The sequence below is a fragment of the Notamacropus eugenii genome, chromosome 3, assembly GCF_028372415.1.
Source record: "Notamacropus eugenii isolate mMacEug1 chromosome 3, mMacEug1.pri_v2, whole genome shotgun sequence".
Taxonomy (NCBI): domain Eukaryota; kingdom Metazoa; phylum Chordata; class Mammalia; order Diprotodontia; family Macropodidae; genus Notamacropus; species Notamacropus eugenii.
This window is the reverse complement of record NC_092874.1, coordinates 208588752-208821280: the sequence shown is the minus strand read 5'-3', so window position 1 is coordinate 208821280 and position 232529 is coordinate 208588752. Positions and strand designations below refer to the sequence as shown.

Here is a 232529-nt window from a genome sequence, read left to right as displayed (position 1 = left end):
TCTTACATTAAGCTGGCAAAACCTTCAAGGACCTAGAATCACTCCTACATCACAATGAAGCATCAGAGTAGGAATTTTGTTAAGATTATTTGTTTAATAAATTTTTGTTTAGTGGTTACTGGATTTAACTGACAAGGTAGAACAGAGTAAGGAAAGCAGACTGGTGGGGAGATTCAAAATCATAATAATTGACAATTTGATAGGCTGAAGGACATTAATGGAGAACTCAATTGATATCATTCAGGAGTGGGAAACTTGGGGCCTCAAGGCCACATATGGCCCTCTTGATCCTTAAGGAAAGCCCTTTGACTGAATCTAAACTTCACAGAACAAATTCCCTCAATAAAAGAGCTGTACTTGAGGACCTAGAGGGCCTCATGTGGCCCCAAGGCCCAAAATTCCCCACCCCTATATATAGCCTATTAAGAGACCTAAGAGAACATATGATCAAATATGGTGGTCAAAATGCCCCTGACAAAAGGTCATTTCCCAAAGTAATAGCACCAAGACGTGGGGTAGCAGCAGAGAAAGTAATTACTGGGTTTGGTTTGCATCACTGCTTAGAAAACAACCATAACTCATGGCCATTTGAGAAGTGTACAGGCAGTGTGCAGTGGAGAGATTTAATGAGGGAGAAGAGAGCACACTCTATTTATATTATTATCAGTAATTACTAGATCTGGCCACTACCAAGAAGATTTTTGATTACTTGAAAAAGTAAATGATTTGGATCCCAGTAAATGTCTGTGAAGTAGAAAGCATATGGTTGCATTATTTGGATTCCCTGACATGGACTGTCTTGTGCAGTAGGCAGACATAGGGACCATGGGTTGTGTCTGCTTTGGTTTTCTCCCTAGGTAAGTGTGGTGCTGTGGTTATTTTTAGTACCTTGCTAATATCTGTGTGTTCAGCATTCAAGGACTAATAAGAATTCACATTAGACTCCAGTTTCTGATAGCAGCTATCTGAGATTCAGCTCCAATAACCTCAGGATATGTTTCAAAGATATGATATCACAAAACAAACAAAGCAAGGAAAGTAAATAAGTCAGAGACATTGACTAGCACCAATAGCTATTCCCAAGAGTGATGTACTTCTGCTGCCTATTATTGGTTTCTAACCATATAAACTCTAAGAAGAATCTAAGCTTTAGACAGGCTTTTGATAAGAATGAGTATCTTATAGGATGGAAATTTTAAAATATTAGAGATGGAAGAGATTTTGAGATCATCTAGTTTAAAACTCACCCTTCCTCACATGAGGAAACAGAGACATAGAGAGATTAAAAGATTTATATGAGGACACACAGCTAATTGGTGACTAAACTGGAAATAAACTGCAGGTATTCCCACTCAATTTCTTTCAATTCAACAAAGATATGTTTAGTACATACTATGTGTGAGACAGCATTCAAGGTGCTAGGAATATAAAGACAAAAGAAATGCCATGGAATCAAAGAGCTCATCTTTTATAAGGGAATTCAAACAAATAAGGAAACAGAAGGTGATTTAAGAAGGAGAACACTAACAAAAGACAAGACTCCACTGCCTCTAAAAGATACGCCCAGGTTTCAAACCCAAGTACCACCCATCTGTACGCTTAGAGTTAGAAAGGGACTAAGTCTGAATGATAAATTTAGTTACCATACTGTACCTTAAAACACATAGGCCAATGAATAAGGTAAAGGTCCAAGTAGCCCGACTGTAGATCCTTCAAACTATTTGGGCAAGCACATTTCACAAGGTTCTACTCATGGAAGGTATTTCAGAGCTATAGAGAGGAAGAATGAAAGTATTTCCATTGCACAAACATGCTAAGAGTTATCAGAATATGGGCTCTGTTGATCAAAGGTGAGGTTCATAATCTAAAGAGATTAAAGCAAATTAATAACCAAACAGGGGAGAAAGACAAAACTTATACTCACAATCCAATATAATGATGTCAAGATCAAGGGGATGACAAAGCTGATTCACTGAGGATCCCTTCTCTATTCCAGTCAGGATCAATCAATTTGATAAAATTCCAGAGATGTAGTTTTGTATATTTGGCTCCAGATCAGTGAGCTGAAAATTGTAAATTCAGGGGGGCGGAGCCAAGATGGCAGAGTAGAAAGACACATATACACATAGCTCCGAACCCACAACCCATAGAACATCGGTAAAAAGGAACTCACAGCGAATTCTGGAGTAGTAGAGGCCACAGCACAGTGGAGCAAAGGAGATTTCTGTTTCAGAGGGACCTGCAAACCTCTCGCAAAAGGTCCGTTGCGCTGCGGACGCGGAGCCCAGCCCAGCCCTGCCGCGGCTGCGGCATGGAGAGGAGCAGATCTGAGTGGGCTTCGAGGACGGGATCTCCAGTGGCTTTGCAGGTCCCTCCACCCACAGGTGATGGGGGTCTGTTAGAGGGTCTTCTTGGTGGGTCGAGAGGGGAGTGGGGTGCCCCCATGACTTGGGCCCCCTCGGGAGGCAGTAGTTGATGCAGCAGCAGACCAGGGCTCCCCAAGTGGGCAGGAGCCCGGATCCATTGTTGAAGGTCTCTGCATAAACCCTCTGAGGGAACTGAGCCATGTGTGGCAGCCCTGCCCCCACCTGAGAACCTGAACTTAATCTCACACTGAATAGCAGCCCCGCCCCTGTGGAAGCCCTGAGGCTGGAAGCGGCATTTGAATCTCAGACCCCAAGCCCTGGCTGGGAGGATCAGGAGGCAAGGTGGGTGTGAGGAGAATATTCAGAGGTCAAGTCACTGGCTGGGAAAATGTCCAGAAAAGGGAAAAGAAATAAGACTATAGAAGGTTACTTTCTTGGTGAACAGGCATCTCCTCCCTTCCCTTCTGATGAGGAAGAACAATGCTTACCATAAGGCAAAGACATAGAAGTCAAGGCCTCTGTATCCCAAACATCCAGACTAAATATTCTGTGGGCTCAGGCCATGGAAGAGCTCAAAAAGGATTTTGAAAATCAACTTAGAGAGGTGGAGGAAAAGCTGGGAAAAGAAACGAGAGACATGCAGTCAAAGCATGAACAGCAGGTCAGCACCCTGCTAAAGTAGACCCAAAAAAATGCTGAAGAAAATAACACCTTGAAAAATAGGCTAACTCAATTGGCGAAAGAGGTTCAAAAAGCCAATGAGGAGAAGAATGCTTTCAAAAGCAGAATTAGCCAAATGGAAAAGGAGATTAAAAAGCTCACTGAAGAAAATAGTTCTTTCAAAATTAGAATGGAACAGATGGAGGCTAATAACTTTATGAGAAACCAAGAAATCACAAAACAAAACCAAAAGAATGAAAAAATGGAAGATAATGTGAAATATCTCATTGGAAAAACAACTGACCTGGAAAATAGATCCAGGAGAGACAATTTAAAAGTTATGGAACTAGCTGAAAGCCATGATCAAAAAAAGACCCTAGACATCATCTTTCGTGAAATTATCAAGGAAAACTGCCCTGAGATTCTAGAACCAGAAGGCAAAATAAGTATTCGAGGAATCCACAAAACACCGCCTGAAAGAGATCCAAAAAGAGAAACTCCTAGGAACATTGTGGCCAAATTCCAGAGTTCCCAGGTCAAGGAGAAAATATTGCAAGTAGCTAGAAAGAAACAATTCAAATATTATGGAAATACAATCAGGATAACGCAAGATCTAGCAGCTTCTACATTAAGGGATCGAAGGGCATGGAATAGGATATTCTAGAAGTCAAAGGAACTAAGACTAAAACCAAGAATCACCTACCCAGCAAAACTGAGTATAATACTTCAGGGGAAATAATGGTCTTTCAATGAAATTGAAGACTTTCAAGCATTCTTGATGAAAAGACCAGAGCTGAAAAGAAAATTTGACTTTCAAACACAAGAATGAAGAGAAGCATGAAAAGGTGAACAGCAAAGAGAAGTCATAAAGGACTTACTAAAGTTGAACTATTTACATTTCTACATGGAAAGACAATATTTGTAACTCTTGAAACTTTTCAGTATCTGGGTACTGGGTTGGATTACACATGCACACATGCACATACACACACACACATAGAGACAGAGTGCACAGAGTGAATTGAAGAGGATGGGATCATATTTTAAAAAAATGAAATCAAACAGTGAGAGAGAAATATATTGGGAGGAGAAAGGGAGAAATGGAATGGGGCAAATTATCTCTCACAAAAGAAGCAAGCAAAAGACTTATTAGTGGAGGGATAAAAAGGGGAGGTGAGAGGAAAACATGAAGTTTACTTTCATCACATCCCACTAAAGGAAGGAATAAAATGCACACTCATTTTGGTATGAAAACCTATCTTACAATACAGGAAAGTGGGGGTAAGGGGATAAGCAGGGTGGAGGGGATGATGGAAAGGAGGGCATGGTGAGGAGGGAGCAATTTGAGGTGGACACTCACGGGGAGGGACAGGATCAAAAGAGAATAGAAGTAATGGGGGACAGGATAGGATGGAGGGAAATATAGTCAGTCTTATACAACACAACTATTATGGAAGTCATTTGCAAAACTACACAGATTTGGCCTATATTGAATTGCTTGCCTTCCAAAAGGAAGGGGTGGGGAGAGAGGGAGGTAAAGAAGTTGGAACTCAAAGTGTTAGGAACAACTGTCGAGTAATGTTCTTGCCACTAGGAAATAAGAAATACAGGTAAAGGAGTATAGAAAGTTATCTGGCCCTACAGGACAAAAGAGAAGATGGAGATAAGGGCAGAGAGGGATGATAGAAGAGAGAGCAGATTGGTGATAGGGGCAAGTAGAATGCTCGGTGTTTGGGGGGGGGGAGGGGACAAAAGGGGAGAAAATTTGTAACCTAAAATTTTGTTAAAATGAATGTCAAATAAATAAATTTAAAAAAAAAAGAAAATTGTAAATTCACTGGCTTAATCATAGGAAGTTAAGTAGAGGTACTCCATCCTTGTATTTCCTTGTCATGGTGACCAAGCTCAGTGTGTCACAGGTGACCTAAGTATATGGAAATTTCCCTAAGTTATTTTTGTGCCTCCAGACCATTCTGTCTTGTCCAACATGAGCAGGTGATCATGTTATGATCATCTTGTGACTGCTTAGTCAGTGGATATGCCCCACACTTCACCCAACCTGTGAACCCCCTGCTAATATGTCATTTTTGGACCATATTATGGTGACCTAGTCAGTTCAGATATTCTTTGCTTTGCCCAACTTGTGACCCTTCTGATTTATTGTTGCCCATGGATCATAAACCAACCAATGGAATTTGCTATAGTTTTTGAAATTCTAGATATCTAACCCTATAAAAATAAGGCCCTGACTGGAGGGGCTATTGTGAGGAATGTCTGAGATCCACTTCATTAGAGGAAACCATGGATCCTTTCATAAAGTGCCATATGCTCATAGCTCTGCCTCAGTCTGTCTTTGGTTGGACAGTGTTGATACCCAAAGTGACAAAAGAGGTATATGTGACCTAAAATCGTACAAAAGAGTTTTAAAAAATGGAAATATAAAGCAAGTTTGATTTTACAAAGGGATATATCTCCAATTTAACTTGTTCAATATAGTGATTCAGTCAATCAAAAAAAAAAACAATTATTGAATGTCTACTGTGTACCACCTACTATTTGGGTCTAGATTCAAAGGAAAAAATGAAATAGTTCATACCCACAAGAAACTTAGATTTTATTGGAGGAAGTCAATATGAATATATAAATATGTGAATATATGTGCAGAAACATTTATGTATGTACACGCATCTATGTATAGATGCATGCATATGTATGTTTATATATAAAGAGTAGATACAAATATGTGTATGTATATATGAGATTTTATAATGTGTGTGTGGATGTGTATGAGATAGTAGTTGCTTTGGGGAGGAGGTGCTAGCAGTTAAGGGAATCAGGAAAGACTTTACATAGAAAATGCCTCTTGAGTTGATTTTTTAAAAATATATTAACTTATTTTTCAGTTTTCAACATTCACTTCCACAAGCATTTCAATTCAAAATTTTCTCCTCATCTCTCCCTACTCCCCACCTAAGGACAGCATGCACCCCATTCACCCCTTCCTCCAGTATGTCCTCCCTTCTGTTACTGCCTCCCCTTCTTCCATCACCCTCCCTTCTATTTTCCTGTAGGGCAAAAGAAATTTTGATATCCCATTGCCTGTATATCTTATTTCCCAGTTGCAAGCAAAAATAATTTTTAACATTCATTATTACAGCTTTGAGCTCCATATTCTCTCCCTTCCTCCCTCTCCACCCACCCACCCAGAGTGAGAAACCAAGCAATTCGATATAGGTCATACATTTGTAGCCATGCTAAACATTTCCATAATAGTGATGTTGCAAAAAACTAACCACATTTCCCTCTGTCCTATCTTGCCTTTCATTTATTGCATTCTCTCCCTTGACCTGTCCTCCCAAAATAGAGTTTGCTTCTCATTATCCTATTCCACAATTTTCTGTCCCTTCTCTTGTTTTCTGTCTCTTATCCCCTTCCTCTCTGCAGGATAAAGTAGATTTGAGTGTGTGTTATTCCCTCCTTAAACCAAATCCCATGAGAGTAAGGCTCACATGCTCCCTTTCACCTCGCCGCACTTCTCCTCCATTGTAAAAGCTCTTTCTTGCCTCTTTTATGTGAGATTTGCTACATTCAACTGTTCCCTTTCTCTTACTCCTAGGACATTCCGTTCAACAGTAAATTTGATTTTCTAGACATTCTCTTTTTATATTCAGCTCACCCTGTATCCTCTGCCTATGTATATATTAGTATGTATGTATATATGTGTATGTATGTGTGTGTGTGTGTATATATATATTCCCTCTAACTGCCCTAATACTGAAAGAGGTATCATGAGTTACAAATATAATCTTTCCATGTAGGAATGTAAACAATTCAACTTTAATAAGTTCCTTATGGCTTCTCTTTCCTGTTTACCTTTTCGTGTTTCTTTTCATTCTTGTATTTGAAAGTCAAATATTCTATTCATCTCTGGTCTTTTCAACAAGAATGTTTGGAAGTCCTCTATTTCACTGAAATTTCATTTTTTTCCCTGAAGGATTATATTCAGTTTTCCTGGGTGGGTGATTTTTGGTTTCAATCCTTCCTGTTAGCCTTCCAGGCTAGCTTGGCCTGGAAATCTATTTTGCTCTGTCCTTTTGTGGCTTCTACTTCTCTAGAATTTGTTTAGAGTGAATTTTTTACAGGTATTTTAAGGGCTTTGGGGGGAGACCTCAAGCAGGTAAGTGATTCTACTTGGTCATATTGGCTCCACCTCCTGTTGAGCTAAGTCTTAAAGGAAACTAGGGTTTCCAAGAGTGTAAGATGAGGAAAGAGTGCATTCCAGGCATAGGTGACAGCAAATACAAAAGCAAGAAGATAAAAAAAGGAGTGGCATGAATGAGGGACAGTGTTGTTGTTGTTGCATCATTTTCAACCTTTTCTAACCCAATTGGGGGTTTTCTTGACAAAGGAACCACTGGAGTGGTTTGCCATTTCATTCTCCAGCTCATTTTTCAGATGAGGAAACTGAGGCAAACAGAGTTAAGTGACTTGCCCAGTGTCACATAGCTACTAAGTGACTGAGGTTTGATTTGAACTGAGGGACAGTAAGAACATCAATTTGGATAATCACAGAGTGCATAAAGAGGAGTAATGTGCAAAAGATTGGAAGGTGCTTTGAGAACATGTTCTAAAGAGCCTTCAATACCAAACAGAAGAAAGTCACATCTTCTGCAAGAATCCTTTCCCAGTCCTCCTTCATTTTAGGGCTCTGAAGGGAAGTATGATTTTCATATTATTCAATCTGATATGTGTAATGAATATGTCAATAATTTTGATTTCTCAGAATTGTCTCTTCCGGTTTGTGAGTCAAAAGCTTATAATGGAGCTTGAAAAGATCACTCGATACCTTGACAATGCTCTCACAATCACTGCATTCTTGTGCCTATTTACCTTCAGTGAAGCAAATCAAAGACTGTAGAATCTGTTCCTATGATAAAACTCTGGTTCCATGACTCACTAAGTAGCGACCTGAAACAATATTGTTCCCAAAAGACAACAGAACACCTGTGGGGTGGACTCTTGTGCTTGTCCTGGGAAACCCCTCAGTCCCTGGAAATAATTGTTTGTGATGCACCTTTCCCTCTCCCCTCCCACTTGTAATTTATGTACATGATTTCTCCCTTCACTAGAGCAAGGTGAAATTCTGATCAAGAGAGATTCTGATTTGAATATTTGCTCCTCATAATGGAAGGACTTAATTAAATGACTACTTGATTACTGGCACTTTGTCTCAGATTTGCTCTGTGTCTTCAGCAATTTTTAAGGGGTGTATTTAGGGTGAAGCCTTGTGCTCTCCAGTATTGGGGAGAAGGGACTAGGTGCCAGTAGACCACTTTACAGATTCTCAACTCACCTTGTCTGGCAGGTTATTGCCACAACTCTTGCTCCATTATGGACCTCACCTTTCATTGTGAGGAATGTTCCTGGGCTCCTAAAGGCAGTTTTTGGTTTGTTTGTTTTTTTTTTGTTGTTGTTGTTGTTTTGCTTTGTTTCTAGCACATGAATTGGCATTTGTGCATGTCTTTTCTCTTATAAGTGCATGTTCAGCATGGACTGTGTTTTTTTTTTCTCTTTTCTATTACAAATGCATGTCTGGGTACAGACTACAGTATTTATTTGTACACGTTAAATTTTATTTGCATAAGAAATGCTTATACAGTTGGTTTTGGGTGAGGTTTGGAATTGGTTGAAATTAACATTTTAATTACACATTTGGTTAGAGCTGTGGATGACCACATATTTTGCTGGCCTCATTGGGGCAGTTTTGATAAGATCATATTGGAGTATTTATGGCAGAAACAGATGAATAAGGACACAACCTTTTGAGTAGGACAGCTATAATAAGTGGGAATCAGAGGTATGGAAAAGAGAGCACAAGTCTAAATTAGGATCAGTGAAAGAAAGTGGAAGAGACAGGAAAGAGTTAAGTTTTCACAGAGTTGCTATGTTGAAGAAGTCACTGAAAAAAACAAATTACATAGAGGGGGCTAGCAGACTGCAGTGGGGCTTATCCAATCAGAGGACAGTCTGAGGGCTGGAGAAAACAACAGAATCAACATAGGGGGTGATCTAGCCTGAACTTCTCTGGGAATATGACCAGGTACAACCAAGAGAAATCTTTTCTTCTTTGCACTTGTTTAATAAACTCCTTGCGTATTAACTTCTCTCCCTGGGGGAAGAAATGGAGCAAAATTAATCATAATTTATATATTAAAGAAAGAGGGGAAACATATTAAGGAGGTATGTAATGAGCACATAAAGAAAGTTGTGTGCTTGTCCTTTGTTGCTGAAGAAGACCATGCCATCAGAGAAATGATGACATGACTTGCACTTGACTTTGTTTTGAGTGAGGGAGGACTGTGAAAGTCACCAGCCTCATTTCTCCTCCAAAGCCATCTAAATTCAGTGACCAGATATTCATCAAGATGACTAGAGATGACCCAGCATGAGACAATTGGGGTTAAGTGACTTGCCCAAGGTCACACAGCTAGAGAGTGTCAAGTGTCTGAGGTGAGATTTGAACTCAGGTCCTCCTGACTCCTGTACTGGTACTGTATCCACTGCACCACCTAGAAAGTTGTAATCTAAAGGTGAACAGACCAACCTCTCCTCTGATGAGAAGATTTGTTCTGAATTAACAGTATAAAACCAAAGTTGCCTCTGTATTAGACACTCCCTCTTTCTGAGAAGAGGGTTGGAGTCTATTTTGGCCAAAGGTGTTCTTCAATTCCTCTGAACTCTGACGTATGAAATTTTCTTTGATACCTTTGATCAAGCATGTTTCTAGCAAAAGGATTAAGTCATTTGAAAACCTCTTTAACAACTCCCACACTACCTAACTACCTAAAATATACCCACTTTTACCAAAAGACTCCACCAGTTCCCCAACTTCTACGTTCCCTTTCAAAGTGCAAACCAAAGTTCTCCTGGGAAAAACCCTGAGGTTAGTGGCTTGATCAAGACCTATAATTTCAAGCCCTAGAAGCATGGAGAATTCTAGGCTAATGCCAAGGAGCATCCTAGGCCTAGGGACCATCCCATAGGCTTTGCTGAGCAATTCCAACAGACTGTGTTCACACAGAACCGGGTATCTGGATTTGTATCAACTCATGGTTGTCTCAGTCAGGAAAGGGAAGCATAGGAGTTGATGCCAGAAAGCACCCCAGGAAGCACTGAGGGCCTCTCCCTGTAATCCTGATCACTCAGCATGACTAGGCTCCAAGGAGGGTTGGTAGGAAGAGTGGCAAAAGGAGAGGACAGGTCATGCCCATTATCCCTATGACTCCTGTTGGAAATGTCTCCTTGCTCATATTGGGACAAGAGATATTTGCTCTAGTTGACACCAGTGCCACACTCTCAGTTTTAAACTCCTCTGCCTTCCCCACTCCCCTCTCCTAGAGTAAAGAGTTGATCTTAGTTGTGGAGATTTCTAATAAGATCATTATAGCCCATATCTTAGAATCACTCTCTCTTTTCATTGGAAGGATCAGAACTTTTCATCCCTTTGTTCTGGTCCCTGAGTCCCCTAGCCATTTATTTGGACTGACCACAATCTAATTTGATCCAGGAGGGACCACTTTCTTGTCTTTTATCCCTGACATCCTCTTAACCCCTTCCAACCATCTGGCTCTTAAGCAAACTCCCTCCAGCTTAAAGGCTTCAGAGTTTCCTGATACTGGGTCAGTTGTCAGTACCCCACTTATTGATGTGCAGTTAGCTCTCTCACTTGATTTATTTACCTCTGAGAAAGAAGGGAATGGAGCTGGTATAAGCCATTTGTCTACCTAAAATAGAAAGTGAGGATGAGACTTTATGTTGTGTCTATGCAATTTATATGAATGTCTTGCTTTCCCCCAGGAAGACTTGTAGGGAACTCCTTTAGAAGGAGGAGACTTTGGCATTCTGACTCAGAAATGAGAAAAGAGACTTGGTTGCTTTTTGTGGCATCACTACCAACATAGATCTGAGGGCCCCTCCCTGCAATCCTGATCATTCAACATGACTAGGCTCCAAGGAGGGCTGGCTAGAGGAGAGTCAAAAGGAGAGAAGTGGTTGAAGTTTCATCACTACTATGAATTCTGTTTAAGCTCCTCATTATCAAAGAAGGACCAAAACCTGGACTAGCCAATTGAAGACAACAATCAGGACTGACATACCAGTAGTGTTTTGCATGTTCTCTGAGTGAAGATGGAAATCATCCTACCACGTCAGCAACAAGAAGACCAGAGGAAACTTGCACAGACATCCTTCTTTGCTTTTTGGGAACTGTAATCTTGGCTGACAGTAGCCCAGACTTCCTGAGTCAAGGGCTCTTCCTTGCTTCATGGCCTTACGATCTGTGAAGTTGTAATACCAATGAGCACAGCACACCGGAGGGTTGCTGCTGTGTATCTATCTATCTGTCTGTCTGTCTGTCTATCTGTCTGTGTATCTGTCTCTCTCTCTATTTATCTTTTCATCATTTATAGATATACAGATGTAGATATATATTTAGGATTGAATTGCACAGTATAAGCCTTCTATTCACTCACAGTTAAACCTTATTCATGAAACTAAAGCATTCATAATATAACAACAGAATCCATAACAAAACAATTTATTACCAGGGTGGCCATATGGCTTCAAATAGACATAAAAGTATATAGTATAGTATACCCCCTTCCTTATACTTGTTTATATAATCAAGGGGTCCCAGGCCAGGGTTTTCCCTAGCAACCCCAGGAGTAGCAGAAAACACAACACTCTGCTCTAGGTCACAGTATATTATAATCCCCTCAATCCAATAGTTTGTCCAGGTAAAGTCCTTTTGGGGGTGTGCTCTTCTTCCCATGCTACTGTTGCAGGCTCCCATTTGGCACTCTCAGGTGTATATACGCTCTAATGAACCAAAGGGTCCAAGTCTTCAACACTGCTCTAGCCCCAACTTCCAAGTACCAAGAAATGGATGGGTGAGAAAGCCAACAGGGTGGGTCCCTGGGAGTTAAGGCATTTTCCCCTCCCACCCTAGACAACTTCAGGCCTAAGTTCCAACCTATCTCAGGGAAAGGCAGCAAGAAAGAATGCTCGCTGCTCCTGCCCTGCTCCATGGCCTAAATCTGAACTTGGATTGAGTGTAAGGATATCCTTTGTAATTTTGTCATGGATCACTCAGAATCTTAAATTAGGGCAAACCATTCTGATGACCACAAACACTGCAAGCACTGGAGTCATAGGTGAGGTAATTAAAGACAGCTCTGAATTATGTTGGCCTCACTGAGGCTCTTTGAGCAATCTAAACTGATTTATCTTAAAAACAAACTAAGCCTAAAAGAACAAAAATATGTCCAAATCAGTGCTTCTTAAACTTTGGGACCTACAACTTAAGAAGCATTGAAGTAATGAGGCTCTGTGTGCCCACATCTGGCCCCCCTCTTGCCAGCCATCGGTCATCTCTCCATCTCTGTGCTTGCTATGGCACTGCTGCAATTCTTCCATCTGGTTTCTGGAGCCACCAACTTTTACCAAGGCCGCTGCTGCCAGAGTCATCTCTCAGTGGACCCACATAGAGAGGGGCCCCTGAACCTATCTTGGGTGTTACAGAAGCATTTAAGAGGAACACGAACAGCAAGAAGATGAATCTGGGATTTGGGGGCCTACCAAGATAACAATGGGAAGCCATGCCTTCTTCCGAATATCAGTAAGACAGAGAGTCATATTGCAGGTAAGAGAATGGAAAAAGAGTCTGCCCATCACAAAACTGACTGAATTTTGCAAGATATCAGCACAGTTGACCCTGGGTAAAAATAATGAAGTTCTGAAAAGTAAATGACTTGTCACCATAGAGGCCATTTCTGGAACTGGAACATTGAGAGTGGGAGCCAGTTTTCTGCATGCTTCTTCAAATCCATCAGGGATGTCTATCCTCCAAAACCATCCTGGGAAAATCACACCCCAATCTTCAAGGATACTTGCATGTAGCTGAATGGCTATCACTACTGAAACCCCAAGAATTTTGGCTTTGACATCACTGGAGCCTTGGAAGACATTTCAAAAATCCCAGAGCAGAGTGTTATCCTTCTGCATGCCTGTGCTCACATAGGAGCAGATTCTCATCCTGAGCAGTGGAAGAAAACAGCATCTTTGGGGACCTCTTTGTCATTTTTGACATGGCATACCAGGGCTTTACCAGTGGGGATGGTAACAATGATGCCTGGGCTGTTCACTACTTCATTGATCAGGGCATTAATATCTCTCTCTGTCAATCATACACCAAGAATGTGGGCTTGTATGGTGAATGTGTGGAAGCCTTTAACATGGTTTGTAAAGATACTGATGAATCCAAAAGGGTAGAATCCCAGTTGAAAATCCTGATTCATCCCATGTATTCCAATCTCATTCTCAATGGGGCCCAAAATTTTTGCCATGATCCTGAATAGTCCTGATCTGAGGAGTCAGTGGTTGCAAAAGGTTAAAGACATGGCAGATCACATCATTAGAAAGTAGATCCAGTTGGTTTCCTCCCAGAAGGAAAGAGGGCTTCTCCCACAATTGGCAGCACATCACTGATCAGGTCTGAAACCTGAGAAGGTAGAATAACTGACCAAAGAGTTCTCCATCTGTATGATGAAAGATGGTCGAGTTTTCATAGCAGGGGCCACATCAAGAAATGTAAGATACCTTGCCTGTGCCATTCACCAAGTAACCAACGAACCCTCTGTGGTGAGATGGAGCAGAGATGATCTTCTACCTTCAAACTCTGCTGTTTGAGATTCAGAGAGATTATTGAACTGGCAAAGATAGGAGTAGTGTGAGAATTACTTTCAACCACAGTGCTAAATGCTCAGCCATTAAAAGTTTCTGAGAACAAGATCTATGAGTAGGCAAAAGGCATCTGAAACTAGTTTTTGAACTTTGGGTCTAACCCAAATTCCTGAACCCATACTCCAAAAGTTTTCCAAAACATTTTATGTTTACAGTAACTCTACCAAAAATCCTGCCCTGAAATCAGAATTCTTCTCCCTCTCCTCTTCCCCCACTCTCAGATCTACTGGCATTACAATGTTGTTCAAGAGCCTTAGTCTAGTTAATAAATGTCACTTAGCCCATGTGATGCTAAAAGCTTCAAGAAGGCTTGCCCAGTTCTGACTCCCACCTCTTACTGGCCTCCCATGACTAAAGGAAGCACCTTGAATCAAAGATGCCCTTGAAGCATCTTGGCTTCAAGAAATGACAGGAAAGGGAGGTGCCCTTATATTCAGAAGAGATTTGTCCAATGTAGCATGATCTCTGCCCCCCAGAGTCAACTTAGAGAGAAATGTGGACTACAATGAATAGGTAGAGTCTGAAAATAGGGGTATGAACTCAACCCCCTTCCCACAGGGCTGATACTTCGGAAGAATAAGTCCGGTGACTCCAAGTCATGGTGTTTTGAGTGGTGGGCAGAAAGATTCCATCTCTAGTCTTTCATTCTTTATGAATCTCAGAACCAAAATGAGTTTGATCTAAGAAAGACAAACAGTAGTAAGTCCCCTATGATTTTTCTTTCCTGTTTCCCTGACTACCTGGAAAACAATAGGTGAGTAATAAATGCTTGTTGATTGACTGCTCTTCCTTGTTGTTAGTGATGAGTTTTTTTTTTCACAATTGCATCCAATTATTCACAGCAGTATCCACACAGTGGATCATTCATGTCATTTTTACTGGTCCTAGACCACATTATATAATTTAGGGAGGCAAGATTTGGGAATTTTTCTTCCTAAGTTTGTTCTTCTGATATTTATATTAGTTTGTATTTCTTCTGTATACACTGATTGATGGAAGAGAGCACAGTTCTGAAGAGAAACACAGGTTTATTGGTGGAAATTAATCCAGGATTAAATATTTTCATAATCTACAAAATATAACATCTACCTACAGATATATAAGAATTGACCATATGTATTTTCATATTTAATTCAATAATTTGAGTCTTTAATTTTGTATGAAATACTTATAAATTAAATAGCACACAAAATCTAATCCAGGTTATTACCCTCAGGATATTAGAAAAACAATGTGTTTGATACCCATCATTGGAAAGTCATATTTCCAATTTTCTTGAAAATTTCTAGACAACTTTTCTCAATTTAATTAGTCTTGCCCTAATGTCTTTTAGTACTTAAGTCTTTGGTCGTATTACTTTGCATAGTGCTGGGCCAGTGGAAAACATCATAGAAAAGAAGCCTTTGATCAACAAACACAATCAGTCAGTCCATATATCCTTCTGGATTCTGAAAGAATCCTGCTGCCAATTATACCAGCTTTGCATATAATGAGTTCAGGGGTTCTTTTCCCAGCAGAGAAGACACACCGTAGAAATGATGAAAAGATTCTCCCATTTCACAAGATCTTCCTTTATCTTTTTCTGGATACCATCTCCAACCTCTTTTTCATTGTGATACAAAAAGGTACAGTCAAAGTGGTGGTAACCCAGTTCTATGGCAGCTGTTATTGCTTTAGTCAATTGATTTGGGGAAGACTGAAACATGAGAAAAACAGAAATAATTTCTCTGTATTCATAGATTTCCCACTCTAGTTATGCCCTAGACATCAGTGAACAGGTGAGCAATGAAATCGTAGGTACATCAATAGGTCTTATTTAAGGAAAAGACAAAGAAGTAAAATCAACAAAATGTTTATTAAATGTGCCATGTACTGTGATAGGCACTGTGGATCCAAGTATAAAGTGTAAGAAACAACTGTCTTAAGGAAGGGCAGATTGGGGGAGGGGAGGGTGAGAAACAAGCCCTTTTGAGAAGGGACAGGGTCAAAGGAGAAAATAGAATAATTGGGGGGGTGGGATAGGATGGAGGGAAATATAGTTAGTCTTTCACAACATAACTATTATGAAAGTGATTTGCATAACTACACATATATAACCTATATTGAATTGCTTCCTTTCTCAATGAGGGTAGGTGGTGAGGGAAGAAAAGAAAGTATTTGGAACTCAAAGTTTTAAAAACAAATGCTAAAAAATTGTTTTTACATGCTACTGGGAAATAAGATATATAGGCAATGGGGTACAGAAATCAATCTTACCCTCCCAGAAAGAAAAGGGGAAGGGGACAAGAGGGGGTGATGATAAAAGGGAGGGCAGACTTGGTGAAGGCTTAATCAGAATGCTTGCCATGTTGGGGGTCGGGGGAGAGATGGGGAGAAAATTTGGAAATAAAAATTTTTTGGAAATAAGTGTTGGAAACTAAAAATAAAGAAATAAACTTAAAAAACAACAACAACAAGTTTCTTATGTGGCCTATAGTGAATCAGGAAAGGCCTTTATGTGACATTCTTGCAGGAATGGGAGACCCACAAGTAGGCACACCCATTTAAGACAAATACGCAGCTTTTCATTCCCTGTTCCCAATTTGAATATCCCTTGCTTGTTCTCCATTGGTTGAGTATTGCAGGGTTTACAGCCTATCTGGAGCCCCTAAATCCCCCAGGTGAATCTCTGCCCCTGTTTACATCTCCCATTCCCCACATTTCAGCACCCCCTTCCCATTATTAGGTAAAAGAATGACAAGCCTTACATACTTTTTAAAACTATTCCAACTCAGGATTTCTGGTTACTCAGATTTATGATCTCCATATGTGTTGAACCATAGCAGGAGAAAGAAATATTCTTAATGGAATAGGTATTTATTAAGATAAGCAAGTTGGCAAAGTGTTCATTGAAAATACAACCAGGATATCCGTGTTTCCTTTACCCTTAACATAGCCTAACATAGAAAAGTCCCATTATTCAAGATAGTGTCAGGTGAAGACAACTCATAGTCATGGACTGTTCTTACCTTCATCTGTCCTCCCAATTGTTAACATAGGAAGAGGCATTCTCTGAGTTGACTCAGAGAACAAAGAAGGTTATGTCTGCTCTTAAGTGATTATCATTCTTAAATATGCAAAGTAGGTGTTCCCATCCTAATAAGTGACGTGCAGAAGCAATGTTCACAACTACATTTTCTACAGAAGTACAAAACCTTCCTTTCTCTCAAGGGGTTTACATCAAGTATATTTGCAGCACAAATACAAAATAATACACACGCACACACACAGAAAAAACAAGGTAGTTTGAGAGGAAAGACTGTGTCAGTTGAAAACAATCAGGAAAGGCTTCATGCAGAAAATGGTACTTGAACTGCATCTTCAAGGAAGAGAGAGACTCTCTGAGACAGAGATAAGAGAAAACCTCCCATACCTCAAGGAGTTTACAATCTGTTTGCAATCTAGTTGCAATCTAGTGAAACAACAAAACCATAATCATAAACCATAAAAAGTAGTGCAGATTGCTGAAGTGAATCACACAGAATCTGATGCACTCCTTCACAAGAGAGGAGCAGGAAGGTGGTGCAGTGACTGGAGGGCCAGACCTGGAGTCAGGAATACTCATTCTCCTACCACTGTCTCTGGAAAACATATGGTTTATTCATACCTGTACTCCTTTGCTTACAGTTTCCCCACTGTCTAGAGTATCCTCTGTCTCTTTTCTGCCTTTCTGAGTTCTGTCCTTCTTTCCATTCCCCCTGTATGGCCCTCCTCTTCCTCAAAGCTTTCCTTCATCAGTGAGCTCTCTCTGTCTTCTGAAATGTGTTTGTTGTTCTTGAGTTGTTTCAATCGTATCCAATTCTTCATAACCCCATTTGTGGTTATCTTGGCAAAGATACCCGAGTGGTTTGCCATTTCCTTCTCCAGTTCATTTTGGAGATGAGGAAACTGAGGCAAAAATGGTTTAGTGATGTACCATAGGTCATACAGCTGGTAAGTAACTGAGGTTGGATTTGAAGTCAGGTCTTTCTGACTCCAGGCCCAGTGCTCTATGCACTTCACCACCTAGTTCTACCTCCTGCTTAGTAATATCAATTAATGTGTAAAATGCAAGTTTAGCAGTAAGGTTCAATCCTGACATGTAGGGACATGGAGGATGACCAACAAAGTCTGACTCAATGAGAAATTCTCTATAAATGACAAAGTCTCCACATTTGTGGGTGATATGCAGATTGCATCAAGTCCCAGAAATTAGTCATGAAATGAAATCCAAAATCACTTTACTTAAAGAACTCTATCTAGCCACTCGAAAAACCAAGTCAATAAAGAATACCTATTGTTCAGACCATGACATTCATACAGTCACCCCACAGATTTTGCTAGGCCAATTAGTACACATATTTAGGACAGTTCTTGAGTATGGATAATAAACTAGACTCAGTATTGAAGAGGAAGGGGAAAAGGAGACTAGATTTCACTTGAGAAATTGTACATAACTATTAATGATTATGACAATATAATATAAATATAATTATTTATATTTTAATTAATTAACATTATTTTGATGTATAATATGAATATATTTTTATTTATAAATATAATTTTGATGAATATATTTTTACATTAAATTGAATTTCATATGAAATTAAATGCTCTTTAAAATAAATATAATTTTAAATATATATATTATATATATATAATATATATATTATATATATTATATGTACATTATATATATTATATATATAATATATATTATATATTATAATTAGTATAATATAAATATAAAAATATCATATAAAAGTGATTAAAATTAAAAAACCTCAAACTTCTCTTTGAGAGCTTATCATTTAAACACCAATATTCTTTCAATATCCAAAGAACTAAAGTAATTGGTCACCCATAAGGTAATGAAGAGATATATATTGCCAGTATTAGTATATTGCTACTTAATTACTATCTTCACACCAGAAGTGACATAAAAGATACCATGAAAGAAGTTCATGCTTGCAAAAGAAGGTGGACCAGTTATACAGCAAAAGTAAGAAGGGAGGGACAATACAGGTGCTCCACTAGCATCCATAGAATATCAATATATCTATGAAAAGGACTTCAGCAATTTGGGAGGAGGAGAGGGAAGGAGGGAGAAGAAAAATTGGAACTCAAAACCTTAGAGAAGTGAATGTTGAAAACCATATTTACATGTAAATGGAAAAAATCAAAAGCTGTTAAGTGGGAAAAAGAAAAAGGGAAAGTAAGGGAAATTGTCTCACATACAACAGATGAGAAAAAAATTTTGCAGTGGAGTGGAAGATGGCAGAGTGGAGAGCAGACAACAAGAACTTTACTCTTACCAGAATTGACTCAAAGAGGGAATAACATACATACTCAGCTGAGTACACAATCCATATTAGCCTACAAAGAAGTCAGAAGGGAAAGAGATGAGAGAAGAGGCATGAGGTGGCTGGTAGGAAGGAGGTTAGAATGGAAGTGAAGGTCAGAAGCAAAACCCTTCTGAGGAGGAACAGGGTGAAAGGAGAGAGAAAAGTATAAAGAGGAGAAATATAGGTTGCAGGGAAATACACATTTATCATAGCTGTGAAAATATTTTGAACAAGTTGCTATGATAAAGGCATCATTTCTCCAATATATAAAGAACAGAGTCAAATTTATAATATGTCATTCCTCAACTGATAAATGGTCAAAGTACATGAATAGGAAATTTTCGGATAAAAAATCAAAGCTATCTATAGTCTTGAAAAAAATGCTCTAAATCACTATGGATTAGAGAAATGCAAATTAAAATAATTGTGAGGTAACATCTCATACCTATAAGAAATGGATAATGCTACACAGAATGTGAAAAAAATGAAGCACTGATACATTGTAGATGGAATTGTGAAGTGATTCAACAATTCTGAAGAGCAAGTTGGAGTTACACTCAAATGGCTATAAAATGCTGCATACTCTTTGACCCAGCAACACTACTGCTGGATTTCTGTCCCAGAAAAGAAATAAAATGGAAAGGATAGACATATATGAAAAGATTTATGGCAGCTCTTTTTGTAGTGGCAAAAAATTAGAAATTGAGGGGATGCCCGTTAATTTGGGAATGTTGAAGAGTATTGTGCAATAAGAGATGATGAACAATGGTTACAGTAAGATCTGTAAATACTTACATAAACTAATGAAAATAGAAGTAAATAGAAACAGGAGAATATTATATATAGTAATAGCAATGTGATCAGTTCTGAACAACTTAACTATTCTTAGAAGTACAGTGACATAAGACAATTCCAAAGGACTAATGCTGGAAAATATTACCATCCTTGCGGAGAAGGAACTGATGGAATCTGAATGCAGATCAGAAGCATAGTTTTTAAACTTTTTTTTTTTAATCTTTGGGAGAAGGGAAGTTTGTGCTTGCTTTTACAACATTACTAAAATCAAAATATATTTTGCATGAATTACTTGCCTTCTCAATAAAGAGGGAGGGACAGAGGGAGAGAATTTGGAACTCAAAATTCTTGAAAATTGTTGTTAAATATTCCTTATATATGCAATTTGAAAAAAAATTAAATGTTAATTTAAAAAAATGAAATCCAGAAAGAAAAAGTGAGGGACATTCCTAGTATATCAGTTAGATTTCCATATTGAATTTATCGGAAGCCTTCAGCAAGCATTATACAGGTTGGGCAAACCTGAACTATGATTTGCATAGATGACAGGAATACTACAACAATGAAATTTCAGATAGATTAAAATATTTGAGTGCTTCACAATAGCTACAACAATGTAAATGAAAAGAACAATTGCAAAAAAGATCAAATTCGAGTCTTTCAAAATTATACTGATGAAACTTTGCCCCAAAGAAACATGAGAAGGCACTTTTCCCTGCTTCTTTTTAGAGGTGGCAGACCTGAGGTGAGAAATGCTACATATAATGTCAATTTTTTATGTTGGTTAGGTTTTTAACAAATAAATTTGCGTTAATACATTTTGTTTTTCTATCACCTAAATTTCTCCTATGCCCTTCCTGCTCTATCTTGTGAGTGAGCCATTCATAGCAAAGCTTTCATTCTTTTTAAAAGAAGAGAAAAGAAAAGAAAAAAAAGAATCAAATTTTTTCCATTTTTTATTAAGTATGCAATGTTTGGGGTGCAGAGCCAAGATGGTGCAGTAGAAAGACAGACCTACTCTAGTTCTCCCCCCATGGTCCTTAAAATATCTGTAAAAATGACTCTAAGCAATTTCTAGAGCAGCAGAAGCCACAAAACGCCAGATTGAAAGAGATTTCCAGCTCAAGACAGCCTGCTCTGAAATCATGGGTAGCAGCTATGGTTCTCAGATTTCTCAACTCACAAATGCCAAAGGCAACTTCAAAGGTCAGTAAGAAAACTCATTCATTTGGATAAGAGGGGAGTGCCCTCTATCTCTGGCCCCAAGGTGGCAGTAGCATCTGCTTTTGGAGCCTTTGGCTTAAAGACCCTGGGGGAATTGAGAGGTAGATCTGGGTCTCAGTAATGAGTGACTGTCCTGGGGGTGAGAAGGAGCATGGGCATGGTGGAACTGGTGGTGACTATGGAAAGGGAATCCAACTCATAGATCAAAGGTAGGAAAGAATGCTTGTGGTTGCTCACAGATTAGAGTGCAGACCAGGAGAGGAGTAAACTCCTCTCCTTCGATTGTTCCATCTTGAAGGAGCATAGAACCTACAGGTCCCTAGAGTATACCCTCCACTTGACAAAGGATTCAAAAGTCAAAAAACTGGCTGGGAAAATACTCAAAAAAGAGAAAAAAATAAGCCTATAAAAGGTTACTTTCTTGGTGAACAGGTATTTTCTTCCATCCTTTCAGGTGAGGAAGAACAAAGCATACCATCAGAGGAAGATATAAAAGTCAAGACTTCTACATCCAAAACCTCCAAAACAAATGCAATGCTCTCAGGCCATGGAAGAGCTCAAAAATGATTTTAAAAATCAAGTTGGAAAGGTGGGACAAAAATTGGGAAGAGAAATGAGGGTGATGCAAGAAAATCATGAAAAGCAAGTCAACAGCTTGCTAAAGGAGACCCAAAGAAATACTGAAGAAAATAACCCTTTTCAAAATGGTAAATGAGGTCTATAAAGCCAATGAGGAAATAATTCTGTAGAAAGCAAAATTGGTCAAAAGGAAAAGAAGGTTCAAAAGCTCACTGAAGGAAATAGTCCTTTAAAAATTAGAATAGCACAGATAGAAGCTAATGACTATGAGAAACCAAGAAAACACAAAACAAAACCAAAAGAATGAAAAAATAGAAGACTGTGAAATATCTCCCTGGAAAAACCACTGACCTGGGAAATAGATCCAGGAGAGATAATTTTAAAGTTATTGGTCTACCTGAAAACCATGATAAAAAAAAGTCTTGACATGCTCTTCCAAGAAATTATCAAGGAAAACTCTCCTGATATTCAGGAGTCAGAGGGTAAAATAGACATGGAAAGAATTTGATGATCTCCTCCTAAAACAGATCCCAAAAGGAAAACTCTTAGGAATGTTGTAGCCAAATTCCAGAGTACCCTGGTCCAGGAAAAATATTACAAACAGTCAGAGAGGAACAATTCAAGTATTGTGAAAACACAATAAGGATAACACATGATTTAGCAGCTTTTACACTACAGGATCAAAAGGGCTTGGAATATGATATTCCAGAGGTCAAAGGCGCTAGAATTACAACCAAGAATCACTTACCTAGCAAAACTGAGTATAATCACTCTGGGGAAAAAATGGAATTTTAATGAAATAGAGGATTTCCAAGCATTCTTGTTGAGAAGACCAGAGCTGAATAGATAATTGGACTTTCAAATACAAGAATAAAGAGAAACATGAAAAGGTAAACAAGAGAGAGAAGCCTTAAGGAACTCATTAAAGTTGAACTGCTTACATTCCTACATGGAAAGATGTTATTTGTAACTCATAAGACTTTTTTCAGTATTAGGGTGATTAGAGGGAATATGTATGCGTACATACACACACACACACACACACACACACACACACACACATATATATACATATATATGTATATATATATATATAGAGAGAGAGACAGAGACAGAGAGACAGAGAGAGAGAGAGAGAGAGAGAGAGAGAGAGAAAGAGTGAGAGAGAGACAGAGAGAGAGACAGAGACAGAGACAGAGGCAGAGATAGAGACAGAGACAGAGAGAAGACAGAGACAGAGAGACAGAGGGCACAGGGTGAGCTGAATATGGAGGGAGAATACCTAAAAAATCAAATTTACTGTTGAATGGAATGTACTAGGAATAAGAGAAAGGGAGAGGTCTAATGTAGCAAATTATCTCACACGCAAGTCAAGAAAGAGCTTTTACAATGGAGAGGAAGGGGAGGAGATGAAAAGAAATAATTGAACCTTCCTCTCATGGGATGCGGCTTAAGGAGGGAATAACACACACTCAATTGGATATGGAAATCTATTTTACCCTTCAGGAAGGTAAGAGGGAAGGGAATAGGAGAGGGAAGATAACAGAAGGGACAGTAAATTGGGGAAAGGGATAATCAGAAGCAAACACTATTGTGAGAGGACAGCTCAAGGGAGAGAATGGAATAAAGGAAGGGCAGGATAGGCCAGAGGGAAATGTGGTTAGTCATTTACATTATAACTATTATGGACATGTTTGCATTGTTACACATGTATGACCTATATTAAATTGCTTGTTTTCGCAATGAGGGTGGTTGAAGAGGGAGGGAGAAAATATGGAACTCAAAGATTTAGGAATGAAAGTTAAAAACTGTTTTAGCATGCAACTGGAAATTAAACTATACAAACAATGGAGTATAGAAAACTATTTTGCCTGACAGGAAAATAGAGGGGAAGGGAAATGGAAGAAGGGTGAGTAATAGAAGGGAGGACATACTGGAGGAAGAGGTGAATGGGTTGCATGCTGTCTTGGATTAGGGGGTGGGGAAAGATGAGGAGAAAATTTTGAATTCAAATTCTTGTGGAAGTGAATCTTAAGAACTGAAAAATAAATAAACTATATATTTAAAAAAGTATGCAATGTTCCACATCCATCCCCCCTCCCATTCCCCATTTGTGCGAAGGAGTGGAAGGTGGTATCCTTTCTTATCTCTTCCATTCCACCAATTGCTTTTTGTAATTTTCACATCATTTTCTATTGTCCTGTTATTGTTTTTTCCATTAATTTTGTTGTTTACACTGTGTCTGTTATTTTCTTGACTCTGCTCACTTTGTCTGCTCATCTATGTCTTTCCATGCTTCCTGGTATTTATTATATTTGTTGTTACTTAAATCATGGTAACACTTCATTACATTCATGTACCAAAATTTGTCCAGTGATTCCCTAGTCAACGGGTATCTACCTTGATTCCAATTTCTGCCACAAAAGATTTTAGTGTGTCAGGATCCCCAAGCCAAGACCACTCCTCTCTTTTTACTGTTGGGACACACCCTGTTTTCCAGAGCTAAGGCCCAGCAAGCAAGCTGTGCCTTGAGCTTGGTACAATAACAATCCTTTGTGCTCACCCTCTCAATAAACTCAGCCACAGCAAAATCCCAGAGTTGTATCACACCAACAACACATAGTCATTGAACTGAGCTAAGCACCTGCAGTACCTTGCTATGGATCGAACTTATCCTGTTTTTGCTGTTACCCCTCACTGTCAGGGCTCCAGCTCACTGCATAGCTACAAGTATATGTACTGATATTTGCCCACACTAAAGCAGGTGTCCTGGTAGAGAAAGGAGAGAAGGTCCTGGTACTTTTGTCTAGTTTCCCTCCTCCAAAGGAATAAAGAAAGCTTTGCGCTTATGACCACTATCGTCTCTTGGGTTTTATTTTGTTTTTCAGAGTTCACTGTGGTTGTGATAACCTGTGTGACCTCTTTATTTTCAGAGTTAACAGCGGTTGCATAACCTCTGTGACTCTTTGGTTATTTCCTTTTTGAGATGACAAGTGTATTTGGAGAATTTTATCTTACCCGTTGCAATTTGGGAATATATGAAAATCCTTGAGCCAAAAGGTATGGACATTTTAACTACTTTCCAAGATTGGTCTAGTAATTCAGAACTCCACCAGCAATTCTTGATATTATTTTTCCAAAAACCTTTCAACATTAACTGTTAGTTTTTGTCATGTTTTCCCATTTTCTGGATGTGAGGTGAAAATTCAGGGTTTTTTGATTTGTATTTCTTTTCATATTAGACCACGAATTTATATGGTTATTAATTGTTCATAATTCTTCTTATGAGAACTATTTGTTCATATTTTCTCACCATATCACTATTCATGGCCATGGGTCATCTTGGATACCAAAGTCTTAACTGAGAAATTTTATATAATGTTCTTGTTTTTTTCTCATTTGACTGCTTTTCTATTTGTCTTACATGGATTAATTTTGGTTGTGCAGAAGTTTTTCAATTTCACATAATCAAAACTATTTTATATATTGTAATTATCTCTATTCTTTGCTTGACTAAGAATAAATCCCACAGTCATGGTCACTGGTTAATTTAAATAAACTTTTTACTGTTCCTCTTTTTTGTTCTTTGTTAATAGGAAATGATTCTCTGAAAGTTGGAAGGGGATAGATCGTGCTACTGTAAGCAATGGAAAAACCAAAAACCATCAATAAATATTAATTTTTAAAAATGTTTGAGTGAGGGTTTTTTCTATGATCCAAAACTTTCACTGCTAAAGTATTCCCCTAATTATCTATTTGTAACTGAGGCAAAGGAGGAGTCCCCCAGGAAGTCTTGGGAGTACTTTCCATGAAGCTGAGCCTGCACCTTGGCCTCTTTCAGTTGTCTCTATGCTCAAGCTCCTTCCTAAAGGATATTTGACTAGAGGCTACTGGTTGGTTCCCATGGTCTCTGCCACTGGGAACTATATCAAAGATGATTGACATCTGTGCAGGAAGAGCTGTTCAGTTGAACATGGAGTTTTATATTCCAAAATTTTATATTTCAAAAGCTCTCCATTGGACTTCTGACAGGGAATGAGGAATTACCCTCCTACAAGGAGATCTTGCTCTGTACTTCTATGGACCAGGTTCTATCTTGGGTGATCCTGAGCCCCAAGGGGAGGGGTTCAGCTTTTTTTTTTTTTTTTGCGTTCTATGCCTCTTTGTATGCCCATCCTAGAGTTCCAGGGAAAACTTCATGAAGCTTGGGTTTAGTTGTTAACAGGAACCTTCTAAAAAAAATTATTCAATGCACAAATTAGCAATTGTCAGTCATAGGAAGCTATTTATTTCTTCCACTACAAAACAAATGCTTACAACAAAAGACTGGTAAGCAACAACTGCTGAATTCTGAAAATATAAAGCAATAACCCTTCAATCATAATGTGCTATCTCAGGAGTAGGAAGACTCTCAGGATACTTGGAGTTTTGCTAAACAGATATTACTTTCATCTCAATCTGCACAATTTGAGCAGTAACTCTAAATCTAGGCTTTGTGGTTAACCAGAGCATGCTTCATTCCCCTGGCAATGATATCAACCCCTCCAAGATGGATATAGCTGTAGAGTGTACCTCCTGTTGCCATCCACCCAAGGATTTCTGACCCCTAGAACATGAGGTAGCTTCCAAGGCCAAAAACATTCATTCCTGTATTGCTTTTGATGACCCATGCTCAGGGCAGAAACCAAGTAGAAGAGGCAACTAAGGATTTTCTCAGGCTCATTGGAACAGATACATGAGTACAATACTTGTATTCAGTATCAGGGGGACACTGCTGTAACAGCTGCCACTGGGTGGGGGAAAGGGAAAGAAATCACCAGGGGGGTTGGGGTGGAAGAGGACAACAGACAGACAATCTCTAGTCTCAATTTTTAAACTGATGAAGTGGGAAGCCTCCTGGATCAGACGCCAATTCTCTTTGGCATAATACTCCCCCTACCCTGTGTCATGGGGACCAACAAGAATCCTGTATGTTCCGTAACAAGGAACATGCAATCCACGAAAAGGGGCCAGTGTATAGGTTCCCCATTGGCCAGTCAGGGTCTTCTTAGATCAGATCATATGTGAAGTGACAGGATCTGAATTCAAACATCTATATTTTAGGTTTAAATCCAGTCTAATTTCCAGCATTCCACTTAAACTAAAGTCATAAAAAAATCAAGAGATGCTAGCTTTACTTCCTCCAAATGAAACACTATAATTTTTAAAGAATACCTAACATGGTTAACGGATAAATATCTTTTCCTATTTTTAATCTCATACCTGCGCTCTAGGAAAGGCAGCAGGAGTAACAAACAGTGATGGAATTGGAGTCAAAAAGACTTGGGTTCTAATCTTATCTCTGACATTTAAGAGATATATGGTCCCCATATGCCTCAGGAAACCAGCATTCTGGAATTTATTCTTGAAATCACAAATGATTCCACCAGAATGTCCCATAAGAAAAATTATGAGCTTCTCACAGCATCAGTACACCTGAGCAAAAGGCAGTCTTAGGAGGAACGAAAGAGTAACTTTATTCCTTTGACACAAATGCTATGCATCCCCTTTTCTAACATAGAAAGGGTTACAGAAAAATTTTAAGAAGTTCTAATGATACAGCTCTGAACCTGAAGCTTTAATGCACAAGAGGTATATTTCCAGATCATCCTGTAAATGTATGGGTCTACACTGTGTAATGAAAAAGACACAGATAGGAAATCTGAAAAGCTGAACTCTAGTATTTGCTGTCTGTGAGACTGTGGAAAAGCAGTCACCTCTCTGAACCTCAGCTTCCTCATCTACAAAACGGGAATAACAATATTTGTACTTTCTACCTCATAGTGTTGTTGTGAGGAAAGTGCGTTGTAAACTTTCGAGCAGTACAGAAATGTAAACTATTTTCGTTATACCCTGTATCCTCTGCGCTGAGCTCCTCACATGGCAACCCTAAGGATGACAAAAGTGACTTTGGTCCTACTACTTTTGAAGATGTGGGTGAGCAATCAAAGGGGGCTACCTCAACCATCTGTTAGAAAAATTGGGCATGCTCAAAAGTCCAGCTTATACCAATTTCTAAAGAAAACAGAGGACTCAGAAAACATAAGTACCTTCATCATTACTGAATAGTGTTTGTCCATAGTTTATATTCATGGTGGCCATGTTCAATTAATTTTAGTATGCGTCATTCCCAAGGAAACAAAATCTTTTGCTTCTCTAGTGACTCTCATTGTTTCCTTGATCAGGTCACCTGGAAAGGAATCTTGCTAAACTCAGTCTGTTAAATCATCTACTTTGAAGGTTAATTTGAGTAGAAATGAATATGAAAAAATTCTATCATGTCCCAGTAGTAGAAACTCTAACTCAGAGCAGCTTTCTGGTTCCCTACTTTCACACCAAACTCTCTTTTCTGCTCCACAAATATGAAAGCATCTATTTTAATGGCAGTTCTTTCCTCAAAATGTTTTTCAAGGACTCTCATGGTTTGTTACGTCACGAATCAGTTACCCTACCTATCAACAGACCCTCAAGGGGTTGTGATAATGCCTTTTGATGCACTGGAAATTTCTTTCAGGGCTTTTTATTCCTTTTCAAATTGATTTTCTTTAAAATAAACTAAAAGCTTTAAACAGACCGGGGCATAACAGCTTTTTTACAAATGTGATTTGGGTATGTTGATCACCTACAGGTGATATAGGTGACTATAGGGGGATGTTTTGGCAAGGAGCAGAGAGCCAATATGTAATACCACCTTCTACTTAAATTTCAGAACCTGATAAGCAGGGATTTTAAACTACTCAACCACCTGGATCTGTGCCTTGCATGAGCTGCCACCTGGTGGCCACATTCAATATCACAATCCCTTGAATGAGTATATTCACAGTGCCATATTATTTTTCCTTAAATTTAAGAAAAGCAACCAATAAGTTGATCTAAACTGCTTGTCTTGCAGAGTCTATACACACTTTCCCAAGTGTCATACATAGTCCAAATAACTGTCACAGAGTCATCTGACTCTTCACTGTCTCTCACACCTCATATCCAAGAAGTTGCCAATCTTTTCAATTCCACTTCTACTCTGTCTCCACCATCTGTCTCCTTTTCTTCACTCGTAATTACCACTTTTCCTTGTGTCCTTAAGATCTCTTGCCTGGACTATTTCATTACTCTTCTAGTTGATTTCCTTATAACACATCTATTCTCTTTCCAATCTGTCTTCCACAGAGTAGTTGAATGAAAGCTTTCTATTGCCTCTAGGATAAAATACAAAGTGCTCAGTGGCATTTAAGGCTCTCCACAATCTGGTCCCAGCCCAATTTCATAGTCATTATATATTGCTCCCCTTTCTGGTATCTTCCTATTTACTGCTTTTCCTTGTAGATGATATTCTTTCTCCTATCTATATGATTTTTTATATGCACTATTGCCCATGCCTGGAATGATGAAATGAAATATTGGTGAGTACAGCTTAATTGTCATATATGAGGAAGTGGAGAGAAGACTGAAAATTTAATTGTCATTCTGTTAACCTTGACAGCTGGAGAGAGATTGAATGAAGTATAGAGACTGTGGACCAAGAGAATTGATTATGTTAAATGTTAATGAGACAAAAAATAGGAGTCAAATCCTTACAAAAAAAGAACTTAACTTTAATCTTTGAAAGAAACGTGAAGGGAATTCTTAAGAGTCTTTGATTGGCTTTCTAAGAGTTTAATGGTAGAATGGCATTTCCATTCCCATTGGTTAGAGGTGATTCTTTACTCATAACTGATTCATTTTAAAAGTTGTTTGTTTGTTACACTTTTGATATGCTGTAAATCCAGTAAGCTCTACATTTCCTTACACATAGGAGATTAAGTTTTGTGATATAAATGCAGAAATGAACAAAAGCTTATGTTGGAAAAGTTTTTCCAATTTATTTAATAAATGATATTTAATATTATTTATTAATTTATTTATCCTATTAGTATATATAGTGCATATATTATATATAATTATATATTGTATTACACCTAATATGATACATTAATAATATTAATATTATTTAATGATATTTAATATTTTCAGGCACAGATTGTTGATTAAATCATAAAAGAGACATTATATTGTAATTTTTGAGGAAATGTCAACATTTACCTCTTGAGTACCTTGAAACTTGGAATGAGTTAGAAAGGTAAAATGCAAGCCTTCTCCCACTTGGTGAGTTCTTCCCAAAACATCCAATTTGAAGAAAGACAAGATTTCATTCTCTAGACTTATCCACCTTGCCCACATGCAGGTACCTCTTTCCCTCCTCCCTTTTCCACTCCTCTTTCATCTTCCTCCATGAGAGTGTTAGCTCCTTGATGGAGGAACTTACACTCTTTATGCTCGTATTTGTATGCCTGGCACTGAGTACAACATCTGGCAAATTGTAAGCTTTCAATAAATGCTTATTGACTAACAGAAGAAAAAGAGACTTGGAGTGGTTGTTGGTCACCTCAGTGTAGCATGCTGCCTATCTGGTTCCCATGTAGATTGTACAAAGACTTTAAACCCTGTGATAAATGCAATTTCCTTAAGGAAAAAGAGGAAACTCTGGACTGTTCTGAATGGACCAGAGTAGCTGAAGTCATAGACAAATTTGAGATTACTGCATTGTGTTGTATAGCATCTTTATTGGACGGGGAGAGCCCATTTTTAGAGAACTACCAATATTCAGAAGTAGATTGCTGGGAGGTATTTGAATGTTGTCACAGGACATAAAATGCTTAGGTATGAGATCCCTGATGGAGACATATGCAATACATTTTAGCATGAAAAAAATCAGTCTTGGTACTTATTTTGAAAATGGGAGGGAATGAATGATGAACTCCCTGATAACTGACCACATAAGGCTTGCTGACCCAGATAAGCTGATGAACCTATTGCACACAATTTTCCAGTTGGAAATGCACAGCAACATCGAAGGAGAGATTGAGCACCTGATATAAGAAAGTGCTCTGTATGAGAGGAGAGAATTATGAGAGATGATCTCTGAGGATCTCTCAGGAGTGAAATCTCCTCAAGGGGTTAATTGTTTCTTGTCCTGTTGAAACATTTCCATCAGGTTGACCTTGTAGAAGAAATGTTTAACATATTCTGTACTTTCCCAGACTACTTCCTATACTTTCCCAGACTGCCCTCTCTACTTTCCCAACCTTCCCCTCCTTGTTTTTAGGCACCTAGCAAGGAGGAATAACATCTCCCCCACTTTGTTTTAGGGCTAATGTGTGAAACTGTTTTTGTTCTCTGTTGCTGGGGTAGATTGCCAAAAATAGATTGTACCCACAAGGCTTGCACCAATGAGCTCTGAGGAAGGGGGTTGGGGAGGGGGAATTGCAGTTAGAACTATATAATCTGCTGAGCTAAACACAGCTCTGCTCTCTTTGGTTGGCGTCAACTTTTGGGTACTCAGGGGAGTCCTTTCTCGAGAAAGTCAATAAATGAATTATTCTTTCTGCTAATATCTCTGAGTCTCTGATTCATTGGTAAAGGTGTCGGTACCTCACACAGAAGGGACAGGCAACAAATTTTGGAGCTTAACACAGGCACGTGTTCTAGTGCTGGCAGTACAAAGCAAGTCACAACCTTACTTATTGATTGAAACCTTACCAGTGGCACTGGACTACGTGGAAATGACACATGGTGAAAATAGCCACTATGAGGCCACAGCGAAGCGTATGATTATATGCTTGTCTTATTGTTATCTTTGTTTTATTATTCATCTTATTGTCATTTCTCCCCAGCCCCCTTCCCTTCCAGACTTTCCCATTACTTTCAAGGACACTATCATCCTCTCAGTCCCTCCAACTCTCACTTTCAATGTCATCCTTGATTCCACGTTCACTTGAATTGTCATTCTCTCCACATTTCCTATCTGTTGTCAGATCTTATTGTTTCTACCTTCACGTATCTCTTATACATGTATGTCCCCTATGGCAGCTAAGTGGCTCAGTGGATAAAGTAATGGGGTTAAAATCAGGAGGATTCATCCTCCTGAATTCAAATCCATCCTCAGACTGTAACTAGCTGTGTCACCCTGGGCAAGTCACTTAACTCTTTTTGCCTCAGTTTCTGATCTATAAAATGAACTGCAGAAAGAAATTCAAACCACTTTAGTATCTCTGCCAAAAAAACCTACTTTTCTCAAGCCCCCATTTTCCTCTCAATCTCTCAAAAGCCAGTGAGAATTTAATAGCATAAAAGAGTAAGATGAAAAAATATTTACTTAAGAATGATGAAAAAATACTTATACAACAAGGGGTTAAATCAAGCAAAAAGTATTCTGAGCAAGTATTTGCCTAACAAGTTTCTCCCTACCTACAGTTCTGTAGTGTACAAGTCTAAATTTCTCAGTTGCAGTGCTGATCTGTCAGTAGGATGAATGCTAAAGTTTTTTTTTGTTAAATTAATTTATATGTTTTCAGTTTTCTACAATCACTTCCATAAGTCTTTGATTTTCTCCCTCTCCCTTCTCCTTCTATTTACTCCTTCAGCTGATCACACTATTCCAAGATTTTTCCTATTTTTCCTGTGGAAATATTCTCTGAGTTTTTCAAAGTCAACAAGGTGAGGGAGAGAGCATTTACAGATCACTCAGCCACCTGGAAGTTCAAGTAGATGATTTACAGACATTTAATCTGCAGGCAGATAGTCTCAGAAGTGACTGCTGGTGTTACCTGGGGTTCTGCACTTGTCTCTCACTCAATTCCGCTGGACCCCCATCCTGTGCTAATACATCTGCGAATCCACACTGTTGCCTCTGCTTCAGACCATCCTGCAGTTCCTGTTTGACTTTGCTGTGGCAGGGTCCATGCTGATATAGCCTGTGCACTCTGAACTCCTCCAGTTCCATGCAACAGATCCTTCCACCAACCATCTAAGCTGTCCTGAGCTGGAAATCTGACACACTGTCTCCTAGGGGATTCTGCCACTCTGAAACTTGTTCAGATTCTCTTTTTAGAGGTGTCAGAAGGAGTTTGTCATACAGCTTAGGTCAGTACTTGCTTTGACTCCACCATCTTGGCTCTACCATACCAATGCTAAAGTCTTAATGCCTGAAAGATGACCTTGTTTCCCGAAATATTCTAGTGAAATCTTTGGGTCAGAGAAATGTTGCTTTTCTGGTACTAAAATGCTGAAGTTTTCATATTTTCAAAGTGCTTCGAGAGCAAAGTAGGGGATTTTCTTTTATTAATAGCAAAAATTAAGGGAATCTGAAAATCTGCTTGCATCATACTAGTTGTTCTCTCCTCTTCCCCCTCTTTTGTTTGTTCTTTGGCTCTCTCTTACCTCTCCCTTTGGAGTCCTCTAACATCTTTTTTTCCCCACGGGGATTAACGGCTGGTCTTTCACAAGATGTACTCTAAATGTACTGAAAATGTCCCCCTCCCAACCAGAGTTCACCCTCTGGCAGTGTCTTCCATCAGACTCTGTACCCTATACAAACTTTTCAGAGATAAAATTCCCAAACAGAACATGCTGTACTTACAAGATATTGAACTAGATGATGTCTAAGATTTTTTTGGTGAAAACTTATTTGATTAGCCTTCTTTCAACTTCCTAGTTCCTTAAGTCTGACAGGTTTTCCCTCTTTCCTCTGTCCCTTTACAATGTGGAATGTCTAGGTCAGCAAATGATTGTGCCTAGGGGTGGAGAGAGGGAATAAAGATAATAAAATTATCAGTGACACAAGAAGAAGAAAATGCCATGTTAAAAACTTCTGAAAAAGAGATTACATATTGAATGCAAACATGTAAATTGCATGCTTTTTCAAGCTTCAAGATGTGAGTTTGTTTCCCACATCTCCTCTCCCTCAACTACTTTGTACACACCTAGAAGTGACCTTTGAGAAATGCAAGTGGAAAGCACTTCATCAGATTAACCTTTGCTATGTTATAGTCATTAGAGGAGTGTACAACCTTGCTCATGGTTACTCAGCAATTTTTTCAGGGCACTTTTTTCTTGCTGTAATTGGGAAAAGCATAGTAGCTTAACTGCGGTAGCATGATGACAGCACTTATTGTCAAAAAGTCTACAATGGATATAAATCTCCTTCCCATTCCACAGCTGAGGGTGGACAGCATAGAAAGGCAAAGAATGTCCAGGCCTCAGAATTAAAGGCTCTTAAACTGACCCTATAGCTTTGTGTGTCAGAAGTAAGGAGAAAAAGACAGATGAGAGCTCTTCATGGTTTTTACATAGGCTGCTTGCCCCATATCTATGGTGGTATTCCTCTGAGAAATAAGAAAAGAAAAAAGAAACAAACAAATATACTAAAATTAAAAGAACACAAAATAATAAAAAAAGCATTGCCATGTTCACAAGTAGAATATAAGAGATGCTTCAAAATATATAGCAATAAATTTTCTTTTCAAGAAATCCTATATAATAAATACTACACATTACATTGAGAGGTGTCCATATTTTCATTTTCTTTGCTACCTTGTAAGTTTTCTTTTGTTCTCTGCTGTACAGTTTTCCTTTGTTCTTTTTCCCCTCTTCCTCCCCATCCCCCATATAGCTTCCATTAAGCAAGGATATATTTATATATAGATATATGCTTGCACATATATGCACAGACATAATGCACAAAGATACACATATATACTCACATAACTCTACATATATGAATATACTTATTTACACATGCATATACTTAGATATTGATACTTCTAGTCATATATAGATATATACATTCATAAACATCTATGTAAGACTCTATTTATGTATTCTCTGTCTCTCCAAGGGTGGATAACCTCTTCCTTCATAAGTCCAAGTCTTTCCATAGTTTGCCAATTCCACCAACTCATCATTTCCTACAGCACAGCTATATTCCCACTTTCTACTATCTAGCGGTTTTAAATAGTATGAAACAAAGCTGGCAAATATAGGTGACACAGAGTATGGTTTCCTTATTTTTCTCATTTGATTAAATCTATCTTAGTCTTTCGTCCAAAATAGTGATTACCACCCCTGCTCCTTTTTCCCTAACAATTTCTTCTCCTGATCTTTATTTTATGTTTCTGTGTATCTATTTCCTAACCCTACTGACTCCTCCACTTAACTTCTACCCCCTACCTTGCCCTCCTATTACTTACATTAACCTCTTCAAGGATCCCTCCCTTAATCCTCCCATTTCCATTACTCTAAACACCCTTTTATATCTCCCATTAATCTATTCCCTCAACCTACCTTCTAAGGATTCCTCCTTTTTCCTCTCCCTGATCACTATCCCCTTAGCGTTTTATTTCTTTCTGCATTTAGAAGACTTTTATACTGTTCTAGATATATATTGCTCCTCCTTGAACCCATTTGCAATGAAAGTAGGTTTCTAGAACTACAAGCTTTCCTCCACCATCTAACTCCTCTGTGTCAGTTCTTCCTCTCACACCTCACTTGTATAAGATAATTACTCTTTTTAGCTATTTCTAAATATTGTTACTTTAAAAAACTACATCATTCTCGGATTTATCCCAATCTTTCTTATGAATTACCCAATTACTTATAACAGTCCTAGACCTATGTTTTACATTTTAAATACATAAAAGGCCAACAGTCTGTCCTTACTGAGTTCCTTGTAATTAATCTTTTGTATCTACCTTAAATTTTCTTGGCTCTGGTATATCAAATATGGTATGCCAAATAGGGTTTTCTTTTCTTCTAGTTATTTTTTAATGAAATCCTGACCATCTGACAATTCATTGAATGACCTTTTTCCCCCTTTCAGGATTATGTTTAACTTTGCTAGCATGATATTTTCAGCCAGAATCCCAGTTCTTTTGCTCTTCAATATACAGTACTCCAAGACCTGTGGTCTTTTAGTGTCACCACTACTAGGTCTTGTGTGATACTAATTGTGGCACTGCCATATTTAAATTGATTTTTCTTGTTGTTCTTAATGTTTTATCCTTGAGCTTAGGGTTTCAGAATTTGACAGTGATTTTCTGTGGAATTTCCCTGTAGGATTTCTTTCAGGTGGTGATTGCTGGGTTTTTTTTATATTTCTCCTTTCCCTTCTTGTTCTAATGCTTCAGGATAATTTTCTTTAATTATTGCTCGTATTATTGTACCAAGATTCTTTTTCTTTTATCATGCTTTTCAGGTAGTTTGATTATTCTTGTTTTCTCTTCTTGATCTGTTTTCCAGATCAGTTGTTTTTCTTATGAGATGTTTTATATTCTCTTCTATTTTTGTATTCTTTATATTTTGTTTTATTATTTCTTGATTTATCATATTATATTATTTCTTGATCTCTTCTTCACAGGCTTCCCTTTGACTAATTCTCATTTTCAAGGAGTTGTTTTCTTGTTTAATATTCTGGATCACCTTTTCTAATTGTTTGAGTTTCCTTTCATAATCTTCTGGCTTTTCTTGGATGGTTTGTAATTTTTTAAAGTTTTTCCTCAGGGGTAATCAGAAGTACTCACTTATGAGGAGGGACAGGGTCAAAAGAGAGAATAGAATAAATGGAGGGGAGGGTAGGATGGAGGGAAATATAGTTAGTCTTTCATGACATGAGTGTTAGGGAAGTGTTTTGCATGAGTACACATGCATAACCAATATCGAGTTACTTGCCATCTCAGTGAGGGTTTGGGGGTGGGGGTGGGGTGGGAGGAAAGAAAAGAATTTGGAACTCAAAATTTTAAAAATGACAGTTAAACATTGTCTTTATGTGCAGCAGGGGAATAAGACATACTGGCAATGGGGTGCAGAAATCCATCCTGTCCTATGAGAAAATGTAGGGGAAAGAGATAAGAGAAGGTAGGTGTGATAGAAGGGAGAGAAGATTGGGGGATGGAGCAATCACTGTCTTGGAGTGAGGAGAAGGGAGAGATAGAGAGAAAATCTGGAACTCAAAATCTTGTGAAAGTCAATGTTGAAAACTAAAAATAATTAATTAAAGCATATTTTTAAAAAATTGGAGACTACATTTTGTAAAAGAACCCAGAAATGCAATTTTCTTTTTAAATAAACAATAAAAAAGCCCATTTCATAACCAATTAAAAATTCATAACCAATATAAAACCTATCTGTACACACACCCAAAAAAGAAAAAAACAATGCAATTTTCCTTAGTCTTTCTCATTTATTTTAAAAAATTCTTTAGAAAAGTTCTTCTATGAATTCTTTTTGGACAGGTAACTATTTGAAGCTACTCTTCGGAGTAGAAGAGGTTTACTTTGCCTCAGTATCCTCTTCTGAACATGAACCCTGTTCTTCTCTATTCCCAAAGTAACTCTCTATGGTTGGATTCTTTCTCATTTGCATTTTTTTTTTGTAGCAGCTTGGTTTTGTAATTACCTCTAATCCCAGGGTATGGAGGGTGATGCCCCTGGCCTCAGATTCTCCCTCAGTTCTTCCCTCTGGTTTAGAAGCAGAACCAAGATCTCCAGCCTCCTATGAGTGCCCATAGTCAGTGTTGTCCTTGCCCCACTGCTTCTGCATGCACCAGCCATGTGCTAGTTCCTTCTTGCCCTACCACATCTCCATAGCTCAGCTTATTCTGGCATTCCTTCTCAGTAGTGATTCCCTCAAATTTCCCCATCTAAGATGCCCAATTCCTCTCATTGTCCCAGGAATAAAAGTTACCTCCCAACCCAGCTAACACCAAGGCTTGCCTCTTGTTGTTTAAGCAGATCTAGATTCATATCTTCTCTGATTGTCACAGAAGGACCACTGTTCTTCCCCTACTCTTATTTATTTTGACTATTCTATGTGCTATTTGTGGGAAAATCTGGAGAGCTTGGAATTTTCTGCGGTACTCTGCCATTCTCCCCAAATCCTCTCTCATTAATACCCTTTTATAAAACCTATTTTGATTTGGCTGACTAATTAATATTAACCTATTTTCATGAAGGGAAACACACTGGTCAGGGTCAATGACCTATAGCACTAGAAATTCAGTACCCAATATGGCACAGAACAATGAAGTGGAGGAGATTTCTGTTAGAGAAAGACATGAAAAACTGGCCTGAAAGGTCCATTGTGTCCCGGACCTGGAGCTGAGCCCAACCCTGCCTTGGCCACGTGGCACCCCAAGAGGAGCCGATCCAAGCAGGCTTCAGGGACAGAATCTCCAGTGGCCACGCAGGTCCCTCCACCCACAGGCACCAAAGGTCAGTGAGAGAGTCTTTTTGGGGGGTCGAGAGGGGAGTAGGGTGTCCCCAGAACTCAGGCCCCCTCGGGAGGCAGCAGCAGAGGTGGCAGCATGGGTGGCAGCAGACCAGGGCTCCCAAACTAGGCAGGAGCCTGGATCTATTGTTGAGGGTCTCCACATAAACACCCTGAGGGAACTGAGCCATGTGTGGCAGCCCTGCCCCCACCTGAGAACCTGAACTTCATCTCACACTGAATAGCAGCCCCACCAACGCCCAAAGCCCTGAGGCTGGGAAGCAGCATTTGAATCACATAAACCAAGCACTGGCTGGGCGGATCTGGAGGCCAGGTGGGTGTGAAGAGGAAGCTCAGAAGTCAAGTCACTGTCTGGGAAAATGCCCAGAAAAGGGAAAAAAAATAAGACCATAGAAGGTTACTTTCTTGGTGAACAGATATCTCCTCCCATCCTCTCATATGAGGAAGAACAATGCTTACCATCTGGGAAAGACATAGAATTCAAGGTTTCTGTATGCCAAACAGACAAAATAAATATTCAGTGGGCTCAGGCCATGGAAGAGCTCAAAAAGGATTTTGAAAATCAAGTTAGAGAGGTGGAGGAAAAACTGGGAAGACAAATGAGAGACATGCAAGAAAAGCATGAAAACCAGGTCAACACCTTGCTAAAGGAGACCCAAAAAAATGCTGAGGAAAATAACACCTTGAAAAATAGACTAACTCAATTGGCAAAAGAGGTTCAAAAAGCCAATGAGGAGAAGAATGCTTTCAAAAGCAGAATTAACCAAATGGAAAAGGAGGTTCAAAAGCTCACTGAAGAAAATAGTTCTTTCAAAATTAGAATGGAACAGATGGAGGCCAATGACTTTATGAGAAACCAAGAAATCACAAAACAAAACCAAAAGAATGACAAAATGGAAGATAATGTGAAATATCTCATTGGAAAAACAACTGACCTAGAAAATAGATCCAGGAGAGACAATTTAAAAATTATGGGACTACCTGAAAGCCATGATCAAAAAAAGAGCCTAGACATCATCTTTCATGAAATTATCAAGGAAAACTGCCCTGAGATTCTAGAACCAGAGGGCAAAATCAATATTCAAGGAATCCACAGATCACCAACTGAAAGAGATCCAAAAAGAGAAACTCCTAGGAACACTGTGGCCAAATTCCAAAGTTCCCTGGTCAAGGAGAAAATACCGCAAGCAGCTAGAAAGAAACAATTCAAGTACTGTGGAAACACAATCAGAATAACACAAGATCTAGCAGTTTCTACGTTAAGGGATCGAAGGGCATGGAATATCATATTCCAGATGTCAAAGGAACTAGGACTAAAACCAAGAATCACCTATCCAGCAAAACTGAATATAATACTTCAGGGGAAAAAATGGTCTTTCAATGAAATAGAGGACTTTCAAGTATTCTTGATGAAAAGACCAGAGCTGAAAAGAAAATTTGACTTTCAAACACAAGAATAAAGAGAAGCATGAAAAGGTAAACAGCAAAGAGAGGTCATAAGGGACTTACTAAAGTTGAACTGTTTACATTGCTACATGGAAAGACAATACTTGTAACTCTTGAGACTTTTCAGTATCTGGGTAGTTGGTGGGATTACACACACACACACACACACACACACACACACAGCACAGAGTGAATTGAATAGGATGGGATCATATCTTAAAAAAATGAAATTAAGCAGTGAGAAAGAAATATATTGGGAGGAGAAAGGGAGAAATGGAATGAGGTAAATTATCTCTCATAAAAGAGGCAAGCATAAGACTTTTTAATGGAGGGAAAAAGAGGGGAGGTGAGAGAAAAACATGAAGTTTACTCTTTTCACATTCCACTACAGGAAGGAATAAAATGCACACTCATCTTGGTATGAAAACCTATCTTACAATACAGGAAAGTGGGGGAAAGGGGATAAGCAGGGTAGGAGGGATAATGGAAGGGAGAGCAATAGGAGGAGGGAAGAATTTGAAGTCAACACTCTTGGGGAGGGAAAGGATCAAAGGAGAGAATACAAGCAATGGGGGACAGGATAGGATGGGGGGAAATATAGTTAGTCTTACACAACATGACTATTATGGAAGTCATTTGCAAAACTACACAGATATGGCCTATATTGAGTAGCTTGCCTTCCAAAGGGAACGGGTGGGGAGGGAGGGATGAAGAGAAGTTGGAACTCAAAGTTTTGGGAACAACTATCGAGTTCTGTTCTTGCTACTAGGAAATAAGAAATACAGACAATGGGGTATAGAAAGTTATCTGGCCCTACAGGACAAAAGAGAAGATGGGAACAAGGGAAGGGAGGGATGATAGAAGAGAGGGCAGATTGGTGATAGGGGCAATTAGAATGCTAGGGGTTTTAGGGTGGGGGAAGGGGACAAAAGGGGAGAAAATTTGGAACCCAAAATTTTGTGAAAATGAATGTTAAAAGTTAAATAAATAAATTAATAAAAAAATTTGGGTGATGCACACATGATTGCCAAGCTGTGTCATTCTAGTGCTTATTCTATTTTAGAAAAAGAGTATACAAAACAACTAAATCACAAAATGAAAGCCTAAAACAAAAAGGCAAGTAGAGTCATGTCACTCAATTGACATGTACTTTCCAGAAATGTTGGTAATATTAATTTGATTACTATTGCCAGAGCAAGAGGCAGAAAGCTGGAGAAGACTCAGGCAGGGAAGGGGATATGTGCTTTGTAGCAGGGAAAGCTGTCTAGGGTAGATAGATAGTGTCCAATTGAAAGTTTGGTTAAAAAAGGCAAACAGGCTAACTGCATATTGTATATTCCCTTAAAGCTAGTGGTTACACGATCATGGAGCCAGAAAAGCTTCTGACTGAATAATACAAGAATGATCAGGCATAAATCTGTTTAGGACAATCCAAGGTTGTCTGTGTCCTTCAGATTTATGGTCTCTATGAGTGATTAACTGTAACACAAGAAAGGAATTTCTTAGTTGGATAAGTTGTAAATACCATAAAATAAGAGAGTTGAGAAGGTGTTCATTGAAATTACAACTCAGGTCATCTGCCTTTTCTTTATCACTAAAGTGACATAACATAGTATATGTCCACAAGATCAAAAAGAAGTCCCATTATTCAAGATAGTGTCTAGGGTTAAGGGTCTCATAAGGAACACTAATTCAGCCCCATCTGGCCTTGTTGACATAGGAGGAGGTATTCTCTGAGTTTACTTCAGAGAACAAAGAGGCTAGTTTGTGGCTCTATTTGTGAGTGATTAATTCAAGCTCTGGCTTGAATTATTAAAGTCCAAGAAATGATATTAAATATTATCAATAGAAAGCATGGTAAGTGTTCATAGTATGTAGTAGGGTATCTAGTAAATAGTATATAGTCAGTTAGGTGATTTTTACATTTCCTCACCAGTCAGGACAACTTAATCTCAGAGCAGAATTCCAAAATGGAGTGGATTAACTTCCCACTATATCCCTTCCCAGCAAAGCATGGATTTGAGAAGTCTGTTTTGGGGGAAGCTGAACTAGGTAGACAGAGTGGGACACAAGAAAGTTTATAAAGTCATGGATTTAGGTCTGGATAGGACCTTAGAGGTCATCTAATCAAGTCCCCATATTTTAAAGACCAAGAAAGTAAGTCTCAGAGAAGTAAAATGCTTTGGCCAAGCTAGGATTTGAATCCACGTTCTCTGATTCCAAAATCTTTTTGCTGTACTATACTGGCTCTGTAGTGTCCAGGGTGCATGGATAATTCTCATTTCAAATAATCAGGTTAGCTCTTTCATGAAGTCTGAATAAAGAAAGTTGAATGGCATAAGATGAAGAGGAGGAGGGAGAGTATCTAGGGTAAGTGAGTCATATTCCAACCCCTCCCAACAGCCACAATTCATCTCTCCAGCTTCAAATGATCTATATTAACTTATGTGTGTAGTGTTTATGTTTGTCTGCCCTAGAATTATACAGTAAAACAGTTCGTTGTTTAAGATCACTGTTCTATCAAATACAACACAGCATCTTCCAAATTCTCAGTGGAATATCTCTACTCTTGTAGGCTACAGACGCCGAATGGGGGAGTGGTGAAAGCTATCAGGGTCTCAAACTTCAACCACAGACAGTGAAAGACTTTGGAGAAAGCCTTATCTATGGATATAAAATGGTACATAATGAGATGAGTTTGTAAAACAGTTAAGAGAATTAGCTAGTGGATTAAAAATGTCTTTTTGGTCTTTAAACCTCTATCAGAATCAACCTTCCTTAACTGCCTAGAATAAATTATTAATCACCCCAACAGGTATACTGCATATTTCTAAGGTTAGTTTGACTGAAGTCCGTTGATTTTCTCTTGCTCTGAACATCTAGTGACACCAGTAGTCCCATGGCACAGAAGTGACCTGCTTCTTTAGATGTAAGCTCTAGTCTGCATTTCTCTGAGGGTTACCACATTTCATATCAATTAATCAATAAGGATTTATTAATCATCTACTGTGTTCCAAGAAATGTACTGAGGATAAGAAATGTAATGAATAAAAGAATGCCAGTTGGAAAGGGGCCATGAAAGAAGTAGAATCCCCAAACTTCCTACGCCAGTAAATGAGAGAAAGACAGTCAGACACAGACACAGACACAGAGGCAGAAAGACAAAGGCAAAGACACTTTTTTCTTTTTTTTTTTTTTTGACTTTCTAGTCCCTGTGCAAAATGAATGCTTAATACACGCTTCTTGGTTTGACTTGAAATATATATATTCTTTTCTCCTTTAAACTTCTTCTCACGGTATTAATGACCTCCAGGATACATTCCCTTCCCTGGGATTTTCTGACATTTTTCTTGTTTCTTTTACCCATCTGATGTCCTTCTTAGTCTCCTTTGCTGGATCTTCACCCATGTCACTCTCACTCACTCTGGTGACATCTCCTTGTTATTTCCAATTTACCCTGCATATAGCTTACCTTGCAGATATTTGCTTAAACAGTGTCTGTTTCATTAGATTGTAAATTCCTTGAGGGCAGGGACTGTCATTTGCCTCATTTTGTGTCCTCAGCACTTAGCACAATATTTGGTATATAGTGGGTACTTAATAAATTTTTATTTATTAGTTGATCATCCTTCATCTTGATGATCATTTGACCCCTCTGTAGTTACATTAAATGGACTTTCTCCTTCATTCTCTTCCTGCTGGACTTTTTTCTGAGAGGTATAGAAATTATTTATTTGTATAAGGATTATTTTATATTGCAACTTTTCCCAGGATATTGATTCAATTAATTTTTAGCAAACTGTCTAGTGTTCCCTAAGCAAACCAATATATCATTAGTAAAAAGTGATTATTTGTTTCTTTGTACTTATTCCCTCAATTTCTTTTTATGTTACTATTATAAATAGTATTTCTACCACTACACTGCATAGTACTGGACATACATATTTTACGTCCTTGCTTTTTTATGAACTTTCTTGGAAAAATCTCATTACAGATAGTGGTGACTCTTGGTTTTAGGTTGATATTACTTATTTTAAGAAAACATCCATTTTTTAGTCTGCTCTCTAGTGTTTTTTTTCTCTTCAACAGGAATGGACCCTGTAGCTTCTGAAAAGCTTTTCTTGCATCTACTGAAACAATCATATGGTCACTTATGCTTTTAGTTTGCCTAATAGAACTTGCATGAATCCCACCTGGTCATAGTGTACAATCTTTGAGATATGTTACTGTAATCTCCTTGCTAACATTTGTTTTATAATCTCCCCACTCCCTGTCATCTTATTTGACTGTCCTTTAGATATTAAGATCATATTTTACACAGAAGGAATTTGGTAGGACACCTAGTTTTCCTGTTTTTTCCCCACACAACTGAATATAATATTGGAATGAATTGATATAATTCACATAGAAATCCATTAAGTCATAAGGCATTTTAATTTTCTAGTTCATTGTTTCATTGTTCATTTTTTTGAATCCTGTATGTGTAACTAAAGAGATTTGGGGGAGCAGAACATCCTTTCTCACCTCTGCCCCTTGCCAGATGACTTAATAAACTTACAAATGTTTTTTATAGCTTTTGGTTTCTTTTTTTGCCAAAACGTTTTGACATCAGAAGTGGAATCTTTGACAGTCAGTTTGAGACACCCACAGGGCAAGACTGACTTAGATGAGATCAGTCTCTATGGTGAGATCCAGGTGAGCAAACTTAGTGATCCAGTGGAATGCAATGTTTGCTCCTTTATTTGAACTACACTAATCTAGGGGACTGTGTGACACTCTGACTCAGAATAGTCTCGGAGTAGGTTTACAACTAGTAGGTTTACAACTAGCTTAGTCACACTTATTAGGAAATGAGGAGTCATCTAAGATTCATTATGCAAGGACTCTGGGGGAAACACTACCATGAGTTAAATTTGGTCATCACCACTGTCTCAATCTTTGTCTCTCTCTCCTTTTCTCTTGCTGTCTTTACTTCAACGCTCCTATGGGCATTAGAAATAATCTGGATACCTGTGTCTGGTAGTAGCCACCCTGATATCCTGGTGAGTATGGTACTGTGGTCTAGGACTCAAAGGGAGAGGGCACTCAGTTGAACTACATGATGAATCTAGGGGCAATAATTTATCAGATATTTGTGGTGTGTCTTCTCATGTCCTAATTTTCCTTTAGTTAACTGAGTGACTGTGATGAACAGTTCACCTAATATCAGTCCTACAACTATTCACTAAGGATAAGCCCAGCTTAAAGAGGGATGCTGTAATGTATACAAGTCAAATAAACTGTGGGCCACAGTTGGGTGTTTATGGATGAAACATTTTTACTCCAGCAGGAGGAACCCACTTTTTCTTACCCTATGCAATCCTCAGGGAAATGTGTTGTGTCATGTCTGGTGTTATTTGTAGATACTACTACATGGAATATTTCTAAGGGGGAAATGCAGTGGAACAACAAAGACTAGTGGGGAAAAAATTCAGAAAGGGAGTTTAGAATGGTGGGTGAAGAAGTTTAATCAAGTTTCATATTTGAAAAAGTTTCTGATGATAAATTTTTCTTCTCAAAGGCCAGAGATTTATTCCCACTTCAGACTTTTAGCTCAAGATAAGATTTTAAGAATTTTTTTTGAAAAGGAAAAAGAAAAAAAACACTTCAAGATACTTTCTCTCTGTTATTTCAACCCTAGTCAGATTGGGGTTCAAGTTATCAAGTTAGACTAGCAATGAAAGGAAATCATTTTCCTGTTTTGAAGAAACATATGGCATTATGAACTAATTAAAGAGCAAATTTGTAACTGAAATATAACATCTTTACTGTAAATTTGCAAAAAATAGTCTAAATATTTTGGAAAAGGCTGAAATAGTTTGAGGACATGAGAAAGTGAAACAACCACTTTGGAAGTGAGCTAATTTAAAGCAGTGAGCTATATAAATTCTGATGCCAGCCGCTAATGGTCTTTGGAAAGCTAAGATTTTGAATGAAATTATTTGTGATTGTAAATCAAAAGAAAATTATATTATAACCCAATTAAAGTGAGATGATCACAATGCTTTACCCTCTGTAGTTTGATCATACCTTAAGAAAAAAAGTAAATTGGCATTTGGCACTTAGGTGATGTACTTACAAACAACATGACCAAAAACTAAGAGTGTGACTACTCTATACTGCTCTTTAGAATGGATTTTGTATGAAATACCAAATTGATAGATGATGAAATGATTTTTCATTGTAATATGATTCATAAATGCATTAGACCAAATGGATAAGTTAAAAAAAACATGATACTGATTATGTTTTTATTAGGTTTACAAGTTTATTTAACTAAGACTGGTTTTTATTTCCTTATTTTGATTTGATAGATTGTTATTTGATAGACTGCTTGGCCATTGATTATTAAGATCATGAAACACATCTGGAATAGTAAGTACTGAAGTTACATTTTCTTTATTACAGACAGATATCATATTTGAAGATTTTATTTTTGCCTTAGGGATTACCTCAGACATAGGTATTGTCAGTTGCAAGGCTTACAGTAGCTAGAGTTCTTCTGGGTTTTGAGTGATTATTTGTGTGTAGTCAAACAATGTGATTTTTTAAAAAAAAAATAATTTCTAATGATTGATGTCTCCACTAGGATGGATTTAAACTAAAAAATGATTGCATATGTGTGTATACATGTGTGGTGTGTGTGTGTGTGTTTGTCTTTGTTTTGTACTCTAGAGTAGTGGCAAAGTGCATTCCAGAAGAGTTACAGAAATTACTGCAATCATGGTGGATATGACAGCAACTGGGATGAAATTGCAAAGAACTGAAGGAGACTTCCATTACTAGGAGAGTTAATCAACACTACTATATAGATGGAGAAGTAAAGAATTTATCCATGAGAGTTGAGGAAGTTAAAGAATTGAGCAGTTAGAATGCTGGATTGGATATCAACATATATGATGAATGGTAAGATTTGAGGAAAGAGGAAGACTGTGAATCAGATACTAGTTGTAGTACAATTTCTCTGAGTAAAGATTACCTTCCTTCAGAAAAAGTGGATAATACTTGCACTACTGCAAGAAAAGTGCTTGATGAACTTTGAAATGCTACATAAATGTGTACCATTATGTCTATGTTACCGGCAGAGCTCATAATAGAATAACGATCTTTAACCTATGCCTTGGTGTAGGTTTACCCATGGTGCATGGCTAATCAAACTACTAAATTTAATTTCCATGAAAATTAACTGAGTGTAAACTATTCCTTTGAGAGAACAGCAGTGCCTCAGGGCCATAAATCTTCTGAATCAGAACTTCATTAATATTCATCATTGAAAGGATAGTTGGGATGTTCCTGAGACCTAAAAGGGAGAAACATACATGTATAAGTCATTTATGCATTAAAGAAATCTCTCCAACACACCAACTCCAACAACCTACCTCCCCCAAACCCATCCTCTTCAGACGTATCAGTTACCAGATTAAGAAATGGAAACTTTGTAGTGTTTTGTTTTCTTTGGCCCATGTATCAAAACACTGCATGAGGGCTCAGATATAGATCCCTCTTGCCTTGGGTTCCTACAGGATTTGTTAAATTTGCTTAAACAAGAAACATTTCTGAGATACAAGACTAATTAATGGGTGGTATAATGGACCTGGCAAAGGAAATGAAAAATCACTCCAGTATCTTTGCCGAGAAAACTTCAAACAGGATCGCAAAGTATCAGAAATGACTGAACAAACTGAACAATAAAACATAATGGACCCTGGCTGTGGAATCAAAAACGTTGCATCCAAGTTCTGGATCTCAGTTCTTGACTCAGAAGCTCAATTTCCTCTACTTTAAAATGGAGACTAATACATTTTAGAATACTTGTTTAACAGAATAATTGCAAGGCTTACTTGAGACTATGAGTACAAAGAACTTTGAAATCATAAAAGATTACAAAAATGTCAACAGTTATTATTGAGAAGGGCCATATAACAAGGGATATTTGGAAGGGATGGATTTAGGAACCTGAAGCCAAGAGAGGGGAAGTGACCTCCTCTGAGTCAAACTGGTGGGAAGCAGCAGGGAGAGGAATCAAGTTGAAATTCAGTGCCTTTCCCATGATATTTCTCTCACTGCCTCCATACACCATGGCTTACCTTTATCCACATCAATCAACAAAGCAGACTTTGTTCCCACAGCATGTAGGGAATTTAGAGCAGGAAAAGTATTCTTGTGGTCTTTGACCAGGCTCTAATACAAGCTCCATTAAATTGTGATTGTTGTTACGGAACCAGAAAGAGGAGATATTCCAAGGGCATTCAATAGCACAGTAAATATTCTACTATGCAGCAAGTCAGTCAATAAGCATTTTCTACACTTAGTATATGTAAGGCACTGTGCTAAGCAATGGGGATACAAAGAAATGCAAAGCACAGTCTCTGCCCTTGAAGAGCATAGAATCTAATGGGTGAGACTGCAAGGAAACAAATGTGTAAAACAAACTATACACATAAAATAATCCAAAGAGGGAAGGCGTTAGAATTCAGAGGGATTGGGAGAGGCTCCTTGGAGTAGGTAGAATTCTACTTGGCACTTGAAGAAAGCCGTGAAACTAGGGCACAGAGGTGAGAGGGAGGGTATTCCAAGAATGGAAGAGAGTCAAAGAAAACATCCAGAGTTGTAAGATGGCATGCCTTGTTCATAAAAAAGCAAGGAGACCAGTGTTACCAGACTGAAGAGTGCATGGCAAGGAGGAAAGTGTGAGAAGAGTGGCAAGGTGGGGGAAGGGAGGCTATGCAGGACTTTAAATGCCAAACAGAAAATTGTGTATTTCCCTCTGGAGATGATAGAAAGCCATGAGGGTTTGTTAGGTGACTTTTGTTAGGTGACTTAACAGAGAATGGATGAGAATGGGGAGACATTTAAGGCAGACTGACTCAACCAAAATCCTATTGATATGGTTCAGGTATGAGGTGAAGAGGGCCTGCACCACAGAGGTGGTAGTATGAGAGGAAAGAAGGCAGCATATGCAAAAGATGTTGCAAAGGTAAAATCAATAGGCCTTGACAAAAGATTGAATAGGAGAAGGAGTTGTGTGAGAGATCGTGAGGAATCAAGGATGACACCTAGGGTGTAAGACTTGGGGTAGGGAAGATAGTAATGTCCTTGAGGGTAATAGGAGAAGTTTGGGTGTGGGCAGTGTATGCAGGAAAGATAAAGAGTTCAATTTTAGACATGAAATATGAGGTTTCAAAGATAGAAGACAGAAAATCCTAAGATATATACCATACTTACTTTAATGACCATGTTTATATAAATTCCCCAAAACCCTAGGTTAACATGGGAAGTCACCCAATCAGAATATATGCAGTCATGGTAAGGGGTGTGAGGCTTCTCTGAACCTCACTTCCTGAGGAATGATAAAGGAGTACAAGAATTCTTATAGGAAATGGGTTTGGAGGAAGTCACACTCAGTTTTCTTCATCTATTCTTGAATGCCTGTAACTATACCCTTCCACAGTAACATTAAAGAGTGATGCTCTAGTGCTCATCTTCACAGAATCTAGGACCTAGGTGGGGCACCCCTCAGGCCTAATTTGGACTCCTTACAAATCATCAAATCCAAACCCTTTTCTTCTAGTTTTTCTAAGAAACTGAGATTCAGGAAGGATAAGAGACATGTTCATTGTCTTATAGCTAGTAGGCATCAGAGACATAATTAGAACCTACATTTCCACATAAAGTACTGCTCTGGTTGTATGGTAGAAGATTGGGTATTGAATGTAGAAGAAAATGACCTGTTGTGCATCAAAATGATAACAAAATCCATTATGAAAATATATTTTTTCTCTTATACTATAAAAACAGAGACAGGAGAACTACATAGAGAAGTGAACAGTCACAGATGAGGGTAGACAAATGACTGAAACTGCAAATGCCTTATTGCAATTTTACCCTTGAGTCTCAATTACTGAAAATGTTTTTGTTAGACTTGACCCAGAGTAAGGACATAGGAAAGGTCCAGAGTGATGCTTCAGATAAAAGGAAGAGTAGATTTGATGACTATTATAAAACATTATGCTTGGTAAATTTATAACTTCTCTGTGAAGGACTTGAAGACGAACTTCTTCCTCTAAAATGCTGCCCCATGTCCATACAGTCACAGACCTCCAAGATAGAAAATAAGATGCTAAGAATAAATACTTACCCCTCAAATTTCGAATAGCGAAAGTTTCTGTTAAGGCCATCGATGACTTTCATGTCTTCTGGAGTCAACTGAAAATCTAAGGCCTGCAGAGGAAGAGAGGTTATTATAGTAAGTAGGATGTGCTTATATCACCTTAGAATGGAATTGGCAAATTAAACTGAATCTGTCACACTCTCCACTAAGACTCTTGTTCTGGTATTGAAGGAGATTAGGTAACTAAAAACTAGTGAAACCCTCTTGACAATCCCAGTCTTCCTGTGGGTGAAATCACCCTTTCCTAACTCCTCCTCTTAGAGTTGTAGCCCTTCCAACTTAATCTAGAAGTTTCCATTCATGAACCCCTTGAGGATTCAGGATATTGGTTCAACAGGTTCATGTTAAAAAACCCTTTTAATTCTGCTTTTTGTAACCAAAAATTTCTTGAAAATATGGTTTCCCTTGTGACAATGTGAATGTTCAAAGTAATATAGGTTTGCTTCTGAAAAAATTCAATACCATCATGCACACAAAGATTTCTGTGTCTATGTGACTGTTACAGTAAACTGAACACTTCTGACTAAGTGAAGCATGTTTTTCAAGTTTCTCAACCTTCAAGTGTCTCATCAAATTGTTTCCAAATAGCTATGGCCACAGGAATGAAAAGTGTGAGTGCAAATAGATTCTGACCAGGTGGTCAGATCATGGGCATACTCTCATTTGCATTCTACACACATCAGAGAACTCCTTCATTGCCTTCTTTTATCACATAATTCTATCTCATCACAAATATAATCACATGATCAAGGTGCTATGAATATTTGCAAAACTAAATATTGCAGTGCAAATAAATGTCAAGCTGTTTGAAAAACATGATACCTTACAAACTGTCTTGAAACTGTCAAGGACTCTCATAAGTACTGCAGAAATAAACCTTATACTGCCTATCATTGCAGTATTAAGGATATTTTATGCCTTAAATATATCCCCCACTTGTGATATTATATTTCAAGTCAGTAGATTTGCAGATAAAATTGTTGTCAAAACTGGGCAGTGTTTCAGAAGAATTCCTTTGAGACTGTAGCCAGTTTGCCAGTGGTAGAAAAGAATGACGTTATATCTAAAGAGACCCTCTCCCAACAAAAGTTAATGTAAATGTAAACGTTGTTAAAATGATGCACAATACTGCTCTTTATGCACATGTATTTATCACTTAATATAGTGCTTGCTATTAGTCAGTAGAAAAGTTAGTCTTTTATATAATAGCTAGATATTTGATTTTGTCAATTAGTTGGTGGCTAAAAATTTTAAATAAACCAATCATTTTCAATTATTTCTTTCTTTATTTTAAGTTTTTAACAATCATTTCCATAAAATTTTGAGTTCCCCATCTCTCCCCTCCTCCCACCCCAAAACTGTGAGCATTCTGGTTACCCCTTCCTCCAATCTGCCCTCCTTTCTAACACCCCTTCCTTCCCTTATTCCTGTCTTCTCTTTTGTTCTGTAGGGCAAGATAAATTTCTATATCCCTTCACCTGTATTTCTTATTTACCAATTGTATACAAAAGCATTTCTCAACATTTGTTCCTAAAACTTTGAGTTCCAACTTCTCTTCCTTCCTCCCTCCCCACCCTTCCCCACTGAGAAGGCTTGCATTTCTGTACAGGTTATGTATGTGTAGTTTTGCAAATGACTTCCATAATAGTCATGTTGTGTAAGACTAACTAAATTTCCCTCCATCCTGTCCTACTTCCTATTTCTTCTATTCTCTTTTTTGACCTTATCTCTCCCCAAGGGTGTTTACTTCTAATTGCTCCCTATTCCCATTTACTTTCCCTTCCATCATCCCGCCACCCTACTTATCCCCTTCTCCACAACTTTCCTGTAGTATAAGATAGGTTTTCATATCAAATTGAGTGTGCATGTTATTCCTTCCTTCAGCCAAATGTGCTGAGAGTAAGCTTCACTTTTTCCCTCTTTCACCTCTCCTCTTTTCCTATCCATTGAAAAAGCTTTTTCTTGTCTCTTTTATGAGAGATTATTTGCCCCATTCCGTTTCTCCCTTTCTCCTCCCAATATATTCCTCTCTTTCACCCTTTAATCTTATTTCTTAGATATCATCCCTTCTTATTAAACTCATCCCGTGCTCTCTGCATATATATATGTATATGTGTATATGCATATATATATATATATGCATATATATATATATATATATATATATATATATATATATGCATGTATGTAAGGGGGGGGGACAAAGACAAAATGGTGGAGTAGAAAGATGCACATACTTTAGCTTTTCCCACACAGTCCATAAAGTACCTGTAAAGAATGACTCTTAACAAATTCTAGAGCAGCAGAAGCCACTGAACGACACAGTGAAGGAGATTTCCAGCCCAGGGTGACCTGGAAGGCTGAACAGAAAGGTCTGTCACACTGGACTCAGAGCAGAGTGCAGCCTAGCCTTGGCCATGCAGCACTTGGAAGAGCAGGACCAGAGTAGGCATTGGCGGCAGAATTCCCAGCAGCAGTGGACATTCCCAGATCCTTCCACACACACACATCAAAACAGCCTCAAAGGTCAGTGAGAAGGCTTTTTCAGCTGGATGAGAAGGGAGCAGGCTCCTCCCCTAACCCTGGCCCCAGGTAGTGGAGGAGGAGGTGGCATCAGCAGTGGCAGCAGCAGCGTCCATTTGTGAAGCCCTCAGCCTAAAGCCCCTGGGGCAATGCTGAATAAAATAACACTTTTAAAAATAGGCTAACTCAGTTGGCAAAAGACGTTCAAAAAACCAATGAGGAGAAGAATGCTTTAAAAAGCAGAATTAGTCAAATGGAAAAAGAATTTCAAATGCTCACTGAAGAAAATAGTTGTTTAAAAAAGAGAATGAACGCTAATGTCTTTATAAGAAAACAAGAAATTACAAAACAAAACCAAAAGAATGAAAAAATGGAAGATAATGGAAAATATCTCATTGGAGAAACAACTGATCTGGAAAGTAGATCCAGGAGAAACAATTTAAAAATTATGGGACTACCTGAATGCCATAAGAGCCTGGACATCATCTTTCATGATATTATCAAGGAAAACTTCTCTGATATTCTAGAACCAGAGGGCAAAATAAATATTGAAAGAATCTACCAATCACCTCCTGAAAGAGATCTTAAAAGAGAAATTCCTAGGAACATTGTAGACAAATTCCAGAGTTCCCAGGTCAAGGAGAAAATATTGCAAGCAACGAGAATGAACAATTTGAGTACTGTGGAAATACAGTCAAGATAACACAGGATCTCGCAGGTTCTACGTTAAGGGATCAAAGGGCTTGGAATATGATATTCCAGAAGTCAAAGGAACTAGGATTAAAACCAAGAAGCACCTACCCAGTTAAACTGAGTATAATATTTCAAGGGAAAATTAGTCATTCCAAGAAATGAGGACTTTCAAGCATTCTTGATGAAAAGACCAGAGTTGAAGAGAAAATATGACTTTAAAATACAAGAATCAAGAGATGCATGAAAAGGTGAACAGGAAAGAGAAATCCCAAGGGACTTACTAAAGTTACTACAGGAAAAGATAATATTTGTAACTCTTGAAATTTTTCTCAGTATCTGGGTAGTGGGTGGGATTATGCACACAGACACACACACGTATACACATACACACATAAAGATAGAGAAAGAGAAAGAGAGAGAGAGAGAAAGAGACAGAGAGAGAGAGAGAGAGAGGGAGAGAGAGGGAGAGAGAGAGAGTGTACAGGGTGAGTTGAATAGGAAGGGATCATTTCTATGCAAATGACCTTCAATCTTACAAGCAAGATATATTGTAAAATTCTTCTACCATTTTTTGCCACACCATTTATGGGAGGAAACATTTTCACTTTATTCTTATTCTAAGTTAAAATACAGAATAAAGTTGATGTGGAAACAGCTTTAAGATTGTGTTTATCCTTTTGTTGAGTCAAGTGTTATAAATCTCAGTTCAAATAAAATTAAGTTTACATATGATTATGTTAGTTCACACATATTCCAAGTTGTAACATATTTCATGTGCTATTCATACACAACAAATTTGGTAAAAGAAATTTAATAAGAGGTATTGTAGATAATTGCAGGATATGAGGTCTTACTGGAACAAATCTTAAAAAATCTTAGGTAATATCCCACACAGAATTCACAATTATACTTAGAGTTTATTTTGTATTTAGAATTTTCATCATTATGGGTAGAATAAAATTACATTTTATAATTACATAATGTAAATTCCCATTTGGAGGTTTTTGTGTAAAACTTATCACTGTTATTTTAAGCATTTAATAAATACATTTAAAACAATATTATAAACAGGATATTAAATTACCCTGATGGCTCACAACATATTGTAAGTTGTTGTTGGAAACAATTTGGGGAACAAAAAAGTTGGAACCCACTGCCTTGCTCAACGCTTACACAATGTGAGAAGTAAATGTTCCTGAAGCATCCTTGTACTTATTAATTCTCTTTTCCCTAATGTTATTGCTTTAACTCCTTTGTTCTGGTTTTAAAGGTGTTAGGAGTGTGAAACATGGTACCTTTATTCATGAGGGTTGTTACCCAAAATGAGAATTTATAGAATATTTTTAAAAAATCATCATGACGCCTCTCATACAGCTACCATGCCTCCTAAACTATGTCCCCTATTAAAATTCAAGCTAAAAGGTTCTATGCCCTCTACCCAGTTCTCCTTCTTCATCACATAACAACCTCAAAACCCTGGTCCTCATTGCACTCCCTAAAGACAAACAATTTAGCAAAGAATCAACAACATTTAGGATGAATCATTTTATCTCTTAACCTTACTACTAATTAAAACAGAAGATGGCAGGGTAAGGCAGGAACTCATTGAAACTCTCCCAAATTCACCTCTAAACAATAATAAAATAATACCCCAAATGAATTTTATAGCATCAGAACCAATTAAATGGTAAGGTGAAAAAAATCTCTCCAGGATAAAATAACTTAGAAAATCAGCAGGAAAGGTTTATTTCACAGGTAAAGGAGAAACAAAGGCCAGACAAGCCAGAAGTAAGACACAGAGCCCAGGCACAGGTCAGTGTGCAAGTGTCCAAGGCCAGGACAAACAGCCCCTGAGTAGCAGTTCAGAGACTTCACACCTCCAGTAAAACAGACCAGTGGTGAGGTCCCTCTCTCCTAGCACAAGAAGCTCCACCCTAGGAACAGAGTCCAACAATATAATCACAAAAAATCTCAGAAGAGTCACTAAATGTATTAGTAAATGAGCAAAAAAACAACAAAAAAAAATAACCTGACCACAGAAAGTTACTATGGTGACAGGGAAGATGAAAATACAAACTCAGAAAAAGACAATGATGTTAAAACACCTACACACAAAGACTCAAAGAAAAAATCTGAAATTGGTCTCAAGCCCAAAGAGAACTCCTACCATGTCCAAAAAGAACTCCTGGAAGAACTTTAAAAGGATTTTAAAAGCTAACTAAGAAAGGTAGAAGGAAAAACTGAAAAATAATAGAGAGTGATACAAAAGAATCATGCAAAACGTCAACTACTTGGTAGAGGAAGCACAGAAAAGAGAAAAAGTTGTACAAAAATTCACTGAGGAAAACAACTCCTCCAGAAGAAATGGTCAAAGGGAAAAAGAGGGACAAAAGCTAACTGAAGAGGATTATTGCTTAAAAATTAGAATTGGGCAAGTAGAAGCCAATGACTCCATGAAACATCAGGAGTCTATCAAACGAAAGAATGAAAAAATAGAAGAAAATATGAAATGTATCATTGGAAAAACACGTGACCTGGAAAATAGATCCAAGACAGAGAATTGAAAACAATTGAAACCACATTTTCAAAACAGAGTATGAACATTATATTTCAAGAAATTATTGAGTAAAACTGTCCTGATATCCTAGAACCAGAAGTTAAAAGAGAAATTGAAAGAATCTACCAGTCACCTCCTGAAAGAAATCCCCAAATGAAACTCCTAGAAATATTATAGCCACATTCCAGAATTCCCAGGTCAAGGAAATGATACTTCAACCAGCCAGAAAGAAAGAACCGAAATATTGTGGAGCCACAGTCAGAATTATACAGGATTTAGCAGCTTCTACATCAAAGGATTTGAGGACTTTAATCACCTATGTAGCAAAACTGAATATATAATCCTCAAAGGGGAAAATGGATATTTAATGGAATAGAGGGCTACCAAACATTCTTGATAAAAAGATGAGAGCTGAATGTTGGGACTGGAAGCTCAATTCCGTGTGGACAGTCTCGGGCAGGTAAAAGTGGGACTTCTAAATCTTAGAGTCTTACTAGGCCCTCCATGAACAGCGGGGGTTCGAGAAGGTCAGACCGAGCTAGCTCGGCTAGCTCGGGTATTTCCGCCTCTCCCCCGGAGATACCTGATGGGTGGAGTCTCCCTGCCCTCGAGGTCGTCCCGGATTGGAGCACACCTAGTTACCTAACAGCATGGTATTGAGATGCAAACTGTGTGGCTGAAGATTAAGTAGGATTGAGGAAGCCTAAAAGCTCTTAGCACGTGTGGAGCCAAAGAGAAAAGTAGGGCTCCGCTTCTTTGCTTTCCTCTCTCCCCTCCCCCTCTCTCCCCCGCTTGTACTTCTACTTCCATTCCCTTAAGCTTAGCCTTCTTAGGAAATCTCCCCCTCTTCGTCCTAAGAAAGAAGACCCCCTGCACTTGTAACCGAAACCCTGTAATAAAGCTCAACCCCTGTTTGACTCTGGAACGTCCTTTCTCTCATATGTGCATCCGGCGTGGCCAGCCGAAGACCTGGACAGGTAAGAAAGACTCGGGTAGCCCAATACAGGCCTCTAGGCTTGGCAGCTGAACAGAAAATGTGATTTTCAAATACAAAACTCAAGAGAAGCATAAAACGACAAGCAAGTAAGAGCAAAAAATGTAAGGGGTTCAGTAAGGTTAAACTGGTTTCATCCCTACATGGCAAGATGATATTTGCAATTCTTAAAAACTCTGCCACTATTAGTGCAATTAACAGGAGCACACAAAGAGGTTGTGGGCATAAGCTGATTTTGATAACATAAAACAAATGGAAAAGATGAAAAAGAGCCTTGTACTGGAAGAAGAGGCACGGATCTCACTGTGTCATTCTCTTATTAAATAAATCTTAATTGCCTTGAGGATAAAATATAAACTCCTCCACAATCTGGCCCCAGCTATCTTTCTCTTGATTCCTCACACACAACACTGCATCTCTTGTCTTCTTCCTTTTGTACTGGCCATTATCTATGCCTGAAATACACTCTCTCTTCACCTCTACCTCACAAAATCCCTTTCTTTCTTTGGTATAACTCAAGTCCCAGTTTCTATTTGAGTACTTCCTGATCCCCTTAACTGGTAATGTTCTGGCTCTGAAACTCTATGTATTTAACTACTTTGTATGTATTCTCTTTTATATTACATATGTGCAAGGTATAATGTGAATAAATGCAAAGTAGTTATTCCAAAGCGTGTGTTCCATAAATATCACACACATTGTCTTCTCAGAAAATTGAAGTGAACAAGTAGTTTCTTGGAGATCTTTTCAGAGTAGCAGAGAATGTGCTTGAAGTCACCCTTCCTCCACCAGATTGAAGCACTGAAGTCCTCCAGACTCTTCAGGAATCACCTCCCTAAAGTCAAGCTTTCAGACTTCTCCATTTTTCATAATTTTTTCCAATATTTCATTCACCAACACCAGTGTTGGTACAACTGCTTAAACCAACTCTGCCCATGCCTCTTTACCTGAAAGTTCTCTTTGAGTCGTTTTTCATTGAAGCTCTTTGCCAAGACGACTACCCCTCGTTGAATCTGGTATCGGAGAGCAACCTGGCCTGGGGTTCGATTGTGTTTCTTGGCAATGGCTCCCAGGACTGGGTCTTCTAGGAGAAAGGGAGACTTCTCATCTACCCTGCAAGGAAAAACAAACATTTTGAGATCTGTGGTCAGGGAAATGATCACTTACATAGTAACATAGTAAATATCCTTTACGTTGCTCTAGCATTTTACAATTTTCTTTCTTTCCTTGAAACTGACCTTCGTATTTTGTTTTGCTCACAATATTCCATCTCCCTATTCCACACCATTTTCTCCAAATTTTTTGATTTATTTGTTTTCAGTTTTCAACATTCACTTCCTTAAGTTTTAGATTTTCTCACTTTCCCTCTCTACTCCCTTCCCAGATGGCTGGCAATCTTAAAAGAACTCTAAATATACATTCTTATTAAACACAATTTCACCTCAGTCACATTTGCATATAAGAATTATAATGAATGGGAGAAACCATGAAAAAAATGAAATAACAGAATGACAAAAGAGAAAATATTCTCCTTCATTCTGGGTTCTGACTCCATAGTTGTTCCTGGCATTTTGCATCAGGAGTCCATTGGAAATATTTTAGGCATTGCTGAGAAGGTCTAAGTCTATCAAAATTAGTACTCATACACTGTCGCTATTACTGTGGTTAATGTTCTCCTGGTACTGCCCACTTCACTTAGCAACAATGCATATACATCTTTCAGGCTTTTTCTGAAGTCTGCCTGTTCATCATTTCTTACAGCACTATAGTATTCCATTGCATTCATACACCACAACTAGTTCAGTCATTCTCCAATTGATGGACATCCCCTTGAATTCCAGTTCTTGGTCACCAGAAAAAGAGTTGCTATAAATATTTTTGTACATGTGGGTCCTTTTTCCTTTTTTATAGTCACTTTGGAAGCAGTATTCCTGGACCAACAGACATGCATATTTATATATTTTGGCTTAGTTCTGAACTGCTCTCCAGAATGGTTAGATCAGCTCACAGCTCCATCAACAATGAATTAGTGTTCCAACTCTCCCACCTTTTCTCCAATACTTGTCATTTTCCTGTGTTGTCATGTTAACCAACCTGACAGGTGTGATATGGTACCTCAGAGTTGTTTTGATTTGCATATATCTCTAATCAGTAGTGATTTAGAGCATTTTTTCATACGACTATAGGCAGTTTTAATGTCATCCTATGAAAACTACCTGTTCATATCCTTTGACCATTTATCCAATGGGGAATGACATTAATTCTTACAAGTTTGACTCTTATTTCTATTAATTTTTAATATGAGGACTCTATCACAGATACTAATTGCAAAAATTCTTTCCCAGTTTTCTGCTTCCCTCTTTATCTTGGTTGCATTGGATTTGTTTGTGTAAATACTTTTTGAATTTACTGTAATTAAGCATTCATTTTGCACTTCCTAATGTTCTCTATCTCTTCTTTGGTCATAAATTCCTCCTTTCTCCATAAGTCTGACAGATATAATATTCCTTGCTCCATTAACTTGTTTATAATAAGAGTTTTTAATACCTAGATCATGGACCCATTTGGACTTTGTTCTGGTATACGCTGTGGGTGTTGGTCTATACACAGATTCTGCCACACTATTTTTCAGTTTTCCCCAGAGTTTTTTCAAAAAGTGACTTCTTATCCTAGAAGTTGCAGTCCTGTGTTTATCAAACAGTAGATTCATATAATCACAGACTACTGTATTTTATGTATCTAACCTACTCCACTGATCTACCCCTCTATTTCTTAGTACCAAATAGTATTGATGAGTGATGCTTTATAATACAATTTAAGATCTCCTGTGACTAGGCCATCTTCCCTAACATTTATTTTCGTTACTTCCCTTGATATTCTGGAGCTTTTGTTCTTCCAGATGAATTTTGATTTTATTTTTTCTAGCTTTATAAAATAATTTTTGGTACCCTTTTACATTTTTCAAAGTATTTCCATAAATGCCTCCTTTGAACCTCATAATAATAACATTAAGTGGGCAGAGAAAATGTTATTATCTTTCCTTTACATATGATGAAATGAGGTTAAATTAATTCTTCAATATCATTCAACTACTAAAATGCTAGATTTGGAAGTTAAATCCAGTTAATTATAACCCCACACTCAACGCTGCTTGACTACTCAATGTTGCATAATTTATGAGTACACAAAATTTGATAGTCAACTTTATTAGTGATTAAGGAATCCGTTCCAGACCATTTCTTACCATCTAGGCTCTCTTTGGGATCCTAAAGCACTGTATGCTACCAATATGATGTCCTTTGACTTGCAGAACTCCAACAATTTGCTCTGGTTCAGATAAGGATGGCATTCCACCTGCAGTACAATAAAAGCAAAGTTTTAGCTTATAAAAATAAGATGTATGATGACAGATAGGATAATAGCTGGCATTTTCATAATTAAAGGACTTGAGAATTATCTAGTTACACCAAAATCACAGAATGCTAGGAGAATATGTGTCTATTTCAGGTCCTATTCACATAGAGTCATTAGTGCTGAAAGGGACAGAAAAAGTATTTTTGAGTTAAGGGAAAGCTTGAAATCAATTAGTAAATAAGATTCAGATACTGCCATTGATTAAAACTTTGCTGCCTGAAAAAAAGTACTAAAAGTACTTTGATTTAAATAAAAATTGCTCCAATGTGTTTGAGGAAATATCACTTTCAGGGTTTAATTATTTGAGAAGTTTTGAAAAGAAAATTAACTGTGCAATAAAAATACACTCAGATAACCTTGTGGATTATATAGGATGAAGCACTGAACTTCTGTGAAAAGTTTTATAAAGAATCAAAGAAATAAATTTTATTCATTAAAAACTAGGAAAATGTGAGGAGGAGGTAATCATTTCAAGAAAAATAAATGAGATGTAGGACCATGATGAAGATAAGAATTGCAAGGAGCTATGATTTCTCCATTCATTTGTCAGGAAGAGGAAGGATAGGAAAGAAACTGCACTAGAAAATGAATTGTTTTACCTGGTTGCAGACAGGTTTATATTTAAGCCCAGCTTTGTTCAGGATCATCTCCAATTGCCTGCGGTTGAAGTTGGACACCCCAATGGACTTCACAAGGCCTGCATCCTTACATTTCTCCATGGCCTGAGCAGAGAGGGATTGTGAACCAGTATGGAACCTTGGAGTACATGTGGAATAGAAACCCCCATTCATCAGCTAGCCTTGGTGTTTTTACTTCTTTTCCTCTGATTTCAAAAAAAACCCAAGGAGAGGGAATGTCACAGAATTAAAACTGGGAAGGGGCTTCAGAAACAATTTAGTCAAACCTATTTATTTTTTCCTTTTTTGGTGAAGGAAATCAGCCTCTAGCGGAGTTCTTGCCAAATGCCAGGTAGTAAGCAACCAAAGCATGTTTTAAGTTCAGATCCTCTGACCATTTTAATTATTCTGGTTCAGAGGACACCTCTTCATCAGGTATATTACTAGTTTTAAAAAAAACATATTAACAGAATTAAATCTACATGACACTGACTCCCATATAACTTTTCAATCACAGCATGAAAAGTTAAGTGGAAGTTAAGGACTTATTTCAGGAAATGAAATTTAAAGTCATAGGAGCCAATGTCAAGATGCTTAGAAATATCAAATAGGGCTTTCATTCTCTGGAATGGGTGACAAAATCTACCGTGCCAAGAAACAGAAAAAGTAACAACCACCAGAAAAACAACCTCCTCCCCAGCTTCTAACACTTTTTTTTCTTATCTTTACATTTTATTATTTTCTAGCATGCCAATTAGTCTCTCTCAACTACCTGACGATCTTCCCCTCCAATCACAATCACTTTTAGGGAAGGCTAACTGTACCTCAGAGTCATAGCATGTTTTTTGTCCTCTGCTTCCACAAGTCACCTACCTCCCAAGTATCACGCAAATCTACAGAGTCGCAGCTAAATTTGTTATTTTCATCCATTGGCAAATTCTCTTTTCCAGGCTGCAATAACAGAAGGGAAACTGGTCTTTCTGAGACAGTCAAGCAAGTGAATGGTCATATTCAGTTCAACCTACTGTTTATGTTGCATAAGGCACTGTGCCAGATGCCACAGATAAAACGTGAAATGGCAATATATTTCTTTCTGCTAGTAGGAGTCAAGAATACAAACAATTGTAATAAAAGTCTACAGGACCAGATATGTAGACCTGGAAAAAATCTTACAAATCATCTAATCAAACACTCTCTATGTATTATATATTTAAAACTTTCTTGACAATATGTGACACAAAATGATTCCTTACAAATATTGAATTAAATCCCATATAGAATTATATTTGCTGAAACAATTAAGCAAAATCACCAAATTTAATTACATGGTTCTGATTGATAGAATGTACCACTTATACCTTGGTGGTATGCTGGTTTTTAGACAGAAAAGATGTGTCCTTTAACTTGAACAGTCTGGAATATTTTATACAATTGTAGTCATGTACATGCAATCAGTTGCTCACTCAAAAAACATTTATTTAGTACCTACAACATACTGGCCTAGGCTCGTAGTTTCCAAAAAGGAAACAATTCATTACTGGAGAGTTTTAGTAACTCTTGTTTTGTTACCCATGGCCTGGAATCAAACTGCTAAATCTTTGATTCATTTTGTTATTTATTTTCTGGTTAATCAATCTTTGGTAGTTGTAACTTGTTTTGCTTGAGTAAACTCTCCCCTCCCCTGACACATTCATTCCTCTTCCCTCTCTCATTCCCCTCTTGTCCCTTCTTAGTCCAATCAAATGCCTTGTCCATTTTATCTTTTTCTTATTCTTCCCTTTTCCAGTACTTATAATAGAATGGTCTATGTATCCTTTCATCCCACAACCCTCTCTTCTTATAGGATATTTCTCTTAAACAAGTATATTCAGTTTCTCTTTCCTTCTCACTGACCAATAGACAAAGGTGGGTTCCTATTTCTAGCATGTAAGAACTAGATCATCACGTAAATTCTTAAGTATACTTAAACTGGTTGACTTGTCTCAGATTTCTTTCATGCTTTGCATTTTTTTGAAGGCAAATGAAGTTAAATGGCTTATGGTCATACATCTAGTAAATATTTGAAACCAGATTTGAACTCATATCTTCCCTACTCCAGGACTGATGCTCTATCCATGGTGTTCCCTAGCTGCTCCAGTGCCTTGCCTTTGAAAGACTATTGAAGAACACAGTCTCCAGATGTCAAGGCAGGCAGCCCAGCTCCCACATACCTACTTAAGCAGAACTGAACTTCATGTCACATTGAATAATAACCAAGAAATTTATGAGAAATTATAGTAAGTGAAATCTTCTACTTCAGAACTGTACAAAAAGTCATCCAGCAACTCAGAGACAAGTAAAATACACCTTTTCCTTCCTTCCAAGCAAAGTTTCCCAGAGAGATCTGACAATTGTACTCTTCAATGAATGTTCTGTGTCTAGATTCTGCAAGAATGGAGGACTGACCTGAGAAAATCCTAGGGTGCAGATCTTGAAAACCTGGGAGGGACCAGTGGAGGAGCTACTGACATGCTACTGAGGTTCTGAGGTCAGAACAGCCAAGATCAAATCCAAGGGTATCTGGACACTCTGTTCTGAGATGCCAAATACGGTCCTGAAAATTCCACTCTGAACATCGAAGAATATTGGCAACCAAACTCTAGGAGATGGAGACCAGTGCAAGAATCCAAGGAACCCAGGCCAAGACTAAACACAGCACACCACTTCACCCAAAAGCTGAGCAAGTGCCCTTGGTTAGCACTGGAACAAAGCCCCATTCAGTAAAGTAAATCCAGAGATGAGTAAATCAAATACCCAAAATAAGAATTTTGAAAATTATTACAAATTGAATTAAAAAGTAGATTTAAGAGTGTAACAGATTAAAAGCACAACACACTAACGCAAATTTATTTAATACCCTACTATTCCACAAAAAGAAGACCCCAATTACTGGAAAAGGTACTCACTAATAAAAACTGGTGGAAGAATTGAATAGTTGTATGGATGAAATTAGATTTAGATCAACACCTCATAACTTATGGAAATGTAAGCTCCAAGTATGTATGTGACCTATATGTAAAACACTACATCACATCATAAATGAATTAGACATTCTTACTCTGTTTCTAATATCGATAGCTTTGCTTTTCCTTAAGCAACCTGGGAAACTCACCAGATCTGTGCTGACCTTGGCAGAAACAATGGATAGGCAGAAGCACTTCTATAGCTCAGAACTTTCTAACTTAGGTAATCCATCACCCTTAGCCTACCCAGAAGCAAGTGTGGAGAAAAAAAAAAACAGGCAACACAAATATTATGTGACATCTTGATGGACTAAAAAGTTAGAAATCCCAAACCTTCTGGTGGTCCAACATTAAAAAGTCCCTCACCCCCATGCAATGGGAGTAGGAGCTTGATAATGGACATAACCCACTGTTGTAGCTTCCTCTTGTCTTTGAATAAAAGATACTGAATTTTTTTCTAAAAGGATAGCTTTCACAATTATCAAAGAATTTTGCTCTCTTCCCTTTATCACCAGCTCTTGAGCATCTTTTTTTTATTCTGATGGTAAATCTTACCATTGGCATTCCAAATACTCCCTTTTTCTCCTTTTACCAATCCCCAACCTATCCTGTGAAATGCTCTTTTTTCTATCCTAGGTTGCTACACAATGTTGTTAATTAGCTTTGTACTCTAAGCAGCCTAAAGGTCATAAAACCAAATATATTCTAAATCAAAAAATATGAATTTGCTATCAGCAAGCGCAGATTCGTTAGCAGTCTAATAAATCTCTAAGGTTTTTCTCCTGTTTTTGACTCAAAGTCATTGGACCTTGATGACTACATGCCTCTCCTAAACATGCCCAGGCTCATCTCCTAAGGTTAAAACAGAATATCCTTGGAATATTAACTTGTAGGAATCTATTTTAAATATTAGGAGAATGACACCCAACCCTAAAAACGACACTTTTTTTCCCCATCAAAACATTAATCTGTCGTCCTCTAGATAAAGCAGAAATAAGAACAAAACATTCCTTCACTCCTTAGAGAAGGAAGGATGAAATCTGCTAAGACAGAAAAGGAAGAAATGTGGTCAGAATGTCTTTGTATCTAGACGATGTTCTAGTACTTACTTTAAAAGAGACAGGAAAATGTATAATATAAAGGTCAAGGTAATCAAGCTGGAGGTTCTTCAGGGTCTCTTCCAGGGCAGGCCTGACCAATTCTGGGCGGTGGCATGTGCTCCAAAGCTAAAGGGATTGAAGGAATATTCAAAGTAACGATGAGTATTCTTCATCAAAGCAGTTTAAAGAAGTGGGACAAATTGAAGCAATACCAGAACAGCAGACAAAGTTCCCAGAGTGGTCAATTTACAGGCTAAAAAATGTGAAAGGAGTTGAAGATCATCCTTGTCACTTAATCTCTCTTGTGCCTGTTTCTTTGTAAAATGAGGGATAATAAATAAAATTCATCTACCTCCAAAAGTTCTTCTTAAGTTTATAAGAGATGTCACATGTTTTGTTAACTGCAAAAGGGACCTCTTTGAGAATTAGAAAAATTTACCCACTAGAGTAAGGCTCCTGAACTTCCTGTTGAAGGAGGTTCTGAGTGGACAACCAGCATGGAGACCTCTCTGAATCAGGGGGTTTTAAAGGAAGTATTGAGAAGCCTGAAGCTAGAAAAGTTAGCAGTAGTATTCAGGGAGGGAGGTGCTTTCCCTGGGCCAAAGGTAGAGGACCCACAGAACAATGAGGTCTCTTCCCAACTCAAGTTAATGCCAGAATTTTGGATATTTTTGAAACTGTGTTTTGTAAACCTATTAAGATTTTCTTCCACCTATGGAAGGAAGCAGTAGCTACAAAATCAAATGTCAAAAGAGATAATAGGGAAGTAGACTTTTCAAGGCAATTCCTTGACTTTCATCTTCCCCTTATCTGTTGAGTAAGTGCCTATTTTTCCTATGTTGTTTCCTAAGATTGAACACAAAGATGACTTAGTAGCACACAATAGACAAGAGGCTAGACTTGCATCTTTCCATTCCTATAGTTTGGGAGGAGTTTATAAGAAATGCAAGTCAGCATTGCTATCACTTTAATCACTTACCAGTTACTTTTCTTTCTATTTCACTTTAGAAATCTTTAATAAAATTTAATTACTTGGAACAACAGGTTTGGATTATTCTAATTCAAACCCTTGCCCCCAACAAATTAATGTAATAATTAATATCTGCAAATTTCAGAACTGGAGGTTGGAGGCCAAAGGAAAAGAATAAAAATTAACTAGAAAAAAATGATAAAGTGTATTTTAATCCCTTTGTTGTCTAAATCCAGTCAAATATGGATATCAAGATAAGACTATGAGAAAACCTTTTAATGAAACCTAGGAGACTTTACAAAAATAGTATGTTGCTGAATTTCTACCAAATTTGAGGGCACATTACTGCAGTTCAGAAGCAGTTAAACCCTTGTAACCTTTCTTAAACAAATGTTACTGTCACTTCTTTTGGCTTGTCTTTAAGGCATTATTCTTTGCTTTCCCAGTGATGAGGTGCTTTTAAAGAATGAACATACTTATGATTTGTATCCTTTGCAATAAATCTAGAATAGGACTTCCTGTCAGATAATTTATTTCTAATTTAGAAAAAAAAATACAGATTTGTCAAACACTAAATTTCACAGTAAGAATATTATTTTCCTACATAATAACTATAATTTTGATCTATTACTAAAAAAAAAAGTACACAATGATCATCTCATTTTCTTCTCACGGTTTAGTCAAGGAATTTGCATCCTGACTAAAAGTAGGAATAATTTAGAGTCTTCAGGATGAAATATAAACTTCTAACACAATTATGAAATTATCAGTTCACAATATGAGTCCACTTAATACCAAAATCTTACATTTGACATGTCATAATAAGAGAAACAATCTCATAGTTGTTCATTCAGAAAATGTGGTCACTACATGTCCCTGATAGTTTTTCCTAGAGGTGCTCATTTCTCTCATTGTCCCTGAGGTGATTTCCTAATTATTTATTTGGGAAAACTAAATATCTAGCTATTTTACACTGCCTTATAGCAATGCAGCCTCCGGAAGAACAAAGACAACGTGTTCTTTAATGAGCATCCCCGCACAAATGTGCATCTTGCTTATTAACTGAATGGGCACTCTACTTTTGAAATTAAATGACAAGGAGTTAAATTCCATTGTTTCTCATTAACACTAGCTAGCCTTTCTCTTTTCTCTTATGCAGAAAAATTCATTTTTGTTTTTTAGATTCCCTTGGTTGGGAGGATTCTTCTTTGTTACACATAGAATTTTGTTTTTTGGTTCGTCTTCATCAAATGTATCATCACATTTCTTTAACATGAAAAAATTCCCACAAAACTGAATCACTGTTTTGTATACCTTCCCTGTGTAGAATATATCTTTTCGGGTCACCGTCCCATCTGCAATCTTCGCTTGGATTGCCTGTCCAACTTCTTTTTCATTTTCATATACAAAAGCCCCATCAATATGACGGTAGCCCACTTCAATAGCTACCTTTGTGGCCATCTCACAATCACTTTTTGGAGTCTATGGATTCAAAGAGAGAGAATTTCAACCTGGAAGAAGACACCGTAGCCCAATGGACACTTTGTCCCAAAGGAGAAAAGCCATTGTTTATCTTTCTTGATCAAGTACTACTTAAGTTCTTCCATGTACAGTGGCATTTTCCATTTGCTTTCTTTAGACCCTGATGTTTGTTTATTTTTCCATTCAGTCATTCTAAGAAGTATGAGGCTATTAGGTAACAGAGAGAAGTGGATATTTTGCCAGATAGACATCTGCCTAGGTTAGCTGAATTCTTGGGATTAGACTTTAGTCTTTAGGTTTTGGTTTTAGGATCTGATGTTACAATCCATGCCTTTCCTCCTCCCACAGTCATAGTTTAAAGAAATGTTTTGTTTTAAGTATGCTGAGCTATAGGCTAGTTCAAGAGAGCACAGTACTAGACAGAGTATAAGACAGCACAAACTGAGCAATAGTAATTCACGTTACAAAGTCAATTTAAAGGAGGAGTAGGAAAGCTTTCAACACTGAAAAGTTTGGGAGAAGACTTTCAGTGCGTTGGTGGTGGGGTGGAATGAAAAAAGATAAACTTAAGAAAATTACTACCAATCATGGATTCGTAAAATATTTAATTTGATATCTACTATCCATGACCAACCATTTAAACTAAAATTCTTGAATCACCTAAAAGCTCAAGACAGACAGTTTAGAATTACTGTTAGGGAGACTATACTAGTAACCTCAGTTATCATATTGATAAGGATAAGAGGACAAAAGCATAGAGTTCAGAAATATCAGGGAAGAAATAGTGAGATTTCACCAACAACCACTTTAGGTACAGTTATGCAAGGTCAATCAATCATAAAGAAATTAGAACCATCCAACTAAAAATTAGGCTACTAACTCAGCTCAATGTAACTTATTTTTGAATTATATATAATACTATTTTGTACTTTTTGACATATATATATTGTTATTATGAATTTTGGTCCACTATTGATAGAGTTTGCGTGATTTGAAGCAGCTTGTAAGTGGTGCTTTGAAGTGTGATTTGTCTATTTTATGTCTACTATATTTATATATGGATGTGAGAGTTATACTATAAGGAAAGCTGAGCATCACAGAATTGATGCTTTCAAATTGTGGTGCTGAAGAAGGTTTTTCGAGAGTCCTTTAGACAGAAAAGAAAGAGATCAAATCAGACAGTTAAAGAAATTCAGGCTTTTCACTGGAAGGTCAAATACTGAAACTGAAGCTTAAATACTTTAGCTGCATAATGAAAAGATGAGATGCAATGGGAAAGACCTGGTGTTTGGAAAAATTAAAGACAAAATGAAAGGGGGGCAACAAAGGATTAGATGCATAGATAGTGTCATAGAAACAATGAACATGAACTTGGAAAGACTGAGAGATAGTGAAGGACCTGTTGTGCTACGGGGTCATAGAGTGAGACACAAGTGAACAACATCAAACCTCGTATCATTAAGGTGAAAGTGACATATCCCAAACTAATTTTCAGGAAATAAAATTTTGAATTTTAGGGAATATTGAACCAGGTTCTGCAGCTTTTCCCACAGACTATAGGTACTATTGCTACATTTTTAAGGGAGAATAGAAAGAAAAAGAAAAAAATACTGTGGGAGAAAAGGACAACCAAGTTCACAAGCAATTTTTTGGAGAAAGTTGACCATCTTGGCAAGGATCATGGACTCAAGCCAGGAGCTAGTTTCAAGCTTGGGCAGGCTCCACATGAAAGCAAGGTCCAAGGATGTCAATATTAGCATAAGAGTCTGAAGGCCTTGGAGGCCTGTCTCTTCCCCACCTGCCACATTTGATTAGCCACCAGTCCACTCGGCTGTCCTTTGAAACCCTTCTTTCTCAGGAATTCTCCATCCTCCTCCTCAGTAGCAGCTGCATCAGCATAGATATTTTCATGAAAATGCTGGTGAAGTGCCCCTGTCTTCAAAGCCAGATCCTGAGGTGTTGTCCATATTTTCCATGTCAGTCACTGCTGAGCCTCCCTAAATTCTCCTTGAAGCCCTCCCCCCACTCAGGGGAGGACCTATTCTATGTATCTCCCACTGAGGCCACCAAGGTTGCTATGTGACTCAACGATTCCTGTCACTGAAGCTCATGTGTGGAAGTGTGGAGGAGGGTCCATCCTCAGGGAGTTAAGGTGGGACAGGGGAGAAAGGCATTCTCCCACTGTGGGATGTTCCAAAAAAGAGAAAAAATTTTTTTGATAAAATAGAATTTCTGTTAAGTAACAACAATACACTAGAAAATATGGGACTAAACAGACATATCACAAAAATGAAAATTTTTGTTATTGTTGTTAGTCCTTCATGCTCCAAGAGGACCATGACATCAGGGAGATGGTGCCTTGAAATGCAAGTGAATTAGAATTCAATGAGGAAGGACTGTGCAAAGTCACCAGCCTCACTTTCTCCTTTACAGCCATCTGAGTTCAGTGGCAAGATATAGATCAGGATGACTGGAAATGGCCCAGACCGAGTGGGAGACCACAGCCTTTTTTAAGTTAAGATATTTAACAGATTTCCACTTGATTGAGGAAATGCTCGCTCAGGGATTTCAGGCTAGGTAAGAAATGAGGCAGAGAATGACCTCTTTACCTAGTTTAAAAAAATCAGTCTAAAAGAGAAAGACCCTCAGGCTAAAACAGAAACAATTGCCATTTATCTTCACTCCAAGCTGATTGGGGCCCAAAGCATGATAAAGTGGGGTTGGCCTGTTACATGTTATAAAGTGGTAAATATTTCCTATCTAAAACCAAGAGGTAGCATTATTTGTAAAGGAGATAAGCTAGAATTCTTGTCTGTAAATTCAAGGGTGGAATAAGGATATCCATTGTGACCAATTATATTTGATATAGTGACAGAAATGCTGGCTATTGCAGCATTAATAGAGGAAAAAAAATAAGGGAAGAAATAAAATTCAAACTTTTTACAGATTATATTATATGCGTAGTTAAGCCTAAAGGACAACTACAATTAAGTGAAATGGCAACTTCATCAAACCTGCGGGAAGTTAAATATATCCACAGAAATCATTGGCTTTGCTATATAATACTAATAAAATCCAGCAGGTAGTGATGGGGGAACAATCCACTTAAAATTACTGCCAAAATGTAAATAACACATTTTGGACTCTACTTTCAAAAGAATAATCTACATAAAACATCAAAATATTGTTTAATGAAATAAAGGTTGACCTAAATATTTGGAAAAAATTCATTGCTAATGGGAAGGATGAACGAGTATAGTAAAAATGCCAATACTACCAAAATTGTTCTATTTATCTAGTTATACTTTTCAAACTACCAAAGTATTTCTTTATAAAACAAGAAAAAAGTAACAAAATTCATATGGAGGGAAATAAGTCCAAAATATAAGGAGAAATAATGAAAAGGAAAGTGAATAAAAGAGGCATGGATCCTAGCACAGCCAAATCTCCAATTAAAGCTTTACAGAAGCACCTCACCCCCATATACACACCTCAGAAAAAGAAACCTGAGCATTGCCAGCTAATAAACATTTATTAAGCACCTGCCATGTGCCTATTTTAAAAGAGGCAAAAGACTGTCCCTGCCCTCAAAGAGCCTAGAATCTGAAGAAGGAGATATGTAGACACATACGCCTAGCACGAAATATACAGGCATAACTGAATAGAGGGAAAGATACTAGAATTAAAAGAGGTTACAGAAGGCTTCCACCAAAAGCTGCAATTTTAGTTGGCAGGTTAGTAGACAGAGGCAAAGAGGGAGAGCATTCCAGGCATGGGGGATAATCAGAAAATATGTCCAGAGATGAGAGGAGAGTTTTATTCCTGGAACAATGTAGATGCCAGGATCATGGAGTCAAAAGTTACATGTAAAGTACTGGAAGGCTGGAGGGATACAAGGGGCCTAGGTTGCAAAGGGCTTTGAATACCAAACAGAGCATTTTGTATTTGATACTGGAGGCAAGAAAGGAGCCATTAGGTTTTATGCAGGAGGGGAGTGATATGGTTGGACCACAGCTTTAGGAAAATCACTTTTGTGGTTGAGTGAAGGATGAATTGCAATGAATAAAGACTTGTGGCCCACAGATCCATCAGCAGGACATTGCAAAAGTCCAGGTCAGAGATGAGAGACTTCACTAAAGTAATGACAGAGTCAGAGGAGAGAAGAGGCATATATGAGAGATGTTGTAAAGGTGTGTTTGTCCTTCATTGCTGAAGAAGACCGTGATATCAGAGAAATAATGATATGCCTTGCACTTGACTTTGTTTTGAGTAAGGGAGGGCTGTGCAGGTCACCAGCCTCACTTCTACACCAGAGCCATCTGAAGCCAGTGACCATCAGGATGACTGGAGATGACCCAGGATGAGTCAACTGGGGTCAAGTGACTTGCCCAAAGTCAAGCAGCTAGTGAGTGTCAAGTATCTGAGGTGAGATTTGAACTCAGGTCATCCTGACTCCTGCACTGGTGTTCTATCCACTGCACTACCTCGCTGCCCCTGTTGTAAAGGTAAAATCAACAGGTCTTGGGAAAAGACATGGGGGGTAAGACGTAGTGACAAGTAGAGGTAGCACAACCAGAGAGAGTGATGTCTTGAAAACCTAGAGAGAAGAAAGTATCAAAGAGGTGAACCTCAGTGTCAAAAGTAAAGAAAATGAAAGCAGAAAAAGCCACTGGATTCAGCAACTAAGAGAAAGTAAAGGAAAATGAAAATTGAGAAAAAGCCATTGGATTCAGCAACTAAGAGATCTTTGACAACTTTAGACATAGCAGTGTAACTGAAATAATTAAGCTGAAAGACAGAAGGGGTTAAGAAGACAGTAAGAAGTGATCAGACTCCCAAAGGAATAGAAACGTAGGAAAACAAAAGGAGTAGTGAAGGTCCCATTCATATGTTCCAGCTAGAGATTTTTCTCCAGTGATGAAATGATATAGGGGTCGCATGGATCAAGAATCTGAAGAAGATGAAACAAGTTGAGATATCCTACGTGAGAATATAGAATGTCACCAGAGCTACTTTTATGAGATATGTTCCATTGGAAAGATCACACTGGTTTCCTCCATGGTACATAGGGAGGGAATAAATTCTAAGATACATACTTTACATTGGATGGGGATAGGTTATCAGGGACTTTTTAAATCCTCATTTAGAAGATTTTATTTTTGATCCTGGAGGCAATATGAAACCACTGCAGTGAATTAAATAATGGTGTGACATGGTCAGATTGATGCTTCAGGAAGATTAATTTGACTGCTGACTAGAAGACGGAATATAGTAAAAGGACAGTGGAGTCCAGGAGATCATTCAGCAGATAACAGTCCAAACAACAGTCCAGACATGAAGTGATGAAGACCTTCAGCAGGGTGGTGACAGTGTCAGAGAAGAGATGAGGTCATATGAAAAATATTATGAAGGAAAAAATCAACAGGCCTTAGCAACAGATTGGTTATGGTGAGTGAGACATAGTGAGGAATCATGGATGATGCCTACGTTATAAGTCTGGGTGACAGGGAGGATGATGGTACCCTCAACAATAATAGAAAGGATTAGAAGGGGAGAGGTTTTAGGGAAAAAGAAAATGAGTTCATTTTGAAGAAGTTGAGTTCAAGATGTCTACAGAACATCCAGTTTGAGATGTCTAATGTGCAGTTAGGACTAAGTGAAGGTCAGCAGAGAGAGTAGGCTGGAGAAGTAGATTTGAGAATCATCAGCATAGAGATAATCATGGAAACCATGGTAACTTATATGATATAGAGGGAGGAGAGAAGAGAAGAGGACCCAGGATACAGATCTGGGAGACATCTATAGTTAGTGGGTGTCATGACCTAGCTGAAGATCAGTGAAGGAGACTGAGAAGTCAGACAGGTAGGAAGAAAGCCAGGAGACAGTAGTGCCATGGAAACCTAGAGAGCAGAAGGAATCACTGAGAACAGGGTGATTGACAGTGTCAAAGACTGGAGATGTCAAGAAGAATGAGAACTGAGAAAAGACAATTAGATTTGGCAGTTAAGAGGTCAATAGCAATGTAGGAGAGAAGGGTTTCAGTTCAAAGATGGAACAGAAAGTTAAGTTGTAGAAGACTAAAAAGAGATTGAGAAGAAAAGTATAGACATCTATTATATATGGAGAGAAGAGAATAATTCACAGGGATGGAAGGATCAAGTGAGACTATTTTTTAAAGTATGTTTGCAGGCAGTAAGGAAACAGTGAGTAGACAAGGAGAGACTGAAGATAAGTCAGAGAAAGATGGAATGGAATCACAGAGGGGTTTGCTTTGGGAAGGAAAAAAGCAACCTCTCCTTGTGAGAGAGGGGTAAAGGAAGAAATAATGGCAGAAGGTCTCTCAGAGGCAGCTCTTAGGAATAGGCCTCAATTTTTTCAGTCAAACAGGAGGCAAAGCTCTCAACTTAGAGGGTGGGTGAGAAAGAGTCATAGATTTGAGAAGGGATGAAAAGGTTTGACAGAGTCACTAAAAGGTTTGTCTTGTATCATATATATCTGATTACCATATTAAGCATCTTTCAAGTGGTAACTTATTTCATTATAATGTTATTAATATTCAACAAAATTTGCAAAATAAAAAATGTAACATAAAGTTTTATAAATAATCAGAAGAATATGGTCTTGCTTCATTATTTCCTACAGATTGGCCCATATAAAATATACAGTATTAATAACAAGTTTGTATTTAGAGTTTTATTTTTTTAATAAGTGTAGGTAGACTAAATTGCTGTATTTTAAAAATATAAGTATAAAATGTAAATTATATTTTGGAAGCTTAGGAGAGAAAAATTAATATTATTGCATACATGTTGTGAATAAATCTAAAAGATTATTGTGGATAGATTTTTAAATTACCCTGATAAAACAAAATGAATTTTTTGTTTTTGTTAAAACACTGAGGACCTCTGGCTTGGATATATGGCAGGACACAATGCAGATAACAATTCTTGAACTCTTTAGCAAAAAGTACTTCATGAAGTTCTACAAAGCAAAAATATCTCCAGATTCTAAGATAGGAGAATCAAAGTCTATCACCAGGCTCATGTAAAAAACATAGATAAGAAGAACTTTTCAATGATAAGTCCTTTCTAAAGTTTTGAACTTTAATTTACTGTTATGAATAATTTGTGGACTTCCTAGTCTGAGGACCTTTGAAGGTAGGTGCTATTATTAACCCCATTTTATAGTTGAAAACGGGATAAAGGATCAGGGTCACATAGCTCTTTAGTATTTGAGGTCAGATTTTCATTCAAATCTTCCTAACTCCGAGCTCAATTCACTGAGTCATATAACTACCCCTGGAAAAGAATTATAGACAAGAGAAATGCAGAACAGCCAGCGTTCCTAACCATTCCAAAAAGTTCAATTTAAATATCATTTTTCCAGAAAGCCTTCCCTTATTCCATCTCTCCCTCTCCCCATTTGGTTATTAGCCTCTACTTCAAATTTCTCATAATTCTTCACGGCTTAACTCTCTAATGCAATTATCATATAATGCATATTTATCATTTTCTGCATTTCTGTCATGTCTCTTTAAGGTTGTGGGTTTTTTGAAATTAGGGGCAGTGTCCTGGTTAACACACCAGAAAGTCTTAAAGTGATTCCATTTAGTGATCCCAAGCTTGAAGGTCCCCAAATACCATGTTCTCTTTTCTTGTCAGGATAGTGCTGCTTGGGCTTGTACTCTTCCTCAGTTATTCAATCTTCAAGTCCAGACCTTCACCCTACGTAACCTCAACAATCACAATTTTTTTAGGTAGAAAACTGTACCCTATAACCACAGCAATTCCCTTCTTCATCCTCACAGACCCTTTTCCAAAAGTCCTCATTTCACTTCAGAAAAGTGAAGAGGCAGACAAAGCATGTCTGACAGTGAGACAGTGACACCTAGGGAGAGAATGGGTTTAGAGTGGTGGCTGTTGGTCTCAGGTGGGCTATTTTCCTACAACCACCAAACTCCAAGAGCCCTGCCATCCTGAATGAAGGGAGAAATAAATTGCCTGCTTTCTGGAGACCACTATGTGGAAGCAGGGAGGGAGGGGGCTGGAGGAAAGCTCTTCCTCTTAGCTGGCTTATCTCTGTGTTTAGATGTTAAGCAAAATGTATCCTCCCTTCCTCTACATACCCTTTCTGTCTCTTTCCCTTTCACCACCTGCAATATTCACATGGCAGTACGGATATTCCCCAGATACAGTGTTGCTTGCTGTTCACTCTTTTTCTCCAGTTCTCAGACTACATCAATACCCAGGCACCTTCATGCTGGTCTGGTATTTGCTGCACCTCAATATGAAATAAAACAGACTCCCTTCTCCTCACCCCAGGGAAGTCAGGGGAATCCATTCATCAATCTTTTAACATCCAAGTCTCCCTGAGGTGCACAGGTTCAACAAAGTGCATAGAATACAACTGGTTACTCTTATAAAGCCCTCATCAGTGGTACAGATTTGTTTGCATATTCATAATAATCTTGTGGCTGGATGTGCAATTATGAAATGCTTGTGCTTATGTGCATATGCCCTCAGAGCAAAAAAAAAAAAAAAAAAAAGCTCCTTGTATTTCCCTAGGCAATCTTCCTCTCTCCAATGTGGTTCCCATTTCACCCTCAAGCCTCAATGAAAGGAATATGGGGCAACATTAAGAAACAAGTCCACCACAGGTGAAAATAATATTCAAAATAATATAATTAAATTTGAATTAAATGAAAGTTTATGTAAGGAATATATTTTATATAATAATTTAGAAATATGACTACAATTCTATAAAATCTGGCAAATATTCAAGAGAATTTTTTAAAACCTAACTAAGCAGAAGTAAGGCAGAGGGCAGGACCTCTTTTTTTCTCTTCTGCCTCCTGGATTGAGCATGCATAATAATACACAGCCCCACATCTCTCTGCTCATCCATTTAAATATCATCTGTCGTGGTCTCAAAGATGGGAAAGGCAAATGTAGCAGATAGTCTGCCAAAGATGTACCCTTTCTTTCCTCATACACTCCCAAAAGCTTTTTCAAACTCTAGGCTTAATGAAGAACCTTCCTCCACCACATCTGAGGGCTGATCTCACCTTAACTTTCTTTGCCCAGCAAGGAAAGAACTACAATTACCAGAGTCTCTGTGGTCAGCTGGTGGTGGTTACACCTGACATGTGATACATGTACCAGAGTGTCAGATTGATACAGAAGTTCACTATCCTGCATTTGACATGGAATTGTGTACTTCTACCCCAAAGAGTCTCTGGCACCATACTGGGTGGAATGGGATGAGAAGAGAATTAGGATAGCACATTCCATCTCCCCTCCCAGTGTTCTCCTCACCCTCACCCACAAATCCCTTCTTCTCTATACTTACACCTTTACTGCTATAAGTACCAAATCCCAGAATCGGGATGGTATTCCCATCATTCATTGTTACTGTTGGACATCTGGAAAGAGCCATTTCTTTTCACTTCACAGGTCAAGTCAATCTCTGCAGGCAGAAAACTCCCACAAGTTGGGAAAGACTAATTGAATAAAGTCCTGGTTGTTTCTGTTTAATATTCTATTGCCCTATGGAACTCAGGGGGAGTGGCATAGTTTTAAAGTTGCAGAGTGGGGTGGAGGGAACAGCAAGACATGAATCACCTCTCTACAGCTTCCTGAGAAACTTAGGTGATTTGAAATGTTAAAGTAAGTAAAGAAAGTCTTGATTTGACCTAAATTTGATTGCTGTCCTCTTTTTCTCTAATTATTCCTAAAGAGTGGTGGGGTCAGTGTGGAAACACTGGACAGGAAAGGGGTAGAATAGGGAAGAAGCATTGGGGAGGGAGATCTCACAGAGAGAGAGGAAAGTGATGGGAAGGGGGAAGGGAGAGGAAAACTAAGTAAGTGAGCCGATTTAGGCATATTTGCTCAAGCCACAACTGTCCCAACCTCCTGCTCCTATTTCACCAATTGATCAATGCACACCTGTAGTGTTGTGTAGTTTAGGAGACCCACAGCTAAAGTCTGAACCTTTGGAGAAAGCAGAATCCAATTGCTCCTGAGACAGCCTGGACATAAGATGTGGCAGGCTGGGGGGGAGAAGAAAGAAATTAGGCATAGATGCAATCTTTCAAATCCACTTCTTTTAGGAGCTTTACTCCCATTCATCCAGATGCCCATTCATATGCTGGCTAAAACAGGGAATTCATCTTTACAAGGCCAGGTCTAAAAAACTCCCCATCTCAGTCACCTAAAATGGGACAAAAAATATTCACCCTCTAGAGGCTCTAATATAGTTGGCTCTGTAAATGCTCTTCCTCAGAGAGCCCCTAGGCTATGGAAGTCCTGCACTGAGAGTCTTTTACCATGTCTCCTCCAGATCATGCCCCTGGGAACTATTCTTCCACAGACTGCTCAGGCTTCAACCTGATCTTCTACAATGATCTTCTTCCTCATTTATAGTTTCTTAGCTTTGTAGTTTCTTAGCACTAGTGGGAGCTCCCCAGTCTTTACCCCATCTGCTCTCCTCCTCAGGATTCCAACCCCAGTGGAACCACAATCCTGTGTCTGAGAGAATAGGGTAGTTTACTGGTTAAAGCCTGTTAGTCTCTCCTTAGGAGAGATCCATTCACTTCAGTGGCCACTGGCTCCATTAGGTTCTCTTCCCTTTTATTGTGGGTCTCCGAAAGCCTCTAGCTTCTGAATCTGTTGACTTAGTTCACTTTCATATATATAATCAGAGCAAATGGTAGGTGAAAGCTATAAGCACAACATAAGTGTGTAAGATCTTGCTGTTTTGACTTGAATGTTTAGTCATTCCATATCCCATTCCATATCCCACATTACTGAAAATAAATGAGAAACATCCTCAATTTGTTTTGGGGAAGAGAATTTCAGTGTAATCACTTCTCTTACACGGAGACAATCTATTTGACCTAATCATTACTTAAGTATGCTCCCAAGTCTTTTACTATAATTGGAGTAAAAGTCAGTCTCTGACAAATTCATTTGTGTAATTATTGAACCCAAGGGCAGAAAACTTCTACCAACAAAGGTGTTGTTCCTTCTCAATAGTGTCTGATCTTCCTAAAGGAATTGGAATTCCAGTGGAAACTTGGAGAAGTAAGAAGATCAGATAATCCAGGGTGTCAAATATAGATAATTCTAATCAGACACTTTCTTTCTTTGTTTCCCCTTATTCTGGCATCACTTGTACTTCTCTGTATGTTTGGGTCCTACATATTGAACTTGTATGTCAGAAATGCTTGTCAAATTTGTGTCTTCCAGATTACAGGCCATTCACCTACAGTTGGTAGCAAACAGTGGATACCAACCCATGTCCCCCCATCATCCCTTGGATGCAGCCTGTGTGTGCTTCCAGTCAAACTCCTCTCTGGTACCCTCTGGAGGCAAGAATAGCTCTATCCTCCTTGCCAAGAGGAAGTAGTGTCAGAAGCAGAGACCTTTGCCCCTTACTTCCAAAGATTTTGGGTCACATTTGTTTGAGGGAGGAGTTGTAGGGGAATGGGAACTGGACCCCTAAAAGGAAAAGCCCCTGAACTTACCCACAAACTTCAGCAACCCAGTCCTTGGCAATTGCCTGAGGCATCTGACACATCCCAGTCAAATAATCCTTTTAACTTTCCTTTCATTGTGGTCCTACCACTTAACTCCTGCCATGGTCTGCACCTGGCCCACTTCAGGCTATTTGCCACTTCTAGATCCCATCCAGATCTTCTCATAGTCTTTTTCTGTATAAATGTACTAATCTTACCCTTATTATATTGCACAGATTCTTAGAATCTGGCCCCCTGCTACTGGTATCACAAGTACAGCAGACTCACTAGGATTCTTGAAAACCCAACTGGTGTCATAATAAACTCACTACTTGGACTGAAAAAAAGGCTTGAGTGGTTGAATTCAGGCTATTTCAGGAAGCCTGTTTCACAAGGTCCTTCTCATGGAATGAATTCTAGAGCTATAGAAAGGGATGAGAAATTATCAGAATATAGGTTCTCCTAGTCAAAGGTAAGGTCTGTCATCCAAAGAGATTAAAGCAAGTTAATAATCAAACAGGGAAGAAAGATAAAATTGCTACTCAAAACCCAGTATAATGATGTCAAAGTCAAAGGGATGAGAAAGTTGATTAATTGAGGACCCCTACTCTATTCCAAGCAGTATCAATCAATTTGATATAATTTCATAGAAGTATTTTTTTTTTTTGTATTTGGCTCCAGAACTGTGAGTCACGGATTGTAAGTTCAGTTGCTTAATCATAGGAAGGTAAGTAGAGGCTCTCTACCTCTGTTTTTCCTTATCATGGTGACCAAACTCAGTGTGACAGAGGTGACCTAACTACATGGAAAGCCCCCTAAATTATTTTTGTGCCTCCAGACCTTTCTGTCTTACCCAGCATGAGCGAGTGATTATGTTATGACCATCTTATGACCATTTAATCAGCGGATATGAACCATCCTTCACCTAATATGTGACCCCCCTGCTAATATGTCATTTCTGGACCTTATTATGACCACCTAGTCAGTGGAGATATTCTTTACTTTGCCCAACCTGTGACCCTACTGATATACTGTTTGCCTGTGGATCATATGTCAACCAATGGAATTAGTTTGTATTTGTTATAGCTATTCTTGAATGTCTAGATATCTAACCCTATAAAAAGAGGGCCTTGAATAGATGGGGTATCTCAAATTGTGAGGAATATCTGAGGTCCACTTCATTAAAAGGGACCATGAATCTTTTAATAAAGTGCTGTTGTCTCAGAGCTCTGCCTTGGTCTTTCTTTGGTTGGACAATGTTAATGCCAAAAGGGATAAAAGCCTGACCTATATTCATACAAATGTTTTTCAAAACAAGTCATATAAAAGAAATCTGATTTTATGATGAGGTACATCTCCAAGTTAATTTGTTCAATGTAGTGATTCAGTCAGTCAAATAAACATTTATTGAATGTCTGCTGTGTACCACCCACTATTAGGGGTTACATTCAAAGGAAAAAATAAAACAGTCCATACTCACAAGACACATAGATTTTTATTGGAGGAAGTCAATATGAACACATAGGTATATGCAATATGTGTAAATATGCACATACACAAAGACATCAAGACTAGTCCTTCATAAACTGTGAGAATCACAGTTTAAGAAGCACTAAAGTAGTTGAGAAAGGAAAAAGTTTAAGAAGTTCTGGTCTAGATTAGGGTGGGAGTGTTTCTACCCCTGGTTTGCTGAAATGGTGGAGCAAACATAAGATGGAAGCTTCATTCCTTAAAGCTTGTGAAACCACCTCAGCCCCAGAACCCCCTCTGTATCCCCTTTGATATCCTCTACTGCTCCCTTTATCCTACCCAGCCTGCCTTTCCCCTCCTACCACTGCCCATCCACCCTATTCATCACTTCCTCCCTCTCCTCTCCCTTTGAGGATTCTCCTTAATGGAGGCAACTCTACCCTACCTACTACCAGATCCCTGAACTTAATCCCATTGGGTCCCACCCCTTTGAATCTGCATGTAGGATCCACCTCATGGTTATGAAGAAAAAGGGCTACCAGGAGCACCAAAACCCTCTCCCACAAACTTAGAGTTGCTCCCAGGAAAGTTTACAGAGCCCAGCTTCCATCTGCCTCTCTTTTTCCCTCACTTAACTAGGAGAGGTGTCCATGGTGCTACAGAGTCACACCTTTCTTTGCCTTGGTGGATAGAAGGGCCACCCTGTCACTCTTGGATCCTTACAAATTCCCTGCTGTCCCCTTTCTCTGAGTAATGATGGCCTATTCATGTTAGAGTTCTCTAACAAACCCCTCTGAGTTTTCTGGACCTGCCCTCTTCCTGTTCTTCTCAGACAGGACCATGTCCAAGACAACTTCCTCCTCATCCCTGAGGCCCCTTGTCACCTTTTTGGTTGGATATTCTGCCATTCTCTGCTATGTTCAGTTTCACCCTGGCTAGTAGCCCTATCTTTCCTGCCTTGATCCAAGGCACTTGGGACCCTTCAGGAAACACTGCCCTAGCTAGGGTCTTGCCCCAGTTATGGGTTATGGACCATATAGACATTGGATGCATCTCTGCCACTGTTCCCAGAGAAGTGCAAGTTGCCTCTTGCACCCTTTCCCATGTCTCACCCAGAACCTGCTTCCCTGTGCTGCTGTTGGAGGTGGTATGCCCCTACTCCAGAGTTACATTTCAAGGGGATTAGTTGTCCCCTGTACCTCTCCTTGCAACACTCCCATCTTCCCTGTTAGGAAAGCTGGTAACCCAGGCTAGCGCCTCATCCAGGACCTACAACCAATACCTTTCTGATCTTACTTGGTCTTACCCAAATCATACTCATTGAATCTCCAAGGAAAATTAGATTTGTGCATATTTGTGTTGTCATTTTGTCTGTGTCTGTGTCTCTGTAATTATAAAATATCTGTGTCATGTTTGTGCTGTAAACTAGAAACACTGGCAAGGACTTATAACTTTACTAACCCCCACCTTGGGCTTTCTGTGGGAGATTAGATTCTAAGAAAAAGAGGAAAAGCTGGTAAGACTTCTTTTTTGCTATCCCAACACTGGCCAAGTTGGAACTATAGAAATAAAGTTAGATAAGCAAGGTTTCAGACATTCTAAAAAGCATCTTAGCAGATTGTGAAGATTTGAAGATTAATCATCAAGAAGTTTGGAAATTAATCATTTTAAGACTATAGGAAAGAACTCCTGAGACTTTGGACAATTAAGTAAACCCCTCTGCCTTCTCCACTCCCTGCCACCAGAATCAAAAATGTGTCTCATTATGTGGATTGCTAACAGCCCATATCAGCCTGCTAAACCTCTCATCTCATATCAGATGAAGAAAAGAGAGTGCTGGAGAATTGTAGGGAAACTTGAACCTCCCTTCCCCACCTAGAAAAGAGGAGTGGGCAGCAGCTACAGTGAGGCTCTACTTTATGTCAGTCCCAATTTATGTTATAAATGACATAATTTCTTTTAGTGCTTAAGTCTATAAAGTCATCCTTCATTCCACAGAGACCTTGTACTTTGGCTACTGATACTCTAGGGAATCAGTCCTGAGAATTAGAGATACTCCAACATTTACTACACAAATAAAAATGGTAATATCTGACCTATAAATGAAATACCAACTGATATCTGTCAGTAAAGGAAATATGGTACATATGTTAAATAGTGTCAGATTTTTTAAGTCATGTCATTTCATTGAAGGCATCAGAGACCCTTAAGCAAACTAAAGTATTTTTCAATTTTATCAAGTAAATTGTAATTTTATAATTTTATCTTTCATTTGAAAGAAGATTCAGCTAACAAATTGATAATGCTTATACAAGTAAATTAGTCAAGGGGTCTCATTTAAATTAATAAATAATTAACCCTTTACCATGTAAACCAAAACGGCATGAATTTGTCAATTAGTAGATTATAAACTCCTAGAGATCATGGATTATTTCACTTTTTGTCTTTGTATCCCCAGAACCTACCTCAGTTCATGGAAAACAGGTGCATAATAAATTCTTATTGACTAATTGCTCTTCCTTGTTGCCAGTGATGTCTTTAGCCACAACTGCATCCAATTATTCATAGCAGTATCCAAGAAGTGAACAATTCATTTCATTTTTCCTTGGTCTTAGACCACATTATATGAATTGGGGAGGCTGGGAATTTTTCTTCCTAAGTTTGTTGTGCTGATATTTAAATTAGTTTGTATTTCTTCTAGATGCGTTAACTTTTGGAAGAGAGCACAGGTTTGGAGAAAAACAAAGGATCATTGGTGGAAACTAATTCTGCATTACATATTGGCATAATCTACAAAATATATCATCTACCTACAGATATATAAGAATTGACACTATATATTTTCATATTTAATTAAATAATTCAAGTCAATAACTTTCTTTCCATGAAATGCTTGTAAGGTAAAGAGCACACAAGAACCTCTCCAGACTATTTTACTCTAAGGATATTAGAAAAATAATGGGTTTGATAACCATCATTTGAAAGTCATATTTCTACTTATCATGAAAATTTCTAGACAGCTTTTCTCAATGTACATTTGTCTTGTCCTAATTTCTTTTAGTATTTAAGTCTTCAGTCATGTTACCTTGTACAGCGTTAGGCCAGTGGAAGACACTATATATTATTGATTAAATGATGGAAGAGATCTTATGTTGTAATTTATGAGGAAATGTCAGCATGTACTTCTTGATTACCTTGAAACTTGGGATGAGGCAGAAAGGAAAAATGTTGCCCTTCTCCCACTGATGAGTTCTTCCTAAAGTTTCCATCTTGAAGAAAGATCAGATTTCATTCTCTGGGTTTAGCCACCTTGCCCATATGCAAGTACCTACTTCTGTCCTCTGTTTTCCATTCCTCTTTCATGTGTTTTCTTCCGCCATGAGATTGTTAGCTCCTTGAGGGAACACCTTGCATTCTTTTTGCTTGTATTTGTATGCCTGGCACTGAGTATAGTATCTGGAAAATTGTATGCTTTTAGTAAATCCTTGTTGACTGACAGAGGAAAGAGAGACTTGGTGTGGTTGTTGGCCACCACAGTGTAACACACTGCCTATCTGGTTCCCATGTGGATTATACAAAGATTTTAAATCCAGTGATAAATGCAAATTCCTTAAGGATAAAGAGGAGATTCTGGACAGTTCTGAATGGGCTGGAAGAGCTGAAGTCATAGGCAAACTCAAGGTTGTTGCATTGGTTTGTATAGGCTCTTTACTGGAGGAAGAGAGTCCATTAGTAGAGGACTGCCAACATTCAGAAGAAGATTTCTGAGAGGTATTTGGATGTTGTCACAGGACATAAGATGTTTAGGTGTGAGATCCCTGGAGACGTGTAATATATTTTAGGTTAAAAAAAGCAAGAATTGATACACATTTTGAAAATGGGAGGCAATGAATGATGAACTCCCAGGAAACTGACCACACAAGGATGATGACCCAGATAACCTGATTGGTGTATTGGACAGAATTCTCCAATTGGAAATGAACGGCAACATCAGAGAAGTGATTGAGCACCTGGTGTAAGGTAGGCTCTCTGTGAGAGGAGGAAAGGGACAGGAAACAAGGTTAGGAGCTTAACACAGGCACGTGTGCCAGTTCTGGGAGTACATAGCAAGTCACAACCTTACTTTGAGTCTGAAACCTTACCAGTGGTGCTGGACTCAGGATAGGAAAAAGGAACTACATAAAAATGAAGCATAGTGAAAATAGCCACTATGTGGTCACTGAGAAGGATATTATTATATGTTATTATTATATCTAGTTATTATCTTATTATTAATATCTTATTATCATTTCTCCCAATCCCTCTTCCCACCCAGACTTTCGATTACTTTCAGGGACACTACCATCTTTTTTAGTCCCTCCAACTCTCACCTGCAATGTCATCCTTGACTCCACAATCACTTGAATTGCCATTCTCTCCACATTTCCAATCTGTTGTCATATCTTGTTGTTTCTACCTTCAAAATATCTCTTATACATATGTGTCCCCTACGGGAACGAAGTGGTTCAGCAGATAAAGTACTGGCATTAGAATCAGGAAGATTCATATTCCTGAGTTCAAATCCATCCTCAGATGGAGGACCTTACTAGCTGTGTGACCCAGCGCAAGTCACTTAACCCTCTTTGCCTCAGTTCCTCGTCTATAAAATGAGCAGCAGAAAGAAAGGCAAACCACTTTAATATCTCTGCCACAAAACTCTCAAAATGGAGTAATGAAGAGTCAGATATGACTAAAAAGAATTTAGTCAACAAAAAATGTTTGTGCCCTTACCTTCAGTCATACAGCCACAACCATAATTCAGGTTCTCATCACCTCCCTCTTGGACTACTACTTCTAATGAGTCCCCCTGCTTTTTCTTTCCATAATGGGGAAAAGCACAGTAGTTTAGCTTTGGGAATATGACAGCATTTATTACCAAAAAGTCTACAGTGGACATCCGTCTCCCTCCCATTCCAAGGCTGAGGGTGGACAGCATAGAAAAGTAAAGAATGTCCAGACCATGACAGAAGGAAGGAGAAAAAAAGAGATGAGAACTCTGTAGTTGTTTACCCAGGTTATATACCAGAAACTGTGGTTGTGTTCTTCTGATAAATAAGCAAATAAAAAAGAAACTAACTTGTATATTAACACTAAAATAATACAAAATAAGAAAAAAAAGCATTGCCATGTTTACTAGCAGAATATGAGAGAAGATTCCAAATACACAGCAATAAATTTCCATTTCAAGAAAATCTATATAGTAATTACTACACACTGTGTCGAGAGCTGTCCATTTGTCCTTGCTCACTTGTAAGTTTTGTTCTCTGCTGTGCATTTTTTCTTTGTTCTTTTCCTCACCTTCTTCCCCACCCCCCTAGATGGTTACCATGAAGCATGGACATATTTATATATTGATATCTATGTATATATATGCACATATACACAAACATACATATATGCAAACATACATATATGCCAAAATATACGTATATACTCATATCCTTTTATATATACGTACACTTATTTGCACATACATATATGTAGATATTGGTAATTCTAGTCACATAAGACATATACATGCATATGTATCCATGTAAGATGACACTTATTTATCCTCTGTTTCTCTGAGGGTAGATAACATTTTCTTTCATAAGTCCAAGTTTTTCCATATTTTTCCAAGTCCACCAACTTGTCATTTCCTACACCACAGAAATATTCCCACTTTAACCTATTTTGTTGTTCTAAATAGTACAAAACAACACTTATAAATATGGCTGATGCACAGTACAACTTCTTCATATGTCTCCATTGATTAATTCTTTTTTACCCTTAATTTTGTCCAAAATCATGATTACCACCCCTGCTCCTTTTCACCTAACAGATTCTACTCCTGATCTTTATTTAATATTTCTGTGTATCTCTTATTTCCTAACCCTTCTGACTCCTGTATTTTACTTCTACCCCCTACTTTGCCCTCCTATTAGTTAACCTATTACTTAACCTTCCAAAGACCCTCCCTTATCCTCTCCTTCTTATTAATCTAAACACCCTTCTATAACCCCCATTAACCTATTGCCTCATCTTCCCTTCCAAAGATTCCTTCTTAATCCTCTCCCTGCTCCCTATCCCCTTAGCATTTTATTTCTTTCTGCATTTAGAAAACTTGTATAATCTTCTAGATATATATGTATTGTTCCTTCTTGAACTCATCCCCAATGAAGGTAGGTTTCCAGAATTACCTTCCTCCACTATCTAACTCCTCTGTGTCAGTTCTTCTCACACCTCATTTGTATAAAATAATTATTCTTTTTAGCTGTTCCTAAATGGTTTCACTTTTTAAAATTATATTATAACCAGATTTACCCCCAAACTTTCTTAAGAACTATGCATTACTAATAATAATCTTAGGCATATATTTTAAATTTTGCATACATAAAAGGTAAACACTCTGACCCTTGTGGTTAGTCTTAGGTATGTACTTTAAATTTCTCTTGGCTCTGGTGCTTCAAATCTGGTATGTCAAATCAATTTTCTTCATTTTTTTTTTAAATCCTGAACATCTGACAATCCATTAAATGACCTTTCTCCCCACCCCCGCTTCAGGATTATTCTTCAATTTAGTGAGCATGCTATTTTCAGCCAGAATTTCATTGCTTTTGCTCTTCAATATGTAGTGCTGAAAGACATATGGTCTTTTAGTCACCACTATGTGGTCTTGTGTGATTCTAATTGTGGGACTACCGTATTTAAATTGCTTTTTTTCCTGTTGTTCATAATGTTTCATCTTTGATCTTAAGATTTCAGAATTTCACAGTGATGCTCTTGTGAGTTTTCCTTGTAGAATCTCTTTCAGGTGGTGATTGGTGGGGTTTTCCTATTTCTACATTCCCTTCTTGTTCTAATGCTTCAGGACAATTTTCTTTCATTCTTTCTTGCATTATTGTGTCAAGATAGTTGTTTTTATCATACTTTTCAAGTAGTTCAATTATTCTTAAGTTTTCTGTTCTGGTCTCCAGATCAGTTGTTTTTTGTTATTTTTGTTTGTTTTTTTTTTTTTTATGAGAAGTTTCACATTCTCTTCTGTTTTTTTCACTCTTTATATTTTGTTTCATTATTTATTGATCTCTTTTTCACTGGTTTCCCCTTGCCTAATTCTTATTTTCCAGAATTTGTTGTCTTCCTTAGTATTCTGGATCTCCTTTTATTCCCAAAATTTTTATATTAATTTTATTTATTTTTAGTGTTTTACAATCACTACCATAAAACTTAGATTCCCCCCCCCGACCTACCTCCTATTACTCCCCCTCCCTCCCTGAGACAGCATACAATTCTATATAGGATCTATACTTACATTCCTATTGAATACATTTTCACTATAGTCATGCTGTGTAGAAGAAACAAAATAAATGGGAGAAATCATATAACAAACCAAAACATTAAATACACACGAAAAAGTGATCTGCTACATTCTATGATTGAATTCCATAGTTCTTTCTCTGGCTGTGGAAGGTATTTTGCCTTAGAAGATCATTGGGAATTTTGTTTTTTTGAGTCCTTGCATTGCCATGAAGTCCCAAGTCTACCAGAAAAAACTCTTGCACACTGTGGTCGTCGCTGTGCACAAAGTTCTCCTGGTTCTGCTTCTTTCACTCATCATCAGATCATACAAGTCTTTCCAGGTCTCTCTGAAGTCTCCTTTCATCATTTCTTACAGCACAATAGTATTCCATTACTTTCATATACCACAATTTATTCAGTCATTCCTAAATTGATGGGCATCCCCTTGATTTCCAGTTCTTTGCCCCTACAAAGAGTTCTGCTATAAATATTTGTGTACATGTGGGACTCATTCCCATTTTTATGATTTCTTGGGGGTGCAGTCCTAGAAGTGATATTGCTGGGTCAAAGGGCATGCACATTTTTGTAGCCCTTTGGGCACAGTTCCATATCACTCTTCAAAATGGTTGGATCAACTCACAACTCCACCAACAATGAATTAGTGTTCCAACGGTCCCACATTCTCTCCAACATTTATCATTTTCCTGTTCTGCCATGTTTGCCAATCTTATAGGTGTGATGTGCTACCTCAGAGTTGTTTTGATTTGCATCTCTCTAATCAAAAGTGATTTAGAGCATTTTTTCATATGATTATGAATACCTTTAATGTTTTTCCTATGAAAATTGTCTATTCATATCCTTTGACCATTTATCAGCTGAGGAATGACTTGTAGTGTTGGACATTTGACTCAGTTTTCTATATATTCTAGACATGAGGTCTTTATCCCTAAGATTAGCTATGAAAAAATTTTCCCTATATACTACATCCCTCTACATTTGGTTGCTTTGGGTTTGGTTGTGCAAAAACTTTTCAGCTTAATGTAATCAAAATTATCCATCTTGTACTTCATAATGCTTTCTATCTCTTCTCTAGTAAACAATTCTTCCCTTCTCCATAAATCTGATAAATACACTATTCCTTGCTCCTCCAGTTTGTCCATGGTATCAATCTTTATACCTCGATCATGTACCCATTTCGACTTTATTCTTGTCTACGGTGTCAGGCATGGGTCTGTGACTAGTTTCCACTACACTGTTATCCAGTTTTCCCAGCAATTTTGTCAAACAGTGAGTCCTATCCCAGAAGCTGGGGTCCTTGGGTTTATCAAACAGGAGATTGCTATATTCATTGCCTACTGTGTCTTGAGTGCCTAGCCTATTCCACTTGTCTACCCTTCTGTTTCTCAGACAAGCCAACTGGCTTTGATAATTGCTGCTTTACAGTACAATTTGAGATCTGGTAGCACTAGGCCATCTTCCCTAGCATTTTTTTCCATTAGTCTCTTTGATATTCTGGACCTTTTCTTCTTCCAGATGAAATTTGATATTATTTTACCCAGCTCTAGAAAATAATTATCTGATACTTTAATTGGTATGGCACTAAATTACTAAATCAATTTAGGTAAAATTGTCATTTTTATTATACTAGTTTGGCCTACCCATGAGTAAGCGATGTTTTCCCACTTACTTAGATTTGACTTTATTAGTGCAAAAAGTGTCTTATAATTGTGTTCATATAGTCCCTGGGTTTGTTTTGGCAGGTAAACTCCGAAATATTTTATAGTGTCTGCCCTAGCTTTAAATGGGATTTCTCTTTCTATCTCTTGCTGTTGGACTTTTTTACTAATAAATAGGAGTGCAGAAGATTTGTGCAAGTTTATTTTGTAACCTGCAACTTTGCCAAAGTTGTTTATTATTTCAAGTAGTTTTTTACTTGAATCTCTGGGATTCTCTAAGTATATCATCATATCATCTGCAAGGAGTGATAACTTAGTTTCTTCTTTGCCTGTTCTTATTCCTTCAATTTCTTTATCTTATCTAATTGCTACAGTTAACATTTGTAGTACCATACTGAATAATAGTGGTGATAATGGATATCTTTATTTCACCCCTGATCCTATTGGAAATGCATATAGCTTATCTCCATTGCATATAATGCTTGCTGAAGGTTTTAGGTAGATACCACTTATTATTTTATGTAAAGTTCCCTTTATTTCTATGTTCTCCAGCATTTTTAATAAGAATGGGTGTTGTGTTTTTTGGAAAGCTTTTTCTGCATCTATTGAGATAATCATGTGGTTTCTGTTAGTTTTGTTGTTGATATGATCAATAATGCTAATAGTTTTCCTATACTGAACCAGCCTTGCATTCCTGGTATGAATCCTACCTGATCATAATGAATTATTCTTTTGATCAGATGTTGTATTCGTTTTGCTAAAATCTTATTTAAAATTTTTGCATCTATATTCATTAGAGAAATTGGTCTATAATTTAGTTTCTCTGTTTGTCTCTTCCTGGTTGAGGCATCAAAACCATATTTGCATCATTTAAAGAATTTGGGAGGATTCCTTCTTCCCCAATTTTCAAAAATAATCTATATAGTATTGGAATTAACTGTTCTTTAAATGTTTGATAGAATTTACTTAGAAATCCATCCATCCCTGGAGATTTTTTCCTAGGGAGTTCATTGATGGCTTGTTCAATTTCTTTTTCTGAGATGGAGATGTTTAAGTATTCAACTTCCTCTTCTGTCAATCTTGGATCTCCTTTTCTAATTGGTTGACTTTCTTTTCATAATCCTGCTTTTCTTGAATTATTCTTATTTTTTTTAAAACCTTTCCTCAGGGAGTAATAAAAAGTAAACACTTTTGAGGAAACACGGGGTTAAAAGAGAGAACAGAATAAAGGCATGCAAGATAGGGCGGAGGGAAATACAGTTACTCTTTCACATGATTGTTAGTGAAGTGTTTTCCATGACTATACATGTGTAACCTATATCGAATTGCTTGCCATCTCCAATGGGGAAGATAGGGAAGGGAGGAAAGGAGAAAATATGGAACTCAAAGTTTTAAAAATGACTGTTAAAATGGATTTTGCATGCAACAGGAAAATAAGACACACAGGCAGGAAAGTACAAGAAACTAGAGGGGAAAGAGATAAGAGAAAGGGGGTGATAGAAGGGAGGGCAGATTGGGGGGAAGGGTAATCAGAATGCACATTGTCTTGCAGTGAGGGGAAGGGAGAGATGGGGCTAATATTTGAAACTCAAAATCTTGTGGAAGAGAATTCTTAGAACAAAATTAATTAATTTTTAAAAATTTTAATTTGTAATTATTATTAATAAAAACCATAAATTAAAAATATAAAAAAGGTATTAGAGACCAAATTTTATAAAATAACTCACAAATGCTATTTTCTTCTTGTACAACCAGTAAAAAACCCCTATTTCATAACTATTGCACAATTTATAACCAATATAAAACCTATCTGTACACACAGAAAAAAGGAAAAAAATAAAGTTTTTCCTCAGTGTCTTTCATTTGATGTTTTAAGTTTTTTTTTAAGTTCTTCTGTGAATGCTTTTTGGGCAGGTGACTATTTGATGTTACTCTTTGGAGAAGAAGAGGTTTGCTGTGCTTCACTATCCTCCTCTGAAGACGAATAGTGGTTTTCTCTGTTCCCATAATGATTCTCAATGGTTGGATTCTTTCTCATTTGCTTGTTCATTATTTCTTTTTTGGTAGCAGCTTAGTTTTGTAATTACCTCTAGTCCTGGGGTATGGAGAATGGTGCCTCTGGCCTTGGATCCTACTTTAGTTCTCCTTACTGGCCTGGAACCAGAACCAAGACCTCCAGCCTCCTATAATTGCCCACAATCAGTGTTTTCCCTGACCCACTGCTTCTCCACTCACTAGCGATGGTTCCTTCTTGCTCTCCCACATCTCCACAGCTCAGCTCGATCTGGCATTCCTTGTCAGCAGATGTTCCCTCAATCTTTTCCACCACAGATACCCTACTAGTCTCACTGTCCCAGGGATAAATGCTCCAGTGGTTGGGGCTATCTTGCATGAAACTAATCTTTCCCAACCTAGCTAATCCCAGGGCTTGCTTCTTGCTGCTGAAGTGGACCTAGCCTGTAGGTCCCAGGATTATTCTTCACATCTTCTCTAATTGTCCCAGAAGGATCACTATTCTTCCCTTTCTTATTTATTTTGACCACTCTATGTTCACCCCAAGGTTCAATTTGTACAGGAGATCTGGAGAGCTTGGAATTTTCTGATATACTCCTCCATCTCTCCAGAATTCTCTCTCATAAATACCCTTTTGTAAAAGCTGTTTTCATCTGGCTGACTAATTAATATCAACTTATTATCATGAAGAGAAACACACTGGGAGGGGCAAAATGAGCTACAACAGTAGAAATACAGTGCCCAGTACACCAAGGCTACTCTTAGAGCCCTGAAGGGGATCTGTATCCTAGTTGGACTCTGGCTACCCCTCCTTCCAGGATGAGTGGAAGTTGAGAGAGTAAGTGAAGAATATGCACTACATATTCAGAAGACTGTTTGAGCCCCCAACACATGAAGGGAGCCAAAACCGGGACTAATCAATCAGAAAAGGACATTTTTGACTCACCCTGGATTGGCATAACCACCATGCTTTGTGTGATCCCTGAGTGAAAGTTCTCCTGCTGGTTTTGGCTGACTGGGAGCATGCTTCTGACAAAGACTGGGAACCCTGAATTGGACATTTCCTTTTGTTTTATGTCCCTCCCTTATAATACGCAATCTTGAATAACTGAAGTTTTATGATTTTGATGTTTGATGGACACTATCCTGCTACGACATCCATGTTTTATGATAATTGCTGACAGATATGAAAACTATAATTTGGGCTAGCACAAATATCCTAAGTCAGAAGAGAGTGATCATGTTGGAATAATTCTTTCCTCTTGCTCTAAGGGTATGAAGTCTCCTTCAGCAGGCCTTTCCTTGAATGGGATTATTTTGACTCCCATATATCTATTTTACTACTTTAAAGTAAATAAACAGCACATATTATGACCTAATTTGTTTGTCTCCTTTAAATCCAAGCTCTGAAGGTTAACAATACATATATTGAGAAGAGTCATAGAAACCACAGGCCAGATGCAATCAAATAAATCATAGCAGTCATAGTTTAAGAAGCCCTTTTGCATCTGGAAAAATAGTACTATAAGAGTCTTCAGGCTTCTCATCTGATTAGTCAGCAGTCCCGTAGTAGGAGAATTACCCATGACTGGCATTGATTATTGATGTCTCTGTTGTGTCAGGCTATATGATACAATGGAAAGGGCACCAAATCTAGAGTCAGAACTTGGACTTGAATCTGGATCTGCTCCTTAAGGTGCATAGTATAACAAATAGAGTAGGTCTTGAAGTCAGGAAGACATAGATTAAAATTCTGGCTTTTAACACCAGTTCAAACTTCACTTTCAGTGCCTTAGACAAAGCTCAAAAATTATAAGTTGAAGAACTCACTGAAAGCTGAAGTTTCCTAACCTGGACTTGCTTCTCTATACAGAGAGCACAATGGGAAAGAAAGGAGGAAAAAAGAGGGGAGGAAGGACAGAGGGCGGAAAGAAAAAAGAAAAGAAGTGAATGGGGAAGGAAATGAAAAGAAAAAAGAAAACTTTGTGTAAGTCACATGGCTTACCATGGGCTATGTGTTGAGTGGTCTCCAAAAGTTCCTTTCTACTCAAATATTCTATGATATACTTTCCTTCCTTTCCTCTCATCCTTCCAGTAGCAATCCCTCATTTTAAAGGGGGTAAGAAATCTGCGAGATGAGAAACCTCAAATGTTATGATCCAGATGCTAAGGTTTTGAAATACTGTGATGCAGTCCCAACCAACTCACCCTATTCACAAAGAGTCTACAAGTAAAACTCCAGCAGAACAGGTGAGTCAGAGTTGGGAGATGAAGTTTATCTGGTCATTAATTTCATAAAGTTTAACTGGTCAGCAGGTTAATGTTCTTTTTCTCTCCTGAGTCGTCTCTACTTACAGTCAAGTCTTGTTGCCTTTGCTGAGATCAGCTGACCCCTTACTACCATTGGCACTTATGACTTTTCACCTAAATAGTTACTACTTTACACCTTAACACCTAGAAAGTAATTGAATTATATTTACCTTGCAGAGTTGTTATGTTTGCTTTTGGGCCACTGATTAAAATTGTAAGCTTACTGAAACAAAATGAGGTAGTTCTGAATGTTTCAAAAGCTAAGGAAACTGAAACTGTAGGTGACCTCAGAAAGCATTAATTATCTGAAACACTGCTCTCTAAAGTCTTTGTTTTTATTTTGTTAAAGACATAGTGGTCATTGGTGTCCAATTTTTTTTTTTCAGAAAAGACATAGTAGTTGGATTTATGCACTATCTTCTTATATGTTCCCTGGGAAACATGAAGTCACTGAGGTGCAGAGGGCAGAGGTCCCTGACCCATCTTCCCAACAGATGTCAAGAGAACATAGAGCCTATGTGGAGAGGGAAAAATTCTAGGCAACCTCAAGGAAACTGAGGGGAGTACTAAGGGATGGCAGACAGGGAGCAAAGGAAAGGTACTTCAGTGTGGAGACTGGAAAGCCTTTAGTTCCAGTTTAACTCTGGGGTGGGGGAAGATACAAAGAAACAGGAGGGGTCCCTGAATATGGGGTTGGGGAGCAATAGGAGACTGATAAGGGACAGCTTCTTACCCTGCAACCTGGAGAGGAAAATAGACAGAAAAGAGCCTATTGTTTGGACAGGTGTGATTCCTCCCCCAGGGTCACAATCCTTTCTCTAGATTGAACTGAAGGGTCCTTAGACAGAGAAGTGGAATCTGAGATCTGTTGAAGTTTGGAGTGATGGGGACCCCAAAGTACTGACACGCCAGGTCCTGCTCAAATGAATTTGACAGAATCCTTTTTAAAACCAAATTAAAACAAAGTTTATTAAAGATTCTCCACACTGGGTTGACTTTTAAGGAGACTAAGCATTTGTAATACTTGTATTCGCAAGCAGTCGAGATAGAATCTCAGCTAGACAGAGTCTGAGCTGGATTGAATCTGAGTGCCTTCATGGAGGTGAAATGGAACTTAAATACAAAAAAAGACTAAGGGAAGAATCCTAGTAGTCTGCTGCTATAGTGACGGCATAGTTTACCGAGAGGAGCAAGTCTTATGCCTGGCCAGCAGGCTGCTCGTCCTCTTGTGGAGCTCGCAAGTAAAAGAATGAGGCAGGAGAACGGGTCATGAAGCAACTCCGATTTATTCAAGCAAGCACTCTGATTATATAGTCTTTGCCAGCTAGCCCAGTGAACCATGGTAACACATATAAACAAACCCAAAGCTATAGAAATGAACACAAGTTGGAACTATAGTGACAAAAACAAACCAGGGGTGGGGCCATCCCTTCCAGCGCCATCTTGTTTACCCTTCCCTGTTGAAGACTCAGTTTACCTAATGTCTGTCAGAGAGGCGTCCTAGATGGTGTGGCGGTCAGTGCCCCTTACAGTCTGGGGTCCCAGGGATGGTCTTGAAAGATCAAACTAAGAGAGGAACCTTACGGGAGTGACTGTTAATCGGATCGCAGGGAGAAATATAAAAAAAATGCTAAATAGTCTGGACAACAGGATTTTGATAAGTTAGGGAGTATCTGAGCTGGGAGAAATAGAAGGGGAATCTAAGGAGCTCCTCCCCTCAAGGCCAGACTTTCCAGGGCCCTTCAGATAAATGGGAAAAAAGCCCTCCCGATCAAAGGGTAAAAGGGTACAAGCTTGGGCTTGTACCCCATCAGATTGAGGGATACTAAATCTGGAGTTTTGGTGTGGGCCCCAAACCAGGGAGCTGCATAGCATATTCTGAGAATCATGCCTAAAGTCCACAGGGCAGAAGCTTTGAAATCCGGGAAATGGAGCCAGGAATTTAGGACAGATATAGTTTGGGATGGTAGGCACCTAGGACCCAGAAAGATTCAGCCTCTGGCTTCAAGGGGAGGACACTCATGTTGGAAAAGGTGTGCAAACCTCAAATTCAAGCATTATCAAATATTTTATCTGCTGTTTATCAGATTTGGGATGCACATACATGTATACATACACACATGTATGCATATATATGTACTAATGCTGTTTACCAAGTGTGAAGGCACACATCATCAGTAGCTGTTTACCAAATTTAAGAAATATAAACATGTTATAACTAGTTGTTTATAAAATTTGGGAGATGGGGGGGGGGAGCCAATATGGCGGAATAGAAAGATACACATATGCTAGCTCCCAACCCACAGCCCATAAATTACCTGTAAAGAAGAACTCCCAATAAATTCTGGAGCAGCAGAAGACACAGAACAATGGAGTGGAGGAGATTTCTGTTCCAGAGAGACATGAAAAACTGGCCTGAAAGGTCCATTGCATCCCGGAACGGGAGCAGAGCCCAGCCCTGCCTTGGCCACGCGGCACCCTGAGAGGAGCCGATCCAAGCAGGCTTCAGGGACGGAATCTCAAGTGGCAACGCAGGTCCCTCCACCCACAGGCACCAAAGGTCAGTGAGAGAGTCTTTTTGGGTGGTCGAGAGGGGAGTAGGGTGTCCCCAGAACTCATGCCCCCTCGGGAGGCAGCAGCAGGGTGGCAGCATGGGTGGCAGCAGACCAGGGCTCCCAAACTAGGCAGGAGCCCGGATCCATTGTTGAAGGTCTCCACATAAACCCTCTGAGGGAACTGAGCCATGTGTGGCAGCCCTGCCCCCACCTGAGAACCTGAACTTCATCTCACGCTTAATAGCAGCTCCAACCCCGCTCAAAGCCCTGAGGCTGGGAAGTAGCATTTGAATCTCAGACACCAAGCACTGGCTGGGAGGATCTGGAGGCCAGGTGGGTGTGAAGAGGAAGCTCAGAAGTCAAGTCACTGTCTGTGAAAATGCTCAGAAAAGGGAAAAAAAATAAGACCATAGAAGGTTACTTTCTTGGTGAACAGATATCTCCTTCCATCCTCTCATATGAGGAAGAACAATGCTTACCATCTGGGAAAGACATAGAATTCAAGGTTTCTGTATGCCAAACAGACAAAATAAATATTCAGTGGGCTCAGGCCATGGAAGAGCTCAAAAAAGATTTTGAAAATCAAGTTAGAGAGGTGGAGGAAAAGCTGGGAAGAGAAATGTGAGAGATGCAAGAAAAGCATGAAAACCAGGTCAACACCTTGCTAAAGGAGACCCAAAAAAATGCTGAAGAAAATAACACCTTGAAAAATAGGCTAACTCAACTGGCAAAAGAGGTTCAAAAAGCCAATGAGGAGAAGAATGCTTTCAAAAGCAGCATTAGCCAAATGGAAAAGGAGGTTCGAAAGCTTACTGAAGAAAACAGTTCTTTCAAAATTAGAATGGAACAGATGGAGGCCAATGACTCTATGAGAAAACAAGAAATCACAAAACAAAACCAAAAGAATGGCAAAATGGAAGATAATGTGAAATATCTCATTGGAAAAACAACTGACCTAGAAAATAGATCCAGGAGAGACAATTTAAAAATTCTGGGCCTACCTGAAAGCCATGATCAAAAAAAGAGCCTAGACATCATCTTTCATGAAATTATCAAAGAAAACTGCCCTGAGATTCTAGAACCAGAGGGCAAAATAAGTATTCAAGGAATCAACAGATCACCACCTGAAAGAGATCCAAAAAGAGAAGCTCCTAGGAACATTGTGGCCAAATTCCAGAGTTCCCTGGTCAAGGAGAAAATATTGTAAGCAGCTACAAAGAAACAATTCAAGTATTGTGTAAATACAATCAGGATAACACAAGATCTAGCAGCTTCTACATTAAGGGATCAAAGGGCATGGAATATGACATTCCAGAAGTCAAAGAAACTAGAACTAAAACCAAGAATCACCTATTCAGCAAAACTGAGTATAATACTTCAGGGGAAAAAATGGTCTTTAATGAAATAGAGGACTTTCAAGCATTCTTGATGAAAACACCAGAGTTGAAAAGAAAATCTGACTTTCAAACACAAGAATGAAGAGAAGCATAAAAAGGTAAACCGCAAAGAGAAGTCATAAGGGACTTACTAAAGTTGAACTGTTTACATTCCTTCATGGAAAGACAATATTTGTAACTTTTGAAACATTTCAGTATCTGGGTACTGGGTGGGATTACACACACACACACACACACACACACACACACACACAGAGCACAGAGTGAATTGAATAGGATGGGATCATATCTTTAAAAAATGAAATTAAGCAGTGAGAGAGAAATACATTGGGAGGGGAAAGGGAGAAATGGAATGGCGCAAATTATCTCTCATAAAAGAGGCAAGCATAAGACTTTTTAATAGAGGGAAAAAGAGGGGAGGTGAGAGAAAAACATGAAGTTTACTCTCATCACATTCCACTAAAGGAAGGAATAAAATGCACACTCATCTTGGTATGAAAAGCTATCTTACAGTACAGGAAAGTGGGTGAAAGGGGATAAGCAGGGTGGGGGGGATGATGGAAGGGAGGGCAATGAGAGGAGGGAACAATTTGAAGTCAACACGCTTGGGGAGGGACAGGATCAAAAGAGAGAATACAAGCAATGGGGGACAGGATAGGATGGAGGGAAATACAGTTAGTCTTACACAACATGACTATTATGGAAGTCATTTGCAAAACTACACAGATATGGCCTATATTGAGTTGCTTGCCTTCCAAAGGGAATGGGTGGGGAGGGAGGGATGAAGAGAAGTTGGAACTCAAAGTTTTGGGAACAACTATTGAGTTCTGTTCTTGCTACTAGGAAATAAGAAATACAGGCAATGGGGTATAGAAAATTATCTGGCCCTACAGGACAAAAGAGAAGATGGGAACAAGGGAAGGGAGGGATGATAAAAGAGAGGGTAGATTCGTGATAGGGGCAATTAGAATGCTAGAGGTTTTGGGGTGGGGGGAGGGAACAAATGGGGAGAAAATTTGGAACCCAAAATTTTGTGAAAATGAATGTTAAAAGTTAAATAAATAAATTAATAAAAAAATTTGGGTGATGCACACATGATTGCCCAGCTATGTTATTCTAGTGCTTATTCTGTTTTAGAAAAAGAGTATACAAAACAACTAAACCACAAAATGAACGCCCAAAACAAAATGGCAAGTAGAGTCATGTCACTCAATTGACATGTACTTTCCAGAAACGTTGGTAATATTAATTTGATTACTATTGCCAGAGCAAGAGGCAGAAAGCTGGAGAAGACTCAGGCAGGGAAGGGGATATGTACTTCGTGGCATGGAAAGCTCTCTAGGGTAGATAGATAGCATTCACTTGAAAGTTTGGTTAAAAAAGGCAAACAGGCTAACTGCATATTGTATATTCCCTTAAAGCTAGTGGTTACATGATCATGGAGCCAGAAAAGTTTCTGACTGAATAATACAAGAATGATCAGGCATAAATCTGTTTAGGATAATTCAAGGTTGTCTGTGTCCTTCAGATTTATGGTCTCTATGAGTGATTAACTGTAACACAAGAAAGGAATTTCTTAATTGGATAAGTTGTAAGTACCATAAAATAAGAGAGTTGACAAGGTGCTCATTGAAATTACAACTCAGATCATCTGCATTTTCTTTATCACTAAAATTACGTAACATAGTATATGTCCACAAGATCAAAAAGAAGTCCCATTATTCAAGATAGTGTCTAGGGTTAAGGGTCTCATAAGGAACACTAATTCAGCCCCATCTGGCCTTGTTGACATAGGAGGAGGTATTCTCTGAGTTTACTTCAGAGAACAAAGAGGCTAGTTTGTGGCTCTATTTGTGAGTGATTAATTCAAGCTCTGGCTTGAATTATTAAAGTCCAAGAAATGATATTAAATATTATCAATAGAAAGCATGGTAAGTGTTATGTAGTAGGGTATCTAGTAAATAATATATAGTCAGTTAGGTGATTTTTACATTTCCTCACCAGTCAGGACAACGTAATCTCAGAGCAGAATTCCAAAATGGAGTGGATTAACTTCCCACTATATCCCTTCCCAGCAAAGCATGGATTTGAGAAGTCTGTTTTGGGGGAAGCGGAACTAGGTAGACAGAGTGGGACACAAGAAAGTTTATAAAGTCATGGATTTAGAGCTGGAAAGGACCTTAGAGGTCATCTAATCAAGTCCCCATATTTTAAAGACCAAGAAAGTAAGTCTCAGAGAAGTAAAATGCTTTGGCCAAGCTAGGATTTGAATCCACATTCTCTGATTCCAAAATCTTTTTGCTGTACTATACTGGCTCTGTAGTGTCCAGGGTGAATGGATAATTCTCATATGAAATAATTAACCTCATGAGGTTAGCTCTTTCATGAAGCCTGAATAAAGCAAGTTGAATGGCATAGGATGCAGAGGAGGAGGGAGAGTATCTAGGGTAAGTGAGTCATATTCCAACCCCTCCCAACAGCCACAATTCATCTCTCCAGCTTCAAATGATCTATATTAACTTATGTGTGTAGTGTTTATGTTTGTCTACCCTAGAATTATACAGTAAAACTGTTCGTTGTTTAAGATCACTGTTCTATCAAATACAACACAGCATCTTCTAAATTCTCAGTGGAATATCTCTACTCTTGTAGGCTACAGATGCCGAATGGGGGACTGGTGAAAGCTATCAGGGTCTCAAACTTCAACCACAGACAGTGAAAGACTTTGGAAAAAGCCTTATCTATGGATATAAAATGGTACATAATGAGATGAGTTTGTAAAAGAGTTAAGAGAATTAGCTAGTGGATTAAAAATGTCTTTTTGGTCTTTAAACCTCTATCAGAATCAACCTTCCTTAATTGCCTAAAATAAATTATTAATCACCCCAACAGGTATACTGCGTATTTCCAAGGTTAGTTTGACTGAAGTCCGTTGATTTTCTCTTGCTCTGAACATCTAGTGACACCAGTAGTCCCATGGCACAGAAGTGACCTGCTTCTTTAGATGTAAGCTCTAGTCTGCATTTCTCTGAGGGTTACCACATTTCATATCAATTAATCAATAAGAATTTATTAATCATCTACTGTGTTCCAAGAAATGTACTGAGGATAAGAAATGTAATGAATAAAAGAATGCCAGTTGGAAAGGGGCCATGAATGAAGTAGAATCCCCAAACTTCCTACGCCAGTAAATGAGAGAAAGACAGTCAGACACAGACACAGACACAGAGGCAGAAAGACAAAGGCAAAGACACTTTTTTCTTTTTTTTTTTTTTGGCCTTTCTAGTCCCTGTGCAAAATGAATGCTTAATACAGGCTTGTTGGTTTGACTTGAAATATATATATTCTTTTCTCCTTGAAACTTCTTCTCACGGTATTAATGACCTCCAGGATACATTCCCCTCCCTGGGATTGTCTGACATTTTTCTTGTTTTTTTTACCCATCTGGTGTCCTTCTTAGTCTCCTTTGCTGGATCTTCACCCATGACACTCTCACTCACTCTAGTGACATCTCCTTGTTATTTCCAGTTTACCCTGCATATAGCTTACCTTGCATATATTTGCTTTAACAGTGTCTGTTTCATTAGATTGTAAATTCCTTGAGGGCAGGGACTGTCTTCTGCCTCATTTTGTGTCCTCAGCACTTAGCACAATATTTGGTATATAGTAGGTACTCAATAAATTTTTATTTATTAGTTGATCATCCTTCATCTTGATGATCATTTGACCCCTCTATAGTTACATTAAATGGACTTTCTCGTTCATTCTCTTCCTGCTGGACTTTTTTTCTGAGAGGTATAGAAATTATTTATTTGTATAAGGATCCGTTTATATTGCAACTTTTCCAAGGATATTGATTCAATTAATTTTTAGTACACTGTCTAGTGTTCCCTAAGCAAACCAACATATCATCTGTAAAAAGTGATTATTTGCTTCTTTGTACTTATTCCCTCAATTTCTTTTTATGTTACTGTTATAAATAATATATCTACCACTACACTGAATAGTAATGGACATCCACCCTTTGCATCCTTCCTTTTTATGAACTTTCTCGGAAAAATCTCATTACACTTCTTGGTGACTCTTGGTTTTAGGTTGATATTACTTATTTTAAGGAAACATCCATTTATTAGTCTGCTTTTTAGTGGTTTTTTTTCTCTTCAACAAGAATCGACTCTGTAGCGTCTAAAAAGCTTTTCTTGCATCTACTGAAACAATCATATGGTCACTTATGCTTTTAGTTTGCCTAATAGAACTTGCATGAATCCCACTTGGTCATAGTGTATAATCTTTGAGATATGTTACTGTAATCTCCTTGCTAACATTTGTTTTATAATCTCCCCACTCCCTGTCATCTTATTTGACTGTCCTTTAGATATTAAGATCATATTTTACACAGAAGGAATTTGGTAGGAGGCCTAGTTTTCCTGTTTTTTCCCCACACAACTGAATATAATATTTGAATGAATTGATATAATTCACGTAGAAATCCATTAAGTCATAAGGCATTTTAATTTTGTAGTTCATTGTTTCATTGTTCATTTTTTTGAATCCTGTATGTGTAACTAAAGAGATTTGGGGGAGCAGAACATCTTTTTTCACCTCTGCCCCTTTCCAGATGACTTAATAAACTTACAAATTTTTTTTATAGCTTTTGGTTTCTTTTTTTGCCAAAACGTTTTGACATCAGAAGTGGAATCTTTGACAGTCAGTTTGAGACACCCACAGGGCAGGACTGACTTAGATGAGATCAGTCTCTATGGTGAGATCCAGGTGAGCAAACTTAGTGATCCAGTGGAATGCAATGTTTGCTCCTTTATTTGAACTACACTAATGTAGGGGAATGTGTGACACTCTGACTCAGAATAGTCTCGGAGTAGCTTTACAACTAGTAGGTTTACAACTAGCTTAGTCAGACTTATTAGGAAATGAGGAGTCCTTTAAGATTCATTATTGAAGGACTCTGGGGGAAACACTGCCATGAGCTAAATTTGGTCATCACCACTGTCTCAATCTTTGTCTCTCTCCCCTTTTCTCTCACTGTCTTTCCCTCCACCCTCCTATGGCCATTAGAAATAAACTGGATACCTGTGTCTGGTAGTAGCCACCCTGATATCCTGGTGAGTATGGTACTGTGGTCTAGGACTCAAAGGGAGAAGGCACCAGTTGAACTACATGATGAATCTAGAGGCAATATTTTATCAGATATTTGTGGTGTGCCTTCTCATATCCTAATTTTCCTTTAGTTAACTGAGTGACTGTGATGAACAGTTCACCTAATATCAGTCCTACAACTATTCACTAAGGATAAGCCCAGCTTAATGAGGGATGCTGTAATGTATACAAGTCAAATAAACTGTGGGCCACAGTTGGGTGTTTATGGATGAAACACTTTTACTCCAGCAGTAGGAACCCACTTTTTCTTACCTTATGTGATCCTCAGGGAAATGTGTTGTGTCATGTCTGGTGTTATTTGTATATACTACTAGATCGAATAATTCTAAGGGGGAAATGCAGTGGAACACAAAGACTAGTGGGGAAAAAATTCAGAAAGGGAGTTTAGAATGGTGGGTGAAGAAGTTTAATCAAGTTTCATATTTGAAAAAGTTTCTGATGATAAATTTTTCTTCTCAAAGGCCAGAGATTTATTCCCACTTCAGACTTTTAGCTCAAGATAAGACTTTAAGAATTTTTTTAAAAAAGGAAAAAGAAAAAAAAAAACACTTCAAGATACTTTCTCTCTGTTATTTCAACCCTAGTCAGATTGGGGTTCAAGTCATCAAGTTAGACTAGCAATGAAAGGAAATCATTTTCCTGTTTTGAAGAAACATATGGCATTATGAACTAATTAAAGAGCAAATTTGTAATTGAAATATAGCATCTTTACTGTAAATTTCCAAAAAATAGTCTAAATATTTTGGAAAATGCTGAAATATTTTGAGGAGATGAGAAAGAGAAACAACCACTTTAGAAGTGAGCTAATTTAAAGCAGTGCACTATATAAATTCTGATGCCAGCCACTAATGGTCTTTGGAAAGCTAAGATTTTGAACGAAATTATTTGTGATTGTAAATCAAAACAAAATTATATTATGACCCACTTAAAGTGAGATGATCACAATGCTTTACCCTCTTTAGTTTGATCATACTTTAAGAAAAAAGGTCAATTGGCATTTGGCGCTAAGGTGATGTACTTACAAACAACGTGAACAAAAACTAAGAGTGTGAGTACTCTATACTGCTCTTTAGAATGGGTTTTGTATGAAATACCAAATTGATAGATGATGAAATGATTTTTCATTGTAATATGATTCATAAATGCATTAGACCAAAGGGATAAGTTAAAAAAACCATGATACTGATTATGTTTTTTTTAGGTTTACAAGTTTATTTTATTAAGAGTGGTTTTTATTTCCTTATTTTGATTTGATAGATTGTTATTTGATAGACTGCTTGGCCATTGATTATTAAGATCATGAAACACATCTGGAATAGTAAGTATTGAAGTTACATTTTCTTTATTACAGACAGATATCATATTTGAAGATTTTATTTTTGCCTTAGGGATTACCTCAGACATAGGTATTGTCAGTTGCAAGGCTTACAGTAGATAGAGTTCTTCTGGGTTTTGAGTGATTATTTGTGTGTAGTCAAACACTGTGATTTTTAAAAAAAATAATTTCTAGTGATTGATGTCTCCTCTAGGATGGATTTAAACCAAAAAATGATTGCTTATGTGTGTGTATACGTGTGTGGCGTGTGTGTATGTTTGTGTGTGATTGTCTTTGTTTTGTAGTCTAGAGTAGTGGCAAAGTACATTCCAGAAGAGTTACAGAAATTACTGCAATCATGGTGGATATGACAGCAACTGGGATGAAATTGCAAAGAACTGAAGGAGACTTCCATTACTAGGAGAGTTAATCAATACTACTATATAGATGGAGAAGTAAAGAATTTATCCATGAGAGTTGAGGAAGTTAAAGAATTGAGCAGTTAGAATGCTGGATTGGATATCAACATACATGATGAATGGTAAGATTTGAGGAAAGAGGAAGACTGTGAATCAGATACTAGTTGTAGTACAATTTCTCTGAGTAAAGATTACCTTCCTTCAGAAAAAGTGGATAATACTTGCACTACTGCAAGAAAAGTGCTTGATGAACTTTGAAATGCTACATAAATGTGTACCATTATGTCTATGTTACCGGCAGAGCTCATAATAGAATAACGATCTTTAACCTATGCCTTGGTGTAGGTTTACCCATGGTGCATGGCTAATCAAACTACTAAATTTAATTTCCATGAAAATTAACTGAGTGTAAACTATTCCTTTGAGAGAACAGCAGTGCCTCAGGGCCATAAATCTTCTGAATCAGAACTTCATTAATATTCATCATTGAAAGGATAGTTGGGATGTTCCTGATATCTAAAAGGGAGAAACATACATGTATAAGTCATTTATGCATTAAAGAAATCTCTCCAACACACCAACTCCAACAACCTACCTCCCCCAAACCCATCCTCTTCACACGTATCAGTTACCAGATTAAGAAATGGAAACTTTGTAGTGTTTTGTTTTCTTTGGCCCATGTATCAAAACACTGCATGAGGGCTCAGATATAGATCCCTCTTGCCTTGGGTTCATACAGGATTTGTTAAATTTGCTTAAACAAAAAACATTTCTGAGATACAAGACTAATTAATGGGTGGTATAATGGACCTGGCAAAGGAAATGAAAAATCACTCCAGTATCTTTGCTGAGAAAACTTCAAACAGGATTGCAAAGTATCAGAAATGACTGAACAACCTGAACAATAAAACATAATGGACCCTGGCTGTGGAATCAAAAACGTTGCATCCAAGTTCTGGATCTCAGTTCTTGACTCAGAAGCTCAATTTCCTCTACTTTAAAAGGGAGACTAATACATTTTAGACTACTTGTTTAACAGAATAATTACAAGGCTTACTTGAGACTATGAGTACAAAGAACTTTGAAATCATAAAAGATTACAAAAATGTCAACAGTTATTATTGAGAAGGACCATATGACAAGGGATATTTGGAAGGGATGGATTTAGGAAACTGAAGCCGAGAGAGGGGAAGTGAGCTCCTCTGAGTCAAACTGGTGGGAAGCAGCAGGGAGAGGAATCAAGTTGAAATTCAGTGCCTTTCCCATGATACTTCTCTCACTGCCTCCATACACCATGGCTTACCTTTATCTACATCAATCAACAAAGCAGCCTTTGTTCCCACAGCATGTAGGGAATTTAGAGCAGGAAAAGTATTGTCGTGGTCTTTGACCAGGCTCTAATACAAACTCCATTAAATTGGGATTGTTTTTACGGAACCAGAAAGAGGAGATATTCCAAGGCATTCAATAGCATAGTAAATATTCTACTATGCAGCAAGTCAGTCAATAAGCATTTTCTACACTTAGTATATGTAAGGCACTATGCTAAGCAATGGGGATACAAAGAAATGCAAAGCACAGTCTCTGCCCTTGAAGAGCATAGAATCTAATGGGTGAGACTGCAAGGAAACAAATGTGTAAAACAAACTATACACATAAAATAATCCAAAGAGGGAAGGCGTTAGAATTCAGAGGGATTGGGAGAGGCTCCTTGGAGAAGGTAGAATTCTACTTGGCACTTGAAGAAAGCCGTGAAACTAGGGCACAGAGGTGAGAGGGAGGGTATTCCAAGAATGGAAGAGAGTCAAAGAAACCACCCAGAGTTGTAAGATGGCATGCCTCGTTCATAAAAAAGCAAGGAGACCAGTGTCACCAGACTGAGGAGTGCATGGCAAGGAGGAAAGTGTGAGAAAAGTGGCAAGGTGGGGGAAGGGAGGCTATGCAGAACTTTAAATGCCAAACAGAAAATTGCTTATTTCCCTCTGGAGATGATAGGAAGCCATGAGGGTTTGTTAGGTGACTTTTGTTAGGTGACTTAACAGAGAATGGTTGCGAATGGGGAGACATTTAAGGCAGACTGACTCAACCAAAATCCTATTGATATGATTCAGGTATGAGGTGAAGAGGGCCTGCACCACAGAGGTGGTAGTATGAGAGGAAAGAAGGCAGCATATGCAAAAGATGTTGCAAAGGTAAAATCAATAGGCCTTGACAAAAGATTGAATAGGAGAAGGAGTTGTGTGAGAGATCGTGAGGAATCAAGGATGACACCTAGGCTCTAAGACTTGGGGCAGGGAGATAGCAATGTCCTTGAGGGTAATAGGAGAAGTTTGGGTGTGGGCAGTGTATGCAGGAAAGATAATGAGTTCAATTTTAGACATGAAATATGAGGTTTCAAAGATAGAAGACAGAGAATCCTAAGATACATACCATGCTTACTTTAATGACCATGTTTATATAAATTCCCAAAAACCCTAGGTTAACATGGGAAGTCACCTAATCAGAATAAATGCAGTCATGGGAAGGAGTGTGAGGCTTCTCTGAACCTCACTTCCTGAGGAATGATAAAGGAGTACAAGAAATCTTATAGGAAATGGGTTTGGAGGAAGTCACACTCAGTTTTCTTCATCTATTCTTGAATGCCTGTAACTATACCCTTCCACAGTAACATTAAAGAGTGATGCTCTAGTGCTCATCGTCACAGAATCCAGGACCTAGTTAGGGCACCCCTCAGGCCTCATTTGGACTCCTTAAAAATCATCTATTCCAAAGCCTTTTCGTCTAGTTTTTCTAAGAAACTGAGATTCAGAGAGGATAAGGGACATGTTCATTGTCTCATAGCTAGTAGGCATCAGAGACACAATTAGAACCTACATTTCCACATAAAGTACTGCTCTGGTTGTATGGCAGAAGATTGGGTATTGAATGTGGAAGAAAATGACCTGTTGTGCATGAAAATCATAACAAAATCCATTATGAAAATATATTTTTTTCTCTTATACTATAAAAACAGAGACAGGAGAACTACATAGAGAAGTGAACAGTCACAGATGAGGGTAGACAAATGACTGAAACTGCAAATGCCTTATTGCAATTTTACCCTGGAGTCTCAATTACTGAAAATGTTTTTGTTAGACTTGGCCCAGAGTAAGGGCATAGGAAAGATCCAGAGTGATGCTTCAGATAAAAGGAAGAGTAGATTTGATGACTATTATAAAACATTATGCTTGGTAAATTTATAACTTCTCTGTGTAGGACTTGAAAAAGAACTTCTTCCTCTAAAATGCTGCCCCATGTCCATACAGTCACAGAACTCAAAGATAGAAAGTAAGATGCTAAGAATAAATACTTACACCCTAAATTTTAAATAGCGAAAGTTTCTGTTAAGGCCATCGATGACTTTCATGTCTTCTGGAGTCAACTGAAAATCTAAGGCCTGCAGAGGAAGAGAGGCCATTATAATAAGTGGGATCTGCTTATATCACCTTAGAATGGAATAGGCAAATTAAACTGAATCTGTCACACTCTCCACTAAGACTCTTGTTCTGGTACTGCACGAGATTAGGTAACTAAAAACTATTGAAACCCTCTTGACAACCCCAGTCTTCCTGTGGGTGAAGTCACCCTTTCCTAATGCCTCCGTTTAGACTTGTAGCCCTTCTAACTTAATCTAGAAGTTTCCATTCATGAACCCCTTGAGGATTCAGGATATTGGTCCAACAGGTTCATGTTAAAAAAACCCTTTTAATTCTGCTTTTTGTAACCAAAAATTTCTTGAAATTATGGTTTCCCTTGTGACAACAAGCATGTGAATGTTTAAAGTAATATAAGTTTGCTTCTGAAAAAATTCAAAACCATCATGCACACAAAGATTTCTGTGTCTGTGTGGCTGTTACAGCAAACTGAACACTTCTGACTAAGTGCAACATGTTTTTCAAGTTTCTCAACCTTCAAGTGTCTCATCAAATTGTTTCCAAATAGCCATGGCCACAGGAATGAAAAGTGTGAGTGCAAATAGATTCTCACTAGGTGGTCAGATCATGGGCATACTCTCATTTGCATTCTACACACATCAGAGAACTCCTTCTTTGCCTTCTTCTATCATATAATTCTATCTCATCACAAATATAATCACATGATCAAGGTGCTATGAATATTTGCAAAACTAAATATTGCAGTGCAAATAAATGTCAAGCTGTTTGAAAAACATGATACCTTACAAACTGTCTTGAAACTGTCAAGGACTCTCATAAGTACTGCAGAAACAAAACTTATACTGCCTATCATTGCAGTATTAAGGATATTTTATGCCTTAAATATGTCCTCCACTTGTGATACTATACTTCAAGTCAGTAGATTTGCAGATAAAATTGTTGTCCAAACTGGGCAGTGTTTCAGAAGAATTCCTTTGAGCCTGTAGCCAGTTTGCCAGTGGGAGAAAAGAATGAAGCTATATCTAAAGAAATCCTCTCCCAACAAAAGTTAATGTAAATGTAAACATTGTTAAAATGAAGCACAATACTGCTCTTTATGCACATGTATTTATCACTTAATATAGTGTTTGCTATTAGTCAGTAGAAAAGGTAGTCTTTTATATAATAGCTAGGTATTTGATTTTGTCAATTAGTTGGTGGCTAAAAATTTTAAATAAACCAATCACTTTCAATTATTTCTTTCTTTATTTTAAGTTTTCAAGAATCATTTCCATAAAATTTTGAGTTCCCCATCTCTCTCCTCCTCCCACCCCAAAACTCTGAGCATTCTGGTTACCCCTTCCTCCAATCTGCCCTCCTTTCTAACACCCCTTCCTTCCCTTATTCCTGTCTTCTCTTTTGTTCTGTAGGGCAAGATAAATTTCTATATCCCTTCACCTGTATTTCTTATTTACCAATTGTATACAAAAGCATTTCTCAACATTTGTTCCTAAAACTTTGAGTTCCAACTTCTCTTCCTTCCTCCCTCCCCACCCTTCCCCACTGAGAAGGCATGCATTTCAATATAGGCTATGTATGTGTAGTTTTGCAAATGACTTCCATAATAGTCATGTTGTGTAAGACTAACTAAATTTCCCTCCATCCTATACTACTTCCTCTTTCTTCTATTCTCTTTTTTGACCTTATCCCTCCCCAAGTGTGTTTACTTCTAATTGCTCCCTATTCCCATTTGCTTTCCCTTCCACCAGACCCCCACCTTACTTATCCCCTTCTCCCCAGCTTTCCTGTAGTATAAGATAGGTTTTCATACCAAATTGAGTGTGTATGTTATTCCTTCCTTCAGCCACATGTGCTGAGAGTAAGCTTCACTTTTTCCCTCTTTCACCTCCCCTCTTTTCCTATCCATTGAAAAAGCTTTTTCTTGTCTCCTTTATGAGAGATAATTTGCCCCATTCCATTTCTCCCTTTCTCCTCCCAATATATTCCTCTCTTTCACCCTTTAATCTTATTTCTTAGATATCATCCCTTCTTATTAAACTCACCCTGTGCTCTTTGAATATATATATATATATATATATATATATATATATATATATATATATATATATATATGCATGTATGTAAGTGGGAGGGACAAAGACAAAATGGTGGAGTAGAAAGATGCACATACTTTAGCTTTTCCCACGCAGTTCATGAAGTACCTGTAAAGAATGACTCAACAATCTTGGGGAGGGAGGGGAGAGTGAGAGGGAGAAAATTTGGAATTTATGGAAGTGGTTGTTAAAAACTGAAAAGAAATAAATTAATAAATTTGGAGGAAAAAAAAAAAGAATGACTCAACAAGTTCTAGAGCAGGAGAAGCCACTGAACGACACAGTGAAGGAGATTTCCAGCCCAGGGTGACCTGGAAGGCTGACCAGAAAGGTCTATCACACTGGACTCAGAGCAGAGTGCAGCCTAGCCTTGGCCATGCAGCACTTGGAAGAGCAGGACCAGAGTAGGCATTGGCGGCAGAATTCCCAGCAGCAGTGGACATTCCCAGATCCTTCCACACACACACATCAAAACAGCTTCAAAGGTCAGTGAGAAGGCTTTTTCAGCTGGATGAGAAGGGAGCAGGTTCCTCCCCTAATCCCGGCCCCAGGTAGTGAAGGAGGAGGTGGCATCAGCAGTGGCAGCAGCAGCGTCCATTTGTGAAGCCCTCACCCTAAAGGCTCTGGGGCAATGCTGAAAAAAATAACACCTTCAAAAATAAGCTAACTCAATTGTCAAAAGAGGTTCAAAAAACCAATGAGAAGAATGCTTTAAAAAGCAGAATTAGTCAAATGGAAAAAGAATTTCAAACGCTCACTGAAGAAAATAGTTGTTTAAAAATGGGAATGAAAGCTAATGTCTTTATAAGAAAACAAGAAATTACAAAACAAAACCAAAAGCATGAAGAAATGGAAGTTAATGGAAAATATCTCGTTGGAGAAACAACTGATCTGGAAAGCAGATCCAGGAGAAACAATTTAAAAATTATGTGACTACCTGAAAGCCAAAAGAGCCTGGACATATCTTTCATGAAATTATCATGGAAAACTGCCCCGATATTCTAGAAAAAGAGGGCAAAATAAATATTGAAAGAATCTACCAATCACCTCCTGAAAGAGATCTGAAAAGAGAAATTCCTAGGAACATTGTAGCCAAATTCCAGAGTTCCCAGGTCAAGGAGAAAATATTGCAAGCAACGAGAATGCACAATTCGAGTACTGTGGAAATACAGTCAAGATAACACAGGATCTCACAGGTTCTATGTTAAGGGATCAAAAGGCTTGGAATATGATATTGCAGAAGTCAAAGGAACTAGGATTAAAATCAAGAAGCACCTACTCAGTGAAACTGAGTATAATATTTCAAGGGAGAATTAGTTATTCCATGAAAGAGTACTTTCAAGCATTCTTGATGAAAAGACCAGAGTTGAAGAGAAAATATGACTTTCAAAAACAAGAATCAAGAGATACATGAAAAGGTGAACAGGAAAGAGAAATCCCAAGGGACTTACTAAAGTTACTACAGGAAAAGATAATATTTTTAACTCTTGAAATTTTTCTCAGTATCTGGGTAATGGGTGGGATTATACACACACATACGCACATACACACACACATAAAGACAGAGAAAGGGAGAGAGAGAGAGAGAGAGAGAGAGAGAGAGAGAGAGAGAGAGAGAGAGAGAGAGAGAGAGAGTGTGTGTGTGTGTACAGGGTGAGTTGAATAGGAAGGGATCATTTCTAAGCAAATGACCTTCAATCTTACAAGCAAGATATATTGTAAAATTCTTCTACCATTTTTTGCCACACTATTTATGGGAGGAAACATTTTCACTTTATTCTTATTCTAAGTTATAATACAGAATAAAGTTGATGTGGAAACAGCTTTAAGATTGTGTTTATCCTTTTGTTGAGTCAAGTGTTATAAAGCTCAGTTCAAATAAAATTAAGTTTACATATGATTATGTTAGTTCAAACATATTCCAAGTTGTAACATATTTCATGTGCTATTCATACACAACAAATTCGGTAAAAGAAATTTAATAAGAAGTATTGTAGATAATTGCAGGATATCAGGTCTTACTTGAACAAATCTTAAAAAATCTTAGCTAATATCCCACACAGAATTCACAATTATACTTAGAGTTTATTTTGTATTTAGAGTATTCATAATTATGGGTAGAATAAAATTACATTTTATAATTACATAATGGAAATTGCCATTTGGAGGTTTTTGTGTAAAACTTATCACTGTTATTTTAACCATTTAATAAATACATCTAAAACAGTATTATGAACAGGATATTAAATTACCCTGGTGGCTCACAACATATTGTAAGTTGTTGTTGGACACAATTTGGGGAACAAAAAAGTTGGAACCCACTGCCTTACTCAACACTTACACAATGTGAGAAGTAAATATTCCTGAAGCATCCTTGTACTTATTTATTCTCTTTTCTCTAATGCTATTGCTTTAACTCCTTTGTTCTGGCTTTAAAGGTGTTAGGAGTGTGAAAATGATACCTCTATTCGTGAGGGTTGTTACCCAAAGTGAGAATTTATAGAGTATTTTAAAAAAATCATCATGACTCCCTCTCATATAACTACCATGCCTCCTAAACCATGCCCTCTATTAAAATTCAAGCTAAAAGGTTCTATGCCCTCTACCCAGTTCTCCTCCTTCATCACATAACAACCTCAAAACCCTGGTCCTCATTGCACTCCATAAAAACAGATAATTTAGCAAAGAATCAACAACATTTAAGATGAATTATTTTATCTCTTAACCTTACTACTAATTAAAACAGAAGATGGCAGAGTAAGGCAGGAACTCATTGAAACTCTCCCAAATTCACCTCTAAACAATAATAAAATAATACCCCAAATGAATTTTAAAGGTTCAGAACAAATAAAATGGTAAGGTGAAAAAAACTCTCCGGGATAAAATGACTTAGAAAGTTAGCAGGAAAGGTTTATTTTACAGGTAAAGGGGAAACAGAGGCCAGACAATCCAGAAGTAAGACACAGAGCCCAGGCACAGGTCAGTGTGCAAGTGTCCAAGGCCAGGACGAACAGCCCCTGGGTAACAGTTCAGAGACTTCACACCTCCAGTAAAACAGACCAGTGGTGAGGTCCCTCTCTCCTAGCATAAAAAGCTTGGGATAGTGTCCCCTCCACCCTAGGTACAGAGTCCAACAATATAGTCACAAAAAATCTCAGAAGAGTCACTAAATATACTAGTAAATGAGCAAAAAAACAAACAAAAAAAATAACCTGACCACAGAAAGTTACTATGGTGACAGGGAAGATGAAAATACAAACTCAGAAAAAGACAATGATGTTAAAACACCTACACACAAAGACTCAAAGAAAAAATCTGAAATTGGTCTCAAGCCTAAAGAGAACTCCTACATGTCCAAAAAGAACTGCTGGAAGAACTTTAAAAGATTTTTAAAAGCTAACTAAGAAAGGTAGAAGAAAAAACTGAAAAATAATAGAGAGTGATGCAAAAGAATTATGAAAAACATCAACTACTTGGTAGAGGAAGCACAGAAAAGAGAAAAAGTTGTACAAAAATTGACTGAGGAAAGCAACTCCTTCAAAAGAAATGGTCAAAGGGAAAAGGAGGGACAAAAGCTAACTGAAGAGGATTATTGCTTAAAAATTAGAATTGGGCAAGTAGAAGCCAATGACTCCATGAAACATCAGTAGTCTATCAAACGAAAGAATGAAAAAATAGAAGAAAATATGAAATGTATCATTGGAAAAACATGTGACCTGGAAAATAGATTCAAGACAGAGAATTGAAAACAATTGAAACTGCAATTTCAAAACAGAGCATGAACATTATATTTCAAGAAATTATTGAGTAAAACTGTCCTGATATCCTAGAACCAGAAGTGAAAAGAGAAATTGAAAGAATCTACCAGTCACCTCCTGAAAGAAATCCCCAAATGAAACTCCTAGAAATATTATAACCACATTCCAGAATTCCCAGGTCAAGGAAATGATAGTTCAACCAGCCAGAAAGAAAGAACCGAAATATTGTGGAGCCATAGTCAGAATTATATAGGATTTAGCAGCTTCTACATCAAAGGATTTGAGGACTTGTAATTTGATATTTCAGTAGGCAAAGGAGGTAGGATCACAACCAACAATCACCTATCTAGCAAAACTGAATATATAATTCTCAAAGGGTAAAGTGGATATTTAATGGAATAGAGGGCTACCAAACATTCCTGATAAAAAGATGAGAGCTTAACAGAAAATATGATTTTCAAATACAAAACTCAAGAGAAGCATAAAAAGACAAACAAATAAGAGCAAAAAATGTAAGGGATTCAATAAGGTTAAACTGGTTTCATCCCTACATGGCAAGATGATATTTGCAATTTTTAAAAACTCTGTCACTATTGGGGCAATTATCAGGAGCACACATAGAGGTTGTGGGCATAAGCTGATTTTGATAACATAATAGTTTTTTAAAAACCACCAAAAAAACTAAAACAAATTGAAGAGATGAAAAAGAGACTGGCACTGGAAGAAGAGGTATGGATCTCAGTGTGTCATTCTCTTATTAAATAAATCTTAATTGCCTTGAGGATAAAATATAAACTCCTACACAATCTGACCCCAGCTATCTTTCTCTTGATTCCTCACACACAACACTGCATCTCTTGTCTTCTTCCTTTTGTACTGGCCATTATCTATGCCTGAAATACACTCTGTCTCTTCACCTCTACCTCACAAAATCCCTTTCTTTCTTTGATATAACTCAAGTCCCAGTTTCTATTTGAGTACTTCCTGATCCCCTTAGTTGGTAATGTTCTGGCTCTGAAACTCTATGTATTTAACTACTTTGTCTGTATTCTCTTTTACATTACATATGTGCAAGGTATAATGTGAATAAATGCAAAGTAGTTATTCCAAAGTGTGTGTTCCATAAATATCACACACATTGTCTCCTCAGAAAATTGAAGTGAACAAGTAGTTTCTTGGAGATCTTTTCGGAGTAGCAGAGAATGTGCGTGAAGTCACCCTTCCTCCACCAGATTGAAGCACTGAAGTCCTCCAGACTCTTCAGGAATCACCTCCCTAAAGTCAAGCTTTCAGACTTCTCCATTTTTCATAATTTTTTCCAATATTTCATTCACCAACACCAGTGTTGGTACAACTGCTTAAACCAACTCTGCCCATGCCTCTTTACCTGAAAGTTCTCTTTGAGTCGTTTTTCATTGAAGCTCTTTGCCAAGACGACTACCCCTCGTTGAATCTGGTATCGGAGAGCAACCTGGCCTGGGGTTCGATTGTGTTTCTTGGCAATGGCTCCCAGGACTGGGTCTTCTAGGAGAAAGGGAGACTTCTCATCTACCCTGCAAGGAAAAACAAACATTTTGAGATCTGTGGTCAGGGAAATGATCACTTACATAGTAACATAGTAAATATCCTTTACGTTGCTCTAGCATTTTACAATTTTCTTTCTTTCCTTGAAACTGACCTTCGTATTTTGTTTTGCTCACAATATTCCATCTCCCTATTCCACACCATTTTCTCCAAATTTTTTGATTTATTTGTTTTCAGTTTTCAACATTCACTTCCTTAAGTTTTAGATTTTCTCACTTTCCCTCTCTACTCCCTTCCCAGATGGCTGGCAATCTTAAAAGAACTCTAAATATACATTCTTATTAAACACAATTTCACCTTAGTCACATTGCATATAAGAATTATAATGAATGGGAGAAACCATGAAAAAAATGAAATAAGAGAATAACAAAAGAGAAAATATTCTCCTTCATTCTGGGTTCTGACTCCATAGTTGTTCCTGGCTTTTTGCAACGGGAGTCCATTGGAAATGTTTTAGGCATTGCTGAGAAGGTCTAAGTCTATCAAAATCAGTACTCATACACTGTCGCTATTACTATGGATAATGTTCTCCTGGTACTGCACACTTCACTTAGCAACAGTGCATATACATCTTTCAAGTTTTTTTCTGAAGTCTGCCTGTTCATCATTTCTTACAGGACTATAGTATTCCATTGCATTCATGCACCATAACTAGTTCAGTCATTCTCCAATTGATGGACGTCCCCTTGAATTCCAGTTCTTGGTCACCAGAAAAAGAGTTGCTATAGATATTTTTGTACATGTGGGTCCTTTTTCCATTTTTATAGTCTCTTTGGAAGCAGTATTCCTGGACCAACACACATGCATATTTATATATTTTGGCTTAGTTCTGAACTGCTCTCCAGAATGGTTAGATCAGCTCACAGCTCCACCAACAATGAATTAGTGTTCCAACTCTCCCACCTTTTCTCCAATACTTGTCATTTTCCTGTGTTGTCATGTTAACCAACCTGACAGGTGTGATATGGTACCTCAGAGTTGTTTTGATTTGCATATATCTCTAATCAGTAGTGATTTAGAGCATTTTTTCATACGACTATAGGCAGTTTTAATTTCATCCTATGAAATCTACCTGTTCATATCCTTTGACCATTTATCCAATGGGGAATGACATTAATTCTTACAAGTTTGACTCTTATTTCTATTAATTTTTAAAATGAGGACTCTATCACAGATACTAATTGCAAAAATTCTTTCCAAGTTTTCTGCTTCCCTCCTTATCTTGGTTCCATTGGATTTGTTTGTGTAAATACTTTTTGAATTTACTGTAATCAAGCATTCATTTTGCACTTCCTAATGTTCTCTATCTCTTCTTTGGTCATAAATTCCTCCTTTCTCCATAAGTCTGACAGATATAATATTCCTTGCTCCATTAACTTGTTTAAAAGAAGAGTTTTTAATACCTAGATCATGGACCCATTTGGACTTTATTCTCGTATATTGTGTCAGGGGTTGGTCTACACACAGATTCTGCCACACTATTTTTCAGTTTTCCCCAGAGTTTTTGTCAAAAAGTGACTTGTTATCCCAGAAGTTGGAGTCCTGTGTTTATCAAACAGTAGATTCATATGATCACAGACTACTGTATCTTATGTATCGAACCTACTCCACTGATCTACCCCTCTATTTCTTAGTACCAAATGGTATTGATGAGTCATGCTTTGTAATACAATTTAAGATCTCCCATGACTAGGTCACCTTCTCTAGCATTTATATTCATTACTCTCCTTGATATTCTGGAGCTTTTGTTCTTCCAGATGAATTTTGATTTTATTTTTTCTAGCTTTATAAAACAATTTTTGGTACCCTTTTATATTTTTCAAAGTATTTCCATAAATATCTCCTTTGAACCTCATAATAATAACATTAAGTGAGCAGAGAAAATGTTATTATCTTTCCTTTACATATGATGAAATGAGGTTAAATTAATTCTTCAATATCATTCAACTACTAAAATGCTAGATTTGGAAGTTAAATCCAGTTAATTATAACCCCACACTCAACGCTGCTTGACTACTCAATGTTGCATAATTTATGAGTATACAAAATTTGGTAGTCAACTTTTTAAGTGATTAAGGAATCCATTCCAGACCATTTCTTACACTCTAGGCTCTCTTTGGGATCCTAAAGCACTGTATGCTACCAATATGATGTCCTTTGACTTGCAGAACTCCAACAATTTGCTCTGGTTCAGATAAGGATGGCATTCCACCTGCAGTACAATAAAAGCAAAGTTTTAGCTTATAAAAATAAGATGTATGATGACAGAAAGGACAATAGCTGGCATTTTCATAATTAAAGGACTTGAGAATTATCTAGTTACACCAAAATCACAGAATGCTAGGAGAATGTGTCTATTTCAGGTCCTTTTCACATAGAGTCATTAGTGCTGAAAGGGACAGAAAAAGTATTTTTGAGTTAAGGGAAAGCTTGAAATCAATTAGTAAATAAGATTCAGATACTGCCATTGATTAAAACTTTGCTGCCTGAAAAAAAGTACTAAAAGTACTTTGGTTTAAATAAAAATTGCTCCAATGTGTTTGAGGAAATATCACTTTCAGGTTTTAATTATTTGAGAAGTTTTGAAAAGAAAGTAAACTGTGCAATAAAAATACACTCAGATAACCTTGTGGATTATATAGGATGAAGCACTGAACTTCTGTGAAAAGTTTTATAGTTTAAAGGATCAAAGAAATAAATTGTATTCATTAAAAATTAGGAAAATGTGAGGAGGAGGTAATCATTTCAAGAAAAATAAATGAGATGTAGGACCATGATGAAGATAAGAATTGCAAGGAGCTATGATTTCTCCATTCATTTGTCAGGAAGAGGAAGGATAGGAAAGAAACCACACTAGAAAAAGAATTGTTTTACCTGGTTGCAGACAGGCTTATATTTAAGCCCAGCTTTGTTCAGGATCATCTCCAATTGCCTGCGGTTGAAGTTGGACACCCCAATGGACTTCACGAGACCTGCATCCTTACATTTCTCCATGGCCTGAGCAGAGAGGGATTGTGAACCAGTATGGAATCTTGGAATACATGTGGAGTAGAAACCCCCATTCATCAGCTAGCCTTGGTGTTTTTACTTCTTTTCCTCTGATTTCAAAAAAAACCCAAGGAGAGGGAATGTCACAGAATTAAAACTGGGAAGGGGCTTCAGAAACAATTTAGTCCAACTTATTTATTTTTTTCTTTTTTTGGTGAAAGAAATCAGCCTCTAGAGGAGTTATTGCCAAATGCCAGGTAGTAAGCACCAAAGCATGTTTTAAGTTCAGATCCTCTGACCATTTTAATTATTCTGGTTCCGAGGACAGCTCTTCATCAGGTATATTACTAGTTTTAAAAGAAACATATTAACAGAATTAAATCTACATGACACTGACTCCCATATAACTTTTCAATCAAAGCATGAAAAATTAAGTGGAAGTTAAAGACTTATTTCAGGAAATGAAATTTAAAGTCATTGTAGCCAATGTCGAGATGCTTAGAAATATCAAATTGGGTTTTTATTCTCTGAAATGGGTGACATCTACCCTGCCAAGAAACAAATAAAGTAACAACCACCAGAAAAACAACCTCCTCCCCAGCTTCTAACACTTTTTTTCTTATCTTTACATTTTATTATTTTCTAGCATGCCAATTAGTCTCTCTCAACTACCCGAGGATCTTCCCCTCCAATCACAATCACTTTTAGGGAAGGCTAACTGTACCTCAGAGTCATAGCATGTTTTTTGTCCTTTGCTTCCACAAGTCACCTACCTCCCAAGTATCACGTAAATCTACAGAGTCGCTGATACATTTGTTATTTTCATCCACTGGAAAATTCTCTTTTCCAGGCTGCAATAACAGAAGGGAAATTGGTCTTTCTTAGACAGTCAAACAAGTGAATGATCATATTCAGTTCAACCTACTGTTTATGTTGCATAAAGCACTGTGCCAGATGCCACAGATAAAACATGAAATGGCAATATATTTCTTTCTGCTAGTAGGATTCAAGAACACAAACAATTGTAATAAAAGTCTGCAGGACCAGACATGTAGACCTGGAAAAAATCTTACAAATCATCTAATCAAACACTCTCTATGTATTATATATTTAAAACTTTCTTGACAATATGTGACACAAAATGATTCCTGACAAATATTGAATTAAATCCCATATAGAATTATATTTGCTGAAACAATTAAGCAAAACCACCAGATTTAATTACATGGTTCTGATTGATAGAATGTACCACTTTATACCTTGGTAGTATGCTGATTTTTAAAAAGAAAAGATGTGTCCTTTAACTTGAATAGTCTGGAATATTTTATACAATTGTCGTCATGTACATGCAATCAGTTGCTCACTCAAAAAACATTTATTTAGCACCTACAACATACTGGCCTAGGCTCTTAGTTTCCAAAAAGGAAACAATTCATTACTGGAGAGTTTTAGTAACTCCTGTTTTGTTACCCATGCCCTGATATCAAACTGCTAAATCTTTGATTCATTTTTTTTAATTTATTTGCTGGTTAATCAATCTTTGGTAGTTGTAACTTGTTTTGCTTGAGTAAATTCTCCCCTCCCCTAACACATTCATCCCTCTTCCCTCTCTCATTCCCCTCTTGTCCCTTCTTATTCCAATCAAATTCCTTGTCCATTTTATCTTTTTCTTATTCTTCCCTTTTCCAGTACTTATAATAGAATGGTCTATGTATCCTTTCATCCCACAACCCTCTCTTCCTAAAGGGTATTTCTTTTAAACAAGTATATTCAGTTTCTCTTTCCTTCTCACTCACCAATAGACAAAGGTGGGTTCCTATTTCTAGCATGTAAGAACTAAACCATCACCTAAATTCTTAAGGATACTTAGACTGGTTGGCATGTTTCAAATTTCTTTCATGTTTTGCATTTTTTTGAAGGCAATTTGAGTTAAATGGCTTAGGGTCATACATCTAGAAAATATTTGAAGCCAGATTTGTACTCATATCTTCCTTACTCCAGGTCTGATGTTCTATCCATGGTGTTCTCTAGCTGCTCCAGTGCCTTGCATTTGAAAGACTATTAAAGAACACAGTCTCCAGCTGTCAAGGCAGGCAGCCCAGCTCCCACATACCTACTTAAGCAGAACTGAACTTCATGTCACATTGAATAATAACCAAGAAATTTATGAGAAATTATAGTAAGTGAAATCTTCTACTTTTGAACTGCACAAAAAGTCATTCAGCAACTCAGAGACAAGTAAAATACACCCTTTCCCTCCTCCCAAGCAAAGCTTCCCAGAGAGATGTGACATTTGTACCCTACAATGAATGTTCTGTGTCTAGATTCTGCAAGAATGGAGGACTGACCTGAGAAAACCCTAGGGTGCAGACCTTGAAAACCTGGGATGGACCAGTGTAGGAGCTACTGACATGCTACTGAGGTTCTGAGGTCAGAACAGCCAAGATCAAATCCAAGGGTATCTGGACACTCTGTTCTGAGATGCCAAATACGGTCCTGAAAATTCCACTCTGAACATCGAAGAATATTGGCAACCAAACTCTAGGAGATGGAGACCAGTGCAAGAATCCAAGGAACCCAGGCCAAGACTAAACACAGCACACCACTTCACCCAAAAGCCGAGCAAGTGCCCTTGGTTAGCACTGGAACAAAGCCCCATTCAGTAAAGTAAATCCAGAGATGAGTAAATCAAATACCCAAAATAAGAATTTTGAAAATTATTACAAATTGAATTAAAAAGTAGATTTAAGAGTGTAGCAGATTAAAAGTACAACACACTAATGCAGATTTATTTAATACCCTACTATTCAACAAAAAGAAGACCTCAATTACTGGAAAAGGTACTCACTAATAAACACTGGTAGATAAATTGAATAGTTGTATGGATGAAATTAGATTTAGATCAACACCTCATAACTTATGGAAATGTAAGCTCCAAGTATGTATGTGACCTATATGTAAAACACTACATCACATCATAAATGAATTAAACATTCTTACTCTGTTTCTAATGTCAATAGCTTTGCTCTTCCTTAAGCAACCTGGGAAACTCACCAGATCTGTGCTGACCTTGGCAGAAACAACGCATAGGCAGAAGCACTTCTATAGCTCAGAACTTTTTAACTTAGGTAATCCATCACCCTTAGCCTACCCAGAAGCAGGTGTGGAGAAAAAAAAAACAGCAACACAAATGTTATGTGACATCTTGATGGACTAAAAAGTTAGAAATCCCAAACCTTCTGGTGGTCCAACATTAAAAAGTCCCTCACCCCCATGCAATGGGAGTAGGAGCTTGGTAATGGGCATAACCCACTGTTGTAGCTTCCTCTTGTCTTTGAATAAAAGATACTGAATTTTTTTCTAAAAGGATAACTTTCACAATTATCAAAGAGTTTTGCTCTCTTCCCTTTATCACCAGCTCTTGAGCATCTTTTTTTTATTCTGATGGTAAATCTTACCATTGGCATTCCAAATACTCCCTTTTTCTCCTTTTACCAATCCCCAACCTATCCTGTGAAATGCTCTTTTGTTTCTATCCTAGCTTGCTACACAATGTTGTTAATTAGCTTTGTACTCTAAGCAGCCTAAAGGTCATAAAACCAAATCTATTCTAAATCAAAGAATATGAATTTGCTATCAGCAAGAGCAGATTCGTTAGCAGTCTAATAAATCTCTAAGGTTTTTCTCCTGTTTTTGACTCACAGTCATTGGACCTTGATGACTACATGCCTCTCCTAAACATGCCCAGGCTCATCTCCTAAGGTTAAAACAGAATATCCTTGGAATATTAACTTGTAGGAATTTATTTTAAATATTAGGAGAATGACACCCAACCGTAAAAACGACACTTTTTTTCCCCATCAAAACATTAATCTGTCGTCCTCTAGATAAAGCAGAAATAAGAACAAAACATTCCTTCACTCCTTAGAGAAGGAAGGATGAAATCTGCTAAGACAGAAAAGGAAGAAATGTGGTCAGAATGTCTTTGTATCTAGACGATGTTCTAGTACTTACTTTAAAAGAGACAGGAAAATGTATAATATAAAGGTCAAGGTAATCAAGCTGGAGGTTCTTCAGGGTCTCTTCCAGGGCAGGCCTGACCAATTCTGGGCGGTGGCATGTGCTCCAAAGCTAAAGGGATTGAAGGAATATTCAAAGTAACAATGAGTATTCTTCATCAAAGCAGTTTAAAGAAGTGGGACAAATTGAGGCAATACGAGGACAGCAGACAAAGTTCCCAGAGTGGTCAATTTACAGGCTAAAAAATGTGAAAGGAGTTGAAGATCATCCTTGTTACTTAATCTCTCTGTGCCTGTTTCTTTGTAAAATGAGGGATAATAAATAAATTCTATCTACCTCCAAGAGTTCTTCTTAAGTTTATAAGAGATGTCACATGTCTTGTTAACTGCAAAAGGGACCTCTTTGAGAATTAGAAAAATTTACCCACTAGAGTAAGGCTCCTGAACTTCCTGTTGAAGGAGGTTCTGAGTGGACAACCAGCATGGAGATCCCTCTGAATCAGGGGGTTTTAAAGGAAGTATTGAGAAGCCTGAAGCTAGAAAGGTTAGGAGTAGTAGTCAGGGAGGGACGTGCTTTCCCTGGGCCAAAGGTAGAGGACCCACAGAACAATGAGGTCTCTTCCCAACTCAAGTTAATGCCAGAATTTTGAATATTCTTGAAACTGTGTTTTGGAAACCTATTAAGATTTTCTTACACCTATGGAAGGAAGCAATAGCTACATAATTAAATGTCAAAAGAGATGATAGGGAAGTAGACTTTTCAAGGCAATTCCTTGACTTTCATCTTCCCCTTATCTGTTGAGTAAGTGCCTATTTTTCCTACGTTGTTTCCTAAGATTGAACACAAAGATGACTTAGTAGCACACAATAGACAACAGGCTAGACTTGCAATTTTCCATTCCTATAGTTGGGGGGGAGTTTATAAGAAATGCAAGTCAGCATTGCTATTACATTAATCCCTTACCAGTTACTTTTCTTTCTATTTCACTTTAGAAATCTTTAATAAAATTTAATTACTTGGAACAACAGGTTTGGATTATTCTAATTCAAACCCTTGCCCCCAACAAATTAATGTAATAATTAACATCTGTAAATTTCAGAATTGGAGATTGGAGGCCAAAGGAAAAGAATAAAAATTAACTAGAAAAAAATTATAAAGTATATTTTAATCCCTGTTGTCTAAATCCAGTTAAATGTGGATATCAAGATAAGACTATGAGAAAACCTTTAAATTAAGCCTAGGAAACTTTAAAAAAAATAGTATGTTGCTGAATTTTCTACCAAATTTGAGGGCACATTACTGCAGTTCAGAAGCAGTTAAACCCTTTAACCTTTCTTAAACGAAAGTTACTGTCTACTTCTTTTGGCTTGTCTTTAAGGCATTATTCTTTGCTTTCCCAGTGATGAGGGCTTTTAAAGAATGAACATACTTATGATTTGTATCCTATGCAATAAATCTAGAATAGGACTTCCTGTCAGACAATTTATTTCTAATTTAGAAAAAAATACAGATTTGTCAAACACTAAATTTCACAGTAAGAATATTATTTTCCTACATAATAACTATAATTTTGGATCTATTACTAAAAAAAAAAAAGTACACAAAATGATCATTTCATTTTCTTCTCACAGTTTAGGCAAGGAATTTGCATCCTGACTAAAAGTAGGAATAATTTAGAGTCTTCAGGATGAAACAAACTTCTAACACAATTATGAAATTATCAGTTCACAATATGAGTCCACTTAATACCAAAATATTACATTTGACATGTCATAATAAGAGAAACATTCTCATAGCTGTTCATTCAGAGAATGTGGTCACTACATGTCCCTGATAGTTTTTCCTAGAGGTGCTCATTTCTCTCATTGTCCCTGAGGTGATTTCTTAATTATTTATTTGGGAAAACTAAATATCTAGCTATTTTACACTGCCTTATAGCAATGCAGCCTCCGGAAGAACAAAGACAACGTGTTCTTTAATGAGCATCCCCGCACAAATGTGCATCTTGCTTGTTAACTGAATGGCCACTCTACTTTTGAAATTAAATGACAAGGAGTTAAATTCCATTGTTTCTCTATAACACTAGCCTTTCTCTTTTGTCTTACGCAGAAAAATTCATTGTTGTTGTTTAGATTCCCTTGGTTGGGAGGGTTCTTCTTTGTTACACATACAATTTTGCTTTTCAGTTCATCTTCATCAAATGTATCATCACATTTTTTTAACATGAAAAAATTCCCACAAAACTGAATCACTGTTTTGTATACCTTCCCCGTGCAGAATATATCCTTTCTGGTCACCATCCCATCTGCAATCTTCGCTTGGATTGCCTGTCCAACTTCTTTTTCATTTCCATATACAAAAGCCCCATCAATATGGCGGTAGCCCACTTCAATGGCTACCTTTGTGGCCATCTCACAATCACTTTTGGGAGTCTATGGATTCAAAGAGAGAGAATTTCAACCTGGATAAAGACACCTTAGCCCAATGGACACTTTGTCCCAAAGGACAAAAAACACTGTTTATCGTTCTTGATGAAGTACTACTTAAGTTCTTCCATGTACAGTGGCATTTTGTCATTTGTTTTCTTTAGATCCTGATGTTTGTTTATTTTTCCATTCAGTCATTCTAAGAAGTATGAGGCTATTAGGTAACAGAGAAAAGTAGATATTTTGCCAGATAGACATCTGCCTAGGTTAGCTGAATTCTTGGGATTAGACTTTAGTCTTTGGGGTTTGGTTTTAGGATGTGATGTTACATTCCATGCCTTTCCTCCTCCCACAGTCATAGTTTAATGAAATGTTTTGTTTTAAGTATGCTGAGCTACAGGCTAGTTCAAGAGAGCACAGTAGTAGACAGAATACAAGACAGCACAAACTGAGCAATAGTAATTCACATTACAAAGTCAATTTAAAGGAGGAGTAGGCAAGCTTTCAACACTGAAAAGTTTGGGAGAAGACTTTCAGTGCATTGGTGGTGGGGTGTAATGAAAAAAGATAAACTTAAGAAAATTACTACCAATCATGGATTCGTAAAATATTTAACTTGATATTTACTATCCATGACCAACCATTTAAACTAAAATTCTTGAATCACCTAAAAGCTCAAGACAGACAGTTTAGAATTACTGTTAGGGAGACTATACTAGTAACCTCAGTTATCATATTGATAAGGATAAGAGGACAAAAGCATAGAGTTCAGAAATATCAGGGAAGAAATAGTGAGATTTCACCAACAACCACTTTAGGTACAGTTATGCAAGGTCAATCAATCATAAAGAAATTAGAACCATCCAACTAAAAATTAGGCTACTAACTCAGCTCAGTGTAACTTATTTTTGAATTATATATAATAGTATTTTGTACTTTTTGACATATATATTGTTATTATGAATTTTGGTCCACTATTGATAGAGTTTGCGTGATTTGAAGCAGCTTGTAAGTGGTGCTTTGAAGTGTGATTTGTCTGTTTTATGTCTACTATATTTATATATGGTTGTGAGAGTTATACTATAAGGAAAGCTGAGCATCACAGAATTGATGCTTTCAAATTGTGGTGCTGAAGAAGGTTTTTCGAGAGTCCTTTAGACAGAAAAGAGAGAGATCAAATCAGACAGTTAAAGAAATTCAGGCTTTTCACTGGAAGGTCAAATACTGAAACTGAAGCTTAAATACTTTAGCTGCATAATGAATAGATGAGATGCAATGGGAAAGACCTGGTGTTTGGAAAAATTAAAGACAAAATGAAAGGGGGGGAAACAAAGGATTAGATGCATAGATAGTGTCATGGAAACAATGAACATAAACTTGGAAAGACTGAGAGATAGTGAAGGACCTGTTGTGCTACAGGGTCATAGAGTCAGACCAACTGAAGAACATCAAACCTCGTATCATTAAGGTGAAAGTTATATATCCCAAAACAATTTTCAGGAAATAAGATTTTGAGTTACAGGGAATATTGAATCAGGTTCTGCAGCTTTTCCCACAGACTATAGGTACTATTACTACATTTTTAAGGGAGAATAGAAAGAAAAAGAAAAAAATACTGTGGGAGAAAAGGACAACCAAGTTCACAAGCAATTTTCTGGAGAAAGTTGACCATCTTGACGAGGATCATGGACTCAAGCCAGGAGCTGGCTTCAGACTTGAGCAGGCTCCACATCAAAGCAAGGTCCAAGCATGTCAATATTAGCATGCCAGTCTGAAGGCCTTAGAGGCCTGTGTCTTCTCCACCTGCCACATTTGATTAGCCACCAGTCCACTCAGCTGTCCTTTGAAACCCTTCTTTCTCAGGAATTCTCCATCCTCCTCCTCAGTAGCAGCTGCATCAGCATAGACATTTTCATGAAAATGCTGGTGAAGTGCCCCTGTCTTCAAAGCCAGATCCTGAGGTGTTGTCCATGTTTTCCATGTCAATCACTGCTGAGCCTCCCTAAATTCTCCTTGAAGCCCTCCCCCCACTCAGGTGAGGACCTATTCTATGTATCTCCCACTGAGGCCACCAAGGTTGCTATGTGACTCAAAGATTCCTGTCACTGAAGCTCATGTGTGGAAGTGTGGAGGAGGGTCCATCCTCAGGGAGTTAAGGTGGGACAGGGGAGAAAGGCATTCTCCCACTGTGGGATGCTCCAAAAAAGAGAAAAAAAAATTGATAAAATAGAATATCCATTTCTGTTAAGTAACAACAACACAGTAGAAAACATGAGACTAAACAGACCTATCACAAAAATGAAAATTTTTGTTGTTGTTGTTAGTCCTTCATGCTCCAAGAGGACCATGACATCAGGGAGATGGTGCCTTGAAATGCAAGTGAATTAGAATTCAATGAGGAAGGACTGTGCAGTCACCAGCCTCACATTCTCCTTTACAGCCATCTGAGTTCAGTGGCAAGATATAGATCAGGATGACTGGAAATGGCCCAGACCGAGTGGGAGACCACAGCCTTTTTTAAGTTAAGATATTTAACAGATTTCCACTTGATTGAGGAAATGCTCGCTCAGGGATTTCAGGCTAGGTAAGAAATGAGGCAGAGAATGACCTCTTTACCTAGTTTAAAAAAATCAATATAAAAGCGAAAGACCCTCAGGCTAAAACAGAAACAATTGCCATTTATCTTCACTCCAAGCTGATTGGGGCCCAAAGCATGATAAAGTGGGGTTGGCCTGTTACATGTTATAAAGTGGTAAATATTTCCTATCTAAAACCAAGAGGTAGCATTATTTGTAAAGGAGATAAGCTAGAATTCTTGTCTGTAAATTCAAGGGTGGAATAAGGATATCCATTGTGACCAATTATATTTGATATAGTGACAGAAATGCTGGCTATTGCAGCATTAATAGAAGAAAAAAAATTAAGGGAAGAAATAAAATTCAAACTTTTTACAGATTATATTATATGCGTAGTTAAGCCTAAAGGACAACTACAATTAAGTGAAATGGCAACTTCATCAAACCTGCGGGAAGTTAAATATATCCACAGAAATCATTGGCTTTGCTATATAATACTAATAAAATCCAGCAGGTAGTGATGGGGGAACAATCCACTTAAAATTACTGCCAAAATGTAAATAACACATTTTGGACTCTACTTTCAAAAGAATAATCTACATAAAACATCAAAATATTATTTAATGCAATAAAGGTTGACCTAAATAATTGGAAAAACATTCATTGCTAACGGGAAGGATGAACCAGTACAGTAAAAATGACAATACTACCAAAATTGTTCTACTTATCTAGTCATACTTTTCAAACTACCAAAGTATTTCTTTATAAAAGTAGAAAAAAGTAACAAAATTCATATGGGAGGAAGTAAGTCAAAAATATAAGGGGAAATAATGAAAAGGAATGTGAATTAAAGAGGCATGGATCCTAGCACAGCCAAATCTCCAATTAAAGCTTTACAGAAGCACCTCACCCCCATATACACACCTCAGAAAAAGAAACCTGAGCATTGCCAGCTAATAAACATTTATTAAGCACCTGCCATGTGCCTATTTTAAAAGAGGCAAAAGACTGTCCCTGCCCTCAAAGAGCCTAGAATCTGAAGAAGGAGATATGTAGACACATACGCCTAGCACGAAATATACAGGCATAACTGAATAGAGGGAAAAGCAGTGGAATTAAAAGAGGTTACAGAAGGCTTCCACCAAAAGCTGCAATTTTAGTTGGCGGGTTAGTAGACAGAGGCAAAGAGGGAGAGCATTCCAGGCATGGGGGATAATCAGAAAATATGTCCAGAGATGAGAGGAGAGTTTTATTCCTGGAACAGTGTAGATGCCAAGATCATGGAGTCAAAAGTTACATGTAAAGTACTGGAAGGTGGAGGGATACAAGGGGCCTAGGTTGCAAAGGGCTTTGAATACCAAACAGAGCATTTTGTATTTGATACTGGAGGCAAGAAAGGAGCCATTAGGTTTTATGCAGGAGGGGAGTGATATGGTTGGACCACAGCTTTAGGAAAATCACTTTTGTGGTTGAGTGAAGGATGAATTGCAATGAATAAAGACTTGTGGCCCACAGATCCATCAGCAGGACATTGCAAAAGTCCAGGTCAGAGATGAGAGACTTCACTAAAGTAATGACAGAGTCAGAGGAGAGAAGAGGCATATATGAGAGATGTTGTAAAGGTGTGTTTGTCCTTCATTGCTGAAGAAGACCGTGATATCAGAGAAATAATGATATGCCTTGCACTTGACTTTGTTTTGAGTGAGGGAGGGCTGTGCAGGTCACCAGCCTCACTTCTACACCAGAGCCATCTGAAGCCAGTGACCATCAGGATGACTGGAGATGGCCCAGGATGAGTCAATTGGGGTCAAGTGACTTGCCCAAAGTCAAGCAGCTAGTGAGTGTCAAGTATCTGAGGTGAGATTTGAACTCAGGTCATCCTGACTCCTGCACTGGTGTTCTATCCACTGCACTACCTCGCTGCCCCTGTTGTAAAGGTAAAATCAACAGGTCTTGGGAAAAGACATGGGGGGTAAGAGGTAGTGACAAGTAGAGGTAGCACAACCAGAGAGAGTGATGTCTTGAAAACCTAGAGAGAAGAAAGTATCAAAGAGGTGAACCTCAGTGTCAAAAGTAAAGGAAAATGAAAACAGAAAAAGCCACTGGATTCAGCAACTAAGAGAAAGTAAAGGAAAATGAAAATTGAGAAAAAGCCATTGGATTCAGCAACTAAGAGGTCTTTGACAACTTTAGACATAGCAGTATAACTGAAATAATTAAGTTGAAAGACAGAAGGGGTTAAGAAGACAGTAAGAAGTGATCAGACTCCCAAAGGAATAGAAGCGTAAGAAACTAAAAGGAGTAGTGAAGGTCTCATTCATATATTCCAGCCAGAGATTTTTCTCCAGTGATGGAAGATATAGGGGTAGCATGGATCAAGAATCTGAAGAAGATGAAATAAGTTGAGATATCCTACATGAGAATATAGAATGTCACCAGAGCTACTTTTATGAGATATGTTCCATTGGAAAGATCACACTGGTTACCTCCATGGTACATAAGAAGTCAATAAATTCTAAGACACATACTTTACATAGGATGGGGATAGGTTATCAGGGACTTTTTAAATCCTCATTTAGAGGATTTTATATTTGATCCTGGAGGCAATATGAAACCACTGCAGTGATTTAAATAATGGTGTGACATGGTCAGATTGATGCTTCAGGAAGATTAATTTGACTGCTGACCAGAAGACGGAAGATAGTAAAAGGACAGTTGAGTCCAGGAGATCATTCAGCAGATAACAGTCCAAACAACAGTCCAGACATGAAGTGATGAAGACCTTCAGCAGGGTGGTGACAGTGTCAGAGAAGAGATGAGGTCATATGAAAAATATGATGAAGGAAAAAATCAACAGGCCTTAGCCACAGATTGGTTATGGTGCGTGAGACATAGTGAGGAGTCATGGATGATGCCTACGTTATAAGTCTGGGTGACAGGAAGGATGATGGTACCCTGAACAATAATAGAAAGGATTAGAACGGGAGAAGTTTTAGGGAAAAAGAAAATGAGTTCATTTTGAAGAAGTTGAGTTCAAGATGTCTACAGAACATCCAGTTTGAGATGTCTAATGTGCAGGTAGGACTAACTGAAGGTCAGCAGAGAGATTAGGCTGGAGAAGTAGATTTGAGAATCATCAGCATAGAGATAATCATGGAAACCATGGTAACTTATATGATATAGAGGGAGGAGAGAAGAGAAGAGGACCCAGGATACAGATCTGGGAGACATCTATAGTTAGTGGGTGTCATGACCTAGCTGAAGATCAGTGAAGGAGGCTGAGGAGAAGTCAGACAGGTAGGAAGAACACCAGGAGACAGTAGTGCCATGGAAACCTAGAGAGCAGAAGGAATCACTGAGAACAGGGTGATTGACAGTGTCAAAGACTGGAGATGTCAAGAAGAATGAGAACTGAGAAAAGACAATTAGATTTGGCAGTTAAGAGGTCAATAGCAATGTAGGAGAGAAGGGTTTCAGTTCAAAGATGGAACAGAAAGTCAAGTTGTAGAAGACTAAAAAGAGATTGAGAAGAAAAGTATAGATATCTATTATATATGGAGAGAAGAGAATAATTCACAGTGATGGAAGGATCAAGTGAGACTTTTTTTAAAGTATGTTTGCACTTAGGAACCAGGGAGTAGACAAGGAGAGACTGAAGATAAGTCAGAGAAAGATGGAATGAAATCACAGAGGGGTTTGCTTTGGGAAGGAGAAAAGCAACCTCTCCTTGTGAGAGAGGGGTAAAGGAAGAAATAATGGCAGAAGGTCTCTCAGAGGCAGCCCTTGGGAATAGGCCTCAATTTTTTCAGCAAAACAGGAGGCAAAGTTCTCAACTGAGAGGGTGGGTGAGAAAGAACCATAGGAGATTTGAGAAGGGATGAAAAGGTTTGACAGAGTCACTAAAAGGTTTGTCTTGTATCGTATATATCTGATTACCATATTAAGCATCTTTCAAGTGGTAACGTATTTCATTATAATGTTATTAATATTCAACAAAATTTGCAAAATAAAAAATGTTACATAAAGTTTTATAAATAATCAGAAGAATATGGTCTTGCTGCACTATTTCCTACAGATTGGCCCATATAAAATATACAGTATTAATAACAAGTTTGTATTTAGAGTTTTATTTTTTAATAAGTGTAGGTAGACTAAATTGCTATATTTTAAAAATATAAGTATCAAAGGTAAATTATATTTTGGAAGCTTAGGAGAGAAAAATTACTATTATTGCATACATGTGAATAAATCTAAAAGATTATTGTGGATAGATTTTTAAATTACCCCTGATAAAACAAAATGCATTTTTTGTTTTTGTTAAAACACTGAGGACCTCTGGCTTGGATATATGGCAGGACACAATGCAGATAACAATTCTTCAACTCTTTAGCAAAAAGTACTTCATGAAGTTCTACAAAGAAAAAATATTCATCACTTGGTGATTAACATTTTGTTGATATCTCCAAATCCTAAGATAGGAGAATCTAAATCTATCACCAGGCTCATGTAAAAAACATAGATAAGAAGAACTTTTCAATGATGAGTCCTTTCTAAAATTTTGAACTTTAATTTACTGTTATGAATACTTTGTGGACTTCCTATTCTAAGGACCTTTGAAGGTAGGTGCTATTATTAACCCCATTTTATAGTTGACAACGGGATAAAGGATCAGGGTCACATAGCTCTTTAGTATTTGAGGTCAGATTTTCATTCAAATCTTCCTGACTCCAAGCTCAATTCACTGAGTCATATAACTACCCCTGGAAAAGAATTATACACAAAAGAAATGCAGAACAGCCAGCATTCCTAACCATTCCAAAAAGTTCAATTTAAATATCATTTTGTCCAGAAAGTCAACCCTTATTCCATCTCTCCCTCTCCCCATTTGGTTATTAGCCTCTACTTCAAACTTCTCATAATTCTTCACAGCTTAACTCTCTAATGCAATTATCATATAATGCACATTTATCATTTTCTGCATTTCTGTCATGTCTCTTTAAGGTTGTGGGTTTTTGGAAATTAGGGGCAGTGTCCTGGCTAACAGACCAGAAAGTCTTAAAGTGATTCCATTTAGTGATCCCAAGCTTGAAGGTCCCCAAATACCATGTTCTCTTTTCTTGTCAGGATAGTGCTGCTTGGGCTTGTACTCTTCCTCAGTTATTCAATCATCAAGTCCAGACCTTCACCCTATGTAACCTCAACAATCACAATTTCTTTAGGTAGACAACTGTACCCTATAACCACAGCAATTCCCTTCTTCATCCTCACAGACCCTTTTCCAAAAGTCCTCATTTCACTTCAGAAAAGTGAAGAGGCAGACAAAGCATGTCTGACAGTGAGACAGTGACACCTAGGGAGAGAATGGGTTTAGAGTGGTGGCTGTTGGTCTCAGGTGGGCTATTTTCCTACAACCACCAAACTTCAAGAGCCCTGCCATCCTGAATGAAGGAAGAAATAAATTGCCTGCTTTCTGGAGACCACTATGTGGAAGCAGGGAGGGAGGGGGCTGGAGGAAAGCTCTTCCTCTTAGCTGGCTTATCTCTGTGTTTAGATGTTAAGCAAAATGTATCCTCCCTTCCTCTACATACCCTTTCTGTCTCTTTCCCTTTCACCACCTGCAATATTCACATGGCAGTACGGATATTCCCCAGATACAGTGTTGCTTGCTGTTCACTCTTTTTCTCCAGTTCTCAGACTACATCAATACCCAGGCACCTTCATGCTGGTCTGGTATTTGCTGCACCTCAATATGAAATAAAACAGACTCCCTTCTCCTCACCCCAGGGAAGTCAGGGGAATCCATTCATCAATCTTTTAACATCCAAGTCTCCCTGAGGTGCACAGGTTCAACAAAGTGCATAGAATACAACTGGTTACTCTTATAAAGCCCTCATCAGTGGTACAGATTTGTTTGCATATTCATAATAATCTTGTGGCTGGATGTGCAATTATGAAATGCTTGTGCTTATGTGCATATGCCCTCAGAGCAAAAAAAAAAAAAAAAAAAAAAGCTCCTTGTATTTCCCTAGGCAATCTTCCTCTCTCCAATGTGGTTCCCATTTCATCCTCAAGCCTCAATGAAAGGAATATGGGGCAACATTAAGAAACAAGTCCACCACAGGTGAAAATAATATTCAAAATAATATAATTAAATTTGAATTAAATGAAAGTTTATGTAAGGAATATATTTTATATAATAATTTAGAAATATGACTACAATTCTATAAAATCTGGCAAATATTCAAGAGAATTTTTTAAAACCTAACTAAGCAGAAGTAAGGCAGAGGGCAGGACCTCTTTTTTTCTCTTCTGCCTCCTGGATTGAGCATGCATAATAATACACAGCCCCACATCTCTCTGCTCATCCATTTAAATATCATCTGTCGTGGTCTCAAAGATGGGAAAGGCAAATGTAGCAGATAGTCTGCCAAAGACGTACCCTTTCTTTCCTCATACACTCCCAAAAGCTTTTTCAAACTCTAGCCTTAATGAAGAACCTTCCTCCACCACATCTGAGGGCTGATCTCACCTTAACTTTCTTTGCCCAGCAAGGAAAGAACTACAATCACCAGAGTCTCTGTGGTCAGCTTGTGGTGGTTACACCTGACATGTGATACATGTACCAGAGTGTCAGATTTATACAGAAGTTCACTATCCTGCATTTGACATGGAATTGTGTACTTCTACCCCAAAGAGTCTCTGGCACCATACTGGGTGGAATGGGATGAGAAGAGAATTAGGATAACACATTCCATCTCCCCTCCCAGTGTTCTCCTCACCCTCACCCACAAATCCCTTCTTCTCTATACTTACACCTTTACTGCTATAAGTACCAAATCCCAGAATCGGTATGGTATTCCCATCATTCATTGTTACTGTTGGACATCTGGAAAGAGCCATTTCTTTTCACTTCACAGGTCAAGTCAATCTCTGCAGGCAGAAATCTCCCACAAGTTGGGAAAGACTAATTGAATAAAGTCCTGGTTGTTTCTGTTTAATATTCTATTGCCCTATGGAACTCAGAGGGAGTGGCATAGTTTTAAAGTTGCAGAGTGGGGTAGAGCGAACAGCAAGACATGAATCACCTCTCTACAGCTTCCTGAGAAACTTAGCTGCATTGAAATGTTAAAGTAAGTAAAGAAAGTCTTGATTTGACCTAAATTTGATTGCTGTCCTCTTTTTCTCTAATTATTCCTAAAGAGTGGTGGGGTCAGAGTGGAAACGCTGGACAGGAAAGAGTAGAATAGGGAAGAAGTATTGGGGAGAGAGATCTCACAGAGAGAGAGGAAAGTGATGGGAAACGGGAAGGGAGAGGAAAAGTAAGTTAGTGAGCCGATTTAGGCATATTTGCTCAAGCCACAACTGTCCCAACCTCCTGCTCCTATTTCACCAATTGATCAATGCACACCTGTAGTGTTGTGTAGTTTAGGAGACCCATAGCTAAAGTGTGAACTTTTGGAGAAGGCAGAATCCAATTGCTCCTGAGACAGCCTGGACATAAGATGTGGCAGGCTGCGGGGAGAAGAAAGAAATTAGGGCATAAATGCAATCTTTCAAATCCACTTCTTTTAGGAGCTTTACTCCCATTCATCCAGATGCCCATTCATATGCTGGCTAAAACAGGGAATTCATCTTTACAAGGCCAGGTCTAAAAAACTCCCCATCTCAGTCACCTAAAATGGGACAAAAAATATTCACCCTCTAGAGGCTCTAATATAGTTGGCTCTGTAAATGCTCTTCCTCAGAGAGCCCCTAGGCTATGGAAGTCCTGCACTGAGAGTCTTTTACCATGTCTCCTCCAGATCATGCCCCTGGGAACTATTCTTCCACAGACTGCTCAGGCTTCAACCTGATCTTCTACAATGATCTTCTTCCTCATTTGTAGTTTCTTAGCTTTGTAGTTTCTTAGCACTAGTGGGAGCTCCCCAGTCTTTACCCCATCTGCTCTCCTCCTCAGGATTCCAACCCCAGTGGAACCACAATCCTGTGTCTGAGAGAATAGGGTAGTTTACTGGTTAAAGCCTGTTAGTCTCTCCTTAGGAGAGATCCATTCACTTCAGTGGCCACTGGCTCCATTAGGTTCTCTCCCCTTTTATTGTGGGTCTCCGAAAGGCTCTAGCTTCTGAATCTGTTGACTTAGTTCACTTTCATATATGTAATCAGAGCAAATGGTAGGTGAAAGCTATAAGCACAACGTAAGTGTGTAAGATCTTGCTGTTTTGACTTGAATGTTTAGTCATTCCATATCCCATTCCATATCCCACATTACTGAAAATAAATGAGAAACATCCTCAATTTGTTTTGGGGAAGAGAATTTCAGTGTAATCACTTCTCTTACACGGAGGCAATCTATTTGACCTAATCATTACTTAAGTATGCTCCCAAGTCTTTTACTATAATTGGAGTAAAAGTCAGTCTCTGACAAATTCATTTGTGTAATTATTGAACCCAAGGGCAGAAAACTTCTACCAACAAAAGTGTTGTTCCTTCTCAATAGTGTCTGATCTTCCTAAAGGAATTGGAATTCCAGTGGAAACTTGGAGAAGTAAGAAGATCAGATAATCCAGGGTGTCAAATATAGATAATTCTAATCAGACACTTTCTTTCTTTGTTTCCCCTTATTCTGACATCAATTGTACTTCTCCTTATGTTTGGGTCCTACATATTGAACATTCCTGGTATGAATCCTACCTGATCATAATGAATTATTCTTGTGATAAGATGCTGTATTCGTTTTGCTAAAATCTTATTTAAAATTTTTTGCATCTATATTCATTAGAGAAATTGGTGTATAATTTAGTTTCTCTGTTTTGTCTCTTCCTGGTTTAGGTATCAAAACCGTACTTGTATCGTTTAAAGAATTTGGGAGGATTCCTTCTTCCCCAATTTTCAAAAATAATCTATGTAGTATTGGAATTAACCGTTCTTTAAATGTTTGATAGAATTTACTTATAAATCCCTCCATCCCTGGAGATTTTTTCCTAGGGAGTTTATTGATGGCTTGTTCAATTTCTTTTTCTGAGATGGGGATGTTTAAGTATTCAACTTCCTCTTCTGTCAATCTTGGATCTCCTTTTCTAATTGGTTGACTTTCTTTTCATAATCTTCTTTTTCTTGGATTATTCTTATTTTTTTTAAAACCTTTCCTCAGGGAGTAATAAAAAGTAAACACTTTTGAGGAAACACAGGGTCAAAAGAGAGAATAGAGGAAAGGAATGCAAGATAGGGTGGAGGGAAATACAGTTAGTCTTTCACATGATTGTTAGCGAAGTGTTTCGCATGACTATACATATGTAACCTATATCGAAATGCTTGCCATCTCCAATGGGGGAGATAGGGAAGGAAGGAAAGGAGAAAATATGGAACTGAAAGCTTTAAAAATGACTGTTAAAATGGATTTTGCATGCAACAGGGAAATAAAACACATAGGCAGGAAAGTACAAGAAACTAGAGGGGAAAGAGATAAGAGAAAGGGGGTGATAGAAGGGAGGGCAGATTGGGGGGAAGGGTAATCAGAATGCACATTGTCTTGGAGTGAGGGGAAGGGAGAGATGGGGCTAATATTTGAAACTCAAAATCTTGTGGAAGATAATGCTGAAAACAAAATTAATTAATTTTTAAAAATTTTAATTTATAATTATTATTAATAAAAACCATAAATTAAAAATATAAAAAAGGTTTTAGAGACCAAATTTTATAAAATAACTCACAAATGCTATTTTCTTCTTGTACAACCAGTAAAAAACCCCTATTTCATAACTATTGCACAATTTATAACCAATATAAAACCTATCTGTACACACAGAAAAAGAAAAAAAATAAAGTTTTTCCTCAGTATCTTTCATTTGATTTTTTAAGCTTTTTTTTTTAAGTTCTTCTGTGAATGCTTTTTGGGCAGGTGACTATTTGATGCTACTCTTTGGAGAAGAAGAGGTTTGCTTTGCTTCACTTTCCTCCTCTGAAGATGAACCCTGGTTTTCTCTGTTCCCATAATGATTCTCAATGGTTGGATTCTTTCTCATTTGCTTGTTCATTATTTCTTTTTTGGTAGCAGCTTAGTTTTGTAATTACCTCTAGTCCTGGGGTATGGAGAATCGTGCCTCTGGCCTTGGATCCTACTTTAGTTCTCCTCACTGGCCTGGAACCAGAACCTAGACTTCCAGCCTCCTATAATTGCCCACAATCAGTGTTTTCCCTGACCCACTGCTTCTCCACTCACTAGCCATGGTTCCTACTTGCTCTCCCACATCTCCATAGCTGAGCTGGATCTGGCGTTCCTTGTCAGCAGATGTTCCCTCAATCTTTTCCACCACAGATACCCTACTAGTCTCACTGTCCCAGGGATAAATGCTCCAGTGGTTGGGGCTAAGGCATCCTCCCAACCTAGCTAATCCCAAGGCTTGCTTCTTGCTGCTGAAGTGGACCTAGCCTGTAGGTCCCAGGATTATTCTTCACATCTTCTCTAATTGTCCCAGAAGGATCACTATTCTTCCCTTTCTTATTTATTTTGACCACTCTATGTTCACCCTGAAGTTCTATTTGTATAGGAGATCTGGAGAGCTTGGAATTTTCTGATATACTCCTCCATCTCTCCAGAATTCTCTCTCATAAATACCCTTTTCTAAAAGCTATTTTCATCTGGCTGACTAATTAATATCAACTTATTATCATGAAGAGAAACACACTGGGAGGGGCAAAATGAGTTACAACACTAGAAATACAGTGCCCAGTACAGCACGGCTACTCTTAGAGCCCTGAAGAGGATCTGTATCCTAGTTGGACTCTGGCTACCCCACGTTCCAGGATGAGTGGAAGTTGAGAGAGTAAGTGAAGAATATGCACTACATATTGAGAAGACTGTTTGAGCCCCCAACACATGAAGGGAGCCAAAACCGGGACTAATCAATCAGAAAAGGACATTTTTGACTCACCCTGGATTGGCATAACCACCATGCTTTGTGTGATCCCTGAGTGAAAGTTCTCCTGCTGGATTTGGCTGACTAGGAACATGCTTCTGACAAAGACTGGGAACCCTGAATTGGACATTTCCTTTTGTTTTATGTCCCTCCCTTATAATACGCAATCTTGAATAACTGAAGTTTTATGATCTTGATGTTTGATGGACACTATCCTGCTACGACATCCATGTTTTATGATAAAGTCATGATAATTGTTGACAGGTATGAAAACTATAATTTGGGCTAGCACAAATATCCTAAGTCAGAAGGGAGTGATCATGTTGGAATAATTCTTTCCTCTTGCTCTAAGGGTATGAAGTCTCCTTCAGCAGGCCTTTCCTTGAATGGGATTATTTTGACTCCCATATATCTATTTTACTACTTTAAAGTAAATAAACAGCACATATTATGACCTAATTTGTTTGTCTCCTTTAAATCCAAGCTCTGAAGGTTAACAATACATATGTTGAGAAGAGTCATAGAAACCACAGGCCAGATGCAATCAAATAAATCATAGCAGTCATAGTTTAAGAAGCCCTTCTGCATCTGGAAAAATAGTACTATAAGAGTCTTCAGGCTTCTCATCTGATTAGTCAGCAGTCCCGTAGTAGGAGAATTACCCATGACTGGCATTGATTATTGATGTCTCTGTTGTGTCAGGCTATATGATACAATGGAAAGAGCACCAAATCTAGAGTCAGAATTTGAATTTGAATCTGGATCTTCTACTTATGGTGCATAGTGTAACAAAGAGAGTAGGTCTTGAAGTCAGTAATCTGCTCTCCATTAATTGTGCCACCTTGGAGGAACTGAGAACTTACAGATCCATAAAGTAAAACCTCTACTTGAAAAAGGACTCAGAGGTGAAGTAATTGACTGGGAAAATGCCCAAAAAGGCAGGAACAATAAGACTATAGAAGGTTACTTTTTTGGGGAACAGGTATTTTCTTCTATCCTTTTGCAGAAGGAAGAAAAATGCATACCATCAGGGGAAGACATAAAAGTCAAGAATTCTGCATCCAAAACCTCCAAAATAAATATGTGATGATCCCAGGTTATGGAAGAGCTCAAAAAGGATGTTAAAATCAAGTAAGAGAAATGGAGGAAAAATTGGAAAGAGAAATGAAAGTGATTCAGAAAATCATGAAAATCTAGTCAACAACTTGCTAAAGGAGACCCCCAAAAAATGCTGAAGAAAATAACACCTTTAAAAATAGACTAACTCAAATGGCAAAAGGGGTCCAAAAAGCTGATGAGGAGAATGTTTTAAAAAGCAGAACTGGCCAAATGGAAAAGGAGGTTCAAAGGCTCACTGAAGAAAATAATTCTTTGAACATTAGAATGGAGAAGTTGCAAGCTAACGACTTTATGAGAAACCAAGAAATTACAAAGTAAAACCAAAAAAATGAAAAAATAGAAGGCAATGTGAAATATCTCATTGGAAAAACAACTGACCTGTAAAAGAGATGGAGGAGAAGCAATTTAAAAATTATGGGACTACCTGAAAGCCATGATCAAAAAAAGAGCCAAGACATTATCTTTCATGAAATCATCAAGTAAAACTGACCTGATATTCTAGAACCAGAGGGTAAAATAAATATTGAAAGAATCCACTGATTGCTCCCTGAAAGATATCCAAAAATAAAAACTCCTAGAAATATTGTAGCCAAATTCCAGAGTTCTCAGGTCAAGGAGAAAATATTGCAAGCAGCTTGAAAGAAACAATTCTAATATTATGGAAAAACAATCAGGATAACACAAGATCTAGCAGTTTCCACATTAAGGGATTGCAGGACTTGGAATATGATATTCTAGAAATCAAACAAACTGAGATTAAAACCAAGAATCACCTATCCAGCAAAACTATAATAGAACTGTAATATTTCAGGGAAAAATATGTTCATTCAATGAAATAGAGGACTTTCAAGCATTCTTGATGAAAAGATTTTCTATCTGATTTTCAACCACAAGAATGAAGAGAAGAATGAAAAGGTAAACAGGAAAGAGAAATCATAAGGGACTTACTAAAGTTGAATTGTTGACATTCCTACATGGAAAGATAATATTTGTAACTCTTGAGAGTTTTCTCAGTATTTGGGTTGTTGGAGGGATTATATACATATAGACGGAGGACAGAGGGTGAGTTAAATAGGAAGGGATGATATCTAAAAAAATAAAATTGGGGAGTGAGAGAGGAATATATTGGGAGGAGAAAGGGAGAAATGGACTGGGGCAAATTATCTTTCCTAAAAGAAGAAAGAAAAAGTTTTTTCAATGGCCAGGAAAAAGGGGAAGGTGAGAGAATAGCAGGGACACTCAATTTGGTATGAAAATCTATCTTACATTACAGGAAAGTAGGAGAAAAGGGAATCAGTGGGGGGTGGGGAGATGATAAAAGGGAGGGCAAATAAAGTGAAGGAAAAATTAGAAGTAAATGCTTTAGGTGTGGGACAAGGTCAAAAAAGAGAATAGAATAAATGAGGGACAGGATAGAATGGAGGGAAATATGGGTAGCCTTCCACAACATGACTATTATGGAAGTCTTTTGCATAGCTTCACATGTATAACCTATACTGAAATGCTTGCTTTCTCAGTTGGAGATGGAGAAGAAGGAAGGGAGGGAAGTTGGAACTCAAAGTTTTAGGAACAAAAATTGAGAACTGTTTTTGCATACAACTGGATAATAAGAAATACAGGTAATGGGGTATAAAAATCTATCTTGCCCTCCAACAAAAGAAAGAAGATGGGGATAAGGAAAAGGAGGGGTGTGATAGAAGGGAGGGCAGATTGGGGGAAAGGGTAATCAGAATGCAGTGTCTTGGGGTGAGGGAGGGGAGAGATAGGGAGAAAATTTGGAACTCAAAATCTTGTGGAGGTGAAGGTTGAAAACTAAAAGTAAATAAATAGTTTTAAAAAAAGATTGAACTGAAGGGTCCTTAGATAGAAGAGTGGAATTCTGGATTAAGAGATATTGAATTTCGATTCTTGGTGGGATCCCAAGCCAAAGAGCTGTATATCATATCCTGAGAACCATGCCTAAAGTCCACAGAGACGGAACCTTCGAATCTAGGAAATAGAGCCTGGAATTCAGGAGACTTAGAGTTTGAGGTGGTAGTGTCTAGGACCCAGAAGGGTGCAACTCAGGCTTCAAGGAGTGGACCCTTATATTAGAATAGGTGTGAAAACCTCAAGTTGAGGAGTGGAACTTGGAATCTAGAAGACATGTTCTTCTAGATAGTTCTAGAAGATAGCTCTTGGATTTCAGAGAATAGAACTTGGAATGGGCAGGGGAAGGGGCAAATAGGCCTTTAGAGCCTAGGGACAGAAGTTTCACCCCAGGGGATAGATTTCATTCAGAATCTCCATCATGAGGCCCAGCAAGTAACTGAAGCTTTCTTGGAAGCTGAGTGTGGAGGTAGTACACCTTGCTGGTCAAGCCCATGTGCTAGGCCCAGCTGAAGGGTGAGCAGGGCATCCAAGATGAATTGGTCAAGGCCCTACTGGGGCACAGCACAGAGAATTGTCACAGGGTGTCTCAAGTACTCAAAGAGTCTCAGTACCTGATGGGATTTCAGAGCCAATGGCTTCCCCATACATGGCAATAGACGTGTATAAGGCCCTCGAGCTCAGGATAGTCAAACACCAAGAGGGATACTAAATATTAGAAACCAAGCTATGATGTGCAGCACAAAGCAGAGATGGGGTACCCAGGATGCCCAGGGCTCTGACTGTACTTCCCATAAAATCTAGTCCTCTGATACTCACTCCCAATAATGCATCACCAACTGGTACCAACTTTCAGGTATCCCTAAGCAATGATTGCAAAGACATAGAGCATGTAAATTCTATTCCAGTGCCAAAGACCTAAAGAGACTAAGGAGAGAACTAAGGGACCAGGAGCAGTGCAAAGACTGGAGGTGGGGCATGTTCAGGGGAGGGCTCTTTCAAATATTTTCTTGTCTCCTCCTTTTAACATCACCCATTACAATCCCTTTGCACCCTTACCACATTTATTATCATGACATCATTTAATTTATACCCACCCCTCTATCAATGTATATCCCTTTTATGTATCATAATAAATATACAGTTCTCAAGATTAACAAATATCATCTTCCCTTATAGGGATGTAAACAGTTTACTCATGTTGCACAACAAGTTTTTTCTCACTTACCTTTTTATGCCTCTCTTGAGACCTACGTTTGAAGATCGAATTTTCTATTGAGTTCTGGCCTTTTCATCAGGAAGGTCTGGAATCCCTTATTTCATTGAATGTCCATCTTCTTGCCTGAAATACTATGCTCAACTTGGCTGGGTACTTAGTCTTTGGTTGTAGTCCCAGCTCCTTTGCCTTACAGAATATCATATTCCAATTCCTTTGGTCTTTTAATGTAGAAGATGCAAGGTCCTGTGTGATCTTGACTGTAGCTCCTTGATATTTGAATTTTTTCTTTCTGGCTGCCTGCAGTATGTTCTCCTTTACTAGATTGTTCTGGAATTTGGCAATGATATTCCTTGGTGTTTTTAGTTTGGGGTCCCTTTCAGGGGGTGAATGGTGGATTCTTTCGATTATTATTTTGCCCTCTGGATCTAGGACTTCTGGGCAATTTTCTTTGATGATTTTTTGGATGATATTGTCCAGGCTCTTTTTTTCATCATGAATTTCTGGTAGACCAATAATTCTTAGATTTTCTCTCCTGAATCTATTTTCCAGGTCAGTTGGTTTTCCAATCAAATATTTTACATTTTCATCTATCTTTTCATTCTTTAGATTCAGTTTCACTGATTCTTGATGTCTCATAGATTCTTTAACTTCTACTTGCCCAATTCCAATTTTTATCAAATTGTTTTCTTCAGTTAACTTTTGCATCTCCTTTTCCATCTGTGCAATTGTTCCTTTTAAGGAGTTATTTTCTCCCATTAGGTTTTGTACTTCCTTTTCCATTTGTCCAACTGTCCTTTTAAATTCTTCTGTGATTTTTTTCATATTTTTAAAGTCACTGGACAGTTTTTGTCTTATTTCTCTAATGTGGCTTTTAAAATCCTTCCTGAGCTCTTCCAAGAAGGCTCTTTGTGCTTCACACAAGTTCATATTCCCTTCTGAAGTTTCAGATGGGGGTACAGTCTCAATGCTGACCTCTTTGATATTTGTATTTTCGTCCTTGTCCCCATAGAAACATTCTATGGTCATTTCTTTTCTGATTAGCTTCTTACTCATGATAATCACCCTTTTCCTAACTTTTAAATTAGATCTCTGTATCTGGGGCACAGGAGACTCTGTCCTACAGTGTTTTGTGCCCCAAATTTGAGGCTTTGTGTGTTGTGGCCTCTGGTTCTTTGAGCTAGAAGCTGAAATGCTGCAACTCACCTGGTGCTGGTGTCAGAAAGCAGAGGCCAAGTGAAGTCTTTTTGGGTTTCCCTGTAGTTATCCTAGAGCATAGGCAAGCTCACCTGTTGGTGATCTTGTCTGTCCTAGTGTCTTCCAAATTCCCCTGGGGTGCTGATGCATGCCTGGGGTCCTGGTGTTGGCAGTTACTGGCTTCACCCCTCCTGGGGCTCAGGATCTTCTCCTGGTTTGTTGAGGTGAGCCTGTCTGGGACAGCTCTGATCCTGCACTGATCCCCTTCTGCCACAGCAAGAGCAACCCTCCTTAGTGATCTTCCTAGCCTCACATGCTAAGAGTCTGTTTACCCCTTCAGCTGCTCCCACTGTTCCAGAGTTTTTCCTAGGAAGATATTCTCTGGGCTCATCAAGGTTAGCAAAGGGAGGGAGATAGCATTTACTGATAACTCCAACATCTTGGCTCCTGGAACAGGGAAGTCCCTCTTTCAAATATTTTTAATCACATACCACCCTCATGTCTATGAAAAAAATGAGCATGCCCCCTTACATAGAGACTGTCAACTTCATTATAATTCATGTATATACTACTGTGTTAATAATTGTGTTGTTTGTAAAAGTAGTAGAGAACCATTAGAGATTACTGAAAAGGAGATGACTTTCTCAGACCTGTCCTTTAAGAAAATCACTTTGCTAGCTATTTGAAGGAGGGATTGAATTAGGGAGAGGTTTAAATCCGGGAGACTCATTGGAAGGCTATTGAAACAATCCAGGAGAGAAGTGGTAAGGGCCTAAACTGGGGTCAGTGACTGTGTAAGTAAAGAAGGGAATAGATGCTAAAGATTTTGGGAAAGTAGATAACTACTTGGAAATGTGGAGAGATGAAAAACATGTAAAGATCCATGCCAAGATTACAAACCTAGGTGAATGGAAGGATGACAGTACCCTCAACAAAAATAAGGAAATTCAGAAGAGAGGTGGGTTGGAAGAAAGATAATGAATTTTCTTCTGAACATTCTGAGTAGGAGATGCCTCCCAAATATTGTTTGAAATGTCCAGCAGGCAGATGATGCTAGACTGGAGTTCATAAGAAAGATTACAACTGGAATAGGATCTGGTTGTAGTATGTATAAAGATAATAATTATAGTCCATTCAAGTTAATGAATTCATCAAATGAAAAAGGATATATTATGAATAGAGCAGGGTACAATACAGGGTGCAAGAGTAGTTAGAGGTATAATGAACAGTGCACACTAAAACCAATTTGTATTATGTATGCTTAATAGAACTGAAAGTACACTAATAAGACATCAGTGTATGCAATCAAATTTTATTGATCTAGAGTATGCAATTATGTATTCAACAACATAAGCATCAACTCTTCTAGGAACAAACCATGAGCCCATTCACTAAATGTCTCACTAATTATATATATCTATATATATACATACATATATATGTATATATATGTGTGTGTGTGTGTGTGTGTGTGTGTGTGTGTGTGTGGAGAGAGAGAGAGAGAGAGAGAGAGAGAGAGAGAGAGAGAGAGAGAGAGAGAGAGAGAGAGAGAAGATTGGTACATATGACAGCAACCACCACTGTAAGTCTAGGAAATCAACAGTATCATTATTTACTTTCTCTATAATTCAAGATAAAAATGTTTCTTAAAATTTCTAGCAAAGTAGTATGATGGGAATATATTTTAAAAATATTCACCCTCAGAGATTATTCTTAATATCAAATGAATCCTGAAGGAAGTTGAGTATCATTGGTTTTTAATGAATTTGGACAATGACAGTCAATAAAATCTCTATCCTTTTCAGAGTAATTTAAATAGGGAGCAATATCTTTTAGAAAGTGTTAATGTCTAATAGTAATTAAAAGCTTGCAAGCCTGGAAATGTCTATGATGTAATGATCATTGAGATAACATCTTCTGAGAGGTCAGAAACAAGAGAATACACCCACCATTTAGAAACATTCAAGTCTTTACCAAACCAAAGAGAAACATTCTCATATTTACTTACAGGATGCAGTGGTCTTCTTGTGAAAAACATCAGTCTTATTCTGATACTGTCAAGTAATACATATCAGCCTACTGAGAAATCATTAGAAGATAGCTATTGACAACCATATCTACTTTGTGAACTAGGCTTTGTTCCTTGTCTGAATATGGTTAGTGATCTTCAAGGTATCTTCCAGCTCTGAATTAATACTCTTATGATTCTTTCAGATTAGAAAAGAAATTCCAAACAAATTAGAGAATGTATAAAACCCACAGGAGTCTAGCTAACAAGATACACAGAAACTATATCAGTATAACTAAGTTTTCTTTAAAGAAATACAGACCCAAATAAATGGAAAGATAGCCATTGCTCTTGGTTGGGTCATATCAATAGAATAAAAATGGCAATGTTATCCAAATTAATTTGCTTATTCTCTGCCACACCAATCAAGCAACCAAAGGATTATTTTGTAGAGCTTAAAAATAAAAGCAAAATTCATAAGAAAAGAAAAAAGTCAAGAATGTCAAAAGAAATTTTGAAAAAAAGTTGGAAGGAATGCATCATACCAGTACTAGAGCTCAAATTATACTACACATCAGTAAAAATCAAAACAATTTGATAAACGCTTTAAAAAATAGAAAAGTCAATCATTACAACAGATCAGGCACATAGTCTAGAGAAACAAATGAAAAAAGTAGCCTAATGTTTGATAAAGCCAAAACTACTGAGGTAACGACAGTTTTTTTTTTTTTTTTTTTTTTTTTACAAAATCCTCTGGGAAAGCTGGCAACTTTGTCTCACTTAAATCCAATTCACATGTAAGTCAAGATATCTCCTATTATGTCATTGATCCTCTTGGAAAGCAAAGGATGACCAAGAAAAATAGAATGGAATCCATTTACTGTTTAAAAACATCTTTAATAGCAAATGTGTGTAAGGAAGATCTGAAATCCATAATAAACTGGGAATTGATATAAATATGTAAGAATTAGAACCATTCTCCAATTGAAACATGGTGAAAGGATGTGATGAGGCCTTTTTCTAGTGATGAAATCAAACATATCATCAGCACTTAGTACAGTGCCTTGCACATAGTAAGCACTTGTAAGTATTTATTGATTGGTTGATCTTTTGGGGAAAGGTTGAACAAATCATGGCATATTAATGAAATAGGATATTATTATGAAATGAACAGCTTCAGAGAATTCTTGGGAGAATTGTATGAATTGATACACACTGAAGTGAACAAAACCAGAAGAACTCTTTATACTTTAACCATAACATTATAAAAGGTAACAATTTTTGAAAGACTTAAGAACTTTGATCAGAATAATGATGTCCTCTTGGTACATCACAGAGATTCAGAATTGGACAAATACATTTTCATATACAAATTTGTTTTGCTTGAATGCACTTTTGTTACGATAGGGAGGTTTCATTGGAAGAGGGGATTTTTGAAAATAGTTGGTAGTAATGATAGTAATGAAATAAGAAGAAAGAAAATAGTAACAAGGAAACATTTAAAAACAGAAAAAAAAAACCAGAAGGGAACACACAATCAGTGCATATTACTGTGTTAAATTTAATATATTTTAAAACTTATCTGTAATAGATTCATAGCTTCATATAAAATTCTTATTTTCTAGCCTTATTGGATTTGCAAATATTCATATTTATTCATGATTTTCTAGTTAATAATTTATAACTCTTTTTGAAGAAGTGTTAAATTGGAAGTCATTTGGAAATTGATAGACAGATATATGTGAACAAGCATTCAAAGACATAGCCAACAGTATCACACGTGCAGATTACGCTGACCTTTGCAGATTTAATTAAGCATTTTGTCCTGCACACAGAGACCTCCCTGGAATACTTGAAGCTGTCCTATACCAAGAAAGTTAGAAACTAATTTAATTAACCAGAAGATACATGATGCCCAAATCCATTTTCAAAAGCAACAAAAAGAATTCTAATAAGAAACTTTGGTGTTTAAGGAACAAACAAGTTAGCAGAAAAATGAAAAGTTAACCTTCACAAAGGTTTGGAGATGTTAGGGAACTGTTCTGTTTAAAAATAGCTTCAGGGATGGGGATGACCCAGATAAGATAATTCATTATAATCTATAATATAACTATAATCTATAATATAATGTTGTCTACAAAAGGACTACTTCCACTTTCTAATGGGCAAGTGGAAAGAAGTACTAGACTTTTACCACAATGAACTGTGACCAAAAGACTGCCCACCAGTTGTACTTAGACTATCTGAAACAGATATTGCCTCAGCATATGACATTTTCAGGACATCAGATACCTGACAAACTTGCCTTAAACAAACCCTAAAAGCAATTATTATTTTGCCTACAACTTTACTTAGAGGTGCTATTAAAATACCAATAAAAGGTGCAGGTCATAAATATACTGATAGACAATCTGGCTCTTCAGTGTATGTTCAGGTTTGGGAAAGTAGGCCTATAGCTATGATGATGAGGATGATCAACTTGTACTATGAACCAGCTTGGGCAGAGAGGTTGGCAAGTCGCAAAGGCAGTTGACTCATTTGAACTGTGACCAGACTAACTGGGAATGTTACAGGTGAATGGGAAGGAGTTACTCATATAGACAAGTGGTAATGCTAGGGTTTGCCCCAAAGTCACTTACATATCAATATATATGTTTATTGATGTATATGATAATTACTGCATGATTGAGTTATGTTTCTGTGTTATTATTTTTATGTTTATTTCTTTCTGTACTTCTGTTATGCTTGTAGTATAACATCATCCATCAACTATGTGCTGTTCTATTTAATCTTTAGTTGTACATAACCTATTGATTACATTGATAATTGTGTTTTATGTATCTAGTGATATTGTTGTGGCTAGCTAGCCTTTTTGTCTATTTATGGTAATTTCTTGTGTTTGATGAATATGCATGCAATATCATTTAAACATTTAGTTGTTGAAGCACTTTGTCAAGAGATATTTTGTAAAGAACATGTATGTTCCACGTGCATTTGCATTGAACATTACTAAGGGAAAGTTACCTGGGATTCTGGGATAATCAATCTTGTCATGTTAAAGTGTTGATGTTTCTCTTGATATTAGTTGTGTATAAATGAAGATTTCAACTATGACCTAACTGATTTTTATAAAGAGGCTGAAAAATTTCTGGTCCCCAAAGGGAAACCCTTCCCTGAATCCCTTGCATTTCCTTCAAGTGGTTGGAGGGAGTGAGAGTAGGAATGATGTAAGGAAAGGGTTTTACATCTAAATTAGAAGCTCTGGGATCCAGCCCTGCTCCCATCTGCACCTCATTCTTCTATGTCCCATTCCTCAAAGAGAAACACACCCACATTAAATCGTTATATGCCTTACAGGTGGATCCCTTCCCCCTTTAAATATTATATTAATAACTTCAGTGCTCCCACATGATGGGTACTGATTTCTAGTCATAGACTATCATGATTTCCTTACTCTGGTATTCAGAACTTAACACAATATTCTAGTTGTGATATGATCAGGGGAAAGTATGATATGACACTAAGCTTCTACCAAAGTAGCCTAATGTCAGCTAACTTTTTTAGTGTCATTTCATGTCACACAACAATGTACTCAGTATTTACTGCACCCAATAAACACAACAGAAGAAAGGAGAAGGGGAAGAGAAGAGTATAAGCATTTATACAGCATCCACCATGTGCCAGGCACTGTGCTAAGCACTTTACATGCAAACAGGTGTCCTCATATTTCAATAGGGAAGGATAAAATGGAAAACAAAAAGAATATAAAATTGTTAAAACTAAAAGCTGATTCTTCAGGAAAATAGGGATACTAACTCACTGTTGGTAGAATTGTCAACTGGTCCAACCATTCTGGAGAACAAGTTAGAGCTATGTTCAAAGGGCGATAAAGCTATGACCCAGTAATACCACTACTAGGTCTGTACCACAAAGAGATCAAAGAAAATGGAAAATGACCCTTATGTACAAAAATATTCATAGCAGCTCTTTTTGTGGTAGCAAAGAACTGGAAAGTGTGGGTATACCCATCGATTAGAGAATGACTGAACACAAATGATTGTGAGGGAATATTAATGTGCCATAAGAAATGATAAGTAGGATGGTTTCAGAAAAATCTGGCAAGACTTATATGAACTGATGCAAAGTGAAATGAGTAGAACCTTTAACATATTGTACTCTGTAATAACAATATCCTAATGATGATAGCAACTTACTTCCTGTTATCAATATAACCCAGAAATTCCCAAAGCACTTATGATTAAAAAATGCTATCTTTCTATTTGCAGAGAAAAAACTGATGAAGTGAGTGAAGAGTAAAGCAAATATTTTTTTAGCTTTGTGCTTTTTTTTTTTTACAATATGGCTAATATTGGAAAAATATTTTATGTGATTTCACATGTATAATTGATATCACAATATTTGCATTGTTAAGGGGTGGGAGGTAAAAAAAATTTAGAAACATAAAATTTAAAAATCAATAATATTTTAAAGAAAAGAAGATAAAACAAAAGCCCTCTCCACCATTAGCTAGATTTTTACCATGAGAAAGTTAATTTTTTACCATGAGGAAAAGAGACTTAATTTTTGCTTCAGAATTTGAGCCAAAGTCAATTCACATACATTTATTCAGAATTTGTACATCCCTTTAACTCACATACCATTTGCCAAGAAGAGTGATTTCTAATGAAGGGATCTTGAGATGGAATTGGGTCAATATTAAATTGTAACCTTCTGTTATATGGGATTTGATTTCTTTTTGCCTTTTTATGAGTGTATTTTTCCTTTCTGCATGCAAAAAAGGAAGAAAGAAAGAAAGAAAAGATGAGTATGTAGTAAGGGAAAAGAACTCAGAACAAAGCCTTATGTACAATTCTGTTAAGGGGGAGGAAAATATATTATGATCCAGTGAATGAGAAGCATCAGAAAGGTAGAAGAAAAATCCAGGAGACAGAGGTGTCGGGAAAACCCAAGATAAAGGAATATAGGAATAAGAGAAGGTAATTAACAATGCCAACTACTACAAAGAGATCAAGAAGGGAAAGAATTGTAAAAAGATTTGGCAATTAAGAGATGACCAATGACTATAACGTTAATAGTTTCAGTTCAGTCATGAAGTCAGATGCCAGAATCCAAGTGATTGAAAAGTACATAGGTAGAACTAATGAACATAGATGATGTTGATTTTGTTTTCCCTAAGTGTGCTATAATGATAATCAACTGTGAAAGACTTGGCTACTCTGATCAGGATAATGATCCAAGACAATTTTAAAGGACCCATGATGAAAAATGCTATCTACCTCCAGAGAGAGAACAGATGAATTCTGAGTGTACAATGAAGCATACTTTTTAAACTTTCTTTATATTTCTCTCCAAAGGAAACCAAAGGATGGGAAAACACAGAGAAAGAGGTGTTGTCAGTGGTAGCAAATATTGTAGTAGTGTGCTATGAGTCTGAAGAGATTGGATAGAACTATAAGTATCCTTTCCACATCTTGGGGGTTAAGGGAGCAGGCACCCCCACGATTTGGATAATCTGTAAAAATTTTTTGGCTCTCCCTTCATAACAGAGAAGTCTGAATTATTATGGCATTAAAAATGAAATACTATACATATATTTTAAGCATTTAGGAGATTTTCTGTGTCATCTGCTGGGCTCCAAGTGTCCTCTGCAACTTCCACAAAACTCCCCCAAAATTCCCATTAAATTTCTTATACCAATCTAAGATATATCAAAACCATGATGGGGAAAGTCACAGTATGGAGGAGGAAGGATATCTAGGGTGAGTTAATCATACTCCAGCCCCTCCCAACAACTACAGTTGATCTCTCTAACCACAACAATCTTGTATTAACTTATCTGCCTAATATTTGTGTTTCCCCACTCTAGAGTTATACAGTAAAACAATGAGGTAGATCTCTTAAGAACAGGAGCTACTATTTCTCTTGTATTCCATCTTCATCCCCATAGTTCCTAAAATAGAGATCTTTGTATGGAAGTTATAGAGGGTCAGTTTGCTTAGTGATGACAAGAATGTGTGTGTGTGTGTGTGTGTGTGTGTTTGTGTGTCTATGTGTGTGCATGTGTGTTTATTTCCCCAATAGCTAGCACAGTACCTTATACATTTTTGGTCCAGACCTATTATTTCACCAGCGTGTGGAACTCTCTCATGTTGAAAACTTCCTTCAACTATTCATTGATAGCTGACAGACTCAGAGTTTCCTGTAGTATGGAGAGATTAAGTTACATGGTCAGTATGTGCCAGAAACAGGACCTAAAACCAGACCTTCCTAATTCCATGGCCTAGAGTTTTATTCACTATGTTGATCCGTGCCTTGCAAGAATAAGTGATTAATAAATTTTGGTGAATTAGATTGAATTGAATGTTACCACTATTCCTGGCCCTATCTACAAAGAAAAGCATATTATGTAAGGATTTAAAGTTTACAGAGCTCTTTCTTCACAATAATGTTGCAAAGCAGTTATTACAAGTATTATTATCCCTATTTTACAGATGAGGTAGCTAAACAGTGCAAAGTGACTTACCTAGGATTACACACATAGGACGTATCAGAGTTGGGGCTCAAATTCAGGTCAATTGCTTTTTCTTTTAAATTCACTGTCCTATCAACTACAAAACAGCATCTTCTATATGCTAAATGGAATATCTGTCCTCTTCTAGGCTATGTTGAGTGATGCAGAGTAAGGGACTGCTGAAAGCTATTGGGGTCTCGAACTTCAACCACAGAGTGAAAAACTTGAACAAGTGTGATTTATGGATAGCTAGTAAATAACCAGGTGAGTTTGTAAATGAGTTAAGAAAATTTACCAGTGGATAAAAATGTCTTTTTGGTCCTTAATCTTCTATAAGAATCAATTTTCTCCAATTGCCTAGGATAAATCATTAATTACACTAACATAAAGACAACCTATTTTCAGTGTTAGCTTACTTGAAGTCAACTAAGATTTCCTCTTGCTCCAGACATCTAGCAACAATGATATTCTCATGGAGTAGAAGTGATTTGCTTATTTAGATGTAAGCTCTCGTCTGCATTTCTCTGAGGCTTATTATATTTTATAGCAGTCAATCAATGAAGATTTATTAAGCACCTACTATGTTCCAAAGAATGTACTGAGGATAAAAATACATTGAATAAAATAACACCTATCGGAAAGGAGCCATAAATGGAGTAGGGCAGCTAGGTGGTGCAGTGGATAGAGCACCTGCGCAGGAGTCAGGAGGATCTGAGTTCAAATCTCACCTCAGACACTTGACACTCACTAACTGTGTGACCTTGGGTAGTCATTTAACCCCAATTGTCTCATTTTGGGTCCTCTCCAGTCATCCTGATGAATATCTGGTCACTGGATTCAGGCGGCTCTGAAGGAGAAGTGAGGCTGGTGACCTGCACAGCCCTCCCTCACTCAAAACAAAGTCAAGTGCAAGTCATGTCATTATTTCTCTGATGGCATGGTCTTCTTTGGCTATGAAGGATGAACACACACATGAATGGGGTGGAATCCCCAAACTTCCTGCCCTACTAAATGAAGATTCACTTTCATGATCCCATGATGATGATGATGATGATGATGATGATGATGATGGTGTGTATGTGTGTGTGTGTGTGTGTGTGTGTGTGAGAGAGAGAGAGAGAGAGACAGAGAGAGAGAGAGAGAGAGAGAGAGAGAGAGAGAGAGAGAGAGAGAGAGAGAGAGAGAGAGAGAGAGATGCAAACACAGACAGACAGGCAGGGAGACAGTCAGACAGAGAAAAAAATAGAGGAGACTGTTGTTCTTTCTTTTTCTTTTTCTTTTCTTTTTTTGGTTTTTCTAGTCCCTGTGCATAAGTGCTTAATACAGGCTTGTTGACTTCAATTGATTTATACATTCTTTTCTCCTTGAACTGTCTTCAGTCTTTGACAGTATTAATGACCTCCTGAATATTTTCCCCACCCTGGAATTTTCTGACATTTCTCTTGGTTCTCTTACCCATCCAGTATCCTTCTTTGCCTCCTTTGCTGGATCTTCACTCATATCACTCCCATTAACTCTAGTGACTTCTCTCTGTTAACTATTTCCTATTTATCCTGCATATAGCTTGCTTTCCATAGATTTGTTTACATATTGTGTCGTCCATTAGATTATAAGTTCCTCATATGCTTCATTTTGTATCCTCAACACTGAGCACCGAGTTTGGTACATAGTAGGTGCTTAATAAACTTTTATTTTTTGAGTGATCATCCTCTACCTGGTTGATCATGTGACCCCTCTGTTGTTGCTTTAAATAGACTTTCTTTTTCTGTCTTCCTGCTGGATTTTTAAAAATAAATTATAGAAATTCCAGTTATTTATATAGGGATCATTTTATATCCTTCAACTTTTCCAAAGATATTGATTCAACAATTTTTCTGTAAACTCTCTAGTGTTCTCTAAGTAAACCAACATACCATCTATAAAAAGTGGTTATTTTCTTCTTTGTCTGTGCTTGTTCCCTCAGTTTCGTTTTATATTATTGCTATAGATGGCATTTCTAACACTACACTGAATAGCAATGAACATCCTTGCTTTCCTCTTTGCTTTTATTATGCTTATTGGGAAAACTTCATTACAGATAATGTTGGCTTTTTGTTTTAGGTAGATATTACTTATCATTTCAAGAACAGATTCATTTATTACTTTGCTTTCTAGTGTTTACTTTTAACAGGGCTGGATGTGTAAGCATATAAAAAGCTTTTTCTACATCTACTGAAACAATCAATGTTCAATTATGCTTATAGTTTGCTGATGTAACTGGTATAAATCCTACCTGGTCACAGTGTGCAATCTTTGAGATATGTTTCTATAGCCTCCTTACTAACATTTGATTTATAGTTCTCTCCCCGCCCCCCCCAACCCCATCTGTATTGTCTGTTTTTGGTTTAGATATTAGGATCTTATTTTTCATAGAAAGAATTTGTTAGGACCCCTTCTTTTCCTTTTTTTCAAACAATGTAATATTGGAATGAATTGATATAACTCACATAAGGGTTTTTTTTTTTTTAATTTGCAAGTTCATTTATGGCTTGTTCAGTTTATATTTATATATATATATATACACACACATATACACACATATATGTATATACATACACACATACACACACACAGATATATTAGGATTGGGTTAAGTCCTCTATTTCTTAGTCTGTTAATCTAGGCATTTTATATTTTGTAAATAATCTTTTTTTTAGATTGTAATTTTAATTTGTATATAACTCAACAAAATACTTCTTAACTATTTCTTCATTCATTGTGAACGCATCTTTTTCATTTTTGATATTGATAATTTGATTTTCTTTCCTTTTCAAAAACTGAGGTAGTTAATATTTTATTTATTTTACTGATCTTTTAATGAGACAAAAAGCTCCCAATCTTAATTTTTTTTTTTGCTTTCAATCTTGTTAGTCCCTTCTTTGATTTTCAGGATTTCTATTTTGCAATCTAAATGAAGATTTTTAACTTAGTGGTTTTCCAAGTTTTTTTAAACTACATGCTAAATTCATTAATCTTCTCTTTTCCCCTTTCACTGATTAAACTGTATAGAGAGATATTTTTCCATAAGGACTGCTTTGGCTATGCCCCCCAAATTATGGTATATTGCCTTATCATAATTATCTTTAATGAAGGGAAAGGAAAGGAAAAAAAAAAGCATTTATATAATGCCTCCTATGTGCCAGACACTATGCTATGTACTTTTACAAATATCTCATTTGATCCACATAGCAACTCATCAAGATAGGTGCTGCTATCTTCATTTTATAGATGAGGAAACAAAGGCAAATGTTAGTTAAATGACTTACCCAGCATTACATAGCTAGTATGTGTCTGAGACCAGATTGCAACTTTGGTCTTCCTGACTGCAGGCTGGTATTCTACTCACTGTGCTGCCTTGCTCCCTCAATGAAATTAATGATGTTATTCCTCTGATTTCTTCTTCCATCCACTTATTCTTCAAGACAAGGTATTTAGTCCAAAATTAAATAATTTTTTCATTATTCCTTGTTAAATATTTATATTGCACCAGAGACCATTAAAGATGTGGGTTTTTTTTTCTGCATTTGTTTGTGAAGTTTTAATGCCCTAATATATAGTGAACTTGTGAATGCATCATATACAATGGAATTATATCTATACACGTTTTTATTTCCATTCAGCAATCTCAAGAGGCACATGATATCTAACTTTTCTAAAATTCTATTCAAGTCTTTAATTTTTCATTTCTTCAGTTTTTGCTTATATTTATCTAGGTCTGAAGTAGTGGACTCAAATGTTTGTTATAAGTAGGTATGGTGCAGAATTTCTCAATCAAGAGGATATAAGCTCTTCTGGGAGTGTTTCAACCACCAGGGCATCCTTGGACTGGAGGGTGAATTGAGTAAACAAACTGAAAAGAAATGAGATTGGCATATAAGGAAGACACATGATGTTATGGGAAATCTTTATTGCGCTGTCTAAACTTAGCCCCATGTGGCTGAGAGACCAAACCTGTTGCTTAGAGAGTAGATTATGCTTAACTCAGGACTGCAGGACACTGACTAGAAACCTTCCAGTGGAGGCAAATCCACACATTGGTATGAGGAGTTTTCTCCTTTTATGCACCTTGATAAACCCATGTGTCTTATCTAGAAACTGCCTCTGTGCTGACAAATCAATTGTTGTTTCCTCGTTTCTCTTTTGAATTCAATATAATCCTATAATATACTCAAGAGATTTGGGGGAGCAGATCACCTTTTTTCAGCTCTCTCCCAGCTAGATGATTTAATAAAGCTCTAAATTTTTTTTTTTTTAGCTCTTGGTTCTTCTCTTGCAAAAAGTTTTGGTGTCAGAAGTGGGATCTCTGATGGTCAGTTTGAGGAGTCCAAAGTAGGGCAGGTCTGACCTAGATGGGCTTAATCTGTATGGTGAGAACCAGGGGAGTAATATTAGGAAACCAATGGAATGAAATATTTGTTCATCTCTTTAAACTCTATGTAAAATAGAGGGCTATATGACAACCTGACTCAAAATTTTCTCAGAGTAGGCTTAGAACAAGTCTAGCCATGATTTTCAGCAAATGAATAGTCCTCTAACATTGATTACCTAAGGATTCTGAAGGCAATACAGCCATCGATTAAGTTTGGCCATTAATACTCTGTCTCAGGCTTTGTCTGTCTGTCTGTCTCTTTTTTCTCTCCCTGTATTTTCCTCAACCTCCATGTGGCCATTAGAAATAAACTGGACACCTGTGTCTAGTGGCAGCTATCCTGATATCCTCATGATTAAGGTACTGTGATCCAGGACAAAGGATACCAGTTGAATCACATGACTTGCCCAGAGGCAATCTTTTATCAGCTATTTTTGTTGTGATTCGCATTTCCTAATATCCTTTCATTGACTGAGTGACATTGAGGAACAGCTCACCTAATATCAGTCCTACACCTATTGACTAAGGATAACACCAGGTTAATGAGGGAAGCTCCAGTGTGTATTAATCAGATAAACTGTTGACCAGGGCTGGGCGTTTACGGACTGAACAATAAAGTCTGTTAAAAAAAATGCAGAAATGGAGTTTAGAATGGTGGGTGGGGAAGATGAATGAAGTTTCAAACTGCAAAAATTACTCCCACCTTTCTATAATCTGATGCTAAACTCTCCTTCTAAATTACCAGATTTACTCCCATTTCAGACTTTTAACTCAATATAAGATTTTTGGAATTTAAAAAGAAAAAGACGACTTCAAGATACTTTCTGTAATTTCAATCGTCAGATGGGGTTTACAGAGATAAAGTTAGACAAGTAAAGAAAGAAAATTATTCTCCTGGTTGGTAGAAATTTATGACATTATAAACTAATTAGAGAACAAATTTATAACTGAAATATAATACCTTTACTGTACATTTTCCATATCAGAGTGTAAAGATTTTTGTAAATGCTGAAATATTTTAAAGAGGAGATAAGAATGTGAAACTTTCTCTATAAATCTTTGGAATGAAACAGTTGCCTCTATGACTTGAGGTGGTGGCAACTAAAAGTCTTTTGGAAATTTATATTTTGAATGAGATCATTTGTGATTATAAATCCAAACTATATTATAATGTGATTCATTTAAAGGGAGATAATCATAATGCTTTACTGTCCATATATAGATCATACTTTAATGAAAGAAACATTTGATATTTGACATTAAAATTATATACTTAGAAACTATGAATAAGAATTAAAAGTATAATTATGCTATCATGCTTTTTGGTATAAAATATTAAACTGATAATTTATGAAGTGATTTTTTATGTAAGATGATTGATAAATGCATTAGACCAAATTGATGATATTTGACTGGCAAGAAGTTTAAACATCAGTAATAATGGATATGTTACTGTTATGTTTGCAAGTTTATTTTATAAAGAATGCATTTTTTAAAATTTTTAAATAAATTTATTTTTAGTTTTGAACTTTCATTTCCATAAATTTTAATTTTTCTCCACCTCCCTTCTCCTCTCTCCAAGGTGGCATGCAATCCAACATAGGCACTACATTAAAGAATGCTTTTTATTTGATAGATTTAATGTTAGATTTTTATTTGATGGATTGTTTGGACATTAATTATTAAAATCATTAAAGAATGCCTGGAATAATAAGTATTGAAGGTATATCTTCTTTACTACAGACAGATCACAGATTCAAAGATTTATTTTTGCCTTAGAGATTGCCTCAGATATGAATAGTTGTCAGGCTCAAGGCTTACAGGGGCTAGTGTTCTTCCAGGTTTTGAGAGAACCGTCATATATTTAATATTTGTGTGTAATCACAGAATGTGATTGTTTTCTTAGTTACTAATGATTGATTTCTGATCATATAAATACATGTGTACAAATATATTTACATGATTGACTTTTTTCTGCATACCAGAGTTATAGAAATGACTGCATTCATGCTGGATATGAAAGTAGCTGGGATTAAATTGTAGAGAAATGAAAGGTACTGCTGCTACGAGGAGAGCAGCACTACATAGAGGGTGAAATGAGGAAGTCATTCACGAGAGCTGAGGAGATTAAGGAATTGAGTAGTTAGGATTTTGGAGGGAATAGCAACATAAATGTTGAGTACTTAGAATAATGGTAAGATCTGTGAAAAGAGGAAGACTGTGAGTCAGAAACAAGCTCTGATAGAACTTCTCTGAGTAAAGGTTACCTTTCTTGGACCAAAGTGCATAATACTTGCATTACTGCATGAAAAGTACCTGATAAATTTTGAAATGCTACATAAATGTGTACCATTGTTTCTGTCTTGTTGGGGACAGGAAAGGCAGGGCTTATAATATAACAAATACCTTTAACCTATGCCTTGGTATAGGCTTAGCCATGATGCATGGCTTAACTATAACACTGGATTTAATTTCCATAAAAATCAACAACCTCTGAAAGAATTGTAGTGCCTCAGGGCCAAAAATCTTCTGAGTCAGAACTTCATTAATATTCATCATTATAAGGATTTATTGGAATCTAAAAGGGAGAAACAGACATGTACAAGTCTTATGCATTAAAGAAATCTCTCCAAACACACCAAAGCCAACAACCTACCTCCTCCCACACAAAATTTCCCCAAATATCCAGATTAAGAAATACAGTCTTTGTAGTGGTTTGTTTTCTTTCACACATACATCTATGGACTTAGCTATAGATCCCTCTTGACTTGGGTCCAAGCAGGCTTTCTTTAGGTTCCCTAATCATAAAAGAACTTCTGAGATACAAGGCAAATAAATGGATTGTAAAATACACCCAGAGAAAGAAATGGCAAACCACTCCAGTGTCTTTTCCAAGGAAACTCCACATGAGGTCACAAAGACTCAGATATGACTCAGTCAGGACATAATTGAATCAGTAAGCATAACTGAACAGTAAATGTAATAGATCCTGGCTTTGGAATCAGAAAAATTGGATCCAAGTTCTGGTTCTCTAAATTACTCACTGTATGACTATGGGCAAGTTACTATAATGTATCAGAAGCTCAATTTCCATGTCTTTAAAATGGAGAATAATTTTTTGGCCTACCTGATTTGCAGGGTTATTTCAAGATTCACTTGAGACCATGGATACAAAGGACTTAGCAATAAATAAATCATCATGTAATTGTCAACTATTATCATTAAGAAGGGCAAAATAATAAGGGGTATTTGGAAGGGTCAGATTCAGGAAACTGAAGCCAATAGAGGGGAACAGACCTCCCCTGAGTCAAACTGGTAGGAAGTGGCAGAGAGAGGAATCAAAGCTAAAACTTAAGATAGGATACTCTTTTTCCCACTATAATCTTTACACTGTCTCCCTAAACTATGGCATATCTTTTTCCACATCAATCAACAAAACAGTCTTTGCTCCCACAGCATAGAGGGAATTTAGAGCAGGATAAGTATCATGATGGACTTTGACCAGACTCTACTATGAACTCCATTAAATTCTGATTCTATAGAACCAGAAAGAGGAGATATTCCAAGGGCAATCAATAGTATAATAAATATTCCATTATGCAGCAAGTCAGTCAGTCAATAAGCATTTTCTGTGCCTACCATATGTGAGTCACTGTGCTAAGCAATGGGGATATAAAGAAAAGCAAAGGACAATATCTGCCCTTGAAGAGCATATAATTTAATGGGAGAGACCACAAGCAAAGAAATATTTTTTATACAGAAAATAATCAAAAGAGGGAAAGCACTATAAATATTTTTGTACATGTCGGTCCTTTTCCATTTTTGATGATCTCTTTGGGACTCAGATATAGTAGTGGTATTGCTGGATCAAAGAGTATGCAGTTTTATAGCCCTTTGGCCATAATTCCAAATTACTCTCCAGAATTGTTTGATCGGTTCATAACCAACAATGAATGCAATTCCAATTTGCCCACATCTTCTCCAATATTTGTCATTTTTTCTTTTTTGTCATATTACCCAATCTGATAAGTGTGAGATGGCATACAAGAGATTTTTTAATTAGCATTTCTCTAAAAAGTGCTTCTTAAGCTCTGGATCTGGACCCCAAGTTTCAGAAGCCCGCATTTAGAACATTTTATATGACTATAGATGGCTTTAATTGCTTCATCTGAAAACTGCCTGTTCATATCTTTTGACCATTTATTAGTTGAAGAATGGCTTGTATTCTTCTAAATTTGAATCCGTTCTTTATATATTTTAGAAATGAGGCCTTTATCAGAGAAACTGGTTGCAAAAATTGTTTCCCAGGTTCCTGTTTCCTTTCTAATATTAGCTGCATTGGCTTTGTGAAAAAAACTTTTTAATGTAATCTAAATTATACATTTTGCACTTCATAATGTTCTCTCTCTTGTTTGGTCATAAGTTCTTCCATTTTCTGTAGATCTGACAGGTAAACTATTCTTTGCTCTCATAATTTGCTTGTAGTATCTCTCTTTGTGTCTAAATTTTGTATCCATGTTGACCTTCTTGGAATATGATGTAAGGGTTGGTCTGTGCCAACTTTCTGCCATGCTATTTTCTACTTTTCCTAGCAGTTTTTGTCAAATAGTGAGTTCTTATCCCAAATGCTGGAATCTTTTAGTTTATCAAACAGCAGGTTAGTATAGTCATTGACTACTGTGTGTCTTCTGCACCTAACATACTCTACTGATCTACCAATCTATTCCTTGGTCAGTACCAAATAGTTTTGATGGTTGCTGCTTTATAATGGAGTTTCATATCTGGTACAGCTAAGCCATCTTCCCTTTTATTTTTTTTTTCGTTAATTCCTTTCATATTCTTGATCTTTTGTTTTTCCAGATGATTTTTTTATTATTTTTCCGGCTCAATACAATAATTTCTTATAGTTTGGTTGATATGGCACTGAGGAAGGAAATTTAGGTAGAATTATAGCACAGACTGCACATGAGCAACTGATATTATTCCACATATTTAGATCTGATTTTATTTGTGTGATGTGTTTTGTAATTTTTTCCCTATAGTTCCTGGGTTTACCTTGGCAGGTAGACTCCTAAGTATTTTACATTGTCTACAATTATTTTATTTATTTATTTATTTTTTAATTACATTTATTTATTTAACTTTTAACATTCATTTTCACAAAATTTTGGGTTACAAATTTTCTCCCCTTTTATCCCCTCCCCCCCCAAACACCAAGCATTCTAATTGCCCCTATGACCAATCTGCTCTCTCTTCTATCATCCCTCTCTGCCCTTGTCTCCGTCTTCTCTTTTGTCCTGTAGGGCCAAATAGCTTTCTATACCCCTTTACCTGTATTTCTTATTTCCTAGTGGCAAGAACATTACTCGACAGTTGATCCTAACACTTTGAGTTCCAACTTCTTTACCACCCTCCCTCTCCACCCCTTCCCTTTGGAAGGCAAGCAACTCAATATAGGCCAAATCTGTGTAGTTTTGCAAATGACTTCCATAACAGTCGTGTTATATCAGACTAACTATATTTCCCTCCATCCTATCCTGTCCCCCATTACTTCTATTCTCTTTTGATCCTATCCCTCTCCATGAGTGTCGACCTTGAATTGCACTCTCCTCCCCATGCCCTCCCTTCGATCATCCCCCCCCACCCTGCTTGTCCCCTTATCCCCCACTTTCCTGTATTGTGAGATAGGTTTTCATACCAAAATGAGTGTGCACTTTATTCTTTCCTTTAGTGGAATGTGATGAGAGTAGACTTCATGTTTTTCTCTCACCTCCCCTCTTTATCCGTCCACTAATGAGTCTTTTGCTTGCCTCTTTTATGAGAGATAATTTGCCCCATTCAATTTCTCCCTTTCTCCTCCCAATATCTTTCTCTCTCACTGCTTGATTTCATTTTTTTTTAAGATATGATCCCATCCTCTTCAATTCACTCTGTGCACTCTGTCTCTATGTATGTGTGCGTGTGTGCATGTGTGTGTGTGTAATCCCACCCAGTACCCAGATACTGAAATGTTTCAAGAGTTACAAATAATGTCTTTCCATGTAGGAATGTAAACAGTTCAACTTTAGTAAGTCCCTTATGACTTCTCTTTGCTGTTCACCTTTTCACGGTTCTCTTCATTCTTGCGTTTGAAAGTCAAATTTTCTTTTCAGCTCTGGTCTTTTCATCAAGAATGCTTGAAAATCCTCTATTTCATTGAAAGACCAATTTTTCCCCTGAAGTAGTATACTCAGTTTTGCTGGGTAGGTGATTCTTGGTTTTAGTCCTAGTTCCTTTGACTTCTGGAATATCCTATTCCATGCCCTTCGATCCCTTAATGTAGAGGCTGCTAGATCTTGTGTTATCCTGATTGTATTTCCACAATACCTAAATTGTTTCTTTCTAGCTGCTTGCAATATTTTCTCCTTGACCTGGGAACTCTGGAATTTGGCCACAATGTTCCTAGGAGTTTCTCTTTTTGGATCTCTTTCAGGCGGTGTTCTGTGGATTCCTTGAATATTGATTTTGCCCTCTGGTTCTAGAATCTCAGGGCAGTTTTCCTTGATAATTTCATGCAAGATGATGTCTAAGCTCTTCTTTTGATCATGGCTTTCAGGTAGTCCCATAATTTTTAAATTGTCTCTCCTGGATTTATTTTCCAGGTCAGTTGTTTTTCCTATGAGATATTTCACATTATCTTCCATTTTTCCATTCTTCTCTCTTTGTTCTGTAATTTCTTGCTTTCTCATAAAGTCTTTAGCCTCCATCTGTGCCATTCTAATTTTGAAAGAACTATTTTCTTCAGTGAGCTTTTGAATCTCCTTTTCCATTTGGCTAACTCTGCTTTTGAAAGCATTCTTCTCCTCATTGGCTTTTTGAACCTCTTTTGCTAATTGAGTTAGGCTAGTTTTCAAGGTGTTATTTTCTTCAACATTTTTTTGGGTCTCCTTTAGCAGGGAGCTGATCTGCTGTTCATGCTTTGACTTCATGTCTCTCATTTCTCTTCCCAGCTTTTCCTCTACCTCTCTAACTTGATTTTCAAAATTCTTTTTGAGCTCTTCCATGGCCTGAGCCCATTGGGTGGGCTGGGACACAGAAGCCTTGACTTCTGTGTCTTTCCCTGATGGTAAGCATTGTTCTTCCTCATCAGAAAGGAATGGAGGAAATGCCTGTTCACCAAGAAAGTAACCTTCTATAGTCTTATTTCTTTTCCCTTTTCTGGGCATTTTCCCAGCCAGTGACTTGACCTCTGAATATTCTCCTCACACCCACCTCGCCTCCTGATCCCCCCTCCCAGCGTTTGGGGCCTGAGATTCAAATGCTGCTTCCAGCCTCAGGGCTTTGGGCGGGGGCAGGGCTGCTATTCAGTGTGAGATTAAGTTCAGGTGGTCAGGTTGGGGCAGGGCCACCTCTCAGGCTCAGTTCCCTCAGGGGGTTTATGCACAGACCTTCTTGCTTGGGGAGCCCCGGTCTGCAGCCGCCTCTCAGCTTCTACCTCCTGGGGAGGGGGCCTGAGTTATGGGGGCACCCCAGTCCTCTCTCGACCCGCCAAAGAGACTCTCTCACTGACCCCGTCACCTGTGGGTGGAGGGACCTGTGGCCGCTGGAGATCCTGTCCCTGAAGCCTGCTCAGATCTGTACCTCTCGGGTTGCTGCGGCTGCTGGGCTCCCCATCTGCAGCGCGGCGGACCTTTTGCGAGAGGTTTGCAGGTCCCTCTGTGGGTGGAGGGACCCGCATGGCCGCTGGAGATCCTGTCCCTGAAGCCCACTCGGATCTTTTCCTCTCGGTGCTGCAGCTGTGGCAGAGCTGCACTCAGCTCCCAGTCCCGGCGCCCTGTCCACAGCGCGAAGGACCCCCGTGAGAGGTTTGCAGGTCACTCTGGAAGAGAAATCTCCCTCGTTCCAATGTTCCATGGCTTCTGGGTGCAGAATTCGCAGTGAGTTACTTCCCTATAGCCGTTCTATGGGTTGTGGATTCGGAGCTATGTGTATGTGCGTCTTTCTACTCCACCATCTTGGCTCCTCCTACAATTATTTTAAATGACATTTCTCTTTGTACATCTTCTTCTGAGTTTTGTTAGTAATATCAGATTGTGTTCTGCCTTGACGAAGGGGAAGGAGAGGGAAAAAAAAGACTGGAACTCAAAAATCTTATAAAAGTGAATGTTGAAAACTATCATTATATGTAAATGGGAAAAATAAAATATTATTATGTGGGAGGGGGGAGATTTTTAAAAAGCAGGAAGGCACTAGAATTTAGAGGCTGGGAAAGGCTCCCTGGAGAAGGTAGAATTCTAATTGACATGTAAAGAAAGCCATAGAGCCAGGATTCAGAGGTAAGGGGAACTGTATTCCCAAAATGGAGGAGAACCAGAGAAAACATCCAGAGGCTAAGATGGCATGCCTCATCCACAGGCCCATATCACTGGATTGAAGAGCACATGGCAAGGAGTAAAGTAGGAGAAGATGAGAAAGGTGGGAGGGGGGAAGTAGATTATGAAGGATTCTATGTGCCGAACAAAGAATTTTGTGTATGCACTTGGAGATGACAGAGAGCCATGAGGGTTTAACAACATCATGGTTTAATGAAGAATGGACTGGAATGGGAGGAGAATTAAGGCAAGCAGACTCATCAAAAGGCTATTGCAATCGGCTTTCAAGTATGAAGTGATGATGCACTACAGCAGTGCCAGTATCAGAGGAGAAAAGGCAACACATTCAAAAGATGTTACAAAGGTAAAATCAAAATGAGAAGGGGTGGGGTGAGAGATATTGAGGAGTCAAGAATGACACCTATGGTGTAAGCCTTAGGGCTGGGAATCTTCACTCGTGTGAGTTGTCAAACATCTTGAGACATTTATGAAATATTTTTAAAACCATTAAGCCTCTCTCTCATATAGCTACCATGTCCCAACCAGATTCCTCTAGTAAAATCCAGACTGTAAAGTTCTATAGCAGTGCCCTTGATGGTTATAGGGGAATATTGCATGTAGGCACTGCCTGGATAAAATATGAATTTAATTTTAGACATGATAAACAAGTTCGTAAATTTGAAAGAGAAAAAAATCATAGGATATGGAGCATGATTTCTTGAATGATCCTGTTTATATAATTTCCCAGTATCCTTAGGCTAACATGGGACCAGCCATCTAATAAAAATAAAAGCAATCATGGGAAGAGGTATGGGGCTTCTCTGAATGTCACTTCCTGAGGAATGATAGGGGAGCACAAGAATCCTCCCAGGAAATGGGTTTGGAGAAAGCCACACTCGGTTTTCCTCATCTATCCTTTGAATGCCTGTGACTATACCTCTCCGTGGCATTATTAAAGTGTTGCTGTAGTGATCATCCTCACAGAATCTCTGCCCTAGAGCACCCCTCAAGCCTCATTTAGAGTCCTTAAAGATCATCTAATCCAAACGCTTTTCCCCCAAGATTTTCTAAAATAATGAGATTCAGAGAGGATAAAGGACTTGTTCATTTTGTCTCATAGCTAGTAAGCATCAGAGACATTATTAGAACCTAAGTTTCTGATATAATGTACTTCATATATATTGGAGAAGATTGGTCACTCAAAGTGTAAGAAAGGAACCCTCTATACACCAAAAAATAATAAAATCCAGGTATGAAAAAATACAATTTTTCTATTAAAGACAGAGACAGTAGGATTACATAGAGAACTGAATGGCCACATCTGAAGGCATACAAATGACTGAAGTTGCAAACACCTTATTGCAATTTTAGCTATGAGCCTCAATTATCGATATGTTGTTTTTTTTTTATACCTGGTTCATAATAAGTGCACAAGAGAGATCCAGAGCGCTGATTCAGATAAAAGGAGGAGGAGATTTGATGATCACTGTAAAACATTATATTTGGTTTTATAACTTCTCTGTGAAGGACTTGAAAAAATATTTCTTCCTTTAAAGTGCTACCCCATGTCGCTTCAATCACAGACCTCTGGGAGAGAAAGTAAGATACTAAGAGTGAAAGCTCACTGATGAGGGCACAGGAAGTGAAGGTTTTTGCTAAGGCCATCAATGACTTCCTTGTCTCCTGGAGTCAACTGGAACTCAAACACCTGCCAGGGAAGAGAGAATATTACTATAATATTAGAAGGATCTGCTCATAGCACCTCAGACTGGAACAGGTAACTCAACTGACAGAATCAGTCACACTCTCCACTGAGACTCTTGTAACTCTGTTCTGGTGTTGGAGGTGCTTTTACTAGGTGAAAATTAGCTACTCCCATTTGATAGTCCCCATCTTCTGGTGAATAGAGCCACACTTTCTTAACTCTTTCTTTTGGAGTTGTAGACTTCCCCTTAATTTACAAGTTTCCATTTAACTGTCCATGAAGTCCTTGGGGATTCAGGATACTGGTCCAACAGGTTCATGTTTAAAAATTTTAATTCTGCTTTAGATAGCAAATAATTACATAAAATTTCTTACAAACATATTTTCCCCTGAGATAACAAGCATATATTTGGTTAAAATAGTATAGGTTTGTTTTTGAAAAAAATTCAAAGCCGTCAAACACACAATGATTTCTTAGTGGCTACTACAGCAAACCGACCACTTCTGACCAAGTGCAACTTGCCCTTGAAGCTTCTCAACTTGTCATCATATTGTTTCCAAATAGCAATCTTCAGAGGAGTTCAATATTTTAGTGCAAACAGGTTCCCAATAGGTGATGAAATACATGGGCATACTCTCATTTGCATTCTGTGTATCATAGATGTCCTTCATTCCCCTCTGTTACCATATAATTTTATCTCATCAATAGTATAATCACATGATCAAGATATATTCTTTTTTCATTTGAAGCTTTTTGATTTTATTTTTAATTATTCTTATTAATTTATTTTTGTTTTCAACATTCACTTTCACAAGATATTGAGTTCCAAATTTTCTCCCCATCTCTCCCTTCCCCCACCCCAATGTACATTCTCTCCATTCCCTCAATCTGTACTTCCTTCTATTACCACCACCAACCTTCTCTTATCTCCCTCCCTTCTTTTTTCCTGTAGGGCAAAATAGATTTCTATACCCCATTGACTTTATGTCTTATTTCCCCGGTGCATGTAAAAACATTTTTTAACATTCATTTTTAAAACTTTGAGTTCCACATTCTCTTCCTACCTCTCTCCCCATCTACCCTCATTGAGAAAGCAAATAATTCAATATAGGTTAGAGATGTGAACTTATGCAAAACACCTCCATAACAGACATGTTGTGAAAGACTAACTATATTTCCCTCCAACATGTCCCATCCCTCATTTATTCTATTCTCTTCACTGACTGTGTCCATTCTCAAAAGTGTTTTTTTCTGATTACCCTTCCTCTCATTTACCCTCCCTTCTGTCATTCCTCCCTCTCTTATATCCTTTCCCCCAACTTTCCAGTAGATTAAGATAGATTTTCATACCCAGTTGAGTGTGTAGATTATTCCTTCCTTCAGCCAAATCCAATGAGAGCAAGGATCACTCATTCCTTCTCACCTCCCCCCTTCAATGTAAAAGCTTTTTCTTGTCTCTCATGTGACACATTCTACCTCTCCCTTTCTCCTTCTCCCAGGACATTCCTCTCTGACCCCTTAATTACATTTTTAAGATATCATCCTTGCATATTCAACTCACCCCCTCCAACTACCCTAATACAGAGAAAGTTCTCATGATTTATAAATATCATCTTTCCATATAAGAATGTAAGTAGTTCAACTTTAGTAAGGCCCTTATGATTTTTCTTTCTTATTACCTTTTCATGCTTCTCTTGATTCCTGTATTGGAAGGTCAAATTTTCTATTCACCTCTGGTCTTTTCAACAAGAATGCTTGGAAGTCCTCAATTTCACTGGAGTGCCATTTTTCCCCTTAAGTATTATACTTAGTAGGTGATTCTTGGTTTTAATCCTAGCTCCTTTGACTTTCAGAATATCATTTTCCAAACCCTCAGTCCCTTAATGTAGAAGCTGTTAAATCATGTGTTCTCCTGGTTTTGTTTCCACGATACTTCAATTGTTTCTTTCTGACTGCTCACAATATTTTCTCCTTGACCTGGAAACCCTGAAATGTGGGTACAATATTTAACATGAGTTACAGCCTTGACATTATCTAGTCAGTTTCTGATGTTTTCAAAATCCAGTTGGAGACATTACCTTTAGTTCCAGTATTTGCTGCTCAGTTTATTAATTAACCTGATGTGTATCTTCCCCTTTTACCTTCCCTCTATAAAATTCCTAATATATCCATCACAATTTGTGGTATGCAAATTTATAGAAATGTTATTGATTTCTCAATTGTTTTTGTGTGCCATGAGACTGTGCTCTAAGCATATAATAAACCAGTTATTCAAATGTCTCTGCATATTGACAAATATGATTGACTGCAATATTTATCAATGAATCCTTGTATATTTTTATATCCGCAGTAGCTGGATAAAATTTCCCATTAAAATTTGAAGATATCAAAAATACAAATAAAAGTCTGCAAAGTGCAGTTTGAGAAATTCTGTCTCCAGGACTTGGAGTCTCAGCAAGTGTCACAAAGTTCCCAGAATGAACTCTGGCTATTGGAATGCTTTCAGAGTATTCTAATTAGTCTAAAAGCTGGAATATTTTACAGTGATCATGTTACATCATGAGTTCCTATAAAGTTCTCTGAATTTGGGGAAGAGGAATGATGGTGGTAGATTAGTGGAAAGTGACAGATATGAGAGAAAAAAACATCAATAATACATTTCTCAATGCCTAGAAAAAAAGATATTGGTAAACATGTCAGTTTTGTTACTACTTTGTTAAATTTTATATACTTCATTGGAAGTAAAATATGAATAAAAATCAATTTTGTATTTTTCAGTCATTTCCAACTCTTTGTAACTAGGAGATGAGGTTGACCTCTAGAAGTTGTTAAACCCTATGTGTCTGCTTTCCTTAGGTGAATTGGCAACTTGGAGAAAAAAGGAACTCTTTTCTCTTAGAACTCTCTCTCCTATTCTGAGGTGTGTGGAGTGAGGAAGGGAAGGCATCCAGGCACTTAAGCCAGGCTGATTTCTATCTTTCAGGTAGAGTCTGTCAATTGAATATTCATTTGGGTTAAGAAATTCTTCTTTTTAATCCATTGACCTTGTTAAATTTATCAGTTGTTCTCATTCTTCCTTTAACCACATAATGTCTCACTCCTTAATACCTAGTTACTCAACAGCTCTGACATCCAGAAAGAAAAAGAATTTTGAATGGAGAATAGAAAGGAGTACTTTAACACTGTAAACCTGAAAGGAGTTCTTCAAGAAGTGATGGAGGGAAGTATGTGCCGAAAAGAAAGGTCTGAAATCAAAGAAAGGGCAGCAACAAGCTCCCAAACTAAAGAGTAAACTCATATTGCGCTAGAGTTACTCAATGTTTTCAGTGTTATGTGAAGAATATCTGCAGCTTACGAGAAATAAATGCCCCCACCTGACTGGGTTGCCCCAGTACTCAGATCATTTCTCCTATTTCTCTTATATCTTGGACTCAGGTACCCCAAATTTCTTATAACAATGTAACAAAGACAACACCACAGGATCACAGACCGAGCTAGAAGGGAACTGAGAGATCATTTCTAGTGCAAACTCTTCATTTTTATAGGGTAGCCAATCAGGCTTGGAGGAGTGAAATGACTTGTTCAGGGTCATACAGGTAGTAAGCAACAGAGTTAGGTTTTGAACCCAGCTCTTCTCATTACCAATCAAGTGCCTGTCCACTCCATCCTCCTATTTCTAATTCCCTGAGCCTGAAGAAATCTCAGGAGATGACAGAAAGACAGTTACTTTCACACCTTTGACCTGATGACTGGTGAATTGTTGGCCCAGTCTTCAACCAACCAGCAAGTATTTACCTGGAAGTTCTGTTTTATTCCACTTGGTGTGGCAGACTTAGGGATTACTACCACATTTCTCTATGTCTGAAACTGAATCAAAACCTGTGGGAAAGACCCATATATGGAGATTGTGTGGAGTGAGCTAATTAGAGTTTTTTTCAAATTGAAAGTATAATATTGCTTACATTAATATCTGGCCACTCCAAAATAAATACTCTAGTAGGTAGTTTTTATGATGTTATCACCAAAGTCTGAAATTAATTAACCAGATTCTGCCATCATGTCACATGGGGAAGGGCAGCGAACCTCAGCACTATGGTAATTATGACAGTAGCACAAAAGAAATTTTAATAGTAAATTCTTTTTTTTCCAATACACTGTTGTTTATACTAAATACATATGGGTTCAGTGATTAAATATTACAGAAATTAGTTACTGGAGAATGTTACAGATATCTCTGTCCTTTTTCCAGTTTCTAGGGAACAGATTAAACAATGAAGCATACATGGAACTGGCAACACTATAGATTTTGTGAATTGCTGAACATTTAGGTGAACCATCATCATCTTCACTGTTACAATCAAGTCTGCTTCGTATATTTTTTATTCCATCGGGAAATTAATACTAATTGAAATTTCTAATATGCAGAGTAAATCTAGGATAACTGACTATGGGATTAGGGAATTGTATTTTTCCTTCTTTTTAAGGCTGGCTTATGGCCCAGGGCCAAAGAGTCTTATAAACTCTCTATGGCTTGACTCCAAACCACCTTTCTAACTTCATCTCATATGCCTTACCATCTTCCACATACTTCATTCTCTAGTCAAATTGGACTAGTTACCATTACATGAAAACATCTCCTCCTTTCCCTCTTTTGTATTTTAATCACATCATTTCCAACACCTAGAAGGCCACTATTATAAATTTGAGTCACAATGCAAGATTTCGCACAAGTAGCCCCATTTGGATCGTTCTGTGCAGGCTATATAGAGCAATCAATGGAAGAAAAGAGCATGATGCACTCAGTATCTGTGAGGCCTTTTGGCAACAACTAGTGTAGGAATGAAAACCTTTAGGGATACATGACCCATTCTATTTTATAGTATTTAATGTCATAAAATATCAGGTGCCCAGAAGGGTGAAAGATACTTCTTCTCTCATTTTACCACCTTCCTTTACAAAAATCCTGTGATATCTGTGAGGAGGACAATTGGTACTTGGAAACTTAAATGGGACTATAGGCATTGTGGCAGATGGGTGAATGATAGGGGGCTGACAATCTTGCCAATGTTTTTTTCTCTATTCCTGTGGTTAAGATTAGTCAAGACCCATATGTTTTCACCTAAGAAGGAGTCCTATATATTTTATTGTCCTCAAGGACTAGCTGAACTTTCCTTCCTATTGTTATTCACATCATGCCTGACAGAGACCTGAAAGAAGGCTCCCTTCCTGTAGTGGTACACTAATGTACATCAATACATTATTTGCATAATGTTAACTGAGCCAGATGAGGCCTTAAATCAGACAGTAGCCTATATATGAAGGACCATCTTAAGTAAATGCAGGGTCCACTCTATCAAGTTTTAGGAAACAAGGATAAGGAAATGATAAAGAAAAGTCAGACAATTCCAGGCACTATTCAGAATAAGTTATTACCCTAGCTTGCCCATGGTCTAAGAAGAAAACCTAGAGACTCACTGAACACTAGGTTTTAAGAGTACCCTCATTCTCCACATGGTTATCCTGAGGGTTCCCATTTACTGATTCATCTACAAGTATATGAATTTCAACTAGGATTCATAACAACCCTGAAATACCTAAAGTAGCCTGTCCAACAGTCTCTGTCCTTAGGCTCTTAGGACCTTGAAAAGCCTATGACTGTAAATATTTTTCATCAGTTACTACATGGACCAGATGGACTCATGAGACATGGCCTTTCAGAAGGGGGATTTCTGGCTTTTAATCTCCTTCACATGTTTGTTCTATTTTATTTTCCCCTTTTTCACTTAGTAATGCCTATGCTGAGAAGACTGTCTAGCAAAAAGATAAGCATTTAATTGGTAGAAGATCCTTTAGAAGACCATTAAAACCTTGCATGTAATGGGCAGTATATGATAGAGTCAGCATTTCCATAATGCAATTGCTTTACATTTACAACATGGGAAGGTTCTATCAAAAGAAAAGAAAACTACCTCCAGGGCTTAACTAGTTTTACCTTCTTTAGTGTAGTTCCCTTTCTTCCCCCACCCCTCTTCCTTCAGTCACCATTGGACAGGCCAAAGCCAAAGATGCCACAGGACCTGACTGCTCCCAGTTGCCTCATCATGTGCAAGCATAAAAGTTTCTAGTTACATGGAGTCCAACCCTCTTGTTCATGGTGAGTGTTCAAAGACCACACAAGTCACTCGGATGACCTGGTAATCATACACATTTCTAAAAAGGAGACAAATGGGAATCTTCTCCAGAGCGGCTAAGTATCACAGTATAATAGCATATTCTTGCTGCTTTAGGAGAAAGCAAGCTTCCTTTTGTAAATATTCAATAATTCATTTCATCCAAATGGAACCTTAAGTAAGTAAATGCTGATATTAGAACTATACTTTCAAGATGGCCTCAGTGCAGCAGCCACTGTGCAAGCAGCAGCCACTTTTAGAACCCTAGGACTAAAGATCATGGGGGATTCGAGTGACTGATCTGGCTTTCACCCCTAACTGTTGGTCCTGGGATTAGAAGAAGAACTGGTACTGGCATGGTGGAGCCATGGTAGTTATGGACAGGGAATCCTACTCACTGTTCCAGGGCATAAAAGAGTGCTTGTAGATGCTCACAGACCAGAATACAGACAGGAAAGGAGTCAACTCCTCTCCCTTGATTGTACCACCTTAGAGAAGCTGAGAACTTAAAGGTCCTTAGAGATATCACAGAGAACAGGTGCACAAAACCTCTGAAGCCTGGGATAGTATACCCTCCACTAGACAAAGGATGCAAAAGTCAAGTAACTGACTCAGAAAATGATCAAAAAAGGGAAAAAATGAGAGTGTAGAAAGTTAATATTTTGGTGAAAAAGCATTACCTTCCATTCTTAGGATGAGGAAGAACAAAGAATACCATCAGAAGAATACATCAAAGTCAAGGTGTCTCCATAAAAAAACCTCCAAAAAACATATCCAATGGTCTCAGGACATGGAAGAGCTCAAAAAGTATTTTGAAAATCAAGGAAGAGAAGTGGAGGAAACATAGGGAAGAGAAATGAGAAAGTTGCCAGAAAATCAAGAAGAGCAAATCAACAGCTTGCTAAAGGAGATCCAAAGAAATGCTAAAGAAAATAACACCTTTAAAAATAGACTAACCCAAATAGCAAAAGAGGTCCAAAAAGTCAATGAGGAGAAAAATGCTTTAAAAAGTAGAATTGGTCAAATGGAAAGGGAGGTTCAAAAGTTCACTGAAGAAAATAGTTCTTTAAAAATTAGAATGAGGCAGATGGAAGCTAATGACTTCATGAGAAACTAAGAAATTATAAAACAAAACCAAAAGAATGAAAAAATAGAAGACAATGTGAAATATCTCATTGGAAAAACAACTGACCTGGAAAACAGATCCAGGAGAGATAATTTAAAAATTATTGGTCTACCTGAAAACTCATCTCTCAAGAAATTATGAAGGGAAAGTGCCTTGATATTCTAGAAGCATAGGTTGAAAGAGAAATGGAAAGAATTCATTGATCACCTCCTGAAAGAGATCCCAAAAGGAAAACTCCTAGGAATATTGTAGCCAGATTCCATAGTTCTCAGGTCAAGAAGAAAATATTACAAGCAGCCAGACAGAAACAATTCAAGTATTGTGGAAATACAATCAGGATAACACAGGATTTAGCAGCTTCTACACTAAGGGATCCAAGGTCTTGGATATGATATTCCAGGGGTAAAAGGAGATAGGGTTGCAACCAAGAATCACCAATGTAGCAGAATGGACTATAATACTTCAGGAGAAAAAATGGAATTTCAATGAAATAGAGGACTTCCAAGCATTCTTGTTGAAAAGACCAGAGATGAATAGAAAATTTGACTTTCAAATACAAGAATCAAGAGAAATATGAAAAGGCACACAGGAGAGAGAAGACTTAAGGAACTCATTAAAGTTGAACTGTTTACAATCCTACATGGAATGATGTTATTTGTAACTCATGAGACCTTTTTCAGTATTATAGTAGTTAAAGAGAATATATATGTAGGCATGTATGAGTATGTGTGTGTGTGTATACTATATATGTATAAATATATATGTACATGGGTGTATGTGTGGATATACAGGTAAATATATATGTGGAGATATAGATGTATATGTAGACAGCAGGCACAGGATGAGCCAAATATAAGGGAGAATGCCTTAAAAAAAATAAAATTTACTTTTGAATGGAATGTACTAGGAGCAATCAAAAGGGTACGGGAGAATGTAGCAAATCATCTCACATAAAAGAGGCAAGAAAGAACTTTTCCACTGGAGGGGATGAAGGGGAAGAAGAAAGAAAATAAGTGAGCCTTGCTGTCATGGGATTTGGCTTAAGGAGGAATAACACACACTCAACTGGATATGGACATCTATTTTACCCTGCAGGAAGGAAAGGAGAAAGGGGATAGCAGAGGCAAGATAATAGAATAGACAGCAAATTGGGGAAAGAGATAATCAGACGCAAACACTATTGTGGGAAGACAGGTAAAGGGAGAGAATGGAATAAATTTAGGGCAGGATAGGACAGAGGGAAATGTTGTTAGCCTTTTACAACATAACTGTTATGGAAGTGCTTTACATTGTTATGAATGGATGACCTATAATGAATTGTTGTTTTCTCAATCAGGGTGGGTGGGGAGGGAAGGAGAGAATATGGAACTCAAAGCTTTAATAATGAATGTTAAAGATTGTTTTAGTGTGCAACTGGAAATTATGATATTCAGGCAATGGAGAACAGAAATATATTTTTCCCTACAAGAAAATAGAGGGGAAAGTGAAAGGAGGCAGGGTGGGGAATAGAATGGAAGACAAGTTGGAGAAAGGGGTGGATGGGGTGCATGTTTTCATGGGGTAGGAGGTGGGGAGAGATGGGGAAAAAATTTTGAATTCAAATTCTTGTGGAAGTGAATATTGAGACTGAAAAATATATAAATATTTTTGTAAGAAGTCTTTGGATCTTACCACACCTGTTCACTACTGTCCTATGGCTTGCTTTTCTCAGCAAAAATGTAAAGAGTCTTATCATCAGATTGGTTCAAGAGGGAGGAATTTTTTTTTGTTATATACCTCTGCCAGACCATTTTAGAGAGAGAAAGTGATCTATGTCTGAGGAGGAGCAACCACATTGACAGACTGACACATCTTTGATGTGCTGATGTGTACATAAATCAGGTAATCACCCTTTGCACAATATTTCAGATGTCTTATTTCCTACACAAAAAGACAAATTCCTTAACTTGGTATTCAAAATTCTCCACAAGCTCAAAATCTCAAAATTGGAATGAACCTCAGGGTCCATTTTTCTCAAAGTCTTTCTAAACAAGAAACGCTTCTTCAATATCCCCAACAAGAGATCATCCATTCTTTACTTGAAGACCTCCAATGAATGGAAACACTTTATCTCCCTAGATAAGTATTGGTCTTTTACATATTTCCAATAGTTAAGAAGTTTTTTCCTCATTTCAGTCCAAAATGTTTTCTTCTACAGCCTCCACACATTTCTTCTAGTTGTCCTGTAGAACCAATAGAACAAGCTGATGAGGTAATCAAGTGAGAAGAGTACAGAGAAAAAATAAGGGTCCAACACAGAGCCTTGATATAACTCATAGTTAAGGGATATGATAAAGAAGATGATGTAGCAAAGGAGACTGAGAAGTGTTCAGAAAGGTAGAAGGCAAACAGGGAGAATCCTGCATCATGAAAATGCAGCAAAGTGATAGTTTGGTTGTGAAGGGGAGTAGAATATCAGGTAAAAGTTAGAGGTGATGGTAGGGTCTTGTCAAGGTTTTTTAAAGATGATGAGACATGGATATGTTTGCAGGCAGCAAGGATGAAACCAGTAAGTAGGGAGAGATTAAAGATCAGAACAATGGGGGATGATTGAGAAGAAATATGCTGAGAAGACGAGGGAAGGCAAGGTTACAATGAAGGGCAACTATAGAGGAGATGGCTTTGTTTAGGAGAAAGATCATCTTAATTTATGAGACTGGAGTAAAGGTGGAAAGAGCAGGAGATGATGACAAGGGGTATTAATGTGGTGTAGGCTCTGGGAGCCCCCTTGAACTTTCTTTGAAACCTCCAATTTGATCTGGAATTTCTGTAATACCATATGCTTTTCATCATCACTGTGGCCCAATCTCTGTTACCCTTAAGGAGTCTGTTATCTCTAGGTAGCCTTCAGGTACTTCCCATCCTTCATCCCTTTCTCTTGATTCCTGGAGGTCGACCTTTAGTTTTACCAATCTCCAGATCACTCCCATCAAGACCCTCACCAAACCATTTCTTTAGTTACCCCAGACTATTTGGCCAACTCTACATCCCCACCACAATCTTTCTGTATGTGAGATCCATCTTGCCTTCATGAAAATGCTCAGATTAAAACTATCACAGATTCATTCTGGCCCACTGATATTAGTTATACGTGCTCAAATTCGTTAGGAGTCTGCCCAATAGGAAGGATCTTTAATAAACTTGATTTTACTTTAACTGAAAGAAGACTTGTGTCTAATTCATTTGAGCAGGACCTGGCAGGTCACTATATTGGGTCCCTAGCATGCCTAAACCTCAACACTATGAGGCAACATCATCAGATGAGATCATAGGAGAAGGGGGAAATGTAACTGGTTAGAGGAGAGAAGAAAAAATTTGGAATAACCTCATTGGGAAGTGGAAAAAAATACATTAGAGAAGAGTGAAAAGACTACCACATATTGAAGGTTTTCAGTCACATTTGACCCTTTGGAGCCCATTTGAGTTGGCAAAGATATTGGAGTGGTTTTGACATTTCCTTCTCTAACTCACTTCACAGGTGAGGAACTGAAGCAAAGAGGTTAAGCTCAGATAACATAAATTTGTAACGACCCAGGCAGCTCAATTGTGTTGTGTTAATTCCTTCAGGCCAGTTCAGGAGCAACTAGGAGCAGAGGAGGAGGAGGATAGAAGTAAAACAAAATTGGGTTTGTAAGACATACATGGCAACATAATTTTTTGTAAGAATGTTGGAAGTCACAGGTTCCATTGTTGATGCATTTCTTGACCTTTGCTTCCTGTGAATTTTTGGGAGTGTTAATTGCTCTTCTTTTTGAATTCTAGCTAATTTCTGTGCTTGACAGACAGATATGTAAATGTTTTTATTCTTCCTTTTCTATTTAAAGTCCTTTTCATTAAATGTGTAAGACTACAAGTTGTTCAGCATTCAGGGACTGATAAGGACTTTCTGATTCACATTAGTGTATTATTTCTAATAGCAGCTATCAGAGATTCTGCCCGCAACAACCTCAGAAGATGTTTCAAAGCTCAACATGTGAAATCACAAAAGAAAGAAAGCAAGAAAAGTAAATAAATCAGAGAAACTGTCTGTACCACCAGTAGCTATTCCCAGGAGGGATGTATTTCTAATGCATATTATTGGTTTCTAACCCTGTAAGCTCTAAGAATAATCTAAGTTTTAGACAGGTTTTTGAGAGGAATGTGCTTCTTAGAGGATGAAAATAACAGAATGTTAGAAGTAGAAGAGATCTTGAGATCACTTAGTCTAAATCTTGACCTTCCTCACATGAGCAAACTGAGACACAGAGAGATTAAAAGAGCTGTATGAGGGCACAAAGCTAATTGGTGATCAAACAGTAAATAAACCTCAGGTATTCCCACACAACTTAGTTCAATTCAACAAATATGGATTTAGTACTATGTGCAAGACATTATTCTAGGTGCTGGGAATATTTTTTTAAAATGCCATTGAATCAGAAAGCTTACCATCTACAAAGGAATTCAAACAAATATAGAAACAGAAGGCAATTTAAGGAAGGGGAGAACACTACCAAAAAACAAAATTTTATTGCCTCTTCTGAAATATATTCAAAAGTTGCAAACCTGAGTACCACCCACCCCCTATGCTTAGGGGCAGGAAAGAGACTAAGTCTGAATGATAAACTTAATCATCACACTATATCTTAAAATCCATAGGCCAATGCATAATGTAAAGGTCGAAATAGTTCAACTATAGATCCTTCAGGCTATTTTGGGAAGCATGTTTCACAAGGTCTTTCTCATAGAAGGTATTCCAGAGTTAAAAAAAGGGATAATACAAGTATCACCATTATACAACCATGCTAAAAATTTTCTGAATATGTGCTCTCCTAGTGAACGATGACATGGGCTGTATGGAGCAACATGATCCATAACCCAAAGAGATTAAAGCAAGTTAATAAGCAAACAGGGGAGAAAGATAAAATTCATATTCAAAATTCAACATAGTGATGTCAAGGTAAAAGGGACAAAAGAGGGAAATCTGACCTATACTCATACAAAAGAGTTTTTTCAATGGACATATACAACAAGTCTGATTTTACAAACAGTTAAGTACATCTCTAATTTAACTTGGCAGTGTAATGATTCAGTCAGTCAAACAAGAATTTACTAAATATCTACCGTGTAGCACCTACTATTAGGGGCTAGGTTTAAAGGGAAAAATGAAACAGTTCACAAGCACAAGAACTTGAATTCTATTGGAGGAAGTCAATAGGAATATATAGAGATATGCAATATGTACATATATATGCACATACACATATTTATATACACACATACATCAATGTTTAGGTATATGAGCATATATAATTTGTACGTGTGTGTGTGTGTGTGTGTGTGTGTGTGTGTTAAATAGATGTTAGTCAGTTGGAGGAGGCACTGAGGGAATCAGGAAGACAACATCTTTCACATGACTTGAATTGAGTCTGAAAGGAAATTATGGTGTTCAAAAGACTAAGATGAAGAAGGAATGCATTCCAGGCATGGGGAACAAACTGCAAAAGCAACAAGATAAAAGAGTGGCATGCATGAGGGAGAGTGCTGTAGTTGTTGTTGAGTTGTTTTCAACTCTTCCTGACCCAATTTGGGGTTATTTTGGCAAAGAAAACCACTGGAGTAGTTTGCTATTTTCTTCTCTAGCTCATTTTACAGATGAGGAAACTGAGGCAAACAAGATTCAGTGACTTGCCCAGGGTCACATAGCTACTGAGTGTCTCAGACCCGATTTAAACTGAGGGACAGTAAGAACATCTATTTGGCTAATCACAGAGTACATAAGGGGAGCAATGTGTAAAAGAGTGGAAAATAGGTTGATAACAGGTTGTAAAGAGCTTTCAATACCCAACAGAGGAGAGAAAGTCACACCTCCTGAAAGAATCCTTTCCCAGTCCTCCTTCATCTTAGGACTATGAAGGAATTGTGGTTTTTGTATTATTCGGTATGATATGTGCAATGAATATACCAATAATTTAGATTTCTCAGAATTGTCTCTTCTCACTTGTGAATCAGAAGCTTATATAATGCTGCTTGAAATCATCATTCAACCCCTTGACAATGCTCTCACCATCACTACTTTCTTGTGCTTATTTACCTTAAGTGAAGCAGATCAAAGACTATAGAACCATTCCCATCGCAGAACTCTGATCCCATGTTCCACCAAGTAGCGACCCCCAAGGACATGAAACAATACTGTTCCCACAGGACTAGAGAACACCTGTGTGGTGGATTATTGTGCTTGTCCTGGGAAATCCCTCAGGCTCAGGAAATGATTTTTTTGTGATCTACCTTCCCCATTCCCTTCCCACTTGTGATTGACATATATGATCTCTGTCTTCACTACAGTGAAGTGAAATTCTGATCAGAAGAGGTCCTGATGTGAAAATCTATTCCTCATAATGAAATAACTTAAATGAGCAGGAATTTGATTACTGGCACTTTGTCTCTGGACTGCTCTGTCTCATCAGCAGTTTTCAAGGGGTTGTATGTAGGGTGAAGTCTTGAGCTCTCCAGTACTAGGGAGAAGGAACTAGGTGTCACTGGACTTTTTTCCAGACTCTCAACTCACCTTTCTGACAGGTTTAATGTCACAACACAAGATTACACAAAAGGGCTTATTTGTTTTACTGACCACTTACTCTGATCATAGAAAGTTGCTATCGAAGGAAAAAAAAATCATGAACTTGTGACATACAAGATATGACAGGATAAGACATCCTTGACTCTGTTTGAAGTCAGATACGAGTCAAAATTCCCCAGCCATGCAGTATGTGTTCCAATTCATAGACAGATTCAGGAACAGTCAGGTGAAAATTATTCCTTTTCAAAGGAGCCCAATGAGAGCCAGGAGGATCCCATCCTAGATTGAGGCTAACATTGTCCCCTTGACGTTTTCCCAAATGCAAATCTTCATCTGTTAACAGTACAGTATCAAATTCCCTCTGATGAGTGTGTTGCATTTCTCTGATACTGATTTAGTGCAGACACCTACACCCAAATTCAAACACACACACACACACACACAAATTAGTTATCGTCCCAACTGCCTTTTACATAAATAGCAAGTTTCACCAATCACAGTTTAAAGCCAAATACATTTAGTATTATTCTCATGGACTTGCAATGATCAGCAAAGATTTATTAAAATTCCCATACATAAGGAATTCCATTTAGCATCTTTTCTTCTCCAATTTAAACTTGCTATGTTGTAAAAAGTCAATTGTTAGAAGTCCATTCTCTCCTTTGCACAAATACTTGCAACTTCTGAGCAAGCCAAAGTCATCGTTTAGCAGCTCCATAACCCAAACAAGTTCTTTTCCTAGGGCTGATAACCTTGCCCACGCAGATTGCTTCCAAAATAAGAAAAGTCAAAACGGACCTCTGGGAGGGAAGGATACTGGTGCCCCTGGCTTCTGACCACCATACCTGCAGGAGAACTGTTCTGAATGGGTAAAACCAATCTGAATAAAGCTTTCACCCTATCCCCCATTTTCCATACACTGTAATGAATTAACAATTTTATATTTTAGTATTAAAAGATAACCACAAGTAACTTAATTAGCAATTGCACAAATTCTATAAATGACAGCAAAACAATTATAACTGAAAATTACTTTTAAACAGATATAAAACTTGGAAGTTTATGATTTTTTAAATTATAATAATTGAAAATATTATGATACATGGTCAAGGATGACAGTACACCCCACAGCCCCACTGGAAGCACAGAATTACCTTGACAAGGGGGCAGAGCCAAGATGGCAGAGTAGAAAGGTGCATATACCATAGCTCTTCCTCCACAGCCCATAAAATACCTGCAAAAAATTACTCTCAACAAATTCCAGAGCAGCAGAAACTGCAGAACGACAGAGTGAAAGACATCTCCAGCCAAGGGTAACCTGGAAGGCCAACAGGAAAGGTCTATCCCATGAGACACTGAGCAGAGTAGAGCCCAGCCCTGGCCATACAGCACTGGGAGGAACAAGACCAGAACAGTCATCCTGGGCAGAATCTACAGCAGGGAGGGTCTCAGATCCTTCAATCCACAAGTGCTAAAGAAAACTTCAAAGGTGAGTGAAAGAGTTTTGTAAGTTGGGCAAGAGGGCAGCAGGGTTCCCCCCAAGCACAGGCCCCAGGCAGCAGTGGCAGGAAGAACAGTGAGGCAGCAGGGCTGCATGGTGCTGCCCAAGTCAGGGAGTAGCCCCATTATGGGAGTGGCTCAGCTTAAAGTTCCTGGGGGAATTCAGCAGCTGATCTGAATCTCAGCCCTGAGTATGGTCCTGGGGTGAGGAACAGCACTAGGATGTTCCTCTTGACAAAGGATTCAGAAGTCAAGCAATTGACTGTGACAATGCCCCAAAAAGGGAAAAAATATAAGACGACAGAACGTTACTTTCTTGGTGAACAAGTATTTCTTTCCATCCTTTCAGATGAGGAAGAACAATGCATACTGTCAGAAGAGGTCAACGCATCTGTATCCAGGACCTCCAAAATGAATATGCAATAGGCTCAGGTCATGGAAGAGCTTGAAAAGCAAGTCAACAGCTTGCTAAAGGAGACCCAAAAAATGCTGAAGAAAATAACACCTTTAAAAGTAGGATAACTTAGTGGGGAAAAGATGTCCAGACACCCAATGAGGAGAAGAAGGCTTTTAAAGGCAGAATCAGCCAAGTGGAAAAGGAGATTCAAGAGCTCTCTGAAGAAAATATTCTTTAAAAATGAGAGTAGAGCTGAGGGAAGCTAATTACTATATCATAAACCAAGAAATTATAGAACAAAACCAAAAGAATGGAAAAATAGAAGATAATGTGAAATATCTCATTGGAAAAACAACTGACCTGGAAAATAGATCCAGGACAGCCAATTTAAAAATTATGGGACTACATGAAAACCATAATCAAAAAAAGAGCCTAGACATCATCTTTATTGAGATTATCAAGGAAAACTGCCCTGATATTCTAGAACCAGAGGGTAAAATAAATATTGAAGGAAACCACTGATAACCTCCTGAAAGGGATCTGAAAAGAGAAACTCCTAGGAATATTGTGGCCAAATATCAAGGTTCCCACGTCAAGGAGAAAACATTGCAAGCAGCCAGAAAGAAACAATTCAAGTATTGTGGAAATACAATCAGAATAACACAGGATCTAGCAGCTTTTACACCAAGGGATTGAAGGGCTTAGAACAGGATGTTCCAGAAGTCAAAGGAAATGGGATCAAAACCAAGAATCACCTACCCAACAAAACTGAGTATAATACTTCAATGGAAAAATTGGTCATTCAGTGATATAGAGGCCTTTCAAGTATTCATGATGAAAAGACCAGAGCTGAAAAGACAATTTGACTTTCACATACAAGAATCAAGAGCAGCATGAAAAGGTAAACAAGAAAGGGAAATCACAAGGGACTTGCTAAAGTAGAAGTGTTTATTTTCCTACATGGAAAGATAATATTTGTAAATTCTTGAGACTTTTCTCAATATTTAGGTACTTACAGGGATTATATACATATAAACAGAGGGAACAGGGTGAGTTGAATAGGAAGAGATGATATCTAAAAAAATAAAATTAAGAGGTAAGAGAGGAACGTATTGGGAGGAGAAAGGGAGAAATGGAATGGGGCAATTGAAAAAGCTTGTTCAATGAAGGGGAAAAGGGGGTAGGTGATAGGGGAAAAGTGAAGCTTACTCTCATCATATTTGGCCTAAGGAGAGAATAACATGTAGACTCAATTTGGTATGAAAATCTATCTTACACTACAGGAGAGTAGGGGAGACAGGGATAGGTGGGATGTGGTGATGGAAGGAAGGGCAAATGGGAGGAGGGGGTAATTAGAAGTAAACGCTTTTGGGGAGGTACCAGGTCAAAAGAGTGAAAAGAATAAATGGGGGGTAGGATATGATGTAGGGAAATGTAGTTAGTCTTTCACAACTTGACTTTTATGGAAGTCTATTGCATAACTGGACATGTATAACCCATACTGAATTACTGGACTTCTCAGTGGGGATGGGTGGTGAGGGAGGAAGGGAGAGAAGTTGGAACTCAAAGTTTTAAAAACGAATATTAAAATAATGTTTACATGCAACTGTGAAATAAGAAATATAGGCAATGGGGTTTAGAAATCTATCTTGCCCTATAAGAAAATAGAGGAGATAGGGGTAAGAGAAGAGAGGGGTGTGATGGAGGAGAGGGTAGATTGGGGGAAGAGGTAATCAGAATGCATGGTGTCAGGGTGGGAGCAGGGAGAAGATGGGGAGAAAATTTGGGACTCAAAATCTTGTGAAATTGAATGTTGAAAACTGAAAAGAAATAAATTTCTACTTTTTAAAAAAGAAAATCATAATCAAAGCTTATCCCTAATCAAATGCATTACCAAATATTTATCATTATCAAATATTTATCAGTTATATATCAGATTTGGGACACATACAGATGCATAAACATTAACAAATGTTGTTTACCAACTTTGGAAGAGACACACATTATTAGAAGTTGAACAAATTTAGGCAATATAAACTTGTTTTTTAGTAGTTGTTTATCAAATATGGGGAACACACACACACAAACTAGTTCACTGAAGTGCTTATCTTATTATAGAAAAACAGGTTACATAATATCTAAGTCACAAAATGAAAGCTTAAAACAAAATAGAATTGCTCACTGTAAGTTAACAAACTTATTCTCACTGCAAGGGAGTTTCAAATTAAGGAAGATCCAACAAAGGAGAATTAGATGAAATACTTACATAGGTAGGAAGAGAATCAAGGATGAGAAGAGTCATAACAACACATAGAGGAGAAAGTAAGGATCCAGGAGACAAAGGCGACCAATAGTCTAATAATAGTAAATACACAAATAAATAATGATAGATAATAAAGCCTTCTAATAAATTTCACTGCCAACTATGTCCTAGTTGGCACAAAAAAACACAAGGTTTAAATATAATCAGAAGACATCTTTTAGAAAGGTCAAGAAATTTTCTCATACTGCAAAGTTTGCATTAAAATTACAAATCAAATGTGGTGGCAGATCCAAGATGGCAGAGTGGAAAGATGGACCTGTAGAAGCTCACACACACACACACATAGCCCACGAAATACCTATAAGAAAGGACTCTAAACAAATCCTAGAGCAGGAGAAGCCACAAAATGACAGAGTGAAAGAGATTTTCAAGCTGAGGTAGCCTGGAAGGCTGACAGCCAAGGTCCACCACACCAGTGTGGTGGGCAAGCACAGCCTATGGAGCCCAGTCCTGCCTTGGCTGCAAGGTACGGGCAGGGACAGGACAAGAGCAGGCCTCTGGGGCAGAATCCCTGGACAACGGCTGTGGTTCCCAGATCCCTCAGACTACAAATGCCAAAGACTGCTTCAAAGGTCAGTGGCAAAGCTCTCCCACCTGAGTAAGAAGGGAATACGGTCTGGCCCTGCTGGCAGCAGCAACTGCTGTGGCAGTATCCATTTGGGGAGCCCTCAGCCTAAAGGTCATTGGGGAATTGAGTGGCTGATCTTATCTCAGCCCTGAGTGACTGTCCTGGAGTAAGGAAGAATGTTGGCATGGTGGAGATAGTGGAGGCTCTGGAGAGGGAACTCTACTGGCAGATCCTGGGCAGAACAGAGTGCCTGCAGGTGCTCACAGATAAGAACACAGGCCAGAAGAGGAGTAAACTCCTCTCCCTTGATTGTGCCACCTTGGAGGAACTGAGAACTTACAGGTCTCTAGAGTATACCCTCCTCTTCACAAAGGACTCAAAAGTCAAGTAACTAACTGGGAAAAAACCCAAAAAGGAGGGAAAATAAGATTATAATAAGCTACATTCTTGGTGAACAGGTATTTTCTTCCATCTTTTCAGATAAGGAAGAAGAAGAATAAGGAAGAGGAAGACATAAAACTCAAAGCCAAAATAAATATGCAGTGGTCTCAGGCCATGGCACAGCTCAGATAGGATTTTGAAAACCAAGTAAGAGAGGTGGAAGAAAAATTGGGAAGGGAAATGAGAGTGATGCAAGAAAATCATGAAAAGCAAGTCAACAGCTTGTTGAAGAAAAGCCCAAAAATGGTGAAGGAAATAACACCTTAAAAACAGGCTAATTCAATTGGCAAAAGAGCTCCAAAAAGCCAATGAGAAGAACAATGCTTTAAAAAGCAGACTTAGTTGAATGTAAAAGGAGATTCAAAAGCTCACTGCAGAAAATAGTTCTTTAAAAATTGGAATGAAGGAGATGGAAGCTAACGAAGTTATGACAAACCAAGAAATTGCAAAACAAAACCAAAAGAATGAAAAAAATAGAAAATAATGTGAAATATCTCATTGGAAAAACAACTTACAAGGAAAATAGATCCAGGAGAGACAATTTAAAAATTATGGGACTACCTGAAAGCCCTGATCAAAAAAAAGGAGCCTAGACATCATCTTTCACAAAACTATCAGTGAAAACTGCCCTGATATTCTAGAACCAGAGGGGAAAATAAATGTTGAAAGAATCCACCAATCACCTCCTGAAAGAGATCTGAAAAGAGAAATTCCTAGGAATGTTATAGTCAAATTCCAGAATTCCCAGTCAAGGAGAAAATATTGCAAGAAGCCAGAAAGAGAAGATGGCAGAGAAGAAAGACACACATATGCAGGGTCTCCCCACACAGCCCACAAAATACCTGTAGAGAGGGACACTCAACAAATTCTGGAGCAGCAGAAGTGGAGGACAACAGAGTGGAGGAGAATTCCAGCCCAGGGTGAGCCAAAAGGCCCAAGGGAAACATCTGCTGCACTGAATGCAGAGCAGAGCCCAGCCCAGCCTTGGCCATGTGGCTTGTGAACAGCCCTCAGGGGCAGAATCTCCAGTCACAAAATCCCCAGTCCCAGAATCCCCAGTCCCAGAATCCCCAGTCCCAGCAGCAGCGGGTTCACAGATCCCTCAACCCACAGGCCCCAAAGGTCAGTGACAGGGTTTTTCAGCTGGTCAGGAAGGGAGAAGGGCCTTCCATAGCTTTGGCTTTAGGTAGCCGCTGCAGAAGCCAACCCTAAACGCACTGCAGAGGCCATATCGGTAAGTGCAGCAGCAGTTTCCACTGTTGGAGTGTAAAGAGCTCTGGGAGCATGGAGGAGATGAGTCTTGCCTTGGGCCTGAGTGGAGGCTCTGGGGGAGCTGGTCTTTGTCTCATGATGAATGGTGGCCCTGCCCATCCAGGTTATCTGAAAATTAGCCCCTAGTACTGACTTGGTGGAACTGAAGGACAGGTAGCTGTGGAGAGGTAAATACTAAGATTCTGGGCACAAAATTCCCTCTCTGCATGTAGACTAGTACATGCTTGATTGTGCCACCTTGGAGGAACTGAGATCTTACAGATTCCCAGAGTATACCCTACTCTTGACAAAGGACACAAAAGTCAAGGAACTGGTTGGGGAAAATGCCCAAAAAAGGGAAAAAAATAAGACTATAGAAGGTTACTTTCTTGGTGAACAGATATCTTATCCCATCCTTCTGATGAGGAAGAACATTGCTTACCATCAGGGAAAGACGTATTAGTCAAGGCTTCTGTATCCCAATCATCCAAAATAAATATTCAATGGGCTCAGGTCATGGAAGAGCTCAAAAAGGACTTTGAAAATCAAGTAAGAGAGGTGGAGGAAAAATTGGGAAGAGAAATGAGAGAAATGCAAGAAAAGTATGAAAAGCAGGTCAACACCTTGCTAAGGAGACCCCAAAAAAAATTCTGAAGAAAATAACACCTTTAAAAATAGTCTTACTCAATTGACAAACGAGGTTCAAAAAGCCAATGAGGAGAATGCTTCAAAAGCAGAATTAGCCAAATGGAAAAGGAGGTTCAAAAGCTCACTGAAGAAAATTGTTCTTTCAAAATTAGAGTGGAACAGATGGAGGCTAATGACTTTACGAGAAACCAAGAAATCACAAAACAAAATCAAAAGAATGAAAAAATGGAAGATAATGTGAAATATCTCATTGGAGAAACAACTGACCTGGAAAATAGATCCAAGAGAGACAATTTAAAAATTATGGGACTACCTGAAAGCTGTGATCAAAAAAAGAGCCTAGACATCATCTTTCATGAAATTATCAAGGAAAATTGCCCTGAGATTCTAGAACCAGAGGGCAAAATCAATATTGAAAGAATCCACCAATAACCTCCTGAAAGAGATCCAAAAAGAGAAACTCCAATGAATATTGTGGACAAATTCCAGAGTTCCCAGGTCAAGTAGAAAATATTGCAAGCAGCTAGAAAGAAACAATTCAAGTATTGTGGAAATACAATCAGGATAACACAAGATATAGTGGCTTCTACATTAAGGGATCGAAGGGCATGCAATAGGATATTCCAGAAGTCAAAGGAACTAGGACTAAAACCAAGAATCATCTACCCAGCAAAACTGAGTATAATACTTCAGGGGAAAAATGGTCTTTCAATGAAATAGACTTTCAAGCATTCTTGATGAAAAGACCAGAGCTGAAAAGAAAATTTGACTTTCAAACACAAGAATGAAGAGAAGCATGAAAAAGTAAACAGCAAAGAGAAGTCATAAGGGAATTACTAAAGTTGAACTATTTACATTCCTACAGGGAAAGACAATATACTCTTGAAACTTTTTTCAGTATCTGGGTAGTTGGTGGGATTACTCACACACAAACACACGCACACACACACACACACACACACACACACACACACATAGAGCACAGGGTAAATTGAATAGGACGGGACCATATCTTAATGTAATGAAATTAAGCAGTGAGAGAGAAATATATTGGGAGGAGAAAGGGAGAAAAGGAATGGGGCAAATTATCTCTTATAAAGGAGGCAAGGAAAAGACTTTTCAGTGGAGGGGAAAAGGGGGGAGGTGAGAGAAAAAAACAAGAAGCTTACTCTCATCACATTCAACTAAAGGAAGGAATAAAATGCACACTCATTTTGGTATGAAAACCTATCTTACAAAACAGGATAATAGCGGAGAAAGGGATAAACAGGGTGGGGGGGATAATGGAAAGGAGAGCAGTGGGAGGAGGGAGAATTCTTGGGGAGGGATAGGATCAAAAGAGAGAACAGAAGAAACAGGGGGCAGGATAGGAGGGAGGCAAATATAGTTAGTCTTACCCAACACAACTATTATGGAAGTCATTTGCAACACTACACAGATATGGACTTTATTGAATTGCTTGCCTTCCCAAAGGGAATGGGTGGGGAAGGAGAGAGGAAGAGAAGCTGGAACTCAAAGTTTTAGGAACAACTGTTGAGTATTGTTCATGTAACTAGGAAATTAGAAATACAAGTAATGGGGTATAGAAATTTATCTTGCCCTTCAGGACAAAAGAGAAGATGGGGATAAGGGAAGGGAGAGATGTTAGAAGGGAGGACCGATTGGTGATAGGGGTAGTTAGAATGCTCGGTGGTTTGGGGTAGAGGTGAGGGGAGAAATAGGGAGAAAATTTGGAACCCAAAATTTTATGGAAATGAAAGGTGAAAACTTAAATAAATAAGTAAATAAATAAACAAATAAATAAAGACACTCCCCCCCCCCAAAAAAAAGAACCCAGAAAAAACAACTCAAGTATTATGGAAATACAATCAGGATAACACACTATTTAGGAGCTTCTACACTAAGGGATCCAAAGGCTTGGAATATGATATTCCAGAAGTCAAAGGAATTAAGATAAAAACCAAAAATCACCGATCAAGCAAACCAAGTATAATACTTCAGGGGAAAAAATGGTCACTCAATGAAATACAGGACTTTTAAGCATTCTTGATGAAAAGACCAGAACTGAATAAAAAATTTGACTTTCACACATTAGAATCAAGAGAAACATGAAAAGGTAGACAGGAAAGAGAAATCGTAAGGGACTTACTAAAGTTGAACTGTTTATATTCCTACATGGAAAGATAATATTTGTAACTCTTGAAATTTTTCTCAGTGTTTGGATATTGGAGGGATTACACACATACACACACACATGTATATAAATATATATATATAGACAGAGAGCATAGGGTGGGTTGAATAGGAAGGGTTCTAAACAAAATAAAATTAAGAGGTGAGAGAGGAATATACTGGGAGGAGAAAGAGAGAAATGGAATGGAGCAAATTATCTCTCATTAAAGAAGCAAGAAAAAGCTTTTTTCAATGGGGGGTAAGGGGAGAGGTGAGAGGGAAAAAGTGAAACTTACTCTTATCACATTGGCGTAAGGAGGGAATAACATGCACATTCAATTTGGTATGAAAATCTATCTTACACTACAGGAAAGTACGGGAGAAAGGAAGAAGTGGGGTGAGGGGATAATAGAAGGGAGGGTAAATTGGAGGAGGGAGTAATTAGAAGTAAACACTTTTGGAGAGGGACAAGATCAAAAGATACAACAGAATAAACAAGGGGCAGGATAGGATGGAGGGAAATATAGTTAGTCTTATACAACATGACTATTATGGAAGTCATTTGTAAACTTGCACATATATAGCCTACAATGAATTGCTTTCCTTCTCAGTGGAGATGGGTGGGAAGGGAGGAAGGGAGAGAAGTTGGAACTCAAAGTTTTAGGAGGAAATGTTGAGAATTGTTTTTTATACAGCTGGGAAATAAAAACAGGTGATGGGGTATAGAAATTTATCTTGCCCTACAAGACAAGAGAAGATGAGGATAAGAGAAGAAAGGGTTGTAATAGAAGGGAAGGCAGGTTAGAGGAAGGGGTAATCAGAATGCACAGCATTTTGGGGTGCATGGAGGAGAGAGATAGGAAGAAAATTTGGAACTCAAAAATTTGTGGAAACGAAAGCTGAAAACTAAAAATGAAGAAATAAACATAAAAAAATAAAATTACAAATCAAGAATAGAATATAATGTCAATACAGAGAAAACGAGTCAAAGATACATTTATCATGTTAGAGTATAACAAGTAGTAATTTTTAGCTCAAGGACTACAATATGTAATTAAGTTATTGCAAATCACAATAATGCCCCCCAAAATAAATTATTAGGACAGGTCAATCACATTGACACAATTGTTAGTATCTTCTGATACCTCACAGTGTGTGATAACACATGGGCATTTGTCCCATAGACCATTTGTCTTGATCAAAACTATGAACTTTTAAAGTCAGAATCTACAAAATGCTGCCAAGCATAAGGTCTTTCTTGATTTTTAAATGTACCTTTAAATTTTTGACTTTTACTTCATGTTTCAACAATCCTCTTTCTTCTGTTTAATTAGTACAACAAAGGACATCTCAAACTTCAGACATTTCAGCACATACCTCTTCTTTGTTCTACATTAAACCCTTTGGCATCCAAATTGAAAAAGGAGTAAAGCAACATCATACAAAGTACAATTACCATATAGAGGCAAAGAAGTGCAACAGTTAATATAAAAAATTCAGGTTCAATGGTAAAATCAAGGAATATAAAAATAAAATCATAACAGGATTTAAAACTTAACTGTCTGTCTTCCTGGAATTTTATCTCCTGCTTTCTAATGTAAACAGACAAATTGTGAATATACTCAGATGTATCAAGAATGTGAGAATAGTCTATTCTCCTTATTAAGATACATATTCCACCACCTTAGCTAGGATGAAATTCAGAGCCAATCAGTCTTGGAGAGCCGTTGTTCTGACAGCAATCACCATGGCAGGAAATCAACGATATCTTTATTTACTTTCTCTGTAAGTCAAGATAAGAACGTTTCTTACTAATATTTGTAGCAAAGTAGTATGATCGTAATATAATTTTAAAACATTCTTGCTCAGAGATTATTCTTAATATCAAATGAAACCTGAAGGGATTTGTGTGTCATTGTTTTTAATGGATTTGGACAATGACAGTCAATAAAATTTCTATTCTTTTCAGAGTAATTTAAATAGGGAGCAATATCTTTTAATCAGTGTTAATTTCTCATAGTAATTAAGAGCATGTGAGTGGTTGGAAACAAGAGAATACATCCATTATTTAGGAACATTCAAGTCTTTACAAAACCAGAGGGAAACATCCTCATATTCATTTGCAGGATGCAATTTGAAAGATCCAAAACATCTGCCTTATTCTGATACTGTCAGATAATACAGATCAGTCTAGTGAGGAATTGATAAAAATATTAGTAACCACATTTAGTTTGTGAGCTAGGAGCAAAGTAAAGGCCTTCTTCCTTGTCTAGACATGCTAAATGACCTCCAAGATACCTTCCAGTTCTAAATTTATAATCTTAGGATTCTTTCAGATTAGAAAAGAAATTCCATACTAATTACAGAATGTATAAGATATGTAGGAGTCTAGCTATCAAGATACACAAAAATTATGTAACTATGGCTATAAAATATCTTTGCAGAAATATAGACATAAACAAATGAAGAGATAATCTTTGCTCTTGGTTAGGTCATGTCAACAGAATAAAAAAGGCAATGCTACCAAATTAATTTTCAGATTCTGTGCCACACCAATCAAACAACCAAAGGATTACTTTGTGGAGCTTAAAAAATAAAAGTAAAATCCATAAGAAAGACAAAAAGCAAGAATGTGAAAAAAAAATTTGAAAGGAAGTGAGGAGTGGAGTTTACTAGTACTAGACCTCAAACTATACTACAAAGCAGTAAACATCAAAAACAATTTGATAATGGTTTAAAAAGAAAAGAAAAGTTAATGAGCTGTATCATCAAGTCAATATTCACAGCACTGGTGGCGACTATGAATATGCCAGCATAGTTTTCAAGTGCAAAGTGTAAAAGACTCTCCATATAGAAGGTAGAAGAAAAATATTTATTCAGACACAGCAAGCCAAATTCCAGAACCAGAAAGCTAAATCTGTCATGGTGACCAAGAAGTTAATAAACATGATCACTACAGCGGGCAAAGCCATTCCCAACCCTCCCCACCTCTGCCAGGGCCTTCTCACAAGTCAGCACTCATGTGCCTGAGCCTTGCCATGCCTGCCTGCCTGCCTGCATCCTCTCTCCCCTGACCCTCACTTCCTCCCATTTCTGCTCCACCCTTCCTGTTTCAGATGTTCAGCCATCTCCTCCCAGCGCATATGATTTAGGTTTCCACGTGATTTAAGCAGGTCACATGTGCCTATTAATGAATGAGAAAGATCTTTCCATTTAAATTGCTATTACTTGAATACAACAGATTAGAAACACATTCTAGAGAAGCAAATGAAAATAGTAGCCTAATATTTGATAAAGCCAAAACTACTGAGGTAATAACAATCTTTGGACAAAATCCTCTGGGAAAACTGGCAACCCTGTCTCTCTTACATCCAGTTCACATACAAGTCAAGACATCATCTGTTATGTCCTTGGTCCTCTTGGAAAACAAAGGATGATCAACAGCAATAGAATAGGATCAATTAACTGTTTTTAAAAAAATCTTTTTTTCAACCAATATCTCTAGATAAGAAAGAACTGAAATCTATAATAAATTGGGAATTGATATAAGTATGTAAGAATTAAAGCCACTGTCCAGTTGAATAATGGTCAAAGGATATGAACAGGCTTTTCTTTAGGGATGAAATTCAACATACCTTCAGCCCTTAGTACAGTGTCTGGCACACAGTAGGCACTTAATAAGTATTTATTGATCTATTGACCTTTTGGGGAATGACTGAACAAGTCATGGCATAGGAATGAAATAGAATATTATTATGAAAGAGACAGCTTCAAAGAAACCTGGGAAGAGATGTATGAATTGATGCACAGTGAATTGAGCAAAACCAGGAGTACTCTGTCTATCTTAATCACAACATTGTAGAGGATAATAACTTTTGAAACACTTTGGAACTTTAATCAGATTAATGATGTATCTCTTGGCATAGATTCAGAATTAAAACATATACATTTTAGACACAAATTTAATATACTTGAGGGTGCTTCTGTTTCAAGAGAGAAGTTTCATTGCAGGGGGTAATTTTTTGAAAAATAGTTTGTAAGAGAGAGAGTAACAAAATAGAGAGAGTAACAAAATAGAAAGAAGAAAGAAAATAGTAACAACAAATCATTTAAAAACAGAAAAGAGCCAAAAGGGAACATACACAATCAGTTCATCCTACTGTGTCAAATTTAATATATTTTAAAAGAAAAAATATCTCCAATAGATTCACAGCTTCATGTCAAATTCAGATTTTCTAGCCTTGTCTGGATACGCAAATACTTAGATTTGTTAATGATTTTCTAATTCATAATTTAAATACCTTTTAAAGAAATACCAAATTGTCTTAAAGTCTCTAAAGCCATTTGGAAATTGAAAGACAGACACATGGTTAATAGTATCACATATGCAGATGTTGCTGGCTTTTAAAGATTTAAGTAAGCCTTTTGTCCTGCACACAGACGCTAGGCTGGAAGATTTGAAACTATCCTATATCCAGAAACCAATTTAATTTCCTAGCAGAGAAATGATGCAGAAACCCATTTTCAAAAGCAACCAAGAGATAGAATTCTAAGAAGAAACTTTGGAGTTTAAGAAATACAAGTTACCAGAAATATAGCAAATTAACCCTCACATAGTTGTTGAGACATTAGGGAACTTTTCTGTTTACAAAATAGTTCCAGAAGGTGCAAAGGACTCAGTTAAGACTATTCATCATAACCACTTATTGTCTATAAAAGTGCTACTTCCACTTTCTAAAGAGCAGATGGAAGAAAAGTAATAGATATTTACCTCAGTGAACTCTGCCCAAAAGAGACTGCCCATTGGTTGTACTAAGACTCTCTGAAACACATACTGCCTCTGCATATCATGTTTTCAGGACTTCAGAAACCTGACAATCTTGCCTTAAAACCTAAAAGCAATTCTTTTTTGCCTAAAATTTCACCTAGAGGTACGATTAAAACAAGATAACACACAGGTCAAGAATATACTGATACTCAGTCTGGCTCTTCTTGTATGTTCAGGTTTGGGAAAGTAGGCCTATAGTTATGATGAGGATGATCAGCTCAGGTATAAGGGTAAAGAGGGTAGCAGGTGTGTTGGTGATGTATTTTTGTTTATTGTTAATGTAATTTTGCTTCTTAATGGAAGACCTTTCCCATCCATTAACAGCCCCTTGTGACTTGCCCCAGTCACATGGAAGTTTGAGTCACATGGAGCTTGTGGTGGGAAGAGCTTGCTGAATAGGTAGAACAGGAAAGTGTGGAGCAGGAAGGGTAGAGCAGGAAGAGGTAGAGCTGGAGCAGGCCTGAGAGGAAGTTGGTCAGGCTAGTCAGAGCTGGGAAGGACTCAGTCAAGCAGACAGCTGACTGTGAGTGAGAGAAGGGCATTTTTACTTAGGGGATCCTGTTTGTGAGGAGGCATGATTATGTATATAGATTTCTTGATTACTATGATGGATTTTTTTGTTGCTACAATGGATTTGATTTTCTGCTGTTGGGATTTGGCTTTCTGGTATCTGAATAAATGTTTTTCTTCTGCCTTTTATATGGAGAGTCTGTTATACTTTGTGATTCAAAACTATGCCAAGATATTCATTGTCACTGTTGGTCCTGTGAATATTGTTTTGTTTATATAGTGGGTCATAAAATCAGTGAACTCATTTGACCTGTGACCAAACTATCTTCAGATGTTATGGGTGAACAGGAAGTAGTTACACATATAGATAAACAGCAATACTAGCGTTTGACATAAAATCTCTTTTATGTCAATATTTATGTTTATTGATGCACTTGATAATTACTGCATGATTGAGTTATGTTTCTGTTTCATTATTATTATTATGCTTGTTTGTTTTTGTACTTGTGTTACTCCTATAGTATAACATCATCCATCAGGTAGGTATGTGCTGTTCAATTTACTCTTTATTTGCATATAACCTATTGATTACATTTATAATGGTTTTTATGCATCTGGTGATATTGTTGAGGCTTGCTAGCTTTTTTGGCTAGTTCTGTTAATTTCTTGTATTCAGTGAATGTGCATGCGCCTTTCTCATTAGTTGCTGAAGCACGTCAAGACATACTTTGTATTGTGCATGTATTGTTCATGTGAATTTGCATTGAACATTACCAAGGGAAGATTATCTGGGATTCTGGGATAATTAATCTTGTCATATTAAAGTGCTGATGTTTCTTTCAATGCTATTTGTGTATAATGGAAGATTTTAGCTCTGACCTAGTTGATTTTTATGAGGAGACTGCAAAAGTTTTGGTCCTGTATAAGCTTCCTGCTGCAGAGAGAAACTCTTCCCTGAATCCCTTGCATTTCCTTCAAGTGGTTGGTGGGAGTGAGAAGAGGAGTAAAGTAGAGAAGGGGGTTTGGGGGGCAGAGCCAGGATGGCAGAGTGAGAGCAATGACTCACCTAAGCTCTTGGACAAACTCCTTTGAATACCTCTGAAAGGAGAATCTGACTAAATTTTGGAGGGGCAGAACTCAGTGGGAGATAGACTGTGATGGATTCGGAGCCCAGGTTAGACTGGAAGGTCCATGGGAAGGATCTGTTCCATGGGGGTGAGCCCCCAGTGCACAGCGTGGTCAGCACAGCAGAGCTGAAGGAACCTGAGAAACCTGAGAGCAGCAGGCAGAACCAGCAGAGGCAGAGAGAAGCCAAACCAAGCCAGTGAGAGCCGCTGAGTGCCAGATATCAGCGCAGCAGCTCCTGAGACCTTCAGCCCTGAAGATTAAACTTCGGTAAGTCACCTACTTGAACTTCCAGGAGCCAGAATGGCAGAGTGATCAGTAAATGCTCTCCCCATCCCCCTTGATGACCGTGAAAGAACCATAAATTATTTCCCCAGAAAAATCCTGGATCTGCAAGAACAGCAGAAAGGGGCAAATAGTCTCATAACACCTGAGGCTAGGAAAATAGCTAAGGGGGACTCCTCCTACTGTGGTGGAGGTGAACCGGAAGGACAGAGGACCCAGGGCAGAGAATACTCACACTAGGACCCAGGTAAGCCTCAAGTCCAGGAGAGGAGCCCCAGGAGGGGTGGGAACACACATTAGCATCTAGGCGTGACTCAGCCCTCCAGGAGAAATGGGAAGACAATAGGGAAGCTGGGATCACCATCCCCTGAGCTTGCCTTTGCCTCAGTTCAGCTGAGGAGATCTCCTGTGACCAGACCACTCCTCCTACACACTTAACAAGCTAACCCCAGGGTTGATCGAGGAAACAAAAAACACAAACCTGCTTTTAGCTTTTTCATACATCAGCTCAACACAAAGTTCTGTAGCTTCTCACTAAAAGAACCAGAAGCTACAACACTCAGTCAACATCGTGAAGAAGAAAAGGCAAATGAAAGGTGAAAAAAACATAGAATCTTTCTATGGGGATAAGGAACAAAACACAAACACCAAAGAGGTCAGAGCTGAGACTGTACTTCCATCTGAAACTTCAGAAGGGACTATGAACTTTTCAAAAGCACAAGCTGCTCTCCTGGAACAGCTGAAGAAGGAAATAGAAGAAAAACTGGCCAATGATTTTAAAATTATAAAAAAAAGAATTCACTGATGAGGACATCACTTTGAAAAGGAAAATTGAACAAATGGAAAAAGAAGTTCAAAAATTAACTGGAGAAAATAATTCCCTAAAAGGAAGAGTTGATCAAACAGAAAAGGAAACCCAAAACCTAATTGGGAAAATTGGTCAAATGGAAAAGAGAAAGGGGTTTGCATCTAAGGCAGAAGTTCTGGGATACAGGCCTGCTCTTTCCTTCCACCTCATTCTTCTATGTTCCTCAAAGGGAAACACACTCACATTAAATTATTTATATGCCTTAAAGATGGATTTCCTCCCCCTTGAATGTTACATTAATAACTCCTGTGCTTCCACATATTAGACACTGATCTCCAGTCGTGAAGTATCATGATGACTTTATTCTGGTATTCAGAACTTACCACAATATTCTAGCTGGGGTGTGATCAGGGCAGGGTATGCTATGTCACTAAGCTTCTACCAACATAGTTTAATGTCAGTTACCTTTTTTTTAGTGTCATTTCATGTCACACAATAATGTGTTGAATATTTACTGCAGCCAATAAACACAAAAGCCAGAGAAGGAGGAGGAAGGGGAAGAGAAGGGAATAAGCATTTATATAGCATCCACCATGTACCAGGCACTGTGCTAAGCACTTTACATGCAAACAGGTGTCCTCATATTTCAATAGAGAAGGATAAAATGGAAAACAAAAAGAATATAGAATTGATTAATCTTTGGAGAAATAGGAATACTAAATCACTGATGGAGGAATTGTCAACTGCTCCAAACATTCTGGAGAACAATTTGGATCTATGCCCAAGGGAGATAAAGTAATACCACTACTAGGTCTGAACCCCAAAGAGATCGAAGTAAAGGAAAAATGATCCATATGTACAAAAATATTTATAGCAGCTCTTTTTGTGGTAGCAAAAATTGGAAAGTGAGGGGATGCCCATCAACTGGAGAATGGCTTAACACATATGGTTGTGATGGAATACTATTCTCCTAAGAAATGACAAGTAGGATGGTTTCAGAAAAGCCTGAGCAAACTTATATGAACTGATGTAAAGTGAAATGAGAAGAACCAACAGAATATTGTATTCAGTAGTAGCAATAGTCTAATGATGATCAATAAATTAGTTCCTCCTTTCAATACAAAAACCCAGACATTTCCAAAGCACTTATGATGAAAAATGCTATCCACATCCAGAGAGAAAACTGATGAAATCTGAGTGCAGAATAAGGCACGTTTTTGTCTTTAATTTTTTTTCCTTTTTTCTTTCTTTTTACAACATAGCTAATATGGGAAATATGTTTTACATGATTTCACATGTATAATTGATACCAAAATGTTTGAATTCTTAAGGGGTGGGTGAGGTATACGAGAAAGGTCAAAAATTTAAAACCATAAAATTTAAAAATCAATAGTATTTTAAAGAAAAGAAGATAAAAACAAAAGCCCTCTACACTGTTAGCTAGTTTGTTTCTTTGGTTTTTTTACCATCAGGAAGTTGGTAGCTAATTTTTTACCATGAGGAAGTGAGACTTATCTTTGCTTCAAAATCTGAGCCAAAGTTAATTCACATACACTTACTTAGAATTTGTATATCCCTTTAATTTACGTACTATTTGCCAAGAAGAGTGATTGGTAAAGCTGGAATCTTGAAATGGAATTGGGTCAATGATATAAAAACTATGTTTTGAAAATAAGAAATTGTAACCTTCAGTTATATGGGTTTGACTTCTTTTTGCCTTTTTATGAATTTTTTTCCTTTCCACATGCAAAAAAAAAAAGAGAGAAAGAAAGAGTGGACACAGAGGGAGAAGAGCTCAGAACAAAGCCTTTGGTACAATTCTGCTTAGGGGAGGAAATTATATTATGATTCCCTAAATGAAAAGAAGCATCAGAGAGAAAAAGCATCAAGAAAAGAAAAAGAAGCATCAGAGAAGAAAAAAACAGGAAGCAGCAGTGTCAGGAAAAACCAAGAATAGGGAATCTAGGATAAGTGAAGGTAATCAACAATGCCAACTGCTACAGAGAGATCAAGAAGGAAAAGAACTCTGAACAGATTTGGCGATTAAGAGATAACCAGTGACCATAGAGAAAATAGTTTCAGTTCAGTGATGAGGTCAGAGACCAAAGTAAAAGATTTTAAAGAGTGAGTTAATAATGTATAGGTAAAGCTAATGAACATGGATGATGTTGATTTTGTTTTTCCTAAGAATACTCTAATGATGTTCAACTGCAAAAAACTTGACTCCTCTGATCAAGACACTGATCCAAGACAAATCCAAAGGATCCATGATGAAACATACTATCCACCTCCAGAGAGAGAACAGATGAATTCTGTGTGTAGGTTGAAGTGTACTATTTTTTTACTTTCTTTATATTTCTCACCAAAGGAAGCCAAAGGAAGGGAGAATATAGAGGAAGAAAATATGGTCAGTGGTAGCAAATGCTACAGCACACAGAAGTGTGCTGCCAGTATGAAGAGGTGGGATGGAACTACAATTATCCCTTCTACATCTTGGGAGTTAGTAGCATTGATACCCCTTGATGTGGATAATCTGTGTAAAAAATTTTAACTCTCAATTTGTAGTAGAGGAGTCTGAATTATTATGTTATTAAAATAAAATATATTTATATTATACAATACTATACATATACTTGAAGCATTTCTGACTTTTTCAGTGTCATCTGAAGCTTCCACAAAACTGCCCCAAAATTTCCATTTAATTTCTTATGCCAATCCCAGGTATATCAAAACTGTGATAGGGCAAGTCATGATGTGGAAGGGATAACTGTAGATTATTTCTTACACACCAAGCTAATGAATTTTATTTGGCAGGCAAAGAAATCACTGACAGGTTTTGAGCACAGCAGCTACTTTAAGTGATTTGTACCTAAGGGAAATTATTTACAAAAAAGTGTAAAGAATGGATTGGAGGGGAACAGAAGGGAAAAAAGAGGTGAGTACAGACTGACACTACATAGCTCCCATACAAAGAATTTTGTTCCAGAAATTATATGGCAAAGATAGAATACAAGCAAAATAGTGGTGCCTATCTTTAAGAGATCTTAGTGTTCTGTTGTATAATCTAGCCATGTTAACAGATTACACACTCATGAAACAGCTCATACATATTTGTGAAGCAACAGGTGGGCAAGTACAGACGAAGAGAACTCAATACATACTGAATTACAAAAGTTCTGGGAAATCCAGACTGAATGAAAAAGGAAATTATCAAATGCTCAAATATGCCAAGTCCTATGCTAGAGCTGGTAGAATTACAAATACAAAAGTGAGACAGTTATTTCTTACAAGGAGCTTTCATCATGTTGGAGAAAGAGGACAATATAGGGGAGTTGTGGCCAGAGAAGGCCAGTTTTTTTTGAAAGTCACAGAAATGGTGAGTGGATATTGATTCAACCAATTTTTAGTAAACTATCTAGTGTTCTCTAGTGTTCCAAAATATCATCTGTACAAAGTGTATGTTCCCTAAGTTTCTTTTGATATTACTGCTGTAGACAGCATTTCTATCACTACACTGAATAGTAATGGACATCCATGCTTTACCTCCTTGCTTTTATGATCCTTAATGGAAAAACCCCATTACAGATAATGTTGGCTCTTGGTTTTATGTAGATATGACTTATCATTTTAAGGAAATATTCATTTATTACTTTACTTGCTAGTGTTTTTTTAACAGGATGTTGGGGCTACATCTGCTGAAACAATCATATGTTCAATTATGTTTATAGCTTGCTTAATATAACTAGTAAAAATCCCACCTGGTTAGTGTAAAATCTTTGAGAAATGTTGCCATAGTTTCCTTGCTAACATTTGTCTTAGAGTTCACCCCACCCCATATTGTCTATTCTTGGTTTAAATACTAAGATCATATTTTTCACAGAAAGAATTTAGTAGGACCCATTTTTCCCATTTTTTTCTTGAACAATAATATTGGAATGAATTGATATAATCCCCAAAGCATTCCATAAAATCCTAAGGTTTTTGGGGGGGAGGGAATTTATTTATGGCTTGTTCAATACATATATATAAATATATACACATATATACATATGTGTGTGTATACATACGATTAGGTTATTTAAGACTTCTATTTGTAGGTCTGTTAATCTAGGCATTTCATATTTTTGTAAATAATCATATTGCTTTTGGACTGTAACTTTAATCTGCATATAACTCAGCAAAATATTTCTTAACTATTTCTTGATTCATTGTGAAGTCACTGTTTTCATTTTTGATATAGGTGATATGAATTTCTTTTCAAAAATAGAGTTAGTTAAGATTATATTTTATTGGTTTTTGAGGAGAAAAAATACACAATTCATAGTCTTAGATTTATTTTTTACTTTCAGTTTTGTTAGTCTCATCCTTGATTTTCAGGATGTCTATTCTGGGGTCTAATTGGAAATTTTTAACTTATTGGTTTTACAAGGATTTTTTTAAGTATATGCTCAGTTCATTAATCTCCTCTAAGACTGCTTTGGCTTCATCTCCAACATTCTGGTAGATTGTCTTATTGTAATTATCTTTAATGAAGAGAAGGGAAGGAGAAATAAGCATGCATATAGTATCTCCTACATCCCAGGCACTATGTTTGGTGCTTTACAAATATCTCATTTGATCCTCCAACAATCCATCAGGGTAGGTGCTGTTATCTCCATTTTATAGATGAAGAAACTAAGGCAAATATAAGTTAAATGGCTTACCTAGGATTACACATGCAGTAAGTATCTGAGACCCGATTGCAACTTGAGTCTTTCTGACTCCAGGTTGGTATTATACCCACTGTGCCACCTTGCTCCCTCAATGAAATTAGTGATTTTTTTTTTGTATGGTTTGTTCTTCCAGCCATTCTTTAAGACAAGCTATTTCGTCCACAATTAAATAATTTTTTCATTGTTCTTTGTTAAATATTTTTATTGCATCAGAGTCCATTAAAAATACATTTGTTTTTCTACATTTATTTGTGAACTTTTGATGCCCAAAGATATGATCAAATTATGAAAGTACTATATGCAATTGAATTATATCTATACTCCTTTCCATTTTCATTCAGCAATCTCCAGAGGTGCATGATATCTAACTTTTAAAAATTCTATTCAAGTCTTTAATTCTCATTTGTTTAGTTTTTGCTTATATTTATCTAGGTCAGAGAGAAACAAACTGAGGTAGTGGACTCAGATGTGTGTTATAAGTGGGGCATGTTGTAGAATTTCTCAATCTTTTGGATTCAGGCTCTCTTGGGAATGTTTCATCCACCAGGCCATCCTTGGACTGGAGGGTAAACTAAATAGAAATGAGACTGGCACAATAAGGAAGACATGTGATGGAATGGGAAATTGTTGTTGAATACTTTGAACTTAGTCCTGTGTGGCTGAGAGATCAAACCTGTTGCTTAGAGAACAGATTTTGGTTAACTCCAGACTGCAAGTTACACTGTCTAGAAATCTTCCAGTAGAGGCATATCCATAGATGGGTATAAGGAGTTTTCTCCTTTTGTACATCTTGATAAACCTGTGTGTCTTGTTTGAAAACTGCCTCTGTACTGACCAATCAACTGTTGTTTCCTTCTTCCTTTTTTGAATCTTATATAATACTATAATATATTCAAGGATTTGTAGGAGCAGATCACTTTTTTCACCTCTCCCCCCTACTAGATGACTTCATAAACTTTTTTTTAGTTCTTGGTTTCTACTCTGTCAAAATGTGTGGTGTCACAAATGGGATCTCTCATGTTCAATTTGACAAGCCCAAACAAGGACAGAACTGACCTAGATGGGCTCACTCTGTATGATGAGAATGAGGTGTTTAACCTTAGGGATCCAATGGAATGCAGTATTTGTTCCCTTCCTTGAAATCTGTGTAATGTAGGGGGCTGTGTGACACACTGACTCAGAATTTTCTCAGAGTAGGCTTAGAACAAGCCTAGTCACCCTCTTCAGTAAATGAGTAGTCCTCTCAAATTGATTACCTAAGGAGTCTAGAGGCAATGCTGCCATTTGTCAGATTTGACCATTAATACTGTCTCAATCTTTATCGGTTTTCATTCTTTTTTCCTCTCCCTCTATTTCTCTCAATTTTCCTCCCCCTGTATTTCTCTCAACCCTCCTGCAGTCATTAGAAATACACTAGATACCTGTGTCTAGTGGCAACCACCTTGACATCCAGGTGAGTATGGCACTGTGATCCAGGACACAGATGTAAAGGCCACCAGTTGAACCATGTGACCTGCCCAGAGGCAATCTTTTCTCAGATATTTGTGTTGTGTTTTCCCATGTTCTAATATTCCTTTAGTTGACTGAGTGACATTGATGAACAGTTCACCTAATATCAGTCCTATACCTATTCACTTTGGATAACCCCAGGTTAATGAGGGAAACTCCAACATGTATTAGATAAACTATTGACCAGAGCTGGGTGTTTATGGGCCAAACACCAGCACCCCAACAGTAAGATGCACCTTTTTCTCCCACCCTGTGAAGTTCTCAGGAAAGTGTGCCATGTCATGTCTGGCGTATTAGTAGGTTCTGCTACCTTTTAAATTTCTAAGGGGAAAATGCAGCTGAACAATAAAGTGTACTGGAAAAAAAATGCAGAAAGGAAGTTTAAAATGGTGGTTGGGGAAGATGAATGAAGTTTCATACTTGAAACAGTTCTCCCAGTGTTCGGCCTAGAGGTCGATGAGCTACCCGAGTCTATTCACCTTTCGCAGGTCTTTGTAGGCCAACTGGATAAACATATTGAGAGAAGAGACTTTCCAGAGTCAAACAAGGGCTAGGCTTTATTCAGAGTCTTAGTTATGTATCCATATGCAGGGTGAATTCTTCCTCAGGAGAGAGGAATCCTCCTCCTCCCAAGGGGGCAAGGATCATACAGCAAGAGGATGGGAGCGGAAGAGAGGAGGGACCCTCCTCCCTCCAAGGGTCCCGCAGCAAGAAGAGCCCCCGGAGGGGACCCCACATCCAGAAGAGGGCCTTCAGGCTTTCCTGTCCCTACTTAAGCTCTTCCAGCCACGTAGTTTGCACGTGAATACCGTGCATGCTCTCAGCCCCTAGCTAACTAACAACAGGTGTGCTCAGACCATAGGCCAATCTCAATGGTGGGATGGTCTCCCCAGCAAGGTTCCCACTGAGAAGAGGTGGAAATGCATGAGATAGCTCGTGTTTCATGCCTCAATCCCCAGCTGTTCCCTGGGGGGCCTCGTGAGAACTCTGAGGTTTAGAAGTCCTCACTTATACCTGCCCGAGACTGTCCACGTGAAAACTGAGCTTACACCCCCAACATCCCAGCTTTCCATAATCTGATGCTAAACTCTCCTCAGTAATGACAGATTTACTCTCACTTCAGACTTTTAGCTCAAGTTAAGGTTTTAGGAATTTGAAAAGAAAAAGAAAAACACTTCAAGATACTTTTTCTCTGTCATTTTAGTCATCAGATGGGGGTTACAGAGATAAAGCTATACAAGTAAAGAAAGGAAATATTTTCCTAGTTTCTAGAAATTATGGTGCTATAAACTAATTAGAGAACCAATTTGTAACTGAGATATAATATAATTACTGCAAATTTCCAAATTAGAGTTTAAAGACTTTTGTAAATGCTGAAATATTTTAAGAAGAGAATGTGAAGCATCCACTGTAAATTTATGGAATGGATCTAATTTAAAAGAGTGGCCTCTATAATTTAAGATGTTTGCAACTAATAGTCCTTGGGAAATTGACTTTTTAGATGAGATGACTTGCTATTTTAAAATCCAAACTAAATTACTATGTGATCCATTTAAAGGGAGATAATCTTAATGTTTTACCCTCTATACATAGAGCATACCTTAATGAAAGAAACATTTGATATTTGGCATTATAGTGATATTCTTAAAAACTACATGAAAGAATTAAAAGAGTAATTATGCTAGACGGCTCTTTGGTATAAAATATCCAATTGATAAGGGTTTAATGCTTTTATATGTAGGATACACAAATGCATTAGATCAAACTGATGATATTTGACTGACAACGAGTTTAAAAATCCATAACACTAGATATGTTATTGTTAGGCTTACAAATTTATTTTACACACAATACTTTTTATCTGACAGATTTAAAACAACATTTTTCATACAATAGGATTTTGGTAGATTATTTGAGCATTGATTATTAACATTAAATTGCACCTAGAATAATAAGCATTGAAGTTACATCTTCTTTATGGCAGACACATCCCAGATTTAAAGATTTATTTTTGTCTCATGTGTTACCTCAGATATGGATATTTGTCAGCTTCAGGGTTTTACATAGGTCAGTGTTCTTCTGGGCTTTGAGTGAACTATGATATTTTCATCGCATGTGTAATCACAGTATGTAATTGTTTTCTGAATTTCTAATGACTGATTTCTACTCATGCATATATATGATTGACTTACTTCTGTATACCAGAGTTAAAGAAATTACAGTATTTGTGCAGGATGTGAAAGTAACTGGGATTAAATCATAGAGAACTATTGGGAACTGCCATTCCTAAGTGTACAACTATATAGATGGTGAAGTGAAGTCATCCATGATAGAATCTCATTAAGGAACTGGGGAGTTAGGATGCTGGAGGGCATATATACAGGTATGACAAATATATTTATGCACATATATATATATATATATATATATGTTAAAGTACTTAGAATAATGGTAAACTGAGAAAAGAGGAAAACTGTGAGCTTGATACGACCTCTGATACATCCTCTGTAAGCAAAGGCTATCTTTCTTGGGAGAAATGGATAATACTTGCATTACTGCATGAAAAGGACCTGGTAAACTTTGAAATGCTACATAAATGTGTACCATTATGTCTGTCTTACTGGGGGCAAGAAAGGCAAAGTTTATAATAGAACTACCTTTAACCTATGCCTTGGTGTGGGCTTTGTGATATTGCATGGTTTAACAAAAATAACGGATTTAATTTCCATAAAAATCAATAGAATGTAAGCTATTTCTTTAAGTGAAACTTCAGTGCCTCAGGGACACAAATCTTCTGAGTCAGAACTTCATTAATATTCATCATTAAAAGGATAGTTGGGAAGTTCCTGGAATCTAAAAAGGGACAAACAGACATGTTCAAATATTATGCCTTAAAGAAATCTCTCCAACACAACTCCAACAACCTACCTCCTCCCACACTGAATCTCCTCAAATACCCAGATAAAGAAATACAATCTTTGTGGTGGATTGTTTTGATTGACCCATGCATCTAAATACTGAGTGAAAACTTAGCTATTGATCCCTCTTGCCTTGGGTCCAATCAGGCTTTGCTCAGTTTCCTTAAACAAGAATACATTTCTGAGATACAAGGTAAATAAATGGGTGATATAATAGACCAGGAGAAAGAAATGGCAAAACATTCAAGTATCTTTGCCAAAATAACCTCAAATGTGGCCACAAAATATCAGGTGTGACCGAATCAACTGAACAGTAAACATAATACATCCTGGCTCTGGAAACAGAAAAGTTGTAACTTGTGTTCTGACTCTTCAATAGTGGGCAGTATGAATATGGACAAATTAGTATAATGTCGAAGAAGCTCAACTTCCTCATCTTTAAAATGGAGAACAACATTTTCTGGTCTCCCTAGTTTACAGGGTTATTTCAAGGTTCACTGAGACTATGGGGTACAAAGGACTTTGCAGCCATAAATCACTATGAAAATGACAATTATTATCATTAAGAAGGACCATATAACAAGGGGTATTTGGAAGGGTCTGATTTAGGAAACTGAAGCCAAGAGAGGAGAAGTGAGCTCCTGCTGGGTCAAACTGGCAGAAAGTGGCAGAGGAAGGAATCAAAGCTTAAATTTAAGACTTGAAATTCAGTGCATTTCCCATGATAATCATCACACTGCCTCCCTACACCACGGCATACCTTCATCCACATCAATCAACAATCAATAAAGCAGGCTTTGTTCCCATAGCATGAAGGGAATTTAGAGGAGGAAAAGCATTGTAGTGGACTTTAGCCAGGCTCTACTATGAACCCCATTAAATTTTCATTATTTTTTGTATAGAACCAGAAAAAAGGAGATATTCCAAGGACAATCAATAGCATAGTAAATATTCCACTATGCAGCAAGTCAGTCAGTCAATAAGTGTTTTCTATGCCTACCATATGTGAGGCACTGTGCTAATCAATGGGGATCCAAAGAAAAGCAAAGGATAGTCTGTGCCCTTGAAGATCATGGAATCTAATGGGGGGACACTGCAATTAAAGAAATGTGTAAAACAAACTACATGGATGAAATAATCTAAACAGGGAAGGCATTAGAATTAAGAGGGATTGGGCAAGGCTTCCTGTAGAAGGTAGAATTCTAGTTGGCACATGAAGAAAGCCATGAATCTAGGAGGTGGGGTGTGTGGGGGAAGGTACCTTGTTTGCAAAAGGCAAGGAAGCCATTGTCAACAGATTGAAGTGTACATGGCAAGGAGTAAAGTGGGAAAAGACTGGAAAGGTGCAGGAGGAGGAGGTTATGAAGACCTCTTACTGCCGAACAGAGAATGGTGTATTTCCTTCCGGAGATGATAGGGAGCCATGATGGTTTGCTAGGTGACCTTTGTTAGGGTGACTTAATGGAGAATGGATGGGAAAGGGGGGAGACTTAAGGCAAATAGACTCGTCCAAAACCTATTGCAATGGTTCAGGTATGAGGTGAAGAGGGTCTGCAATCACAGAGATGGCAGTATCAGAAGAGAGAAGACAGAATATTCAAAAGATGTTACAAAGGTGAAATTGACAGGCTTTGATAACATAGTGAATGTGAGAAGGTGTGGGGTAAGAGATAGTGAGGAGTCAAGGATGATACCTAGGGTCTAAGTTTTGGGGTAGGATGAGAGCTGTGCCCTTGAGAGTAATAGGAGAAGTTTGGATGTGGGCAATATATGGAGGAAAGATAATGAGTTCAGTCTCAGATACAAAAAACAAGGTTTCAAAGTTAAAATAGAGAAAGATATGTACCATGCTTACTTTAATGACTATGTTTACATAATTTCCAAATATCCCTAGGCTAACATGGGACCAGTCACCTAACGAGAATTAAAGCAGTCATGGAAACAGAAGTTGGGCATCTCTGAACCTCACTTCCTAAGGAATTATAGAGTACAAGAATCCTTAAAGGAAATGAGTTTGGAGGAAGTCACACTAAGTTTTCTTCATCTATTCTTGAATGCCTGTGATTATACACTTCCACAGTTACATTACAGAGTGGTGCTATAGCGCTCCTCTTCACAGAATGTAGGCCCTAGGGTACCCTTGAGGCCTAATTTGGACTCCTCAAAGATTATCTAATCCAAACCCTTTTTTTCCCAGATTTTCTAAGAAACTGAGATTCAGAGACAACAAGGGATTTTTTTGTTTTTGTGTCACAGTTAATAACCATCAGAGACATAATAAGAACGTAACTTTCTGACATAAGGTACTGCTCTGTTTGTATGGGCTAAGTTTCATTACTTAAAGTGGACGAAAATGACCTGTTCTGCACCAAAACCATAATAAAATCCATGTGTGGAAAAAATATTTTTTTTCTATTAAACTATCAAAATAGAGATAGGAGGACCACATAGAACAGCCATGTTTGAGGGCAGACAAATGACTTGTTTCAAATATCTTATTGCAATTTTACACTTGAGACTCAGTTACTAAAATGACTTTTTTTATACCTGACCCAGAATAAGTACATAGGAGAGGTCCAGAGTGCTGCTTCAGATAAATGGAAGAGAAGATCTGATGAACATTGTAAAACATTTTACCTTGTAAATATTTAACTTCTCTGTGAAGGACTTGAAAAAGGACTCCCTCCTCTAAAGTGCTGCCCCATTCTCCCTGCAGTCACAGAAATCTGAGATAGAAAGATGCTAAGAGCAAAAACTCACCCATTGAGGATGCAGTAGCGAAAGGTTTTATTAATGCCATCAATGACTTTAATGTCTTCTGGAGTCAACTGAAACTCAAACACCTGCCAGAGAAGAGAGATTGTTATAAGTAGGGTCTGTTTATAGCACCTCAGAATGAAACAGGCAAACTGAATGATGGGAATTTTGTAACTCTGTTCTGGAGTTGGAGGTGTTTAGGGTAGGTGAAAACTAACTAATCCCACTTCGTAGCTCCAGTCTTCTTGTGGGGGGAGCCACCCTTTCCTAACTCCACCCCTTAGAGTTGCAGAAAACCCCTTTATCTAGAACTTTCTATTTGTTTATGCATGAATGCCTTAGGGATTCAGTATATTCATCCTGTTCACTAAACATTTAAAAATTTTAATCCTGCTTTATATAGCAAATAATTGCACAAAATTTGTTGCAAATGTATTTTCCCCCGAGATAACAATCATATATATGTTTGAAGTCATATAGGTTTGTTTCTGAAAAAAATTCAAAATGATCAAATACACAATGATTTCTATGTATCCACTACAGCAAACTGACCACTTCTGATTTAGTGCAACATGTTCTTGAAGTTTCTCAACTTGTCAACAAATTGTTTCCAAATAGCCATGGCCACAGGAGTGAAAAGCTTGAGTGAAAACATATTTCTAATAGGTGATCATGTGCATGGCCACACTCTCATTTACATTCTGTCATCAGAGAGTTCTTTCTTTGTCCTCTGTTACCATATAATTCAATCTCATCAGTGATATAATCACATGATCAAGATGCATTCTTTTTGCATTTGCATTCCTGCAGTGCAAATAAATGTCAGGCTGTTTGAAACCCATGATCACTTACAAGCCATCTTGAAACTACCATGGACTATCCCAAGCATTCAGGAGAAGCAAAACTTGTATTGTCTCCCATTGCAATATCAAGGCAGCTTCCTGACTTCACTATATCCTCCACTTATGACAATATTATTCAATTTAAATGAACTGGTCAGCAACACTTCTCAGTGTTTCAGCAGAGTTTCTTTGAGGGTGTAGCTAGTATGCTGGTGGAAAAGAATGAAGTTATATCTGAAGAAATTCTCTCCTGAAAAGATTAATGTAGCTATAAAAATTGTTTTAAAATGAAGCAATATATGTAATTACAACTTATATATATATTTATCATTTCATACAATGTTTCTTATTAACCAGTAGAAAAGTTCATTTTTTATATCCTTTCTGTTTATTTTTCACAATTGATTGGGTGGCTAAAAATTTTAAATGAACTTGCATCTTCAAACAAGATACCTTCTAAAATTCTCCTACCATTTTCCATCACACTATGGGAGCAAGCATTTTCACTTTATTCTTATTTTAAATTAAAATACAAACAAAAACTTCATGTAGAAACAATTTAAATGTATACATCTATTGTTAAGTCAAATATGATAAAGTTCTGTTAAGTTAAAAAGTTCTCTATCAAAATTAAGATTATATATGAAAATTAGGTAATGTTAAAGTAGGAAATTATAAAACAGAACCAAAAGGATGAAAAAGTAGAAGAAAAATATGAAGTATCTCATTGGGAAAACCACAGGCCTGGAAAATGGATCCAGTACAGATAATTTAAAAACTATTGGACTATCCAAAATTCATTATCAAAAAAAGAGCCTAGACATCATCCTTCCAGAAATTATCAAGGAAAATTACCCTGATATTCTAGAACCAGAGGGTAAAGTAGAAACAGAAAGAATCCACCAATTACCTCATGAGAGAGATCCCAAAAGGAAAATTCCTAGGAATACTGTAGCCAAATTTCAGAGTTCCCATGTCAAGGAGAAAATATTACAAGTACTCAGAAAGAAACAATTCAAATATTGTAGAAACAATCAGGATTACACAAGATTTAGCAGCTTCTACATTATGGGACCAGAGGGCTTGGAATATGATAATCCAGAGGTCAAAGGAGATGGCATTAAAACCAAGAATCACCTACCCAGAAAAACTGAGCATAATACTTAAGGGGAAAAAATGGAACTTCAGTGAAATAGAGGACTTCCAAGTATTGTTGCAAAGACTAAATCTGAATAGAAAATTTGACTTTCAAATATAAGAACCAAGAGAAGCATGAAAAGGTAAACAGGAAAGAGAAACCATAAAACACTTGTTAAAGGTGAATTGTTTACATTTCTACATAGAAAGATGACATTTGGAATTCATGAAATCTTTCTCAGTATTAGGATAGTTAGAGGGAATAGATAGGTAGATAGATAGATAGATAGATAGATAGATAGATAGATAGATAGATGGATGGATAGATAGATACATATACACCCCCCCCACACACACATATATATAAAATATGTGTGTATTTGTATGTATATATGTGTATGTACATAGAGGGGAGTTCACAGGATGAAGCTATGATATGTAAAAATGAAATTAAAGCTTGAGAAGAATGTACTAGGAGACAGAGAAAAGGAGAGGTAAAATGAAGTAAATCATCTCACACAAAAGAGGCCAAAGAGAGCTTTTACAATGGAGGGGAAGAGAGGGAAGGTGACAGGGAATAAGTGAGCCTACTTTTCATTGCATTTGGCTCCAGGATGGAATAACAAACACATTCAATTTGGAATGGAAGTTTATCTCACACTACAGGAAAGCAGGGGGTGAAGGAGAAAAGAAAGGGGGAATAATAAAAGGGATAGCAGATTGGGGGAAGGGGTACTTTGAAGCAAACACTTTGGGAGAAGGACAGGTCAAAGGAGAGAATAAAATAAATGGATGGCAGGACAGGATAGAGGGAAATGTAGTTAGTCATTCACAATATCGATGTTATGGAAGTGTTTTGCATCACTATACATGTATAACCCACACTGAATTGCTTATCTTCTCAGTGATTGGGGGTTGGGAGGAAGGGAGAGAATGGGCAACTCAAAGCTTTAAAAATGAATGCTAAAAATTATTTTTAAATGCAACTAGGAAATGAGATATATAGGCAATGGTGTATAGAATCTATCTTACCCTATAGGAAAATAGAAGGGAGGGGGATGGGGGTGATAGAAGGGAGGGCAGATTGGAGGAAAGGGTAATTAGAATATATACTATCCTAGGGTGGGGGCAGGGGAAAGATGGGGAGAAAATATGAAATAAAAATTTTTCTGGAAGTGAATCTTGAAAACTTAAAATAAATTTATTTTAAAAGTAAAAAATAAATTTTAAAAAAGGTTAGACAAATGAAAAAGGAGATACATGAGCTAACTGAAGGAGACAATTGCTGAGAAATTATTATCGGTCAAGGGAAGCCAATGACTCGATGAGACATCAAGAATCCATCAAACAAAATGAAAAATAGAAGAAAATGTGAAATGTCTCAATGGAAAAAAACTAACCTGGAAAATAGATAAAAGGGAGAAAATTGAAAACAATTGCAACTATGATCAGAGACAGAGATTTGGGACATCATATTGCAAGAAAGTATCCAGAAAAACTGCCCTGATATCCTAGAACCAGAAAGTAAAATCAAATTAAAAGAATCCATCCATCACATCCTGAAACAGGACCACAAAGGAAGACTCCCAGGAATGTTATAGCTAAACTCCACAACTCCTAGATCAAGCAAATGATACCTCAAGCAGCCAGGAAGAAACAACTGAAATACTGTGGAGCCAAGTCAGGATTATACAGGATTTAGCAGCTTCTACATCAAAGGACTGAAGGGCTTGGAATATGATATTCCAAAAGGCAAAGAACTAGTATCACAACCAAAAATCATCTACCTAGCAAAACTCAATATGTAACCCTCAAGAAGAAAAATGGATATTTAGTGAAAAAGTGAGCTTTCAAGCATTCCTGATAAAAAGACCAGAGCTGAACAGAAAATGTGACTTACAAATACAGGACAGAAGAGAGACATAAAAAGGAAAAGAGGAAAGAGGAAAAAAAACATAAGGGATTCAATAGTGGTAAACTGTTTACATGCCTACATGGGAAGATGATATTTATAATTTTTAAGAAGGGTATCACTAGTAGAAGGAAAGTACAGAGAGAGCGGGTTTGGGCATAAGTTGATTTTGATGAGATGACATTAAAAAAAAGAGATGGAAAAGAGGATTGCACTGGGAGAAGTGGAAAAAGAGAGGTAGAATGGAAAAATTATTTCACATGAAAGAGGCTTAGAGAGGGAATAACATACAAACTGAGATGGATATAGAAATCTATGTTACCATACTGTGAAGCAGAAGGAGAGAGGGATAAGACAAGCAGGGAAACTGATAGAAGGGATAACAGATGGAGGTAAATGGTGGCCAGCAAAACACTGGTGAGGAGGGGCAGGGTAGAAATAATGAAAAGAATCAACAGGGGAAAATAAGATGGAAGAAAACACACAATAATCGTAACTGTAAATGTGAATGGACTATACTCACCCATAAAAGGGAAGAAAACACCAAAGTGGGTTAAAAACAAGAATCCTAAAATATATGGTCTACAAGAAACACATCTGAAGAACAGACACACAGTAAAGGGAAGGGGCTGGAGCAGAATCACTAATTAAAAAAGAAAAGTTAACAATTTTAAAATACAAAGAAATTCTGGATGTGATGTCTGTCCTCTCAGGCAGCCAGAAGGGTGAGGAGAATGATAAAAGAGTGGGAAGGAAGGACAGAGTCTACTTTTCTCAGATCTCCTGAAAATACATTTCAAATTAAATATCTGACACATCTCAAATTTAAAAAAAATTTCAAAAAAGAAATCATTTTCCTTTTCCGCCCCAAATAATATTGAATCCAAATTTCTCAATTTCTGTAAAAAGAAACACAAATTTTCCAGTCTCTCATGCTAATTATCTTGGTGTTATCCTCAATTCCTCTTTTTCTCTCACTCCACAAATATATTCAGTTGCCAAATCTTGCTGTTTCTGCCTCAACATCTGACATCTCATCTCATCTGTCTGCTCAGATGGCTACCATAATAAATTATCACCTGGATTATTGATCACTTTCCTTCAAATCTCTCCCCAGTTCAGCCCTATATCCTCATTGCTTATAAATTCATTAACCTTAAGTGCAGGTCTCACTGTATCATTCCCTTATTCAATAAAATCTTTATCACCTTCAGGATAAAATATAAACTGTTCCACAATATGGCCCCAATCTATCTTTCTCTTGGTTGCTCGCACAGAACACTACATCTCCTATCTTCTTCCTTTTGTATAAGCCATCCCCTATGCCTTAAAGGCATTCTCTCTTCACCTCTACCTCACAGAATCCCTTTCTTCCTTGGGTTTATCTCAAGTACCAACTTCTATATGAATTTCCTCCTGATCCCTTTAACTGCTAATGCTCTGCCTACCTTACTACTATGCATTTATCTAATTTGTATTTTTCTTTATATTATATATATGCATGATATAATGTGGATAAATACAAACCAGATATTGCAAAGTGTGTGTGACATTTTTGTCACATACACTGTCTCCTTAGAAAATTGAAGTGAACAAGTTGTTTCTTGGAGATCTTTTGAGAATAGCAGAGAATGTGGGTGAAGTCTCACTTCTGTCCACCAGACTGAATCACTGAAGGCCACTAGACTCTTCAGGAATCATCTCTCGAATGACCAGTTTTCAGATTCCCCTATCTTTCATCATTTTCTGCAATATTCCATTCACCAACACCAGTGTTTGTGCAGCTGCTTAAACCAACTCTGCCCCTGCCTCTTTACCTCAAAGTTCTCCTTGATCTCCTTTTCACTGCGGCTCCCTGCCAAGACTACCACCCCTCGTTGAATCTGGTATCGGAGAGCAACCTGGGCTGGGGATCGATTGTGCTTCTTGGCGATGGCTCCCAAGACTGGTTCTTCTAGGACAATGGGAGCTTTTTCATCTACCCTACAAGGGAAAACAAAGACTTTGAGATCTCTGCTCAGGGAAATGGAGAAGAGCTCAATGCTATGTAGATAGTAATCACCCTTTAGCTTTTTTATATTTTTCAAAGTATTTCCATAAATGTATCATTTGAACCTCATAATAAACAAGAGGGAGATGGGGTTAAAGTTAAAGCTTCTTTTTACATACAGCAAAATAGGGCTTAGAAAGGTTAAATTATTTCTTCAAGATCATGCAACTAGTAAAGTGCTAGAAGTCAAATGGGAGTCAAATACAGTTTACTATAATCCCACAATCGATGCTCTTTCCACTACTCAATGTTGCACAATTTGAAAGCATACAAAAATTTAAGTAATCAGTGTAATTAGTGATTAAGGAATCAATTACAGACCCCCTTTCTCACCATTGAGGATCTCTCTGGGTTCCCAAAGCACTGTGTGCTACCAATATGATATCTTTGGACTTGCAGAACTCCAACAATTTGCTCTGATTCAGGTAAGGATGACATTCCACCTGCAGTACAACAGATACTGAAATTTTACCTTAGAAAAATAAGCTGTATGAAGCCAGAAAGAACAATATTAAACATTTTAACAACTGAAGAACTTGAGAAATACCCCAAATACACCTCAAATCACAGAATGCTAGTACAATATTTGAATACTTAAGGCCCTTTCCGTGTACAGCCATTAGTTCTGAAAGGGGCAGGAAAAGTAGTTTTGAATAAAGGAAAAGACTAAAATCAAATGATAAAGGATGTAAGATTCAGATAATGCCACTGATGGATAGTTTGATACCTGAAAGAAGTAGGAAAAGAACTTTCATTTAATGAAAAACTTTACATATGTTGAAAGAAACAGAGCTTTCAGGTATTAGTTATCTGAGCAGTTCTGAATAGAATCAACTATTTAATAAAAATAGACTAAAAAGACCATATGGATTTTATTAGATGAAACCTTGCATATCTGAAAAATTTTCCATTTGAAAGGATTAAAGAAATAAATTTTACTTATTAAAAACTAGGAAAATATGAGTAGGAAGAAATAGTTTCAAGAACAAAAAATGTGATGTAGGATTATGATGAAGATAAGAATTATAGAGAGTTATTGTCCCTCCATTCATTTGTCAGGAAAAGGAAGGCTAGGACAAAAACTGCACTAGAAAAAGAATTGTTTTACCTGATTGCAGACAGGTTTATATTTCAGCCCAGTTTTGTTCAGGATCATCTCCAATTGCCTGCGGTTGAAGTTGGACACTCCAATAGATTTCACAAGGCCTGCATCCTTACATTTCTCCATGGCCTGAGTAGAGAAGGACTGTGAACCACTATAGAACCTTGGAGACCATGTTGAGTAGAATCCCCCATTGATCACCTAGCCTTGGTTTTTTCACTTCCTTGCCTCTAATTTGAAAAAAGAACCTCAGGAGAGGTCATACTACAGAATTAAAAGCTGGAAGGGACTTTAGATACAATTTCGTTAAAACTTCTCTTTCTTTCCTTTTTTGGTCAAGGAAAGCAGGATCAAGAGAAATTATTGCCAAGTGCAACACAGTGAGCAACCAAACTATGGTTTGAGTACTGGTCTTCTGACCTCTTTGCTATGCTGGTTCAGAAGACAGCTCTTCATCAGGCATATTTCTAGTTTTAAAAAGCAAATATTAACTGAGTTTCATCTATGTGACACTGACTCCCATATACATTTTCAATCAAAGTATGAAAATTTGGAAGTTAGGTGACAATTTCAGGAAATGAAATTTAAAATCTTATGATCCAAAGGCAAGGTATTCCAAAATATCAAATTAGCCTTTCAGTCTGAAATGGGTGACAAAATCTCTACTGCCAAGAAACAAAAACAGTAACAATCACCAGAAAAAGAAATCTCCCACCCTCAGCTTTAATCTACTTTCTCTTGTCTTTACTTTTTGTTGTTTTCTAACACACCAATTACTCTCTCACTTGCCATTCCCATTCAATGAGTCCTGGGTTCTTTCCCCTTGATCTGAATATGACAAGATGTCTAAATTTCTGGGAGGTTAGAAGAAACCCTGGGAGTGCACCTCTACTCTTCTCTCCATCCTATAACCCACCTGAAGGGACCCAAGATCCTATTGTTACAAACAGAGGGTGCTTCAACAACATCTTAAAGTACATCATTCTTAAAGTACATAATTCCCTGGATTTTCTGATTAGTGTGTGAAGCCTCGTTTAATCCCCACTGACATTCATTTTATATTAATATGGAATAATAGCGTATATCGCTAGGAAGAAGAGACTTCACTGTCTTTTAGTCCAATTGCCCTCATTCTTCAAATGATAGCTGATATGACTCACTCAGCATCCCCAAATCAGTGTCAGAGCTAAAGTTAGAGGTTTGTGTTTCTAGCCATGCACATATTCCATTTCACAAGCTGCCTTCCATCCTTTCATTTGATAAAATTCACTTTCAACTTAAAATTAGAAGTCTAGGTTTCTAGCCCTGTACGTATTCCATTTAACAAAGTGTCTTGCATCTTTTCATTTGATAAAATTCAGTTCCAGCTTCCTGAGGATCTTCCTCTCCAGTTACAATAACTTTTAGGTGGGATAACTTCACCTCAAAGCAACAGGATATTTTTTGCTGTCTGTTTCCACAATTCACCTACCTCCCAAGTATCACGCAAATCTACAGAGTCACCGATTGGTTTCTGATTTTCATCCATTGGATATATCTCTTTGCCAGGCTGTAATTGGAGAAGGAAAACTTGTTGTTTGGAGACTCTCAAGCAAGTGAGTGATTCTATTCAATTCAACCTATTTTGTATGTTGCATAAGGCACAGTGCCAGATGCCACAAATAAAACATGAAATGATGTTGAATTTCTGAACTTATAGGAGTTTATCAACTAATAGAAATCAAATACCTAGATAATTATAATACAAATCCAAAGGATCAGAGATTTAGACCTGGAAAAAATCTTAGAGATCATGTAAATCAAACCTTTTCATTTTATGAAATATTTAAAACTTTATTGATAATTTTACACAAAACATTTATCAACAAACATTTAATTAAATACCATAAAGGAGTATATTTCCGAGAGAATTAAGGAAAACTGCCCAATTTAATCACATGGTTCTCTATGTGCAAGTAACACTTTTTAACTTGGTACTATATTGACATTTAAAAAGAAAATATGTGTCCTTTAACTTGAAAAGCCTATAATTTTTTATAAAATTGTAGTCATGTATATCCATTCAGTCACTCACTCATAAAACATTGATTAATCAACTATGAGAGTTTAGTGGCCCTGAGCTAGCCTCTGGGTTTACCAAAAGGAAAGAATTCACTATTGGACAGCTTTAGTAATTCCTATTTTGTAATCTGTGGCCCAGAACCAAACTGCTAAACCTTTAATTCATTTTTATTTCTTTGCCTTCCATAGTTGTAGGTTTTTTTGGTTGAATAAATCCAGCCCCCCCAACACATTCATTCTTCTTCCCTCTTGCACTCTCATCTTCTCCCTCCTCAGCTCAGTAAAGTCTGCTGTTCATTTCATCTTTTTTCCTTATGTTAGCACAGATAATAGTATGATTCATCTATCTCTTCAACCCCAATCTTCTCTTTCTATAGAATATCTTCTTTAAAGACCCATACAATTTTTCTTTCCTCCTCACTGACCAAAAGATATAGTGAGGTTCCCCTTTTAATATGTAAGCATTGGAACATCATCCTGACTCTTATGGCTACTTGGACTTGTTGACATTTCACAAATTACTTTGATCCCTTGCATTTTGTTTTAGACTCAATTGAGGCTAAGTGACTTGATCAGTCATACATCTGGTGAGAATTTGAGGCCAAATTTGAACTCAGGTTGAAATGTGAATTGAAGTCCTCCTTATTTGAGGGCCTGTGCTCTATCCACTAACTGCTCCTGCCCCTTACATTTCAAAAGCTGTTAAAGAAGTCAGCCTCCAGAAGTAGAGTCAGGCAGCCCAGCTCCTACATACTTGCTTTAGCAGAACTAAACTTCATGTCACACAGAACAAATGATCATAAATTACTGAGAAACTATAGTAAGTAAAATCTTCTACTCCAGAATTATACAAAATCATTCAGCAGCCCACAGACAAGAAAAGCACGCCCTTTCCCTCCTCCTGAGCATAATCTATAGTCTGCAATGTTCTAGGTCTAGGTTCTGCAAGAATGGAGGACTCACATGAGAAAGCTCTAGGGTGAAGACCTTGAAAACCCTGGGGAGGAACAGCTGGAAGAATTACTGACATGCTACTGAGCTTAGGTCAGAACAGCCAAGATCAAAGATAAGAGAATCTAAACACTCTGAAATGTGATGCCATGGATGAGCCTTAAAACCCAGCTCTACAAATGTCAGAGAACATGGGAAGCCAAATTCTAAGAGATGGAGGTCAGTGCAACAACCCAAGGAATCATGGCAGAGCCAAGATGGTGGAGTAGTAGGACAGGTCTATTCTAGCTGTACCCCCATAATCCTTAACATTTGAGCAAAAGAAATGACTCTAAACAACTTCTAGAGCAGCAAAAGCCACAAAATAAAAGAATGAAAGAGATTTCCAGCCCAAGACAGCCTGGGAGGCTGACAGAAAAGGTCTATTGCACCAGACTCATAGGGGAGCATAGTTCAGCCTTGGTTGCAGGGCATGGACAGGACTAGAGCAAGATTCAGGTCATGAAATCACAGGCATTATCTGTGGTTCCCAGATTTCACAACTCAAAAATGCCAAAAATAGCTTCAAATCAGTGAGAAAGCTCTTTCACCTGGGTGAGAAGGGAGTGTATCTGGATCTGGCCTCAAGGCAGTGGCAGCCACTGCACCAACAGCATCCATTTTTGGAACCCCTCAGCCCAAAGACCCTGGGGGAATCAAGCAGCTGCTCTTATCTCAGTTCTGAATGGCAGTTCTGGGATGAAGAGAAGCCCTGGCAGTGTGAAGATGGTAGAAGCTCTGGAGAGGGAACCCTAAGCACAGATCCTGAGCAGAAAACCTTGTACTTGCTCCCAGACCAGAACACAGGCCAGGAGAGGAGTAAACACTTCTCCCTTCATTATATCACTTTGGAGGAACTGAGAACTTGCAGGTCCCTCGAGCATACCCTCACTTGACAAAGGACTCAAAAGTTGAGTAACTGACTAGGAAAATGCCCAAGAAGTAGGGGAAAAAATGAGATCATAGAAGGTTACTTTTTGGGGGAACAGGTATTTTCTTCTATCTTTTCAGATGAGGAAGAATAAAGAATATATCAGAGGAAGACCCAAAACTCAAGGCTTCTACATCCAAAGTTTCCAAAAAAAAATATGCAATGGTCTCAGGCCATGGAAGAGCTCAAGAAGGATTTTGAAAATCAAATAAGAGAAGTGTAAGAAAAATTGGGAAAAGAAATGATAGAGTTGCAAGAAAATCACGAAAATCCAGTCAACAGCTTGCTAAAGGAGACCCAAAAAATGCTGAAGAAAATAATGCCTTTAAAAGTAGAGTAACCCACATTGCAAAAGAGGTCCACAAAGCCAATGAGGAAAAGAATGCTTTAAAAAGCAGAATTAGCCAAATGGAAAAGGACGTACAAAAGCTTAATGAAGAATTCTTTAAAAATAAGAATGGAGCAGATGGCAGCTAATTACTTTATGAGAAACAAGGAAATTACAAACAAAACCCAAAGAACAAAAAAATAGAAGACAATTTGAAATATCTCAGCGAAGAAACAACTGATCTGGAAAATAGACATAAGAGAGATACAGTAAAAATTATGGGACTGCTTGAAAGGCATGATCATCTTTCATGAAATTATCATTATATTTTAGAACCACAGGGTAAAATAAATATTGAAATGAATAACCAATCACTCCCTGAAAGAGATCCAAAAAGAAAAACTCCTAGGAATATTGTACCCAAATTCTAGAGTTCCCAGGTCAAGGGAAAAACATAGCAAGCAGCCAGAAAGAAACAATTCAAGTATTGTGGAAATACAATCAAGATAATGCACAATCTAGCTGCTTCTACATTATGGGATTGAAGAGCCTAGAATATGATATTACAGAAGTCAAAGGAACTAGGATTAAAACCAAGAATCACCTACCCAGCAAAAATGAATACAATACTTCAAGGGAAAAAATGGTAATTCAATGAAATAGAGGACTTTCAAGCATTCTTGATGAAAAGACCAGAGCTGAATAGAAAATATGACTTTCAAACACAAGAATCAAGAGAAGCTTGAAAAGGTAAACGGGAAAGAGAAATAACAAGGGACTTGCTAACGTTGAACTGCTTACATTTACACATGGAAATATGGTATTTTAAACTCCTGAGACTTTTCTCAGTATTTGGGTAGTTGGAGGGATAATACACATATAGCCAGAGGGCACAAGCTAACTTGAATAGGAAGGGATGATACCTAAAAAGTAATAAAATTAAGATTGAGATAGGAATATATTGAGAGGAGAAAGGGAGAAATGGAATGGGGCAAATTATCTCTCATAAGAGGCAAGAAAAAGCTTTTTCAATGGAGGAGGAAACAGGAAAGGTGAGAGGGAAAAAAGTGAAGCTTACTCTCATCATATTTGACTTAAGGAGAGAATAACATGGACACTCAATTTGGTATGAATATCTAACTTACCCAACAGGAAAGTAGGGAAGAAGGGGATAAGTGGGGTGTGGGAGGGGATGGTACAGGGGAGGGCAAATGGGAGGAGGGAATACTTACAAGTAAATGCTTTTGGGGAAGAACCAGGTCAAAAGAGAAAATAGAATAAGTGCAGGAGCAGGATACCATGGAGGGAAAGATAGTTAGTCTTTCATAACATGACTATTATGGAACTCTTTTGCATAACTACACAAGTATGGCCCATATTGAATTGCTTGCCTTCTCAATGGGGATGGGTGGGGAGGAGGAAGGGAGAGAAATTGGAATTCAAAGTTTTAGGAACAAATGTTGAGAACTGTTTTTGCATGCATCTGGGAAATGAGAGGTTACAGGGAGAGGGGTATGGAAATCTGTCTTGCCCTACAAGGAGGTGGTGAAGATGGGGATAAGGGAGGTCAGGAGTGTGATAGAAGGGAGCGGGATTGGGGAAAAGCACAATCAGAATACATGGTATCTTGGGGTGGGGAGGGGAGAGATGGAGAGAAAATTTGGAACTCAGAAACCTGTGGAAATAAATGTTGAAAACTAAAAATTAATTAATTAATTAAAGAGAAAATATCTCAATTCAAGCAAAAAAAGAAAGAAAGAAAGAAAGAAAGAAAGAAAGAAAGAAAGAAAGAAAGAAAGAAAGAAAGAAAGAAAGAAAGAAAGAAAGAAAGAAAGAAAGAAACTAAGGAATCCATGCCAAGTCCAAACAGAGCCAACAACTTCACCCAAAAGCCCAGCAAGTGCCCTTGCCTGGCCCTGGAACATAACTCCATTTAAGAAATTGCATACGGAGATGAGTGGATCAAACACGCAAAATAATAATTTAAATAATTATTCAGAAACTAAAAGAAATAGAAACTTTTAACAGTGTAAGAGATTAAGTTTACAACATACTGGTGCAAATATTCAACAAAAAGAGGACCTTAGTTACTGGAATAGGTACTCACTATTTAACAGGAACTGCTGAGAAAATTGGATAGTAGTATGGAAGAGATTAGATTTAGATTAATACCTCACAACTTATGCAAACACAAAAGTCAAATGTGTATGTGTCCTACATGTTACATCAAAAAATTAATTAAACAATCTTGCTATGTTTCTAATCTATGGTCATTGGTCCCTTCTAAAGGAATTCTGGGGAACTCACTAGATCTGTGCTGGTCTTGATCTGAACAATGGGTAGGCAGCAGCACTATTGCTCAGAACTCTCTAATTTAAGCAGTCTACCAGTCTTAGCCTCCCCAGGACCAGGTGTAGAGAAAAATAGGCAACACCAATATTATGTGACATCTTGATGGACTAAAAATGTAGAAATCTCCAAATGTCCTAGTGGTCTAACATTATAAAGTCCCTCATCCCCATGCAATGAGAGTATGAACTTGAGGATGGATTATCCTACTGCTGTAGCTTCTTCATGTTTTTGATAAGTGATACTGAAGGTTTTTCTAAAAGGACTGTTTTCACAATCGTCAAAGACTAATTGTAAAACTTCATTCTCTTCTGCTTATCCCCCATTCTTGAACATCTTTTTTCATTAACAGTAAATCCTACCATGTACGTTGCAATCACTTCTTTTTCTCCTTTGATTGATACCCCAAGACTTTTCTGTGTAATGGTTTGTTTTTTTTTTTCTGTCCTAAGTTGCTATACAACACTACTGATTGGCTGTGTATTCTAAGGAGCCTGAAGGTCATAAAAACCAAATCTAAATCAAAGGAATATGAACTTGTGATTATCAAGAGCAGATTCCATAGCACTCTAATAAATCTCTAAGTTTTTTCCTACTATCTTTGACCCACAATTATTTGACCCTGCTGACTGTATGACTCTTCCCAGAAATCAAGAGAATTCCCTGACACAGGACTATGGGCATTTGCCATCATGACCAGTCTCATCTCTTAAGGCTATATCAAGGTATCCTTAGCAAATACCTACTTGTAGGCATCTACTTTAAATATTAGCACACTGACACACAAGCCTGTCAACACTTATCTGTAGTCCTCTAGACAAAGCCTGAGCAAGGGCAAAACATTTCTCCAATTCTTATAGAAGCAGAACTGAAAAATGCTAAGGCAAAAAATAGAGACATGTAACTCAAAAGTCTTTTTACACCTAGAGGAGGTTCTAGTACTTACTGTAAAAGACAAAGGAAAATGTATAATGTAAAGGTCAAGGTAATCAAGCTGGAGGTTCTTCAGGGTCTCTTCCAGGGCAGGCCTGACCAATTCTGGGCGGTGACATGTGTTCCAAAGCTAAAGGGATTGAAGGAATATTCAAAGTAATATTGTACATTCTTTATCAAAGCAATATCAACAGAAGGGACAAATTATGTCAATGACAGGATAGCAGATTGAGTTCCCAGAATGGCCAATTTACAGAAAAATTATGAAAAGCTCCTAAAGTTCATTCTTATCACTTAATCTCCGTGCCTGTTCCTTTCTTTGTAAAATGAGGGATAATAAATAAAATGCTATCTGCCTCCAAGAGTTCTTCAGAGATTCAAAAGAGACGTCACCTCCTTTGTAAATTGCAAAAGTGACCTTTTGGGACCTCAAGAAATTTACCCAGTAGAGGGAAGGTCCTGAACTGCCTCTTGAAGGAGGTTCTGAGTGAATGTACACCCAGTCTGGAGACATCTCTGAATCAGGGGGTTATAAAAGAAGTACTAGACAAGTGTGGAGCTAGAAAAGTAAAGAGGAGAAGAAGTACTCATGGAGTACTCCTGGGCCAAAACTACCTGACCCACTGAACAATGAAGTCTCCTCCCAACTCAAGTTAATGCTAGAATTTTGGATATTCTTGAAACTGTGTTTTGGAAACCTACTTAGATTTTCTTCCACCTATGCAAGGAAACAGTAGCTACAGAATCAAATGTCAAAAAGATGACAGACAAGTAGGCATTGAGGTACAACACTTTCACCTTCACCTTGTCTGTTGGGTAAGTGCCTGGTTTTCCCTATGTTGTTTCCTAAGATTGAACACAAAGATGATTTAGTACAACACAACAGAAAATAGGCTAGACTTGCAACTTTCTATGCCTGCAGCTTGGTAGGAGGTTTTAGGAAATGGTACTCAACATTACTATTACTTTAATCCCTTATTATTTACTTTTCTCTCTATTCCATTTTATAAACCTTTAATACAATTTAATTACCTGCCCCCCCCCAAAATTAATGTAATGACTGGTATCTTCTGCAAGTCTCAAGGTCAAAGTGCCAGAAACCAGCCACCATGGGGGACCAAATGAAAAGAATAAGAATGAGTTAGATAAATTTCATAAAGTGTAGTTTAAACCTTTTCTTGTCTAAATCTAGTTAAATATAGATATCAAAACAAGACTATGAGAATACCTTTAAATTAAACCCAGGAGATGGTAATTGAATAGTATGTTGCTGAATTTCCACCAAATTAGAGGGCATATTACGCCTGTTCAGAATCAGTTAAGTCCATGTAAACTTCCTTAAAAAGAAGTTACAGTGTTGTAACTTTTTGTCTTCTCTTTAAGGCATTGTTCTGTTTCCCCAATGATAAGGTGTTTTTAAAGAACGACCAATGATTAACTACATATTTATGATTTGCATCATTTACATTTATTCTGGAATTTAACAAATAATTTCTAATTTGCAAAACATATAGGTTTGTCAAACACTAATTTCCACAATAAGTATATTATGTCCTCCAAATTAACTCCACTTTCCATTCATTAATTAAAAAAAAAATCTATCAAGTGATCATCTCCATACATTCTTCTCACAGTTTAGTCAAGAAACTTACATCCTTACTAAAGGTAGGAATAATTTAGATTTTAGTCTTCAAGATTAAATTTAATGTATTATCACTGTTATGAAACTGTCATTTCAAAATAGTGTTTGCTAAATACTAAAAAAATAACATTTGACATGTCATAATAAGAAGAATATTCTCATTGCTTTTCATTCAGAAAATATGATTACTACAGTTCCTTAATCATTTTTCCTGGGAGTGCTTATTTCTATCATGGACCCTGAGGTGATTGTTTCATTATGTATTTGGGGAAATTAAATATCTATATTTTACCATATAGGCGAGTAAGCTCCTGAAGAACAAAGACACTGTCTGTTCTTTAAGGAATATCCTTATACAAGTGTGCATCTTGCTTATCAACTGAATGGCCAATCTACTTTTGAAATGAAATGATTGAGAGTTAAATTCCATTGTTTCTCATCAACACTAGCTAGCCTTCCTCTTTTCCTTTATGCAGCAAAACACATTTTGGTTGTTTAGATTGCACTGGTTGGGAGGATTCCTCTTTGCTCCTCATAGAATACTATTTATAGTTAATTACATTTTTTTTTAACATGAAAAAAACTCACAAAACTCAATCACTTTTTTGTATACCTTGCCTGTGCAGAATATGTCCTTTCTGGTCACCGTCCCATCTGCAATTTTTGCTCGAATTGCCTGTCCAACTTCTTTTTCATTTCCATATGCGAAAGCCCCATCAATATGGCGGAAACCCACTTCAATGGCCACCTTTGTGGCCATCCCAGTTTCACTTTTGGGAACCTAGAGACTCAAAGGGACAGAATTTCAGCCTGGATAAAGACACCTTAACCCAATGAACCTCCTTCCCTAAACATGTTTATCTAACTGTAGTTTCTCCTTCCATCTATCTCTCCAGCTCCACTTTCTCCCTTGCTTGTCTTTTTCTTGGTCAAGTGCTACTCAAGTTCTTCCACACACACACAGCTGCATTTTGTTATTTAATTTCTTTAGATCCTGATAATTGTTCATTTTTCCATTTGGCCATTCTAAGCCATTTCACTGTTAGGCCATAGAAAGAATAAGACATTTTGAAAGATAGGCCCAGGGTCAGCTGAATTCTTTGGCTTAGACTTTAGTCTTCAAATTTTAGTTTGGGGATCTGCTGCTACATTCCATACCTTTCCTCCTCCCATAGCTCACAGTTTAATAGAATGTTTTCTTTAAAGCATTTTGAATTCCAAGCTACTGGAAGACAGCAGAGTACTTTGCAAGAAAAGTGAGCAACACTAATTGACATTGCAAAGTCACTAAAGGCCTAAAGGAGGAGAAAAGCTTTCAACAAAGTAAAGTGTGAGAGAAAACATTCAGTGCATTAGGGGAAAAATGAAAAAAAGATGAACTTCAGAGAATCACTACCAATCATGGATTGGGGAAAAAAGAGAAAATTAACTTGATATCCACTACCCATGGCTATATACTTGAACTGAAATTCAAGAATCCCCTTAAAGGGCAAGACAGAGAGTTCAGAATTACTGTTAGGGAGTCTATACCTATAACCTCAGCTGTCATATTAATAAGGATAAGAGGGCAAAATCATAGAGTTAGAAATGTTGGGAGTGAGATTTTGCCAACAACTACTTTAGGTACAGATGTGGAAAGACAAATGAATCAGAAAAGAATTAGAACCATCCAATCAAGAAATAGGCAAAATAATGATATTGCAGGGTAACTGGATACTTTGTCACCTCAGTATAACTTATTTTTGAATTATATACAATGTTTTGTACTTTTTGACATGTATGTATGTTGTTGTTATGTATTCTCTTTACTGTTGCTAGAGTTTGCCTCATTGGAAGCAGCTTGTAAGTGGTGCTTTGAATTCTGATAGGTATATTTTCTGTGTACTGTATTTATATTGTGAGAGTTGTACTATAAGGAAAGCTGAGCATCACAGAATTAATGCCTTCAAATTGCGGTGCTGGAGAAGACTTTGGAGAGTCCTTTAGACAGCAATGAGAGATATCAAATCCATCAATACTTAAAGAAATTATTTCAGGCTATTCACTGGAAGGTCAAATACCGAAGCTGAAACTTAAATACTGTGGCCACAAAGTGAGAAGATGGGACACAATGGAAAAGACCTGATGTTGGGAAAGAGGAAAGGCAAAAGGAAAAGGGGACAGCAAAGGAGGACATGGATAGACAGTGTCATGGAAACAATGAACATGAACTTGGACAGACTGAGAGATAGTGAAAGGCCTGTTGTGGTATGGAGCACGGAGTCAGGCATGACTGAAGAGTAACAGACACTAAATGTCACATTAGGGTGAATGTTACATATCCTAAAATGGTTTTCAGAAAAAAAAGTTATGGGTTAGAGGAATATAGCACCAGGTTCAGCAGCTTTTCCCACATACTACTGGTACTATTACCATATTTTTAAGGGAGAATAGAAAGAAGAAGAAAAAAAGATTGTGACTCAAAGAACAGTAACCTCTCTTCTCCTTAAGGATTACTCTTCATCTAGGTTTCTCTCACCAGAGGAGGGCATGCATGGAATAACTAAGAAGTGAAGAAAAGGCTTCTCCTTCTTCTCTCTGTCTGCTCAATGGAAAAGCTATTAAGTAAGGCTGACCAGAAGGAAGGAGAGCTTTGGAATCCATAGTGAAGAGAAACACCTAAAGAAAGACAACAGACTTTGTAAAGGAAAGGTGCTCAACCTGATCTGGTCCCCCAGAGTAGAGGAAAGCTAGAACTCAACTCCTAAGAGCTCACCAACAAAAATGAATCAAAAATTAAAATAAAAAACTTTTATGAATGCAGAGTGTACAAACGCATAAACCAGAAGAGAAAAATGCAAAAATTTTATAATCAAAACCACAAGAAAAAAAGCTTGCCCACAGGAAAACTTCTAATTTTTTTTTAAATTATAAGTGTTTTAAAAAGGTATTACAAAAGAAATCATAATTATGGAGAAGAGAACTGGGGAAGGGAGCAATAGCTTTAGAGAAGAGGTACAAAACTTTAGAAACAAACTCCCTAAAAATCAGAATGGACCAAACAGAAATAAATGATTCTAGAAGACAAAATGAGAAAATAAAGTAAATGTGAATGAGATGCATTCATCTGTAAACTAGAAGTTGAAATGAATTTGGAAAACAAAATCCAACAATATATTGTTTACAAGAAACATACCTGAAACTCACAAAGAGTTAAATAAGAGGCTGGGACAAAAATCTGTTATGACTCATCTGAACACAAAACAGCCAGGGCAATAATGATGATTTTAGTCAAGGCAATAGCAAAAATAGACTTAATTTAAAAGAGATAAAGAAAAAACTACGTTCTGCTGAAAGGTAACGCAATAATTGATTTCATACTTAATCCTTCCTTCCTCCTTGTTCGTCCTTTGTTGCCAAAGAAGACCATGTCATCAGAGAAATAATGACATGGCTTGCACTTGACTTTGTTTTGAGTGAGGGAGGGCTGTGCAGGTCACCAGCCTCACTTCTCCTCCAGAGTCATCTGAATCCAGTGACCAGATATTCATCAGGATGACTGGAGATGACCCAGAATGAGGCAATTTGGGTGAAGTGACTTGCCCAAGGTCACACAGTTAGTGAGTGTCAAATGTCTGAGGTGAGATTTGAACTCAGGTCCTCCTGACTCCTGCACAGGTGCTCTATCCACTGCACCACCTAGCTGCCTTCATATTTAATATACATGTACTCAATGGCATAACTAATAAAAACAAAGGAAAAAACTAAATGAATTACAAGGAGAAACAAACCCTAAAGCTATAATAATGAGGTACTTCAAATTACTCCTTCAGACCTAGATAAATATAACAAAAAATATATGAAAAAATAAGAACATGAACAGAATCTTAGATAAATTAGATATGACAGATATCTAATGTTTATTGAAAGGACATAGAAATGAGTGTTCCTATTTCTCAGCTGTGTGTGATTCTTTTGAAAAAAATTGATCATTACTTAAGAACAAAAACAAATGGCAAAAAAGCATAAATGTTATATGTGTATATAGTATATGCTTATTTGTCATAATGCAATGAAGTTATATAAGAAATAAAGGGCCACTGGAAAAAGTATTAAAAATAAACCATATCACAAAGCTCAATTTAAATATCATTTTGTCCAGAAAGCCTTCCCTTATTCCATCTTTCCCTCTCCCCACTTGGTTATTAGTCTCCACTTCAAACTTCTCATAATTCTTTGTGGTATAACTCTCTAATGCAATTATTGTATAACATATATTTATAGTTTTCTGAATTTGTGTCTTATTTCTCTTTTAGGTTGTGGGTTTCTTGAAATTAGGGGCAGTGTCTTAGCTAAAAAACCAGAAAGTATTAAACTGATTCCAGTTTGTACTCCCAAGATCGAAGGTGCCCAAATACCATGTTTTGTTTTTTTGTCAGGGTAATCCTGCCTGGGCTTGTACCTTTCCCCAGCTACTCAGTCAATAAGTCCAGAACTTCACACTATGTAACCTTAACAATCAAAAAATTTTAGGTAGAGAGGGTGTACCCTACAATGACAAGTCCCTTCACCATTCCCCCCATCCCCTTTTCCCAAAGTCCCCATTTCACCAAGAGGCAGACAAAGCATGTCTGACAGTGAGACAGTGACACCTAGGGAGAGAAAGGGCTCAGAGCTGTGGCTGTTTGTCTCTTCTCAACTGGGCTATTTTCCCACAAACCCTAAACTCCTTCAAATGCCTGCCATCCTGAATGAAGGAAGAAATAAACTGCCTGCTTTCTGGAGAACACTATGTGGAAGCAGAGAGATGGAAGGACTGGAGGAAAGCTCTTTCTCTTGGATGGCTACCACCTGTGCTCAGATGTTAGGCAAAAGACACACACACACACACACACACACACACACACACACACTACCCCACTCCCACCATTACCTTCACTATCTAAAATATTCACAAAGCAGCAATATTCATACACAAGCAGCATGAAATAAAGATTTGCTTTCTGTGCACTCTTTTCTCCCCATTGTTCAGACTACTTCAATATCCAGGTGCCCTCATGCTGGTCCTGCATTTCCTGCACCTGAATTTGCCTTCTCCTCATTCCATGGAAGGCAGGAGAATCCATCCACCCATCGTCCAATATCCACGCTGCTGCACAGGTTCCATAAGTAGTCTATGTCCATACAGCATCACTGGTTACTCTAAGGAGGCCCTCATCTGTGGTACAGATTTACTTCAAAGATGGTGAGAATATACAGGAAACAATGAACAGGCAGACTTCAGAAAAATCTGGAAAGACTCATAGGAACTGATACTGAGTGAAGTGAGCAAACCAGGAGAACATTGGACACATTAACAGTCACATTGTGTAATGAATGACTTTGATAGACTTAGCTCTTCTCAGTAAGGCAAGGATGCAAGACAACTCCAAAGCACTCATAATGGAAGATGTCACCCATACATCCAGAGAAAGAATCTGAATGCAGATTGCAGCATACTATTTGCTCTCTTTTTCGTTTTGGTTTTTCTTTCTCATTGTTCCTCCCATATGTTCTAATTCTTCTATACAACATGACTAATGTGAAAATGTTTAATCAGAATGTATATGTAGAGCTTATAGTGAATTGTATGCTATCTTGGGAAAGGGGAAAGGGAGGGAGGAAGAGAAAATTTAAAACTTATGGAAGTGAAGGTTCAAGACTGAAAAAAAATTTATTGAAAAAAGGTGGGGCACGTTCACAATAATTTTGTTATTGAAAGTGTAATTATGAAGTGGTTTGTGCTTATGCCCACAGAGCAATAAGAGCTCCTTGCCTTGCCCTGAGCAAGCTCCCTCTCTCCAGTGTGATTCCCATTTCGTCCTCAAGCCTCAATCAAAGGAACACCAGGCAATGTTAACGACCATGTCAATCACATGACAAAAATAATATCAAAATTAGTATAATTAATATTAAATTAATTTATGCAATAATTCTATTTTATGACATACAATTTATAAATATAACTAAAACTATCAAAACTAACATTAAATCTGGTAAATCTTCTTTAGCAGAATTTTTTTAAAAACACAACTAAGCAGCAGCAAAGAACACAGCGGGACCTATTTTTCTCTGAGCCCTCTGCCTCCTGGATCGATCGTGTATAATAATACACAATCCCACATCTCTCTACTCAACCGTTTAAATATCATCTCTCACGATCTCAAAGATGGGAAAGGCAGATATGGCAGACACTATCTGCCACAGACGCTCCTCCCTCTCCTCGTACAGTCCTAAACAGTTTTTCAAATTCTGGGTTTAGTGAAAAACCTTCCTCCCTCCCATCTGAGGGCTGATCTAACCTCAACTTTCTTTTCCCAGCCTGGGAAAAACTACAGATCCCAGGGTCTCCGTAGCCAACCAGTGGTGACTAAATTCGAGATGTGGTACTTTTACACAGTGTCAGGTTTACACAGAAATTCACTATCCTACGTTTGCTACATAATCTTGTATTTCTCCCCCCAAAGAGTCTCTAACACCAAACTGGGTAGCATGGGAAGGGAATTAGGATTACACACTTCATCTCCCCTCCCAGCGCCCACAAACCCCCCTGCTCTCTATACTTACACTTCCGGGTGCGTAAGTACCAAATCCCAGCACCGGGATGGTATTCCCATCATTCATTGTCACCCTGTGAGATCTGGAAAGAGCCATTTCTTTTCACCTCACAGGTCAGGTCAGCTCTGGGCAGTCGGAAAACTCCCCACCGCGGCAAAGACGAACTGACAGAAGCCTTGGCTTTATACATATCTATTGTATTGTCCAATGAAGCTCAGAGGGAGTGGCAGGGTTTAAAGTTGCACAGGCAGGGGTGGAGGGAGCAGCAAGCCAGAAATCACTTCTTTACAGTTTCCCTAGAAGTGTGGCTGCATGGAAAAGTTTGAGTAAATAAAGTATTCATTTGACTTCAAAGTGATTGCTGTCCCCTTTTTCGGTAGTTGTTCGTAAATTATGGTGAGGTCAGAGGGGGAGGACAAGGGAGGGAGGGGGGAGGGCAAGAGGAAGGAAGAAAGGGGTTTAGGGAGGAGAAAGAGATAAGGAAGTGGGAGGAGAGTAATGGGAAGGAGGAAGGGAGAGGAAAGCTAAGTAGGGGAGCTGATATGGGCAGTCCTCCTGTCCCTTTTCTCTGGAAGGCAGTACACACTGACTTTGAAAGGAAGCAATGTCCCTAAAGTGCCCCTGTAGGAGAATGAGTTCTGCAGGCACAGCTCCATCTGCCTTGCTTGCCAAAATCTCCTTGTGGTTACATACTGGGTAAAAGGAATGACTTTTTTTTCCTGTTATTTGTGGTTTTAAACAG

General features: G+C 37.6%; 3 protein-coding genes, 1 long non-coding RNA gene and 1 pseudogene across 16 annotated transcripts; 2 read left to right on the top strand and 3 right to left on the bottom strand.

Moving 5' to 3' along the window:
• Positions 1-12476: 12476 nt before the first annotated feature.
• LOC140531952 (aspartate aminotransferase, mitochondrial-like) lies at positions 12477-13772 on the top strand (annotated as a pseudogene).
• Positions 13773-45649: 31877 nt separating this feature from the next.
• LOC140533874 (prostaglandin-E(2) 9-reductase-like) lies at positions 45650-76449 on the bottom strand. Of its 3 annotated transcripts, XM_072654211.1 has the most exons (9): positions 76278-76448; positions 66762-66929; positions 64487-64603; positions 61249-61326; positions 60358-60480; positions 59589-59698; positions 57292-57457; positions 49545-49627; positions 45650-46706 (listed from the first exon to the last, which is right to left on the bottom strand). In XM_072654211.1, exons 1-9 carry the CDS (start codon positions 76362-76364, stop codon positions 46664-46666), a joined length of 975 nt encoding a protein of 324 aa, XP_072510312.1. In that variant the 5' UTR covers positions 76365-76448; the 3' UTR covers positions 45650-46663. The 3 variants fall into 3 exon arrangements, with proteins under 3 accessions (XP_072510312.1, XP_072510313.1, XP_072510314.1); XM_072654212.1 differs by lacking the exon at positions 61249-61326 and having other exon boundaries at positions 76278-76449; XM_072654213.1 differs by lacking the exon at positions 66762-66929 and having other exon boundaries at positions 76278-76449.
• Positions 76450-103682: 27233 nt separating this feature from the next.
• Positions 103683-133944, bottom strand: LOC140533870 (prostaglandin-E(2) 9-reductase-like). Of its 4 annotated transcripts, XM_072654206.1 has the most exons (9): positions 133784-133944; positions 124233-124400; positions 121963-122079; positions 118722-118799; positions 117835-117957; positions 117063-117172; positions 114764-114929; positions 107445-107527; positions 103683-104607 (listed from the first exon to the last, which is right to left on the bottom strand). In XM_072654206.1, exons 1-9 carry the CDS (start codon positions 133868-133870, stop codon positions 104565-104567), a joined length of 975 nt encoding a protein of 324 aa, XP_072510307.1. In that variant the 5' UTR covers positions 133871-133944; the 3' UTR covers positions 103683-104564. The 4 variants fall into 4 exon arrangements, with proteins under 4 accessions (XP_072510307.1, XP_072510309.1, XP_072510308.1 ...); XM_072654208.1 differs by lacking the exon at positions 107445-107527; XM_072654207.1 differs by lacking the exon at positions 118722-118799.
• An 83-nt stretch (positions 133945-134027) lies between these two features.
• LOC140533873 (uncharacterized) lies at positions 134028-183901 on the top strand. The gene is made up of 4 exons (XR_011977090.1): positions 134028-134100; positions 151976-152091; positions 181447-181671; positions 182032-183901. It is a non-coding gene; the product is annotated as an uncharacterized lncRNA (long non-coding RNA).
• Positions 161904-232232, bottom strand: LOC140533869 (prostaglandin-E(2) 9-reductase-like). 8 transcript variants are annotated; one of them, XR_011977088.1, is made up of 11 exons: positions 231797-232232; positions 230272-230424; positions 225825-225992; positions 223583-223699; positions 217449-217526; positions 215984-216106; positions 215209-215318; positions 214643-214808; positions 208938-209020; positions 167971-168277; positions 164780-166294 (listed from the first exon to the last, which is right to left on the bottom strand). XR_011977088.1 is itself a non-coding variant. In XM_072654204.1 (10 exons), exons 2-10 carry the CDS (start codon positions 230314-230316, stop codon positions 206070-206072), a joined length of 933 nt encoding a protein of 310 aa, XP_072510305.1. In that variant the 5' UTR covers positions 230317-230424; positions 231797-232232; the 3' UTR covers positions 205074-206069. The 8 variants fall into 8 exon arrangements, 5 of the variants coding, with proteins under 5 accessions (XP_072510302.1, XP_072510303.1, XP_072510305.1 ...); XR_011977089.1 differs by having other exon boundaries at positions 230272-230408; positions 231797-232176; XR_011977087.1 differs by lacking the exon at positions 230272-230424 and having other exon boundaries at positions 231797-232192.
• Positions 232233-232529: the final 297 nt, after the last annotated feature.

Coding starts and splice junctions, on each gene's coding strand:
- LOC140533870 (XM_072654206.1), bottom strand. CDS start 133,870: ATGGCTCTTTCCAGATGTCCAACAGTAACAATGAATGATGGGAATACC. Junction 122,080..124,232: donor ATATATTCTGCACGGGGAAG/GTATACAAAACA, acceptor CAATCCCTTTAG/CTTTGGAGCACATGCCACCG. Junction 118,800..121,962: donor ATTTTCCTGTCTCTTTTAAA/GTAAGTACTAGA, acceptor CTGTTATTGCAG/CCTGGAAAAGAGAATTTTCC.
- LOC140533874 (XM_072654211.1), bottom strand. CDS start 76,364: ATGGCTCTTTCCAGATGTCCAACAGTAACAATGAATGATGGGAATACC. Junction 59,699..60,357: donor ATAAACCTGTCTGCAACCAG/GTAAAACAATTC, acceptor ATTGTACTGCAG/GTGGAATGCCATCCTTATCT. Junction 49,628..57,291: donor GACTCAAAGAGAACTTTCAG/GTAAAGAGGCAT, acceptor CTTCCTCTGCAG/GCCTTAGATTTTCAGTTGAC.
- LOC140533869 (XM_072654201.1), bottom strand. CDS start 163,440: ATGCCCAGAAAAGGGAAAAGAAATAAGACTATAGAAGGTTACTTTCTT.